The 285,139-nt window shown below is 42.8% G+C and overlaps 4 protein-coding genes across 18 annotated transcripts in view; 2 read left to right on the plus strand and 2 right to left on the minus strand.

Annotated features, from left to right (window-relative positions):
- Nucleotides 1-21,056, plus strand: part of LOC132392149 (phosphate-regulating neutral endopeptidase PHEX-like) — a 181,668-nt gene extending 160,612 nt beyond the window's left edge. The window contains exons 7-9 of the mRNA XM_059965999.1: nucleotides 7,269-7,397; nucleotides 11,144-11,245; nucleotides 20,901-21,056. Of these exons, the coding sequence (XP_059821982.1) occupies nucleotides 7,269-7,397; nucleotides 11,144-11,245; nucleotides 20,901-21,056 (387 nt within the window). The remainder of the gene's footprint in view (nucleotides 1-7,268; nucleotides 7,398-11,143; nucleotides 11,246-20,900) is intronic.
- Nucleotides 21,057-63,656: 42,600 nt separating this feature from the next.
- LOC132393030 (cullin-4B-like) lies at nucleotides 63,657-153,280 on the minus strand. Of its 2 annotated transcripts, none has more exons than XM_059967738.1 (20): nucleotides 152,793-153,280; nucleotides 139,494-139,609; nucleotides 126,540-126,644; nucleotides 121,053-121,121; nucleotides 120,340-120,413; nucleotides 114,386-114,548; nucleotides 114,222-114,311; nucleotides 114,054-114,136; nucleotides 105,694-105,761; nucleotides 103,031-103,149; nucleotides 99,420-99,612; nucleotides 98,285-98,389; nucleotides 97,141-97,251; nucleotides 93,531-93,616; nucleotides 84,188-84,295; nucleotides 81,431-81,544; nucleotides 72,757-72,862; nucleotides 70,107-70,279; nucleotides 69,588-69,740; nucleotides 63,657-64,867 (listed from the first exon to the last, which is right to left on the minus strand). In XM_059967738.1, exons 1-20 carry the CDS (start codon nucleotides 153,142-153,144, stop codon nucleotides 64,772-64,774), a joined length of 2,484 nt encoding a protein of 827 aa, XP_059823721.1. In that variant the 5' UTR covers nucleotides 153,145-153,280; the 3' UTR covers nucleotides 63,657-64,771. The 2 variants fall into 2 exon arrangements, with proteins under 2 accessions (XP_059823721.1, XP_059823722.1); XM_059967739.1 differs by having other exon boundaries at nucleotides 152,876-153,059.
- Nucleotides 153,281-153,285: 5 nt separating this feature from the next.
- Nucleotides 153,286-199,573, plus strand: pcid2 (PCI domain containing 2). Of its 9 annotated transcripts, none has more exons than XM_059967740.1 (15): nucleotides 153,286-153,354; nucleotides 159,298-159,385; nucleotides 165,190-165,279; nucleotides 171,589-171,662; nucleotides 172,397-172,462; nucleotides 176,889-176,930; nucleotides 181,129-181,183; nucleotides 182,826-182,929; nucleotides 183,564-183,639; nucleotides 184,403-184,544; nucleotides 184,771-184,871; nucleotides 186,698-186,771; nucleotides 194,132-194,257; nucleotides 194,376-194,499; nucleotides 199,210-199,573. In XM_059967740.1, exons 2-15 carry the CDS (start codon nucleotides 159,350-159,352, stop codon nucleotides 199,297-199,299), a joined length of 1,200 nt encoding a protein of 399 aa, XP_059823723.1. In that variant the 5' UTR covers nucleotides 153,286-153,354; nucleotides 159,298-159,349; the 3' UTR covers nucleotides 199,300-199,573. The 9 variants fall into 9 exon arrangements, with proteins under 9 accessions (XP_059823723.1, XP_059823731.1, XP_059823724.1 ...); XM_059967741.1 differs by having other exon boundaries at nucleotides 153,296-153,349; XM_059967745.1 differs by having other exon boundaries at nucleotides 153,341-153,359.
- A 13,767-nt stretch (nucleotides 199,574-213,340) lies between these two features.
- LOC132393032 (coagulation factor X-like) lies at nucleotides 213,341-246,990 on the minus strand. 6 transcript variants are annotated; one of them, XM_059967751.1, is made up of 9 exons: nucleotides 246,846-246,990; nucleotides 246,591-246,751; nucleotides 238,779-238,803; nucleotides 227,089-227,217; nucleotides 224,688-224,801; nucleotides 221,417-221,461; nucleotides 220,365-220,477; nucleotides 216,899-217,013; nucleotides 213,341-214,134 (listed from the first exon to the last, which is right to left on the minus strand). In XM_059967751.1, the coding sequence occupies exons 1-9, from the start codon at nucleotides 246,922-246,924 to the stop codon at nucleotides 213,560-213,562; spliced, it is 1,356 nt and encodes a 451-aa protein (XP_059823734.1). In that variant the 5' UTR covers nucleotides 246,925-246,990; the 3' UTR covers nucleotides 213,341-213,559. The 6 variants fall into 6 exon arrangements, with proteins under 6 accessions (XP_059823734.1, XP_059823733.1, XP_059823736.1 ...); XM_059967750.1 differs by having other exon boundaries at nucleotides 221,333-221,461; XM_059967753.1 differs by lacking the exon at nucleotides 224,688-224,801.
- Between the last annotated feature and the right edge of the window lie 38,149 nt (nucleotides 246,991-285,139).

Here is a 285,139-nt window from a genome sequence, read left to right on the forward strand (position 1 = left end):
CACTCTACCCAATTATATCACCGAGCGATCTCCATTATATCACACACTCTACCCCCATTATATCACACTCTCTACCCCATTCTAGCACCCAGCATTCTCCATTATATCACTCACTCTACCCCATTATATCACCAAGCGTTCACCATTATATCACACACTCTACCCTCATTAAATCACCCAGCGTTCTCTATTATATCACACCCACTACCCCATTAAATCACCCAGCATTCTCCATTATATCACCCACTCTACCCCCGTTATATCACCCAGCGTTCTCCATTATATCACACACTCTACCCCCATTATATCACCCAGCGTTCGCCATTATATCACACACTATACCCCATTATATCACCAAGCGATCTCCATTATATCACACTCTCTACCCCATTATAGCACCAAGCGTTCTCCATTATATCACACACTCTACCCCATTATATCACCCAGCGTGCTCCATTATATCACACACTGTTCCCCCATTATATCACCCAGCGTTATCTATTAAATCACACACTCTACCCCATTATATTACCCAGCGTTCCCCATTATATCCACACTCTACCCCATTATATCACCCAGCATTGTCCTTTATATCCCTCACTCTACCGCATTATATCACCGAGCGTTCTCCATTATATCACGCATTCTTCCCCATTATATCACACTCTCTACTCCATTGTATCACCCAGCATTGTCCATTATATCACACACTGTTCCCCATTATATCACCCAGCGTTCTCCATTATACCACACACTCTACACCATTATATCACCCAGCGTTCTCCATTATATCATACACTCTACCCCTTTATATCACCCAGCGTTCTCCATTATATCATACACTCTACCCCTTTATATCACCCATCGTTCTCCATTATATCACACACTCTACCCCCATTATATCACACACTCTACCCCATTATGTCACCCAGCGTTCTCCATTATATCACACACTCTACCCCATTATATCACACACTCTACCCCCATTATATCACACTCTCTACCCCATTGTAGCACCCAGCATTCTCCATTATATCACACACACTTCCCCAATATATCACCCAGCGTTGTCCATTATATCACTCACTCTACCCCATTATATCACCGAGCGTTCACCATTATATCACACACTCTACCCTCATTAACTCACCCAGCATTCTCCATTATATCACCCACTCTACCCCCATTATATCACCCAGCGTTCTCCATTATATCACACACTCTACCCCCATTATGTCACCCAGCGTTATCCATTATATCACACACTCTACCCCATTATATCACCCAGCGTTCTCCATCATATCACACACTCTACCCCATTATATCACCAGAATTCTCCATTATATCACACCCTCTACCCCATTGTATCACCCAGCGTTCTCCATAATATCACACACTCTACCGCATTATATCACAAAGCGTTCTCCAGTATATCACACACTCTACCCCATTATAGCACCCAGCGTTCTCCAGTATATCACACACACTCTACCCCATTATAGCACCAGAATTCTCCATTATATCACACACTCTTCCCCATTATATCACCCAGCGTTCTCCAATATACCACGCACTCTACCCCATTATATCACCCAGCGTTCTCCATTATATCACACACTCTACCCCCATTATATCACACACTCTACCCCCATTATATCACACACTCTACCCCATTATATCACCCAGCGTTCTCCATTATATCACACACTCTTCCCCATTATATCACCCAGCGTTCTCCATTATATCACACACTCTACCCCATTATATCACCCAGCGTTCTCCATTATATCAGACACTCTACCCCCATTATATCACCCAGCGTTCTCCATTATATCACACTATCTACCCCATCATATTACTCAGCGTTCCCCATTATATCACACACTCTACCCCCATTATATCACCGAGCGTTCTCCATTATATCACACACTCTACCCTCATTATCTCACCCAGCGTTCTCTATTATATCACACCCACTACCCCATTATATCACCCAACATTCTCCATTATATCACCCACTCTACCCCCATTATATCACCCAGCATTCTCCATTATATCACACACTCTACCCCCATTAAATCACACAGCGTTATCCATTATATCACACACTCTACCCCATTTTATCACCCAGCGTTCTCCATCATATCACACACTCTACCCCATTATATCACCAGCATTCTCCATTATATCACACCCTCTACCCCCATTATATCACACAGCTTTCTCCATTATATCACACACTATACCCCATTATATCACCCAGCGATCTCCATTATATCACACTCTCTACCCCATTGTATCACCCAGCTTTCTCCATAATATCACACACTCTACCGCATTATATCACAAAGCGTTCTCCAGTATATCACACACTCTACCCCATTATAGCACCCAGCGTTCTCCATTATATCACACACTCTACCCCATTATATCACCCAGCGTTCTCCATTATATCACACACTCTACCCCCATTATATCACCCAACGTTATCCATTAAATCACACACTCTACCCCATTATATTACCCAGCGTTCCCCATTATATCACGCACTCTTCCCCATTATATCACACACTCTACCCCATTATATCACCCAGCGTTCTCCATTATATCCCTCACTCTACCCCATTATATCACCGAGCGTTCTCCATTATATCACACACTCTACCCCCATTATATCACACTCTATACCCCAATGTATCACCCAGCATTCTCCATTATATCACACACTGTTCCCCATTATATCACCCAGCGTTCTCCATTATACCACACACTCTACCCAATTATATCACCGAGCGTTCTCCATTATATCACACACTCTACCCCCATTATATCACACTCTCTACCCCATTCTAGCACCCAGCATTCTCCATTATATCACTCACTCTAGCCCATTATATCACCGAGCGTTCACCATTATATCACACACTCTACCCTCATTAAATCACCCAGCGTTCTCTATTATATCACACCCACTACCCCATTAAATCACCCAGCATTCTCCATTATATCACCCACTCTACCCCCGTTATATCACCCAGCGTTCTCCATTATATCACACACTCTACCCCCATTATATCACCCAGCGTTCTCCATTATATCACACACTATACCCCCATTATATCACCAAGCGATCTCCATTATATCACACTCTCTACCCCATTATAGCACCCAGCGTTCTCCATTATATCACACACTCTACCCCATTATATCACCCAGCGTGCTCCATTATATCACACACTGTACCCCCATTATATCACCCAGCGTTATCTATTAAATCACACACTCTACCCCATTATATTACCTAGCGTTCCCCATTATATCCACACTCTACCCCCATTATATCACACACTCTACCCCATTATATCACCCAGCATTGTCCTTTATATCCCTCACTCTACCCCATTATATCACCGAGCGTTCTCCATTATATCACGCATTCTTCCCCATTATATCACACTCTCTACCCCATTGTATCACCCAGCATTGTCCATTATATCACACACTGTTCCCCATTATATCACCCAGCGTTCTCCATTATACCACACACTCTACACCATTATATCACCCAGCGTTCTCCATTATATCATACAATCTACCCCTTTATATCACCCAGCGTTCTCCATTATATCATACACTCTACCCCATTATGTCACCCAGCGTTCTCCATTATATCACACACTCTACCCCATTATATCACACACTCTACCCCCATTATATCACACTCTCTACCCCATTGTAGCACCCAGCATTCTCCATTATATCACACACTCTTCCCCAATATATCACCCAGCGTTGTCCATTATATCACTCACTCTACACCATTATATCACCGAGCGTTCACCATTATATCACACACTCTACCCTCATTAACTCACCCAGCATTCTCCATTATATCACCCACTCTACCCCCATTATATCACCCAGCGTTCTCCATTATATCACACACTCTACCCCCATTATGTCACCCAGCGTTATCCATTATATCACACACTCTACGCCATTATATCACCCAGCGTTCTCCATCATATCACACACTCTACCCCATTATATCACCAGAATTCTCCATTATATCACACCCTCTACCCCATTGTATCACCCAGCGTTCTCCATAATATCACACACTCTACCGCATTATATCACAAAGCGTTCTCCAGTATATCACACACACTCTACCCCATTATAGCACCAGAATTCTCCATTATATCACACACTCTTCCCCATTATATCACCCAGCGTTCTCCAATATACCACGCACTCTACCCCATTATATCACCCAGCGTTCTCCATTATATCACACACTCTACCCCCATTATATCACACACTCTACCCCCATTATATCACACACTCTACCCCATTATATCACCCAGCGTTCTCCATTATATCACTCACTCTACCCCATTACATCACCGAGCGTTCTCCATTATATCACACACTCTACCCCATTATATCACCCAGCGTTCTCCATTATATCACTCACTCTACCCCATTGTCGCACCCAGCATTCTCCATTATATCACACACTCTTCCCCAATATATCACCCAGCGTTGTCCATTATATCACTCACTCTACCCCATTATATCACCGAGCGTTCACCATTATATCACACACTCTACCCCATTATATCACCCAGTGTTTTCCATTATATCATACACTCTACCCCTTTATATCACCCATCGTTCTCCATTATATCACACACTCTACCCCGATTATATCACCCAGCGTTCTCCATTATATCACACGCTCTTCCCCTTTATATCACCCAGCGTTGTCCATTATATCACTCACTCTACCCCATTATTTCACCGAGCGTTCACCATTATATCACACACGCTACCCCATTCTATCACCCAGCGTTTTGCATTATATCATACACTCTACCCCATTATATCACCCAGCGTTCTCCATTATATCACACTCTCTACCCCCATTATATCACCCAGCGTTCTCCATTGTCTCACACACTCTACCCCCATTATATCACCGAGCGTTCTCCATTATATCACACACTCTACCCTCATTATCTCACCCAGCGTTCTCTATTATATCACACCCACTACCCCATTATATCACCCAACATTCTCCATTATATCACCCAGCGTTCTCCATTATATCACAAACTCTACCCCATTATATCACCAGCATTCTCCATTATATCACAACCTCTACCCCCATTATATCACCCAGCTTTCTCCATTATATCACACTCTCTACACCATTGTATCACCCAGCGTTCTCCATAATATCACACATTCTACCGCATTATATCACAGAGCGTTCTCCTGTATATCACACACTCTACCCCTTTATATCACCCAGCGTCCTCTATTATATCACACACTCTACCCCTTTATATCACCCAGCGTCTTCCATTATATCACACACTCTACCCCCATTATATCACCCATCGTTCTCCATTATATCACACACTCTACCCCCATTATATCACCCAGTATTCTCCATTATATCACACAGTCTACCCCATTATATCACCCAGCGTTCTCTATTATATCAAACACTCTAACCCAATTATATCACCCAGCGTTCTCCATTATATCACACACTCTAACCCCATTATATCACCCAGCGTTCTCCATTATATCACACAGTCTACCCGCATTATATCACCCAGTGTTATCCATTATATCACACACTCTACCCCATTATATCACCCAGCATTCTCCATTATATCACACACTCTACCCCCATTATATCACCCAGCATTCTGCATTATATCACACACTCTACCCCCATTATATCACCCAGCATTCTCCATTATATCACACACGCTACCCATTATATCACCCAGCGTTCTCCATTATATCACACACTCTACCCCATTATATCACCTAGCGTTCTCCATTATATCTCACATTCTACCCCATTATATTACCCAGCGTTCTCCATTATGTCACACACTCTACCCCCATTATATCACCCAGCGTTCTCCATTATATCACACACTTTACCCCATTATATCACCCAGCGTTCTCCATTATATCACACACTCTACCCCATTATATCACCCCGCGTTCTCCATTATATCACACACTCTACCCCCATTATATCACATACTGTACCGCATTATATCACACTCTCTATCCCATTAGATAAGAAACTGTACCCCATTATATTACACACTCTACACCATTATATCACACACCCTCTCTCATATCGCACACCATACCCCATTATATAAGAAATTGTACCCCATTATATCATACACCCTACCCCATTATATAAGAAATTGTACCCCATGATATCACCCACCCTACCCCATTATATCACACACTCTACACCATTATATCACATAGCCTACCCCATTTTATCACGCACTCTCTCTCATTATATCGCACACCATACCCCATTATATCACCCAGTGTTCTCCGTTATATCGCACACTACTCTATTGTATCTCACAATGTTCTGTATTATATTAATCAAGGTACCACATCATATTTCACTCACTGTGCCCCCACTGGCTCTCTGACTGAAGAACCCTTCTCTCCTATTGGCAACCACATAGACAATAGCATTGAAAAGTTAATGCCACCAAACATTGGATACTGCCAGACAGCCAGTGCTACGAAACAATCCATGGGACTGACTGGTTCTTGGATCTCCTTATTGCTCCATATTTCTATCTTCTTAGTCTGTTGACTCAATCTGATCTTGCCCCGAGGCCCACAACTGGTTCCATTGTCTCCTTTGGCTCGTCTCCCAGAGTCAGAGAGCTCCTTGCCCTGATATGCCCAACATCCTCCCTTCCTGAATGGAAAGGTATAAGGTACTTTGATTCACCCCCACCTACACAGGCCCACTTGTCTCAGCATCAACATGCTTATATAGTTACTTCCTCGCCAAGCTCGCCCTGAAGCTCCACAGCCCCCAAACATGGTTGGCATGGATAAGTTGTTTTGGAACTCCATGTCACTACTACAGTTGCCAAACGTTGCCAGTGTGGTTCCGCAGGTTCGTATGTGTTGCCAATCAGTAACAAAGGTGCCACTAAACCATCTCTTTTGAAGGTAGTCAACACTTAGCTGAAAGCAACATCAAAAGTCCTACCACAGATGCACACTCAAATAATTTATTTCAGAGCTTGCCCTTGAATAGGGGTATGTTTTGAAATTAGAGCAAGGAACGTGAGTGAGTGAGTGAGTGAGTGAGTGATATTCTACTTCCTTTTGTGAGAAGTTTGAAGATGAAAACTATTCCTTGTGTGCTGTAAGACCCAAAAGCCTCATTGATGTTCTGAATTTTGCTCTAGGTGGTTACAGGCATGAAGTCGTTGTCTCCACGATGGGACACATGTACCTCCTTTGTCGAGGCTGTCATGCCGTATGCTGTGGGAAGGATGTTTGTGAAAGCTCATTTTCAGGAGAACAAGAAGAAGCTGGTAGGTTGACTGACCATCAACTTTCACCCTTCCACCTATTACCTGCATCTCCTGACCTGATGGCAGTTTACCATATTCCACCTAAGTTACATCAGTTAAGGATCCTCGCAATGTCTAAAACGTGCCAAAGACGTGCTATTCCAGTGCTGACTGCCATAGAAAGAGAGTTATCTATTGCTCCAGTTATCTTATTGCTGAGTCCAAATCTCCCCAACTACACCATCTGAGGTGGTTCAAGTAGTTAGCTCCCTGTACCTTCTCAAGGGTAGTTAGACATGGACAAATAAGGTAGAAGAATTTGGCAAGGTGGAAAGATTACAGCAAATTGTTTTCCATCTTATAGCCAACTTCTTAGAGTGCACCCCCACTTTATAGCAGTTTCTGCAATGGAAATGCACCCTTATAAAAATCAAATCAAATCAAGTTTAATCATCATTCAAACCATACACAGATACAGCTGAACGAGACAGCATTCCTCTGGGACCAAGTGCAAAACATTCAAAATAGCATGCAACCATTCAAAAATAACTGAATTCAAAATAGTGAGAAAAGAAGCATATTCACTCAAAAGAAAACCTATATGTAGCCCAAAACCCTGAGCGACAATATCCAGTAATAGAGTCTGACTATGCAGATACAGATTAAACATTTGCTCTTAGGGGATTTGTATGACAAAACAACCACCAAATATATGCAGAGACTGAGTTAGCTTGCCAAGGACAACAATCACAAGCTGCCAATTCACAAAGGAAGGCCATTTCAGTGACTTGCTCTGGAAACTGACAGGGGAATCTTCCATTATAATTGTACAATTTATCAAACAATGTAATATCCATTTCTAGTTAATAAAAGTGACAACCTTTTCTCTTTTGCCTACAATGCAATCAGAATTCACTTAGCATTTTTAACTACACAGTCATGTGAACATTATTGTTGAGAGACTACGTTGCTATAAGAATGCTGTCATTTCACTGGGAATACAGGGTTCATGTTAGGAGAAATTTTGATATGAATGGTTTTCTTGGAACCCAACCTCTCTATAATGAGGTATACTATAGTTAAATTTGGTCTTCTATTTTCTATGTTAATCTTCTGTACCCATCTTTTTATTGTAGATAAATTATAGAGGGTGCAGGACATAAGGAGCCAATCTGTCACAGTGATTATCCCTCAGGTTTGGCGCTGAGACTCTCACAAGGCTTTTTAATAGAGATCTTCTGATCCTCAGCTGTGGGTTGGCAGAATTAATCAGTAAGACACTTACAAGGACAATATGGTACCATGCTTAAATTGGCAATCGGCTAATGATTCTAAAATTTGTCGAGGGATTGAGGGTTATGGACAAAAGGAGTTGAAGTTAACATAAATCAGCCACGGTCATATTGGATGGTGGGCCAGATTTGATGGGCCGAGCAGCCTACTCCCACTCCTACTTTCTTAACATCCCCTACAATTCGCCTATTGACACAACCTATCAACAGATGATGCAATAGCCACAGCTCTACACACTGTCCTTACATATCAGGAGAAGAAGGATGCTTATGTGAGAATGCTGTTCTTGGACTACAGTTCAGCATTCAACACCATAATCCCATCCAGGCTCGACAAGAAGCTCAGAGACCTCGGCCTTGACCCTGCCTTGTGCAGTTGGATCCTGGACTTCCTGTCAGATTGCCAGCAGGTGGTAAGAGTGGGCTCCCTCACCTCCACCCCTCTGACTCTCAACACAGGAGCCCCTCAGAGTTGTGTACTGAGTCCCCTCCTTTACTCTCTGTATACCCATGACTGTATCGCCACCCACAGCTCTAATCAGCTAATTAAATTTGCCAATGGCACTATATTGATTGGCCATATCTCTAACAATAACAAGGTGGCCTACAGGGAAGAAGTCATCTCTCTGACACAGTGGTGTCAAGAAAACAACCTCTCCCTCAATGTCACAAAAACAAAGAAGCTGGATGTCGGATTACAGGAGGAATGGAGATGGGCTAACCCCTATTGACATCAATGGATGTTGAGAGAGTGAACAGCTTTAAGTTCCTTGGCATCCACATCACCGAGGACCTCACGTGGTCTGTACACACCAGCTGAGTGGTGAAAAGACACAATAGTGCCTCTTTAACCTCAAATATAACCATATAACATAACAATTACAACACGGAAACAGGCCATCTCGGCCCTTCTAGTCTGTGCCGAGCGCTTACTCTCACCTAGTCCTGCTGACCTGTACTCAGCCAATAACCCTCCATTCCTTTCCTGTCCATATACCTATCCAATTTTTTTTATATGACAATACTGAACCTGCCTCTACCACTTCTACTGGAAGCTCGTTCCACACAGCTACCACTCTCTGAGTAAAGAAGTTCCCCCTCGTGTTACCCTTAAACTTTTGCCCCTTAACTCTCAACTCATGTCTTCTTATTTGAATCTCCCCTACTCCCAATGGAAAAAGCCTATCCCCATCAACTCTATCTATCCCCCTCATAATTTTAAAATGGTTAAAATTTTTAAGATGTATGAAGAAGTTTGGTATGGGCCCCTAAATCCTAAGTACTTTCTACAGGGGCACAATTGAGAGCACCATGACTGGCTGCATCACTGTATGGGAACTGTACTTCCCTCAATCACAGGACTCTGCAGAGAGTGGTGCAGACAGCCCAGTGCATCTGTAGTTGTGAACTTCCCATGATTCAGGACATTTACAAGGACTGGTGTGTAAAAAGGGCCCGTAGGATCAATGGGGACCCAAGTCACCCCAAACACAAACTATTCCAACTGCTGCCATCCGGGAAGCGGTACCGCAGCATAAAAGCCAGGACCAACAGGCTCCAGGACAGCTTCTTCCACCAGGCCATCAGACTAATGAACTTACACTGATTTGAGTGTACTTTATATTACATTGACTGTTCTATTTATTATAAATTACTTTGATTGTACATTTAGATGGAGACATAACATGAAGATTTTTACTCCTCATGTATGTGAAAGATGTAAGAAATAAAGTCAGTTCAATCTAGGGCCATACCAAGTGTAGATTATGAAAGACAACTTTCAATGATTCTCTCTTGGTGTTGTGCAGTAAAGGATTTGCCCTCTATGGAATAAGCTGCCAGAAGAAGTGGTTGAGGCGGGTAAATTCACAACATTTAAAAGATGCTTGGACATGCACAAAGGTTTAGGGAGATGTGGGCCAAAGATGGGCATCTGGGACTACCTTAGATGGGCATCTTGGTTGGCATGAAGAATTTGAGCTGTACGACTGTATAATACCCCAGAGCCTTTCCACCATCTACCATCTGAAACATTCATTCACCTACCTTCAGAGCGGAGAATCTGCAGTGGGTACTGTCAATAAAACTTGCCTTGTTAAACTCATAAACTCTTATCACCTAGTACAAGGACACCACCAGCTACAGTTTCCTTCAAAATCACACACCACCCTGCCTTGTAAATATATCACCATCTCTTCATTCATGCTAAGAACACGTTCATCAGAAGCATGGCAGGTAGCCAAGTAGGCCACTCAACACCTCCTTCTCAAAGGTAACTTGTAAATAAAATCAACAAAACAGAAACTGTGAAACCTTCTGCCATTGCTTAAGCAGTACACTTTGATCTTCCCTCCTAGTAGTTCTAATGCAACAACCATGAACCCTTCACTACAATCCAGTCATGCAGTGCAGACTGAGGGCCTCAGTACCATTTCTCATACAAGTATTGACTCTCCTGTGCTCTTGCTTCTATAGACTGAAGATTTAGTTGCTGGTATTCGTTGGGCATTTTTGGACATAGTGGATAAGGAAAATGACTGGATGGATGCTGAAACCAAAGACAAAGCAAAAGAAAAGGTATATTTTGCATTTTTAAGGCTTACTGTGTAGGGAGGCAGATGAGTCGACCTTCCAGTTGAGAAATGACTCAGTCATTGAGTTATCAATGACCGCTGGAGTTGAAGCAATAGTGTTCAGAATCCCTCTCACTCGGAACTCAGGTATTTCTCGTGTGAGTGTCAGACACTCCGTGGTCACACACTAGCACATGCTCATCCCACTGACAGTATACACACTCACCCCATGTTTACACACTCGTTTGCAGTCACACCCCTGCCCCTCCCCCATTTGTTCCAGCAGAAAGCACAAGCCCCTCCACCCACCACACAAGCAACAGCAAAGCCCCCACAGAGACCACGGACTGGAGTCCATCAGAAACCATGGTCCATCCCACAGGCTCTCCAAGGGAGAGAGAGGGATCGTCCCTTCCACAGCGAGAGGGGAGAACAATAGCTCGCTGTTTCCATGTTGCAGTCTGCAGTGTCACTTTATTTCGAGTTCCTCAACTCGAGAATCAGCAACAAACTCTCTCTCACCATCGAGAGGGAGTGAAACAGCCACACCCGCTGACTTCCTGTTCCGATCTCCCGCAATGCTTCAGTCTGCGACACCGGTGAGAAACTGGGTCATCCACAGGGCCGCACAAAGCCACACCCCGAAGGCACTCGTCTGGAGATATCGAAAATACAAGGCCACTGGGTGCACACCGATAGCAGCGACACTCCGCTGTGGAAACCACAGTCTGAGTGCATCTGTAGATCGTGGTCTCCAACAGGACCCCAGCCACCTCAGAAAGGAAAGAAGAGACATTAAAGCGAAGAATTTATTTAAACTGTTTTGAAGATGAACTCGAAGAAGTCACCCTCTGACACCATCTTTAGCTCCTCCTAGTCATAGCCAATGTTACATAGCTTTATGTTTGACTCCATTTCTGGGACCACATGTTGTTTGGTAAGGCTGTTCACAGCCCTTTTTGACCTCTAGCCGCCATTCATCATGCTGACTGATCGGATGATCCTGCACCTCCCCACCCTCCCCATACGTGAGATGGAACAGGCTGCGCTGGGCCCTTGGCACTGTACTCCTGTCACTCTCCCTGACAAACCATCTAGTGGACCTTTGAGTCTCTCTGAGAGAAATGACAGAGCAGTATTTCCTTCATCCCCTTTCTGTTCACAGATCAGGTGGCGAGGTGGAAAGGCGTCTCTAACAAAGAAGGTGCAAGATGCTCCTTCCCTCCACCAGCCGGCAGGTCACCCTTGGGCAAGGTGTAGCACCTCGATCAAGGTCACGTGACAAACGAAGCCATGACTGCGGGTGGTGCAGGTGACCGCTGACGCCAGGCAGACAGTCTTTGAAGAGGATTGATAACGGTTACTGCCCAGAAGAAGGCAATGACATATCACTTACCATAAGTAGAAATATTTGCCAAGAACGATCACGGTCACAGATAGAGAAAAGAGTAAGAACAACAGCGTGAGGGGGTCATCGTCACAGGCACATAATTCAGACAGTTGGAAGACCATGTCTGACCACGTCATGGTGACGATGAAGCTGTCACTAAACCCCACCCTGCATGAAATGGGGAAAATTACAACAGAACATGCTGGAAACACTCAACACGTCAGGCAGCAGACAGAAACAATCAGCGTTTCAGGTCTGAAGAGATACAGGGCTGGAGAAGGGGGTCCGATAGGAGAGAATAGAAGGCCATGGAAGAACGAAAAGGAAGAGGAACACCAGAGGTAGGTGATGGGCAGGCATGGAGATGAGGTTAAAGAGGGAAATGGAGATGGGGAATGATGAAGGGGTGGGGGGGGCATTACTGGAAGTTTGAGAAATTGATGTTCAAGCCATCAGATGGAATACAAGGTGTTGTCCCTCCAACCTGAGTGTGGCCTCATCTCAACAGTAGAGGAGGCCATGGACTGACACATCGGACTGGGAAATGGGAAGTGGAATTAAAATGGGTGGCCACTGGGAGATCCTGCTTTCTCTGGCGGTCAGAGTGTATATGCTCGGTGAAGCGGTCTCCCAATCAAGGGTCTCACCAATATACAGGAGGCCACACCGAGAGCACCGAACACAGTAAATGAACCCAACAGACTCAGAAGTGAAGTACCACCTCACATGGGCCCTGAATAGTAGTGAGGAAGGAGGTGTAGGGGCAGGTGCAGCACTTGTTCTGATTGCAAGGATAAGTGCCCGGAAGGAGATCAATGGGGAGGGATGAATAGACAAGGGAGCGATTCCCATGGAGAGCAGAAAGTGGGGGGGGGGGGGGGGGAGGAATGATGTGCTTGATGGTGGGATCCCGTTGGAGGTGGTGGAAGTTCCAAAGAATTATGTGCTGGGTGCAGAGACTGGTGGGGTGGTAGGTAAGGACAAGAGGAAGTCTATCTCTGGTAGGGTGGCGGGAGGATGGGGTAAGAGCAGACAAGCAAGAAAGGGAAAAGATTCGGTTGAGGCAAGGCTGATGGAAGCCCCTTTCTTTGAAAAAGGACATCTCCTTCGTTCTAGAATGGAAAGTCTCATCCTGAGAGCAGATGTGGTGGAGTCCGAGGAATTGAGAGAAGGGGATGGTGTTTTAATAAGTAACAGGGTGGGACAAGGTATAGTCCAGTTTGTTGTGAGAGTCTGTAGGTTTATAATAGACATTGGTGGATAACCTGTCTCCAGAGCTAGAGACAGTGAGATGGAGAAAGGGAAGGGAGGTGTTGGAAATGGACCAGGTGAATTTGAGGGCCGGGTGGAAGTTGGGGGCAAAGTGGATGAAGTCGATGCGTTCAGCATGGGTGCAGGAAGCAGCTCCAGTGCAGTTGTCCATGTAGTGTAGGAAAAGTGCGGGATGGCCACCAGTGTAGGCTTGGAGCAGAGACAAACAGGCAGGGGTAGCTGGGGCCCAAGCGAGTGTCCATGGCTACACCCTTTGTTTGAAGGAAGTGGGAGGATCCAAAGGAGAAATTATTGAGAGTGAGGACAAGTTCCACTTGGCGGAAGAGAGTGGTGGTGGAGGAAAACTGGTTAGGTCTGGTGTCCATAAAAAAACAGAGAGCTTTGAGGCCTTCCATAGTGAAAATAAGATGATAGGGTCCAGGGAACTTCAAATCTTTGAAAAGATCCAGAGTGTGTGAAGTGTCACGGATGTAGAGATGTTCAGACGGGATGGTGAAATCACGGAGGGGGGAATCGGAGGGGGGAAGGGGGTTGGCGGTGTCTGAGGAGGAGGGAGGTTTGGAGTGTTCAGGGATGGTGGGCTGAGAGGAAGATGGAGTCTCCAAGGCCCAGGAGTTGGCAGTGGGACCTGAGAGAGAGAGGATTGTGGCGTGATGGTAGGGGAAGCGGAGATGCGGTTTCCAGCAGCAGCCAGTGAAGACCCGGCCTGGAGTCAAGGCCGGAGGTTGTGCATTCGGCTCTTTAGAGATGTCCGAGGTCGCTGGAACCCATGTTGATGGAGCTGGAGTCCGGGCTTTGAGTCTGCTCTGGATTGCTAGAGCCATTGGGGTCGGCAGCAGGGATCGCGGTCTGGAGATGTCCAGGACCGCTGGCGTTGGAGTCAGCAGGTTCTGTGGTCTCTGGCCAGACCACCTTGCAATCCTTGCAGGCCATGAGAAAGTCAAAGAACCGGCGGAGGATAAAGTAGCGGACAGGTCCATTATAGATGGCAGAGAGAAAATAGTGGAAGTGACTGTGATGGGGACACCAGGTACCTCCTCACGGCAGAAAGCGTGGCACGTAAAACGTGGTGGGAGAAGCAGTTAATTGAATGTGAGTACCTGGGGTCCTCAGAGGGTCCCAATCGAGAAGCTGGAACATGGATCCATGTGGTATAAGCAGAAAGGGAATGTGGTTGTGGTAGTAGGTCTGGGTGAGCACGTGGTCAAAGAGTCAGAGAGCTGCAGGGATCACAGAGGGGGAGCAGTGAGAGAGAGTTTCAGTGAACTCCCGTTGACAGGAAGATTTAAACTTCTTCAGGGTAGGCACCCCTGGAAGAGACTTCGCAGAATAGAAATCAAATCACAAACATGAGGAAATCTGCAGCTGCTGGAAATCCGAGCGACACACACAAAATGCTGGAAGAACACTACTACAGGCCAGACAGCATCTATGGAAAAGTGTACTGTTGATGTTTTGGGCCGAGACTCTTCGGCAGGGCTGGAGAAAAAAAGCTGAAGAGTGGATTTGAAAGCTGGGGAAGAGGGGAGAGAGAAACACCAGGTGCTAGATGAAACTTTGTCATGGTCCGGATCGATTCTCCTTTAAATTTAGTTAGGTTGCGATCCGGACCATTGACTCCTTGTTCCCTTCTAATTTCGTTTCACACGTCCCTTGAGCTTGGCAACAAGGTAATCTCCCCCCGACCCGAACCGGCAGCTTATAAGCCCCTGGCTTTAGCCGTTCGGGGCGAGAGTGTTAAGAAACATCAGAATGTCGCCGTCACTACCACAAGCCAGAGTGATCCAGCCCACATCGGAGTTCCAGCGATTCACCTTCCGTCACCAGAGTGGGTCCGGGCAAGGTCAATCTGCCAGAAGTGAGTGCAAGGTGGAGTCCTGGCTCGACGTTCATGCCCATTGTCCGTGTCTACCCCTCGAAGAGTCTCGGCTCGGTGCCTGAGTGGAAGGCGGAGTCCTGGCTCGATGTTCATGCCCCTTGTCCGTGTCTACCCCTCGAAGAGTCTCGGCTCGGTGCCTGAGCTGAAGGCGGCGTCCTGGCTCGATGTTCATGCCCAGTGTCTGCGTCTACCCCTCGAAGAGTCTCGGCTCGGTGCCTGAGTGGAAGGAGGAGTCCTGGCTCGACGTTCATGCCCAGTGTCTGCGTCTGTCCCCTTGAAGAGTCTCGGCTCGGTGCCTGATCTGAAGGAGGAGTCCTGGCTCAATGTTCCTGTCCTGTGTTTTGGTGTCCACGTTTCTGGCTGCGGTGAATCAAGGTCCTAGTTTCCTAGTCCACGATCCAGGTTCCACGTTCCCAGCTGCAGTGATGTATGGATCCCAGTCTCCAAGTTCAAGGACCGCGGTGGTCCCAGTCCCCAGGGTCCCAGTCATGGCCGCAACAATCCATGTTCCCACTGTCCGAGTCCAAGGTCTGCGGCTGTCCATGTTCCCCCGTCCAAGTCCAAGGTCCACGGCTGTCCACGTTCCCCCTGTCCAAGTCCAAGGTCTGCAGCTGTCCACGTTCCCCCGTCCAAGTCCAAGGTCCACGGCTGTCCATGTTCCCCCGTCCAAGTCCAAGGGCCACGGCTGTCCATGCTCCCTCCGTCCAAGTCCAAGGTCCACGGCTGTCCATGTTCCCACTGTCCAAGTCCAAGGTCCACGGCTGTCCATGTTCCCACTGTCCGAGTCCAAGGGCCACGGCTGTCCATGTTCCCCCGTCCAAGTCCAAGGTCCACGGCTGTCCATGCTCCCTCCGTCCAAGTCCAAGGTCCACGGCTGTCCATGTTCCCACTGTCCAAGTCCAAGGTCCACGGCTGTCCATGTTCCCACTGTCCAAGTCCAAGGTCTGCGGCTGTCCATGTTCCCACTGTCCAAGTCCAAGGTCTGCAGCTGTCCATGTTCCCACTGTCCGAGTCCAAGGTCCGCGGCTGTCCATGTTCCCACTGTCCAAGTCCAAGGCCCACGGCTGTCCATGTTCCCACTGTCCAAGTCCAAGGTCCGCAGCTGTCCATGTTCCCCTCCCCCCGTCCAAGTCCAAGGTCCACGGCTGTCCATGTTCCCCCCCCCCCCGTCCAAGTCCAAGGTCCACGGCTGTCCATGTTCCCCCGTCCAAGTCCAAGGTCCACGGCTGTCCATGTTCCCACTGTCCGAGTCCAAGGTCCACGGCTGTCCATGTTCCCCCGTCCAAGTCCAAGGTCCACGGCTGTCCATGTTCCCACTGTCCAAGTCCAAGGGCCAGGGCTGTCCATGTTCCCCCGTCCAAGTCCAAGTCCAAGGTCCACGGCTGTCCATGTTCCCCCGTCCAAGTCCAAGGTCCACAGCTGTCCATGTTCCCACTGTCCAAGTCCAAGGTCCACGGCTGTCCATGTTCCCACTGTCCAAGTCCAAGGTCCACGGCTGTCCATGTTCCCACTGTCCAAGTCCAAGGTCCACGGCTGTCCATATTCCCCCTGTCCAAGTCCAAGGTCCGCGGCTGTCCACGTTCCCACTGTCCAAGTCCAAGGTCCACAGCTGTCCATGTTCCCCCTGTCCAAGTCCAAGGTCCACGGCTGTCCATGTTCCCACTGTCCGAGTCCAAGGTCCGCGGCTGTCCATGTTCCCACTGTCCAAGTCCAAGGTCCACGGCTGTCCATGCTCCCCCCCGTCCAAGTCCAAGGTCTGCGGCTGTCCATGTTCCCACTGTCCGAGTCCAAGGTCCGCGGCTGTCCATGTTCCCACTGTCCAAGTCCAAGGTCCGCGGCTGTCCATGTTCCCCCGTCCAAGTCCAAGGTCCACGGCTGTCCATGTTCCCACTGTCCAAGTCCGAGGTCCGCAGCTGTCCATGTTCCCCCGTCCAAGTCCAAGGTCCACGGCTGTCCATGTTCCCACTGTCCAAGTCCAAGGTCTGCGGCTGTCCATGTTCCCACTGTCCAAGTCCAAGGTCTGCAGCTGTCCACGTTCCCCCTGTCCAAGTCCAAGGTCCGCGGCTGTCCATGTTCCCCCTGTCCAAGTCCAAGGTCCGCGGCTGTCCATGTTCCCCCGTCCAAGTCCAAGGTCTGCGGCTGTCCATGTTCCCCCGTCCAAGTCCAAGGTCCACGGCTGTCCATGTTCCCCCGTCCAAGTCCAAGTCCAAGGTCCACGGCTGTCCATGTTCCCACTGTCCAAGTCCGAGGTCCGCAGCTGTCCATGTTCCCCCGTCCAAGTCCAAGGTCCACGGCTGTCCATGTTCCCACTGTCCAAGTCCAAGGTCTGCGGCTGTCCATGTTCCCACTGTCCAAGTCCAAGGTCTGCGGCTGTCCATGTTCCCCCGTCCAAGTCCAAGGTCCACGGCTGTCCATGTTCCCCCGTCCAAGTCCAAGGTCCACGGCTGTCCACGTTCCCCCGTCCAAGTCCAAGGTCCACGGCTGTCCATGTTCCCACTGTCCAAGTCCAAGGTCCACGGCTGTCCATGTTCCCACTGTCCAAGTCCAAGGTCCACGGCTGTCCATGTTCCCACTGTCCAAGTCCAAGGTCTGCGGCTGTCCATGTTCCCCCGTCCAAGTCCAAGGTCCACGGCTGTCCATGTTCCCCTTGTCCAAGTCCAAGGTCCACGGCTGTCCATGTTCCCACTGTCCAAGTCCAAGGTCTGCGGCTGTCCATGTTCCCCCGTCCAAGTCCAAGGTCCACGGCTGTCCATGTTCCCACTGTCCAAGTCCAAGGTCTGCGGCTGTCCATGTTCCCCCGTCCAAGTCCAAGGTCCACGGCTGTCCATGTTCCCCCTGTCCAAGTCCAAGGTCCACGGCTGTCCATGTTCCCACTGTCCAAGTCCAAGGTCCACGGCTGTCCATGCTCCCCCCCCGTCCAAGTCCAAGGTCCACGGCTGTCCATGTTCCCCCGTCCAAGTCCAAGGTCCACGGCTGTCCATGTTCCCCCGTCCAAGTCCAAGGTCCACGGCTGTCCATGTTCCCCCGTCCAAGTCCAAGGTCCACGGCTGTCCATGTTCCCCCGTCCAAGTCCAAGGTCTGCGGCTGTCCATGTTCCCCCCCCCCCCCGGTCCAAGTCCAAGGTCTGCGGCTGTCCATGTTCCCCCTGTCCAAGTCCAAGGTCCACGGCTGTCCATGTTCCCCCGTCCAAGTCCAAGGTCTGCGGCTGTCCATGTTCCCCCGTCCAAGTCCAAGGTCCACGGCTGTCCATGTTCCCCCGTCCAAGTCCAAGGTCCACGGCTGTCCATGTTCCCCCGTCCAAGTCCAAGGTCTGCGGCTGTCCATGTTCCCCCCCCCCCCCCGGTCCAAGTCCAAGGTCCATGGCTGTCCATGTTCCCCCGTCCAAGTCCAAGGTCCACGGCTGTCCATGTTCCCCCGTCCAAGTCCAAGGTCCGCGGCTGTCTGTGCTCCCCCCGTCCAAGTCATGGCCACAGTGATCCTAGTTCCCTGTTTCCAAGTCCCTAGTCGGAGGTTTGTGTTCCTCTTGGTCCTCCTTGATTTCCCGATTTTCTGTATAGCGAGTAATAAACGCTATCTTATTGAACCTAAGAAAGACGTGTTTGTGTCCTTCTTGTGGGTCCTCTCCCAGCATCCTTGTCCCCACCTCATGACAAACTTGGAGAAGGAGGGATGAAGTAAAGAACTGCTCTAATATTAACTATGCTTTCTGTGTACTAGGTGCACTGGAAGATAATCCTTTGCCTCTATATTCATCGCCTTTTTCAATTTTGCCTCCATGTTCCCATAAGTTATTTTGTAAATTATTATCCCTCTCTAAATTTTTGTCTTTTCACTTATTCTAGAGACTTCCGTAACCTCACTTGCGCTCTCCTTCTCTTTGACCTTATACTGTACTCACTCTTCCAAATTGCAGACCCCAACCATCACTAATTAGTTTAAAGATATATTTCAACCCATCCCATTGACTGTAATTTTGTCCTATCAACTTCTGGACAGTCTCTGTACTCATTTTATCTAGTTGTTTACCTGCTCTATCACTTCAGGTGAGAGTAAACATTAGGCACAGACTAGAAGGGCTGAGATGGCCTGTTTCCATGCTGTAATTGTTATATGGTTCAGTTCCCACCTTCCTGCCAAATTTGTTTAAACCATCCCCCACAGTTCTAGCAAACCTGCTCCTCCTCAGGTTTGGGTGTAATCTGTCATACCTTCCCCGGAGGAGAGTCCAGAGATCCATAAATCTGAAATCCTGCCTCTTGAACCAATTCCTTGGCCACGCGTTCCTCTGTCAAATTCTCCTATACTTACCCTCACTGGCGTGTGGCACAGACAGCAATCCAGAGATAACTGCCTTGAGATGCTGCATTTCAGCTTCCTACCAAGCTCCATATGTTCCCTCTTCAGGCCCACATTCCTTTTCCTACCCAAGTTATTGGTACCAGTGTGTACTCCGACTTCTGGCAGTTCATATTCCCCCTTTAGAATGCTGTGGACCCGATCAAAGACATCTCTGATCCAGGAACCTGGGAGGGAAAATACCATCTGGGTGTCTACCATTTCTGCACAACAGCCTACTGCTCTTATCAGCTCTTCTTCCCCTTCCTTTCCGAGCCACGGAATTTTTATAGAATGTCATCATTACTTCTCCACAGGGATAACTGATTGTGGCGGCCAAGCATTCAAAGTGAAATTGGTTCTTAATCCTTCAGTGTTGGTTCTTGCTAACACTGCAAAGCAGAATTCACTGATATGGAACATGGTTAATCTACCCATTGCTCCAGTGTGCCTGAGACTTTCTTAGTAGAGACTGAGTTCACTTCAGCATAGAACAGCTTGCAGACAAGTTCGCTGGCTAGGGGGCTAATAGCAAAGACCCCAATGGACATCAGCTCTTTGCTTGGCGAAGTAATGTGTCCAGGGCCGGTTTAGGTCTATCATCAAAGTACCATCACCTGTAGAAGAAGGGTCAAAGTTTAAATGCAGGATGGGGGAATAAACTTTCCCTTCAGCAGGGGTAGCCACATTTTGGAAAGTTCTCAAGCCTATAGGAATCTAGATTAGCCTGTAATTACTAGTGGTAACTTTCACTGTCAGTAATTTCTTCATTTTTCTTTGTAGGCTAAGGCTATTCTCGCCAAGATTGGATATCCCACCTTCATTCTGAACGACGATGCAATTAACAACAAGTACAGAAATGTAAAATACCCAAGTTCTGATTGCCCCCTGATGCTTTGTTCAGTTTGTGCTTCAGCAAGATTCTATGCACACCATTGATCAGAAATGCAAGTGGAGATGGACTCAATCCACTGGCACTTGCCACCGAGGAAATTAAAAAAAAGGGAAATATTTGTTTTTGAATACTAATTATTATATGTCCCTCAGAATTTGTTTTATGTATTGTTTTTGTATTAATGAATGTCCTGGTTAGAGCAGGTGGAATTTAATTTAGGCTAAGCAGAAAGCAGCTCAGTTATATATTTCATTCATCTAGCACCTACAGGGAGAAAACACAGGTGCAGTGTTCTTTGACCCTAGATCAGAACACAACACCCTTTACTCTCCAAAATGCTTTAAACCAAGGAACAAGTAATTCAAGCTGGCCGCTACCTCCTGTCAACAGTTAATATTGATCTTTTTGGCCCTTAATCTTTCTGTGGTTGCAGTGAAAGGAAGCAGACTGTCAGTACAACCAGTGTAAAAAACAGTAACAGGAACAGGCCACTCTCCTTGGAACAGGAGGGGCCTCAAGCCACGTAGTTGAAATGATCTTGGCTTGACCTCAGACAAAAGAAAATCTGCAGATGCTGGAAATCCAAAGCAACAGACACAAAATGCTGGAGGAGCTCAGCAGGTCAGGTCTATGGAAAAGAATAAATAGTCAGTATTTCGGGCTGAAGCCCTTCTTTAATGCTTTCAACATATTCAATATCCTCTCTCTAGAGCTCTCTGGACAGGGTACTTCCAAACATTCACTGCCTCCTGGGAGATGAAATTCCTCCCCATCATCTTATGAAATAAGCAATTCCATCTTCTAGTTCCAATACACCCTTGATCAGAGTAATCTATCAATGAGTTGTGGGTGAATATTGGCTGTAATTGATTTAGTAGATCAATGGACTCGTAACATTTAACCATAAGATATAGGAGCAGAAGTAGGCCATTTGGCCCATTGAGTCTGCTCCACCATTTCATAGATAGGGATTGATAAATACTTTATGATGCCAAAGAATATTACAGTGTCACAGTGGCATTACAAGTGCACGTATAAATATTAGAAGAGAAATATCAAAGAATAAAAAATGTTACCACAAACAGTCTAACATGAGAGGGTCATCACTTCCCCAGCTTTAGGTTAACTCATTATAGAGCCAAATGGCTGAGGGTACAAATGACCTCATGTAGTGTTCTTTGGAGCAGCACAGTTGTCTCAGTCTATTAATGAAAGTGCTCCTCTGTTCAGTCAAGGTGGCATGCAGAGGGTGAGAAACATTGTCCAGAATTGCCAAGATTTTCCTTAGGGTCTTTGTTCTACCACAGCCTCCAGTGTGTCTAGTTTGACTCCTGGAACAGAGTCAGCCTTTCTAATCAGTTTATTGAGCCCGTGTTGATGCCATTGCCCCAGCACACCACCAAATAGAAAATTGTACTGGTGACAACAGACTGGTAGGACACCATGTTGATCCATTTCTCCTCTCAGCCCCAGTCTCCTGTCTTTCCCCCATATCTCTTCAAGCCCTGACCAATCAAGAATCTATCAACCTCTGCCTTAAATCTACACAAAGACTTGAACTCCACAGCTGCCTATGGTAACAAATTCCACAAATTCACTACTCTCTGGCCTAAGAAATTCCTCCTCATCTTCTTTTTAAAAGGACATCAGTCTATTCTGAGGTTGTGTCCCCTGGTCTTAGACTCTCCTACCATAGGAAATATCCTCTCCACATCCACTCTATCAAGGTCTTTCACCATTTGATAGGTTTTGATGAGGTCACCCTCATTCTTATGAATTCTAGTGAATACTGACCCAGAGCCATCAAAAGCTCTTCATATGACAAGCCATTTAAACCTGGAATCATTTTTGTGAACCTCCTTTGAACACTCTCCAGTTTCAGCACATCCTTTCTGAGATAAGGGCCCAAACCTGCTCATACAACTCCAAGTGAGGCCTCACCAGTGCTTTATAAAGTCTCAACATTACATCCTTGTTTTGATTTTCTAATCCACTTGAAATGACTGCTAACATCATATTTCCATAAAGGAAATTAACCTTTAGAGAATCCTGCTCAAGGACTCCCAAATCCCTTTGCACCTATACTTCAAGATATTGTATTCCATCTGCCACTTCTTTGCCCATTCTCCTAATCTGTCTTACTCCTACTGTAGCCTCTCTACTTCCTCAAAACTACCTGCCCCTCCACCTTTCTTTGTATTATCTGCAAACTTTCCAACAAAACCATTAATTCCGTCCTTCAAATCATTGACATATAACATAAAAGCACAGACCCCTGTGGAACAACACTAGTCACTGGCAGCTAACCACAAAAGGCCTCTTAATTCCCACTCTTTATCTCCTGCCAGTCTGCTACTGCTTTATCCATGCTAGAATCTTTCCTGTAATACCATGGGCTTGTAACTTGCTAAGCAGCCTCATGTGTGGCACCTTGTCAAATGCCTTCTGAAAATGCAAGTACACAACAATTGATTCTTCTTTACCTATTCTGCTTGTTACTTCTTCAAAGAATTCCAACAGATTCATCAGGTAAGATTTTCCTGTAAGGAAACCATACTGACTACGGCCTATTTTATCTTGTGCCTCCAATTATCCCAAAGCCACAACCTTAACAATTGAATCCAACATCTTCACAATGACTCCACAACCTCTTCAGCCACCTCTTTCAGATCCGTGGGGTGTAGTCTGTCTGGTCCAGGTGACTTATCTACCTTCAGTCTTTTCAGTTTCCCAAGAACCTTCTCCATAGTAATGGTAACTTCATACATCTCATGACCCCTGATACTTGGAACTTCCACTATACTGCTTGTATCTTCCACTGATGCAAAATACTTGTTCAGTTCATTTGTCATTTCCTTGTCCCCCATTACTACCTCTCCGGGATTGTTTTCCAGCGCTCTGATATCCCCTCATACCTCTCTTTTACACTTTATGTATCTAAAGCAACTTTTGATATCCCCTTTTATATTATTGGCTTGCTTACTTTCATATTCTACCTTTACCTTCTTAATGACTTTTTTTAGTTACCTTTTGTTGGTATTTAAAAGCTTTCCAATCTTGTAGCTACCCATTAGCTTTTGCTCTATTATATGTTTTCTCTTTGGCTTTGACTTTCCTTGTTAGCCATGGTTGTGTCATCTTGCTTTTAGAATACTTTTTCCTCTAGGGATGTATATATCCTGTGCCTTCTGAATTACTTCCAGAAGGTCCAGCCATTGCTGCTCTGCCATCATCGCTGCCAGTGTTCTTTTCAAAGCAATTCTAGCCAACTCCTCTCTCATGCCTCTGTAATTCCCTTTACTCCAATCTACTTCCTTTACTTCTTTACTCTGACTTCTCAAATATTGATCATATTATGATCACTCACCCCATATAGGGTTCTTTTAACTTAAGCTTTCTAATCAATTCCGGTTCTGGACAACATCCAATCCCGAATAGCTGATCCCCTCAAGGGCTCAACCACGAACTGCTCTAAAAAGAAATCTCATTGGAACTCCAGAAACTCTCTCTTTTGGATTCCCGTACCAATCTGACTTCCCCATTCTACCTGCAGATTGAAATCCCAGATGACCATTGTAATCTTGCCCTTTTGGCAAGAATTTTCTATCTCCTGTTGTATCTTGTAGACCACACGTTTTGTACTGTTTGGCATCTGTATACAATTCCCATCAGGGAAATTCAACACTTTCTGACCCTATGTCACCTCTTTCAAATGATTTGGTTTCAATCTTTACCAACAGAGCAACCCCACCACCTCTGCCTTCCTGCCTGTCCTTTCAATACAATGTGTATTCTTGGACATTCAGCTCCCGGCTATAATCTGTTTTTGGCCATGATACATTGATGCCTGCAATGTCATACACACCAATCTGTAACTGTGTTACAAGTTCATCGACTTTATTCCATATACTGCACACATTCAACTATAACACCTTTAATCCTGTATTCACACTTTCAATTTTGTCTGCCTTTCATGTTGCAACTTATCCGGTTGACTGCAGTTTTGGCTGACCAACAGCCTCTCCTCATACCCATTGCCTCTGTTTGTAAATCAGCTACCTCATCTACAGCACTATCACTCTGGTTCCCATCCCCCTGCCTAACTAGTTTAATCCCTCCCGAACAATAAGCCAACCTTCCCGCAAGGATATTGGACCTCCTCTGATTCAGGTGTAACCCATCCCTTTTGTACAGGTTCTACCTTCCCCGGAAGAGGTCATAATGATCCAGAAATCTGAACCCCTGCCCCCTACACCAGTTCCTCAGCCACAAAGTCACCTTCCAAATCATTCTATTCCTACCCTCAGTGGCATGTGGCACAGACAGCAATCCAGAGATTACTACCCTAGAGGTCCTGTTTCTCAGTTTTCTACCTAGCTCCCTAAAATCTCTCTTCAGGACCAAATTGTTGAGTGGACTTGGCCTTTTTTCCTTGGAGCAATGGAGGATTAGAGGTGTATAAGATGACAAGAGGCATTGGTTGTGTGGATAGCCAGACACTTTTTCCCAGGGCTGAAATGAGTAACACGAGAGGGCATAATTGTAAGGTACTTGGAAGTAGGTACAGAGGGGATGGTAGGGGTAAGTTTTTCCGCACAGAGTGGTGGATGCATGGAATGCACTGCCAGCGATGGTGGTGGAGCTGGATACGATAGGGTCTTTAAAGCGACTCTTAGATAGATACATGGAGCTTAAAAAATAGAGGGCTATGCAGCAGGGAAATTCTATGTAGTTCCTATAGTAGGTTATATGGCTGGCACAACTTTGTGGACCAAAAGGCCTGTAATGTGCTGTAAATTTCTATGTTCTATGTTCTTAACTCACCTTTGTCTATCTATGTCATTGGTTCTGGCTGCTCACCCTTACCTTTGAGAATGCCATAGACCCATAACCCTAGACTCCCAAGTCCATTTACACCTCCAGTTTCTGAAGTCACTCCCCTTTTAGAAAGGAGTTTACCCCTTTTATTCCTTTAGTGCATGACCATATACTTCCCTACACTATATTTCATCTGCCACTTCCTTGCCATTCTCCTAATCTGTCCCTGTTTGCTCAATACTATCTACCTCTCCACCTATCTTTGTATCATCTGCAAACTTCTGAAAATCCAAGTATACAACATCCACTGAATCTCCTTTGAATATCCTGCCTGTGATTTCTTTAAACAATTCCAACAGGTTTCTCCAGTAAGATTTCCCCTGAAGGAAACCATGGAGGATGGCCTATTTTATCAAGTACCTCTATGTACCCTGAAACCTCATCCATAATTTTGAACTCTAACATTTTCCCAACCACTGAAGTCAGGCTAACTGGTCTATCATTTCCTATCATTTGCATCCCTCCTTTCTTAAAGAGTGGTAATATTTCCAACTTACCATGCTGACTATCCATAATTAGTCCATGCCTATCCAATACTTGTGTACCTTTTAAATAAACTTCCCACAGCTGATGTCAGACTCATTGGCTTATAATTTCCCAGTTTCTGTTTGAGCCTTTAAAAATAGTAGAGCAACAATGGCTAACCTCCAATCTGCTGGTGCTTCTCCTGCCTCTAAGAAAGGTTATCATCCAAATAACTTCTAAACACTTCAGCCATTGCTGCTGTACCATTATCCCTGCTGGTGTCTCTTTTCAATCACCTTTGTCCACCTACTCTCTCATTGGTAGATCCTTCCTACTCTTTTGATCTAATCTCTTCTTTAAAGTACAATCCATATCTTAGCAACTCTTGTGGTAGCTTTTTTTAAATGGACATTTTAACTCCATTAAAAATTGTCTGGGATTATGGAATTTGTAGAGTATTTTGTGCATGGGCCAGTTAGTTTTCTGATTAATTACGAAGCATCTTCCTTGGTAGAGATGGTTGTTGTGTCACAGTTTTCGTAGAGTATTTCAACACAGATACAGTTGCATTTTCATAGCACCCTTTGTGACTTCAGGTCCCAACCATATCCATACCAAGTACCTATCGATACAAGCCATGTACATTATAGTGTTTTGAGGTCTTATTAATACTTAAATTATGGAAGTTTGGGGTTATGCACTTTGGTAGGAAGAATAATATTGTTTAAATGGGGAGAGAATTCAGACATCCAAGGTGCAAAGGGACTTGGTTGACCTAGTTCAAGATTCTCTTAAACTTGCACATTGAGTCAGTGGTAAGGAAGGCAAATTCAATGTTAGTATTCATTTTAAGAGGGATAGAACATAAAAGCAACAATTTTTTTTGAGGGTTTAGAAGGCATTGGTCAGACTGTATTTGGAATGAGATTGGCCCCATTATCTAATGATAATGCAGATGGTTAAGAGGAGGTTCACACAAATCATCCTATGAATGAAAGGCTTAGTGTATGAGGGGAGTTTTATAGCTCTAGGGCTGTACTCAATGAAGTTCAGGAAGATAAAGCAGGAGAATCGTTGAAATGTACTGGATACTGAAAGGCCTGAATAGAGTGCACTTGAATATTTTTCCATTAATGAGAGTGCAGAATCTCTTCCCAGCAAAGTCACTCGAACCAGTAGAGGTCGTGTACAGATTAAATGGGATTTACAGGTACACTGTACCTTTAGAAACATGGATTATCTTCCATTTACACCCAATCATTACTCCTCCTGTTTAGTGAATGATGTTTGAGCCCAAGAATGTAAGTTGAAAGAGGAGTCTGATCTATGTGACAGAGAGGGAAGTTTAACCCAAAGATCCACAGTCCATTTTGTATGGAACGTAAGTGATATTTGTAGGATGATTTGGATAAGCTGAATTTTGGGTAATTTGAGATATTTTGGTAAATTGGTTTATTGTCTTATGCACTGATATACAGTGAAGAAAAGATTATTTTTCATGCCAGCCCTACAGATTATTTCATCAGATCAGTGTATTGAGGTAGTACAGGGGAAATCAATAACAAAATGCAGAATAAAGTGCAGTGTAGGTAGACAACAATGTACAAGACCATAATGAGGTTGATTGTGAGGGCAAGAGTCCATTTTATCATGCAAGAGGTCCACTTGATAATATCACAGCAGTGGGATAGAAGCTGATCTTGAACCTGGTGGTAGATGCTTTCAGGCTTTTGAATCTTCTACTCGCTAAGGGAATGTCTAGGCTGAGTGGGGTTTTTGATTATTTTAGCTGTTCCACCGAGGCCGTGAGAATTGTAGAGAGTGGAGAAGGTGGAAAGTATTCTTTTAGAATTTGTCTGAGAAAGATTTGTTTTATTTAAAAGTCATTATAGTATCACTATGGTAATAAAGTATACTAGAAAATGCTGTAAAAAAACAGTGTTTAGGCCACATCCTCAGCACTGTGCGCTATTCTGGAAGGATGTGATTAAGCATGTAGCAAAGCTGTGCAGGAGTGTTGCCTGGACTCATGGGCTTGAGGTCTCAGGGGCCTTTAGACAACCTGGAGCTGGCTAGAAGAGACATGATCAAAGTTCATAAAATAAGGTAGACATACTTTGTCTGCCATGCTAGGGGTGATAAAACTAGAAATTACAGCAGGGGATTAAGGTGGGAGCAAGGGTTAAAGGGAATATGAGGGGTAAATATTTCACATGGAGTAGGTGGTATCTGGAATGAGATGCAGGAGAAGATGGTGGAGGTTAAAAACAGTATCAACATTTAAGGAGCATCTGAATAGGCACTTGAATGAATAGGATATAGAGAGTTACGGGATTAATGCAGCGAGCTAGACATGGAGATTAAGGAGATATAGAGAGTTACGGGATTAATGCAAGCAATATAGACATGGAGGATGAAGGCGTGCTCCTCTGCTATACATTGTGCATTATGCTTGCATCCTAAATTATGTGCATTTGGTGACTGGATGGAAAGAGGAATTAGTTTGAATAACACTTGTTGTTTGAATGTCCTCTTTCTGTGCTGCAATTCACTGCATTGCTTTGATTCTTGTCTAGCCTGATTCATCACTTGGAACTCTCACCTGGTTTGTCCTCTGCCTTTATAGGTGACTATTTCGGCAACGGACTACTTTGGAAACTTGCTGAGTTTTCTTAGGTTTTATGCCCAGTTGGATTTCCGAGATCTCAGGCGCCGTATGACAAAGACAGAGTGAGTGTGTAAATACAGTTGGTCTTGATATTTCCTTATCCAAGCAACACATGCAAGCTGTTAAGCATCACTGCTTGCAAATGTGGATCCCATTACACGAAGTGAGAGAGTCAGGGTGCTGCTATTGTTTCTGCCTACTCAATGCAGGGAAGATCACACACTATAGCAGGCTGTCACCAGTCCCAGGTAACTGATAGGCACCCTTGGGCCAGCAATACAAGTTTAATTATCATTCAACCATATACAAATATAGCCAAATGAAAGCATTTCTCCAGAGACAATGTACAAAACACATTATCACAGCATGATTTCAGAAAAACATACAGTCACAAAGAGGAAAAAATATAGCCCAACACTTAGTTGTCCTGGTCCAGCTTGTTCTTCCACTGAGTGAATACCGGAGGCATCACTGAGCGACCTCTGGAGAGCAGCACCAAGCCAACTCTGGTTGGGGGGGGGTGGGGGGAGTCAGGCAGCATCAAGTGAGCACAAGAAGGCAGCACTGACATGTGGAGCCAGACCCAAATCCAATGACACACAGCCAACTGGCATTTTTATCGCTGGTGACTGCAATGGGTGACTTCAAGGCACAAGGGCCTTTTTTTTGTGTGACAACTGAGGCAACACAGCTCCCCCACCGTTGGTCTCACCAATGAACCAGTTAACTGGTTTTTGTCAGTTACCTACGGGCAACAGGGTCTTGCAATCACGATAAAAATGTCCAAGATAATCACTTGCACCTTTTTTTGGACTGCGAACCATCTTGGCACAATGGTTCGCAACAAGTCCAGGCAACAGCACAACAACTGTATGCAACAAGTCCATCTCCACTGCTATCAAGCAACTCTCTGGTGAGGTAGTCCTGTGGTAATAAATATTCTTAGTATCCAAGAGTGACTTGTGACTGTGAGATATGAACAAATGCACCTTTGACAACAACAGGGCTCTGATTGTGATGCCCATCTACACTAATCCCGTTTGCCAGCATAGCAGCTGTACCCATCAAGCTCTTTCCTATCCAAGTAGCTGTCAAAATGCCTTTTAAACATTGTAATTGTATCTGCTCCCAGCACCTCCTCTGGCAGCTCATTTCAGGCACCACCTCTTCTGCATGAAAACCTTCCCCCGCCTTCCTCTTTGAATTTCTCTTCTCTCACCTTAGAGAGTTTCTGCAATGAAAAGTGCTAACCCTAAACCTTCCCAGGGAAGGCACAGATGGGAATTATTACTGGATAGATTTCCCTAAAATGACTTTGTCCTCTTTGTACAGATGGTTCACCCATCCCACCACAGTAAACGCCTTCTATGTATGGTCAAGAAACCAGATACGTAAGTGCTTAGGTTGACTTTTTTAGTTTATTAAAGCTGTGTGTCCCTTTGCATCTTCTGAGTTGCAATATTTGAAAACTGTTGGGAAACAACTCTCACCGCTTTCACTACCTGTTCGCCCTTTGCCACAATGAAGAAACAGGTGGCACGGATGGAGGATGAGAGTTTGCGATTCCTTGGAAATGCCCAATAAGAGCCACCCACCAAATCCTGTCCTCAAAGATCAGAAGACCAGAAGTCCAAAAGCAAAATGCTGCAGATATTGACTACCCAAAATCAAAACGACAAATGCCAGGAGTACCTAGCAGTGTCATAGAAACTTAGAAACATAGAAAATAGGTGCAGGAGTAGGCCATTCGGCCCTTCGAGCCTGCACTACCATTCAGTATGATCATGGTTGATCATCCAACTCAGAACCCTGTACCTGCTTTCTCTCCATACCCCCGATCCCTTTAGCCACAAGGGCCATATCTAACGTGTCTGTGGAGAGAGAAAGGTTGGAGATTGATAATATTTCATCAGAGCTAAGAAAATCTCAAGGCCATGTGCTGGTGAGGCCAGAAATAGGAGGATCATACAGTTTAACATGTGGCTAAGAAGTTAGTATAGGAGGGAGGGCATCAGATTTGTGGATCATTGGGCTCTCTTCCAGGGGAGGTGAGACCTGTACTGAAAAGAAGATTTGTAGTTGAACTGGAGTGTGACTAATACCTTAGTGGGAAAGTTTGCTAATTCTGTGTTGGGGGGTGGGGTTGTAGGTGTTTTAAATTAGAGTTGCAGGGGGATGGGAACTAGAGTGCTAGAACTGATTATGGAGAAGCTGTGGAAATTGTTAAGACCTCAGACAAAGCCTGGAATCAGAAGTTTGAGCATGAAGTGACTGTTCTGGGCTGTGTACACTTCAATGCAAGAAGTACTGTAGGAAAGGCGGTTGAGCTCAGGGCCTGGATCAACACATGGGATTATGAAACTATAGCCATTAGTGAGTCTTGGGCACAGGAGGGGCAGGGTTGGCAGCTCAATATCCTGGGTTTCCGTTGTTTTAAATGCGACAGAGTAGGAAAGATTATAGGGGAAGGGATTGTGCTACTAGTCAGTGCTCAGTCAGGACAGATCGGAGAACTCATCTGGTGAGGCTTTATGGGTGGAACTGGGGAATAAGAGAGGTGTGACCATGTTAATGGGGCTATATTACAGACCACCCAAAGTCCATGGGATTTAGAGGAACACATTTGTAGAGGGACCACAGACTGTTGTAAGAACCAAAAGGTTGTTAAAGTAGGTAATTTTAACTTTCCGTGTATTGAGTAGGACTCCCATACTGTATAGGATAGGGTTTGTCAAACGTGCTCATGAAAGTTTCCTTAATCAGTACATAGAAGTCCCAATGTGAGAGTATGTGATACTTGATCTGCAATTATGGAAGATTTCAAAAGTGAAATTTTAAGAGTACAAAGCTTGTATGAGCCTATCACAATCAAAGGTAAAGATGACAGTTTTAAGGAATACTGGCTTGCTGAGTTTGTGTGTGTGTGTGTGTTGCTTGGATTTCCAGTATCTGCAGATTTTCTCTTGTTTTAGGTTTAGGGAACCTTGGCTTTCAGGAGATATGGTTAATAAAAAAAGATGTAGAGCAAGTATGGGCAGATAGGAACACATGAGATCTTTATGGAGTATAAGAAATTCAAGAGAACACAAACAAGAAATCAGGAGGGCTAAAAGAAGGCAAGAGGTTGCCCTAGCAGACAAGGTGAAGGTGAATCCTAAGGAATTCTACAGGTACGTTAAGAACAAAAGGGTTGCAAGGGACAAAATTGGTCCTCTGGATGATCAGAATGGTAATCCATGTGTGGAGCCAAAAGGGATTGGGGAGATCTTTAGTGTTTTGTTTTCAACTGTGTTTACCCAGGAGGCAGACGTAGAGTCTATGGAAGTGAGTCATCGAGGACATGGACTCTATACAGACTACAGAGCAGGAGGAGGTCTTGAGGCAAATTAGGGTGGATAAATCCCCAGGGCCTGACAGGGTGCTCCCTCAGACCCCGTGGGAGGCAAGTTCAGAAATTGTTGGGGCCCCGAGCAGAGATAATCATCCTTAGCAACAGGTGAGGTACTGGAAGGTTGGAGGACAAGAAAGACACTAAAAATAAACCAGGAAATTATAGGTCGGTGACGCTGATATCAGTAATGGGAAGTTATTGGAAGGTATTTTAAGCGACTGGATTTAGGAATATTTGGATAGACAGGGACTGATTAGGGATAGTCAGCTTAGCTTTGTGCATGGTAGATCATGTCTAACCAATCTTCTGGAATTTTACTAGGAAAGTTGATGACGGCAAGGGAGTGAATATTGTCTACAGGACTTTAGCAAGTCTTTTGACACGGTCCCAGATGGGAGGCTGATCGGGAAGGTTCAGCCGCTCAGTATTCAAGACAAGGCAGTAAACTGGATTAGACATTGGCTTTGTGAGACAAGCCAGAGCGTGGTAGTGGATGGTTGCCTCTCCGACTGGAGACCTGTGACTAGTGGAGTGCCTCATGGATTGGTGCTGGATCCATTGTTGTTTGACATCTGTATTAATGTTCTGGATGATAATGTGGTTAATTGGATCGTCAAACATGGAGACGACACAAAAATTGGTTATGTAGTGGCAGTGACGAAGACTATCAGAGCTTGCAGCAGGGTCTGGACCAGCTGGAAAAAATGGCTGAAAAAGGCAGATGGAATCTAATGTGGACGAGTGTGAGGTTTTGCACTTCGGTAGGACCAACCAGGGTAGGTCTTACACAGTGAGCAGTCAGGCACTGTGGAATGCTGTCGAACAAAGGGATCTGGGAATACAGGTCCATAATTCATTGAAAGTGGCTGCTTAAGTATAGATTCATAAAGAAAGCCTTTGTCACATTGACCTTCATTAATCATTGTACTGAGTACATGAGATGGGATCTTATGTTGAAATTGTATAAGACATTGGTGAGGCCTAATTTGGAGTATTGCATACAATTTTTGTTGCCTACTTACAGAAAAGATGTAAATAAGTTTGAAATAGTAAAGAGAAAGTTTACAAGGAATTTGCTGGGATTGGAAGGCCTGTATTCTAAGGAAAGTTTGAATAGGTTAGGACTTTATTCCTTGAAATGTAGAAAATTGCAGGGAGAGGTGACAGATGTACAAAATCATGAAGGGTATAGATAGGGTTAATTCAAGTAAGCTTTTCCCACTAGAACTAGAGGTCATAGGTTAAGGGTGAAAGATGAGAAGTTTAAGGGGAACATGAGGGGGAACCTCTTCACTCAGAGAGTCATGAGAGTGTGGAATGAGCTGCCAGCACAAGTGGTGCACGTGAGCTTGATCTCAACATTTAAGAGAAGTTTGGATAGGTCCATGGATAGTAGGGGTATGAAGGGTTCTGGTCTTGATGCAGGTCGATGGGAGCAGGCAGTTTAAATGATTCAGCACAGACTAGATGTATTGAAGAACCTGTTTTTGTGCTGTACTTTTCTATGACTCTATAGTTTACTATTGTCACATGTACCAGGAAAAGCTTTTGCTTACATGCCATTAGACAATCATTCCATGCATAAGTATATTGAGTACATTACAACAAAATGCAGAATATTGCATTATTCTTGAGGTGCCCCACTGGTCGGCTGAACCCTGGATGTTATGAATCTATGTGATATGCAAGCCAGAGTGAGCAAGCTGCTGAAGCCCCCTTCCATGCAGCTGATGAATCCAGAGGAATGGTAGAGACCAATAGAGTTTGGCACCAGTGGTGTTGCAGGAGTTTCCAGTCAGCATTGAACTCGACATAGGACGCCTCAGAGACTCCGGCTCTGGATTCTTCCTCTGGGTTTCCTCCCGAAGCCTTCCCCATGAGTGGGTGTAGCTGCAAGCCAGCAGAGGTTTGCAATTAGAGATTTCCTTCTTCTAGATGAGCTGCCAACCATGGCTGACAAGTCCAATCTGCCCCAAGCAACAGATCTTAAGGCAACATAAATTCACCTTTGCCCCTTCTCCTGCCAGAAGAAATGGTTCTGCTGGGCTTAGTAGCTAAGCCACACGTGAAGGACAGGACCTGGATTTGATTGTCAGAGGCTATTTGAGATGCACGCCATTGGGAGCATTTAGTAGGTAGCTTATCTCCACTAGCACCCCTGCTATAACAACCTTAAGGAACCATTGTGTTATAGTTACACAGAAAATGCAGTAGAATGTACGAGAGCCACTACAAAGTAAATTGCGAGGTTGAGTTGAATAGTTCCTGCTTTAACCTATTCAAGGGTCGATAACAGTTGGGTGGAAACTGTCATCAAGAATGTTTTTTTTTGTTCATGTACTCGGGCTTTTGTATATTTTGCTTTAAGGAAGAGAGGAGAATAGAAAATGGGGTGGGATGGGACTTTGATTATGTTGGGTATTTTCCCAAAGCAGCAGGAAGTGTAGACAGAGGCTGCTTTACCCAGTGGACTGGACAGTGTTCACAACTCTAAAATATCTTGCAATCTTGGACAGAGCAGTTGCCAAATAGAGCTGTGTTGTATCTGTTAAGCTGCTTTCTAAGTTATTGTTTATATGACTTAACCATCAGGTTCCTAAACCACAATGGATAACTAACCCCAACCCTGAACTGATTCCATAAACTATGGACTCACTTTCAAGGACTCTACAACTCATTTTCTCAATATTAGTTTTTATTTATGTATTTATTATCATTATTTTGCTTTTCTTTTTGTATTTGCACAATTTGTTGTATTTTGCACGTACTGTAGGTTACTTGTCTTGGTATCAGTGTAGTGTTTCATTGATTCTGTCATGTTTCTTTGTATCTACTGTGAATGCCCACAAGAAAATGGATCTCAGGGTAGTACATGGTGGCATACACTTGGTGGCACTTTATTAGGCACACCTGCTCATTAATGCAAACATCTAATCAGCCAATTATTTGGCAGGAACTTGATGCATAAAAGAATGCAGACATGGTCAAGAGGTTCAGCTGTTGCTCAGAATGGGGGAGAAATGTGACTTTGACAATGGAATGATTAAGATGGCATATGGGGTGGTTTGAGTTGCTCAGAAATGGCTGACCTTGGGATTTTCACACCCAAAAATTTCTAGAATTTACAGAGAATGGAGCAAATAGCAAAAACCTCCAATGAGAGCAGTTCCGTGGGCGAAATGCCTTGTTAATGAGAGAGGTCAGAGGAAAACGCCAGACTGGTTCAAACTGGCAGGAAAGTGGCAGTAACTGAAATAGCCACGCGGTACAACAGTGGTGTGCAGAAGAGCACCTTTGAAAGCATAAGATGTCGAATCTTAAAGTGGATGGGCTACAGTAGCAGAAGACCACGTACGTATACACAGTGACCTCCTGATTTGGTTCAAGAAGTCTTAATAACGTGGCCAATGAGTCTGTATGTTCTACTTAGAACTTTGGTGGTATTTAGCCCTAAGAACCTGAAGCTCTCAACTATTTCCACCTCCACCTTAGCAGACGGGATGTATGCTCCACTCTGGGTGTGGGTGTCATGGGCACCAAGAGCTCATGCTTTTTCATTTGTTGTTCCTCTCCATGCGTTGGGTAGTAACCTTGCTGTTTCTTTAGCATTTTATGAGGCTGAGTTGCTAGCTCAATGCTCAACCCAGCACAGATGGAAAGCGTGCAAGGAGCCGGCCAGATTTGAACCTGGGACCACTCACCTCAAAATCCGGTGTAGATGCCACTACACCACTGACCAGCAAGGGCTCATTGTGGATGTTATAACTGATGGAGATGCAGAAGCAGAGAATGAGAGATGGGCTGACCAAGAGCGATAGATGGTATTGGCCATTGGGTCTATCTCAGTGTACCTGAGAAAAGGTGACCTGGGTAGATGAGAAATCAAAATGGAGTCTATTGTCACGTGCTCAAGCTCATGTCTCAGAGGTACAATGAAAATCTGATTTGCAGCAGCATCTTAGCACAATCATCAGACACACAGCATTCACAAGAGAAGCATACTAAATCCAAAGACACAAGACAAAAAGATATAGGAGCAGAATCAGGCCATTTGGCCCATTGAGTTTTACATGTTTTACAAAAAAGAATAAAATTATAACTTTTGAAAGAAGTCCATTGCTGTGCAAAGTGGTCATAATGTTTCAATACTGAGGTTGTGATTGGGGTTGTGCAGGTTGGTTTAAGAACTGAATGGTTGAAGGGAAGTAACTGTTCTTGAACCTGGTGCTGTGGGACTTGTGGCTTCTGTACCTCCTGCGAATGGTTGCTGGGAGAAGATGGCATGATCTGGATAGTGGAATCTTTAGTAATAGATTTCCCGTCTTGCAGGAGTACCTCCCAGAGATTCAGGTACATGTACATGAACCATTTGTGTTAACAAGCACACCAAAAGAGGACTGCAAGTGTTGCTACACATTTCAGTGCCATCATAGTCCCCCAGAATAACACAAGCAGCAGCAACAACAAAAACGAAACGAGACAACAGCATCTCTCCCACCCACCCAGTCAGGCCCCAACCCCAGGACAGGCCATTTCCGGGCCTTCAGACCTTGTTTCTGGTCTCTCAGACTTGCAGACATTTGGCTTCCAACTTCAGATTTCACCCCAGGATGCCGATCAAGGAAATCATCAAACTGCCCCCTCATGCACAAAAAAAACAGAACAAATCATGCAAACGGCAAAAGATGAGTGAAGAATACAGAATATAAAACATCAAAGCACAAGGTCACTGAAACAGTCCAGGTTCAGTTCAGTTCACTGTGTCATTCATTGACTGCAGGCCGCAGGGCCAGTCCAACCCAATCCTTACAAACCTAACAAAAACTACCATGTGTGGGTCATGACATCGACAAGCTTCGAGCTCAGTGGCATCTTGACTAGAATACACAACTGGTGGCGGGAGGGAGGTGTCCACAAGGAGTTTACTACTCTCAGCAGTTTAAAATCTCCTAGAAGGACACAGATCGAGCTTGGACTCACTCAATTTGGAGAAAGTGGGCACATTTGAAGAAGTGTCAACAATTTGTTGAAGTAATGGTAAAACTTGGGTTAATAAGGAAAGTGTTTGAGAACAGAGATGAAGTGATGTGGTGTGTCTTTTAATGAAGTTTTTTACACCTCAACCCACCCTTGAAATTAACAGGAAAGGAACTGAAACAAAATATATCTTTGAGGTCAGTACTGACCAGAAACTCAACTGGAACAGCCCCATAAACATCATGGCTACAAGAGCAGCCCAGGGGCTAGTGATCATCTCCTGACTCCACAAAGTCTTCCCACCATCTACAAGTCACGTGTGGAGTGCGAAGCAACACTCTGTACTTGCTGCTACACTACTGGGACGCCCGGCCCATTCTTGGGCCTAGGTACTCATATTCTGCCACCAGTCTTCCTTTTGAGCTACCTTCATATTCTTCAGTATGGAAAGATCTGTCCAGATGGCATGCAGACAGCAGCCTCTCATTGTTTCTTGGTACCTGTGACTATAATAACAAAGCAAGACCAGGCTACTTCGACAGTACCTCCCACCAAGGAGTAGGGCAGCAGGTGGCCTCCGAGCTGGACAACCAATGTCAGGGGTGTGTAAAAACCGCTAGATTTCAATCAGGACGGCGATCGAGATTTTAAAAGCAGAGATTCGCGGCAATTTCTCTGAGCTGAGGAGTGGCCAATCAGCAAGAGGCAGTGTGTGAAAAGAGCGACCTTTCAGTTGGTTCCTTCGTCAAGATTTAAAGAGCAGAGCTTTGAGGTAGCTTTTTCTGAGCTGGACAATCAGTGTCAGGGGTGTGTAAAAACTGATAGCTTTCCATCAGGCCAGTGATCAAGACTTTAAAGGCCGATTTGCAGCAGTTTCTCTGAGTTGAGGGCGCCCAGTCGGCAAGAGGGTTTCATTAGAACGGGCACAGGTGTAGGCGGAGGAGCCACTGTTGTGAGTCTGCTGGTGCTTAGAGAGGCTTTTGGGTCATCAGGCTTGGCTGAGGAAAAGTATCTCATAAGTTACTCCATTTCTGTTCTTACTTGTTCATTTCTTGTCTGTTGGGGCATAGTAGTTTAGTGAGAGTACCTCCAGGGGCAGTGTTTTGTACAGTGTGGACAGTCTGGGAGACCTCTGCCCCCCAGATAAACACACCTGCACCAGGGGCACTGAGTTACAGCTCACATCTAGATTGCAGGAGACAGGTAACTGTAAGGAGAAGTAGGGGAAATGCAGAGCTAATGCAGAGTACACCTGTGGCCATTCCCCTCAGTAATAAGTATACAGCTTTAGATAGTATTCAGGGGTCGACCTAGGGGAGGGGCAAGCCACAGTAAACAGGTCTCTGGCTTAGAAGAGCAGAGGGGTGAAGAGGACTGTAGTGTTTATATGAGATTATAACAGAGATAATAACAAATTATTATTTACCCCTCTGTTACAGAGGGGTAAAGAGGACTGTAGTGTTTATATGAGATCCCTTAGTCAGAGGAACAGAGACAAGAATCTGTGGGCATGCCTCCCTGGTGTCAGGGTCACGGATGTCTCAGATCAGGTCCACGGGCGAGGATGAGCAGCCAGAAGTCTCGGTGCATATCGGCACTGATGAGGTGAGGGGGTCCTGAAGAGAGATTTTAGGGGCTAGGCAGAAAGCTGAGAAGCCGGTCCCCCAGGGTAGTAATCTCTGGATTGCTGCCTGTGCCACATGCCAGTGAGGGTAAGAATAGGATGATTTGGCAGGTAAATGTGTGGTGCAGGGGGCAGGGATTCAGATTTATGGATCATTGGGATCTTTACTGGGGAAGGTACAACCTGTACAAAAGGGAAGGGTTACACCTGAACCAAGGAGTGTCCAATCTCCTTGTGGGCAGGTTGGCTCAGGAAGATTTAAACAAATTTAGCAGTGGGATGGGAACCAGACTGATAGGGCTGAGAATGAGGTAGCTGGTTTACAAACTGAAGTTGTGTGTAGTGAGATTTAAAGCAAGGAAAGGCTGTTAATAGGGCAAAATTGCAGTTAACAGGATGAGTTGCAAAGTAAAAAGCAGACAAAATCGAAAAGGGTGAATATAGGACTTAAGGTGTTGTATCCGAATGCGCTCAGTATATGGAATAAGGGAGATGAGCTAGTAGTACAGTTACAGATCGGCAGCTGTAATGTTGTAGTAATTCAGGGCTGAAAGAAGATTATAGCTGGAAGCTTAATGTCCAAGGATACACATTGTATCAAAAGGACAGGCAGGAAGGCAGAGATGGTGGTATTGCTCTGTAGGGAACATATGAAATCCAATCATTAGAAAGAGGTAACATAGGGTCAGAAAGTGTTGAATCATTGTGGACAGAGCCAAGGAACTGCAAGGGTAAAAAGACCCTGATGAGAACTGTATACAGACCTCCATACAGTAATGAGGATGTGGTCTACAAATTACAATGGGAGATAGAAATGCATACTAAAAGATCAATGTTACAATAGTCATGGAGAACTTCAATATGCGAATAGATTGGGAAAATCAGGTTGGTGCTGGATTCCAAGAGGAGTATTTTCTAGAAAGTCTACCAGATGTTTTTTTTAGAGCAGTTTGTGGCTGAGCCCACTAGCAGATTAGCTGTACTGGATTGGGGGTTGTGCAATGAACTGGAATTAGAGAGCTTGAGGTAAAAGAACCCTTGGGGATAAGTGATCAGAAAATGATCAAATTCACCCTGAAATTTGAGAAGAGGTTAAAGTCAGATGTATCAGTATTGTTGTGGAGTAAAGGGAAATACAGAGGCATGAGAGAGGAGTTGGCTAAAATTGATTGGAAAAGAACACTGGCAGGGATGATGGCAGAGCAGCAATGGCTGGAATTTCTGGAAGCAATTTGGACGACACAGAATATATATATCCCAAAGAGGAAGAAGTATTCTAAAGGCAAGATGACAGAACCATGGTTAACAAGGGAAGACAAAGCCAAAGAGAGGACATATAATAGAGCAAAAATTAATGGGGAGTTAGAGGATTGTGAAGCTTTTAAATACCAACAGAAGATAACTGAAAAAAAGTAATTAAGAAAGTATAGATGGAATACAAAAATAAGCTAGCCAATAATTTTAAAGAGGATATCAAAAGTTTCTTCAGATACATAAACAGTAAAAGAGAGGAGAAAGTGGATATCGGACCACTGGCAAGTGTTGCTGGAGAGATAGAAATGAGGTACATGGAAATGGCGGGTGAAGTAAGTAGTTTATATCAGTCCTCACTGTGGAAGACACTAGCAGTATGGTGGAAGTTCCAGGAGAGAGGGGTCATGAAGTGTGTCAAGTTGCCATTACTAGATAGAAGGTTCTTGGGAAACTGAAAGGTCTGGAGGTAGATAAGTCATCTGGACCAGTTGTTGAACACCCCAGGGTTCTGAAGGGGTTGGCTGAAGAGATTGTGGAGGCATTAGTAATGATGACTAGATTCTGGAATAGTTCTGGAAGACAGGAAAATTGCAAATATCACTCCACTTTTCAAGAAGGGAGTGACATAGAGGAAAGGAAATTACAGACCATTTAGTCCAAGTCAGTGATTGGGAAGATGTTGGGAGTCAATTGTTAAGGATGAAGTTTCAGGATTCTTGTAGGCACGTGATAAAATAGGTCATTGGCAGCATGGTTTGCTCAAATCTGTTGGAATTCTTTAAAGAAATATCGAGCAGGACAGACAAAGGAGAATCAGTTGATGTTGTGCGCTTGGATTTTCAGAAGGCCTATGGCAAGGTGTCACATACAAGGCTGTTTAACAAGCTACAACTGTGGTATTACAGGAAAGATTCTAACATGGATAAAGTAGTGGCTGTTTGACAAGAGGGAAAGAGTGGGAATAAAGGGAGCCTTTTCTGGTTGGCTGCTGGTCACTAGTGGTGTTCCATTGGGGTCTGTATTGGGATTGATTCTTTTTACAGTATATGTCAATGACTCGGATTATGGAATTGATGGCTTTTTGAATATAATATAAAGATGGGTAGGGGTAGATAGTTTTGAGGAAGTAGAGGGACTTTGACAGATTAGGAGATTGGGCAAAGTGGCAGATGGAATACAGTGTTGGGAAGTGTATGGTCATGCACTTTGGTGGAAGAAATGAAAGGGTTGACTGCTTTCTAAATGGAGAGAAAATACGAAAAGTTGAAATGCAAAGGGACTTGGGAATCCTTGTGCAGGATTCCCCAAAGGTTCATTTGCAGCTTGAGTCTGTGGTGAGGAAGGCAAATATGATGCTAGCACTCATTTCAAGAGGACTAGAATATGAAAGCAAGGATGTATATTGAGACTTTATAAAGCACTGGTGAGGCCTCACTTGGAGTATTGTGAGCAGTTTCGAACCCCATGTACTGAAACTGGAGAGGATTCAAAGGAGGTTTGCAAAATTGCTGGTCATATGAAGAGGACCTGATGCCCCTAGACCTGTACTCACTGGAATTCAGAAGAATGAGGGGTGACTTAATTGAAAACTATCAAATGGTGAAAGGCCTGAATAGAGTAGATGTGGAAAGGATGCTCCCTATGGTAGGAGAATCTAAGATCAGAGGACACATCCTCAGAATAGAGATGAGGAAGTATTTCTTTAGCCAGGAAGATGGTGAATCTGTGCAATTCTTTGCCACAGGCAGCTTTGGAAGCCAAGTCTTTATGTATATTTAAAACAAAGGTTGATAGATTCTTGATTGGTCAGGGCGTGAAGAGGTATGGAGGGAAGGATGAGCCATGTGAGAATAGGACCAATTATGAGTGAGAGTGGAAATGCGCATGGAGTCAGGGGTGGTGGCGGAGGTACTTGATGAATACTTTGCTTCAGTATTCACCAGTGAAAAGGACCTTGGCAATTGTGGGGATGACTTACAGTAGACTGAAACACTTGAGTGTATGGCCATTAAGAAAGAAGATGTGCTGGAGCTTTTGAAAGGTATTAAGTTGCTGGAACCGGATGAGATATACCCAGGCTAATCTGGGAAGAGAGGGAGGTGATTGCTGAGCCTCTGGCAATGATCTTTGCATCATCAATGGGGATGGGGGAGGTTTCTGAGGACTGGAGGGTTGCAGATGTTGTTCCCTTATTCAAGAAAGGGAGTAGAGGTAGCCCAGGAAATTATAGACCAGTGAGTCTGACTTCAGTGGTGTGCAAGTTGGGAAAGATTCCGAGAGGCAGAATTTATGAGCATTTGGATTAATGCTCTGATAGTTATAATCTGATTAGTGATAGTCAGCATGTCAAGGGCAGGTCATGCCTTACGAACCTGACTGAATTCTTTGAGGATGTAACAAAACACATTGATGAAGGTAGAGTAGTGGATGTAGTGTATATGGATTTCAGTAAGGTATTTGATAAGGTTCCCCATGCAAGGTTCATTCAGAAAGTAATGAGGCATGGGATCCAAGGAGACCTTGCTTTGTGGATCCAGGATTGACTTACCCACAGAAGGCAAAGGATGGCTGTGAATGATTTGTATTCTACCTGGAGGACAGTGTCTAGTGGTGTTCCGCAGGGATCTGTTCTGGGATCCCTCCTCTCTGTGATTTTTATAAATGATCTGGATGAGGAAGTAGAATGGTGGGTTAGTAAATTTGCTGATGACACAGAAGTTAGGAGTGTTCTGATAGTCTGGAGGGTTGTCAGAGGTTACAGCGTGACATTGATAGGATGCAGAACTGGGGTGAGAAGAGGCAGATGGAGTTCAACCCAGATAAATGCAAAGTGGTTTATTTAGATAGGTCAAATTTGAAGCCAGAATAGACTCCTGGCAGTGTGGAGAAACAGCAAGATCTTGAGTTTTCAACACCATAGGACACTCAAAGCTGCTGAGCAGGTTGACAGTGTTGTTAAGAAGGTGTATGGTGTGCTGGCCTTCATCATCCATGGGATTGAGTTCAAGAGCCATGAGGTAATGCTAAAGCTATATAAGACCTTGGTCAGGTCCCACTTGAGAGTACTGTGTTCAGTTCTGGTCACCTAACTGCAGGAAGGATGTGGACACCATAGAGGGAGTGCAGAGGAGATTTACAAGGATGTTGTCTGGATTGGAGAGTGTGCCTTATGAGAATAGAGTGAGTGAGCTCGGCCTTTTCTCCTTGGAGTGACGGAGGATGAGAGTTGACCCAATAGAGGTGTATAAGAGGCATTGATTCTGTGTATAGCCAGATGCTTTTTCCTGGGGCTCAAATGGCTAACACAATGGGGCATAGTTTTTGGAAATTGGTACAAGGGGGATGTCAGTGGTAGGTTTTTCACACAGAGAGTGCTGGGTGTGTGGAGTGCACTGCCTGCGATGGTGGTAGAGACAGATACAATAGGGTCTTTTAAGAAACTCTTAGATAGGTAGATGGAGCTCAGAAAAATAGAGGGCTATCTGGTAGGGAAATTCTATGCAGTTTCTAGAGTAGGTTACATTGTCGGCACAACATTGTGGACCAAACGGCCTGTAATGTGCTGTAGATTTCTGTTTCTATTAGGGCTGGGAGGAAAATTAGATCAGACATGGCCTAATTCTGTTCCTTGTATCTTTTGGTCTTATCTGTGGGTTCCCTCCCAAGATGTGTACCATCCTAACTTTGCTTTTCTTCCATCGTCTGGGTCTAAATACTGGAAGCCCATCTGCATGGTATCTTCACCAGGACCACAGCCCTTGAAGGAGGTAGTTCACCCACACATGAGGGTTGAGCAATAAACGTTAGCCTTGCCAGTGACACACAAACTCTGAAAAGGCTATTTTAACCACGCTCCCACATGCAGCACGTATGTTCAAAGTGGACTGAATTTGGTGTTCTTGGAGGACCTGTCTCTACTGAATTTGACCTGTTTCCTTCCCATTTGCAGAGTTTCCAGCTGGTGAGCTCCAAAAACCATTTTTCTGGGGAGAAGAGTATCCTTTGTAAGTAGTGATCACTTTGACCTCTTCTCCCTTCAAACCAAACACCACCCACTGCCACAATTCGGTGTTGTTTGCCCAACCCATCCCCAGACCCAGGTATTGATTGCTGCTTGGATCACCATCTTCAAATCCCAACACCTCCCCTGGAATCTCACACTATCACAGAAGAGAGTCCTTTGGCCCACTGAGTTTGTACTGTCTCTATGTAAGAATATCCAGTTTGTGCCACCTCCATGAGTCTTTATCAACACACATTGTTCCCTTTCAAATACTTCTCCAGCTCCTGCTACAAATTAACCTGCCTCCACTACTAACCCTGGCTGTGCATTGAGACCCAAAGGCTTTTTCCTTGCATCACTTTTGGTTCTTTCACAATCACTTACATGCACCTTGTAAATAGGAAAGACATAGAAGATTATGGCAAAGCCTACGGGCTGTTTCGATGGTCTATGTGTCTAAGTTCTCTGATTCTTCTCCCCCTCTATCAATGGGAATGGTTTTTCTATGCCCTTTGTCACTTCTGTCAGGTCTCTTATAGCTTCCCTTGCTCTTGAGGTCGACAACATCAACATCTCCAGTTTCAGAAGTGACATACTCCTTCCCCTTCCTCACACTTGGAATCATATCAGTAAATCTCTTCTGCACCCCCTCAAGCCCTATCTTCCTTAAAGTGAGACACCAAGAACCGGGAACACAATGGTGTTTACTGAGATTCAGCATGGCTTCCATGTTCCTGTCAGCTAAGTTCAAAATCCTTATTTTTTTTAACCACTTTCATACCCTGGCCTGCTATTTGCATTTACTATATCGGAGTAAAGTCTTGATGACGAGTCTCAGTCTGAAACATCGACCGTTTATCCTTCTCCATAGATGCTGCTCAACCTGCTGAGCTCCTCCAGCATTTTGTGCTGATCAATACAAGTACTCCCACTTCTCTCTGCACTTAGACTCTTTAGAATTGCTCACCCCTTTGTATTCATCCCATCCAAAATGCAGCATTTATAGTTTCTTGGTGCACCAATTGATTTGTGTACTTCCAGAAATTCAGTGCACCTTTGCTGAACTGCTCCAGTCTGCTACATCCAGTTGAAGGAGCAGCTCTCTCATTTCACAAGTTTTCTATCTGTGATTCTTTTATTTTATGGCCTTCATTCTTAACTCTATTAAGCTGCATCTTATCAAAAGGTTTTTGCAAGTCAGTCTCGCAGAATTATAGGGTGGTACAGCGCTTCTTATACCATGGCCCCTTACCATCATCCGAGGGGTCCATGAGCCCCAGGTTGGGAACCCCCGCACAAGAACAGAGCCTTCTGACCACCAGATCCACACACACCTTTTGCCCACCTACACTAATCCCATTTGCCTGAAACCTTCTAAGTCTTGCTTATTTATGTGTCCGTCTAAATGTCTCTTAGTAGTAGGCAAATCTGATTCCACCACCCCAACTGGCAGCAGCTTCCAGACATCAACCAGTACCTGTGTGGGGGAAAAAACTCTTTGAAGCTCCTTCCTCACACCTTAAGCCCATGCCTTCTCAATTTTCATAAACCTACCATGAGAAGAAGATTTGATTATCTATTCTATCTATACCTCTGATAATCTTTATTTAGCTGTCAGGTTCCTTTACTGCAGGGGAAACAAATACCATCTCACTATTTGTCTTTTGTACAATTTATTTATTTTGTAACTTGTAGTAATTTTTATGCTTTGCAATGTACCACTGCTACAAAACAACAAATTTTAAGATATTTATCAGTGATAATAACACCGATTCTAAATCAGCCTGTCTAGTTTCTCCCCATATTTCAGTTCGTCCAATCCAGGCAATATCTTGGGATTCTCCCTGCACTCTGCAGTGCAGCAACACCCTTCCTGTAAGGAGGCAACCAGAAGAGCACACAATACTCCAAGTGCAATCTCACCAGTGCTTTGTAAACATCCCAACTTTTATTTTCTGTATTCTGACCCATGAAGGCGAGCATGCCTTTTCCATCAGTTTATGTTGCGATTTTCAGACAATGGGTTCCTCTGAGTTCATCAACATGTCCAACTCCTAGTTGTCTTCCCAAATTCCACCTCTTTCTCCTCGGGTTACTTCAAAACACTTAATTGAATGTGGCTGCGGGGGGAGGGGGGCAGAAGGATGAATGGGAGCTGTGTAAAGGGGTTGCTGGTGGTCAGCACAGACTGGATTTTAGGGGGGGGGGGAGTGCCAAAGGCCAAAGGGGCTGGTTCCACGACCCATGAAATGGTGGGAAACATCACGTGGTGTTTGGTTGGAAATGAGATTGAACCTTCCAACCTCAGGTCAGGTCCTCCCAAAAACTCAAAACTGGCTGAAAGCAGTCTTATTGAAATGGTCCAAAGACAGAAAGTGGCACTGAAACGTTAAGTGAAGAACCAGGTTCATTGTGCTTCAAATGGGCAGAATCCACAATGTGATTTAGGGGATGTGTGATCAGAAGAGATTCAGGGTTCATCTTGACACTGTTAAGAAGTGTGGTATTGTGGAGTGGAACATCTTTGAGCTTTCACATGGTGAACTACTTGTAATTGCAGGTCTGTCAGTTATGGAGCAATCGGTACCATTATCGGCCATGAGTTCTCACATGCCTTTGATAGCCGTGGTAAGTAACAAACCACGTAAGTGGTGCTCAGCTGACAATCTCAATATTTCTGCAGCCTGAAACAGGGTCAGTGTCACATGCAAACATCTTTAATATGCCTCTGCATTGATGTCTATTATTTTACACCAGGGAGCAAGGAACTCAGTGCCAAGCTCGGTGTAACAGTAACCCATCAACCAATGCCCCATGCTTCACCATGCAGCTAATTTTCCACTCTCCTATGCACAGAAGTATTTTGATCGGTCTGCCAATTGCACCCTGATTAAACTTGCATGTAGACTGTGTGAACCTTACTCACCAATCCTACCGCTACCTCAAAAACTTCACTGAAATTATTCAGACATGATCTTCACTTAAAGGTGTTGAGAATAAGGAAGAGCATGAAGACAGCATGATTTGAGGAATTCTACAGGAGGAATTTCTTTACCCAGAGGGTGTGATTCTGTGAAATTCATTGGCACAAACAGCTGCAGAGCTCAAGTCACCGAGAGAGGAAATTGATAGGTTCTTGATTAATAATGGCATCAATAGTTATGGGAAGATGCAGGAGAATGGGGTTGAGAAGGAAAATAAATGAACCATGATTGAATGGTGGAGACTTGATGGGCTGAATGGCCTAATTCTGCTCCTATAGAATATAGAGCAGAACAACATAGGGCAGACTCTTCTGCCCACTATGTTGTCTTAACCTTTTAACTGACTCCAAGATCAGTCTAACCCTTCCCTCACACATAGCCCTCCTCTTTTCTTTCATTTCTGTACTCATCTAAGAGTCTCTTAATCTATACTCCCACCAGCCTGGCAGTGCATTATATGGACCTGCCAATCTCTGTGCAAAAACACTCCAAGTCTGGCTTATCCACAGCTTTGTACAGGGGTGACATGACTCCCTGACTCTTATACTCTGTTCCTAGTGAGGAAGACAAGCATATCATATCTCTTTATCAACCTAGCAGCCTTCTGAAATGTATGGGTTGCTGATTCACAAATTGGCAAATGGGGGAAAATGGGCATTACAGGGCTTGCAGTGAGAAAAACACCTTTGACTGATGTGTTAGTCGTATCTGGGATAGGTTTTCTATTGTCATATGTCATGAGGGACTGACTTGTGGAGAGAGGCTGAGCATGTTGAGACCTCTTATGGAGCTTAGGAGAAAGAGGGAGTGATCGTATGGAGGTATATAAAATTGAGGGTCAATAATGGTCACATTGTCTACTTCCCAGGATTGCAGAATAGAGAACTAGCAGTCACAGGTTTAAGGTGAGAAGAGAGAGATTTAGTAAGAACCTGAGGGACAGCATTTTCACTAGATAGTGATCAGGAAATGGAACGGGCTGCCAGAGGAAGTGGTGGAGGCAGGCAGAGTAATAACATTTGAAAGGAACTTGGAGGGTACATCGATTGGAAGGATATAGGCCAGCTGCAGGAAAACAGAACTTGCTTAGGTGGGAATCTTAGTTGGCATGGAGCTGTTGGGCCGAAAGGCCTGTTTCTGTGCTGTATGGCTCTATGCACAGAGACACAGTGAAATGCCTCTGTCTTTCGTCAGGTCATGCCATACATAAGTTCATCGAGTTAGATAAAAGGAAAACAGGATGCAGAACTTAATGTTACAGAGAAAGTGCAGTACAGGCAGACACATCAGGTACAATGTCTACAACAAGGTAACTGGGAGATCAGGAGCTTACCTCTGAGCATACGAGAGGTTCCTTCAATAACCTGAACATTAACATTCATGGAGAGCTGCAAGGAATATTGCTTCACAATATCCAAAGGCTTGGGTTCAATCCTGGCATCAGGTATCATGGTCATAGAACAATACAACACAGAAACAAGCCCTTTGCCTCCTGTAGCCCATGCCGAGCTATTAATCCGCCTAGTCCCATTGCACTGGGACCACAGCTCTCCATACCCCATCCATCCATGCACCTAAAAAATTTCTCTTAAATGTTGAAACCAAACCTGCATCCATCACTTCCCATGGCAGGTCATTCCACACTCTCACTGACCTCTGAGAGAAGTAGTTCCCCCTCATGTTCTTAAATATTTCACCTTTTGTCACTGGATATATTTAAAGTGGAAATTTGTAGATTCTTGATTAGTAAGAACATCACTGGTTACAGGGAATGGGGGTTGAGAAAGAAAATAAATGAACCATGATTCTTCCATGGGCTCTGTGTCCGTCTGCCTTCTGAGTAAATACTGAAAATTCATTTAGGATGTTCCACATCTCATTGAACTCCATGCATAAATGATCACTCTGATATTCAAGAGGGCCAATTTTACCCCTTGCTGACCTGTGGTATGTGAGATTTGCATGTTTTCCCAAAGGTGCTCCAAGTTCCTTCCACATCTCAAAGATGGGTGGGTCTGTAGGTTATTGGACAATGTAAGTTACCCCTCGAGTGGTAGAATTTGGGGGAGTTGATGGAAATGTGGGAGATTAGATCTGTGTAAATGGGTTGCTGATGGTAAGCACAGGGGCTGGTTCCATTTTGTATGGCCCTGTGAAATTTTGGGAAACATCCTGAGCTCTTTTGGTCAGGTCCTCTCAACAACTCTCAGAACTGGCTATAAGCAACAGAGTTGGGGTGGTGCAAAAGCAGAAAGTAGCAGCAAACATAACCTGCAGGGACCTGACTAAATTCAGCTCACTGGCACAGTAATCAGAGAATTCACACTCACTGTGAATACTGTCAAACCCCAGGGCGCTGGGTCCAAACAGTGTCTGAAGGTAATCTTCATTCAGCTCTGGCCTCCTGACTGCAGCATGGAACAGCAGACTGGGAGATGTGGCAGAACTCTGTGGCCAACTGCAATGATGAAGCAGCCAGACCACCCTGACTGTGATCCCCACAGACGTGCAAGATGGGGAAAAACTCACCCACACATTGGTGCAGTTATTACAGAAAACCCCAGCTGCAAAGACTTCAGAGGCATCCGTACCTGCAAAGTGGTCTGCAACCGCACTTTTCCAAGCCTCCCGTCCTGCTCCTCCAATAATGGGGTGTAGCCAGCAATACCGTGCATGGTTCCTTCACCCTACCTTGATGGGGCAAAGTTATCCAGAACCCACAGCAAGTACTCCCTAAGCAACTTTTACATTTCTGTTGTGCATTCCCAAAAAGTACATCTCTTCCCAACATAGGCTCCCAAGTTCCTGCCTAATTGTGTCATAGTTTGACCTCCCCCAATCAAATACTTCCCCATACTGCCTGCTCCTTTCTCTGTCCAAGGCTATCGTAAAGGTCACTGTAACCCAAGTGCTCACCCACTAAGAGATCTTTCACCTGACCAGGTTTATTGCCTAGTCTATACCCCTCACAGTTCATTTGCCTCTGAGTTTTGCGGCAGTACACTTTTGATAACTATATACAACTCTTGGGTACTTTAACTGTTTTGTTTCATTCGTAGGTCGAAAATATGACATAGGTGGAAATTTGCATCAGTGGTGGAGTAATGACTCGATTTCAAACTTTGAAGCCAAAGCCAACTGTTTGGTGAGGCAGTACAGTAACTACTACTGGACCCCGGCACGCCTCAAGGTAGGGTTATGGTTGAAGTTAGGGTTTTTTAAGGGAGTGCAGCTTCCACATCAGAATTGGGTTTAATATCACTGGCGTATGTTGTGAGATTTGTTAACTTTACGGCAGCAGTGCAATGAAATACTGTGCATAAAAGAGAAAAGAACTGTGAATTACAGTAAGAATATAAAAAGACCATAAGACATAGAAGCAGAATAAAGCCATTTAGCCCTTTGAGAATTCCCAGCCACTTAATCATGGTTGATCCTTTTCCCCCTCCCCAGCCCCGCTCCCTGACCTTCTCCCCATAACCTTTGATGCAGTGCCCATTGCTCTGCCTTAAATATACCCAATGACCTGGCCTTCACAGATGCCTGTGGTAACAAATTCCACAAATTCACCACCCTCTGGCTAAATAAATTTCTCTGCATCTCTATTTTAAATGGACGCCCCCCTATCCTGGGGCTGTGCCCTCTTGTCCTAGACTCCCCCATGATGGGAAACATCCTTTCCACATCTACTCTGTCTAGGGCTCTCGACATTCAAAATATTTCAATGAGATCCCCCCCTCATCTTTCTAAATTCTGGCAAGTACAGACCCAGTGGAAGAGGCTGGGTCAGAAGATCTTTGATCACCTTTACCTGACTCAGAGTTAATCTATTATCTTACAACACTCCCCAGCATCAAGCTATTTTATAAGATACTATGGAAATGTGAGTCATAGCAGCTTGAGTATTTCTAAAACCCAGTCTTCAATCTTGTGCCTTGTAGGTAAATGGTCAACAGACATTAGCAGAGAACATCGCTGACAATGTTGCTGTCCGCCTGGCATTCAAGGTAGGTTAATGACCCTAATGCCAATGAGATTTTCTTCCAAGTGTTTCCCAAAGACTCTAAACATCCTGTATATTTGACCTGCACTGGTCACCTAGACTGATGCCTCCTTGGGCTTACAGATTCATGGAGATTCACAGCATGGAAACAAGCCCTTTCACATAACCGTTTATATTGATCATGGTGCCCACTTCAGCTAGTCATATTTGTCTACATTTGGTCACTACTCTTCTAAACCTTTCCTATCCATCTATTTATCTAAATGCCTTTTGAATATTGTTATTGTACCTGCCTCAACTGCTTCTTCTAGCAGCTTGTTCTATGTAGAGGGTGAAGAAGTTGCCACTCAAGTCCCCATTACATCTTTTTTTCTCACCTTAAAACTATACCCACTAGTTCTTGATTGCCTTTCGCCGGAAAAAAAAAGACGGGTGTATTTTCCCTAGCTATGCCCCTCATAATGTTATACACGTCTATAAAGTCACTCCTTAGTCTCCTGTGCACCAAGGAATAAAGTCTTAGTCTGTCCAACTTTTCCCTGTAACTCAGGCCCTCAAGTCCTGGTAGCACCCTTTGAAACCTTAGTTGCATTGTTATTAACGCGGGTTGGAGATCCAATTGCGTTTGATGACCCCTCTGTACAGCACCTTGGGGCATTTTGCTTGAAGGTAGGAAAATTTGCCGCAATGCATCGGGAGGGTGAGAATCTGCCATAGTAATTACAGGTGAAGCCTTTGTTGGTGTTTTGATTGGTGGGAATGTATGCAGCTCACTTCACCGCCTCCTGGGCTCCTATACCCTTCCCCACAGAGCTGGGGAGACACTGCCAGAGCCAGCAAACTGAGCAAGCTTGCTCAGCTTGTCATGTTCTGTGACCTCATCACAAGTGTGTGTTAGCTGAGTGAAACCTACATAACCTACAACACTACATAACATGCAGGGCAGTTTGAATAAAAGCCCCATTCCCAATTTAAAATGGACAATGCAGAGCAACACGGCTGAGGAATAATCGGGGGTGGAAAGAGCAGTAGAGAGTGTGCAGTAAGTGGAATTCCATTCCATTATTAATTTCTGGAATTTTGCCTTCCAGGCCTATCGGAAGTGGGTACAGGAGGAGAAAGGAGGCAGGGAAGAGGCACTTCTCCCTGGCCTCAAGCTGACCCATAATCAGCTCTTCTTTTTAAGTCATGCTCAGGTGAGTAATATTTCACATGAATACGAGAATATAAGAGCAGCTCTTGGCTACACAGCCCCTCAGATCTGCCATCAAAATCACCAGACTGCAATTCATTTTATGGCCAGTTCTCCATGACCCCAATTTCTCCACTTGCAAAAGTCTATTTGCACTTGCTTTTAAACACGTAACAAACTAGCCTCCAATTCTCCAGCGATTCACCACCAGCTGTACTCAGTGATTACAACCACATGGCACTGGGCAGACTGGTTAGGGAATAACAAACAATATTCCAGAGGAATGCAGCATCTGTGGAGAGTAAGGAATTGCCAACGTTTCAGGATGACAACCTATATCATTCCTTCCAAAGAACCCCCAGCTCCCCCCTCCCACATGCAAACAGCAACAAGGCAATGGCCCATCTTGACAGCTCTTGTTTTTATGCATCAGAGTCTCCTTCCTGATGGTAGAAAGCCAAAAGAGCTGCTGGGCAGACGGGTAGGATCTTTGATAATACTAAGGACCCTGTATACGCTCTCACAGAACTTTGTAGGGACTTGCAGTCCAATGCTCTGCTGCTCCCATATCAGATGAAAATGTAGCTTGTCAGAATGCTGTCAATAGTGCTCACATAAAATACAGTTAAGATGGGAGAGGGGAGTTTCTCTTGTCTCAATTTCCTCAGGAAGTGGAGGTGCTGCTGTGCCTCCTTATTTAGGGAGGTGATATTGAGGGGCCAGTTGAGATCATCCATGATGTGAACTCCCAGGAACTTGGTTCAGTTGACTCTCCCTATGAGGAGGTACATATGTGCAGAGAGATGTTTCACCTGCACCTTCCTAAAGTCCACAATTATTTCTTTGACCTTCTCCACATTCAGACTTAGGTTATTGTTCTCATACCAGTCCACCAGCTGCTTCGCTTCCTCTCGTGTTCTGTCTCATCATCATTGTTGATGAGGCCAATCAGTGCTGAGTCACCCAAAAACCTGACATGATCTGAGCTGACTCCCATGACTCAGTCGTGCATCGGCAGAGCCCTGGGGAGTGCCAGTGCTCAGCACAATGCGACTAAAAACATTGCTGCCCACACAGACTGACTGTGGCCTTTCTGTTATGATGTCCAGGGTCCAGTTACAGAGGGAGACGTTGAGACCCAGTGAGGACAGCTTGCCCACCAGTTTTTGGGGTACAATGGTGTTAAATGTCCTGTATGTCTTGCACCATATTCCAGCATCTGCAGTCTCTTGTGTCTCAAGACTGTATAGGGAAATACCCTGTGAAAGGACAGTATCACAGCAAAGTGCTCCACCCCTCACCTGTCAAGAACAAAAGTACTATCCAATGGATGCTGCATTACTGGTAGTTCAGGATCCAATTAGCAATAAAAATCTCCTACTACAACTCTACCCTTAGCTGTGGAAGTGACTCTTTGTCTTTATGATCTTTTCCACTTCTAGGTCAGATGCAGTAATCATAATCCAGAGGCTGCCAGGAATAGGATTCTGACTGGCGTACATAGTCCTCCTGAAATCAGGTGAGATTCAAAGTCAGACTATTAACCATTCTTGTGCGGTTCTCAATTTGATGCTGTCTGTTTTACACTTCTATGTGGATGCATTACAGATTGGTATGGAAGCTGATCAGCACAAGAAATTCCAGAAAGTTGTGAACACAGATCAGGCCACCACCATTGTACCCTCCACAGACTCTTTCCTGCTGCCTCAGGAAAGCTGCCAACTTGAGGAAGGACTCCTTCCACCTGGGCACTTTCATTTTCTGCTCTCCTGTGAGGCAGTAGATACAAAAGGTTGAGAACATGAAACATCAGGCTCAAGGACAGCTTCTAAACGGCTGTTACAATACTCTTGAATGGATCTCTTATACTGAAAGATGAACTTTTGATCTCTCAGCCCTTGTACTTTCTTTGTCTGCCTGCACTGCACTTCCTCTGTGATTGTATCATTTGCATTCTCTTATCAATGTATTTATTTATGGAATTACCTGTGTAGATAACATGCAAACAAAAGTTTTTCACTGTACCTTGGTACGTGAGACAATAATAAATCAATTACCAATTCCAATTATAATTTATAAATTTAAAGCAGAAATTGTTGGGAATATTCAGCAAATCAGGCAACATCTTTCTCATTTTTATCCTTTGTTTCCTTCACCATTCAGTCCATCAAGTCACTGCCAGCTCTCGGAGCATTCCCACCAGTCCTGTTCACCCACATTCCCCACCACTCATTCTCTCCACATCCAGGCTCTGCCCTCACCCACACGTGGGCGGAATAACCTACTAACTTGCATGTCTTTAGGATGTGGAGGAAACTGGAGCACCCAGTGAAACCCATACAGTCATGGGGAAATCACGCCAACTCCACACAGACAGCACTTGAGCTCAGGATCAAACCTTAGGTCACTGGAATTGAGAGGGAACAGTTTGGAAGGCTACACCACTGTGGTGCTCTCACCTCCAGAGGAGATAAAAGAAGTTAGCACTACCACTCAAAATATAACATTGGATCTGGGAAAAATTAGAAATAAAACTCCGGTAATCCAGCATACTCAGGATTTTGGTGATGACAGCCTGGCAGATATTCTGAACTTTTGTATGTTCATCCTTGTGACAACATTCAGTTGTCATTAGATAGTCATATAGAAACAGACCATTTGGCCCTACTTCTCCATGCCTACTCTGTTTCCCGGTGGGCTAGTCCCATCTGCTTCACATTTGACCCACAATCCTTTATTCATGTACATATCTAGATGTCTTCTAAATGTTGCTAATGTGCCTGCCTCAACCACTATTTCTGGCAGCTCATTCCAAATGCACACCATCCTTTGCATAAAAAAATCTATCCCAGTATTCCTTTGAAATCTTTCACCTCTGATCTTAAGACCATATGTAAGGTAAGGTAATTGGGAGAGATATACATAATTCACAACCACCAACACTGGGTTGGGGCTTTGCTTTAACAGGCTGATCTGACATGATAACTTTGTTACATAAAGTTTTTTAGTGTGCTCTTGTGTTTAGGTATTTGAGTTCAATAGAATGTGTTACGGGTTTCATTAAGCCTCACTTGTTTTTATTTGCGAAAACCTACATTGGTGACCCCAGTTCCAGAGTTATTGAACATGTGGGCCAATGCAATCGCTTTGGAGCAAAAATACCTTCATTTGGTTTGTACTAGCTGATGCCCAATTTGCCCTGCGAGAAATTACCACCAACGGCACCAAACTCTATTAGATGGTAGCATTGCTCAGCAATTCCAGAGTGGTGAGTCTGCCTGAACACAATAAATACCAATCGCTGAAAATACTCTTCTCACAGACTTTCAGATTATCGGAGTCTGAGCATGCCAAACTGCTGTTCTCCTTACCTGATCTCGGTAATGCTGGGTCTCCGAGCATGTTGTCTCCCCTGGGAAATCACCATCCTTGTTTTATTTGTAAAGAACTCTTCATGCAGCAAATGCCTGATCAAGTTTGCATAGCCCTCCCTAATGCACCTGTGATGGACTATAGAGAGTTTCCTAAAATGGCTGATAGTCTACACTCAGCCGGGCAGCGGTGCATCATTCCCCCTCCTTTCTCTACTCAATAATCCCGGTAAACTCTGGGTCTGCGCTTTTACCACTATCGCTTTGGCAGGAATGCTAAGAAGTGCCGACCGCCTTGCAGCTTCGACGGTACCAGGGTATAGAGACATCAGAGGTTTGTGGGGTATTTTACTGTTCATTACGGTCACCCTTTCAGGGCGACGCTTCTTGCCTGGCACGGGTGCTCAAGTGAGTGTGCTGCCAGCATCCCTTGCTGATAGGCAAAGAGTGACGAAACCTTTAACGGCAGCAAGTTCCAGACCTACGGGACATGATGGGTGATTATTTGCTTCATATTACACGTGGGACTTCGTCCTGGCTCAAGTGGCTAGACCTCTGCTCGGTGCAGATTTCCCGTGTCTCCAAGGACTGAAGAACTACAGGCTTGTGGATGCCATGGATGTTGTGGATACCCTGTTCTCCCAGCAAGTTCCCTACAACGACTCCGTCAAGCGCATGCGCCGCCGCATGTGCGATTACTCGGCTGCCGGGCGAATTCCCAAACCTCACCCGGCCCTCATTGTCCACTACAGTTGCAAGCACGTTCCCACAACCGGTCCACCAGTCCACACCTTTGCGTGTGAACTGGACTGAAAAAAGCTGGCAGGGGCGAGCATCACCCCTGCATATGGTCCCTAAGCCCGATGGTAGTTGCCACCCATGTGATTTCTGACGCCTTAACGGAGCCATTACCCCTGATTGTTACCCAGTACTACACATCCAAGACTTGTAGGTATATTTAGCAGGAAAGTAATTTATTTCCAAAGTCGATCTAATTGGGAGATACCATCAGGTACCTGTACGCTCAGAAGACATTCCCAAAACAGCTGTGATAACCCCGTTTGACCTTACTGAGTTTCTGTGAATGTCGCATGGACTGAAAGATGCAGCACAGACTTTCCAATGGCTGATGGACTCTACATGAAAAGACTCAGATTTTCTTTCTGTTTACCTGGATGTGTTCCGGTCCGGATGCATTGGCCACGTCTCATTTCCACACACTTTTCGAGCGCTTGGATCGATTATTAACCCTGCTAAATGCCTGTTTGGTTGTCAACCACTGACTTTCTTCGACATCACATCTCAGCAGAAGGTGCGAAACCCCTCCCATCAAACGTAGTCTCTATTGTAGATTTCCCACTACAAAAAACAACAGGAATTTTTAGGTGTGTTAAATTTCTGTCACCGCTTCATTCCGCGAGCTGCTCAGCTTGTGCTCCCCCGGCATCGTGCGTTTATAAGTAATCCCCAATCACGACTGGTCAGCAGATATAACCAGGGCATTTGATGATACCAAACGAGCTCTTTCTAATGGCTCTACTGGTGTACCCGCTCCCAGCCCACCCATAGCCATTACTGCTGAAGCTTCGGACTGTGCTGCGGCTGCTGACCACGAACAGTTGGTCGGAGACCTGTGGCAGTCGCTCGCCGCCTTCAGCCGACAGCACCATCCCCCTGAAAGGAAGTATACACGTTTGACCAAGAATCTGGCTGCTCACCATTTTCATTTTCTTCTGGAGGGTCACTATTTCACAGCGTTTGGTGACCACAAACCCCTTGTGCATGCGATGGCCAAAATTAACCGTTACGTTCAGGTGCCCTTGGCACCTTTAGAGGTCCAAGTGACGGTTTGACCATGTCAATGTGGATCTTGCCACCTCGTTACCACGGTGGACTGGATCACCAGGCGGCCAGAGATAGTCACTATAGGATCGACGATAGCCGCAGACGTGGCTCGGGCATTCGTCAGCACCCCATCTGATATTTCCTCTGACCATAGTCCCCAATTCATTTCAAAGCTCTGGGCTGCAATAGCCCGAACCTCGGTGTTATGCTACATCACACCACGTCGTATACCCCGCAGTCCAATGGCCTATTCGAACAATTTCACTGCTCCTTAAAGGCTGCGCTAAGTGACCGATGAGTGTTGGCATGATCATCTCCCATGAGTCCTGCTGGGGCTCAGAACCTGCGGACATTCATCCCAGAGTTGGTATACAGACAGCTGTTCCGAGTGCCAGATGATGCCATGACTGCCTGGTCAGACTCTTAACACTTGGTAAATTCGATTCATTTAATCTATTCCACCTCCCATCACGGCATACAGCGTTCTTGGGTTCCAGTTAATCACATTCCGCATCGTCCGCACACCAACATCCCCATAGGTCCTCTTATGATGTCCCATTCCGTATGTTGGAACGGGAAGAAAAGACTTTTATCATAGGTAAGAAGCTGAACTTGAACGTATTTTGGTAGAACACAAACCAGCCCACCAAGATATGGAGTATTCCGCTGCCACAAGATGGCCGTGGGTGGATGGGCCAGAGAAGCCTGCAGTTGTTCCACCCATGGAACACAGGACCTGAGCCGGGCTCCAGACAGGCTCGCAATGCCAGTTTTAGAGAATTCTGGGGTGGGGGGGGGGGGTACTGTGTAGGGTAAAATAATTGGGAGAGATGTATGCAATTCATAACTACGGACATTGAGTTGGAAGTTCGCTTTAAGAGGCTGGTCTGACATGACAACATTGTTACGTAAAGATTTTTAGCGTGCTTTTGTGTTTAGGTTTTGGAGTTCAATAGAAAGTTATGGGTTTCATTAAACATAACACACTCACTTGTTTTATTTGTGAAAACCAACAAGTACACTCTTGTTTTCAGCATCTCTCCCTGGGAAAAGACTAGGCTCTAATCTGTGCCTCTCAGGTCACCCCTTGATCTTCTACATTCTAAGGAATAAAGTCATAATCTCTGCAACCTCTCCTTGTAACTCAGACCCTCAAGTCCAGGCAACTTCCTGTATTTTCTGCACTCTTTCTAGTTTAATAAAAGCTTTCCTATAACACGATGAGCAACAACTGCGGCATCACCAAAACCTTATCTAACTGCAATATAACTTCCCAACATCTATACTGTACAGGCTACTGGAACATATGCTGAGGAAAACATTGAAGTTTGGTGTAGTTAATGCAAGGCTCTGTGGGAAAGGATGGCAGTCTAGGGTTCTCACTACTTGACATGGAAAGGCTGAGTTGGGTGGGGGAAACGAGAACAACAAAAGGAGTATCACCTCAGGCAGCCACATGTGAGAGTGGTACTAGAAATTTACAGTACTGAATGTAACAACCATGAATGTAAGTTTCTTTTGTGTGGGTATATATATTTATTATGAATAAAGTTTATTTTTGAAAATAAGAACTACATTTAAGAGGTATTTGGACAGGCACTTGCATGAAGCATATGGCCTTAATGGGGCAAATAAGATTAGTGTAAAGAGGTGGACATAGTGAGCTGAGGGCCCCTTCGTTCTTCACAACTCAGACTCTTCCTTTCACCTTCACTTACTCTTCCCCACAGGAGGAAGAATTCTATTTGTATCTTCATCATTTTAAAAAGAAGCTTAAGCTGAATATTAAAACAATGCTTTGAGAGGGAGGAGTGCTGTGTGGGGAAGAGTGGGAGAGGTCTGGGTAGGATAGGATGAATTGAAATGAACAGAAACGGAGGAAAAGTCAAGTTTATTGTCAGTGCACAAGTACAGTGAAAAATGTTATTGCTGCAACACACAGAACATAACTTATAAAATTATTCCATACAATGTTGAAAATATGATTGTTAGCTTCCAGTTAATTTTGGTTCCACAGGCTGAAGTATTGCTGCTTAAATCTTATTTTTCAAATCCCTGTGAGATTTCTATATAAATTGATTCTAGTGCAGCTTTTGACTTGGGTGAACAGTTTTCTTTTAATTTGCAGAGTTATTGGTGCAATCGCTAATTCTGAAGAATTCAGCAAGGCTTACAATTGTCCTAGTACATCACCGATGAACAGAGGCGCTAACTCCTGCCGAGTGTGGTAGACTATGATTCGTGCCATTTGCATCGCTGATTGACACCTAACCAAGTCAAAGTGGTATCAGGTGTGTGTGTGTGTGTGTGTGGGGAAGAACCTTTATTTCTGTTTTATTTGAAACCGCGGTCACAAACCAGATGCTTTGCTAGGTCAGTGTTGTAATGCAAAGCCCCCTCAAGATGTAGATTTGAACAGTCGGGAATTCTGCTGAAGGGTCTCAGCCTGAAGTAGCAATTGGTCATTCCCCTCCATGACTTGCTGACTTCCTTTGACATTTTGTTGGTGTTCTTGTAGATTTCAACAGACTGCCAACAAAGCAGACATTGCCAGCACTGCGTCCCCCCCGGGTATAGGGAATGGGAATGTCGCATGTCACTCTATGTTTGGATCCAAGTCCATTTATAATGAAGAATCCTGTCAGGTCTACCCCCAGCGAACCTCGTCCCTCTGGGGATGTTACAGGGGCCTTTGAACAAGTCAGTGAAGTTATGTTCCATAGCTGTATGAGCCGCACTTGGTGGTAGGAAGCCTCCGAACTTGGTGCACTGTTAGCTTGGCCCCATTAGACAGCACTGCTTACCTTGGCATTGGGAAGTTCTCGTAAATTGTTCCTGACACATCTGGGTGCCTTTTGAAATCTGATTGCTTGACTAGTGTGTGGGGGGGGGGGGGGGGCGCATCTTGGTCAGCATTGATGTTTTGGGCTGAAGGGCCTGTTTTCATGCTCTCTCAGTTTGAGGGACTGGTGAAGTGCTGCCAAAAATAAACCCAGCATCCCTTATTCCTTAGGCTCAGGTGTTCTGAATGTTCACAATTTCTGCATGACTGAGAACTAGAGGTAATTTACATTGGTCAGCTCCAGGGGAAGTTAAGGTGGGTGCTGATTGGAAAAACAAGAGACTAGGCTCTACAGTACAACTTATCCATGCCCATCTGCTTGAGTTTTGCCCATATCCCTCTAACCTTTTCTATCCATGTACCGAAAGTCTTTTACAGGTTATACTGTACCTGCCTCTATCATCTCCTCTGGCAGTTTCTTCCCTATACCCAATACACTGTGTGGAAATACTTGTCCTTTAAATCTTTCTCCTCTCACCTTGAACTTATGACACACTAATTTTAGATTCCCCTACCATGGAGAAATACCCAGACTATGACCTTCATAATTTTATAAACCTCTATAAGATCATCCCTCAACCTCCTTTGCTGCAGGGAACAGTCCCAGCCTATCCAATCTAACTCAAGCACCCTAATCTTGTGAATCTTTTTTGCATCCTCTCTCATTTCCTATGGTGTGGCAATGGGACCTGCACACTAAATTCCAATGCAACCTTACAGGCTATTTGTAAAATAACTCCTATATTCAGCACCACAGCAATGAAGGCAAGCACTTTATATTGCCTTGCTCACCACCCTGTCTACCAGTGCTGCCATTTTCAGCAAACAATGTACTTGTAGCATAAGCTCTTGCTGTTCAATAATACTCCCAGGACCTTGCAATCTCTGTGTACATTCTGGTCTGATTGAACTTCCCAAAATTATAATGTTTCTCTTAAAACACCACCACCTCCAATGTGCCAACTAGTTAATGGGATGGGAGATCATTCAGCCTGGATCAGCAAATTTGTGGATGACGACAAAATTGGCTGTGTGGTAGACATCGAAGACTGTCAGAGCTGGCAGTAGGATCTGGACCAGATAGAATTTAACGCAGACAAGTGTGAGGTGTTGCATTTAGGGGGAATGGGGAAACGTTTAAGGGGAACGTGAAGAAAGAAATCTTCACTCAGAGGGCTGTGAGAGTGTGGAATGAGCTGCCAACACAAGTGGTGCATGTAAGCTTGATTTCAACATTGTAGGTGAATGGGACTAGGCAGTTTAAATGGTTCAGCATGGACTGGATGGGCAGTTAGATGACCCTAACCTAACGAGTGCACACCAGCTCAAAGCTACAATAAATCCAGCAATTCCTGCTCCAGATCAGTCATTGCTAAGACCCGACGTAGATTAGGAGTCTGCTTTGTCGACCATCTTTACTCCATCCGCAATAAACAAGACAGACAATCCCCATTCCCATTCTGACATGCAAGTCCATGGTCAACTCTACTGCCAAGCTGAGGCCACTTGAAAGTTGGAGGGGCAACATCTCACTTTCCATCTGGGTAGCATGCAACCTGACAGCATGAAAATTGATTTCTCTGGCTTCTGGTAATTTCTTCCCCCTCCCCTTTCTCTCCTCATTCATTCCCCATCCTGGCCCCCCTCTCCCTTCTTCCTACCTGCCTATCACATCCTTCTGGTGCCCCTCCTTCCCTTTCCCTCTTCTATCAGATCCCTCCTTTAGCCCTTTACTTCTCACCTCTTACTTCACCATCACCCCTCCCCTTACCCACCTAGCTTTCACCTTACTTGGCTTCACCTATCACCTTCTAGCTTGGACACCTCCTCCTCTCCCCGCCCCCTTTCATTCTAGTCCTGATGAAGGGCGTCAGCCTGAAATGACTTGTTATTCCTTTCTCTAGCTGCTACCTGACCTGCTGAGTTTATTCACCATTTTGTGTGTGTTGTGTTCTGGATTTCCTGCACCTGCAGAATCCCTTGTTTAACCATTCCGATTCTTTCCTTTCACTGCATCCGACTCCTTTCTGAATGCCACATTGAATTCCCCTCCACCACCAACACACTTGGCAGTTCTACACCCCAACCCAAGTGCCTGTCACGTTGGGCTCTGCTGCCAATCACATTTCTTTTATTGTCTCCTTGATGTTGGCCCTAAATAAATGAACTTTTAAGTGAAACTAAAACAACAGCTGCTAGAAATAGGAAGTAAAGAGCAGAAAATGATGAAATCACTCGGGACAGGCAGCATCTGTGGAGAGAAACAGTTTTAGGTCAGGGAGCCTTCATCAGTACTGGGAAAGAAAAAGACAGGTTTTCAGTAGCTGACGAGATGGGGGAGAAATTGTAGAACAAAAGAAAGTAAAACTGGACATAATGAGAGTGGCACTTCTATCATCTATGCTCTGGATCTCCCTCTGCAACTGAACCAATTCACTCTATCTCAAAACTCTTACGATCTGCAGTTCCACTTTATCCCCTACCACATTTGGTGTTGTAAAACAATGTTTTCCCACCCCCCTTTTCCATTCAGAGATCAAGGTTTGTAAACTTCAACCACTCTTGAATCCCAGTCCCCCTACTGAAACACTCTAGAGTTCCTGATCCACCTCTTGAACTAATCATTGCTGACTGCCTTGGGTTGAACAATTGTTTTAACTTCTAATGCACATGTAACTATTACTCTAACTGCTCCTATTGACCCATTTAGTCATAGAACGCTATAGCACCGAAACGCGACCTTAGGTCCATCTAGTCAATGCTAAATTATTAATCTGCCTAGTCTCATTGACCTGCACCCAGTAACCTTCCATCTATTTACCTATTCAAATTTCTCTTAAATGTTGAAATCAAATCTGCATCCACCAGTTCCGCTGGGAGCTCGTTCCACACTCTAGACTAAATAAGTAATTTTGGAAGGGTATAACTCATTTTTCCCCTTCAAAGTCAAATGAGGTTGAAAATTTTTTTCTGTAAACAAAACCCTGATACAGACATGACCCAATTGCAACATTTTCTGTAGCGTTAGAATAGTTAACGGTACAAAAATTACAGAAATCTTTAATTTGCCACTGTAATTACTTAACTTTTTCCACAAATTGTGTTATACAGACGTAACTCAATAAAGACAGAGCCCAGAGCAGAAAATCAGTTTATATTATCAGAAGACAAAAGGTCCAATTTATTTGAGAATGACTTTTTTTGGACATAATAACAATATGAAACAAATTAGGACAAGCTCACAGGAATTCCATCACCTCAGCTCCACCAGACTAGTTAGTGTTTCTGAACAACTTACAGTGAATAACACAAAGGAACACTTGTATATTCTATACAAAGCACATGTATAATCTGCAAAGTTTTAAGTTTGTTGGGCACTATGAGAAATACGTTAAACAGAAAGAATCATTCAAAAATGGGAAAACTACTCTGAAAAAGCAATCATAAGCGGAAGGAGGTGAAAATGCTATTCCACCTAAAACAAATACCAACCTTGCGACTAGGAATATTGGGTGCATAATGACTACTTTAGCAATAGGTGTAGGTTATTAGTGGAATGTGTGTTTGACAGTCTAATTTTTGGCACTTTTACATGTTTTGAAGATAGTTATCTCTATTTTGATGCAACATTTCTCCATTCATATGACGCATGCAATAAAAACCTAAATGTTACTCTGTGGCATGTGTGCACTGGTGACCAGAAGTATAGTGCAGCCTCGCTACTGCTTAAAGTTGATTACTTTATTGGTTGTTTAAGTCATTTAAAAAAATAAAAATGTCAGTTTCACTGATCAAAAATGTCATTTATCTCACTGTGGCAGTAATGCCAAAAGTCAGTATGTAATGTGAAACATTTTCTCTCAGGGTATCTTACATATTTATATTTTAATAGAGTTCTCTCAAAAGATTCCAGGCTGTTGATTATATGGGAGGAATGGTGTGCAGGCTATGTTTTTTAAGTCTTAATCAAAAGGGCATGAGTTACACAAGAAATCAAATGAAATTACACTGTAGATATTAAATCTTCAACAACACAACGGGAGATGTATTTACTTCTGTGCTCTTTTCACACTTTCTGGAGATCCTCAGGAAACAAAGGCTGGATACTGTGTAAAAAGGGATGCCTGAGGATGTTGCTCCTAAAAGGAATGCTTCACAAGAGGCTTTGGCTGGACTGTGCAAAACCAAACAGAATCCAAAATGGATGCAGAGAGTATCAGTGCTTTTAAAGATTTACTGAGTTGAAAGTCTTGTTCAGTATATTATGCCACATAATGATACTGGTTGGCATTGTCTCGGTTCCTCTCCATATAATCCCGATCAATTAGAGACTCAATTCTCTTCTTCAGATCTCCAGGCTGAATGTTCAAAAAATGGGAAAAGGCAAAGAACACAAATAAGCAAAAATAAGGTGATGTAATAACACCTGGATAGTAACACAATTAACATCCTGTGAAATCAGCAGCAAAAATCTGAATAAAGTATTCTCCAAAATTTGCTCTGCCGTTGAAGCAAAAGTCAAGTGGTATGGTTAGCATCACATTCAAAAGTGAAGGACTCAAATAACAGCAGCTTTTTTGGAGTTCTGGGTGTTTATGGTTTGATTTGAAATGGATTTAATTTTGGGCTAAGCAAAAATAATCCTCTCAGCAACTTGAGTCTACATCAAGTGGTACAGCTTTATTTCAGGGTCAGAGTTGTACAGTTCAGACCATTAGATCCTTTCTGCCCATCTACACTAATCCCATTTGCCCACATCAGGAGCTTGTCTAAATACCTTTTCATCATAGTCATTTATCAGATATCACCACCTCCTCTGGCAGCGTGTTCTGGATATCAATTACTTTGGGTAAAAAAAAATACCCCTCAGATCCCCTTGAAAACTCCTCACCCTCACCTTAAACCTACGCTGCCTTGTTTTTAATAATTTTACCAGGGGAAAAGATTTTGACTACTGTCTCTGCCTCTCATAATCTATTATATCACTTATCAGGTCTCCCCCTGCAAGCCTCCTTCTCTCTAGGAAAAAGCCAGTCTACCTAATCTCTTCCCAAAAGTAAAGTCCTTCAATCCCACAACATCCTGGTTCATGTCTACATTTTCTCCAATGCCAACATACCTTTCCCATAGTGAGGCAACCAAAACTGTCCACAAGTTGGTGTAACTGGTGTTTTATAAAGTGTGACATAAGCATCTTCACTATCTGTGCCATGGCTTGTTTACCACCCTATATACCAGTATGCCACTGTCAGGGAACTAAGGATTTGTGTTTAAAATCAGTCCAAGAACAGCAATCATTACTGTTTCTGTATGAACCATTTCCTACTTCGGCAGCTCTGGAAGGTTTTCAAAATTTTAGAAAAGACAGAGGAGCAGGTTAAAAGAAAAGGGAAGGGGGGAGAATCAGGGACAATATCATAGTGTCGGACTCCTCCATTATGTCTCTCCTGAGTGCAGCCAAGTCCATTTGGGTGGAACTCAGGAATCAGAAGGGTGTAATCACACTGATGGATTGTACTACAGACCCCTGCATACCCACTGGGACATTGAGGAACAGATATGTAAACAGATTAAGGAAATGTGTTAAAAGAAAAAGGGTTATTGTCATGGGGGATTTCAGCTTCCCTAATATAAAATGGGACCTCCTTATAGGTTCAAATGGGGCAGAATTTGTTACATGATGGTCCAAAGAGAGGGTGGACCGTACTGGGTAATGGTAGTGTTGTGTAATGAGCCTGGCCAGATGATGAACTTTCAGTGGGTGAACAGTTAGGGAACAGTGATTGCAACTCCTAACTTTTCAGGATAGGTATGATCCTTGTGCGAGTTTTAAATTGGGTTAGGGCAAATTACAAGGAAATTAGGCAGGAACTACGAAGCATTAATTGGGAACACCTTTTTTTGTGGTAAGTCCACATCAGACACGTGGAGGGTGTTTAAAGATCAGAGTATAAGAAAAGTATGTTCCTGTTAAAAGAAAGGATGGGGATGGAAAGGTAAGAGACTCCTGGATGTCCAGAGAGAGAGAGGTGATGAATTTAGTCAAGAGGAAAAAGGAAAAGTATGCAAAGCTTTGGAAGTTAGGACCTAGTGAAGCATATGAAGAATAGAAAGAAGCCAGAAAAGAACTAAAAAGAACTAAAAGAATTAGGAAAGCCAGGAGGGACGTGAAAAGTCCTTGTTAAGAGAATTAAGGTGAATCCCAAGGCATTCTAACAAGAGCAAGAGGATAACTAGGGAAAGGATTCAAGAGTAAAGGAGTGAACATTTTCATGGATGCAGAGAATGTGAGTGAGGTACTTAATGAGAACTTTGCTTTTGTATTTATCAAGGAAAAGGATACAGAGAACCAGAAGATCAGTACTGAGTGTATAAATACAATAGGGCTGTTAGAAGTCAAGGAGGAAGTGTTGGGCTTCCTAATGAATATTAAGGTGGATAAGTCCCAGGGCCTGACGGGATTTACCCCAGGTTACTGAAGGAGGCAAGGGTTGAGATTGCTGGCACTCGACCATTATCCTTGTGTCCTCTAGCCACAGGCGATGTCCCAGAGGACTAGAAGGGAACAAGGGAAAATCTTGGGAACAATAGAGCACTGAGTCTCACATCAGTTGTAGGGAAATTGCTGGAAAACATTCTTAGGGATGGGATTTATGATCATTTGAAAACCAATGGCATAGTTAGGGACAGCCAGCATTGCTTTCTGCATGGCATGGTGTGCTTTACCAACTTGATTGAGTTTTCTGCCAAGGTGACAAGAGAGACTGATGAGGGTAGGGCAGTGGATGTTGTCTCCATGGAGTTTAGTACGGTGTTTGACAAAGTCCGTCATGGGGGGCTAAACCAGAAGATTAAGATGCATAGGGTCTGCGGTGAATTGGCTGTTTGGATTCATAACTGGCTTGCGCATAGAAGACTGAGGGACTGAAGGGACTTGTTCGAGCTGGAGGTCTGTAATTAGTGGAGTCCTGCCGGGACCTCTGCTGTATGTATATAAATGACCTGGATGAAAACGTAGTTGGGTAGGTTAGTAAATGACACAAAGATTGGTGGAGTTGTGGATCATGTAGAAGACTGGCAAAGAATACAGCACAATATTGACCAATTGCAGATAAGGACTGAAAAATGGCAGATGGAGTTTATCCCAGATAAATGTGAGGTGTTGCACCTCAGCAGGGCAAATGCAAGGAGACAGTACACTGTTAAGGGCAAGATCCTTATCAATGTTGCTGAGCAGAGAGATCTTGGGATCAAGTTCATTGGTTCTTGAAAGTAGCTACACAGATCAATAAAGTGGTTAGGAAGGCTTATGGAATGCTTACTTTTATTAGTCGAGGCACTGACTTCAAAAGTCAAGAGGTTATGTTGCAATTTCATCATGCTCTGGTTAGGCCACATCTGGAGAATTGCGTACAGTTTGGATTGCCCAACTATAGGAAGGATGATGGGGATTTGGAGAGGGTGCAAAAGAGGATTATCAGGATGTTGCCTGGTTTAGAGGGCATGTGCTATCACGAGAGGCTGGATAAACTTGGGTCATTTTCTCTGAAGCATCAGAGACTGAGGGGATATCTGATAAGAGGTTTACAAGATTATGAGAGACGTGGTTAGAGTGCACAGATAGTTTCTGCTTCCCAGGTCTGAAATGCCTAATACCAGAGGGCATGCATTTAAGTGAAAGGGGGATGTGTTTTACTCAGAGGGTGCTGGATGTCTGGAATGTGCTGCCTGGGATGGTGGTAGAGGCAAATATACTAGAGGCTTTTAAGAGATATTTGGATAAGTACATGGATGTAAGGAAGATGGAGGGTTATGAACATGGTATAGGCAGGAGGGATTAGTGTTTGGGTGTTTTTGATTTGCTTTTCAGCTGGTTTGGCACCACATTGTGGGACAAATGACCTGTTCCTGTGCTGTACTCTTGTAAGTAAATTAAGCAAGACAGCCTGGTATATGGTTCTATGGGTGTTGATTGGAGTTCCGATTTGACTGGAGTGAGGTGATTTCAGCTGCTGCAGTGATTGACCACACTTCCATTCTCATGGAAATAACTGGGAAAGGATCAGGAAAAACACTGGTCACTTTAGAAAACCAAGTAGAACTGGCCACTTCTCAGAAGTATAGTACCACCATTGCACGACTCCCATCAACAATGATTGGGGATGATTATCTGGTCTGTATAGCATCACTATTTGTCCCAGCCTTAAAAGCAGGAATTCAGGACAAGTAGCTCCTTAGCCATTTAGCCAGTGAAACAGCTGGGCAGTGGGAATTGGCAGAATCGTGTCAAGTTCAATCTGTGAGACATTACAACTGAAGCTGAGAGCAGGATGTCGCACACTGAGAGAAAGCAAGCAAGACCCAATCAATCAATAAACATCAGAAATGGCACGAAACGTGGATTCCCTTGATCTGTTCTCCCATTTAATGAATTGAATGGTTCCAATCCTTACTAGATAAACCATAATCTTGTACAAACTGTATCAGTCTCAGGTTTACAACTTACAGGATTGGATTGCACAGGAGAGGATGCTGGATTTACAAGGAAATTGCTCAAGATATAGCGGTTCATAAAGATTAAAGACAGGAACTGGCTGGTTTTCTTTGGAGCAGAGAGGCTGAGTGGGACTTGATTAAGATATGCAACATTATGAGAAGCATGGATGGGAAGGATTGCAAGAAAGTGTGGTTCTTATAACAAGGTGGCATAGATATATGATAAGGAGTAGGAAATTTAGAGGAAATCTGAGGATGAATTTAACTCAGAGGGAGGATAAAATCTGAAATGACTGCCTGAAGGGATAGACTCACACAATATTGAAGAGATACTGTATTTAGATGAACACCTGGCATAGAAGATGACAGGTCTGGAAATAGATTCTTGATGGCCAGCACAGACACGGTGGGCTAAACAACTTGTTCTAGTACCATATGATTCTTTGATCCTGTCGCAAACCACTCAGATGAAGATTTTCAGCTTCCAGAAAAGGATCCAATCTGGCCAGAGTTCCAGGAGTGAAACAGACACCTGCAATGTTTATTCCAACAAAAATAGTGCATCATTCAAAAATTAATTACCTTCACTGGAAACTTCAACTGGTCATAGAGTTCTGAAACAAGGAGGTTATGGCTGAGTGTCTTTCTCATTTTCATGATTCGGACTATAGCAGCATCAATTTGGTACTGTCTATCTTGGAATACTCGTTCAGTGGTACTTGTCTGCTCCTCAGCCTGAAAAATAGTAAGATGTCATACATATTCAGTTTATTATTATCCACCTTATTAATTTTCACTCTAATGCCACCGACTCTCTTGGGTTTGTTTTCTTGATGTTTCTCTATAACTAATAGTGTGTTATTCTACACACAACAGAAGAAACTGCATCTAAATTTTGCCCAGACTTTGATTTCTGAAACTGCTTAACAAAATATCTTCAGGTATACATTCCTATTTCAAAAACTGAGGAAATAGTCACAAGTGAATTGCCCAAAAGATGCTACAATATCAAGTGCTATTGAATAAAGGGTGCAGATATCAAATAACAATGCATCAAATTGATTTTTGGTAAAATGCCAGAATACTGGAGGAAATACATACAGTTTCCTTCATCTGGATTTGGTTAATCTTTATTCTAAACAGTTTGTGCTTGAACTCATCATTAAAGATAAGCTTGTCTCCATCTTCCACATCTTTCCCCTTGGGAACTTTGTTCAACACACGAGCTTTACCGCAAGCTAAAGACTGCAACGTTCTCCTTAATTCACTGTCCTCTATGGTAGAAATTAAAAACAGAACATATTTAACAAAACTTTAAATATTTTACCAAACTTCATCCAGAGACACATAACAAAATAGAACATCCATCGGTCATGCAGATAGCTCAGTAACAAAATGAAGTAGATGTATCAAATGTTGCATCTAAGTTAGAATTAGTATTAGGATGTGCACTTGGTTTTTCTAAAATCTCAAGGAGAAGGAAGCCTATTATTCCTATTGAAAATTGGTAATACTTTCTTTTTCTAGAACCATAAAAAGAGAATGAAAATGTGTACACTGTTTCTGCAAAAGACCATACATGACTTAAAACAATTCAACAAATACATCCAAGAGAAAGTTTAGTGAGATCGCAAAGGGATGTCTCAGATACTATTAGAGGTTGTTTATGATGGCTAGGAAATTTTTATGGATGCTTCTGGTGGAATGGAAAAAACTTTCCTAACAAGTCTACTTTTGGCTAAAGTTCAAAGACCAAACATGATTGCCCTTGCTTCAACAGACATTAATTCAATGTTTATCATGGGAGGAAAACTGAACTCATTTGGCTTTTAGACCTGCTTTAAATTTGACAGATGTTATACTTTGGTCAAGGAGCTGTAAAAGAAAAGCTGTAAGAAACTCGTAAACATATTGTCTGAGGTTAATGTACCAAAGGTTAAAGCAGCTACCAAAACATTAGATTCAAATGTTGCAAGATATTAAACACAATAATCAATTAATGGGAGTAGTTACTTCAGTGCTGGCTGGAGATTGTTGTCAGACATTATCAGTTATTATACAGGGTGCTAAAGCAGATGAACTGAAAGCCTGCTTTATATACCTGGGAAAATTTTAAATGATTACACTTGAAAACTGATATGTGCGTGTATTTATTTAACAACTGATCCATCGGTAAGTCTATTGAAATTACTCAGACTAGGAGATGGGAAAATTAAAAATTAAGCCTTAACAGGAATAATTTTGATGGAAACTATAAACTGAATTGTCACATCTCATCAGAACAGAGGAATCTTGGATTCCACATCCACAGATCCCTCATAGTTGCCACACAAGTCGAGGGGGTTGTTAAGAAGTATGAGGTGCTGGCCTTCATTACTTGGGGGATCAAGTGCAAGTGCCATGAGGCTCTTGTTATACCACATATGGAATATTGTGTCAGTTCTGGTCATCTTCACTATGGGAAGGATGTGGAAACTTTAGAGGGGGTGTAGAGAAGATTTACCAAGATGCTGCCTGGATTAAAGGGCATGTCTTATGAGGAACGGCTGAGCAAGCTAGGACTTTTCTCTCTGGAGTGAAGGATGAGAGGTGACCTGACGGAGGTATACAAGATGCTAAGAGGCAAAGTTAGAGTGGATAGCCAGAGATGTTTCCCAAGGTAGAAATGACTAACACAAGGGGGCACAATTTTAAGAAGATTGAAGGGAAATATGGGGGGGGGGGGGGGGGTGGTGAGTTCATTACATAGAGAGTGGTAGGTGTGTGGAACCAGGAGAAGTAGATACAGTAGAGACATTTAATCTGATCTATCTTTTCAATTCCAGCAACTTCAGCTCCCTGTTCAACTTGGTTGTGATATGAGTGTTAATAAGTGCCAGGAGGAATGGCAATGTATACCCAAATCAAGGAGAACTTACAGTTGAGAGTTTAGTGATATTAGCTGCAGGGGACAGAGGTGATTTTGAAGGAAGTTGGTGCAGTTTTCTTTATCATAGCTATGATGATGGTGAAAGCAAGTGTGGAGATCAAGAAGGGGAACACAGGTCTAGCTAATGCTGTAGGTACAGCCATCCAGATAAATGTTGAAATCTCTTGGACTTGTTTAGGTTATATATGAGGATCATGAAACAAGCTTTGTGGGTACCCATTCTTTGCCCTAATCATCTACATGACTGATACAGTTAAATTTCTAAACCAATGGCTTAATTCTCCAGAGTCCTGGTTTACTTTAGACCAGGTAGATACAAGACCAAGTTTACTACAGAAGGTTAGTTCTATCCAATTGTGAGGCATGCTAGTGTGGAATCAACTCACAGATCCTATTTCCACAGCACCCTCAACCAACATTTTAAAGACAATTGTTACAGCTGGAATGGGTCTGTACACTGCCTTGATTCTGAGAACATCTCGGAATGAGTTCAACCAGTCATACCATGGCAGGTGGCTTCCATTTGGCAAGATAGAATGGAAGCAAAAAAGGCTTACAAATTTAATTTAATACCTGATGTGCACATCTTTTAGAATCATTTTTGATAAAAATATATAGCTACAAATTAATTGCTGATCTTTTAGTCTGCTCTGCTACTTTGTCTGAATGCAGGAATTCTGCTGATATATTGTATTAGTAAGTGGCAACTCCCTATATCCTGGCTTTATACAATTAAATTTTATAAATGAAAGTTCTTAAAAATTTTAATTTAAATAGTTCAAGTTTGTTTAAAAGTTGACAATTTCCATGTTGTTTCCATACCTATGCCAGTCGCAGCCTTGATTTCTTCCATGCTGAACTCATTGTGCTCATTGAACATGAGCAACACCAAGGTCTGGAAGAGTGAAACCTGCAGTTCCTTTTTACCCTAGAGCACACATTGAAGAAATTCAAGATCAACTGGGAGCAAAACAAATGACACCAAAGTTTTTATGCTATTAAGGAATAACAAGGTTATAGAGGAAAAGACCATAATTGAATTGAATACAAAACATTTGAACATAAGATAAAGAGCAGAATCAGGCTATCTGGCCCATCGAACCTGCTCTGCCATTCTATCATGGCTGATTTCTTTTTCTTTCAACTGCATTTCCCCACCTTCTCCCATAACTTTTAACCCCCTTACCAATCAAGAATCTATCAATCTCTACCTTAAGTACACCTAATGATTAGATTCACTCTTCTCCCCTTTTCCATGGACAGAAAATAAAAAAGCCTGAAAGCTGAAGGTTTCGCCAGGTCCAAGGACAGCTTCTGCCCCACTAGGATAAAAATATTGAAGAGTTCCTAGCCATTAAATTGGACTCTTTGCTATAATCTTGCACCTTATTACCAATCAGCACTGCACTTTTTCTGTAGCTGTTACACCTTATTCTGCATTATTATTGTTTTTCCTTGTTCTACTCCAATGCACTGTGTAATAATCTGATCCATATGAACAGTATGCAAGACAAGCTTTTCACCATGTCTGTGCACGTCAGATTCATTTATTTATCACATGTACACCAAAACATACAATGACGTGTCCACTGGAGGCCTGAGGGTGGCCTGTCCATTTGTATCAACAACCAACACAATCTAAGGATGTCCTGAGTCAGCATGCAAGTGCCAATACACATGCTAGTGTCAACATAGCATAACCATCATGAACAACACAAGCAACAAAACCCCTTTTCTCCCAGCCATACACCCATTTATATTCAGACAGGTCTCCAATGCCAGGACAGGCCATCTACAGGCCTCCAGCAGACTAGCAGATAACGGACCTCCAACCTCCAGACCAGGGTTTCGACCTCGATTTCTTAACTCGCTGACTTTGGTCTTCAACCTTTGGGCTTCTTTCTTCAGTACTGACCCCCGGACTTGCTAGATCTCTGACCACAGGGTGCATGATCTTGGTCACTGCCAATGGGGATTGCTAGGTGTTCATCCACAGTGCTTGCAGAGTTGACATCCTTCCACAGAGATCACTGGCCTTTGACTATGCAGCACTCCAGCCTGGACTCTGGACTGAACTCATCCATGTCACTAAAGCCCTAAATCCTCTCGTTTTCCCCAAAACCTTCCCTAAAATGCAACCACGTCTGAACAATGATCTTAACAGACATCACAGCTTGGCACTATCTTGAGTGGGTAATAATAATTCTGCTCCTCTATTCAGGCCTTTCACCATCCCGAAGTTTCAGTGCGATTCTCTCCTCATTCTTCTGAACTACTGATCAAGACATCAAACATTCCTATGAATCTCCTCAGGACCTTCTCCAGGGCCAGCACCTTCCTTGGATATGGGGCCCAAAATTGCTTGCAATGTTCCAAATACAGTTTGGCTTATACTCACCAGTACATCATGCCAAAAAACCTTTAAATGTTTACTGTTGAATTTTAATTGCCCCAGGCCAAGTGGTGAAGGTAATACCACCATGTTTTGGAAAGGAAGATTCAACATTCAGACCTATTAATGGCAGTATATTTCAAGTTTGAAGGTCAGTTAATGTCATTCGCTGCAATGTAGTCACTGTCCACGAGTGGTAGTGGAAGAGAATGTGCAAGGTAGCTTAGTAGTTGTTTATCAAACAGGGTGCTATCCATGAGTTTAACATCATGTGTTATTGAAACTACACCTATCCAGGCAAATGGAGATCTGCAATTCAGAAGGAGGTATATGAGCAACAGAGCTGGGGTGGTGGGAAGAAGAGAAAGATAACAGATACAAGGTCTGCTGATTGTCCATTTCATTCCATGGATGCTGCCCAACTCACCAAATTCCTCCAGCAGTTTATCTTGATTGTGAAAAGCTTAGGTGGTAAATTAGGAGGCTAAGTGCATTAGGAATTCTGAAAATGGGAGAAAGGGGTTTTGCAAGGTTTCTGGCTTAAGAATCTTTGCCAGTGGATGTAGAGCTCGATGTCAGTTTGGGTTTCAAGTTTATTGAGATGCCACAATATAGGTACTAAGCTGGTTCTGTTCAGGATGGGTCATTTCAGTTCCTAGGGATCGACAGAAGGAATAGTGAAATCACGGCAGAGTATGAAATTGGCAGAGAAGATACAAAGGGTAGAAAGATCTAGAGTGTTAGAAACCACAGTTCTAATAAAGGTCATGAATAATGACCTGAAACATCAACTGCTTCTCTCCAAAGTAACTGCCTGACTAGGTGTTTTCAGCATTTTCTCTCTGTATTTCTGATTTGCAGCACCTTATGAGATAATACATTTGATACAGACACCATAGCTGCAAGCAGTTCTTCAGGTGTAGACTCACTATACTGTATAATTGTAGCAAGACAATTTTGGAAAGGTCTTGTAGCTTTAGTTTTTGGTCTTGTTTTTGTCTGGTGGATTTGGAGCTCTCTTCCGGGGAACGTGCTAGACGGTAGCGCGATATTAATACACAGCAGCCTCTCCAGACTCTGGATTGGGGATTGCCAAATGTTACGTGGATTTTCCGGCGTAGTCTGTTTTGTCAAATGCTTTTGTGATATCATTCTGGGGGAGCGTTGTCTCATTTTTTAACTGCATTGCATTTGTGGTTTCTAAATGACAATAATCTGAATCTGAAATGATCAATAAAAAACAGTAAATTGCTGACTTTTCACTTACTGTATGTGCATGTTTAGTGTACATTAAGACCCTTCTATACATAGAAAACATTTTCTATCTTTTCTATATTTGGAGAAGGAAGACTGAGAATTGGAGCGGGAGTGCGGCGGGAGCCATTTTGATTTCTCTTCTTTTCATTTGAGTTAAGAGAGGCGGGACTGCACAGGCATGTGACGTTGGGCAGTGAAGCATGGAAAATTTAAAAGGAACACAACCTTATACAGCGGGCAGCATCGTTTTGCAGGCAGTGGAGTGAGCCGGGAGCAGAGTGAAGGCTTAAGGGCTTGGGCTCAAAGGGCTTCGGCAGAAACGGGCGAGGCAAGGTAGGTTTAGTTTTCAATTTTTCCTGTTATTTGAGGAAAGGGGGAAGTATGAGTATGAGGGTAGCTTGTTGTTCTCGGTGTTGGATGTGGGAGGTCCTGGAGTCTCCTAGCCTCCCGGACGTCCACATCTGCGCCAGGTGTGCCGAGCTGCAGCTCCTAAGGGACTGTGTTAGGGAACTGGAGCTGCAGCTCGATGACCTTTGGCTGGTCAGGGGAGTGAGGATTTACAGGCAGGTTGTCACATCGGGGCCACGGAAGGCAGACTAGTGGGTCACAGTTAGGAGGGGGAAGGGGAAGAGTCAAGCACTAGAGAGTACTTCAGTGGCTGTACCCCTTGACAATAAGTACTCCTGTTTGATTACTGTTTGGGGGGGGGGGGGGGGGGAGAGAACAGCCTACCTGGAGAAAGCAACAGTGACCGTGCCTCTGGCACAGAGTCCGGCCCTGTAACTCAGAAGGGTAGGGAAAGGAAGAGGAAGGCAGTAGTAATAGGGGACTCAATGGTCAGGGGGTTAAATAGGCAATTCTGTGGATGCAGTCAGGAAACCCGGATGGTAGTTTACCTCCCTGGTGCCAGGGTCTGGGATGTTTCTAATCGCGTCCAAGATATCCTGAAGTGGGAGGGTGAGGAGCCAGAGGTCGTGGTACATATAGGTACCAATGACATAGGCAGGAAAAGGGAAGAGGTCCTGAAAGGAGAATATAGGGAATTAGGTAGGGAGTTAAGAAGGAAGACCGCAAAGGTAGTAATCTCAGGATTACAGCCTGTGCCCACACGACAGTGAGAGTAGGAATGGAATGAGGTGGAGGATAAATGTGTGGCTGAGGGATTGGAGCAGGGGGGCAGGGATTCAAGTTTCTGGATCATTGGGACCTCTTTTGGGGCAGGTGTGACCTGTACAAAAAGGACGGGTTGCACTTGAATCCTAGGGAGACCAATATCCTGGCAGGGAGATTTGCAAAGACTACTGGGGAGACTTTAAACTAGAACACTTGGGGGTTGGGAATCAAATTGAGGAGACTAGGAGAGAGGAGGTTAGTTCACAAATAGAGAAAGCTAGTAGACAGTGTGTGAGGGAGGATAGGCAGGTGACAGAGAAGGGGAATGCTCAGACCGAAGATGTAGGGGAGAAGGAAGAAAAAGGTAATAAATTTGTTTGCACTGTTAGGGATAAACAGAGAGCAAGAGGTGGGAGTTTCTTAAATGCATCTACTTTAATGCCAGGAGCATTGTAAGAAAGGTGGATGAGCTTAGAGCGTGGATTGATACCTGGAAATATGATGTTGTAGCTATTAGTGAAACATGGTTGCAAGAGGGGTGTGATTGGCAACTAAATATTCCTGGATTTCATTGCTTCAGGTGTGATAGAATCAGAGGGGCAAGAGGGGGAGGTGTTGTATTGCTTGTCAGAGAAAATATTACAGCAGTGCTTTGGCAGGATAGATTAGAGGGCTCGTCTAGAGAGACTATTTGGGTAGAATTGAGGAATGGGAAAGTTGTAGTAACACTTATAGGGGTGTATTATAGACCACCTAATGGGGAGCAAGAATTGGTGGAGCAAATTTGTAAGGAGATAGCAGATATCTGTAGTAAGCACAGGGTTGTGGGAGATTTTGATTTTCCACACATAGACTGGGAAGCCCATTCTGTAAAAAGGCTGGATGGTTTGGAGTTTGTAAAATGTATGCAGGATAGTTTTTTTGCAGCAATACATAGAGGTATCAACTAGGGAAGGGGCAGTGTTGGATCTCCTGTTAGGGAATGAGATAGATGAGGTGACGGAGGTATGAGTTGGGGAGAACTTCGGGTCCAGTGATCACAATGCCATTAGTTCCAATATAATTATGGAGAATGATAGGACTGGACCCAGGGCTGAGATTTTTGACTGGAGAAAGGCTAACTTTGAGGAGATGCAAAAGGATTTATAAGGAGTGGATTCGGACAATTTGTTTTATGGGAAGGATGTAATAGAGAAATGGAGGTCATTTAAAGGTGAAATTTTGAGGGTACAGAATCTTTACATTCTTGTTAGGTTGAAAGGAAAGGTTAAAAGTTTGAGAGAGCCATGGTTTTCAAGGGATATTGGAAACTTGGTTCAGAAAAAGAGAGAGTTCTACAATAAATATAGGCAGCGGAGTAAATGAGGCACTCGAGGAGTATAAAGAATGTAAAAAGAATCTTAAGAAAGAAATTAGAAAAGCTAAAAGAAGATAGTATGAGAGGACATGACTTGAGGATTGCAGGGGGCCCATTCAGAATGGAGATGTGAAAAAAAATTTTTAGCCAGAGGGTGGTGAGTCTGTGGAATTTGATGCCGTGGGCGGCAGTGGAGGCCGGGTCATTGGGTGTATTTAAGGCAGAGATTGATAGGTATCTGAGTAGTCAAGGCATCAAAGGTTATGGTGAGAAGGCGGGGGAATGGGACTAAATGGGAGATGGGATCAGCTCATGATGAAATGGCAGAGCAGACTTGACAGGCCGAATGGCTGACTTCTGCTCCTATGTCTTATGGTCTAAGATATGAGGTTGCTTTGGCAAGTCAGGTGAAAATAAATTCAAAGGGTTTCTACAGTTATATTAATAGCAAAAGGACAGTGAGGGATGAAATTGGTCCTTTAGAGAATCAGAGTGGACAGCTATGTGTGGAGCCAAAAGAGATGGAGGAGACTTTGAACTATTTCTTTTCTTCGGTATTCACTAAAGAGAAGGATATTGAATTGTGTAAGGTAAGGGAAACAAGTAGGGTAGTTATGGAAACTATGATAATTAAAGAAGAGGAAATACTGGCGCTTTTAAAGAATATAAAAGTGGATAAATCTCTGGGTCCTGACAGGATATTCCCTAGGACCTTGAGGGAAGTTTGTGTAGAAATAGCTGGGGCTCTGACAGAAATATTTCAAATATCATTAGAAACGGGGATGGTGCCGGAGGATTACCTTATTGCTCATGAGGTTCCATTGTTTGAAAAGGGTTTTAAGAGTAAACCTAGCAATTATCAATTGATCCGAGTGTAAGTTTGATGTCAGTGGTGGGTAAATTAATGGAAAGTATTCTTAGAGATGGTATATATAATTATCTGGATAGACAGGGTCTGATTAGGAACAGTCAACATGGATTTGTGCATGGAAGGTCATGTTTGACAAATCTTATTGAATATTTTGAAGCCATTACTAGGAAAGTTGACGAGGGTAAAGCAGTGGATGTTGTCTATGTGGACTTCAGTAAGGCCTTTGACAAGGTTCCACACGGAAGGTTAGTTAGGAAGATTCAATCATTAGGTATTAATATTTAAGTAGTAAAATGGATTCAACAGTGGCTGGATGGGAGATGCCAGAGAGTAGTGGTGGATAACTGTTTGTCAGGTTGGAGGCCGGTGACTAGTGGTGTGCCTCAGGGATCTGTACTAGGTCCAATGTTGTTTGTCATATACATTAATGATCTGGATGATGGGGTGGTAAATTGGATTAGTAAGTATGCAGATGATACTAAGGTAGGTGGCATTGTGGATAATGAAGTAGGTTTTCAAAGATTGCAGAGAGATTTAGGCCAGTTAGAAGAATGAGCTGAAAGATGGAAGATGGAGTTTAATGCTGATAAGTGTGAGGTGCTACATTTTTGTAGGATTAATCAGAATAGGACATACATGGTAAATGGTAGGGCATTGAAGAATGCAGTAGAACAGAGTGATCTAGGAATAATGATGAGTTCCCTGAAGGTAGAATCTCATGTGAATAGGGTGGTGAAGAAAGCTTTTGGTATGCTGGCCTTTATAAATCAGAGCATTGAGTATAGGAGTTGGGATGTAATGTTAAAATTGTACAAGGCATTGGTGAGGCCAAATTTGGAATATTGTGTACAGTTCTGGTCACTGAATTATAGGAAAGATGTCAACAAAATAGAGAGAGTACAGAGGAGATTTACTAGAATGTTACCTGGGTTTCAGCACCTAAGTTACAGAGAAAGGTTGAACAAGTTAGGTCTTTATTCTTTGGAGTGTAGAAGGTTGAGGGGGGACTTGATAGAGGTATTTTAAATTATGAGGGGGATAGACAGGGTTGACATGGATAGGCTTTTTCCATTGAGAGTAGGGGAGATTCAAACAAGAGGACATGAGTTGAGAGTTAAGGGACAAAAGTTTAGGGGTAACATGAGGGGGAACTTCTTTACTCAGAGAGTGGTAGCTTTGAGGAATGAGCTTCCAGTAGAAGTGGTAGAGGCAGGTTTGATATTGTCATTTAAAGTAAAATTGGATAGGTATATGGACAGGAAAGGAATGGAGGATTATGGGCTGAGTGCAGGTAGGTGGGACTGGGTGAGAGCAAGCGTTCGGCACGGACTAGAAGGGCCAAGGTGGCCTGCTTCCGTGCTGTAATTGTTATGTGTGTAAGGGGTTTCTTCTTATATGTTACTGCTAAGGCTACTAAAATGGCTTCTTTGTTATCTTAACTGGTGAGAGAGTGCTTGCTCTCGCAGCTTGTTTGGGTTATAATTACTGATAACGAGAATTGTATTCATTAGTTAACCAGTTGGGATAGCTGTTCTTTCTTATGGGTCTGTAAGCTAGTGTTGCACGGGCTTTTGAGGAGAAGGCGCGAGGGGGTTGGAGAGAGAAGACGTGGTGTTGTAAACTGGACGACGGAAAGGACCCTGAGTGGGGGTCCGAGGCCCAGGATTTCAGCGAGGAGAGGAGACGAGGTCAGATTCTTATGGAATGTCTGGTTGACCACCATTGTTGTTCCCAGGCGGCGGGTTGAGGAGGTCGGAGGGGATCGAATGGTCGCAAGAAGACTTCGTTAACTGAGCTCCAATGGTTGTGCATTAAGTGGTTGGACTTGGATAAGTTTGGCACCTTTTACTTTTCCTTTTATATTGTATCTCTATTAAGTAAATAGTTCCAGTAAGATCTAGAAAGTGTAATCATTTAAATCGCATATGGTGTACTGTCTGTTATTTGGCTTGGTGGGACATCGCACAACATCTACACAAGCTGATTGCCCTGTTTGGTGGGGCTGAAGGCTGCTCCCCCTAGATGGAAATGAGCTGAGTGAGCCTGAGGCTTACCAGGGAGCTATGTATGGTTATATGGTTTTCATCTGTTGTCATCTTGTTTACTTACTTACATTTCCATCTACCTTGGCTGGGACCCTGCAATATCCTATTGCTCACTTTGGACACATAACACCTTCCAAATTGTTAATATAATTTGAATATCTGATCTCCATGGTAACATTTAAACAATCCCTCACCTGTGTTCATGTGCATGGAGATGCTGAGAAATTAAAATATTGATTAGCCATGATTTAACAGTATAAAGTATCACAGAGCTAAATGGTCTGGTCCTTCTGTGTATCTCCCTCTTTCAAGTTGGTCAGCTAATGGAAGAAATGTTTATATTAATCTATCTACCAAGCCATTCTATATACCAATCTGTGATGGGTAATTTGGAAAGATCAGCACCTCTTTTATTTACGTATGCAACAATATGTTTAAAAATATTTATGTCAAACTATTACCTCTTTAAAATCTGCTTTCAAAACTGAATGCCCTAATGTGGCCTGCCACTGTAGTTTCCTCCCACTGTGTTTTCCGAGGTAGAATGTCTTAAATACCTCCTGTAATTTCACCATCTGAAAACATAATGAAATGTAACATACATTATGAAGACAAAAACTTATGCTCCTTTGCACAGGTGGCCTCGCAGCTCACTGCTGATAGTTAATAGAATTACCATATTAGTTGCATGCAGCTACCATTTCCTCACTGCCCTCAATATTTTTCTCCAAGTATTTATTCAGCCCCCATTTCAAATTACTTTTGCTTTCAAATGCTTCCATCATCTTTTTAACTTTCACTCTACATCCTAACTCAGTGCACAAAATTCTCATTATCCATCCAATTATTCTGCCAGTTACGTTAAATCTGTGTTATTACATCTGCCAAAGGAAACCATCTCCTCTATGAAAACTGCTCAAATTATTTTTTTTCATATCACCTCCTCCCTCACTTCCATTCAGAGCCCCAAGCAGTCCTTCCAGGTGAGGCAACCCTTCGCCTGTGAATCTGTTGAGGCTGTCTATTCAGGTGTTCCCGATGAAGCTTCCTCTACATTGGTGAGACCCATCGTGAATTGGGTGACCGCTTCATCGAGCACCTCCACCCCATCTGCCAAAAGCAGAACTTCCCAGTGGTCCAACAGTTTAATTCCAATTGCCATTTCCATTCTGATGTGTCAGTCTATGGCTGACTTCTTGTGCCATAATGAGGCAACATAATGAAGTAACATCTTATATTCCATCAGAGTACCCTTCAACCCGATGTCATGAATATCAATTTCTCCTTCCAGTAAAAAAAAATTCCTCTCCCTTCCCCTCTTCTTCTATTCCCCACTCTGGCCTCTTAGCTCTTTGCACCTGCCCATCACCTCTCCCCGGTGCCCCTTTTTCTTCCTGATGTCTACTCTTTACTTCTATCAGATTCTTCCTCTCAGCCCTAAAACATTCGCACCCACCTGGCTTCACCTCAACACCTTCTAGCTATCCTCTGTCCCTCCCCCCCCAACCTATTTATTCGGGCACCTTCCCCCTTTCTTTCCAGTCACGAAGATAGGTTTTGGCCTGAAATGTCAACTGTTTGTTCATTTCCATGGTTGCTAACTGACTTGCTGAGTTTCTCTAGCATTATGTGCATTGCTTTGGATTTTCAGCATCTGCAGAACTTTTTGTTCCTTGACTTTCATAGTTCTGTGCAAATATTTTAAACTCTCTAATCCTGCACAAGCTGTGAGGAAAATTCTATTTCCCTCTAAAATACATAGGAGCAGAATTAGGCCATTCGGCCCATTGACTCTGCTATTCCATCATGGCTGATTTTTTTTTATCCCTGTCAACCCCACTCTCCTGTCTTTTCCCTGCAGAATTTGATGCCCTTATTTGTCAAGAACCTTTTAAGCTCTGCTTTAAACAAATCCAGTGACTTGGTCTCCACTGGCAATAACTTCCACAGATTCACCACACTCTGGCTGAAGAAATACCTCATCATCTGTGTTCTAAAGGGACATCCTATACTATTCTGAGGCTCTGCCCACTCCTCCCCACATCCAATCTATCTAGGCTTTTCAATATTCGATAGGTTTCAATGGTATCCCCGCCTCATTCTTGTAAACTCCACAAATCCAGGCCAGGCATCAAACACTCCTCATACTTTCCCAGAATCATATGTGTGAACCTCCTCTGAACCCTCTTCAATGCCAGCACATCTTTCTTAGATAAAGAACCTAAAACTGTTCACAACCAAGTGTGGCTTGACTGAAACCTCAGCATTACATCCTTGCTATTATATTCTCATCCTCTCAAAGTAAATGCTAACATTGCATTTGCCTTCCTAACCACCGACTCAACCTGCAAGGTAACCCTGAACAAGGACTCCTAAGTCCCTTTGAACCCTGATTTCTCCCTGTTTAGAAAACAGTCTAAGCCTTTATTCTTTCTACCAAAGTGGATGACCATATACTATATCCCATCTGTCACTTCTTTACCCAGTGTACTAATCGGACCCTCTGCAGACTCCCTGCTTCCTTAACATTTCCTGCCCCTTCACCTATCATCCAAATCACTGACATATAATGTGAAAAGCAGTCCAAACGTTAACCCTTACAAAACACCACAAAACACCAGCAGCAAGCCAGAAAAGGCCCTCTTTATTCCCATTCTTTGCTTCCTGCCAGTCAGGCAAGATTCTGTCCATGCTAGTATCTTTCCTGTAATATTGTGGGCTCTTATCTCATTTAGCAGCCTCATCTATGCTTCCTTGAGTCCTTCACCAATAGAAAAAGAATCTTTATCAACCCTGTCTATATACTCCATGATTTTAAATACCTTTTTAAGAGCTCCTTCTCGGCTCCAAGGTGACAACTCTAGTCTTTCTAATCTATTCATACAACTAAAGTTCTTCCTTGGTCCCATTTTGAAAAATCTCTTTTATATCATTCCAAAACATAGCAGCCAGAATGGGACACAACACCAGTTGTGGATGAAGCACTGCCCCAAGAAAGCAGCATCCATCATCAAGGACCCAGCACAATCCAGGTCATGATCTCCTCTCAGGATGGGGGGAGGGAAGGTGTGAATATATTTGATGAGAGGGGTAAGATTTTAAAGGGACCTGAGAGGCAAATTTTTCTACACAGAGAGTGATGGGTGGTTGAGGCAGACACAATAGTATTATTAAAGAAAGGCTTAGAGGAACAAGCACTGAATGTCATCTGCACGTACCTCAGAAGGCAGATGGGTTTCCATTGGTGTGTACGTTGGCCAATATCCCATTGTCAGAACGTTGACTGTAAGATCTATCCTACTTGGGTCATTCTGATTTTGGATATACTGAAGATAGGGGAGAAAAACACATATCGGAAGAAGATTATAAACAAAGTGAAAGTGCCGTGGATATAGTGTGGACAGTCTTGCATCAAAAACAGGATTTAAAGTGCAATTTACAAACTACCAAGACAAAGAAACTTTATCCTTGAAACCAATACTAGTACAAGTTTTTTGGCTACTGTGGATCAGTAAAAATTTACAGTATAACAATTGCAAAGATCGAAATAAAATTTATTATCAGAGTACATACATGTCACCACATAAAACCCTGAGATTCTTTTTTTCTGTGGGCATACTTAGCAAATCTATAGAACAGTAACTGTGAACTTCGAAAAACACAGCAGCTAAATCTAAGGCTCCACGATTTCATTAGTTTGTAAAAGCATACAAAATATGGTTCAAACTAGTATCCATTTTTCAAATTATGAAGCAACCCGATTTGTGATGTGTCTGTGCACAACTACATAATCAACTAAATAAAAGTATGTACACAGGCGATGGTTTTAACTGATGTACTCACGTTGCAGCAAGAGAGACGAGCAACGGGCACGTTCAGATAACAGATCAATACATAGTGGTGTGGCGGGGGGAGAGGGTGGGTCATTGCTCGAAAAGAAATAGATCCATGCATTACACTTCCTCCCCCTTTAGATTAATGCAACATAAAACTGTATGTACAAAATATTCAATTTCCTTTTCATAAACCTATACTCCAAATAAACATGCTTTCACAGTAACAGTCCATAACAACTTCACAGTTCTAAAGGTTCAGTCTTTTGGTTGGCACACTGCTTCTTTCAGGCCAATGCCGCTGGACCTGTGTCTGGCAGGTGTCTTGTTAACTATAATGTTCTCATCGCGCCTCTGGATCTGTGGACTGGCATCAGGTTTCGTAGATGTCTAGTCTAAGACAATGTTTTCGCTTTCCAGTGTCATGTTGTTGTCAGTGACATCATCTCTGAGAGGCAAGTCCAGTGACTGTAATGTGCCCCTCATGTTGGACACAGTCGATTCAGGTGTGTTCTTCAGTTGAGCTTCCAGTATCTGGTCCACATGACGTCTCCATGTCTAATCTATAACATTACTGGTCCATTTCTTGTAGCTATCCTACCAGGTGTCCACTTGTCTTCTTGGTAATCACACAGTAGGACTTCCTGTCCAACTTCCAAGCTCCTTGCTACTTCACTTGGCAACCAGCTGAACTGTTTATTTTGTACTTCCCTTCAGAGGTTTGGTTTCAGGAGGTCTGTGTGAGATCTCAGATTCTTGCTCATGAACAGCATTGCAGGGGCTTGATTTGTCATTGCATGAACAGATTTCTGATACACAAAATGGAAGATGTCCACCTTGTGCTGTAAAGAAATGTCCCCCTTGTCCATCACTTTAATGGACTTTTTGAAGGTTTGGATAAATCTTTCAGCTAACCCATTTGTTGCTGGGCGATGAGGAGCTCACTTGAAGTGTCTGATGCCATTTTTCTTCATGAACAGTCAGAATTTCCCTTATGTGTATTGTAGTTCGTTGTCACTCACAATTTATTCTGATAAGTAGTTTCTGGCGAAGGTAGTCCTCAGAGCGGAGACAGTGTTTGCTGAGGTAGTTGACTTCATTAGTACAAGTTCCAGCCACTTCGAACGAGCATCCACAGCAATCAGAAACATGGAGTCCATGAATGGCCCAAAGTCAATACTGTATGTACTATTTCCCATGATGACAATGCCACTCCCACAGGTGTAAGGGTGCCTGTGGGAGTGCATTTTGAACTTTTTGGCACCCAAAACAACTTTTGGTCAAGGCTTCAATCCGTTCATCTATTCCCGGCCACTACACATAGCTCCAGACAAGATTCTTCATCTTGACTGTACCCAGGTATCCTTCATGCAGGTTTTCTAACACTCTGATGTGAAGTTTAGAGGGAACCACAACATGAGATCCACACATCAACATTCTTTGACACACCGACAGTTGGTCTTCTCTCACTGAGAACTCTTGAAACATAGGGTTACCATGAGCAAGCCATCCTTGCATGGTGAACTTTTGACAATGCAGGTCATTCCTTGTTTCCCTTTGTTACCAACAACTGGTCCACCAATGCGGTATGGAACAATTCTGCTGGATCACAGTATAAATACTTTTCTTCTTCAGTTGCTAACAGTGGAAGATTTGACAAGCCACCACTGTTGCTGTGTTGTTTGGTACCCTTGAACTCTATGTCACAAGAGTGGGCTCCTAAGACTAGTGCCCAACATTGTATCCAGGCAGCAGTCATCACTGGAATTCCCTTCTTGGGATTGAAAATGGACACAAGGGGCTAGTGATCTGTCACTAGTGTAAACTTTTGTCCGTAGAGGTAGTGGAGGGACTTTATTCCCTACAAGGGCGTATCGGACGATCTGTGGCAGTTGTGTTCTTGAAGCAAATGCAATTGGGCATTTAGATCCGTCTTTCATAATTTGTGACAGAACAGTTCCAATGCCATATGGGGACGCATTGCACACCAGTCTGATGGGCAGGGATGGGCCATCCGTTGGATGCTATTATTCTCTTTGTTTCCTTGAATGTTTTTTCACAACTTTCTGACCATTCCCACTTTTCTCCTGTCTGTAACTGCATTCAATAGATGCAGCACCATAGCAACGTAAGGGGAAACTGGTGGTAGTAGTTTACAAGGCCCAAGTATGACCTGAGCTGTGACACTTTTTCTAGTTTGGGTGCCTGTAGCACTGTTTCAATCTTCTTGTGACTTATATAAGCCATGCTTGTCAATGACATGTCCACAATGTGAGATTTCATTCTGAAAAACTCACATTTCTCTCTTTGCACCCAGACCATACTCACTCAGTCAGAAAGCGCTTTACCAAGGTTCTGGAGGTGCCCTTCATCATTCTTGCCAGTCATGATGTCGTCATCAAGGTAACATGAAGTTCCTGGGATATCTTGGAGCACTTGGTCCATTGCTCTTTGCCAAATTGCTGGAGCCAAAAACGAGACGATTATACTGGAACAGTCCCTTGTGAGTGTTGATTGTAAGGAACTTCCTGCTTGATTCCTCAATCTCCATTTGCAGATAGGTTTGTGACAAGTCAATCTTTGAAAACCTGTCCCTATTTGTCAAAGATGCAAAAATGTTTTCTATTCATGGCAGAAGATATGCAGCACTGGGTTGATCTTGAAATCCCCACATTTGTGAGCAGCTCTGGTCTTCCCTTTCTTGATCACTGGGACAATGGATATGGCCCAATTGCAGAGAATTCCAGACACCTCTAAGTTCTGAAGTTCAACATCCACTTAAGAATGCAGTGCGTAAGGCACTGGACACGCTTCATGGAATCTTGGTGCTACTCTTTCATTCAATTCTATTCTGACTTTTATGCCTTTGACTTTACCTATCCCCTTCTCATTAGCATTGAGCAGCTGTTCCAGACTCTGGTTAGTGCTGCCATTGCCTTTTGATGCCACAGTAAGAGTCTGAACTGAGTGCCAGTCTAGTTAGATTTTTCTCAGCCATTCGTGTCCAAAAAGTGCTGGCTCTCCACTTTTCAATACATAAGAGCTGTGTTTGGCCTCCATACATCACATTCACCTTCATGAGACCATATGACAGAACTAGGCCATTCAGCCCATTGAGTCCACTCCACCATTTCATCATGGATGATCCCAGATGCCATTCAACCCCATACACCTGCCCTCCCACTATATCCCCTGATTCCCTGACCAATCGGGAATCTATCAATTTCCAGTTTAAATATACCCACGGACTTGGCTTCCACCACAGTCTGCGGCAGAACATTCACCAGATTCACACGACGGCTAAAAAAATTCCTCCTTACTTCTGTTCTAAAAGGTTGCCCCTCAATTTTGATGCCATGCCCTGTATTTCTGGATACTTCCACTAGAGGAAACATCCTCTCCACATCCACCCTATCTAGTCCTTTCAACATTCGGTAGGTTTCAATGAGATCCTCACGCGTTCTTCTAAATTCCAGTGAGTACAGGCCTTAAGCTGCCAAACACTCCTCATATGTTAACTCCTTCATTCCCGGACTCATCCTCCTGAACCTCCTCTGGAGTCTCTTCAGTGACAATATGTCTTTACTGAGATAAGGGGCCCAAAACTATTGACAATACCACAGGTGCAGCTTGACTAGTGTCTTATAAAGCTTCAGCATTATCTCCTTGTATTTATATTCTATTCCCCTTGAAATAAATGCCAACATTGCACTTGCCTTCATTTACCTCACACTCAACCTGTGAATTAACATTCTGGGAGTATTGCACAAGGACTCCCAAGTCCCTTGGCAATCTCTGATTTTTGAACCTTCTCCCCATTTAGATAATAGCCTGCACTATTGCTCCTTTTAAAAAAATGCATTATCATACATTTCCCAGCACTGTTTTCAATCTGCCACTTTTTTGCCCAGTCTTCAAATTTGTCTAAGTTCTGCTGCTATCGCATTGCTTCCTCAGCACTATCTATCTTTGTATTATCCCACAAACTTTGTCACAAAGCCATCAACTCCATTATCCAAATCACTGGCAAATAGTATGAGAAGTAGCGATCCCAATACTGGCCCCTTGGGAACACCACTGGTCACTGGGAGCCAACCAGAAAAGGTCCTTTTTATTCCCGCTTGCTACCTTCTACTTGTCAGCAATTCCTCTATCCATGCGAGTATCTTTCCTAAAACACCATCGGATTTTATCTTGTTAAGCAACCTCGTGTGAGGCACCTTATGAAATGCCTTCTGAAAATCTAAGAAAATGACATCCACTGCCTGTACATCCTGCTTGTTACTTCTTTGAAGAATTCCAACAGATTTGTCAGGCGAGATTTCCCTTTACAGAAGGCATGCTGGCTTTGAATTTTATCATTAGTCTCCAAATAGTAGCCCAAAACCTCATCCTTAATAATGGACTCCAACACTTATCAACCACTGAGGCTAAGCTAAATGGCCTATAATTTCCTTTCTTTTGCCTTCCTCTGTTCTTAAAGAGTGGAGTGACATCTGCAATTTTCCAGGCTTCCTGGATCATGCTAGAATCAAGAAATTCTTGAAAGATCATGACCAATGCATCCATTATCTCTTCAGCAACCTCTTTCAGGACTCTAAGATGTAGTCCACTGATCCAGGTGACTTATCCATCTTAAGACCTTTCAGATTGCGTAGCACTTTTACCTTTATAATAGCAAAGGCATTCTCTCCTGTTTCCTGACATTCATGGACCTCTGGCACGCTGCTAGTGCCTTCCACAGTAAAGACTGAAACAAAGTTCATCTGTCATTTCTTTGTCCCCCATTACTACTACACCAGCATCATTTTCCAGTGGTCGCATATGAACTCTTACCTCCTTTTAATTCTTTATGTAACTGAAAACTCTTTATATTATCAGCTTGTTTGCCCTCATATTTTATCTTTTCCTTTCTTATAGTTTTTTAGTTTCCTACTGTTGGATTTTAAAAACTTCGCATCATCCAACTTCCCACTCAGTTTTGCTACATTATATGTCCTTTATGCAGACCTCAACTTTCCTTGCCAGCCAAGATTGCCTTGCCGTGCCATTTGAGAACTACTATTTCTGTGGGACATATCTATCCTCAGCCTTGAGAGCTATTCCTAGAAACCAGCCAGCTCTGCTCTGCTGCCATCCCCACCAGTGTCCCCTCCAATCCAGCTGGGCAAGCTCCTCTCTCATTCCTCTGTAATTTCCTTTATTCCACTGCGATACTGATATGCGACTTATGCTCCTCCTCAAATTGTAGTATGAATTCAATCATTTTATGATCGCTGCCTCCTACTGGTTCATTTACATTAAGCTCCCTAATAAGATCTGGGTTTTTACACAACACCCTGGCTAAGATGGCCTTTCCCCGAGCAGGCTCAAGCACAAACTACTCTAAAAGGCCATCTTGTATGCACTCAAGAAATTCCCTCTCTTGTAATCTGACACTAACATAATTTTCTCAATCCCCTTGCATATTGAAGTCCCCCATTACAATTGTAATAAGAGTAATGTCACATGCCCTTTCCAGCTCCCTTTGTAATCTCAACCCCACATCTTGGCTACTACTTGGAGGCCTATATATGGTTCCCAGAATGTTTTTTTCACCATTTGTTTCTTAACTCCACCCACAAAGATTTGACATTCTCTGACCTTATGTCACCTTTTTCTAAAGATGTCATTCCATCTTTTACCAAGAGCCACATCACTGCCTATGCCATCTTGCCTGTCCTTTCAATACAGAGTATACCCTTTGATGTTAAACTCCCAACTTTGACCTTCTTTTAGCCATGACTCAGTGATGCCCACATACCGACCAATCATTAATTGTTCCACGATGTTGTCCACCTCATTCCATTTAAATACAGCATCTTCAATCCTGCATTCTTTGCTCTAATGAATTTTGCCTCAGTGGTACAACTTTGCTCTGCCTGCAGTTGTCTTGGCTTGTCCTTCCTTACATTCATGTTCCATATCACATCATCTACTTGTAAACCTACTGGTTCATCCTCAGTTTGCCTTTGGGAGACACTTTTACTCCCGTGCAAGTCTTTAGCATCACAGAGGTCTTCTATCATGGTACCTTAGAAAACAGTCTGTGGTAGTCACCCTCTGGAATGATGGACAAAGCTGAATGTATCCAGCTCAATTTTCAGTTTTACACCACACACATCCATGTAATATCGTGATCTGCTTCAGTAATACTGTGCAGTTCTAGGCATGACAGTTCACCTTTGGCAGACCCTGCATTGTCTGATTTTCTTTTACATTTGGTCACTTTATTCATTTGCTTAGTTGTGCTTTGAACCAACAGTCATTTGCATTACGGGAGGATTTGCCACATTTTTAACATAATTGGCTTTTTACACCATTCACGGACATTTTGTGCATTTCACACTCCTCTTCTGTAGTTGTGCTGCATCCTTTGCTGCAGTCTCTAACGATATGGCAATAGTCAATATCCGTTTTACGGTTAGGTCTTTTTTGGACAGTAGCCTCTTTTGAGCAACACACACAAAATGCTGATGGAACGCAGCAGGCCAGACAGCATCTATAGGAAGAAGTACAGTCAATGTTTCTGGCCAAGACCCTTCGATTGTACTTCTCCCTATAGATGCTGCCTGGCCTGCTGCTTTCCACCAGCATTTTGCGTGTGCTACTTGAATTTCCAGCATCTGCAGATTTCCTCGTGTTTGAGCCTCTTTTGAGTGCTTTGACGATGCATGCCACATACAAGCCTGTCCCTTAATGCATCAGAAAGTCCATCTCTAAAGTTTGAGTAGTAGGAAAGCTTGCGTAGTTCTGTAATGTATTCAGAAAGACTTCCATCTTTTAATTGGTCCTTTTTGTAAAATTTTAAGAATTTTGTCAAACACCTTGATTGCTGGTTTTTCAGGGATTACTAGGTTGCATAAGAACTATATGTCCTTCCACCCATTAAACTAAGAAGTGTAGATAACTTTCTTTTGCTCCTCCACTTTAGTCATGCTACAATACAGTTCAGCCCTCTTGATATAAGACTCCCCAGCCTTCATTAGCACTATCAAATTCATCAACTTTTCTGACTGAAGCCATCGGCACAATATTTTCACTTTAAATTCATTACATCTTTCACTTGCTTTTGGGTCCTTCAGCTTAACTGTTGGTGCAGCTCAGGATGTTTTTTGATATTCAGGTAATTACTTGTCACTTATTGTGTCTGTGCATAACTACATATCAATTAAATAAAAACAAGCATGAGGGAGATAGCTTTTACTAGTGTATTCACATTGCATTGAGAGAGAGAGAGAGAGAGAGAGGAGACTATGTGTAGACAACAGCAAATATGCTGACAATAGATTAATATGTAGTGCTAAGGTTATTGTTCTAAAAGAAATAGATCCATACATTACATTTGTTGCAGAGGTAATGGACAGTCACTCTGGGAAAAGGGTAAGGTACATATGCAGGAAAGAAGAGGGCCCTCAAGGGTGCCAAACCTATGTTCAGGAACAAAAATAGATCAGCTGAGCTGCAGGCATCATCATCATGCCTTTGGAACATTGCTTACTCCAGACGGGCTTTTAGCCAAGGACACCACATCTACTCAAAGCCAACATGTTAATTGGTTTATATCACACAAGAAGAAATGAAAGCAAGCACATTCAATAAGAGAGGGAAATCAAGCCCTGGTAGATGCCAAATCTGGTAAGACCACAAGGTATAGGCAGGGCAGTTTCAGAGTTCCTGGGAACTGCAGGATGTAAAAAACAAGCAGAATTCTTTACTAATATAGACAAGAGAATGAAAGAATCAAAGGAAGTGAAAGAGACTGAAGTGGAAAAACAGACTGATGATCCAAAAGGCTCCCTCTAGTGTGCAGCCAGTGCAGTTAAACACTTACCTTAGGGAAGGTAAGTGCTTAACGGAAGAGGAATTTGTCTGGTTGAACATGCACTGAAATAGAGTCATGACTAACTGGGCTCAAGCAATAGCAGCAAGCACAGCTTTCCACTTGTAAAGACAATGAATATGGTGATTCATTACTGACTACACACTTATTTAACAGATACTAATGCTTCACATTAAACACTACTAAAGCTATTAACAATTATAACATTCTGTTGCATTGGTTAATTACTTAGGTCTAAATTAGCAGTAAATTTCAAAATTCTCGTCTACTTAATAATTATGTATCAAGCTTGTTGTTTCAGCTAGTTCACATTTTCAATCTATAAACTGATGCAGCTGCAATGAAATTAATTTGCGTCCCCAGACTACAGATGAGATGGGAGAGGAAAATCAGAGCCCCTGCTTTGGAGCGATATCTGCCACTGGGAATGTTTTTGAGCACCAGGAGCCAGGACAATCCTACTCAGATGTGGTACAGTTCATGGTGGGACAGTTAGCCGATGCTAAATCTCCAAATTCACAATCCACTTCTAGGTTTGGGTTGTTCCAAACTAGAGGTCTGTATGGATGTTCAAAACCCCTCATGATAGAAGGGGAATTTAAATTAAATTTATTAAATTTTTTGGAAACTTTCAGCTGAAATCTGCCGTCTTACTCTGTGTATAACTTCAAAATGGTAAAAGAAATGGCCTAGCAGCCTATCAGAGATTAACGATGACGTTGTCAGCATTCATTATTTGAACGTATAAGCAAATTAAAAATCACAGATCATAATAGGCCAAGAGGTAGACAGAACACAGGATAACGTGAAAGGAAATTTACAAATAATGTCTGCATGAAGGATTACCTGCTTAAACTGGATCATAATATCTTTCGAAAGTTCCATGTCTTTAAACATCCCTTCTAGCTTGCTGGTGAATGCAGCTCCGCATTCTACAGGAACAAGGCATAAACCGGTCACAAAAATCAAAATACTTGCATATACGTTTGTAGAATATGTCATTATGCCAGGCTTTTACTCTACTCCAACCTAAAATTCCCTCCTACATAGGCCTCTATTTTTCTATCATCCACATTCCTATCTACAAGTTTCTTCAACGTCCCTAATGAACTGTATCTACCTCTACCACCATCCCTGGCAGGGTGTTCCATGCACCCACCATTCTCTATGTATTGACCATGCTTCTGACATTCCATCTATTTTTCCTCCAAATATTTTAAAATTATGCCCCCTTGTATTAGTCATTCCTGTCCTGGGAAAAAAAATTAAGCACCCTATCTATGCCTCTTATCATCTTGTACACCTCCATCGTCATCTCTCATCCTCCGCTGCTACAAAGAGAAAAGCCCTAGCTCACTCAACCCATCTTCATAAGACTTCATATCTCTAGTCCAGGCAGCATCCTGGTTAAATCTCTTCTGCAATGTCTTTAAACCTTCCACATCTTTCCTTTAATGAGGTAACCAGGAATGAACACAATATTCCAAGTGTGGTCTACCTTAGAGTTTTATAGAGCTGCAATATTATCTCGCAGCCCCAACAAATGAAGGCCAATACACCATATGCCTTCTGAATAACCCTATCAACTTTCTCAGTAACTTTGAGGGATCGATGAACGCTGACTCCAGGCCCCACTGTTCCTCCACACTGCCAATAACCCTGCATTAACTCTGTATTCTGCATTCAATTTCAACCCTCCAAAATGGATCACTTCACACTTTTCCAGGTTGAACTCCATCTGCAACTTCTCAGCCAGCTCTGCATCCTGTCAATGTCCCACTACAACCTATAACAACTCTCCACAACTTTCATTCACCTGCAAAATTACTAACCTACCTTTCCACTTCCTTACCCTAGTTATTTTTATATATATATATATTTAAAAAAATCACAGAACAAATCCCCCTCGTGACACCACTAGTCACTAACCTGCAGGGAGAATACACTCCATTTATTACCACCCTCTCTTCTGTGGAGAAGCCAATTCTGCATCCACACATCCAAGTTGTTAGTTCAGCATACAGGAGGTCATCGATGGCCTATGCTCTACTGGGAGCTAAGGCCCCAAGAAGCAGAAGAAGACATATAAGCTTCCCTGACTCCATCCCTCCTGATGTTCTGAATGAACCTATTATGGGGAACCTTATCAAATGCCTTACACACCACAAATACTGCTCTACCTTCATCAATGTGCTTTGTCACATCTTCAAAGAATTCAGTTAGGCTTGTGAGGCATGAACTGCCCTTCACAAGCCAATGCTGACTATCTCTCACCAGACTATGCTTCTCCAAATGACTGCAAATCCTGCCTCTTAAGAATCTTCTCCAATAATTTGCTCACCACATAAGTAAGGCTCACAGGTCTATAATCCCCAGTTGTCCTTACTCCCTTTCGTATCCTCATCTCTGGCCAACCTCCTGTTCTTCACACATGTAGAATTGTGTTGGGTTTTCCTTAATTCTACTTCCCAAGGCCTTCTCATGCCCTTTTCTAGCTCTCTTAATTTCATTCTTCAGCTTCTTCCTAGCTACCTTGTAACTCTTTAGAGCCCTGTATGCTCCTCGCTTCCTAAACCCCAAATAAGCTTCTTTCTTTCTCTTGACTAGATGTTCCACATCTCTTGTAAGTTATGGTTCCTTCATCCTTTCCCTGCCTCAATGGGACAAACTTAAACAGAACTTCATGCAAGTACTTCGTAAACAACCTCCACATTCTGTTGCATATTTTTCTGAGTACATCTGTTCCAATTTATGCTTCCTAGTTCCTGCCTGATAGCATAATTTCCCCCCCCCACTACTTCTTCCCCATACAATAGGTCAGTGAGTTGTCATTGTCTCCGAAATGCTCTCCCACAGAGAGATCTGGCTCATTGCCTACCACTAGGTCCAGTATGACCTCCTCTCCATTCGGCCTGTCTACATATTGAGTCAGGAATCCTTTCTGGACACACCTAACAAATTCTTCTCCATCTAAACCTTTTGCACCAAGGAGGTACCAATCAATATTTGGAAAGTTGAAGCCCCACAGGACAACAACCCTGTTATTTTTGTATCTTTCCAAAATCCATCTGATCTGTTCCTCAGTGCCTCAGTTGCTTTTGGGTGGGGGGTGTATAGAATACGCCCAGTAGTGTGATTACTCCCTTTGTGTTTCTGACTTCCATCTACACTGATTCAGTAGGTGATTCACCATGACGTCTATTCCTGATTGGCAGTGCCACTTCCCCACCTCTTTTAAAACATCCAAACACTGGAACATCCAGTAGCCATTCCAGCCCTTGTGACAGCCAAATTTACTTAATAGCCACAATATCATAGTTCCATGTACAGACCCATCTGTAAGTTCCTCGCCCTTGTTCCTGATACATCTTGCATTAGATACACTTCAACCCATCCCACTAACTGCAATTTTGCCCTATCAACTACCTATCCCCTCACAGACTCTCTACACACTGCAACCACCTGTACACCAACTGCCCCATCCTAGCACTCTGGCTCCTTTGCCCTAAGAAACTAATTTAAACTCCCCCCAACAGCACCCGTAAATCTATCCACAAGGACATTGGCACCCCTTAAGCTCAGGTGTAACCCGTCGTTTTGGTTTAGAAAATACCTTACTCAGAAGAGATCCCAATGATCCACAAATTTCAAACCCATCCTCAGCCATACATTCATATGCCAAATTATCCTATTATCCTCACTGGTGTGTGGCATAGGCAACAATTCAGAGATTACTACCCTTAAGGTCCTGCTTTTCAGGTTCCTATCTAGCTTCCTGTATTCTGTGTCCAGGACCTCATCTCTTTTCCTATCCATGTCATCGGTACCAATATGTACCATGGGTTCTGGCTGCTCACCCTTATCCTTTAGGATGTTGTGAATCGATTCAAGACATGCTTGACACTGCTGGAAGAGAACATACCTTCCAGGCATCTCTTTCATGCTCAAAGAATCATCTGTCTGTTCCCCTGTCACCAGTGCATTCCCTTTCCCTTCTGATCCACAGAGACAGACTCTGTGTCGGAGATCTGGTCACTGTGGTTTTCCCCAGGGAGATCATTCCACCCTCCCCCCCACTAAACAAACAGTAACAGTACGCAAAATGATACACTTGTAATTGAGTGGAACAATCACTGAGTACACTGCACCATCTGCCTATCACCTTTCCCTCTCCTGACAGTCCCCCTGCAACTTAGGGGTGAATACCTCTGTAAATCTATCCCATCATTCTCCTGTATGAGCTGTCAGTCATCCACTTGCAGCTCCAGTTCCATTTCCCTAAGACAGTGTGTGAGGAGCTGCAGCCAGTTGCACTTCACACAGATGTAGTCATCAGGGAGAGTGGAGGTCTCCCAGAATTCCCACATCTGACATGAAGAACACTGTTTACTTGGTTACAGCAGAGCAGAACAAAACAAGACCGTCTTAGAGCTGAACAGTGCTCACGTAGATGTACCGTGTTTCAGTTTAGACAGCATTGATTTCTCAGCGTCCACAGAAGCACTTTTTCCCACCAGTAGCCGTTTTGCCAAATCCTTCTTATAGAAAGCCTCAAATACATCTTTTCCTGTTGAAAGAAAATGAAACAAAACTGAGTCCTGGGGACACATAACAAGTCAATGTAATCCTTGTGTAACATTCAAGGGAGGTAGGTTTCGGTCAACACTGAAACTCTGCCTAGTTTTACTCTCATTATATCAGGTGTGGTGTCTTGCGGTCCTGACAAATTAGCTGAACTAAAAAGGGACTACACCTTGATCACTATTTCTATTAAGGGTTTAAAACCACAAAGAAATGCAAAATATATGTTGGCCATGTCAGGTATTGCTTTTTCATAATTATCCTGGACTTAAAACTATGACTAGACCAATAATTCAGAGACTGCAAAGCCAATCTGGAAATAGAAAGCTACCAGAAGTCTTTTAAATTGTTATAGAACAAAAACAAATCAGCTCATTAATAGCTTTAAACAAGGAGATCTACTACCCTGCTCTACCTGCTAAGAGATTGCAGTTCCAAAAAACTGCCTTCAGTAGCGGGCTTGCAAGCCACCTACTAGTATCAAACTTGTGGCAGTGGTCAATCACCACTTTCCCAGGCAGTACACAGCAGTCTCACCAGAGATGCTCACTGATTATTTAGAGAAACTACACGATACAGGACTTTCCAGCCCAATGAGCCGCACTGTCCTGTACCCACTCTAACCTATCATGAGACAAGTTACAAAGGTCAATTAATCTGGTAACCACTATGTCTTTAGACTGGGGGAGGAAACGAGATCACCCAGAGGAAACCCACGGGCTCACGGAGAGGACATACAAATGTCAGAATGAATTAAAAACATACTGTCATTAAATGAGGAGCTAGACAACTACCACGTCTAAAAATCACGTATGACTTTAAATTCTTCACAATGTTTTCCAATTAAGAACATAGAAAAAGAAGAATAAGACCGAGCATTCATCTTGATCATTAGTAGGTGTTACTTGTTACCCCGGAGGGGCAATCTATTCTTGCCTTTGCAGAATGAATTTCAAAAATAAACTGATCGTGTTTTAGAGGGTTCCTAATACAGCTATAAATCAATAAGATTAACTCACCATGAATAAACCTAAATATGATCATGATTTTGTCAAGTATTCTCTCCAGTTCTTCATCTGTTGCTTCTTTGTTACCCGCTCGTAATTTGGAATCAACATATTTGGCTATAAGCAAATTAAATCCAATTAAAAGATATTTAAACTGCAAAGCTCTTGAAAAATTGACAACATATTCAAGATTTATATTTAGATTTGACAAAGTGGAATAGCCTGTTGTCTTTTTAGCACAATAACCAAGATTGTGCAGAAATGGCATACAATCAAAGCTGAAAAGACTGCTCTGTGAGGTGATTTGAAAAGAGAAATTATCCTTGGAACTCAGAAACCAGATGAATGTGACCAAAAATGTTGAAACAAATAGCAATTTGTAGATAGGACAGAACAGACAAGTGGGGTTTATTACTGATGTTAGTGGACAGAATGCAGTTACTACCTGCTGAACACTGCCTTCAATTCCCTCATTTATTGTTTTCAATGAAATAATTTTCCAGGACTTGAGGACTTGAGTTACAGGGGAAGGTTGAACAAGTTTGGACTTTCTCTCCCCTTCCCCTTCTCCCTCCCCCCCCCCCTCCCCCCGGAGTGTAGAAGAATGAAGTGAGATTTGAGGGAGGTATACAATATGATGAAGGGTGTAGATAGGGTAAATGCAAGCAGGCTTTTGCCAGTGAAGTTAAGTGAGACTAGAACTAGAGGTCAAAGGTTAAGGGCAAAAGGTTAAATATTTAAGGGGAACCCGAGGGGGAACTTCATTCAGAGGGTAGCACAAGCGTGGAATGAGCTGCCTGCATGGTGGATGCAAGAAGTTTGGATAATTACATGAATGGGAGGTGCAGGTTGACGGGACCAGGCAGAATAACTAGGCAGATAGGATAAAGGGTCTGTTTCTATGCTGTAGTGAACCATGACTCCACTTACATTTGGCAATGGCAAGTCTGCAAAGGGGTGCCAAGGTATAACTCATTTTTTACAATGACAAGAATGATAAATTGGAAGGTGAGTAGCCGAAAGAGCAAAAGGAGATGTACACAAAATGCTAAGTTCTGAGAACAAAGGCTTAGTAATACTATAAGCACCACTTCATGATTGCCATTGTCACCAAATCTGTCACACTACAAAATAAGACCTGCCATACCTATCAACTCAGCAGGCTTGTTTGGCCTTTTGTTGATAAAAGTCTCAAATGCTTCTTTCGTTGTATTGACAAACTTTTCATTTTTTAGAAAGCACACTTCAATTATATGATCGACTTTATCTTTGAAGTCTAGTAGCTCCTTAACCATTGTCTTGTCTTTCTCAGGATTAACCACAATTGTAGTGCCAATGGTCTGTAAAGTAAAAGAGTGAATAACATCAAGTGCCCATAAGTCTGAAGACCCAGCATCAGCAAATAAACACGCTAAAGGTTCATAAACATGCATTAATCCCACCCCATTCCAGAAATTGGTTAGTAAGCCCTAGGCCAATCGGTGAAGCAAATCCTTATAAATTGTCGTGATGATCTGCCACGACAGTTGAACTTCCTGTCACATCTGTTTCATGTGGACATGTGAGGATTTTTTAACCAGCTTTGAAAGCTGCTGTCCCAACATGGGTATTGTCTGGAAACTGAAAACAAAGGGTCTAATTCATGCAAATTTCTTCAAAGTCAAAATCTATGTTTTAACCATTTTCCATCAAAAAGATTATAACAACCTGTTTCCGTAAAGACCAGATGTTAGCCATATACTTCAGGGAGGCTGGAATAGAAATTCAATCATTGAACAACAACAAAACCAACTGCTGGAAATACTAGCTTCCATTTCCATCCATCCCCTCTCCATTTCCCTGTCCCTTAATCCCCTCTATTTCCCCCACCCCTCAACCCCCTCCACATCCCCACCTCTCAACCGACTCTATTCCCCACCCCTCAACCCCATTTATTTCCCCCACCCCTTAACCCCCTATTTCCCCATCCCTCAAATCCCTCTATTCCCCAACCCCTCAAACCCCTCTATTCCCTCATCCTTCAAACCCCTCTATTTCCCCACCCCTCAACTGTATTCCCTCCATCCTTCAACCCCCTATATTCCCCCAACCCCCTCTATTCCCTCATCCTTCAAACCCCTCTATTTCCCCACCCCTCAACTGTATTCCCCCCATCCTTCAACCCCCTATATTCCCCCAACCCCCTCTATTCCCTCATCTTTCAAACCTCTCTATTTCCCCCACCCAACTCCCTCTATTTCCCCATCCCTCAACACCCTCTATTTCCCCATCCCTCAACCCCCTCTATTCCCTCATCCTTCAAACCCCTCTATTTCCCCCACCCAACTCCCTCTATTTCCCCATCCCTCAACCCGCTCTATATCCCCCACCCCTCAAACCCCTTCTATTTCCCCAACCCCTCAACACCCTCTATTTCCCCACCCCTCAAACCCCTTCTATTTCCCCAACCCCTCAACCCCCTCTATTTCCCCCACCCCTCAAACCCCTCTATTCCCCATCCCTCAACCCCCTCTATTTCCCCATCCCTCAAACCCCTCTATTTCCCCATCCCTCAAACCCCCTCTATTTCCCCATCCCTCAAACCCCCTCTATTCCCCCATTCCTCAACTCACTCTCTTCCCCCATCCCTCCCCTCATCTGGAAAGACTTCTGAGGCCTTGAATGTAAGTGAGGGAGGTGACTGGGCAGGTGTTATACCTTGGCTGTTTGCAGGAATAAGTGATGGGAGGGAGATTAGTGGGGAGGGACGAATGGACAAGGGAATGATGGACGGAGGAAATGGGGGGGATAGAGATAAAGATAGCTTTGATGGTAGGATCCCTTTGAAGATGGTGGAAGCTGTGGAGGACGTTACTACCACAGGAAAGGAGGTGGAGGAATCTGAGGATCCACCTATTACAATTTAGGAGCAACTTCTTCCTGTTTGCCATCAGATTTCTGGATAGTTTGTGAACCCATGAACACAACCTTATTATTGCTTTTTTGGCCACTACTTGTTTATTTTGCAGCTTATATGTTGTTGCTCTGTACTACTGCCACAAAACAACAAAGTTCACATCATTTAAGTTAGTGATAATAAACCTGTTTCTGACCCTGACCCTCACCAACTTTTATAAAAAGCATTCTAGTGGTGTGTGTTGCTTAGGTTTCCAGCATCTGCAGATTTTCTCCTGCTAGTGGGATGCATCTTGTCTTGGTATGCCAACAGCTCTGCCCAAGAAAGCAACAAAAAAAAGCAGAAATGCGGGCATATCTCAGTCTATGTGCAAAACAGTTTTTCCACAGTACCTCAGCACATACCTTAGAACCATACAGCACAGAAACAGGGCTTTTGGCCCTTCTTGGCTGTGCCAAACCATTTTTCTGCCTAGTCCCACTGACCTGCACCTGGATCATATCCCTCCATACACCTCTCATCCATGTACCTGTCCAAGGATCTCTTAAATGTTAAAAGTGAGCCTACATTTACCACTTTATTTGGCAGCTCATTCCACACTCACACCACTCTCTGTGTTAAGAAGCCGCCCCTAATGTTCCCTTTAAACTTTTCCCCCTTCACCCTTAACCCATGTCTTCTGGTTGTTTTCTCCCCTAGCCTCAGTGGAAAAAGCCTGCTTGTATTCACTCTATCTAAACCCATCATAATTTTATACACCTCTATCAAATCACCCCTCATTCTCCTACGCTCCGGGGAATAAAGTCCTAACCTCTTTCAATCTTTCTCTGTAACTCAGTTTCTCAAGTCCTGGCAAGATCCTTGTAAACCTCCTCTGCACTCTTTCAACCTTATTCCTTCCTGGAATTCAGTGACCAAAACCGCACACAATACTCCAAATTTGGCCTCACCAATGCCTTATACAACCTCACCATAACATTCCAACTCCTATACTTATACTTAGATTTATAAAGATCAATGTACCAAAAGCTCTCTTTACCCTATTTACCTGTGACGCCACTTTTAGGGAATTTTGTATCTGTATTCCCAGATCCCTCTCCTCTAATGCACTCCTCAGTGCCCTACCTTGTATGTTCTACCTTGGTTTTTCCTTCCAAAGTGCAATACCTCACACTTGTCCATATTGAACTCCATCTGCCATTTTACAGCCTATTTTTCCAGCTCGTCTAGATCCCTCTGCAAGCTTTGAAAACCTTCCTCACTGTCCACTACACCTCCAATCTTTGTATCATCAGCAATCTTACAGATCCAATTTACCATATTATCATCCAGATCATTGATATAGATGACAATAACAATGGACCCAGCACTGATCCCTGCGGCACACCACTAGTCATAGGCCTCCACTCAGAGAAGCAATCCTCCACTACTACTCTATGACTTCTCCCATTGAGCCAATGTCTAATCCAATTTACTACCTCACCATGTATACCTAGCAACTGAACCTTCCTAACTAACCTCCCATGCGGGACCTTGTCAAAGGCCTTACTGAAGTCCATGTAGACAACATCCACAACCCTCCCTTCATCAACTTTCCTGGTGACCTCCTCGAAAAACTCTACTAGATTTGTTAAACACAACCTACCATGCACAATGCTGTGTTGACTCTCCCTAATAAGTCCCTGTCTACCTAAATACTTGTAGATCCTATCTCTTAGTACTCCTTCCAATAATTTATCTACTACTGACGTCAAACTTACTGGCCTATAATTTTCCGGATTACTTTTAGAGCCTTTTTTAAACAATGGAACAACATGAACAACAACAAAACAACAACCTTGTGACAATAATAAACCAATTACCTTGATGTATTCATTCCAGTGCTGCAAAAGGACCGGCAAACCACCTTTAACCCTGCTGAACAGCTGATACAGTAAAGTGAGATCAGCAGTTCTATTTTCATCAAGCAGTTGATTGAGACCTGAAAGAAACAATAAAAATAAAGCATTTAATGTATGTAGCTACACAACATCATATATTTAAATAACAGCTCTAATATTAATTTTTCAAATAGTGTGACAATCTATGGAGACTGTAGGTAGAGTCATGGAGATGATGAGGCAGAAACATTTAAACAGGGAATTCAACTGTTAGGGGTCAGGCTTATGCACCAATGGTGGGATAAAATGGAAGAACATAGCCACTAGGAATGGAGAATGCTGCAATGCAGGGCAGAGATAGGGAGAGGGTAAGGACAGTGAGGTAATTAACTATGTAAACACAGGGAAGGATTATAAAGTTGCAGTACTGCAAGATGGGAATCAATGGTTCTGAATGATTAGTTGTGTGGACCAGACGAATGGCAGTTCTGGATTAGTGGAAATTTATGAAAACTGTGACAGGACTATGGCCAATAAAATATTTTTTATGGTGGAGGATTTTCATTCACAGCAGATAGTTGAAGGAAAAACGAGACGGAAGATTTAAAGATAGCTGTTGTGAGCTGAGAATCGGTTTGAAAAATTATCTGCTTGGAGTCTAAAGGCAGTAGAAGCAAACAGTTTAGTGAAGCTATAAGAAACTTCTAGATGGACACATATATATGAAGGGAATGGATGGATGGATATGGATGATACACAAGGTTTTTAATATAAATTAACAGCAAGGTCAGCACACTATCATGGGCCAAATGGCCTGCCCAGCAATGTACTGCTCTACGCTTTTGTTCCATTATATTATTTCTACGTTTGGTGTGGAATTCCATATGTGAACCCTTCAGCCAGTTAACAATTTCGATGTCTTCCTCCAAAGTTTGTAACAAATCAGTTAATGATAATAAAGCAATTTCTGATTCTGCATACTTTAGAGGGTAAATTCCAGAACAAGGCAGCAGTTAGCACCAGTAACCTGGGTTTAATTTTGCTGTCATCTTTAAGGAGTTTGTATATTCTCCTAGTGACCGCATCGATTTTGACCAGGTGCTCTGGATTCATCTACATTCTAAAAGTGTACGAAGTAGTAGGTTAATATTTGGGCAATGTAAACTTGTCGGTCTGGAAGGGCATGTCGCTGTGCTGTATCTCTAAATAAAACAGTAACAATTTTAAAAATAGCTCCTCTGGGACCTTGACTGTCCCCTGAGAGGGAAAGGACCTTTGTCAAAACCCCAGCCATCTTCTCACTTTGCTCCTTTCAATATTCTGGGATATATGTCATTAGATGAGTGAGACTTAATCTGAAAATGTCCTGGTACATTAGCATGCTCGACCCGGTTTTCAATATTTTCCAATTCCTTCTCAATAAATACTAGCACAAAATTCTCATGTAGCCCCTCAGCCACTTACTCTGACTCCAGCACAAATTCCCTCCTTTACATTCGAGTCATTATTTTTACTTTATGCCTTGGGATTGCATTTGACCCTGCTCACCAAAGTCATTTTACCATCCTAATCACTTGCCTGAACTCTTTCCTGCTATCTTTATTTTCCACAAGACAACAGTCTGACTTTTAACTTCCCAAACTTAAGGAATACTTCCTTTTTTTCCCCTGACTAACGACACTCTTGGGTCATGCGGTTTCCTTACCTTACCATCCTCATCCCCTTACTCTTCCTGGAACATGCCGATCCTGAACTCTGATCAACTGGTCTTTAAACAACTCCCACCCGTCAGATCTGGACCTGTCCAGACAGCAACTTCTCCCAATCAACGCCCCTCAATCCTGTCTTATCCTGTCATAATTTGCCCCCATCAATTTAATTTCTCCTGCAAATCCTATTTTATCTTTAGTGATAACTATCTTGAAACATAATGAATTACGATAATATTCCCAAAATGTTCAGCCACCTGGCTTATTTCCCAAAACTAGGTACAGTATGCTCTGTCCTCTAAATATACTCTCCACATACGGTTCCAAGAACCTCTCTTGGATGCACTGAAGAAATCCCAACCCATCGAAGTTTCTTATATTAAGGATGTTGCTATGAATACTAGAGATGTTGAAGTCCCCCACCATGAAAACCCTGTTGTTTTTGAACACCTCTGTAATCTGGCTACATACCTGTTCCTTCACTTCTCAATTGCTATGTGCAGGGGAGGGGGGTTATAGCATAAACCTATTCTGTAATTGCATCTTACTTATTTTAGCTCCATCAAAATTGCCACTGTTGAGGAGCCATCCAGCATATCCTGAGTACTGCTGTGATAGCATTGGTTTTCGTTCAAACCTCCTTTCTATCATGTCTATAACAATAAAACCCAGGAATGCTGAGCTCTATTACATTTTTATGTTAAAAATATTAAATGTTAAGCATTGGTTCAGGCATGGCAGATGGAACAAATGACAGCATGTTTATAACAACTGAAAGCCCAAGGAGTTAGAATTCAAAACGAGTTAAGTTACAATGAAGTGCAAAGTGGGTTAACATTAGAAAAAGTGCAATTAGAGTAAATGGCTAAGGAGATGTTTTACTAAACCATGTGATAAAATTAAATAGGAATATTCTATATATTTGGTTTCTTTTACCTTTTTGAAGAATAGCTGTCAGATGCTCACCAAGAAGATGCTTCTCAACACTGGCAACCAACCACTTCCTAAAAAATCACCAATAATTACATTGTAGAGAGTTGTGGACTGTGCCTTCTCCCAGTTGACTCTGTCTACATGTCCTGTTGCCTCAGGAAAACAGCCAACATAATCAAAGGTCCCACCTACCCCAGTCATTCAGTATTCCTCCTCCTTCCCATTAGGCAGAAGATGCAAAACCACCAGACTGTAGGACAGTTTCCACCCCACTGTTATAGCACTCTCAAATGGATCTCTCACATAAAAAAAGAACTCCTGATCCCTCAGCCTACTCTGTCATCACTCTTGCACCTTATTTGGCTACCTCCACTGCACTCTCTGAAAGTGTTACATACATTCTGCATTTTTCCCTACTCTGCTTCTTCAGTGTCATTAAGTATGGGATGATGTATATGGAAGGCATGCAACAGCTTTTCACTGTACAGTGACAATAACAAAACTAAATACCAATACAATTTGGGGGCAGCATGGTAGCAGAGTAATTAACACAACACTTCACAGTACCAGCAACCAGGGTTCAATTTCCTCCGCTGCCTGTAAGGAGGTTGTACTTTCTTCCAGTAACTGTGTCAGTTTCCTCCAAGTGTGCCAGTTCCTTTCCACAGTTCAAAGATGTACTGGTTGGAGGTTAACTGATCATTGTAAATTGTCCTGTGATTAGGCTAGGATTAAACTGGGGGATCAGTGGGCAGAATGGCCAAAAACCAGAAGGACTTATTCTGTACTGTGTCTCAGTAAATACATTTTAAAAATATCTAGTCCACTAAGCTATTCACACAGAAGACAAAACAAAATATGCATCAATAACTTTCCCAATGGAAACTACTGCAGACGGAAGAGGCCCTGAAATCTAGCATCAGGTGATTCAATACAATCAAGCACATCAAGGATAAAATCAGGGCTAAATCAGAAAAAAGCAAGGAGGAGAGAATGAACAAAAATGAAAGTTTTTGAATAAAGCCATGACAAACAGGAGTCTAATCATTTAAAAAATTTGTACACCAAGATCAAACATAATCCATTCTCTCCTCAGCAGTCACCAGAAGAGATCACGTTGGTCTATTTCAAAAACATTTTCATGCTTCCAGACAGACCCTGCCTTGCTCCTAACTGTGTGGTTTATAATTTAAGGCTTCAACTGCAGGTAGTAATGCAAATATTTCTGCTACTTCTCTGCCCAAGACTCTGGTAGCTGTGAGCACTACACAAATCCAGTTTCTAAAATGATAACCTGCCACAGGACCATTATTTTTAGCCGGAAGGGTGCCACAGTAGTGTAGCACCCTGTATAATCACTACAAAGTAGAGTAGTGGTTAGCGTGATGCTAATACTGCTCAAGGGGTCAGAGTTCGGAGCTCAATTCCACCTGTAAGAACTTCTGTCCTTCCTGTTAACTTGTGGGTGTCCACAATATGTTTTTGAAAGTTACAAGACATCACATTCATAATAATGTCACAATGTCTGTATACAGTGATATAAACTCAGAATACAAGAGGTTGAGCTGTCAGGGACACCATGAGCATTTAACTAAGAGAGTTGAGTTTGCTTGTGTCAATCAGTAAACCTCCCACTGTTAGTTTATCCCGTTTTGCTTGGTGTCAGGAGTAGCTTGTGTCTTTCATCCTTACTCCTGGGCATTTGTAGGAATAATGATGAACAACCCAAAGTCTCTGCTTGTGCCACTTGGGACTCCAATTTAATACAGGGAACTTCTGTAAACAGGAAAAGCAACAGTAAGGAATAATGTTAAATGAATCAAGGAAGAAGAGAAACACAGAATGGTAAACATTAAGGGAGAAAGGGTAAAGAGATACAGAAATTTTCATTAAAAAATAAATCATATTCTTCAGAGGAAATGAGATTCCATATTGATAAAACTGCTCATTGGTAAAATAATTGTAAATTATTAAGGCAAAAAAGTAATTATTTTTTGATATTTACTTGCACTAAGCTTTTCCAATACTTTGTTTGAAACTAGTGGATTAGTTCCACAGGTTCACAGCATTGAAGGGACACACACCAGCATGCAAAAGAGCACCTTGTGGAAGAGCAGGATATTTTGTTTGGCAACTTAACACATCGATACTGAAGCTGTCATCAGGTTTTTCTATTAAAAGCAAGTGCCACCAGCTTCATTATTAATGCTAATACCCAAACAACAAAAACTTGTATTTCTTTTGTTTAACCAACTTTACTTTCAACGTCTCCCTTCAATACCTGAGGGCTACCACCTTTACATCGCACAATTCCCTTCCTTCCACACATGCACATGTGAATAACAGGGACAGTGCACGTGTACTGTATAGTTACATAGTCCAAATGAACAGAACTCAACAATCTCCCATCCTTTTTATCTATATATTAAAAAAATTAAATTTGAAAAAATATTTAAAGACAATCCAAATGTCCATTAGGATATGGGAATTAGTTCTAACCCTTGAAATTAATACAATTCATAAGGTACCAAATGCCTTCACTAAGGGCCTTTAACAGCACAAGAGCTGGAGCTCCCTTCTTTGTGAAACAGTCACCCAGTTGTTCCTTCGTGTTGACAATAGCACACGATGAACTTTCTGTGCTTGGAGAGGTTCTTTGTTGCTGCTTATCTGGAGACGAAGCTTCTTCTCTGTAACTTACTTGGTGGATTTTTTTGCAGTTGTCTGTAACACGTTATCAATAGACTGTCCTTCTTTGAGACATCATGGAAAAGCTCAGAGTAGAGTGTGGCCATAAAAAAGGCATTGTCAACACCTTCAGACACTGCAAGGGTTTCTCCCACCTGCATACTCGGTACGACTCTTCGGATCATTTCTGATTGCCAACAGAGAGGTGAAAATCTTTCCTCTTCCTCCATCAGTACAATAAAATGTCCCACTTGAGACCCTCCATCAGGAAGATTTCCAAGTGAGGCATCACTGAAGATAACGAGCCTCAGTGAGCTATCTTTTCCAAGCTGTTGAAACTTCAAGACTACTTTTTCAGATTGAATTCTGCACACAATGCCTCACGTGAAGTTTGTACTGTAGCATTTTTTGTGCAGGATGCCAAGTTGCAGGCATCAAACATGATGTCAGGTCTGTTCTATCTCTCTACCCATAGAATCTGACCTACCTTTGACCCAAGCTTCAGCTTCACTGAGGGGTGCATCCCACTGTACGACATGTGAGGATTCCATGCGGATTGTCTGAAGATTCCTGATGTATCTTTCTTGGTGCAGTTGTACTGTTCTGTCAACAGCAAGGATGTCTATCCCTACATAGCAGAATTTTGTCACGCTCCTCCTGTCCAACCTAATAGGCTTTGTGAGCCACCCCATATGAAGTCATCTACAAGCCTTCCAATCACATGATATCCTGAATCATGCTAGTAAAAAGTAGCTGGATCCACTTGTGACATCTTTCCACCTTTTCAACATTATTTCCTTGACCTTTTTATACCAGCAGACCATGCACACACTTCTTGAGTTTCCACAGTGTTCCTTCACTTCTGGCTTCAGGAGGGGATTCAACATAAATGTTACATGACAGCTCCATTCCCCATAAGAATGCGGATTTTATGTCCATGCAGTGAGTTTGCCAATGCTTATGACAGATTACTGAAAGAAATAATCAGAAAGACTCTGATGCACATGTTGGCAAGTCTTTACAGAATTTTTCTATGTTTTGTTCCTCAAAAGCCAGCAGATGTGCTGTTGAGACTTGTAGACGCTGTCTATTGGTCAATGTTTCCAACTTCCTCAAACACTCCACTATTTCTCCAACTTCTGATTTCATCCTGTTTTGCAGATTCAAATGACATCTCCTCAGTTACCAGCACATCTTCATGTTGACATTTCCCAGATGGTCTAGTCTTTTCAATACTTGGTTTAATATGAAGTCTGTCTACACATGATATGTTGACTGACCCTGAAGTGCCAGTGACCGTGACTTTTGTTTATCCTAGTGGTTTTGCCTGCTCATCCTAAGACTTCAGCTTTGTATAAGATACCAGTGTTTTGGTCTACAAATCTCAGTTTATCCTGTTTTCAGACTGAAACTTCAGTGTTGTCTTTGCATTTGTGATACTATCTGTTCAAGCAAGTTGGTTGAGTTCTCAACTGCTCTCTGTGTCAACGTTGTGCAACTCTGTTGGGTCCTGAGCTGCACTCTCCTCATCCCTGTCTGTGCTATGTGATCGTGTGCCATGTAAGTGTTTTTCATTTTTTTTGTATCTTTCTCCATGGAGTTCTGATGGTCTTCAGTTTGTGCTTTACGTAGTTTGGAATGATGCACTCTCACATATGTACCTCCATGTCTTATGAATACCACAACTCCATCCTGATCTATGACAACACCACGACCTTTCCATTCTGTACAGTCCACCCTTTTTGTCCCGTCTCATATTTCTCGTCTGTAGGATGTAGCTGTGCCTCAGCACTCTTCAAATTCTCTCTGAACACTCTGCCTCAGTGAAGGCCTTCCTTGATACATGCAGTGCTGAAATATATTTCCCAAACCATTCATTCCTTGTAGTGCCCTCTAGAGCAGGTGGTCTGTCAACCAGTACAGAGGGAAAGTTTGGATTCTGACTGAACACCAAATGATACAGGTTACAGCCACCTACACTGTACGTGGTATTCTTCACCGTAAGGGCCCAGTCCTGGGCTGTGTTCCAATCATAGCCATTGCTTTTCTTTACCTTCAGCATTACTCCAGTAAGCATTTGATTGTGTCACTCCTGAAGCCCAAAGTCTATATGCTACTGTTGGTTTTGTCGCTATGTTCTCTGCCATATCTCTGAATTCACCATTATTAAATTCTTCACCATCATCACTGAATACTTTGAGGTGGGCCATTCACACTTACCCAGAAATGAATGAAGTATTATTTTACTGTCTCTGAGGGTCTGTTTATATTTACAATGCTACCAGCACTGAAACACGTGTACTCATCAATGACATGGAGATACTACCCTCTTTGCTCCAGTTCATGTAGGTCTACAACTACTGTTTCATTGTATTCAGTTGCTAGTGGCACACCGACCACAGACTTGGGCTTTCCAAACTTTTGTTCAAAATCAGTAATATAATCAGCCATATTTTTAGAATTGTCTATAAATTTTGTCTGGCTGAATATGCCTTAAAAATCTGACCCTTTTCTTCCTTCAAAAAATCTGAGTCAAGTGTATTTATTAGCAAATTCATACCATCATCTCTATTCAAGTCTTCCACCGAAATTCCCATTGCAGTCTCTCTTGCTCTTCCTGAAAGTGGCAACGCAAAGTCTTCTCCAATTCTGTAACATGAGTCCATATTCCAATTTCATTTTTCCAGCTTTCTTAAGGCTTGTTTTCATAAAATGTTGGTGGGATCCTGTAATTGGACACCATCCTCTTCTACCGCTGTTAATGCTCAAACAGGAAGGACACAGTTTCCCTCTGTTGAAACAACTTCACTTTCAACATCTCCCTTCAATATTTGAGGGCCACCTTCTTTACATCTTGCAATTCCTCTCTTTCCACACACACACACAACAGCATGTGTACTAAATTCTTACATATCCAAATGAACAGAACTCAACAATTACTTTACAGAAGTGCAGGCTGATTAACACTGGCCATCTGGTTTTGAGTTTAAAAATATCAGTCCATCACAAATACACCTGGTAACAGCAACAATATTACATCCCTATATTTAGGCAAATACACAAAAGGTGATATAACTTATGAGTCGACCTTCCAATGATTGCAAGCATACCATTCATACTGCACCATGCCTGGCGCTTCCTCACTGTAAACTTATTTTTCCACTCTTCCTTTATTTAGAAGCTTTGAATAGTTAGGCCTCCAGATTTCCAATCACCTCGGTCCTGGACCCTCAGATTCATGGACATTGGGCCTCCAACCTCCAAGTCCCTGGCTCAGACTCACAGACTTCCAACCTCTGGACACACTGAGCTGAGGGCTTAAACCTTTAGACCTTGACCTCTGGACTTGCCACCTTCAGTCTTTGACCTTCAGGCTTAAGACTCTAGCCAGCTCTCATGCCTCCTCACTAATGGACCTCAGACCTGTGGTGTGTTGGGAGTGTGGGGGAAGGGTCACCAGTCCTTGTTCATGGGGCCTGCTGACTTTGATGATTGGCCACAGGGATCACTGGCCTTCATCTTCAGCACCTGCTGACCTGACTTTGGTCAACTGGGATTGCTAGCCTTCAACTGTAGAGTGCTCCAACCTGGACTCCGCCCACTGCCTCCTACCTGACTCTTCATTTACTGCCCCGACCTCTAATTGCCTCCTCATCCCAATCCTTGAACTCTTATTTCTCCTATAATACCTTGTGCTGTCTCCAACACCATTCCTAAGAATCTAAAAAAAAATCTACTTCTGAGTCACCACCTTGATTGACAGTGCAGCACTGCATCATCATGACTGGACATCTACATGCACATGGGAATGGGAGAGGGCAAGGAGCAGCTCATCTGATCCACTTGCCATCTTCACCCTCTCTTCATTAAAGAAAGTCAAACATCTTCAATCACATACATGCTAGACTGGAGTGAAAGTTTTGAGGCCATTCAACCTAACAATGTTCACTGAAGAATCAGAAGTTAATGCAGATCTCTCAAATTCATTACAGAAACAATGCATTGGGAAAAATGAAGCCAAGAGGTAGAAGTTAATTTAAGGAACAATACCTGGTTTAAGAAAAGGAGCTACATTCTACCCCCAAATCTGAAAATCACGTTAATCCTTTTGCTATGCTTATGTTTCTCACGGTCCCAGAACTAATGCTACACAATTAGGAAAACTCACCAACGTCTCAACGTTCTGAGGAGCCTGAAGAGAGCTGGACTATGCACATCTAAACTCACGTCATTCTACAGATGCGCAGTAGACAGCAGCTTAACAAGCTACATCACTGAATGGTACAGAAACTGCTCTGCAACAGACAGGAAATCTCTATAATGGGTATCCAAAACTGCCTAAGACATCACTGGAAGCAGCATACCCACAATCCAGGACACATATACAGAAAGGTGTCAGAAAAGGGCCAGTAACATGACATAAGTAAACAAGGTGAGGAGGTTCTGAAGAGAGATATTAGTTAGCTAGATAGAAAACTGAGAAACAGGACCTCTAGGGTAGTAATCTCTGGATTGCTGCCCGTGCCAAATGGCAGTGAGAGTATGAACATGATGATTTAGCAGATGAATGGCAGGGGACTGAGGAACTAATGAAGGAAGCAGGGTTCAGATTTATGGATCATTTGGATCTCTTTTTGGGAAGGTATGACCTGTACAAAAGGTATGGGTTACAACTGAATTGGAGAGGGTCCAATGTCCTTGTGGGCAAGTTGGCTAAAGTTGTTAGGGTGGGTTTAAGCCAACTTGGAAGGGGATGGGAACTAGAGTGATAGTACTGAAGATGAGTAGTTGGTTTTACAGAGGCAATGTGTAGTGAGATTCCTCGCAAGGAGTGGCTAATGTTAGGACAAAATTACAGCCAACATGATGAGAGTTGAAATATGAGACACAATTGAAAAAAGTGAACACAGGACTAAAGGTGTTAAATCTGAATGCATACAGTATACAGAATAAGGATGATGAACTTGTAGCAGTTACAGATTGGCATGCATGATGTTGCAGACATCACTGAATCATGCCTGAAAGAAGATTATAGCTGGGAGCTTAACATCCAAGGATACGCATTGTATCAAGAGGACAAGGAAGGAAGGCAGAAGGGGTAGTGTGGCTCTTAGAACAAAGATGAGGAGAAATTCCTTTAGCCAGAGAGTGGTGAATCTGTGGAATTCTTTGCCTCAGGCAGCTGTGGAAGCCAAGTCTTTAAGTATATTTCAGACAGAGGTTGATAGATTCTCAATTGGTCAGGGCATGAAAGTATATGGGAAGAAGGCAAGAGATTGTGGCAGAGAGGAAAATGAGATCAATGACAAGGAAATGGTGGAGCAGACGCGATGGGCCAATGGCCTAATTCTGCTCATCTTATTGTAACATCATGAAGCATTCTACCCACCTTGGTCATGGACTATTTGCCCCACCCCATCAGGAGGGAGGCCAGGTCCACCAGACTCAAAAACAGTTCCTTTCCTCAAGTAAGGCTGATCAATACCTCCATCCACTAACCCACCCCTAACTACAACTGCTTTATCATTTCCTGTCACTTATGTTCTGGAAATAACATTAAACAATTTTGAATATTAGCCCCCTTCAAATGAGTAATCTTTATCTGTTTATTGAATTGAATTCTTATAATATTTATTGGCATAGTCACTAATGGGAAAGCAAAGGCAATTACTCACTGTGTGCTTTGTTCCAGGTATGTAATTACTCGGTCCATTTCTTCCTCTAGGCGCTTGTTTACATGGTGAAGATATTCTGGAACCTAGGTTCAAATCATAGAAGTAAAATGAACATTGTCTCCAAACATTGTGCTAGTTAAGAACATTTGTTAAGCATCTGTTACTTGCCTCCCTTTCTTGCATTAATCTTTGTCCTTCTGCTACATATAAACAATTGGTCTCCTCCAAAAATCTTTGTTCGAATGATTCCTGGTAAACCTGTTTGATGCAAACGGTGACTTGTCAAGCTTTCCATAGAAAAAGATCTATCTGAGGATCCAAACTTCCCTTACCTGCAGATCAGAAAGCATACTCAGCAAGCTTCGTATCAGACTTCTGTCCACAGCCTCACCATTTCGTTCCTTTTCAATCAATAGAAGGATTCCATCAATGGTTTTGTTCTGCACAGTTTTGTCATTGATGATATGGGTTCGGAACAGCTCCAAGCCTATGTCCCTGACGGTATTTAAGCACAAAATGAAATCGTTACTGGATAAGTGCACTATCTAACACACTAAAGGGCATATAAACTCCCTACAGCATTAATTCCATTAAAATTAATACGGAAACGTTAAGTAGGCCCTTTCCTTTTTTGTTTCTTTACTAACCATATAGTCCAATTAAGAATTATAAAGCTCAATCACATATTATGTACTGTTTGTAATTTCATGGTTCTGATTTGTAACAGGGAAACACATCAAGTAGCATCCACCCAAACAAGATTTCTTAAGTTTGGCTGGACCGGGGGCTGTCTTCCCCTGGATTAAGCCGCCAGCTGAACCTGAGGGTTACAACTGTGGGGGCTCGCCCGGGATTGATTTCATGGGATGCCGAGTGATTACCCTGAGCATTGAACCATTGGGGTAGATATTCGTACTCTGGATGAATCATTAATTCACCTGTTAAGTACTGTTAAAAGGTGTGATTGCAGGGTGGAGCTTTGATAAAATGGTGGGCACAGCTCTCGTTTCAAGGCAGACCGGTGCTGACGTAGTGGCAGCGGGGCTGGCCGAATCAGAAGTCAAGTTTCCTGTAGCTGGGGGTAGAGATTTCAAAGGCAGGGTTCTATCATTTCTGAGGAGTAAGGGGAAGGTGTGGTCAGACTTGGAATGTCAAATTAATCCCCATCCCCCAGGGGAGAGTGAGACTTCTGAGGTAGTACCTGCCCTTACCTCTCTGGCAGATAAATGGAAAAATACCCAGGTCTCAAGTCCCTACTATGGTGGGCTCCGCCTATTCTCTGGAATAACACCCACCCCTAAAGGGGAAGAGGAGTATGAGACCTAGGCGAAGCAGAGCTCTCAGTTGTCAGATGAGTGGCAGTGCTCTGATGACGTAAACTGACAGAGATTGATTGAGAGCATGAGTGAGCGGGCTGCTGACATTGTGAGAACCGTCAGGATGCAGTATCCCCTAGCAATCATGAGCAATTACATGCAAGCACTGGAAAACGCTTTTGGCCTGACAGGAAACCCAATGAAGCTCATGGCGGGGTTTCAGGACATGTGTCAGGAGAATGGGGAGAAACTACTGGAAAAAGGGGGAAAGTTAACCACTGAGTCATTCAACTTCGGGGACTCCCCAGTTCCTGCTGGTTGGGAGATGAGATTGGTAGAGATGTTGAAGCTGGAAAGTGTCTTTTCCACTGACCAGTTTGATGTGGGTTGTTCTAAGAGCACTCGTCACACTATCCGGGTGACCAAGGTCACCCCATTTAGGGAGAGGTTGTGGCGATTGGCCCCTGCAGAGGTAGACGATGTTCGGCAGCATCTGTGTAAGTTGAAGGAAGCTGGGATCATCACTGAGTCCTGAAGCCCCTATGCATCCCCAATAATAGTGGCCCGAAAGAAGAATGGGAAGGTACGGATGCATGTGGATTATAGGACTCTGAACAGGCACACCGTCCCTGATCAGTATATGGTCCCAAGGATCGAAGACATGCTGGCCTGTCTGAGTGGTGCGAAGTGGTTCAGTGTGCTGGACTTGAGGCGTGGACATTACCAGATCCCCATTAGTGAGGCAGACAAAGAGAAGATGATATTGATATATCCCCTAGGATTCTTCCAGTTTGAAAGGATGCCCCAGGGCAAATTTGGAGCCCCTGCAACCTTCCAGTGGGTCATAGAGAAGATGCTGGGGTTATGAACTTGCTTGAGGGCGTGGTGTATCTGAATGGCCTCATAGTGTTTGGATCCATCTTAGAAAAATATGAAGCCAGGCTACTGAAGGTGCTCGGCTGCCTGAAAGCTGAAGGGTTAAAACTTTCCCTGGACAAGTGCCAGTTCTGCCAAATTTTTGTTAGCTATATTGGACGCATAGTTTCATGGGATGGAGAAGCCAGATCCGGCTAAGATCGAGATGGTTACCACTTGGGCAAGACTCCAGACTGTTAGCGCTCTGCGCTCATTCTTCAGGTTCTGTGGTTACCGAGATTTATGAAGGTGAGCCACCCATTGAGTCAGCTTCTGTGCGATTACCCTCCCTTGGGGAAGAAAGGGGGGGAATAAAAGGACAGGAGGGAGGAGAGTATCTTAGCCCGTCGGAGCCCTTTGGACTGAGGTGGGATGCAAAATGAGGCCTTTCCGTCGCTGAAGGAGCTGCTGACCCAGGCGCCGGTGCTTGCTTTTGCGGACCCCCGATTGCTGTACGTACTGCACATGGATGCCAGCCAAGAGGGCTTAGGGGGCATCCTGTATCTGGATCGAGGCGCCAGGTTGAGACCCATTGCATTTGTCAGCTGGAGTCTCTCACCCTCTAAGAAAAACTATCCCATGCACGTTAGAATTTCTGGCATTGAACTGAGCAGTGGTGCATAAGCTGAGTGGGCCAAATTTGAGGTGAGGATGAACAACCACCCTCCAACTTATATTCTGACCTCAGCGAAACCGGATGCCACAGGCCATCAGTGGTTGGCGGCATTGTCTGCCTATGATTTCAGCCTTAAGTACTGGCTGGGAAGCAGGAACATTGATGCTGATGCTTTGTCCCGACGGGCGCATGAGGGACTGGTCAGGGACGAGGAGTGGGAGAGCGTTCCTGCCCTGGGGGTGAAGGCCATTTTCAGTTTGCCATCACCATGAAGGCAGAGGGAAAGGAGGGGCAGGATCGAGCGGTGGATCAATTGGGAGCTGCTGGAATTGGGAAATGGCAGCTGCTCAGCGAGATGACCTGGGCATCGGTACATCTGGTCAACAGTTGAAAAGGGAGACATGGCTCAGTCAGAGAAGACGAAACATTACTGTGAGAATGGCCTCGGTTGGAATTGTGGAACCAGATCTTATACTGGGTCACATCACCTCCGGACCGACCTCGGCGTTGCCAGCTGGTTCTGCCTGAGAAGTATCGGAGGATTGCGTTGAAGTCACTTCATGATGATTCTGGACATCTGGGGGTTGGAAAGACTATGGATTGCTCAGAGACCAGTTTTACTGGCCCCAGATGAAGTCGGAGGTTGAAGAATACCACAAGTCGTGCATTCAATGCATACGGTCGAAGACGCTGCCTAGTCCCCCTTGCAGAGTGTGAGGCCCTTGGACCTGGTGTGTATGGATTCCTGTCAATAGAACCCGATGCCAGCAACACGGTGAATGTCTTAGTCATCACAGACCACACCACCAGGTATGCTCAGGCTTTTCCTACCAGGGACCAGAGGGCATCCACGGTGGCTGAACTGTTATGGGAGAAGTATTTCATTTATTATGCCCTTCCCAGGCGGATACATAGTGATCAGGGATGGGATTTCGAGAGCAGCCTCATCCACGAGCTACCAGGCATGCTTGGAGTAGAGAAGTCGACGACCACGCCCTATCATCCGCAGGGTGATCCCCAGCCTGAGATGTTTAATCGGACCTTGCTAGACATGCTCAGCACCCTGGAGATCAGCAAGAAGAGCAAGTGGAGTCAATGTATTGCTTATCTGGTCCACAGTTACAACTGCACCTGAAATGAAGCTACTGGGTACTCACCATACTATCTGCTGTTCGAGAGTGAGGTGAGGTTGCCCACTGACATTTGCTTTGGGACTGACGGGGGTGACTTACCACCGAAGACTTATCTGAAGTATGTGCCTGATATGAGAAGAGAGCTGAAAAGGGCTTATGAATTAGCTGAGGCCGTGGCTGCCAAGCAGAATCAAGGAAATAAGAGGAGGTACGATCAACAGGTGAGGTTCTCCCAACTCCTGCTGGGAGACTGAGTCCTCAGAAGGAATTTGGGGCTACTTGGGAAGCATAAGTTGGCTGACTGCTGGGCGCCCCTATGTGGTGGTGAGTCAGGTGCCAAACCTGCCAGTTTTCTGGGTGAAACCAGAGGATGGGAATGGGCCTGTCAAGATTCTCCATTGGAACCTGCTGCCCCAGAACAAGAGGTGTAGGTAGATCCAGAGCCTACACCTAATGAGGACTCTGCAGAAGTGTGTCGTATCTGCAGGGCCCATAGCAGGAGAGTTTAAGCTGGCCCCCACCTGAGAGGGATACTGATTCGGAAGGTGTGGTATATGCTGCCTTTTGCTAACTCCCCATCGATTGAGGAAGAGACTTCCAGCCCTTCTCCTGCTGAGTCAGGTGAAATTGGAGGGTGGGGAGGCTATCTGTGGACAGCCTGTGTGACAATGAGACCCTGCAAGGGATGAAGAGGGGGTTGGTCACAGGACAGAGGGGTCCGAGTTGCCGCTGGGCACAAGTGAGAGGCCGGGTGAAGCCTTGCCAGATACCAGAAGTATCCCCAGTAGTGTCGGAACCTGAAGAATTAGGTGAGGGGGAATGGAGGTCTCAGAGAATTAGGAGATCACCGGATAGGCTGGCCTATATAACACCAGGGGAACAGAGTGTGACCATTACAATTTTGGGCAGCTATGTCACTGCCTTTCACACCTGTGTTGGACTTGGTGTTTTGCAGGAAGGGTTGGCAAATTATCTCAATGTCATGAGGATGTGACTAAATTTGGTTGGGGGAGGGGGAAGAGTGTAGCGCACTGTAATGTTTCACTGCTAATATAATGGTTTCTCTGTAGCAGCAGTGTTTGGGTTATGATTAGAGATAACAGGGGCTTTGGAATGTGTGCCATCCAATGAGAGGCATGTTGTTTCTTTCTTATGGGTCTGAAAGAAAGGATTCATGGTCTTTTGTCGGCAAGAGATGAAGAGAGAAGACTCAAATGGAGAGAGTTGGTAGACTGCTTGATGGAGTGGACGGAGCAAGAGTCCAAGGGTCGGCCACAGTCAGAAGAGGTCAATGGGGAACGAACAGACAAAATCATGAGCCCCAACATTGCGCATTAGACTGTTTCCTGAGAATGGGCCCTCTTCCTTTTTTGTTTCTTTACTAACCATAAGAATTACAAAGCTCAATAGTTAATTGCATATTGTGTACTGTTTGTTATTTCATGGTGCTAATTTGTAACAGGGGACACATCACACAGCATCCACCCAATAAAGATTCCTTAAGTTTGGCCGGGCCGGGGGCTGTCTCCCCTTAGATTAATCCACCAGCTGAACCTGAGGGTTACAGGTATATTTCACACAGTTAATAATAGAAGCATAAAGTATAGATACATAAAGAACAAATCTAAGGAAGTCAATGTTTTTTTAATATGGATTTGCTAAATCTGTTTGTCGGCACCAAACTAGGAAATGTGACGACAGAAGAGGATGAAGAGATTTACCAGTTCAATTTTGGGATGAGTTACACTGAAGAGCTGGAGAAGCTAGACTGAGAGGCTGTGAAGAGGTCTGTTACAGCAAACTGTTCCAAATGTCAGAAGGGTAAAGTACCTTAGAATGAACCTTGTGTCTCAAGTGGGCTCCCATAAATAACAGCATCAATACTTCAGAGCCACAATGAGATCCTATCTGGAAGGAGTCAAAAGACTGGAGATGCTGGAATCTGGAGTAACCATCTGCTCAGAGGGTCAAGTAGTATCAAGTCGGCGAAAGGGATTGTTGACATTTCGGATCAAAACCAAAGTGCAGGTCTAGAAGGAATTGGCTCGACAATTTGCATTTGTGTAGCTACTTCAGTGTGATTAAACTTCAAGATAAGATATTTTGAACCAGACAAGAAGTCAAAAAAATGAGCAGCATAATTGATTTTATAATTGTTTTGAAAAGAAAAGCCAGAGTACAACATAAATCACTTATCCCATGGTAGGCAGATGACTGGATAATAATGTGCATACAGATGTTAAGTATGTGTGTTCAAAACCCACAGTTAACAGACAAATCAAATCAAAGACACGCTGCTTACTCACCAGATAGATGGAAGCATTGAACTCTGGAGGACATAAGTTCGGTCAAGAAACAGGAAAATGCTCCTGATCATTATCTGCAGATAAATAGAAATGTCAAAAACAAAGATACTCAGTGGCATATTAGGCACATCTGCTTGTTAATGCTTACATCTAACCTGCCAATCACGTGACAGCAACTCAAGAGGTTCAGTTGTTGTTCAGACCCGACATCAGAATTGGGAAAAATGTGATTTTTTCTGTGGATAATTATTGGTGTCAGCCAGGGTGGTTTGAGAATCTCAGAAACTGCTGATCTCCTGGGATTGTCACGCACAACAGGCTCCAGAGTTTACATAGAATGATGTGAAAAACAGAAAACATCCAGTGAGCGGCAGTACTATGGGCAGAAACATCTTATCAATTGGAGAGGTCAGAGGAGAATGGCCAGTGGCCAGACTGGTTCAAGCTGACATAAAGGTGATAGCAATTCACATAACCACATGTCACAATAGTGAAAGCACCTCCGAATGCACATGTCAAACCTTGAAATGGATGGGTTATGGTAGCAGAAGACCATGAACATACAGTCAGTGGCCACATTATTAGTTATAGGAAGTACCCAATAAACTGGCCACTAAGTGTATAATCAGGAACAAGTAAATATTACTGTATTCAAAAACAAAAGGCAAAACATTTGCTGAGAACAGAAACTCATTCACGGATGACCAACTTACCATTTGCTGACAGTGATCCTGCCAACATTTGTTAATTTTTTTCAAAAACAAACTGCTATCCAGTGAATCTGTGGAAAACAAGGTTAAGGAATAGGCAGCAGCATAATAACAAGAGTATGCTTGGAACAATCTATAGGCAGAGTATTTGCAGAATCGTTAAAGAAGATAGCTTTTAATCAAACATGAATCCTGTCTGCTCTGTCATTTAACAAAATCATGGTCGAATCAATCAGAACCTAACAACGTCATCACTTGCTTTCCTAATTCGACCCCAAGTATATTCACTGCCCCTACCTTCACTGTCTGTTCCTCTGATTTCCAGACTCATGGTCTTCAGAGACAAAAAAAAGTTTTATCGTAGTCAACAATTTCTTTTTACACCATGAATGCAGTGCAAGATTCTCCCACAAGAGGAAGCACTTACAGGACTGCTTTGAGTCGGGGTGGTCTGGGATTCATCTTTGTTCTCAAGTCTGAATGAATACGACAGTTTTCACTGACTTCATTAAAACCTTTGTGGAGAAGTGTATGCCTACAAGAACATACCGTACATACCTGAATCAAAGGCCTTGGATATGAACCAGGAGATTTGTAGCCTGTTGAGGGCTAGATCTGTGGCATTCAAGACCAGGATTCTAGGAGGTGGACAGGTGTGACTTACTGAGGACTACCTCAAGAGCAAAAGAACAATTCCAAATTAGGTTAGAGGCAGCATCGAATGCACGTCAACTCTGGCAAGGTTTGCAGCCCATTACTTCCTTCAAAGTGAAATCTAACATCATGAATGGCAGTGATGCTTCACTTCCAGATGAGCTCACTGTTTTTTATGCTTGTTTTGAAAAAGAGATTAAAATGACAGCTCTGAGGATCCTTACAGCATCAGTGACTCTGTGATCTCTGTCTTGGAGGTGGATGTCAGAAAGGCTTTCAAGAGGGTAAACCCTTGCAAGGCAATAGGTTCCAATGGTGTACATGGTAGGGCTTTGAAAACCTGTGCCAACCAACTGGCGGGTATGTTTAAAGACATTTTCAATCCCTCATTGCTAGTTGGTAGTTCTAACCTGCTTCAAAAGGGCAAGAATCATATTAATGTCCAAAAGCCTGGTGAGCCGTCTTAATGACTGTTTTCCAGGAGCACTCACATTTACGGTGATGAAATACTTTGAGAGGTTGATTATGGTTAGTAACTCTGCCTCAGTAAGGACCTGGACCCACTGCAATTGGCCTACTGCCACAACAGGTCTACCTCACTGACAATCAACATCAACACACCTCAAAGATGTGTGCTTAGCCCACTGCTCTATCCTCTCTACATCCATGACTGGATGGCTAGGCACAGATGAAATGTCATTTATGTATTTGCTGATGACACAACTATTGTTGGCAGAATTTCAGATAGTGTCAAGAAGGCATACAGGAGTGAGATAAATCAGCTGGTAGAGTGGTGTCGCAGAAAACAATCTTGCTCTCTCATCTTCTTCAGTTGTCCATCAGAACCCGATGAGGACATCCACTCCTTTAATGGTGAGATCTTTGATGACTATACAGTCCTATCCTGGACCCACAAGTTTTATTGCAGGTGGGACATGTATATGTAGTAGTGGTGATAGTGATGGCAACCATGGCTGCATTTCTCCTGGCTCTCTTCCGTTGTCTTCTGGTTGTTCTTTCCATCACCAGAATATGAAACCCATCCCTACACAACTGTCTCCAAGTGTTATGGTCAGCAGCAACATACTCCAGGTCCTCAGGTCAGATCTTGCACTTCCTGAAAGCGTTCTTCATCTGATCCTTATAGCACTTCTTCGGCCCTCCAGCTCAGCGTTGACCATGATGTAGCTGGCCGTATAATACTTTGCGGGGTAGCCGACATGGGGGCATCCTTATCACATACCTCAGCCACTGCAGCTGACGCTGTCAGTAGTGCCATCTTTCAAGTATCTGGGGAGCATTCTCTCTGAGGATAGCAGCATTGACAACAACACCCAGAGCTGCATTAAACAGGCATCAGCTGCCTTTGGGAGACTCCAGCGTACAGTCTTTCAGAACAGGAGCCTTCATCCCTCCACAAAGGTCGCTGTATACCAAGCGATCTGTGTCACCACCCTCTTTTACAGCTGTGAAACTTGGGTAGCTTCCACATAAGCTGCCTTCACTGCATCCTGGGAATTACCTGGTGTGAGCGGGTGCCTCACACTGAAATACTCGTAAAGACCAATTGCAGAAGTATTGAGGCCATGATCGCCCAGCGTCAACCTTGCTCTCAATGTCAGTAAGACTGAAGAATTGATTGTGGACTTCAGAAAGGGTAAGATGAGGGAACACACACCAGTGATCAGAAGTGGAAAAGGTGAACATTTTCAAATTCCTGGGTGTCCGCATCCCTGAGGGTCGATCCTGGGCTCAACATATAGATGCAGTTAGAAAGAAGGCGTGATAGTGGCTATATTTCATTTGAAGTTTGAGGAGAATTGGTATGTCATCAAAGACATTTGCAAGTTTCTACAGATGTACTGTGGAGAGCATCCTAAATGGCTACATCACCGTCTGGTATTGGGAGGGAGTGGGGTCCCACTGCACGAAAGCAAAATAAGCTGCAAGAAGTTGTAAACTATTCAGCTCTATCATGGGCACCAGCCTTCCCAGCATCCAGGACATCATCGAGTGGTGATGCATTAAGGACTCCCGTCACCAAGGACATGCCCTCTTCTCATTGCTATTATCAAGGAGGAGTTACAGCAGCCTGAAAGAACACACTCAACCATTCAGGAACAGCTTCTTCCCCTCTGCCATCCAATTTCTGAATGGACATTAAACCACATAACCATATAACAATTACAGCACTGAAACAGGCCATCTCGGCCCCAGTCCATGCCGAACGCTTACTCTCACCTAGTCCCACTGACCCACACTCAGCCCATAACCCTCCATTTCTTTCCTGTTCATATACCTATCCAATTTTACTTTAAATAACCCATTAACACTACCTCACTACTTTTTTTTTTGCACTACTTATTTCAATTTTTAAATACATTTATGTACATATCTTACAGTAACTTAGTTTTTATTACTATATATTGCAAAGTACCATAGATCTCAAGACATGTGCCTGTGATATTAAACCTGATTCTGATGTATTTCAGTTATCAGGACTCCTCAGGATCTTATCTCAGTTAAGGCCCGTGTGACGTTTCTAAACAAGCCTTATCTGACAAACCTTTCCACGTAAGACACATCAGTTCTTAAAACTTCTTTGAACTATTTCCAACACCATTCCTTAAATAAGATCACTAGTATAGAGAGTATTTGAGAAGTGGTCCAATTAATGCCCTATATAACTGAAGCATTACCTCCCCACTTTTGTATTTAATTCCCCTTACAAATGATGACATTTATTTATTGAGATACAGTGCAGAATACGGCTTTCCTGTCCTTCGAGCCACGTTGTTAGCAATCCCTGGATTTAACCCTAGACAATTTACAATGACCAATTAACCTACCAACTGTTATGTTTTTGGATTGTGGGAAGAAACTGAAACTCCATTTGGCTAACATTTGCCCACTCACTTGATGTATCTACATGCCTCTACAGATTTCCATTGCCTCGCCCCAACTTTCTTTTGTACTCACTTGTGTCATCAGCAACCATGCCTTTGCTGCATTCATTCAGGTTATTAAGAGCTGAGGCTCCAGCACTGATCCAAATGACACACTGCTTGTCACATCTTGTCAAGCAGAAAAGAGTGATTTGTACTTTCTCTGGTTCCTCATCATTAGCCAGTCTTCTCACCCTGCCAATACTTATTTTCCTGCAGTAACTTTCTGGAAATCTAAGTACATCCATGTGTTATTTCTTCAAAAAGCTTAAAAAGAATTGGCCAAACATGGTTTGTTTTTCACAAAATTATACTGACTTATCAATTTTTTTTAAAACAATAACTCTGGTATAAGCGCATTAATTATAGTTTCTAACATCTTACAGATAGTCTCCAGTTCATAACCTGAACTATCAGTAAGTCAGAAATAAACCGTAAATTAACCATAGCAGTGTGTGGGAGAGGATCACAGGAACAGCTGTGATTGGAGAACAGACACATGGATAGAAAGGCAACCAGTCCATCTCATTGATTCAATGAGAGAGATAGCAAGCCTACTCAACACTGCTTGGCTCAATCTTGCAACCAAATATTGCAGCAAAGCCAAACTCATTCACTTTACCAGCTTCATTAACACTCATTTGTATGTACAGGGTATTCAAAACCTAATGAGGAACTGTACCTATAACTGACAGTTGAATTAGCTGGCCTGTAGTTTCCTGCTTTCTATTTTCCTCTTTTTCTTAATAAAGGAATTACACCGTTTTTCCAATCTAATGGATTCATCTCCATTTCTCAGGTATTTAGGAAATTTAAATCAAGGTGTCAACTTTCATGTTAGTCATTTCTTGTAAGACCCTCGGATGAAGACAATCAGGACCCAGAGATTTCTCAGCTGTAGCTTCATCAAATTAATCAGTACCACTTTCCTTATATTCTAAGGTTATGCCCTCTGGTCCTAGACCACCCCCCCCCACACTATGGGAAACATCTTTTTCATGTCCACTCTATCTGGGTCTTTCAATATTCCATAGGCTTCAATGAGATCTTCCCTCATTCTCCTCAACTCCAGTGAAAACAAGTCCAGAGCCATCAAGCATTCCCACAATTCTTTCATTCCTGGGTTCATTCTTGTGAACCTCTTTTGGACCTTTTCCATCGCTAGTACATCCTTTCTTAGATAAGGGGGCAAAAACTGCTCACAATATTCCGAGTGCAGTCTGACCAAGGGAAGTGGTATTAATTAATTAAATGAAGCTAAGGCTGAGAAATCCAACATCTTATAAGCTTCAACATTACATCCTTGCTTTAACATTCTGATCCTCTCGAAATAAATGCTATTTTTGCATTTGCCTTCCTCACCACCAACTCAACCTTTAAGGAATCCTGCATGAGGGCTTCCAAGTCTCTTTGCACCTCAGATTTCTGAATTTTCTTTCCATTTAGAAAATAGTCTACACCTTTATTCTTTCTACCAAAATGCATGACCATATATTTCCCTACACTATATTCCATCTGCCACTTCTTTTCCCATTCTCTTAAACTGTCTAAGTACTTCTACAAAGCCACTAGTCACCAGCTAGATTGTGGTAGGTACAATGTAAGATTACACTTGTGAATACTATTGTGCTCTGTGAAAGCAATGATGTTCAGTGGTGGTAAATGAAATTCTTGCTCTGGTGGTAAAAGCTGCTTAGATAATAAGAATCAAAAGGAACGCATAACATTTAAAGCAGCACCTTACTTGAATGTGGAGAACTTTAACAGTCACTGATGTACTTTTCAATGATCTGCAATAATTGTACTTATCTGAGATTCAACACAATACAAACAAAAATGAAACGTATCTGACCCTGAGGGCAAGGTAAACTCACAGTCAAATAAAAGGATATTCTTGGAATTGTTGAATCTTTGCCTTGACATGGTCTTCACACACCTGTCGAAGTTGTTTATACAGTGTTGCTGACACCTTATAAGAACACAGATTCTCAACAGCCTGTGTGTAACAGAAAAGTGAATCAACACATGAACAAAATTTCAATCTCACTGTGCTCTGAGATATACAAAATACTAACAGTTACGCGAACTGTCCTCTACCCCTTCTGGATCTATCTCCATCTCAGGAGACTAATTATCCACTGACATTTGCTGTAAGGATGCCATCCTATTCTCTCAATTTCTCTTTCTCTGTTGTATCTGTTCTCAAATGAAGCTTTCTTTTCCAGCTAAAATGCTGTCCTCTCTTAGAAAATGTGGCTTTGCCTCTACTGTAACTGGCGGAGTCCTCAGCTGCATTACCTACAATTCTCACACTTTTGCTCTCAGTGTACCATCCCAAGGCACAACAGAGGTGGAGTTCCTTTATCTTTCACCATCCCTGTGTCTGCATCCTGCACATTCTTTGTGTTAGCTCTGCAGCTACAATGTGATCACACCACCAGCCACATCTTCCCTCCCATCCTTTCTGTTCTCTCTATGACTCACTGCTACATTCATCCCTGCCCAATCCCTGTTTGGTCTCACTGATTGCAGTCGAAGGGACACATGAAGGGCTGCTTAGATGCTACGGTGGTGGTGAGGAAAGAGATGAAGGAACACTTTACCCTGCAATTGTAGGAGGTGCAACATCCCTTTAAATCAGTGAGACCAGAGATGGCACACTTAGCCAAGTATCAGCACCTTGTAAATCTTGAGCTCTCAGTTGCAAGCCATTTCAACTTCCCTCCCCATTCCCACACCAACCTGTCTATCCTTGGCCTTCTGCTCTGTCAGTGTGAGGCCAAATGCAAACTTGAGGAACAGCTAAAAGACTAAAACTACTCCATAATATCACCACCAACAATTTTCATTTTATTTACAAGCTTGCTAATCATACCTTTTATATCATTTATATCAAAGCCATCAATAAAATGAACAGAGAGAGGTCCAACATCAATACCTGGGGTACACTGCTGGCCACACTCTTTAATCACAAAAATCAATCATCACTATCTATCTTTTATTACCAAGCAAGCCTACTTTGCATCCAAATTTGGTAGCTTTCCTTGGATCTTATGAGGGCAAACCTTTTGATGAGTCTTCCATGTGGGCCTTTGTCAAGGATAGGTAATAATAGAGGAAAAAGAAATGGCAGACAAACTGAGTATGTATTTTGCCTCAGTCAGGGGATGGTGCTCTGAGGAATTCACTGCCAGAGAGAGCAGTGGAAGCCAAGTAATTGGTTATATTTAAAGCGGTTTTTGATTAGTAAGGGCATTTAAGGTTACACAAAGAAGGCAGGTGGGGAGGTCTCAAGATGGCGCTTATGGAGTAAACCGCTTTTGGCTTTGCTCCAAACCTTTTACGTCATTTTACAAACACCCTACAAACACCCCTTAAATGATCTTTTTTTACTTATTCTAAAGGGGTTTAAATATATAGAATTTTTCTTTTTAACTATTCGATCTATTTTCAACTCACTGAAATGTCTAAAGCAAAAGAATCGAAACAGACGAAAGAACTGATAACTTTAGAAAATATTGTGAAGCTTATAGAAGATAAATTTGTGGGTCTGGAGAGAAAAGTTACCGAACAGCTTTTTGCGTTTGATGAGCGTTTAAAATCATTCGAAGGAGAACTTAAAACGCTTTCACTGGAACTACAAAAACAACAAGCAAGTATTTTGGTACTTGAAGAAGCCACTCGGACGAAAGAACATATTATCGAAACTTTGTAACAAGAGCAAGCTTCGGCTTCTCAACAGATGGATCATTATAAATCTAAAATTATTGATCTTGAAAATCGCTCTCGAAGACAAAATCTTCGGCTAATAGGGATTCTGGAAAAGTTTGAGAGCGGTGATCTTACCGTTGTCTTTTCTAAACTTCTAATGGATGTTTTTGGTTCAGAAGTTCTGGACTCTCCTCCAATAATCGATCGTGCTCACCGTGTCTCTCACTATCATTTTGATTCAGACAAACCACGGCATGTAATTCTCCGGATCCATTACCCTCATATCAAAGAGCGACTGATTCGAGCCGCTCGGAAAAAGGGTATGATTAACTTTCAAGAATTCAAATTTCGTATTTTGGAAGATTATAGCCCTGAAGTTTTAAGGGCAAGAATGGCTTTTAGACCGGTTATGTCTAAATTTCACCAGGAAGGCTACAAGCAAGCGCTGTTATTTCCAGCACATTTGAGGGTTACTTCTGAAGACGGGACTGTTCGGCTGTTTAAATTTCCAGTGGATGCTCAAAGTTTTTTGGAACAATGACACTCTATCGCATTGACTAATGTAATAATTAGTCTATAAATTTCGATCTCTTACAGAATGATGGGTTTTTTTTTTAGGTATGGCTGACATGTATTTTTTATATATTGTAAAATTCTGATTTTATTTTTTTATATTTTACTAATCTATTAACCTTGAAAATAACTGATTAGGGTTCCTTTTTTAAAGTTTGTATAAGCTTTTTTTTATATTTTTAACATTTAAATATTAAGATTTTAAAAAAATAATAATAAAATGGCGTTTCTTCTTCCCGACAGACTTTAGTGCTTGGAACGTCATATCCGTTTTGATGAGTTTGAAAGTTTTAAACTCTCATTTAAAATACTAATTTAGTAGTATTTATTTACGGGTTTTATCAATTTAATCTTTTTAACCCTTCTGTTATATATATATAATACTAATTTTATCTTTTAACTTTTGTTATATTAATCCTTTCTTGTAATATGGGTTGTTTGTATTTTTTTCAATTTTTTTTTGTCTGAGTTGCCATCCTGAGACACGGGGGTAATTTTAGTATTAGATTGCCTGCTTGCCTCTGTTTGGCTTTTTTCCTGGGGTTTCGAGGGTGGAGGGAGGGGGATTTTTCTTTTTCTTTTTTTTCTATTTGCTTGCTTTTTGCATAGTTTTATTTCATGGGCCTATATGAAACTACAAAAATGGTTGCAGTGCCGTGACTTCCGGTTTCTCCTTGAACTCACTTCCTTCTTCCGGGTTCATGAGTTCACTTTTTTTTAAACTTATGTGTTAACTGCAATAAATATTGTCAATATGGATAGGATTATTAATTTTGTTTCTTGGAATACTAATAGTTTAAATCATCCGATCAAATGGAAAAAAAAATTCAAAGTATTCCATAGAATGAATGCCAATGTTATTTTTGTGCAGGAGACTCATGTAAGGAAGGTGGATAGTCAATGTTTTTATAGGTTTTGGGAGGGCCAACAGTATCACGCAAATTCGCAAGCCAAAGTAAGAGGTGTTTCTATTTTTATAGACTCATCAACTTCTTTTATACATCATGAAACAATTTCAGCTCCACAAGGTAGATTTTTGCTTATTACTGGTCTACTTTTCAATCAAAAAGTTGTTTTAGTTAACGTTTATGCTCCAAATACTGATTGTCCTGAATTTTTTAAATGCTTATTTACATCTTTTCCTAATCTGAATCAATATAGACTGATAATGGGTGGGGATTTTAACTGTTGTTTAAACCCTGTGATGGATAGATCCAAGCCTACCCAAGCTCTTCCGAATAAATCGGCTTCTCTTATTAACTCTTTTATGATTGATTCAGCTATTTGTGAAATTTGGCATTTTCTACACCCTAATGACAAAGAGTTTTCATACTTTTCCCATGTTTATCATAATTACTCAAGAATTGATTACTTTTTCATTGATCACCATTTACTCACAGATGTTACTGACTGTAAATATGACTGTATTACCATATCTGATCATGCACCTCTGAAGTTATCTATTAAAATAACGGATTCATATATCAATACTAAATTTTGGAGGTTTAATCCTATTTTATTGCAGGATTTAGACTTTGTTAACTTTATTAAACAACAAGTTGATTTGTTTTTCGCAACAAATTCTACAGTAGAGATCTCTAGTGGAATTTTGTGGGATACTTTTAAAGCATATATTCGTGGACAGATTATTTCATACTCTGCTGGAGTTAGGAAACGAACTAATTCTAAAATATTAACATTAGTTGATAAAATCAAAGCAATTGATAAAATTTATTCAAAGACTCTTAGTAAAGAACTTTATAAAGAAAGAGTGGAACTTCAAATGGAACATAGTTTATTATTATCCTCTTCGACTGAAAGTCAGTTAATTAAATCAAAAATTCAATTCTATATGCATGGAGATAAGTCTGGTAAATTATTGGCTAACCAATTGAAAATTGTTTCGGATAAACGACAGATTACTAGAATTCGTAAACAAGATGGTACTCTGACGATCGATCACAAAGAGATAAATAGAACCTTTCAAGATTTTTATAACTCCTTATATCAATCAGAATTCACTAAGGACTCTTCTATAATAAATAAATTTTTAAGGAAATTGAATATTCCAAAAGTAACTGTTGAGGATAATGTAATTTTAGATACACCTATTACGGAATCTGAAATAGAAAAGGCTATTTTTTCAATGAATTCTGGTAAAGCTTCTGGTCCAGATGGTTTTCCTGTAGAATTTTTAAAATCTTTTTCTTCTATACTTTCTCCTTGGCTTTGTAAAATTTTTGAAGATGTATTAAGTGTAGGTAAACTACCACAATCTTTTTATGAAGCTTCTATTTCTTTAATTCTTAAAAAAGATAAAGACCCTACTGAATGTGCATCCTATCGACCTATATCCTTATTAAATATGGATTTTAAGATTTTCAGTAAAATTTTGGCTATTAGATTAGAAAATATATTACCTCAAATTATTTCTGAAGATCAGACTGGATTTATTAAAAATCGCTATTCATCTTTTAACATTAGAAAAATAATTAATATTATTTATAATTCTTCATCTAAAATACCAGAATGAGTTATTTCTTTTGATGCTGAAAAAGCATTTGATAGAGTTGAATGGCCATATTTATTTACTACAATGCAACAATTTAATTTTAGTTCAAAATTTATATCATGGATTAAATTAATATACCATAAACCTTTAGCTTCGGTTTTTACCAATAATCAAGAATCCCCTTTTTTTCAGCTATTTCGTGGTACAAGGCAAGGTTGCCCTTTAAGTCCTTTACTATTTGACATTGCTTTAGAACCGTTGGCTATAGCTATTCGTGAATCACCTAATATTCTGGGTATTACCCGTGCAGAGAGGATGTATAAAGTATCATTGTACGCTGATGATTTGTTATTATATATATCTGACCCTGAAGAATCTATCCCTGTTATTTCGTCTTTGCTTGCTCAATTTAGTAATTTTTCTGGTTATAAATTGAATTTTAACAAGAGTGAACTATTTCCATTAAATATGCAAGTTCCAATTTATAAACATTTACCATATAAAATTGTTACAGATTATTTTACTTACCTAGGTATTAAAATTACTAAAAAACAAAGATCTATTTAAGGTTAACTTTTTACCTTTAATTGATCAAATTAAGCAACTTGCTATTAGGTGGTCTCCACTATCTTTGTCATTGGTTGGTAGAGTTAATGCTATTAAGATGATGATACTACCTAAATTCTTATATTTATTTCAAGCATTACCAATTTTTATTCCTAAAGCTTTTTTTGATACTATTGACTCTAAAATATCTTCTTATTTGTGGCAGAACAAAAATCCTAGATTGGGTAAAAAATATTTACAGAAGCCTAAGAAGGATGGCGGCTTGGCTTTACCAAACTTAAGATTTTACTATTGGGCAGCCAATATACGGTATTTAATATTCTGGACACAAGAATGGACTATAGCTACTTGCCCACAATGGGTAAATTTGGAATGTAAATCTGTGCAAGATTTTTCATTGATTTCAATCTTAGGATCTTCACTTCCTTTTTCTTTATTCAAATTGAATAAACAGATAAACTAATCCTATAGTCAGATATACATTACGAATTTGGTTTCAATTTCGTAAATTTTTTGGTTTGAATAAATTTATTTTATCATGTCCTATAACATCTAATTATTTTTTTCGGCCTTCATCTATGGATCAAGCTTTTCTTTTATGGAAAACAAAAGGTATAACATGTTTTCGTGATCTGTTTCTGGATGATAACATTATGTCCTTTGAACAGCTATCTAATAAATATAATTTACCTAAAACCCATTTTTTTAGATATTTGCAAGTTAGAAATTTTTTATATAATGAGTTACAGTCTTTTTCGAAAGAATGTCCATTGGACATTACAGATAGAATTTTAGCTCTTAATCCTTATCAAAAGGGTTTAGTAGCCATCATTTATAAGATCATGAATTTACAGTTAGATGTATCAGAAAAAATTAAGAAGGAATGGCAAGAAGAGTTGCATTGTCCTATATCTACTGAGCAATGGGAAAAAACTTTATTATTGGTAAATTCGTCCTCTGTTTGTACTAGTCATGCCCTAATACAATTTAAGGTTGTACATAGAGCTCATATGTCTAAGGATAAACTGGCTCTATTTTATTCTCATCTTAACTCAACCTGTGATAGATGTCATTCTGCTGTTGCTTCATTGACTCATATGTTCTGGTCTTGTCCTTGTTTACAAAATTATTGGAAAGATATCTTCAGTATTATTTCAAAAGTCTTAAATATTAATTTTCAACTGCATCCTTTCACTGCAATTTTCAGTTTACCAATGACGGATAATAATCGTTTATCTGCTTCATCTCAATGAATGATTGCATTTGTTACATTAATGGCTAGAAGATCTATTTTATTGAATTGGAAAGAAATTAATCCTCCAACTGTATTTCAGTGGTTTTCTCAAACTATTTCTTGTTTGAGTTTAGAAAAAATTAGAAGTGTGGTTTTTGAACCTTCAGTTAAATTTGAAGAAACTTGGAGACCATTTATCAACATTTTCACGAGTTGAATTGTCTTTTCCTAAACCTTACTTATATTATCCTTAATCAATTGGATGGAGGTTCGGAGTTACTGGCACTACTGTATATGTACTTAATATTATTCAATAGCCCATGTTGGTTAGTGTTTTTTTTTTTGCTTTTTTTCTCTCTCTTTTTTTTGGGGGTTTTTCTTTTTTTTTCCCTTTTTACTTCTTTGTTCATTAATGTTCTGGGTTTGAGAGGTTATATATTTTTATTATGACATATCTGAATGTCTATTTAAACTATTAATTATGTACTCTCAAACATTTTGTATTCATGTTTCATTTATGTTTGTTTAAAACTAATAAAAAGATTTAAAAAGAAAAAGAAAGAAGGCAGGTGAATGGGGTTGAGGGGTAAAAATAAATCGGCCATAACAGGCCAAATGGCTTAATTCTGTTCTCAAGTCTTACGGGCTTGCATAAAGAATAGCAACATCAGTAATGATAACCTGAGACCATCAGGGACAGTGCATAAAAACACAAGGATCTACTACTAATTAGAGCAAACACAAAAATGAAGATTTGCTATCTAAAAGCTCTGAGTACAAGTGTAAATGCCACAGATACATTTTTAAAAAATCTATCAGCCATTACTGAAATATGACTACAAAGCGACCAAGGTTGGGAATTAAACATTCCTGGATACTTAAACTGAAGAGATTGTACGTGGCCTATCAGTGGTGTCAACAGAGCTTTACCAAGAGGGATTTCTCGCAGGTCGCCAGCAGTTACTTAAAAAGGGAACTTTGAGAGTATTTGCCCATTGTACGTGGCCTATCAGCAGCTATAGCTGGAGCACCAATCGTGAATTAGATAGCAGGGAAGGTTCAGGCACAAAAGAGAGACACGGCCTAGCGGAGTGGTCATCGACGGAGTGATCTGAGGCAGGGTGGTAGGGCTTTGTCGATAACAGGTCGAGGCGAGGTAAGTTACCTGTGAGGGATAAAACAGGAAGTATGTCTGTGAGGCCAGTGTACTGTACAGCGTGTCAGATGTGGGAAGTCTGGGGGACTCCCAGCCTCCCAGATGGCCACATATGTGCCAGGTTTGTCGAGCTGCTGCTCCTTAGGGACCGGGCTAGGAACTGGAGATGCAGCTCTTGACCTTCGTCTGGTCAGGGAAAGTAAGGAGGTGATAGAGAGCAGCTATAGGCAAATAGTCAAACCGGGGCCTTGGGAGACAAATAAGTGGGTAACAGTCAGGAGGGGGAAGGGCAAGAGTCAGATACTAGTGAATACCCCTGTGGCTGTTCCCTTTAACAATAAGTTCTCCTGTTTGAGTACTGTTGGGGGGGTGGTGGGGGGAAGAGACAGCCTACCTGGTAGAAGCAACTGTGGCTGTGCTTCTGGCACAGATCCTGTCCCTGTGGTTCAGAAGGGTAGGGAAAGGAAGAAGGCAGCAGTAATAGGGGACTCTATAGTTAGTGGGTCAGACAGGCGATTCTGTGGACACAGGAAAGAAACACAGATGGTAGTTTGCCTCCCAGGTGCCAGGGTCCGGGATGTTTCTGATCGATTATACGATATCTTGAAGAGGGAAGAACAGCCAGAGGTTGTGGTACATATTGGTACCAATGACATAAGTAGGAAAAGGGAGGAGGTCCTGAAAACAGACTACAAGGAGTTAGGAAGGAAGTTGAGAAGCAGGACCTCAAAGGTAGTAATCTCGGGATTACTGCCTGTGCCATGTGACAGTGCATATTGAAATAGAATGAGGTAGATGATAAATGAGTGGCTGAGGGATTCAGATTTCTGGTTCATTGGGACCTCGTCTGGGGCAGATATGACCTGTACAAAAAGGATGGGTTGCACTTGAATCTGAGGGGGACCAATATCCTGATGGGGAGGTTTGCGAAGGCTACTGGGGAGAGTTTAAACTAGAATTGCTGGGGGGTGGGAACCAAACTGAAGAGAAGGAGAAAGGGCTGGTTGGCTCATAAATAGAGAAAGCTTGGAGACAGTGCAAAAGGGAGGATAGGCAGCTGATAGAGAAGGGATGCTCTCAGACTGATGATTTGAAATGTGTCTATTTTAATGCCAGAAGCATCATGAATAAAGCCGATGAGCTTAGAGCATGGATCAGTACTTGGGCTATGATGTTGTGGGCATGATAGAGACTGGGATGGCTCAGCGGCAGGAATGGTTACTTAGAGTGCCAGGCTTTAGATGTTTCAGAGAGGACAGGGAGTGAAGCAAAAGAGGTGGAGGCATGGCACTGCTGATCAGAGATCACGTCATGGCTGCAGAAAATGAGGAAATCATGGAGGGATTGTCTACTGAGTCTCTGTGGGTGGAAGTTAGAAACAGGAGGGGGGCCAATAGCTCGACTGGGTGTTATTTTATAGACCACCCAACAGTAACAGGGACATCGAAGAGCAGATAGTGAGACAGATTCTGGAAAGGTGTAATAATAACAGGGTTGTCATGGTGGGAGATTTTAATTTCCCAGATACTGATTGGCATCTCCCTATAGCAAAGGGTTCAGATCTGGTGGAGTTTGTTAGATTTGTTCAGGAAGCTTTCCTGACACAATACGTAGCTAAGCCAACAAGAAGAGAGGCTGTACTTGATCTGGTATTGGGAAATGAACCTGGTCAGATGTCAGGTCTCTCAGTGGGAGAGCATTTTGGAGATTGTGATCACAATTCTACCTCTTTTACCATAGCATTGGTGAGAGTTAGGAAAGAGTTTAATTGGAGTTAGAGGAAATAAGAAGCTATCAGACAGGAACTTGGAAGCATAAGTTGGGAACAGATGTTCTCAGGGGAATGTATGGCAGAAATGTGGCAAATGTTCAGGAGATATTTGTGTGGGATTCTGCATAGGTATGTTTCAATGAGACAGGGAAAGGAGAGTAGGGTGCAGGAACCATGGGGTATAAAGGCTGTTGAAAATCTAATCAAGAAGGAAAGCTTATAAAAGGTTCAAAAAAACTAGGTAATGATAGAGATCAAGAAGATTATAAGGCTAGTAAGAAAGAGCTTAAGAATGAAATTAGGAGAGCCAGAAGGGGTCATGAGAAGGCCTTGGCGAGCAGGATTAAAGAAACCCCAAGGCATTCAACAAGTATGTGAAGAGCAAGAGGATAAGATGTGAGAGAATAGGACCAATCAAGTGTGACAGTGGAAAAGTGTGTATGGAACCAGAGGAGATAGCAGAAGTACTTAATAAATTCAGTATTCACTACGGAAAAGGATCCAGACGATTGTAGGGATGACTTACAGTGGATTGAAAAGCTTGAACATATAGACATTTAGAAAGAGGATGTGCTGGAGCTTTTGGAAAGCAAGAAGTTGGATAAGTCTCCGGGACCAGACGAAACATACCCTAGGCTGCTGTGGGAGGCGAGGGAAAATATTGCCGTGCCTCTAGCAATGATTTGTGCATCATCAATGGGGATGGGAGAGGTTCCAGAGGATTGGAGGGTTGCAGATGTTGTTCCCCTATTCAAGAAGGGGAGTAGGGGTAGCCCAGGAAATTATAGACCAGTGAGTCTTATCTCAGTGGTTGGTAAGTTGATGGAGAAGATCCTGAGAGGTAGGATTTATGAACACTTGGAGAGGTATAGTATGATTAGTAGTAGTCAGCATGGCTTTGTCAAAGGCAGGTCATGCCTTACGAGCCTGATTGAATTTTTTGAGGATGTGACTAAAAACATTGATGAAGGTAGAGCAGTAGATGTAGAGTGTATGGATTTCAGCAAGGCATTTGATAAGGTACCCCACACAAGGCTTATTGAGAAAGTAAGGAGGCATGGGATCCAAGGGGACCTTGCTTTGTGGATCCAGAACTGGCTTGTCCGCAGAAGGAAAGAGTGGTTGTAGATGGAGGTTAGAGACCAGTAGTGCACCTCAGGGATCTGTTCTGGGACCCTTACTCATCCTGACTTTTATAAATGACTAGGATGAGGAAGTGGAGGGATGGGTTAGTAAATTTGCTGATGACACAAAGGTTGGAGGTGTTTTGGATAGTGTGGAGGGCTGTCAGAGGTTACAGCGGGACATTGATAGGATGCAAAACTGGGCTGAGAAGTGGCAGATGTTCAACCCAGATAAGTGTGAAGTGGTTCATTTTGGTAGATCAAATATGATGGCAGAATATAGTATTAATGGTAAGACTCTTGGCAGTGTGGAGTATCAGAGGGTATCTTGGGGTCCAAGTCCATAGGACACTCAAAGCAGCTGCGCAGGTTGACTCTGTGGTTAAGAAGGCATACGGTGTATTGGCCTTCATCAATCATGGAATTGAATTTAGGAGCTGAGAGGTAATGTTGCAGCTAAATAGGACCCTGGTCAGACCCCACTTGGAGTACTGTGCTCAGTTCTAGTCGTCTCACTACCAAGAAGGATGTGGAAGCCATAGAAAGGGTGCAGAGGAGATTTACAAGGATGTTGCCTGGATTGGGGAGCATGCCTTATGAGAAAAGTTTGAGTGAACTTGGCCTTTTCTCCTTGGAGTGACGGAGGATGAGAGGTGACTTAATAGAAGCATATAAGATGATGAGAGGCATTGATCATGTGGATAGACCAAGGCTTTTTCCAAGGGCTGGAATGGCTAGCATGAGAGGGCCCAGTTTTAAGGTGCTTGTAAGTAGGTACACAGCAGATGTCAGGGGTTTTTACGCAGAGTGGTGAGTGGGTGGAATGGGCTGCCAGTGACGGTAGTGGTGGGAGGTACAAAAGGGTCTTTTAAGAGACTCCTGGACATGCACATGGAACTTAGAAAAATAGGGCTATGGGTAACCCTAGGTAATTTCTAAAGTGAGTCCATGTTCGGCACAGCATTGTGTTGTAGGTTTTCTATGTTTCTATGAATAGTGATGGGGTGGCCCAATTTCAAAGATGGAATAAAATACGCTGAGGAGGATGGACTATTGCTCAGAAAATCAAGCCAATTTAGTTTGCAGTGAGCAACAGGCAGAAAACAAGCTTCCTAAGCATGCATGGCATGATGTGAATCAAGAAATTACAGATGTATATAAAAAAATTTAACCCAATAGTCACAGAAGAATTGGTATACAGGACCAACTTGTAGACTGTGCATGAGGATTTTCTATATCAATATGTTGAAAAAACAAGAGAGGAACGAACTATTTTATAGATGTTACTGTGCAAAGAAAAACAATAAAACTGACAATATGGTAGTTAAAGTTAATTAGTAAACCCTAGTCATAAAGGGATGGGATTTTGTGTAATGTTTGAAAGCAATTTAAGTCAATCTGAAACCATGTTTTTAAAACTAAAGAAACCAAACTTTGGAAGCACGAGGTATGATCTAGCTATGATTGACTGGAAAACTAAATTAAGTTTTGAATAAATCAGCAATGCTTAATTTTAAACAATTAATGTGATATATCCCTGCAAGACCAAAATAAATAGCAGAGCTAATGCCCCAGCCTTGACAGTGTTAGATGAAAGACCATTGCTTATCATGTTGACAATGAAAGGACCACAAAAAGTTCTGAATATAGAGGATCAAAGCATTAATCAGAATATAATCCAGTGAAAGCACAATTTTAAGAGCTATATATGAAGGATAGTCATGGGCACTCAATCACAAAAACCACCATCACCCTCTGCTCTTATAAGCAAACCAACTTTAAATCCAATTTGTGAACTTGTTTTGGATCCCATGGGGTCTAATCTTTAGACTCCGTCTCCCACGTTGACAAAGGATTTACTGAAATCCATGCAAACAATATCAACCATACTGCCGGCATCAATCCAATCTCAAAGAAATTCAATCAAATTGTCAGACAGGATCTTCACAACAAAGCCATGCTATTCCTATTTTCCAAGAACAGATTAATCCTGCCCCCAGTTTTTTTTCCAAACACATCCCTACAAATGACATTAGGTTAACTGGCCTATATTTACCTAGCCATGCCTGCTGGCCTTTACAACAGCCACATTAAATTGTCTAATATAGTCATGGAAACTTTAAATGAATGGATAAACTTAATTTTTATAAATCCTGGAGGCAAACAAACTTAACAGCAGTCTTGAGTGCTGTGTTACCTGATAAAGTTCTTCTAAATTGTATTTTATTGAGGTGCTGTTCTGAATGGTCCCAACTGCTTCATGAAGCTTCTGCCACGTGTCCTGAGTGTAGCTGTCAGGCAATTTTGGTTTATCTATTAGAAGACAAACAGGAATTTATTAAAGCAGCAAAGCTGAGCCTAACATCAATGGCTTTCTATCTATCATAGAAAATACACCATAGAAACAAGCAGAGGAACAGGAGGAAGAGCTAATCAGAAAAAGAAAGTCAACACACACAGTAAATTCCATTATCAAGTTACATATAAATACTGAGATTCATTTTTCAGCAAATCTATAGAATATCAACTACAGTGAGTTGACCACACCGCAGGTAAAGGCTACACAGGCAGAAAGGGAAGGGGTGGCCACTAGACAGCGTAGCAGTAGGCAGGTAGTACAGAAGTCCCCTGAAGTCATCTCCCTGCTAAACAGATATACTGTTTTGGATACTGTTGGGGGAGGTGTCTCATCAGGGGAAGGCAGCAGCAGCCGAGTTCATTGCACCATGGGTGGCTCTGCGGCACAGGAGGGAAGGAAAAGGAGTGGGAGAGCTATAGTGATAGGGGATTTGATTGTAAGGGGAATAGATAGGCGTTTCTGCGGCCGCAAACGAGATTCCAGGATGGTATATTGCCTCCCTGGTGCAAGGGCCAAGGATGTCTATGAGCGGCTGCAGGACATTCTGGAATGGGAGGGTGAACAGCCAGTGGTCGTGGTGCACACAGGTACCAATGATATAGGTAAAAAGGGGGATGAGGTCCTACAAGATGAATTTAGGGAGTTAGGAGATAAACTAAAAAGTAGGACTACAAAGGTAATAATCTCTGGATTACTACCAGTGCCACGTGCTAGTCAGAGTAGAAATAGGAAGATATTTCAGATGAATACGTGGCTTGAAAAATGGTGCAAGGCAGAGGGATTCAAATTTCTGGGGCATTGGAACCAGTTCTGGGGAAGGTGGGACTGGTATAAACAGGACGGGTCTGCCCCTGGGCAGGACTGGAACCAATGCCTTATGGGGAGCGTTTGCTACTGCTGTTCAGGAGGCTTTATGGGAACAAGTGCAGAGAGACAGGGGTGTAAAGTGAGTGTAGAAGCAAAAAGTAGTAAGGTGAAAAGTAAAAGTGGCAGGCAGGCAAATCCAGGGCAAAAAGCAAAAAGGGCCACTTTTCAACATAATTGTATAAGGGCTAAGAATGTTGTAAAAACAAACCTGAAGACTTTGTGTGACAATGCGAGGAGCATTCGTAACAAGGTGGATGAATTGAATGTGAAGATAGTTATTAATGAATATGATATAGTTGGGATCACAGAGACATGGCTCCAGGGTGACCAAGGATGGCAGCTCAACATCCAGGGATATTCAATATTCAGGAGGGATAGACAGGAAAGAAAAGGAGGTGGGGTAGCATTGCTGGTTAGAGAGGAGATTAATGCAATAGAAAGGAAGGACATTAGCCTGGAGGATGTGGAATCGATATGGGTAGAGCTGCATAACACTAAGGGGCAGAAAACGCTGGTGGGAGTTGTGTACAGGCCACCTAACAGTAGTAGTGAGGTTGGGGATGGCATTAAACAGGAAATTAGAAATGCGTGCAATAAAGGAACAGTAGTTATAATGGGAGACTTCAATCTACATATAGATTGGGTGAACCAAATTGGTAAGGGTGCTGAGGAAGAGGATTTCTTGGAATGTATGCAGGATGGTTTTCTGAACCAACATGTCGAGGAACCAACTAGAGAGCAGGCCATTCTAGATTGGGTATTGAGCAATGAGGAAGGGTTAGTTAGCAATCTTGTTGTGCGAGGCCTCTTGGGTAAGAGTGACCATAATATGGTGGAATTCTTCATTCAGATGGAGAGTGACATAGTTAATTCAGAAACAAAGGTTCTGAGCTTAAAGAAGGGTAACTTTGAAGGTATGAGACATGAATTATCTAAGATAGACTGGCAAATGATACTTCAAGGGTTGACGGTGGATATGCAATGGCAAGCATTTAAAGATCGCATGGATGAACTACAACAATTGTTCATCCCAGTTTGGCAAAAGAATAAACCAGGGAACGTAGTGCACCTGTGGCTGACAAGGGAAATTAGGGATAGTATCAAGTCCAAAGAAGAAACATAAATTAGCAAAAAAAGCGGCACACCTGAGGACTGGGAGAAATTCAGAGACCAACAGAGGAGGACAAAGGGCTTAATTAGGAAAGGGAAAAAAGATTATGACAGAAAGCTGGCAGGGAACATAAAAACTGACTGTAAAAGCTTTTATAGATATGTGAAAAGAAAAAGATTGGTCAAGACAAATGTAGGTCCTTTACAGTCAGAAACAGGTGAATTGGTCATAGGGAACAAAGACATAGCAGACCAATTGAATAACTAACTTTGGTTCTGTCTTCACTAAGGAGGGCATAAATAATCTTCTGGAAATAGTAAGGGACTGAGGGTCTAGTGAGATGGAGGAAATGAGGGAAATACATGTTAGTAGGAAAGTGGTGTTAGGTAAATTGAAGGGATTAAAGGCAGATAAATCCCCAGGGCCAGATGGTCTGCATCCCAGAGTGCTTAAGGAAGTAGCCCAAGAAATAGTGGATGCATTAGTGATAATTTTTCAAAACTCCTTAGATTCTGGATTAGTTCCTGAGGATTGGAGGGTGGCTAATGTAACCCCACTTTTTGAAAAAGGAGGGAGAGAGAAACCGGGGAATTATAGACTGGTTAGTCTGACATCGGTGGTGGGGAAAATGCTAGAGTCGGTTATCAAAGATGTGATAACAGCACATCTGGAAAAAGATGAAATCATTGGACAAAGTCAGCATGGATTTGTGAAAGGAAAATGATGTCTGACGAATCTTATAGAATTTTATATCTTATAGAGTGGATAGGGGAGAGCCAGTGGATGTGGTATATTTAGATTTTCAAAAGGCTTTTGACAAGGTCCCACACAGGAGATTAGTGTGCAAACTTAAAGCACACGGTATTGGGGGTATGGTATTGATGTGGATAGAGAATTGGCTGGCAGACAGGAAGCAAAGAGTGGGAGTAAACGGGACCTTTTCAGAATGGCAGGCAGTGACTAGTGGGGTACCGCAAGGCTCAGTGCTGGGACCCCAGTTGTTTACAATATATATTAAGGATTTAGACAAGGGAAGTAAATGCAGCATCTCCAAGTCTGCGGATGACACAAAGCTAGGCGGCGGTGTTAGCTGTGAGGAGGATGCTAAGAGGATGCAGGGTGACTTGGATAGGTTAGGTGAGTGGGCAAATTCATGGCAGATGCAATTTAATGTGGATAAATGTGAGGTTATCCACTTTGGTTGCAAGAACAGGAAAACAGGTTATTATCTGAACGGTGGCCGATTAGGAAAAGGGGAGATGCAACGAGACCTGGGTGTCATTGGACACCAGTCATTGAAGGTGGGCATGTAGGTACAGCAGGCGGTGGAAAAGGCAAATGGTATGTTGGCATTCATAGCAAAAGGATTTGAGTACAGAAGCAGGGAGGTTCTACTGCAGCTGTACAAGGCCTTGGTGAGACCGCACTTAGAATACTGTGTGCAGTTTTGGTCCCCTAATCTGAGGAAAGACATTCTTGTCATAGAGGGAGTACAGAGAAGGTTCACCAGATTGATTCCTGGGATGGCAGGACTTTCATATGAAGAAAGACTGGATCGACTAGGCTTATACTCACTGGAATTTAGAGGGGGGATCTTATTGAAACGTATAATATTCTAAAGGGATTGGACAGGCTAGATGCAGGAAGATTGTTTCCGATGTTGGGGAAGTCCAGAACGAAGGGTCACAGTGTAAGGATAAAGGGGAAGCCTTTTAGGACTGAAATGAGGAAAAACTTCTTCACACAGAGAGTGGTGAATCAGTGGAATTCTCTGCCACAGGAAACAGTTGAGGCCGGTTCATTGGCTATATTTAAGAGGAAGTTAGATATTGCCCTTGTAGCTAAAGGGATCAGGGGGTATGGAGAGAAAGCAGGTACAGGGTTCTGAGTTGGATGATCAGCCATGATCATACTGAATGGCGGTGCAGGCTCATATTGGAGTATAAAAGTTTCAACTTGCTATTTGCTAGAGAATGAAATCTTAGGAATGTAGAAGACAATGGTGTGTTAATGAGAGGTAGCTAAGAGATGTAGATTAGAATATGATTAAGTCACGAAATCCTAAGAATGTAGAAGACAATGGTGTGTTAATAAGAGGAAGCTAAGAGATGTAGATTATGTAGTCTGAGTGTGCTATTTGCTATGCATGTACCCAATTTAGTAGGAGAATGAAATATTAAGAACGTAGAAGACAATGGTGGGTTAATGAGAGGTGGCTAAGAAATGTAGATTAGAACATGATTAAGTCAATGGGTAGAAACAATAGTGGCGGATGTACGTGTGATATGCAACTATAGACCAATTGCATATGCTAATACAACTAAACCAGGAGATTGCTGTAAAACATGCTATGTCCACAGATCGGTGGGCAGTCAGCGACTAGCTCACTGACTGTCTCAGCTTTGATTTGCAAATTAAAGTTTAAGCCTTCTTGAAGAATCTTCTGCGTCTCCTGGTCACTTGTGGGGCACGAGAAACCACGACAAAATTGGCGACCGCGACAAGACCGGAAAGAAACCCACGGAAAGGAAACGGCAGATCAGGGACGCTTCCCAGTCCTCTTTGGGACCCCCACAAGGCTAACAGAATAAAGGGTGCACCCAAACAAAAGGTAAGTGCTTTTTGCAACAATTTGGACTAAGAATTCTGTTGGTTTTGGGGAGATCTTGGAGTCTCAGAAGTTTGGAACCACTGCCGAAGGGTCTCTCCGGTCCAAAGAATCTGGCAGAATTGGGGGTTAACAGGAGGCTTCAGAGGATTGATCAAGGGTAGGTACAAATAAGTTAATATGAAGTTAAGTTAAGAAAAATTCCACATGGTGTTGGTAAGTCCCTGTGGATACCGCTTCGTATGAAACTAAGATCTGAATAGGCAGGGAAAGGAAAAATAGAGAAAATCCCCGTGGATACTGCTTCGTATGAAACGAAGGTCTGAACGGGCAGGGAAAGGAAAATAGAGAAAATCCTCGTGGATACCACCCTAAGAGATAAGGGTCTGATTAGACGAGGTGCAAAGAGCAAGTTCTGTGGGTACCGCTCTGAATAGAGGTCTGTACGGCCAGAACAGAATAGGAAACAAGGACAGTCCAATATATAGTTTAAAGCGCTGGTAGATAGACAATAGACTAGGCATAGAATTAGAGTAAATAATATTATCCAGTAAACGAACTGTGAATCTCTGAAATACCGTAAAAAGAGAGAACAACGTGACAGGTAAAGGAACGGCAGTAGAGATTCTGAGCAAAAAAAATAAATAAATCCCGGTAAATAAATATGAGATCACAAAAACTTCAGAAAAATGGGAAAAGAGAACCAAAAGCCTGGTCACAAAATGGCCAAAAGAGGGAACGTTTGATGTAAGCTTGTGCGAAGAAATGGAGGCACTTATTAAAAATTACAAACCAAAAGATAAATCTAAGAAAAGAGGGCAAAAAAGAGAACGAGAAATGGAAGTGCTAAAACTCTTCAGAACGGAGGGAGAAAGGCTGAGGAGGACAGGTAGAATATTGATTACAAGCGAGGAAGACACTAAGGTGCTAGAGAAACAGCCTGTTAGAGAGAGAGGAAGGTACAGTGAGAAGCTGGCTTCAGCTCCGTACCCGGATGTGAAAGAAACAGAAAAGCCCCCTCCCTATAATGAGGAAGGAACCTCTAAGCAGTGCCCCCTGCTGACGGGAACAGTAAACATGCAGGGAGAAGTACAAGTTTGGGATAATGAGGAGGAAAAAAAAACAATACGAGAAGGAAAAAGCGGCGATATGGAAGGAGATACAGGCAGAAAGGATAAAGGTGGAACAGGCAAAGAGATTGAACGGATGAAATACTTGAGAGAGGAAAAGGAGTTATACCATTGGTTATACCATAGAAATAAACAGACTAGAAAAGAAAGTGGCTCATCAGGGCAGGAAGAGATGAGGCATTCAAGAGGAAGTGGAAAAAAGATAGGAGATGAGAGTCTTGGAGAAACACAAGAGAGAAGGGAATCAAGCACAAGTAAGGATCATGAGGAGTCCCTGCCACAGGTGTACAGACACGGACAGGAAGAAAGAGAAGGTGACTCATTGGAGGAGCAAGAGTTAAGTGGAGAGAGAGAGAGGATGCAAGAATTCGTGGGGAAGAGGTTGGAGACAGAAGCCCAGAAGAGCAGAAGGAGGCGGTCGGGGAGCGACTTGCGGAAGTAGAGAGAGAGCCAGATAAGTTACTGAGAGGGGATTGCCAGAGGAGATGCGAAAAATACTCCAGGGGCCAACCAAGTATTGAATCAAGACAGAAAGGAAGGACTCCACAAGGAGACCGAGGAAAGAAGAGGCCCCAGAGAAATTTGTGTGGGAGGCAGCAAAGACATACTCTGAGACAGATGGGGAGTCAGGTGAGGAGGAGAGCCAGGGCAGGTGGGAAGGAGGAGGAAGAATGATGCCATTGTTAGTTAAAGGATCAGGATAAGTGCAGTATATCCCTTCGGGATCCCAGGACCTAGAAGGGCTGAAAAACACTCTGCCCAATCTACATGAAGGAGCAGGGAAATGGATTAGAGCCTTTGAAGAAGAAACGGCGGGACAATTATTGGCTATGGGAGATTTGAAGGCACTATTGATAAGGTTGATGGGAACCTCCAAATTTAACGAAATAATGGAAATGGCTGGCATAGTAAACCCGAACGACCCGAAAACTGATGGAGACTGGTTTGTTTGACAGAGTGAGGCAGAGGGTATGGCAGGCCCTCAGGAAGCTTTATCCACCCAAAGTGGACCCCAAAGCCTTAAAGGGGGATCCACTGGGAGACACTGAAAACCCAGCAGCCTACGTAGGAAAACCAGTTGAAAAGGTGGAGACTGGAGACTGAGCAAGAGGTGGAAAATAGCTTATTTATCACCACACTGTTCCGACATAGCATTTTGGATGCAATGCCTCCGCAAGTAAAATCCAAACTGGAGGAAGTGGTTGGGCTAACGTCAAAGACCCCACAAGAATTTAGAGACCACGTAGTCCATGTGGTTGAGAAATACCGGAAAGACAAACGAAGATTGGCTGAGCAGCAGGAAGAGGTGCAAAGAAAGTTAATACAAATGCAGCTCAAAGAACTCAAAAAGAAGGAAAAACGGAAAAGCAAAAAGATGCTGCCAGCAATCACCGGTCCGAGTACAGCCATCGAACTGGACAAAGCACTGCTATATGGAGGAACCGATCATACTGTAAGACAAGGGCCGGAAAACCCCATGCCAATAATCAACGTCTTTGGAGGAGCATTCCCACAAATGCCCTATCAGGAACAGACTAAATTCAAACAGCCCAGACAGGACTGGAAGTCCCAAGGAGGGGGACAGAGGAGCAATGGGCAGAGGGGACCAGTGAGGAGACAGGGGGAATAGAGGTAGAGAGATTGTGCTGGGGATGTAATCAGCCAGGTCACATGAGAAGGGATTGTCTGTTTACACCATGGCCTGACACACACCAGTAGGAACCGATAAGAAGGGAACTAAAGTTTAGCCAAGGACCAGCCCCCACAGGCCCAAGCGGACCTGTGAACCCCTATGCGAGGTATTAGGGGTGCCCCGAGAACTTGAGTGGGAAGGGACATTACCCAATGAGAACAAGGGAGGCAGACGAGGAACCCATTGTTCAGGTTATGTTAGAAGGGCAACTGATACCAATGATAGATACTGGAGCCACGTACACTTGTGTACAGCCACAGTATGCCCTTCACCTTCCCATGTCAGGAAAGTTTATTAAGATGGTAGGGTTCTCAGGGAAAACACAGTTGACACAGTGCACAGTGCGGTTGAGAATGGGAAATAAAGGAATTGTTTTGCTGATGCTAGTATTTAAAGGAACTCCAATTAATTTGTTAGGCAGAGATGCCTTATTGAAACTGGAAGTAAAATTAGATTGCACCAGAAATGGGCTGAGTGTGGAAAGAGCAGGGGCTCAATTGATAGTACGAGAAGACAAGAAGGCTAATGTCTTTTGGATAGGAGACATCGCAGATCAGATTCAGGAAACCTGGGAAAAATGGAAAAAAGGCATGCAGGCTATATTACCCAGGGCTGTAATGCCCAAATCTGAGCTACATTGTACAGTGATTTTTGACGAGACTCAGAACAGGGAGTTAGAGGAGAGATGGCACCTGGAGGCATGTACCCAACAGCACCTGGAAGGGGAGGCTGTGATAGTTGGAAAGCAAGGGGCAGCTTTACAAGTGGAACACCTTTTTAGAAAAATGGTACAGGATACCGGAGGCTGTGCCCCACGTAACGTTGTTGGTAAACAAGGGATATCAGTCTAAAGACTTAGGACCCTTAGTTAAGAGTGCTGAAACCGTAACAGTGTGGAGGAAAATCACGCCAGAGGTGTGGATATCAGAAGACAACAATTGCATTAAAATAATGATAAGGGTAGATATGGTAGGGACAGTGAGAGAGGTCGAAATAATTCCCCAACTGCCCTTGCTGGGAAAGGAAAGAGGCCAGCAGAAAGATAGAAGGTTAGATGAGTTGCCATCTATTCTGTGGTCACAGCATGACATGGACGTAGGGAAAATAAAAACAGCTAGTCCGGTGGAAATAAGGCTGAAAAGGGGAGCAATTCCACCCAGGAGACTGAGATTGTGGCACCTTTGAGAAAGATAATGAAAGAAGCAGGACATACAAATTTGAAGAACGGCTTACAGTGGAATGGAGAGGCGGAGATAGCTTTCAATACTATTAAGCAGGAATTGCAGTCAGCACCAACATTAGCTTTGCCTGACTACGAGAAGGTTTTTCATTTGTATGTATCCAGCCGACAGGAGGGTTATGTCACAGCGGTTCTAACACAAGAGACAGGCACAGGAAAAGCAAAGCAGCCGATAGCATACTACAGTACAAGACTAGATGAGGTAGCTCAGGGGTATCCACCGTTATCAGGGATTGGCAGCGCTGTACTACGCATATGAAAAGGCATCATCTGTAACCCTGGCCTATCCTGTGACTCTGTACACACACCACAAAGTAGCAGAATTGCTGGAAAGAGGGAAATTTGTGCTGACGCCAGCCAGGATAGCAGCGCATCAGATGCTAGTGACATTTCCTGGCATAACTATACAGATATGCACTACCAGTAATATAGCCGATTTTGTCCCTTTGGGCTATAAAGGAGAACCCCATGATTGTGTAGGAAAGACAATGACATTTGCCAAATTGAGAGCAGATTTACGGTCAGAACCAGAGGATGCAGATAAAAAGGTTCTGTTCGTAGATGGCTCTTGTTATAGGGACAATGATGGAAATCATGCAGGGTTCTCAGTAGTGCAGCAGGATCAGTCGAGCTATAAGATTATTAGGATGGAGTCCTGTCCCTAACCGTGTTCCACCCAACTAGCGGAAATCAAAGCCCTGACAGCTGCGTGTGAAATGATGGAAGGTGAGAAAGTAGACATCTATACTGATTCAGCATATGCTCATGGAGTATGCCATTTGTTCGGGGCAGTGTGGAAGCAGAGAGGTTTTTAAAAAAGTAATGGAGATCCCATACAACATTGTCAACAAATTCTAGACTTAATAAAAGCCATAATGAAACCTAAAGCATTGGCTATAGTAAAATGCCAGGCACATAAAAAGGGAAATGATGTAATAACAAAGGGAAATCAAGGGGCGGACGAGGCAGCCAGAAAAGCGTCTGGGTGTACATCAGCTGTCATTGCCCCCCAGGTAAGCCTAACTCCAGAACCTGAGGTAGAGGACCTAATTGAAATACAAGGTAAGGCAACTTTGGCAGAACAGACAATGTGGAGAAAAAGGGGGGCCAAACAGAACCCGGAAGGCTTGAGGAGCACGGAAGACGGTTTGTTGGTAGTGCCCAACCCTCTACTGACGTTTCTGATTTCAGAAGCGCATGGGATGGACCATTGTGCAAGGGGGGAAGTGATAAAGAAAATAAAGGATGGTTTTTGGTCACCTTATTTACAGGCTTCAGTGGACATTGTCTTGTCACAGTGCGAGGTATGCGCACTGAATAATGTTCCGAAGGGAATTACAACCCCAATAGGTCACATTCCTGTACCTGAAGGACCATTTAAACATCTAGTGATCGATTACATAGACATGATAAAGACAGTGAGAGGGAAAAGATACATGCTGGTAGTAATTGATCGATTTAGCAGATGGGTGGAGGCGGTACCTTCAAGAGATCAAGGGGCAAAGACAGTGGTAAAATTTCTGACAAATGAAGTGATCCCAAGGTTTGGAATACCTACAGAAGTTAGCTCAGACAATGGTTCAGCTTTTATCCAGAAAGTGGTCAAACTGGTACTATAGGCACTGAGGATAAAGCAAAGATTTGGATGTGTATATCACCCTCAGTCGCAGGGCATGATAGAGAGAATTAATGGAACCCTGAAAGCCAAACTAAACAAAATTTGTGCAGACACTAAACTTAATTGGGTCGATGCTTTACCATTAGCATTGATGAGTTACCGCATACAACCTAATCGAATGACATGCCTGACACCGCATGAGATGCTCACCGGGAACCTATCATACCTGTGATAGGGATAAGCAAAAATGTTGAATGGATAAACTATATATACTACAATCAACAGAGATTCAACAACTACACCGATGATGCACTGGAGGCCTTAGGGCAACAGCTAGATGCAACTAGCAGAATGGCGTGGCAAAACAGACAGGTACTGGATTGGCTTTTGGCAGAAAAAGGGGGTGTGTGTGTAATGTTTGGAGAACAATGCTGCACTTTCATACCGAACAATACTAGCCCAGAAGGGTCTTTCACCAGAGCAATGTATAAATTAAAGAATCTACGAACGGAGGTCAAACAGAATGCAGGATTTGAACATCAGTTCTTTGATTGGTTGGAAAGTAGACTCGGAGGATGGGGAGCATGGCTGACTAAAATAGCAGTAACTGTCAGTATTATATTGTTGAGCTGTGCGCTTGTGCTGTGCTGTTTTCTTCCTTGTCTCAAATCTCTTGTAGTGCGTGCTGCAACCAAACAATTTCCAATGCTCGTGGCAATTACTGAAGCAAGCTTAGTGGAGAAAGAAACACCGAAAATGTATTGTTACAGCCTACAACACCTGCAGGACGACAGTGTGGGAGTAGATTGTAAGGGCTTCTGAGTCTTTTTCCCTGTCTCAGGTACAGAGGGACAGGTTTTCGGCTCAGTGGCCCAAGGTAACAGGGAGAGAATACTTTGAGGTCTTGGCGCAGAAAATTATAGTTTAACCCGATATTTGGGAATAAGTGCTTGAGTTTATTGGGGCTTTTGTGCGCAGTCTCTTAGTCTTCTTTCTCTGTGTGAGACCCTTTGGGTCTCAAAGGAAGGATATATTGGAGTATAAAAGTTGCAACTTGCTATTTGCTACAGAATGAAATCTTAGGAATGTAGAAGACAATGGTGTGTTAATGAGAGGTAGCTAAGAGATGTAGATTAGAATATGATTAAGTCACGAAATCCTAAGAATGTAGAAGACAATGGTGTGTTAATAAGAGGAAGCCAAGAGATGTAAATTATGTACTCTGAGTTTGCTATTTGCTATGCATGTACCCACTAGTAGGAGAATGAAATATTAAGAATGTAGAAGACAATGGTGTGTTAATGAGAGGTAGCTAAGAGATGTAGATTAGAACATGATTAAGTCAATGGGTAGAAACAATAGTGGCTGATGTACGTGTGATACGCAACTATAGACCAATTGCATATGCTAATGCAACTAAACCAGGAGATTGCTGTAAAACATGCTATGTCCACGGATCGGTGGGCAATCAGCGACTAGCTCAATGACTGTCTCAGCTTTGATTTGCAAATTAAAGTTTAACCCTTCTTGAAGAATCTTCTGCGTCTCTTGGTCATTTGTGGGGCACTAGAAACCACGACACTCGAAGGGCCGAATGGCCTACTCCTGCACCTATTTTCTATGTTTACAGGATCAACAAAACATTAATCAGAGTGAAGAAATCAAATAGTGAAAATGCAAATATAAATACAATAAATAACAAGAACATGAGATAATGAGATAAGAGTCCTTAATGTGAGATCATCGGCTGTGGGAACATCTCAAGGACGGAGCAAGTGAAGCTGAGTGTAGTTATCCCCTTTTATTCAAGGCCTGATGGTTGAGGGGTAGTAACTGTTTTTGAACCTGATGGTGTGAGACCTGAGACTCTTGTACCTTCTACATGAAGGCAGCAGCAAGAAGAGAGCATGGCCTGGGTGGTGCAGATCTCTGAGAATGGATGCTACTTTTCTACAGCAACATTTCACGTAGATGCGTTCAATGGCTGGGAGAACTTTACCCGTGATGTACTGGGCCAGATCAACTACAGTTTGAAGGATTTTCCATTCAAAGGCATTGGTGTTTCTGTACCAGGCCGTGATGCAGCCAGCCAATATACTCTTTATGACACATCTATAGAAGTTTCTCAAAGTTTTAGATGTCTGCAGACTCCTAAGGAATTTGAGGCTCTATCATGTTTTTTTCACAATTGCATTTACATGCTGGGTTCAGGCCAGGTACTCTGAAATATTAACACCCAGGATTTAAAGTTGCTGATCCTCTGACTAGGACTGGCTCAGGGAAATCGGGTTTCCCTCTGGGAAGTTTACAATCAGTTCTTTAGTCTTGCTGACATTGAGCGAGAGATTGAAAATTTGGTTGCGTGGTATCATAATAGCAATCTCCCGATCCTGTATGCTGATTCAACACCACCTTTGATTTGCCCAATGACAGTGGCGGCATCAGCAAACTTGAATGTGCCATATGACAACACAGTTGGGTAACAAGGAAAGCCAATGAGAAGCATATGGAAAAGAGGCAAGAATGCAGTGGTTAAGTTAATAGAATGTGGCCTAGAACAGGTAAGAGGAGAGAAGCTGAGGGAGCCATTCACAGGGGTGGGCAAGGGGAAGGGATGATGGGAGAAGATGGGGAGGAGAGGGAAGGTGGGTGGGATATGGAGTAGAGGAAGATTTGGGAGAAGGTGGGGGATGGAAAGGAGTTGAGTTCAGGACTGGGGAGACGAGGAACTTCTGGTGGGTCGTGGAAAAAGGCACTGAGTGGCTTTAGGAATGGAAGGTGCATTTGGAGAGAGCAAATTGGAATTTGGGGCAGATTGGGTGAAAAGGGCAATGGGTTTGGCGTGGGCACTCGGGAACAAGAATATCCACCTTTGAAGTTCTTGATGAGCAGCTTCCTGGAGGCGGCCGGTTTGCCACCGGTTTCGCCGACACGACTCAGCCCGTTAACGTACCCGGGCAGCGCGGAGAAGTTGGCCCTGCGCTGTCCATCGTCCGCCATCTCCTCTTGGGCCTGGGCCGGCCGCACTCGCTTCCTGCCCTGGCCCGCCTCGGCAAGGCCGAGCCGCTGCATCGAGGTGCCCTTCGCCGGTGACGAGCCGCGGACAGCCCCCTGGTCGGGCTCGGCTATCCGTACTCTCTTCCTCTGGAGTCCGTAGCCACTGACATCGGCGCTCCACTGCTCGTCTGGCGGGCTGTCACAGGGCGCCGCCGGCCGCAGCATCAACGGAAGCGCGACTTCAGCCCTCAGGCAGCAAGCGGTCGTACTGGTGTCCGTCCGTCCGGCCGGCCGGTCAGCGAGCCCCTCCGCGCCCTCACACCATCGGCCGGCAGCCGGAGCCCACCGGAAGTAAACAGCCGCACCCTTTGACCCCGCAGCCTCAGGCGGGCTACTTCCGCTCCCGCTCAGCGAGGCTGCCGGCGGTGAGGTGAGGTGAGGCTCTGGGCCGTGAAGATGGGATGTGTCGGGGGCCGGCCGGCCGGACAGGACGGGGTGTGGGATGGGGGACGGTGGTGGTGAGGCGAGGTGAGGCTTTGGGCCGTGAAGATGGGATGTGTCGGGGGCCGGCCGGCCGGACAGGACGGGGTGTGGGATGGGGGACGGTGGTGGTGAGGCGAGGTGAGGCTTTGGGCCGTGAAGATGGGATGTGTCGGGGGCCGGCCGGCCGGACAGGACGGGGTGTGGGATGGGGGACGGTGGTGGTGAGGTGAGGCTCTGGGCCGTGAAGATGGGATGTGTCGGGGGCCGGCCGGACAGGATGGGGCGTGGGATGGGGGACGGTGGAGGTGAGGTGAGGCTCTGGGCCGTGAAGATGGGATGTGTCGGGGGCCGGCCGGCCGGACAGGACGGGGCGTGGGATGGGGGACGGTGGTGGTGAGGTGAGGCTCTGGGCCGTGAAGATGGGATGTGTCGGGGGCCGGCCGGCCGGACAGGACGGGGCGTGGGATGGGGGACGGTGGTGGTGAGGTGAGGCTCTGGGCCGTGAAGATGGGATGTGTCGGGGGCCGGCCGGCCGGACAGGACGGGGCGTGGGATGGGGGACGGTGGTGGTGAGGTGAGGCGAGGCTCTGGGCCATGAAGATGGGATGTGTCGGGGGCCGGCCGGCCGGACAGGACGGGGCGTGGGATGGGGGACGCTGGTGGTGAGGAGAGGCTCTGGGCCGTGAAGATGGGATGTGTCGGGGGCCGGCCGGCCGGACAGGACGGGGCGTGGGATGGGGGACGGTGGTGGTGAGGCTCTGGGCCGTGAAGATGGGATGTGTCGGGGGCCGGCTGGCCGGACAGGACGGGGCATGGGATGGGGGACGGTGGTGGCGAGGTGAGGTGAGGCTCTGGGCCGTGAAGATGGGATGTGTCGGGGGCCGGCCGGACAGGATGGGGCGTGGGATGGGGGACGGTGGTGGTGAGGTGAGGCTCTGGGCCGTGAAGATGGGATGTGTCGGGGGCCGGCTGGCCGGACAGGACGGGGCATGGGATGGGGGACGGTGGTGGCGAGGTGAGGAGAGGCTCTGGGCCGTGAAGATGGGATGTGTCGGGGGCCGGCCGGCCGGACAGGACGGGGCGTGGGATGGGGGACGGTGGTGGCGAGGTGAGGCTCTGGGCCGTGAAGATGGGATGTGTCGGGGGCCGGCTGGCCGGACAGGACGGGGCATGGGATGGGGGACGGTGGTGGCGGTGACTGGAACCACGGGTTGACGTGACGCGAGTCATGTCGAGGAGAGGCAGAGTGTGGGCTGCTGATCAAACCGGGACGTATGAGTCTGCTGTTTGTCCAAGATGCATCTAGCTCCCAGACCACCGAGTAGTATAAGGGAGTACAATAACCTTCAAACGAAAGGAAATCAGAATGCGGAATGAAGTGTTATGAAGAAAATACAGAACAGATAGAGAAATAAGATGTAAATGTCATGGCAAGGTAGATTGAGAGATTAAGAGTTTATCTTTCTCGTTCAGGAGTCTTATAACAGCGGGATAGAAAGCTGTCCTTTATCCTGGGTGGTACGTGCTTTTGGGCTGTTATCTGTATGGGGGGGGGGGAGAGAGCAAGTCTGATTAATTCAGGAAAAAGGGGGCAAAGGGACTGGAGATCTGGATGCTAAGTGTCAGTGACTCCTCCTTCAATTTACTCCATATTTTGCCCTTAGAGTCAATGCCGACTGAGCAACTCCCATTTTCTCCACATAATTTCGCAAGCAAATATGTTTGTGCAGCTCCACTGCTCTTTGAATTTATACCTTTATTATTGCTGCATGTGCAGTGAAAAGCTGTTTTGTGAATGCCATTCAGAGAGATAAGGCCATATGTAATTACACTAGGATAGTAATAAGCAAAACAATGCAAAATATAGTGTTGCAGTTAAAGAAAGTGCATTTCTTTGTGGAGTTTGCAAGTGCCCCCCCCCAAATATTTTGATTTCCTCCCACCTCCCAAAGACTTGTGAGTTGGTAGGCCAATTGGGTGCTTTAAATTGCCCCTAGTGTGTAGTTGGGTGGTGACAATTGGGGAGAATTGATGGAAACTTGGGAAAATAAACGAGGATTAGTATACTTGTTGGACTGGGAGGCCTGTGTCCGAGACTTAAGACTTTATGTCAATTAACTCCTTTAATGCTCCCCATTTTTCTTTCTCATACCCAAGCTTGGGGTATTCTCCATTAAAGGTCTTCCCAGCTTACAAATGCCCAACTTGTGTACAGCCCTATACATTCAAATGCATATTTGGGAGACTAGTGGGATGCATTTGCCAGCTGCTGCTGGGCTGGCAAGCATCTTCTGCAATGTTGAAATCTGATTTGTAGCAATATCTTGAAAGCCCTGATTTAACTACACATTGATCCATGCTTTCTTTTAAATATATTACCGGGCAGTTATGTTTAGCTCTTTTTCCTGTTGGTATCTGAGGAGGACCTGTTATTCTAACCTCTTTGACTAAGTATATGGGTTATTAACAACAATTCACAGTCTGTTCTTGTAGCATTGTGAGTCATTCCAAGCTGTTTCAGAGGAGGTTTTGAACACTAAATCCATTTAAGTTTATTGGGCGAGGGTGACTTGAATTCTCAAGTTCACAGAAAGATCAGAGTGTGAAAGGAGACCAATAAAGTCCATGTTGGTTCTGTGTAAAAACATTAGGTGAGTCTCACTCACTGTTCTCTTCCAATATTCCTGCACGTTCTTACTCCGTTTCTGTTAGGATTCACAATTGGTTCACAATTAAACAAACCTGTGCTATGCCTCTCAGCAATGTTCCAGAATGCAACTACTTGCTGCAAGCAGAAATCGTTGTTTATTTTAGCAATTTTGTTTACTTTGCCAATCACCTTAATCATACCTGTAGCTCTTCTAGGCTTCTATATCAAGTACAAGTTCAAATTCATCATCATTCAACCTTATGCATGTATGTAGCCAAGCAAAACCATGTTCCCCCAAACCAAGGTGCACAACACAATACACATGACTCACACAACACATAAAGCAATATTACCACAATTAAATTAACAAATAATAAAATATGTTCTGGAAGATTGACATTTAGCTTAAGGTGCATTTACAACAAATTTAAAGGTGTACAGTAAAACGCTACTGGTGCTTTGTAAAGTGATGAGACTGGGGTGGTGGTAGGGAGTTCTGTTGTCTCACGACCTGAGGAAAGAAACTGTTTCCCATCCTAACAGTCTTTGTCTTAATACTGGGCCTTACTTACACCACCAGGTTCAGAAACAGTTATTACTCCTTAACCGTCAGGCTCTTGAACCAAAGGAGATAACTTGCTCAACTTCACTTGCCCCATCACTGAAATGTTCCCACAACCTATGCACTAGCTTTCAAGGACCCTTCATCTCAAGTTTTCAATACTTAATGGTTATTTATTTTTGAAGTATTATTTCTTTCTTTTTGAATTTGTACAGTTTGTTTTTTGCACACTGATTGAATACCCAAGCTGGTGTAGTCTTTCATTGATTCTATTATGGTTATAGGATTTATTGAGTGTATTGCAAGACAGCGAATTTCAGGGTTGTATATGGTGACATAGATCTACCACGATAGCAATGGAGCTGGACTTATTGCATGACATCCCTTGGGTGGTGCGAATGATTATCTCGGACATTTTTATTGTGATCATAAGATTCTGTTGGATATTGGTAACGTAGAACATTGCAGGTCCGGTTCATTGGGGAGACTGACTCACCGAGGCGGTATGAGAGAAGTCTCTGTGGGTTCACTGGAATCTGTCTGGCCCCTCCTGTTGGTCTGCCCACCGATGCTCGCTTGGTGTTGCTCTCCAGTGTGAACTTGGTGGAAGCAAACTGGACATTCAGAGACATGGGCTGTATTTTTTTCATTGTGACTGTATGCTTTTCTGAAATCGTAACCATATGGACTGTTTGTGTTACGTGCTGTAAGCAGTGTGTTGTGCTGTTTGTAATATGTTTTACACCTTGGCTTGGAGGGAAGCTGTTTTGTTTGGCTATACAGTCGACCCTCCTTATCCGCAAATTAAACCAACCGCGAATTGCGAAAACCCAGAAATGCTTTTCCAGCACTTATTGTTCAAGCATGTAAAGACTTTTTTCTTGTCATTATTCCCTAAACAATGCAGTATAACAACAATGTTATGTAGCATTTACATTGTATTAGGTATTATAAGTAATCTAGAGATGATTTAAAGTATATGGGAGGATGTGCGTGGGTTATCGTGGATCATCAAAAAAATCGGAAGTTCTTACTAAGTCAGTCAGAACAGGCACATCTGGTATTATTTAGCATCAGTTAGTCAAACGTTTGCCTTTGTATATAGTATATTTTACCTTTCTATGCATATAAAAAACATAAGAACGTATGTTTCAGCGCCGGGCTCGGGTCGATCTAGTGACAGATTGCTATGGAGTGTTTTCTGCGCCGTGCCGGGTTGATGTGGAGGATCAAAAACCCAAAACTCAATAATTAAACCACTGCGTTGCTTAGTAATAATTGTAGCTTTCATCGGGGTAGAGCCTTCCTCACTTTATCCTTTAAAATTGTTCTGATCGTTGACCGACGTAGCCTAACACTTTTCCAATGACCAATGTTGTTTCACCTCTTTCCGATCGCTTTATTATTTCCACTTCATTTTCAATTGTTATCATGATTATTTTCATGAACAGAAACACTGCAGATTCAGATCTCTGCCGCTGGGTCCTAATGTCCACCGCACTGGTTTAAATAAGGTTTGATTCTAAGATCCACCGCATTGAGACATGTTGAATAAGGGACTTGAGCATCTGCGAATTTTGGAATCAGTGAGGGGTCCTGGAACCAATCCCCCACGGATAAGGTGGGCCGACTGTATTCATATATGGTTGAATGATAATTAAAGTTGAACTTGAAGGTTTAAATAATCTTATATAGGCAGCTTGTGAGTGGCTAAGATGAGCCGCACAGAGCTGTAACTGGGAAATGTAAACACAAGAGATTCTGCAGCTGCTGGAAATCCAGAGCAACACGCTCAAAATGCTGGAGGAGCTCAGCAGGTCAGGCAGCATTGATGGAAGTGAATAAAGCCTTTATTCATACACAGAATCTCCAGGAGATGAAGAGACTAGTGGATCCTCACTCTCTTGACATGATGTTTTGTACTTCTTCAACATAAAGGGTATTGTTTTAAGTTTAACATACTTATTTTTAACATTTGGAATATAGTGGAATTAACAAAATAACATTTACAATGTCAGCACATCCCAACTCACAGAAGCCCTTCAATACCAGAGTCTGTTCCAAATGCCAGGCACCCAAACTATACCCCTTTTTTTTTAATCAGTGTTGACTCTCAATAGGCAACTAGCCAGAAGGTTAAGTGACAAAATACCCCTGTCCTGAACTATACCTTAAGTGGTGAGGATAAACAGTACCTTTAACAATGTGCTAATAGCACAGACAGTCATCTTTTGGCTTCTCCTGTATAATTCAATGGGCAGAATCAAAATGTTGCACACCCATGATTGGTTTAATGAAGTTAAATCGTGTAGAGTTTTATTTCCTGAAGTCTGGCTGTCATTTGAGTTAATCCATAATTATCCCTAACGAGCATATTTGCTTGGTTAAGTAAAATCAACATCTGTTCAGCTTGTTGTCTTTGATCATCTTGATAATTTCATGATTCTTCCTGATCCCCTAACTGACTTTTTGTTTTCATTCCAGATGGGAGGGGGGGTGTGTGTGTGTGGTTTCATTAATTTTGATAACTGATATCAAACTCAAATACAAATTAATTTAATGTTTTTTTTAAAAGAGAGGCAGCTTATAACTCCATCTCTGTACTGAATGCTTGATTGAGTTTTTACTTTCTTGTTAGTGTTAAAGCAAATTCTACAACAAATTGATCTGTATATCTCCTTAGGTGATCTCATGTCATTTTGCCTCAAGACATCTGAACTGCCACCCTGCCAGCAATGGCACACATCACAGTGAATCAGTATTTACAGCAGGTAATCCAATAACCAACTTTTAACTAAGATAGTGTATGCAATAAGACAATGTGATAGCAGTCACTGAACAAGATCAACACCATCAGAAATGATCCATGATTTCTGTGAGAGAGCTAATCGCACCACACTGCGACATAAGGTGGTAAAGAAGACATTTGACACAATTGCCTTCACCTAGTGGGGCATTGAGTGTGTAGAGCTATACAAGACATTGTTGGAGTATTACCAGAATCAGGTTTATTATCGGCATTTGTCGTGAAATTTCTTTGCTTAGCAGCAGTAGTTCAATGCAGTACATAATATAGAAGGGGAAAAATAAATAGAGCAATTACAGGATATGTATATTGGAGATTAAAAAATCATGCAAAAAGAGAAATATATAGAAAAAGTGAGGAAGTGTTCGCAGCTTCAAAGTCCATTTAAGAATCAGATGGCAAAGGGGAAGAAGCTGTTCCTGAATCGCTGAGTGTGTGCCTTCAGGCTTCTGTACCTCCTACCTGATAGTAACAGATGAGGTTATTGATCGTTGTCTTTTACGAGGATGGGGAGTCTAAAACTAGAAAGTATGTACATGGAACATGCCCTGGGTGTTGGAGTTCCTTAATAATAGACATCGTCTTTCTGAGACACTGCTCCTTGAAGATATCCTGCATACTTCATTGGCTAGTACCTAAGATGGAGCCGACTAAATTTACGACCATCTCCAGCATCTTTTGGTCTTGTGCAGTAGCCCCCTCACCAGTAATTCAGATACCAGATACAGCCTGTCAGAATGCTCTCCATAGTACATCTATAGAAATTTTTGAGTGTATTTGTTGACATACCAAATCTCTTCAAGCTCCAAATGAAATATAGTGTATAGTCAAACACGAGGAAACCTGCAGATGCTGGAAATTCAAACAACAACACACACAAAATGCTGGTGGAACACAGCAGGCCAGGCAGCATGTATAGGGAGAAGATAGACATCTTGGTTGGCATGGACAATTTGGGCTATTTCCATGATGTATGACTCTGATTCTATTTACTGTGTATTTTGTGGAAAGGAGCATTTTAAAACAAGCAACACACACAAAATGCTTGATATAACCATATGAAATACCAAAGCAGTTGACCATATTGGTAGGGTTTAGAAATGTTCAAAAGGAGGAAGGAGAGTTTGAGCTTGGTGACCTGCAGTCAGTGGTTTAGGAACAGCTTCTTTCTCTCTGCCATTAGATTTCTGAACAGTCCGTGATCATGATCTCATTATTCGTCATTTGTACTATTTATTTATTTTGTGATTCATAGTAATTTTTGTTTTTGCACTATACTGCTGCTGTAAAACAACAAACTTCACATCACAAAGATCAGTGATAATAAACCACTTTCTAATTCTGAGTGGTTTATAGAGGAAATTCCAAAACAAGGTGTCGCAGATGAAGTTGGCCAAAAATGATGGAGTAATTAAATCTGGGGGTCATCAAGGTTGTAGTTGTGCAGACAACTCGGGGATATAGGGCTGAAAGAGTAGTGGTAGGCAGGGACACATTCATGACGGCATGAAAACAAAACTTCCACCTGGCTGAACTGGGAGTCAGTAAACAGAGTTAACAGAATTTGATGCAAATTGAGTGAAAACATAATATAAAGGGCAGGGTATGGATACGATAACGGTGTTGCTTCATGAATTTAGTTGCAATGTAGACATGGTATTTGGGAAAGTGAAGAAGTCAAGGCTATTATGTATGTTGTTGAGGAAAGGTTTGGTAGGATGAGGGAGATCGTTCATCTTCAGGCAGGCCATTGTGGAAATCAGATAGGAGCCAGGGTTTGGATGGCTGAGTAGGAGTGAGGAAGTTGCCCCATTGAGATTAATGAATTGGTGCATCTTCAGGAATATCAGGGCATAGACTGCAGACACTGCGGTGTTAAGACCATAGGAAGCAGAATTAGACCATTTGACCCATCGAGCCTGCTTCGCCATTTCATCACGACTGATCCAATTTCCCTTCAGCCCCAATCTCCTGTCTTCTCCCCATATCTCATCATACCCTGATTAATCAAGTTTACCTCCAGGTAGTAATCTCAGGATGGCTGCCTGTGCCACATTATAACGAGTGCAAGAATAGCATGATCGGGCATATTAATATGTGGCTGAGAGTCTGATGTAGGGGGCAGGGCTTTGGTTTCCTGGATTACTGGGGCTTCATCTGGGGCAGGTATGACCTGTACAATAAGGACGGATTACACTTGAACCCAAAGGTGTCCAATATCCCAGTAGGCAGGTTTAATAGAGCTGTTCGGGAGGTTTTAAACTAATTTGGCAGGGGAATGGGAACTGGACTGATAGGGCTGAGGAAGAGGAAAACAGAAATAAATCAAAGATTGTGTGCAACAGATATAGAAAGGACAGGCAGGAGATGAGACATAACTACAGCCATGATTATGGGATGAGTTACGGGCAATATAGGCGTGGTGCAGTTAAAACAGAAAGCAACAAATACTGAACTGGAAGTGTTGTGTTTGAATGTACGCAGCATAAGAAATACGATAGACAATCTTGAAACTTAGCTATAGATTGGCAAGTATGATGTGGCCTTTTCTGAAACTTGGCTAAAGGATGGCTGCCATTGGGAGCATGAACGTCTAAGGATATAAGGTGTATCGGAAAGATAGTTTAATAGGCAGAGGGTGTGGTGTGGCCCTGTTGTATAGGTAATAATATTAAATCATTAGAAAGGGATGACGTAGAATCGGAAAGTGTAGAGTTTGTATGAGTTGAGTTAAGAAATGGCAAGAATATATGGACCCTAATGGCAGTTATATACAGGCCTCCAAATAGCAGCCAGGGTGTGGGTTACAAATTACAACAGGAGATAGAAAAGGCGTGTTATAAGGGCAATGGCATGATAATCGTTGGGGATTTTAACATGTAAGTGGATTGGGAAAACCAGGGAATTTGTAGAATGTCCAAAGGGTGGTTTTTTCGAACAGCTTGTTGTTGGACCCACTAGGGGATCGGTTGTGCTAGATTGGGTGTTGTGCAATGATCTGGAGATATTAAGGTTAAGGAACCCTTAGGGGACAGTGGTTACAAAATGATCGAGTTCTCTTTGAAATTTGAGAACGAGAAACCTTTTTCCAATGTGTCAGTGTTTCAGTGGAATAAAGAAAATTACAATGGCATGAGAGGGGAACTGGCCAAGGTTGACTAGAAAGAGACACTAGCAGGAAGGACAGCAGAGCAGCAATGTCTGGAGTTTCTGCCAAAAATGAGGGAAGCGCAATTCAGATATATTCCAAACAAGAGAAATTTTCAAATGAAAGGATCATACCGTGGTTCTCAAATGAAGTCAGAGCCAATGTAAAAGCAAAAGAGAGGGCAAAAAATGGAAGCCGAAGCTTATAAAAACTTGCAAAAGGAAAATAAGGTCATTAGCAAGGAAAAGATGAATTTTGAAAGGAAGCTGGTGATTAATATCAAAGCAGATACCAAAAGCTTTTTTAAGTTATAAAGGGTAAAAGAGAGTTGAGGGTAGATATAGGACCAGTAGAAAATGATGCTGGAGATATTGTAATGAGAGATGCAGAGATGGGAGAGGAACTGAATGTGTGTTTTGCATCAGTCTTCACATTGGAAGACATCTGCAGTATACCGGACATTCAAGAGTGTCAGGGAAGTGAAGTTTGTTCAGTGAAAATTACGACTGAGAAGGTGCTCAGGAAGCTTAATGATCTGAGGGTGGATAAATCTCCTGGACCTGATGGAATGCACCCTCGGGTTCTGAAGGAAGTAGCTGGAGAGAATGAAGAGCCATTAACAATGATCTTTCAAGAATTGATAGATTCTGGCACTGTACTGGGTGACTGGAAAATTGCAAATGTTACTCCGCTATTTAAGAAGGGTGGGAAGTGGCAGAAAAGAAACTATAGACCTGTTAGCCTGACATCAGTGGTTGGGAAGTTGTTGGAATCGATTGTTAGGGATAAGATTATGGAGTTCCTGGAGGCACATGACAAGATAGGCCAAAGCCAGCATGGTGTCCTGAAAGGAAAATCCTGCCTGACTAACCTACTGCAATTTTTTGAGGAAATAACAAGCAGGGTAGAGAAAGGAGATGCAGTAGAGGTGGTGTTCTTGGATTTTCAGAAGGCCTTTGACAAGGTGCCACACATGAGGCTGCTTAGCAAGATAAGATCTCATAGAATTACGGAGGAGTTACTAGCATGGGTGGAACATTGGCTGATTGGCAGAAAACAGAGTGTGGGAATAAAGGGATCCTATTCTGGCTGGCTGCCAGTTACTAGTGGAGTTCCACAGGGTTAGGACCGCTGTTCTTTACGATGTATGTCGATGATTTGGACTACAGGATTAATGGATTTATGGCTAAATTTGCCAATGATCAAAAGATGGGTGGAGGAGTGGGTAGTGTTGAGGAAACAGAGAGCCTGCAGAGAAATTTAGATAGTTTAGGGGAATGGGCAAAGAAGTGGCAAATGAAATACAATGTTGGAAAGTGTATGGTCATGCACTTTGGTGGAAGAATTAAACGGGCAGACTATTATTTAGATGGGGAGAGAATTCAAAATGCAGAGATACAAAGGGACTTGGGAGTCCTTGTGCAGGATACCCTAATGGTTAACCTCCAGGTTGAGTCAATGGTGAAGAAGGCAAATGCAATGTTGGTATTCATTTCCGGAGATATGGAATATAAGAAAAGGGATGTGATGTTGAGGCTCCTATAAGGCACTCGTGAGACCACACTTGGAGTATTGCATGCAGTTTTGGGGTCCTTATTTTAGAAAGGATATACTGACATTAGAGAGGGTTCAGAAAAGATTCACGACAATGATTCCAGGAATGAAAGGGTTGCCATATGAGGAACGTATGGCAGCTCTTGGGCTGTATCCCCTGAGTTCAGGAGAATGAGGGGGGGAACTCTTTGAAACATTCCAAATGTTAAAAGGCCTGAACAGATTAGATTTGGCAAAGTTATTTCCCATGGTAGGGGAGTCCAGGACAAGAGGGCACGACTTCAGGATTGAAGGACATCCATTTAGAACAGAGATGTGGAGAAATTAGTTAGAGGGTGGTAAATCTGTGGATTTTGTTGCCATGAGCGGCTGTGGAGGCCAAGTCATTGGGTGCACTTATGACAGAGTTAGATAGGTTCTTGATTAGCCAGGACTTAAAGAGAGAAGGCAGGGGAGTGGGGATGACTGGAAGAATTGGATCAGCCTATGATTGAATGGTGGAGCAGACTTGATGGGCCGAATGACCTGCTTCTGCTCCTGTATCTTATGATCATTTACAGCAAAACTTTGGATATTCTTTATGTTTGCTGAGAGTTGAATGAAACAGGTTGGCCATGATCAGGACTAGAAAAGCTGGCAATGGGAAATCGGAATTCTGGTGGTTGCATGGAAGTGGTTTAATATGAAAGCAGTGTAGTTCAGTTTCAGCCAGTTACCAGGGTACAAAGTATATGTGCCCTATTAATGTTATACCATTCTGCCCGTTACGCCACTGGTGTATGGGGCACCAATGAAGGTCCTCCATCTGTCTGTCCTTGGCCACTCAGATGCAGAAGGATTCTTCACTGCAGTTTCCAATCAGGTTGTCAGCCCTGAGCTGAACCTCTGAACCTGCAGGACCAGTGGGCCACTCTTAGTCTGGCCTCTACCCTACCAATAGCCAAAGCATAAAGCCGTGGCTTCAGCCAACGTAGCTCTCTGGGTCATTGAGGCTCACAAGCCTCCAAACCATGACAAGGTTGTGGTCCTTAATGTTATAACATAATGACTATTTATTGTTTTAATAGGTTTTGGAGTCCATCGACAGCAGAAATGGTGAATCCTGTGCTGAATTTTTATCATTTAAACATCCTCACATTGCCAATCGTAGGTTACAGGTAGGAAAAAAGTATTGACATTGTGAACTTATTTGAGAGAATGAAGAAATCGCAATTATTATTGCATATTAAGTATTCTGCAAGATGCATTGGTTCATCAAATTATTCTGGAATGCCATGAAAATCACTTCCCTGCTTTCTGGTGTGATAGTTCTTTAATTATAGAAGTATCATTTTGTTTCCAAGTACTTCCATGGCTTTGTCCTCTAAGATTGCTGGCATGCTTATTTCCGTTACTATACCAGTCGTCTTCTGTAATTCTTTTTAAAACCTTCTGTACCCGTTTGACTAATAAGACGATAATACATAGGAGCAGAATTAGGCCATTAGGCTCATCGAGTCTGGTCTACCATTTCATCATGGCTGATCCAATTTTCCTCTCAGCCTCAATCTCCTTCTTTCTCTCTTTATCCCTTCATGCCCTGACCAATCAAGAATCTATCAACCTCTGCCTTAAAAATACATAAAGACATGGCTTTCACAGCTGCCAGTGGCAAAGAATTCCAGATTCGCACTCTCTGGTTAAAGAAATTCCTCCTCATCTCCTTTTTCCATTCAATAGGTTTCAATTAAGTCATCCCTCGTTCCTCTGACTTCCAGTGAGTTCAGGACCAGAGCTGTAAAACCTGTAGAGTAGTGGTCGCCAACCTGTCGATCGCGATCGACTGGTCGATCTTTGAGACTTTCCCAGTGGATCCCAAAAAAAATAGAAAAATAAATACACAAATATTGTTGAGAGATTGTTTCTGGGTTGTGGGGTTTTAGTTCCGTTCTTCTTGCCCAGTGCGCATGTGTGTAGCTCCCCCGCCATATACTACACTGCAGTGGCGGGGGTGGTCCCCAACCACCGGGCCAAGAGGAATCGATATGATTTGACGATATGAGTCAGCTGCACCTTTCCTCATTCCTTGTCATGCGCATTGTTGAACTTGAATGCACACGAGGTCATCAGTCGCCTAAACGCAATGATACCCTCGCGCCAGGGATCACTGGTTGGTCTCGGGTAACTGGCTGCCTCGCACGGCCGGTTGGAAGTGCCGTTGCTACTGGCCTGGAACGCGGACAGATGGGCACCGCCTCTAAACCTGTATAGCACACCGAATGTTCATGGGGAACCCGGTGCTAAAGTATTCGCAGACGACCTAATTTGGGCTCAGGGTTTCGTAGGTAGCAGAACAGCTACCTCCCTGCAATCTACTGAAAGTCATCTCTCGAGCCAAACTCTTGTCGGCCGATAAATCCTGTCGCACTCCTCGCTCTGTCGGTTGCTCTCTCTGGACTGCGACCGCCGCGGCCCCAGTACGGGGACCTCCTGGCCCTTACCTTGTCCTCTCACCCCACCCACGACCAGCCGCACCTGGCCAGGGCGTCTGGCAGCAGGCAGACGGAGGCAGGAGTTCGGGCCCGCAGGCTGTCTAATGAGGCCATGAAGCCTTCAAAACTGCTTAGGTACTTTGAGTCCAAACACCCTGCACTTAAAGACAAACCTGTTGAGTTTTTTAAGCAAAAAACACGTGAGCAAGCGAGACAGAAGCTAAGTGCTGAGAGCCACGAAAACTAAATTGCGGAATAGACTGGAGACAAGGAACCTGCTTCGAGTATCGCTGTATTCCGGTCATGTTTAACACCCCCCCCACCATTGGCCAGTCCGCAAGAATATTGTCGATATTAAACCGGTCCGCGGTGCAAAAAAGGGTGATGACCCCTGGTGTACATACATTATTTCTACTTCCAGATTGCGAGGTTTTACTTCCGGTCTTTTCTGCCTGGTGCGCATGCATGTGACTAACTGATTTAGTAGGGTCAATCTTGCCTTTCTCTGAGGCTGAGGTAGGGGATTTTGGTCTTTAAAAGGTTGGTGACCACTACTGTAGAGATTTCTGCGCAAGGACCCCCTTTGCACCTCAAGTTTTTGTATTTTCTCTCCATTTAGAAAATAGTCAACCCTTTCATTTCTTCTACCAAAGTGCATGGCCATACACTTCCTGACACCTGTGTCATCTGCCACTTTTTTGCCCGTTCTCCTAATCTAAGACCTTCTGTAGTCTCAAATCTACCTGCCCCTCCACCCATCCTAATATTGTCTGCAAACTTTGCAACAAAGCCGCCAATTCCATCATTCAAATCATTGACATATAACAGAAAAAGAATCAGTCCCAACACAGATCCCTGTGGAACATCACTAGTCACCACAGCTTGTCAGAAAAGGCTCTCTTTATTCCCACTTATTTCCTCCTACCAATCAGCCACTGTTTAGTCCGTGCTAGAATCTTTTCTGTAGCACCATGAGCTTGTAGCTTGTTAAGTAGCCTCATGTGTGGCACCTTGACAAAGGCCTTCTGAAAATCCAAGAATTCAACATCCACTGATTTGCCTTTGTCTATCTTGCTTGTTATTTCTTCAGATTATTCCAACAAATTTGTCAGGCAAGATTTTCCCTTGAGGAACCCATGTTGACTACGGCCAATTTCATTAAGTGCCTCCTGGTACCCTGAGCCCTCATCCTTAATAATCGACTCCCAGTCGCTGAGGTCAGACTATCTGGCCTATGGTTTCCATTCTTCTGCCTCTTTCCCTTCTTGAAGATGGAGAATGGTCTCCCATCACCTTTCCAGAATCTAGTGATTCTCGAAAGATCATTACTAATGCCTCCACAGTCTCTTCAGCCACCTCTTTCAGAATTTTGGGGCATAAACCATCTGGTCCAGGTGACTTATCTACCTTCAGACCTTTCAGTTTCTCAAGCACCTTCTCTTTAGTAATGGTAATTTCACACACTCCATGACCTCTGACACCTGAAACTTCTGTCATACTGCTAATCTCTTCCACTGATGCAAAATACTTATCCAGTTCATCCATCATTTCCTTGTCTCCTTTTACTACTTCTCCAGCATCACTTTTCAGTGGTTGGAAATCCCTTCTTGCCTCTTTTACACTTTATGTATCTGAAGAAACTTTTGGTATTCCCTTTAATATTGTTGGCTAAATTACTTTCATATTCTGTCTTCATCTTAATGACTTTTTCAGTTACCTTCTGTTGGTTTTTAAAAGCTCTCCAATCTAACTTACTGTAAATTTTGCTCTATTATATGTCCTCTCTTTGTCTTTTATATTGGCTTTGGATTCTCATTGTTAGCATTGTGAAACACCTTTCTTCCCGGTCGTCTCAGGAAATGGCTTGTTAGCCCTCACTGGCAGTCTCCCAACTCAGTGCTGAGAACCCCTCTGTTCTCAGGCCTGGTGTGTCTAGGAGAAATACACCAAACAGTCCTGCCAAATCCATGAGATCGAGATGTGACTCCCACCGAAGCTCCGGTTTATGTGAATGCTGTGCAATGTGCTGCCTTGTTACAGCTTGTCAGCAGGAAATGACAGACTGCACACTGCATACAATTAAAGGAAGTATATCTATGAATATTAACTGAAGAGTTAGTAAAGAAAAGAAAGAAAAAACAAGAGCCCATTATAATTAAACAGTCACATGTGCACAGGTTGGAGCTCAAATCTTCCAGAAGTCATTCACCGATCCCCAGTAGTCTCCCGCACCTTGCTCCAACGAATCCTGGTCCCCACCAGATCGAATCCTATGACTGAGTCTCTCCAGCATCTTCTCTCTTCACCTTCTGCTGAACCAAGACAAAGATTCAGACCGGTGTCAGGCACAAAAGAAAACACACTGCCCCAGCTTTCTCTCCTGATCGAATGGCCCACATTCCTAGGCACCCCTTATCTCTAATAACCCAAACACTACTACAGAAAGACCATTACATGAAATACTCTATACCGTTAGCAGTGAAACCTTTATCATGACTGTGTCATCTTGCCTTTAGAATACTTCTTCTTTGGGATGTGTATATCGTCTGCTTTCTGAATTTTCAGGGATTGTAAAATCACTAGTGGAAGTGAGGGGAGGAAATTCTTAGCACAGAAACGTTACTCCAAACATCTCCTTTAAGAAGTGGAAGATTTTAGCTAGGAGGGATGATTCAATAAGACAGGATTGTTTTCCTTGATCAAAAACTATGAGGCATAGATTTGGCTGAAAAGAGACAAGGGTAGATAAAGTTGGTGAGAGTCTGGTGGGAGAGATATTGCAGTTAAACAGTCATTCCCTGTAGTGCTATGGATCCAGGTCAAAATAACTGTCTCTTTTTTAATCATCACAGATATGACAGATCCCTTTTGTCATTTATTCTTTCCACCATAATGTTAAATCCCTATCTGTAGTTAACAGTACCTCAGCAATGGCATTTCCTCATTTTTCTTTTCAGAATTCCTCTACCCAAAACTTCCTCTAGTACTTCCAGTGAATTGTGATTTAATTTTATTCAGGGTGTAGAATTTTGCTTGAATTCCGCTTAAATTTTCTTTAACTGTTTTCTTTGGAGAAGAAGAGGTCACGGGGAGATTTGATAGGAATATATAAATGACGAGGGATCTGTACAGAGGGAATAGTGAGATGCATAGGTGGAGGAGTTGAGGAGTAGTGATCACAGGTATATAATAAAGGGAAGAAGAATTAAGAACAATAGGAGGAGATAAAGTCTTGTACACCATTGTGGGTAGAATCTGGCTAGGATGGTTAAAACATGGAATGCCTGTCTGCCTTTAAGAGGGAATCGGATAAGAAACTAGCAAAGCTATGGAGAAGGGACTAGGGAGTTGCTCTGGGAGGGACATAATAGATGAAATGACTTTCAATACAGTAAACGTTGTATGACGCTAGGGTATATCAGTAGCTTCTGTTTAAGCATACATCACGTTCTCAACTGGGGTTCTGTGAGAGGTCTTTAGGGGTTCTGCAGGAAGAGGAAGAACTTCATGAGCTGCAGTCTGATCATGCACTCAAGAGATGAGATTTACTGTCATGCCTCTGGACAGTTCTGGATTTCTGTAAAAGAAGAGTATGCTGCGTTCATAGGAAAGCAATGAACATTTTGCTGCAATTTTCAACTTCTTACATGTGAGAGCAAGCTTTTTCTTGTTTACCAAGCACCAAGAGCAAGGATAGAAATCACTTCATTTCAGTTGAAGGTGAAATCCATGTGCGTTTATCTCAGAGTTAAGTATCTGTGCAACAATAAGCAAGCAGAGGTTTCACATGCTAGGCCTATATTTCAGCCTGATCAGGTCACTTGGTAAGAAAATAGTTTTTCAAAGTCTTATATACAATTGTGTTTAGGCTATATTTTGATTTATATTGCTTTGGGTTATGGTTTTTAGTAACTTTATTATTCAACATTGTCGATAAGTTTTCATGTTGTAAATAGCATTAATTAAAATCACTTTACAACTTTTATTTAAATTAAATCTACTGAATGCATTCAATCCCATTTTGGCTTTAGCTAGTGTAACCCTCAGGCTCACCCAGCTCGTGTTCGTCTAGGGGAAACAGGCTTCGGCCCCGCCAAACTGGGTAATCGCGTTTGTGTGGATGCTGTGTAATATAGTCCCATTACAAACCCACAACGCAAGATATCAGACAGTAAACCAAATGAAATTAAATGATTGAACTTTATGAATCTCAATATGAATAGTGTTTAGGGTTAGTAATGAAAATAAAAAAAGGGCCCAAGTCAAGTCAAAGTCACGTTGGAGCTCACTCAGTAGTCATTCTTCCACCAACGGTCTCCTCTGAACGTCGCCGATCTTCGGGCCCTCAGATCCCAGTCCACTCCGTCCGGTGGTCTACCAGCTCTCTCCACACATGTCTTCCCTCTTCATCTCTCCTTGACAAAAGACCACGAAAACAACATCCTTCTAGCTACACAGACAACACAACATGCATATTACAGTCCTGTTACCTCCAGCCATAGCCCAAATTTTGATGCTACAGAGAAACTGTTACCTCAGCAGTAGACATTACAGAAAAGCCATTACACCAGTTATTTAACAGAAATTTATCATGTTTGCCTTGTGAGTTTTTAAAAAATTTATGAAAGGGAAAGAAAGAGAAGCTAAGCTTAACTACCTGGTTTTTTTTTCAAGAAAAGTCAGCTAAAAGTTCATTCTCTACTCGACACACAATTATTTTTGGATTACTATATCTACAACCTACCAACCATGCTAATGTACTGTGAGCTGTAGATATAATAATAATCATTTTTGCGCAGGGGTTCCCTGAGACCTGAAAATTATTTCAAGGGTTCCTCCAGGGCAAAAAGGTTGAGAAAGTCTGGTCTAATGTATGATGTTGTACAGTGCAGTTTGTTTGGGCCTGCTTGATTTTATGTTAAATGTTCAGAGGCTACTTTGTGCGCATTTCAGAGACTGCACATCTGACACTAATTTTTTTGTATTTCTAATTAGTTAGCAAATCCAGAGGAGAGATGCCAGCAGATTCTTGAACCTCCATATGATGAAATGGTGGCAGCTCATTTAAGGTAAATAAATTCTTAGTGGTTATTTTTATTAATATATTCTTTGCAACTTATTTTTCTCTTTGAAAATGTTTTCTGTCCACCTACCACTGCAATATATTTGATTGTTTATGACAGAATCTGTGTTAGCCTGTCACAGTGCCTATCCTTCATTATTTGGAAGCCGCTGCTTCCGTGATGCTTTTCACTGCTGCAATATCTAACATTGTACTACGCACATAAATAGTTAAGGCCCTAGCACAGAAACCATTTGACACTTTTTTTAAAATAATGTTAACCTTGATATCCCTTGAAAGTTTTTCTTTCAATTTTGTTTTGTCGTCCTTTACCTTTCTTTATCCCTCTCTCTCAGCTCCCTAGATCTTCACTACTCTTGGTAGTTTTTGTTGCTTCTTACCTCATTATTGACCACGGATTGATTGGTTATCAGTTAATCTTATATTATGCTAAATTCTAGTTTTACCTGATGTTTTGACTACCTTCCTGCCACTGTTCTCTGACATTCTTTTGAACATAACTGCACTACAACTTGGAATCCTATTACCTATTAAATTTTAGCCTGATGATTGGTTATCAATTGATCACTGCAGGTAAATGGTTACTTAATAATTAAGATAATAAATGGTATATAGAGGAGGCAAGTAGTGAAGTATAAACTATGAGGGTAATCAATATGTGCTATGTGGCTGAGGTAAAATGCACCGGATGTCTATACTTATTCCTTTCCCTCTTTACAGGTGTGCTTTCGCTGTTGCAAATCATGATTTTGTGGAGGCATATAAATACCAGACAAATGTAGTACAATATCCTTCTTAAACCAGAATAGTAAAATGTAGTAAAAGCAATTTAAAGAAATGTTGACTTATACTTGGACACTATTTTTGTTACTCTGACTTTGAATCTACACTTTATCTAGTTTTCTGTTGCCTCCTCTCGGGCTCACTTATCAAAGGACATTTTTTTCTGTAATATTAATATTGTCAAAAACACAATTATTTCCCCCATTTGTGTTTGCCTTTCATGCTGTTTGAGCTGTTGCAACTTGCTGTCCTTTACTCAGTTACATTTCCGAATTGGAATTTCTCATCTATATGTAGATTCTTGAGGACATACTTGCAATCATGGGGTAATCTTCAGTGCAGCTTTACAATTTCCATCATCCGTCCCTCTACTATGAGACTGCAATTCTGTCATCCAGTTATAAACGGCATTTTAATTCTCCCATTTCAACATCGGGTCTCAGCCACAAAAGTCTATTTCATCATCTTTCCATCCTGCTCCCTGGTCATTATCTCAGGCTGAACCATATGTTTCACAGCCTCTGCATCCTATAAGCCAACTAAATTCCATTCTATCACAAAGACTACCTTCTGTATATTTGCTGAAATCCTTAATGCATTTTGCTGTCTCAAGTGTTAATTATTCAAATACCATTTTAAAGGGCCTCCCCTGCTCCACTGGAGAAATTTTAACTTCATTTCTGCACCACATGCAACTCCTGCATGTCCTTACTGACCTACATCAGTTTGTGGTCCCTTGGCGCCTCCAATTTACAAATACCATCAAGGGTGTGCTGTCATCTCCCTAAAATTTAGTGTTTAACTTCCGCTTGCACAATCTGTGAAGTGTTACCTTTATTTTAAAGCTGTATTAGTTTGCTTCTCACCCTAATCTGTTAAACATCATAGTTCAAGTTTAAATGTCATTTGGAATGGTACTACTCTGGGACCAAGATGCAAAACCCAGTACCAACAGTCACACAGCACGAGGCAAATATAGCACCTATAAGATAGCAAGCACATGTAAGATATCAGTAAAATACAGTCACACAAAAAATGTATAGTCCAAGACCCTGTCCATGAATATGGCAGAAATCAGCGGTCAACCACCATACAGCTTGTCTTCTGCTGAGTGAACAATGGAGTGAGGGGGGAGCAGCACCAAATCCATCTTTGATGCCGTGCCACACCACCTCCGACGCCTCTCTCCTCGGGGGATGTAAATGGGTGACATCGCTGCTTGAGGCCAAGTACAAGGCTCCCGCTCACCTGCTGCCCACCAATAAATCTGTGAATCATACTTGTAGCATTCCACATTAACAATGCTCAACAGGATCTTGTCGTCACAATAAAAGCAACCAAGGTGATCCGTCGCTGTTAGAATGCACATCTCCTTCGCGCACCGACTCCTCCGATGCCTCTCTGATGCAGGCAGCAGCATGAGCCACACCATCCAGTTTCTTCAGCTTTTCTGCTAACGAGCAGAAGGATCTGCAGTACTTTAAGTTCTTATGTCCAGCAGTGCCTTGCAATTGTAAAAAATGTTTTAAAAAAGGACAATACCACCTTTGATTGGCCCTGTAGAAGCCGCTGTGATGGAACATTTGATCCAGCCTACCAGTCTGAAATAATAACCCTGCTTTCCTCTTCACGGATGCCCCCTGATCTGGGATCAGGGACCAATAGATGGTTATTATACTTCACGTTAGATTGTCTGTTAATTTCCCAGTGGTAGTTGCTCGCTCAATAATCTAAAGTCATATGCCTCATCTTTCTTCTATTCCTAGCAAAAAAGTAAGCTTTTTGATTCATTTCCTATTTTGCAAACATAAAAATATTTCAAACAAGCAAAACCAAAATTGTCAATGAGAGGACAATAGTTATCTGTTCACTTCAGTGTTCCGTGCTCAGCATGTATCTTACTGTATTTTTATATACAAACCTGTGTGCTGCAGCCTCTGCTTTTTAGTAGATCTTGCACTTTGCAGTGAAGTGGGTGCAGTATTAAGTCGGGGAGGCCATTCCTTTGGTGTGTCAAATGTACAGGAGATGTCTACGTCCCATCCTTCTCCTTTATTTTCTCCTTGCCTTCTGTGCAGCTATATTCCGGCTTTTTCTCTGACGTGTTCTTCTCAGTGATCAGTACAGCTCTGAGATTTTTAAGCAGCTCTGTATGGGACTCTTGTGTGCAGTTCTGTGTGCCAGTTGCTGCAGTGCCACTTTCCTTCACTAAGGAAACCAATGATTATTTTTTGCCCCTGATTCTTCTTGAGTAGGTAAGGTAGTTTAACTAGTCCATTCCTGTTCTCCTTGAGCATCCCACTGTGCTGTCAGAAAGTGAGAATCGGATTTCAATGGAGTTGTGCTGTAATTTTAAATCAGGATGTTGTGCGACTGGGAGGGGAACTTGCTGGTGTTGATGATTCCAAGTGGGTGGTCCTCTAATCCTTAATGGTTGAGTAACAGAGAGGTGTGGTTGGATGAGTAATTATAGTGTTCTTTATAAGAAGTCTATACTGCAGCCTATTGGTAGTGGAGGTAATAAATGTTATGAGTGATGAATGGTTGCCAATCAATTGGACTGCTTTGTCCTGGTTATGGTCCAGCTTCTTGAAGGCTGTTGGAGCTGCACTTCAGATTCAGATTCAGTTGATTGTCATTTAGAAACCACAAATGCAATGCAGTTAAAAAATGAGACAACATTCCTCCAGAATGATATCACAAAAGCATATGACAAAACAGACTACACCAGAAAATCCACATAACGTTTGGCAATCCCAATCCAGAGTCCGGAGAGGCTGCTGTGTATTAATATCGCGCTACCGTCTTAGCGCGTTTCCCGGAAAGGAGCTCCAAATCCACCAGACAAAACAAGACCAAAAACTAAAGCTACAAGACCTGCACAAAACCACATAGTTACGACATATAGTTACAACAATACAAACAATAGCATAATTGATCAAAACAGACCATGGGCACAGTAAAAATAGTCCAAAGATGTTAAAAGACTATAATTTCGAAAGAAACCACCACACAGTTTCCAGAAGTCCTCGGGGTCCCGATAGACTCGTCATCTCATGCCGGCGGCAGAAGGGTATACCCCCGCTATGGACTTCAACAGCGCCGCCCGACTCAGCCTCACAGACGCAGCACACAATGAAAGCTCCGTCGAACCCAGCCTTGCAGACACAGCACACACTGAAAGCACTCCGACCGCAGTGGACTCCGAGTCTGTCGAACCTCCGAGCCTCTGACCATCCCCTCCGGCACAGCTTCTCCAAGCACCATCCTCTGCTGAGCATATTAAGATGCCCCCGCCAATGGCCATTGGCAACGCAACCCCGAGGATTGTGGGCCTGTTCTTCCCAGCAGAGACCCGGACCTCACAGCAGCAGCAGCAACGAAGAAGGTCTTCCTGGAGATTTCCAGATGTTTCTCCGTGCTTCCACGTCTGTTTTTCATCCGATTATGATTGCGCACGACACCCCACTTCACAAGTAACAGATAATCAGCTCCGGAGTGGCCGCTGCAAGCTGCATCGAGCCACCATCTTGGATCACTTATCCAGCAAGTGGAGAATATACCATTCCACTCTTCACTTGTGCCTTGCACAATGTTGGGTGTCGGGAGGGGTAAATCACTTGACTCAGGTTATACAACCTCTTCTTGTAGTAACAGAATTCATGGTAACTGGTCCACTCAGGTTTCTGGTTAATGGTTGTCTCCAGGCTATTAATGGTGGGTGACTGAACAACCATAATGATATTTAATATCAAGGATAGATGGTTGGACTCTGTTCTTCTGGTTACTTTTGTGGTGCTAATGTTAATAACCACATTTTGCTGCATATTGGTATGGACTGGTTCATTTGATGAGGAGCTGTGAACATATACTATTTTCAATATTCATATGAGTAAACTGAATTAGTATTGTGTCAAGCAGTGCTTTGCGTTTGTCAATGATTGTTGGCATTTATGAGTAAATCCAGCTCACCATGTGATCCATTTTCAAACTTTATTTTGTTCTTGTAATTTCTAGTTTTTATTATTATGCATTGCGTTGTACATCTGCTGCAAAACAACAAATCTCAGGACATATGCCAGTGATATTAAACAGGACTGTTGATACTTTATTGAAATACATTGGGGCATTTTACTCTTGTAAGGTGCCACATAAGCAGAAGCTGTTCTTCCATTCTTGACATTCCTATAATTAATGCTTGTTGTTCTGAAATATTTTTAATTTCTTGCCACTTTTCATGATTATTTTCGAGCATCTGTGTTATGTACTTCAGCTTTGTTTCTCTTTTGTGATCACAGACACTGGGAGCCGAAGAAGTAACCTTTCACTTTTATAGGTTGAAGTAGAGTCATATTGTACTTGAATGTGGTTATGATTTAATTTGATTATTACAATTATGGCTTCAATTGTATTTTCCTTAATACAAAACATCATTCTTGAAGGCCTTCCAAGCTCACAAAGAGGAGAACTGGTAAGTCTGAGCTGTTTACTGGAACATTTGGGATCTATTCTCATATCTCATCTATTCTGAAGATGTATGAAGAATTTAATTTGATCTGTGCTGTAGTGGATGATATCCTTGGTGTTGACAACATTAATTACACTGTAAATTGCCTGTGCGTGAACTTGCTGGTTGCAATCTGTGTATTGCTGTTAGATCAATGAACATCATGACCATATAATGAAAGGTGGTTCCACTGCAGGACAGTCTTGTAGAAGAATTAAAGATAGAATATTTCTCTGCTATTTGCATTTACCAAAATGATCTAGTGCATTTGGAATCTTTGAAATTGATTCTGAATTAGTGTAATTAGACATAAAGACAATGTTTCCAATATTTTCAATTGGAGAATAAAACTAGCAATGGAACTGAGCCTTTGGACAGTGCAGTGGTGCAGCTTGTAGAAGCAGTGCATCACAGAGCCGGAGACTAGTTTCTATCCTAGCCTTGAGTGCTGTCTGCTTAGAGTTTGCATGTTCTGCTTGTAAGTGCATGGGCTTTTTCTGGGTGCTTCAGTCTCCTCACTCATCCAAATACTGGTAGGCGAATTGGCATGTAAATTGTATGTAGGATATAGGTTGGTGATAGAAACGGGGGATGTAGTTGAAGCAAATGAGTATTTGAAAGCAGGATTGATACCAGGTTTAGAATAAATGGGAGTTGATGGGTTATGGGCATATTTCCATGCTATAAATTGAGGATCTGCAGCCAAGATGGCTGTATCAGAGGGAAATGAAAGAGTTTTCTATTCTGTATTTAAAACATAGACAATATATCCAATATCTGCAGTAGGAGAATGGAATTAGCAATGAAACTCAACATTTAGACAGTGCAGTGGTGCAGCTAGTAGAACCACTGCCTCACAGAGACAGAGACCTAGTTCCGACTGCAAGGGTGGCAAAAACAAACATTATGGGAATCATACATAGGTCTCCAAATAGTAGCCAAGATCTGAGGCTGAGATTACAAAGGGAGATGGAAAAGGCATGTAATAAGGGTAATTGTACAATTGTAATGGGGGATTTCAATATACAAGGGGGTTGGGAAAATCAGGTTGGTGCTGGATTGCAAGAGTGGGAATTTGTTGAAAGCCTACGAGATGGCATTTTAGAGCAGCTTGTGCTTGAGCCTACTTTGAGAAAGGCTATCTTAGATTGGGTTTTGTATAGTAACCCAGATCTTATTAGAGAGTTTAATGCAAAGGAACCCTTAGGAGGCAGTGATCATAATATGATTAAATTCAAACTGCAATTTGAGAGGGAGAGGCATAAGTCACATGTATCAGTATCACAATGGAATAAAAGGAATTACAGAGGCATGAGAGAGGAGCTTGCTCAGGTGGATTGGAGGAAGGTACTGGCGGGGATGACAGCAGAGCAGAGATGACTGATGTTTCTGGGAATAGCTCACAAGGCGTAGGATAGATATGTCCCACAGACGTTGTTCTCGTATGGCAGGGGTAGGCAACCATGGCTGACAGGGGAAGTTAAGAGCAGCACAAAAGCCAAGGAAAGGGCATATAAAGTAGCAAAAATGATTGGGAAGCTTTTAAAACCCAACAAATGGCAATTAAAAAGCTACAAGAAGGGAAAAGATGAAATATAAGGACAAATTAGCTAATAATATAAAGCAGGATACTAAAAGTTTTTTTTTCCTGTTATAAAGAATAAAAGGCAGGTGAAAGTTGGTATTGGACCACTGGAAAATGATGCTGGTGAGGTAGTAATTGGGTACAAAGAAATGACAGATGAATCTAATGGGCACTTTGCATCTGTCTTCACTGTGGAACGCACTAGTAGTGTGCCAGAAGTCTGTGAGTGTCAGGGAGCAGAAGTGAGTGCCATTGCTATCACAAAGGCAAAGGTGGCAGGCAGACTGAAAGGTCTTAGGTGGATAAGTCACCTGGAGCAGATGGACTACATCACAGAATACTGAGAGAGGTTGCTGAAGAGATAACGGATGCCTTGGTCATGATCTTTCTAGAGTCACTGGATTCTGGCATGGTCTCAGAGGACTGGAGGATTGCAAATGTCACTCCATTCTTTAAGAAGGAGGAAGGCAAAAGAAAGGGAGTTGTAGGCCAGTTAGCCTAACCTCTGCGGCAGGGAAAGTGTTGGAGTCTAATATTAAGGATGAGGTTTTGAGGTACTTGGAGACTAATGATAAAATAAGTCAAAGTCAGCATGGTTTCTGTAAAGGGATATCTTGCCTAATAAATCTGTTAGAGTTATTTGAGGAAGTAACAAGCAGGGTGGACAAAGGTGGATGTCATTCACTTAGATTTTCATGAGCACTTGAGGCTGCTTAACAAGATAAAATAGTATGGCGTTACAGGAAAGATACTGGCATGGATAGAGGAATGGCTGACAGGCAGGAGGCAACGTGGGAATAAAAGGGGTCTTTTCTGATTGGCTGCCAGTGTTTCTCAGGGGTCAGTATTGAGACTTACTTTTCACATTTTTGTCAGTGACGGCTTTGTGCCAAAGTTTGTGGATGATACGAAGATAGGTGGAGGGGTAGGTAGTGCTGAGAAAGCAATGAGATTACAGCAGGACTTGGACAAACTGGAAGAATGGGCAAAAAAAAGTGGCAGATAGAATACAGTGTTGGGAAACGTATGACAATGCATTTTGTTTAAAAGGAAATTTAGTACAGTCTATTATCTAAATGGGGAGAAGGTTGTAACATCAGAGGTACAGAGAAACATAAGAGTCCTCGTGCAAGACCCAGAAAGTTAATTTACAGGTTGAGTCTGTGGTAAAAAAAAGGCAAATGCAATGTTGGCATTTATTTCAAGGGGAATAGAATATAAAAGCAGGGAGATAATGCTGAGGCTTTATAAGACATTTGTCAGGCTGCACCTGGAATATTGTCAACAATTTTGGGCCGAATCTCAGAAAGAATGGTTGTTATTGAGAGAGTCCAGAACAGGTTCATGAGGATGATTCTGGGTATGAAGGGGTTAACACGTGAGTGTTTGGCAGTTTTGGGCCTGTGCTCACTGGAATTCAAAAGAATGTGTGGGATCTCATTAAAACCTACCGAATGTTGAAAGGATTAGACAAGGATGTAGAGAGGATGTTTCCTCTGGTGGGGGTATGCAGAACTAGAGAACACAGCCTCAAAACTGAAGGGTGATCTTTTGGAACAAAGGTAAGGAGGAATTTTTTTAGTCGGAGCAGTGGGTATATATACGTATATATAAGGCAGAAGTTGATAATTTCCTGATGAGTCAGGGTATCAAGGATATGATGAGAAGACAGGTGTTTGGGGTTGACTGAGATCTGGGATCAGCCATGATGGAATGGTTGTATATGTTGACATATATGTACTTACATAAGTACTTAATAAATTTACTTCGAAGTTTGAAGGTTTGTGGACAAATGTGCATATTTCCATGTTGTATCTTTAACTTTTAAGATTCATTCCCTTGTGAATGAATTAATCGTAACAAGATTATTGGAAGGAGTCAGTGGAGGGTGCTGAATGTTTGGATTATTTAAATCTACTTCAACGTAAGTTGTCAAAGCTGCCCAGCAGTTAAATAAAAAGCCTATTTTATTTTAACCTTTATACCAGTATTTTATTATTTCCTGTCAGAGTTGTCTTCTGTACAGACACTCCTATGCTTGGCGTCACATTATGTGTATATAAACAATGTACGTATGTATATAAGCTATCTTATCTATTTATATTTATTGTGTTTTTATCTTGTTACGGTACTTTTTTTGTGCTGGATTGCATCCAGAGTAACAATTATTTTATTCTCATTTACACTTGTGTGCTGGAAATGACATTAAACAACCTTGATCCTTGAGTCTTCTTAAATAAGATCTAAAATCTGTTTAATCTTGTAATTTTGTGGGGCCCTAGCTGTTAATTTGATAAAATAATACCATATGATGCACAACCTCAGTGTAATGGTGCATTTCATGGGAAGATTTAACTTTCATATTTCTCCACATTAGCTTTTATAGTATATGATTAAAAGTAGGAAACAAATAGGACGAAAAAATATTTTATAGGTTGTAATTCTGCTAGTTTTGGAAGAAAAAGTACATAAAGTTTGTAAAGAGATGTAGGAGCTAGAACGTGGGGCAGTTGTAGGCTGTTGTGTTTTTTTTTGTTCAAGTTTGTTTTTTTGGTATTTGTGTTTTGTCCTTTATAGGGCCTTACCAATTATGTATGCAGTAGCTCTGGACCTGCGGATCTTTGCAAATAATGTGAGTGATAAGACTGTTTATTAATCTATTATAAATGTATATTCATTTGTTGGAATGTAGACAGCAGTATAGCCTTCATTCTGCTATCTTTGTACAGGCATTTCATAGGTTGTGCAAAAGCATGTGCTCAGTACAGATGAATACGTCATTGGAAAGAGAAGCAACATGCAGTCCTGGAATCTTTGTCTTTGGCTGCAAGAATATCCATCAGTTCCATTTGCATTGTTATCCCCAATCATTATAGTAGGAGTTAATATAGCACTGCTACTTACTTCCTTCCCTCCTGCGCAGCAGGACCACACAAAGTGTGATTAGTTTGGCTTCTGCTAGAAGCAGGAACAAGTTTTCATCTCATGAGATTTCACTGTGTCTGGGGTCAATACTGATTTCTCTGGAGGGCACTTTCTCCTGCCCATAGACTATTATTTCACCACCTCTGGAGGATCTAGCCTGATAATGTCCTTGTCTGACTCTGCCAACAGAGTTATGATTATAACAACATCAGGTCTTTTTGATTAGTAAGTGAGGACTCCAGTTTCAAGATTTTTGAAAGGGTAACTTTATAAGATGTATTTGCATTTGATGCATAGGCTACTGTTGAGTTGTCCAGTTTTTTAAATTATATTTGAACATGATAACGTAGCGGTTAACATGACACTATTATGGCACGGGGTGTTGGAGTTCACAGTTCAATTCTGGCACCGTCTATAAGGAGTTTGTACTTCCTCTCCACAGATGTGTGGGTTTCCTCCCATATTCCAAAAACATACCGGTTAGTAGGTTAATTGAAAATTGTCCTGTGATTAGGCTAGGGTTAAATAGGGGGTTGTTGGGCTGGAAGGACTTGTTCTGCGCTGTATCTCTAAATACATAACACATTTGTAATGGTACGACCAGTGGCTTGCAAGACCACTTGAGAGGGTATTCTGAATCAGATGGGATGGTTCTAGAACCATACACAGCTAAACAGGCTAAGAGAATGGGTGAAACAAGTTTTCTTGATTAGCATTACAAAGTAGATGGTTCTTTTTCACTTTGTATTCCAAATTGTTAACTGAATTTAGATTGCATAACTTTGCTGCATTGTTAGTCCAGGTTCCAGTTTATCAGTCTGCCCAGGTAATGGTTATGCCACTACCAACCTCTGAACCTTTCAGTTAGGTTCCAATGGACAGTCTTATCATGTGGAGCAATTCTGACAGCTTTGCTAAAGTTGTTTGAGTGCAATTGATCACCCTTTAGGCCTTGTCTGAGACTCTTATTCAAACTCTTCTGCAGAGAGTTTTGCTTTTGCTTAAGCCGTACTGTGGTATGCTCCTACAGTGTGAAAAAATGTAGAATGATGAAAGCGAGGTGATGTTCGGGTTGAGCATTTGAGGGGATTCTTCTGAATACATTAGCTAGTAAATCCTGGTACATCATGGACTCGAATGCAATGCAATGGTACAGTGTCATGTCATTCTTTTTTACACTGCATGTGGCATCTTCAGAGCAAAGCCAGGTTCCACTGGACATTTAACATCCCTAACGCAAATGTAGTTAAAATCAGAAATAACTCATCATAAAACATTAAAATGATTAAATTACCTTAAAATCATTGCAATGATAAGTTTTTAATTTACCCACCTACTCGTATGTCCAGGCTGACCAACAGTTAGGCAAGAAAGGGAAGGGCAAGATGGGAGATACGCTGGAGAAAGCTGCAGAACTACTGATGAGCTGTTTCCGGATCTGCGCCAGTGACAAGTAGGTTTTAATAATCTGTTTTGTTATGTTGGAGATAGGTTGTGCTACTTCAGGACAGCATTTAAAAGCTATCACTTAACTATGAACTGTAATTTTAAATCACGGATAGTTAATGGTGTGAAACTGGGAGCAGGGCTATTCTGACATCTGTTTCCCTTTTATCTGTGCGGTATCCTTTATAGTTTGTGGAACTGCTTCAGGACTATGTCAATGGTTATATTTTCATATCACGCACTGCTAGGTTTTCTGTCCTCCAGCATCAGAGTGTGAAGCGTGAAGTTTTAAGCACCAGTGTAGGATGGTGCCCAACCTGCTGAGTTCATCCAGCTTTTGTAAGTGTAGGATGAGTTGTTCAGTGGAACATGAAGACTTCTAAAATGTTTATCAAAGTAGAATGTGATTACCATCAAATATCAGCTATCAGTGTGGAGGATAAGTGTCTGCCGTGTGTAAAGTCCGCAGAAAGGACAGCTGCTTGTTTAAGGCGTGCTGAGATAAGTACAAACTGTATGTGCTGTGAAGTGTAAGATTATGCAACAAAGAATAACTCAAAGCAGGTGGAGGTTATTGTCTGACTTCCCTGATTGCTTTTTATGTGACTGAAATGATTTTACCAAGTTATTTTTGAAAACAGCCGTGCTGGAATCGATGACTCTAAGAAATGGGGAATGCTATTTCTCGTCAATCAGCTGTTCAAGATATACTTTAAGGTGAGAAAGCATGTTTGTCTTTCTAGCTCTGTAACAACACTTCCTCAGTGAACTGAATTTTAGCGAAGTGTTGAAGAAGGTCAGGTGGAACATGAGAATGGGTAAAGTCTGCCTGGAACTGCCAAGATCTTGCTCCACAACAGGATCTTGTCTGTTAAATCTGCCCAGCACTTGGAAGTCCAGGGGAATAGCAAGCAGAAGCATGCTGCAGTTGTGCCTCCCTTGTGAGAGGGATCATGAAGGAGATCAGAGATGAAAGCAGGCTAGAGTGAAGCTCAGGGAGCAGAATCTTCCTTGAGGGGTGAGGGGAGATTCTCATCCTGCAGCAGGCTCCCCTGCTTAGATGCTTGAATTAGAAATCCTGGATCTGCCATCTTAAGAAAAGTGGGAAGGGTGGAGGGTGGGGAACTCCCTCTCCTTTGAACTCTAACCTTTTCTCATTCACTTGGAGGAGTTGACACCAAGGCTGATTCTCTGTGGGAAATGAGGCGTCATTGAACATACACATAAACTTCGCACAATGCTCTCTGCCTAGTTCACCCAGTTAGGCATTCTGCAAGCTGACGAGTGGACATGGCACTGTTGAGTCAGTCAGTTGTCTCTACGTAAGTGGCATAGCAAGTTGAAGCCATGTTTCAGTGTTTGGCCTCAGATGCTGGACTTCCTAGCAATAAGCATTTTTCACAAAGGGTAAAACTGGAAGTACATTGCGTGAGATTCATATTTGGTGGAATTCAATATTCCAACCATTTTTATTTTGTAGATCAATAAACTCCATTTGTGCAAGCCTTTAATCCGAGCAATTGATAGTTCCAACTTGAAGGATGAGTACAGTATGGCACAGAGGGTGACGTACAAGTACTATGTTGGGAGGAAAGCCATGTTCGACAGTGATTTTAAGCAAGGTGAGGAAACCACTCATTTCTGGTATTTTACATATATTGGATTACTCAGTTCAAAGATAAAATTTTATTAATCCAGTCTATATGTAATCTTCCATTCACTGTGTAAAATACATAAAACAGGAATACGTAGAATTTACAGTGAGTTTAATCTGAGACTGTTATGTATTTCTAATTCTATAGAGTGATAATGCTTTTTAAATGAAAACATCTTCTGTTGTCTTCACAGCCGAAGAATATCTCTCATTTGCTTTTCGGCATTGTCACAAGACCACCCAGAAAAATAAGCGGATGATCTTGATTTACTTGCTACCTGTGAAGATGCTTCTTGTAAGTAAGCCTTGTGAAGTGCTACAATAAAGCTGGTACTTAGGCTAATACATCTTGAAGGCAAGAACAGTTGTGAAAGCATTGTTAGTGAATGCTGCGATAATTGGCATATTGAGTTTGTGATATCTCAGAGAGGAGCCCACTAGACAGTACTGAGATGCCATTGTTTGGGATTCAAAGCTTAATCAATCTTCTCAGTAAATATAAAAATACCCATTGTACTACTCAGAAAAGAATAATGGAGTTATCCCACTGTTGGTAACCAGGATGGGCCAATGTGGAGTAATATCCTTGAATTTGGAACTAGGGAGGCAACATATCATTTGAAACCATCTCAGCAACCATAAGCATGGTTATCTACTCCCCTCATAATAGGATCCTTGAAAACTGCTGCATTGTTGGCTACAGCAACCTCCCCACCTCCTCCTGCTCATCCAAAAAGGATATTTCCCCCTACGTGCTCAGAATTAAGTGCAGATTAGAGAGTAGGCTGTCCTTAGATTTCTGAGCTCAGAGTTCAGTTCTGGCACCATTTGTTTGTTCTCCCTGTGTGGGTTTCCTGCCATAGTCCAAAGACGTATGGTTGGTAGGTTATAAATTATCCTGTGATTAGGCTAGGGCTAAATTGTTATGAGCATACCTGCACAGGATATAATTGCTAAGAAAATTAGCTTTTTGCAGCTACAGTTCAACCTGAGAAGATGAAAACAAACACAAGTTAACATGATATTAAGTTGACATAAACTATGTACAACTTCCACATTTAAGATAAGCCACACAAAATAAATAGAGTGACACTAGTATATGTACTGAACTGAATGTATGTAATGAATATGCTTAAAATACTATTGCTCATGACAACAGGCTACCAGGGGTTGTGGTAAAAGTAGAAATAGTAGTGTTTAAGAGGCTGTTAGATACATGAAAATACATAGAATGGAAAGTTATAGATGATACAGGCAGAAGGGATTAGTTTCAATTGGATCATTTAGGCACAGACTTTGCAGGCCAAAGGGTGTATTCCTGTGCTACACTGTGCTATACCGTTCTGGTTAGATTACTTATTTACATACTCTTAAAATAAATTCTTAATTCCCTGGCATATTGAAATTTATTTGTCTTCTTTTTCTTTCACCCTTTTTTTTTTAAGCCCATAGTTTTCGCAGCTGAGTTAGGGAGAGTTTGGCCAGGCTAGAGCTTTACTCTTTGGAGCACAGGAGAATAAGTGCAAATCTTATAGAAAATTATGACAGTCATAGAAAAGGTAGTTAGTAACAGGCCTAACAAGCCATGCCACCAACAACCCACCTACTTAACCCACAGAACAATTTACAATGATCAATCGGGTACATCTTTGGACTGTGGGAGGAAATCCATGTGGTCACAGGGAGAACTTCCGAAGTCCTTACAGACAGCGCTGGAATTGAACTCTGAACTGCGACTCCCCAAGCTGTAATGGCATTGTATTAACCTCTACGTACCATGGCACCCTATTTTATTAGATTTGAAGCCCTCTCGGTCTTTCTGCTACTGCACATTTCAGTTTGAAAAACAGGCCTTTCCCTGCAGGAACCTTGTCAGTTGTTACTTGCACATCTCACATGGGTCCCTGCAACAGCATTGCTGTAACTGCAACCCTACAATCTTCAGGCCCATGCCTGCCCTGTAATCTTCAGGCCTGTGCCTGCCCTGTAATCTTCAGCCCTACAATCTTAAGGCCCATGCCTGCCCTGTATTCTTCAGCCCTACAATCTCCAGGCCCGTGCCTGCTTTGTAACCTTGGCACCTGATTGCTTTTCCCTCAATATGATACCTTTGTTTTGCAGGGCCACATGCCAACAGTACTGCTACTGCGAAAATATGATCTCCTGCAGTTTTCAGATGTCACCAAGGCAGTTGGGTATGAATTTTAATGAGATACAACCTTTCAAGTTGCATATTAATTCTTGTGAGTTGTGAAAGAAGTTATAAGTTAGCAGCCTTTGAAATTAATGGTAACCGATCGTGTGCTCAGAGGATGGTCCCTTGTTTAGTGAAGTGTCAGCAACAATAGTTTGGTTTTATTTATTGTCATGTGTACTGGAAAAAAGTTTGCATGCCATCCAGACAGATCCTGCCCATATAGAAGTATACTGAAGTAGTAAAAAGAATTCCAGAATGCTAAATATAGTGTTTCAGTGACAAACAAAGTGTAAGGACAGTGTCAGGGTAGATTAAACTGAAATACAGTTTTTTTTATTTTGCAAGTTGAGTAACCCAACCATTTCTTCCAATTTAGAAACACAGGTTCAGGAGCTGGCCTTTCATCTACTTGAGTCTGTGCCATTGTTGGGATGTTTTAAATCCATTTAAGTACAGTGCTTTCCAGTTAATTGGGATTCATTGGGACCAGTACATTCTGACCCAATTAAACAGCTGCCTGAATTAGCTCAAGTTTTATGAAAAAAAGAGTTTAAAGGTACAAAAAAGACAAGCTACCATTTAACTGAGTGACAAATTCTGTATGTGAATAAAATACAATAAACAAGAGCACTATCAATGCTACTACAGTACTATAAAAATATGTATTAGTTCATAATAGTTATGGACAGAGGACTTCATCCATTGTGCACTGCCATGTTTTTTTGATTGACTGTAAGTCAAAAAAATCGGCCTGGACACCTAGTGCAGATAGTGGACTGCCTTCATCCAATGCTTCCTCCAAATCTTCATTTTTGTTGTAACACTAATTGTTAATACCTTCAAATTTGTCGTAATACCTAACTTGTTGAAATAGTGAGATGATTTCATTTTTTATCCCGGCTATTTCTGGCATCGCCCAGCCTGAATGCTTGAAGTCAGAGTGAGCAAAACAGTTCTAAATTGTCTTATGCTTATTTCTTCCTAAAATTCAGTCACAAAAATCACTTCTTTAAAACACAAACAGGCAACTGGATCAGAATCAAGTTTATTATCACTGGTATGTGACGTGAAATTTGTTAACTTAGCAGTAGCAATTCAATGCAATACATAATCTCACAGAGAGAAAAAATGTAAAACAATAATATATAAGGTATTTATAAACTGTTCACTCTAAGCATGGTGTGTTTAATGGACATGCAAGTTCACATGATTGACACGAGTTAGAAACTGTTTGGCAACTGTCTCCTGTCCCCATTAAGTGGCATAGTTTCCCAAATAAATGAAGGGGATTGGCTATTTTGTCGATTAGCATTTGTTCTTTGAGTTGTCCTAATAAGCAACTGCCTCGATTAACTGATGGCCCAATTAACCAGAATCCATTGTAGCTTAAAATTTCAATTCCAGTTCATATCCAAAACTACATCGTTCTCAGTTTTGAAGTTTTCAGTGAACTTCAGACTTCTGCTACAATGTAGAAGAGTGGAGGGTTGGAAAAGTTTCAAATTTCCACTTGCCTCTATGTGAAAAAGTATTTCCTGACAGGAAATCTGAACAGTAGGCTGGGTTATTGCAGCCTTCCTTTGTTGTAGAACTTCCCATCTGCCCCAGTCCTCCAGCTGTGTTGTGTTGATTCAGCTCATGTTCATCATCCACCGCACTTTTCCTACTGCTTTTTTTTCTAGTCTTGAAGTTCCAGTCCTGAGACCTGGCAATTGCATCTCTCCTGCATGCCAGATGTAGAACAAAGGCAAGGAATGGGCCTCGTGGTGGAACTTGAAATCCTGTTCCTGGGCAACCTGATGGTTTTCATCAACACACTTCAGACAGAGACCATATCACATTGGAGCAGAATTGGGTCATTCAGCCCATCGAGTCTGCTCTGCCATTCCATCATGGCTGATCCATCTCAACCCCGTTCTCCTGCCTTCTCCCTGTAATATTTGATGGCCTTACTAATCAAAGAACCAATCAACATCCGCTTTGAATATACCCCATGATTTGGCCTCCACAGTTGTCTGTGGTAATAAATTTCACAGATAAGGCAGAAGATGAGGCATTTGGAATAGCATAAGACATAGGAGCAGAATTAGGCTTTTTGGTGTATTGAATCTGCTCTGGTATTTGATCATGGCTAATCCATTTCCCTCTCAACCCCATTCTTCTTCCTTCTCCCCATAACCTTTCATGTCTGACTAGTCAAAAACGAATCAAACTCCTGCTTAAACATGGAGATGAGCCAATGGTCAGATCAGCCATGATCTTATTGAATGGTGGAGCAGGCTCATCGGGCCAGGTGGCCGACTCCTGTTCCTATTTCTTAGGTTCTTATATACACCCAATGACCTGGCCACCACAGTTGCCTGTGGCAACAAATTCCACATATTTACTGCCCTCTGCATAAAGAAATCCCTTAATATCTCTGTTCTAAAAGGATGTCCTCCTTTCCTGAGGCTTTGCCCTCTTGTCCTAGAGACCTCACTGTAGGAAGCATCCTCTCCAGGTCCACACTGTGTTGGACCATCCTTTTGGGAAGTGGAATTTCAGAGAAACTCAGAAGGATTTTTAAAAAACACCTAACAGGGCAATATTGTACATGCTATCTAGTGCAATGAGAACTGCACAGATCTGTATATTGTCGAAACAAAACAGCCACTTCACAAACGGATGGCCCAGTATAGGAGGGCTAACACCTCAGGTCAAGGGTCAGCTGCATATCTACACCTAAAGGACAAGGGACTCTCCTTTGATGATAACAATGTACACATTTTGGACAGGTGGTTTGAAAGAGGAGTTAAAGAAGCCATCTTTGTCAAACTGACAAACACATCCCTGAACAGAGGGTGGGGTATGACACCACCTATCAGCTACTTACAATGCAGTCCTAGCATCTCTACCCCCGCATTTCCACGACAGTTCATACCTCTGTTCATGCAGAGATAAGACTAATGACCCTCTCATATCCTTTATGACTCTTAATGACCCTCATGTGATTGCTATACCTTTAAACAACTCCCTGAGTTTATAAGCCGGAAAACTGTCCTCCATGAATCAGAACCGAAGAACCTCTTGGATAACTGGCAAAACACCTTCTAAACAACACAGCAAGTCCAGTTGCCTTGATTTAATGCTGCTTGATAAACAATGACCTGGATGACTGAGAACCTTCATGGTCCGAATGCTAACATTGCATTTGCCTTCCTTACTACCAATTCATCTTGCAAGTTAACCTTTAGGAAACCCTGCACAAGGACTTGCAAGTCCCATTGCACTTCTGATTTCTGATTTTGCAACCCTTTCAGAAAATTGTCTGCACCTTTATTCCTTCTATCAAAGTGCATGATCATACAGTTCCCTACATTGTATTCTCTCTGCCACTTCTTTGCCCATTCTCAGAATCTGACTAAGATTTCCTGCTGAAGGATTTCGGCCAAAAACGTTGTCTGTACTTTTTTCCATAGATGCTGCCTGACCTGAGTTCCTCCAGCATTTTGTGTATGTAACTGGTCTGTAATTTCCTTTCTACTGCCTCCCTCCTTTCTTAATGAGTGGAGTGATGTGCAATTTTCCAGTCCTCCGGAACCATGCCAGAATGGATTGATTTGTGAAAGATCATTACTAATGCCTCCACAATCTCTACTGCTACCTCTTTCAGAACCTTGGGGTGCAGTTCATCTGGCCCCAGTGACTTATGTACCTTGGTCTTTTGGCTTTTTGAGCACCTTCTCCCTTGAAATAGTAACTGCACTGTCTTCTCTTCCCTCACACCCTTCAACACTTGGCACACTGCTAGTGTCCTTTGTAGTGAAGACTGATGCAAAATGCTCATTTAATTCATCTGCCATCTATATCCACTGTCATTTCAAGGATCACTGGAGTCTGGCATGGTTATGGAGGATTGGAAATGTTGCTTCATTTTTCAAGAAGGGAGCCACATCCTATAGATCGATGCCCTTCAAAAACCAGCCTTCCCCTCGTTTTTACTGGCAAATGTACATTCACTTCAAAATAAGCTGGACTATCTGAGACTGAACCAGCGAAAGAAAAACATTTGTGCATTCATTCTCAGTGAAACTTGGCTTCAGCACTCTGTACCAGGTGCAGTCAGTCATCCTGCACCTTTTGGGGTTTCAGCACCTTTTGGGGAGGCAGGAATTCAGCAATCTCAGGCAAGACCCGTGGTGGTGGTATCTGTATTTACATAAATAAGGACTGGTGTATGGAAGCTTTAGCAGTGGCATTCCATTGATCACTGATGATTGAGTTCATATTTGTAGTGCAGACCATTTTATATAGCAAGGGAGTTCACTACAGTTATGTTGGTAGCTGTGTATATATTTCCCCCCCCCCCACCTTCTGCAAATGCTGGTAACCTGCTGCTTGAGCTCTACAACACCATCAGTGACTTTCAAACACCCCAATGGTATCTTCATTCTTGCAGGTTATTTTGCAAACTCTAATACAGTCCTGCCCAAGTTCCACCAGCATGCTGGTTTTGCTACCAGGTGACTATAAACCAGTCTCTTGACCCCACGTTGGTCTCATAGGTCACTCATCTGTATTGTTAATTCCAGTATATAAACCAGTTCTAATGGTGGTGAAAGCCTGGCCTGAGGGGCAATCTCTGCACTGCAGGACTGCTTTGATCATATGAACTGGAGAATGTTCGGGGAGGCTGCTACCTCTGGCAACCAAGTTGACAATGAGGAATATCTGGATGCTGTGACCAGCTTCAAGGAGCAGTATACTGAGAATGTGACCATATGAAACACATCCAGGTGAGGGCAAATCAGAAGCTGTGGCTTACTGCAGAGGTCCTTGCCAGTCTGAGGGATCGTGATGCTGCCTTTGGATTAGGGAATGTGACAGCTCTCAGGCAAACAAGAACCATGCTTTCCTACTCCATCAGGACAGTGAAACAGGTGCATTCTCAGAGAATATACTGCCCCTTCTGCAATACCAGAGACAAGGTGTATGTGGCAGTGAATTCAGGGGATTATAGACCACAAGTCTACCCTGCATGTCAGTGAACAGGATACTTCACTCCTTGAAAGGCTGAATGCCTTCTACTCTCAGTTTGATGTCCAGAACAAAGTGCTAACGAGGAAGGTGCTCCTCCCTCTGGGGGACCGACACTTCATCCGGCTGAAGCTGAGCTGAGGAAAACCCTGGCAAGAGTCAAGCCATGCAAAGCTGCAGGACTCAGTGATATAGCAGGTCAGGTTGGTGAAAACTGCATAGCCCAGCAAACAGTGGTGTTGATGGATATAGTCAACATCTCTCTGGAACAATTCATTGTCCCCTCGGTTTTCAAGACGATCAATCATTCCAGTAACAAAGAAGGCAATGGAATCCTACATAAATGACTATGTAGGCTTTAGTGACATGAAAATGTCCTGGACATGAAATGCTTTGAGCAGCTGGTCCTGGAGCACACTAAGGCCTTTCTCCGGCTTATCACTCAAATCGATCCTCGGACGATGCAATAGTCTCTGCCCTCCACTCTATCCTGTCCCACCTGGAAAATGGCTGCGCCACAGGATTCATCAGGTATGTGGATAACACACAGTTTGGCCTCATCAACAACGATGATGAGGTGGAGCACAGAGAGTAAGTGGAGCGGCTGGTGAATTGATGTAAGTCTGAACATGGAGGAGACAAAGGAAATCATTGTGGACTTCAGGAAGGTGCAGACAAACCATCCCACTCTGCGAATACATAGCTCCTCCGCAGACAGGTAAGTGCACCGAGTTCATGTGAGTTCACATCACAGATGACCTCACCTAGTCCTCTATCACCTCCCTGAACAAGAAGACACAGCAGCACTTCCACTTCCTAAAGAGATTGAGGCAAGCAAGCCCCCACCATCTTAACTGCATTTTACAGGAGCACCACTGAGAGCATCCTGACAATTACATCTCCATCTGGAATGGGAGTAGGTGAGCACTGGACCAGAAGTCCTTACAAAGGACTGTGAGAACAGCTGAGAGGTCATTTATCAGGAGCACCTATCCATCCACCATTCTCTCTGACTTCCTACCATCAGACAGGGGAGTACAATGCATAAAAGCAGGAGCAGTCAGGATGAGAAACAGTTTCTTCCCTCAGGCATTAAGCTTCTGAACTCCCTGTCGCATCATAGTTGAAGTGTCACTGGTTAATCTGTTCTGTAGCTTTAATATTTAACATTAATGCACTCGTTTGTTATTTATCGGTGATTCATCTGTAGATTTTATCCTTTCCTTTGTAAATTATCGTGTGTTATGTATACCACTGTCCTTTTCACCCTGCATCGTAGAAATATTGTCTCGTTTCTATATAGATTATATAGTTATGTATGTTGTCTACATGTACAAAGTTAAATGACAGTAAATTTGAATTGATTTGACTTGAAGAAAGGAAATTATAGGCTAGTTAGCCTAATATCGATTGTTAAGGATGAGGTTTTGGGGTACTTGGAGGTACATGATAAATAATTGCCGTTTCAGGCCAAGACCTTTCAGTTCCTGGTTTTTTTGCTATTCCAGTGCTGATGAACGGTTAGGGTCTGAAACGTCAAATGTTTATTGCCTTTTGTAGATGTTTCCCGATCTGATGGTCTCAGCACTGTCTGTGATAATCCCACCACCAGTGATGCTTAATGAATGCACAGGCATCCATCCGCCTGACCCCAAAACCAGGCAACTTTTGTACTGACCACCATTCTTCAGGTACCAACTCTCCTTTTCAAAACCACATCTCAAGGTAATTGCCTCTTAACCTACTGGCTGCCTTTGATTAAGATCTTTAATTAAAACTTACTGGCACTTCTCTGGCTAGGATCTTAATTAGATCCTATTTTGATGCCCTTCTGTCCTGAAACACAGTGAATTACAGAAGAAGAGCTGTAAGATTGGCAGGTAGAGAAATGAACTTGTGGCAGGTGCTGATTTAATATTCCCAATATTTGGAATAAATTTCAGGTCCTCCAGTGCTGTTGGATAAGTAGCATGGCAAATTGAAGACAGCAGAGGGTTCTGGAAAAATAGATCAGGGTACATGTAGAACACAATGAGCTTTTAAATCGTATCAAAGAGAGCTGAGGTGAACCCATTGCAGGAACTTCTGAAATACAGCTGAATGCATAGGAGTAGAACCAAACAAGTGCAGCCCAAAGCATTCATCTAGTGGAGGAAAGACACTGAAGGAAAATGGTTGTTAAAGGTTGTGGATGTGTAGAAGAATAAGTGATGGGGGAGGGGTTGGAGATGGGGAGGCACAGCATCAGGGATGAACAGGTGGATGGGTTGAAAAAAACTAACATATTCAATTTTGGACTGCATTGGCCATGTTTTGAACTTGTCTTGTTTTTTTTTAATTAGTGAAGGGAACCTTCTGCTCCTGAATGAAGCTTTGTCAAAACATGAAGCTTTCTTCATTCGCTGTGGAATCTTTCTGATACTTGAGAAACTAAAGATAATCACATACAGAAACCTTTTCAAGAAAGTGTAAGTGCTGAGCACACAATATATCATGTAGTATTCACTGTCAGCATTCAGTATGTAATTATTTAAGGCCACAGGTTGTGTTTGAAAATTAAACTGCAATTTAGCTTGTTTTTTTCAGGTATTTATTACTTCGAACACATCAACTGCCTCTTGATGCATTCCTGGTTGCTCTTAAATTCATGCAAGTGGAGGATGTTGATATTGATGAAGTCCAGTGTATTTTAGCAAACCTCATCTACATGGTATGTATTATTAAGGTTGAACACCAGTTCTGAACTGGTGGAAGGAAACAAGATGTCAGGGTTATTCCCAATGATTAGCAACCTAATCATTGAGCAGAGGTTGTGCAGCCTATTCAAAGAGCTGGGAAAGCTGTTATGGGCTAAATAGCCTCTGTGTTCTATTATTCTTTTAGTTACTGTAGATGCCCAAAGGCTGTATCTTCTAATGTATTAAGGCAGTTGTTAAGGTAGATGGGATATCCCAATTCATGTGAATGTCAAGGGTTTAGGATCCATTAGAAATACAAGTGAATTGTATCCCAAAATAATAGTAATATAAACAATTGCATAGCTGTTAGCATGACTCTATTACAGCTCAGAGCACTGGAGTTCAATTTTAGTGTATGTATGTAAGGAGTTTGTACATCCTCCCTGTGAATACATGGGTTTCCTCCAGGTGCTATGGTTTCTTCCCACGTTCCAAAGGTGTACTGGTTAGCAGGCTAATTGGTCATTGTAAATTGTCCTGTGATTAGTCTTGGAGGATTTAGGTTGGTTGCAGGATGACACGGCTCATTGATTCAGATGGGCTTGTCTGCACTGTCTCTTTAAGTAAATAAATAAAAATTTGATCGAAAGGGAGAATCAAAGTCTGCAAACCAGCAAGTAAGTAAAAAGTTGGCAGATTAAAAGAAGAAAAAAAAAGTGCTCGTTAAATGGTGGGAATTGAGTAAAACCTTGCTGATCGTTAGGTGTGAGAAGTAAGTTTGCTGATATAGCAGGCAGTGAGGAAGACAAATGGCATTGCTGACTTTATTGGAAGAGAACTGGAATACTCTTGCTGTTAAGGAGTCTTGCTACAGTGAGGCCATATTTGGAGCCTTCTGCAATTTTGGTCTCTATACCTTAAAAGCCATAATTTGGAATGAGTATAGCAAAAGTTGATTCTTGGAATGTGGGGGATTGTACTGTGAAGAGTGAGTAAATTTAACATTTAACTGGAGTTAGAAGAATGGGTGGTGATCTCATTAAAACTACACAATTTCGAGCCACTTTGACAGGTAGGTTCTCTGAAGCTGTTTTTTCTAGTTGGAAAATGGAACTAGAGATATAGTCTCAAGACAGGGTTAGTCATTTAAGATGGATGGCTTTTTATACGGAGGATTATTAGTTGTTGGGAGTGCAATTTGGGTGACTATATTTGGTCATTGGGTATGCTTGAAGCTTCGATAGATAAATTTTGGATATTGAGAGGTGTTCCTGTTTAATGTTGGTGCTTTGAATGTAGAGTACAAGTGCTATGTGGCCTGCTCTTGCTTCTGTGTCTCAGTAGGTGGTGAATCACACTTGGTTGATATTGTCACTTTTTGTTGAAGGCTGCATTTGTGTGCTGCTCTAGGTTAGCAATTAATGAGTTCGGTTTACCTAGCTTTATCCCGTATTTGTCTTTCTACATATCAAACTTAAAACAAGTTATAATCTGTTTCCAAAATGCCTTCTCACTTATACTCCCTCCACTTGTCCAATACTGACCATTTCCTAGACAGTCTAGCTGTAGATTGGCTCAAAAAGCTCTGTCATTCACATTAAGGTGATCTCAGTTTGTACTAGACAAGTCCCTGATACTTTTCCACTTCCTTTGTGATTTGTCAACACAATTTCTCATCTACAGTGCCTTTTAAAAGTATTCAGCCCCTGACCCTCTATTCACATAAGAATATTACAACCAGGGATTTTGATCAATTTAACTGAGAAATTTGATGTGTGAATCACATGCTCCTTTTTCACAGTAGAACCCAAAAATGGAAAATTGTAAAGCATGAAAAACTAAAAATTCAAAAACTGAAACATCAGCAATTTAAAAGTATTCATTCCCCCTTTGCTTAGTACTTAGTTGAACCACCTCTTGCAGCTATTACTGCTAGTAGTCTTTTTGGATAAGTCCTTATTAGCTTTGTATAACATGATGGTGCAAAATTTGCTCAGTCTCCTTGCAAAACTGGTTAAGCTATGCCAGAATAATTGGGGAGCAGGAGTGGACAACAATCTTGAGGTCTTACCAGAAATGTTCAATTATGCTAAGGTCAAGCCTCTTGAGGTCTTGACAGCAATTTTCTTCATTTGAAGCTACTCCACTGGCAGTGTGATTTGTGTTGTCCCGCTGAAAGACAAACTTCCCCAGTTTAAGCTTTCTGGCGGAGGCCAGCAGGTTTAAATCCAGGATCTCCCATCCTGACAAGATTATCAGTCCCTGCTGCTGGAAAGCATCCCCATAGGGATGGTGTTACCTGGCTGATGTGCAGTGTTAGCGGCACACATGCCACTTAGTGTTGAAGCAAAAAGTACAACTTTTCTTATCCAACCACAAGACCTTCTTCCACAACTTTACAGTATCTTCTAAGTGATGCTTTGCAAACTCTTTATGAGCAAAGGGTGTTTTTTTTTAGCCAGAGTTATTCCTTGCCACTCTTCCATAAGTATCCTTTTACGCCTTAGCGATTGATGAGCCATGACTTTTTTCTCCAGTTGCAGGCTCTGACTCAGAGTGACTGTTGGCATCACAGTGCCATTCTTCGGCGACGGGTGGCAATGTGGCTGTGATATTGTATTTTTTCTACTTTTTCACGATGGGCCACACTGAGCTGTGAGTTATGTTCAGTGCCTTTGAGATGATTTTGTATCTTCCCCAAATTTCCCTGACTTGTCTTGAATGCTTTTTTGTCTACATATTGGTTTGGTCTGTTTGAAATCTACCATGCTATTGGACCTTACAGAGCGAGGGGTATTTATTCTTATGAAAACAGGTGATCCTCCAAGTGTTCTGCATCAACAAGGTGGGTGAGTTGGTAAGGTAATACTGTATATTGTACCTGAGGAAAGTTAATGTAGTAATTAGAAAGAGGATGAACAATTTTTCAGCCTCACAATTTACATTTTTAATTTTTAGTATGTTGTTGGCAGGTTTTGGAATTTTTCTTTTTGATTTGACATGCTGTAGATTAGCTCAAACATCCTACTTCAATATATTTTAAATTTAGAAAATGAGACAGTAAAATGTGAAGATAATTGTGGGAGCTGAATTCTCTCGAAAGGCACTGTAATTAGTTTAGAAAATCCTATGACCACACATTAAAGATTAACTATTAACCTAATTTCATCTGGGTTTGACAGTATAGAGCTCCCAATTTCTATCGCCCTCTGGTGGTTTGTAACTTCACTCTTGAGCGCCCAACTATTTATTCTGTCAATTCCAATTAATATCTTGAAATTAGCGGTTAAACCACATCCTGACTTTCCAAGTTCCAGGAGTACATCATAGTTCAAAAATCTGTCCATGTCATTGAACTTTTGAATCTATGTTGTACTTTGGTGAATCCATGATATGCTCTCTCCAAGAATAACGTGTAGTATATTTTGTGTCACTTTAAGTACTTTGCAGTTCTGCTTCAGGCACTGATGAAAATGCTACTTGAGATTTTGAATTTAACAATTACCAGTATTTATGATGGCATTTTCAACACACATGTTTAAAGACAGGAAGGAGTTGGTAGATGAGATTTTGCAATGTGTGACTGTTTTGTAAATTGTGTAAAGAGTCATTGAGGTAAGAATTATAGCTATGATTTTATAACTATATTATAACTTAATGATGTCTTTGATCGATGCTAGTTAAGGCACATTGGGTAATACTCCCTGATATTTTGACTCAAAATCTGAAGTGGTCAGTACAGTATTGAAGGGATGTACTGTTTCAAGGGTGTCTTATGTCTAGGTGTTAATTAAGATGGACATAAGAGATTAAATATTACCATTGGGTAAAATCATTGGAAACACTGCCTAGGGTCTTGACCAATAATTCTCTCCAACAGCATTTAAGGTTATCAAGTCACATGCATCACTGTTTGAGGAAGCTTGCTGTGCATTTCATACATTACAGTAGTCACCACACTTCAATAAGTATTTCAGTGGGTCTGATGGACTTTGGGAGGTTCTGAAGTTATAAAAGGTGATACAGTGGATTCTAGTTAATTGGGACACATCAGACCTGTTACATTTTGGCCCAATTAAGCAGCTGCACCAATGAGCAGAAGTTTCATGGAAATAATTAAAAAGGTGTAAAAAAGACATACTAGTGTTTAACTGAGCAGCAAATTATTTATTTAAATGGAATACAGAACCAATCAGAGCACTACCAACACTACCACAGTACTATGAAACTGGATTAGTCCCTAATAGTTATCAATGGAGGAATTCATCCAGCGTGTGCTGTCGTGTTCTTTTGATTGATAATAAATGAACAAAATCAGTGCAGACACCTAGTGCAGAAATACTTTCAGTGATCGCATCTTCCAAGTTTCAGTTTTCATGATTTTTCAAGATGATTGTCAATACCTTCAAATTTTTCATAGTTCCCAATTTGTTGAAGTAGTGAAACTTTCATTTTCTGTTTTGGCAGTCTCTGGCATCTCCATACATGAATGCTTGAAACCGCAGTGAGCAAAACAGTTCTGAATTGTAAAACTGCTTACTTCTTGCCAATTATCAGTGACAAAATATCACTCCTTTTTGAACATAAACACATGCAACTGATGCTATTTAAGAACTGCTCCCTCTAAGCACGGTGTAGTGTCTAATGGCCCCACAATTGCATGCAACTGACACTGTATATCATTACAACTCATTCACTTTCTAGTACTATTTGTGCTTTAACATGTTTGTTCTATTTTACAGGGACACATTAAGGGTTACATCTCTCACCAACATCAGAAGCTTGTGGTCAGTAAACAGAACCCTTTCCCTCCTCTGTCCTCTGTGTGTTAACTAACTGAGGCCAGACATCCATGTATTCTCATTCCCAGCAATTCCTGAACGCATGGTGGTTGCTAGTGGTCTCATTATCAGCAGCTGAATTTAAAGCTGAGGGTACTGAGAATTCATAGCCAGTCTTGGTTGTATATCTCCTGATAATTAGCTTGAAGTAATTTTGTATGTCTCATTAAGGATGCAAGTATAAAGCAAAAGTATATTTTGTTACCATGTTAAATGTCACAGACGCTGTAATAAACTTTTTAAATAAAGCATGGCTTTTGTCTTACTCAGTCACAGATGAGTTTCAATTCAGCTATGGCTACATCCACACTACGCCGGATCAATCCGTAACCAGAGCTTTTTCTCTTTGTTTTTACCCTTCATCCACACTAAAACCGTGTTTTCGTCCCCCGAAACTGGAGCTTTTCAGAAACGCTTTCCAGGGTGGGTATTTTTGAAAAAGCTGCTCGGGTAGATCAGTGTGGACGGGGTAACCGGAGACTTTTGAAAATGTTGTCAGACAGCAGCGCGTTATTTCATTGTTTTCTTGAACGCAACCTAACAATTTCAGAACAGATGGCAATGAGACTGAAGCCAGAAGAGTTAGAAATGTATTCACCAAATACTTTGACCCATAACTTACTGAACAAATGAGTATACTCACTTTGCCCTTTTTTCTGTCCTTACTCGTCTGAAGGTGGTTTACCTATTTATGCAAGTACTTCTCTGACAATAGATGTGTAACAGCCTTATGTAACAATGTAACAAGATAACACTGATGCAGACATGTTTTATACATTTAACAAGGTGCTTTATTAATGCAACAGTTAGCCAGTTTTTCAATGTTGTCAGCTGGGTCACTCTGTCTGTGAACTCCCTGTCGGTTGCCGCTGTACGCTCCAGTATTTTTTTTTCACTTTTAAATTCTGCGCGAAAGCCAACAGCCGTTCATCATTTTAAGTTTTTCTACTCTGTAACTACACAAACGCGCACTTTTATGGTGAGATTCGACACCAAACATGTCGCTTGTTTTCGGTAGATGTGTCCTGTGCACGTGCAGGAGGAGGAGCTTCGCCGAAATCTCCATTTCAGTGTGGATAGAGTTATTTTCAAAAACGCATAGTGTGGACACCTATCGTTTTTACACGAAACCGGCATTTTCAAAATTATCCGGTCTAGTGTGGATGTAGCCTATATAGATATGTGAGTAATATCTAAAATATTTCAAGTTGACATTTGGTAACCCTGAATGCCTCCTTTATCTAGAACATAAATTCTGGAAGAGGAAAAAAAGGAAGGCTAAAAGAAAGCATGAGATTGCCCTGGCAGGCAAGGTGAAGCAGAATCCCAAGGGCTTCTACAGATATATTAAAAGCAAAAAGTTTCCCAGGGAAAAAAATGGTCCACTTAATCAATGTGTTAATCTGTGTGTAATGCCAAAAGAGATGGGCAGATCTTAAATGGATTACTTGCATTTGTATTTACTTGGGAGATGGACACAGAGTCTATAGAACTGAGGCAAAACAGCATTGAGGTCATGAACCATATATGAATTACTGAAGAGGCAAACTTGCTGTTTTGAGGCAAATTAGGGTGGATAAGTATGTAGGGCTGACAAGGTATCACCTCAGACATGGTGGGAGGCCAGTGAAGAAAATGCAGAGACCCTAGCACAGGTATTTAAAATGCCCTTAATTACAGGTGAGGTGCTGAAGGATAACTAATGTTGTTCAATTGTTCAAGAATAGCTCTAAGAATAAGCCGGGAATTTATAGACCAGGGAGATTTACATCAGTATTTCCTAAATTATTGGAAGGTATTCTAAGAGACTGAATATATATTTGAATAGATAGGGCCTGATTAGGGATAATCAGGATGCCTTTGTGCATGGTAGGTCATGTTGAACTATTTTTATAGTTTTTCGAGAAGATTACCAGGAAAACTGATGAACAATGGGCAGTGGAAGTTGTCTACATGGACTTTGACAAAGTCCCACATGGTCAAGAAGGTACAATTGTTTGGTATACATGTTGAGGTAGTAAATTGGATTTGTCATCAGCTTCGCAGGAGAAGTCAATGGTTACCTATCTGACTGGAGGCCTGCGACTAGTGGTGTGTGGCTGGGATCGGTGCTGGGTATGTTGTTTTTTGTCATGTACAGTATATCAATGATCTTGATGATGTAAACTGGCTCACCAAACTTGTAGCTGACACAAAGATTGGGAACATAATGGACAGTGAGGAAGGTTATCAAAGCTTGCAGAGGGATCTGGACCAGCTGGGAAAATGGGCTGAAAAATTGCAAATGGAATTTAATGCAGACAAGTGCAAGGTATTGTACTTTGGGAGGACCAACCAGGGTAGGCCTTGCCCAGTGAACAGTAGGCCACTGAGGAGTGCAAAGGCATCTGGGAATCCAGGTCCATAATTCATTGGAAGTGATGGTACAGATAGATAAAGGGAACTTTTGAAACACTGTCCTTTTAAGTATTGAGTAGTGGAGTTGGGACGTCATGTTGAAGTTGTATGAGACGTTGGTGAGACCAAATTTGCAGTATTGTTTGCATTTCTGGTCACCTGCCTACAGAAAAGATGTCAATAAGACAAAATTTAAAAAGATGTTGCTGCCATTGGAGAATCTGAATTATAGGGAAAGGTTGAATAGGTTAGAACTTTCTCCTATGCCCCAGGGAATAATAATAAGGGATCTGATAAAATTATGAGGGGTACAGATAGGCTTAATGCAAGCAGGCTTTTTCCACTGAGATGGGGTGAAATTAGAACTAAATGTCATGGGTTGAGGATGAAGTGTGAAATAAGGGAAACATGAGGGGGAACTTCTTCACTCAGGGAGGTGGGGGTGTGCAAAGGAAGTGGTGCATGGGGGTTCAGTTTCAACCTTGAAGAAAAGCTTGTGCAAGTACATGGACTGGAGGGGTATGGAGGGCTCTTCTAGGTGCAGGTCCATAGGACTGTGCAGAATAACAGTTTGGCACAGACTAGATGGGCCGATGGGCCTTTTTCTGTGATCTTGTACTCTGACGCATAAATCAATCCATTGTCTCCTCACTCAACTTGCATTACTAGTTTCAAACATCATTCACTAAGCAGCTGGAGTAATGATTGCATGTAAGTGCAAGAGACTTGATATTTCTAAAGATACACTGTATCTGTAAATCACAGCTGATCTGTATGTACACCTTTCACAGTTCAAGTGACATTTGGATAGAGGCATCTGCCCAACTGTAATGTATCACTGAAAAGTAGCTTGTACGTCAAAAGTTGCCTTTGCCAATGCAGCTATTCAAACCTGGCAGCCAATGCAAAAGGAATTTAAAAGCAAATTGCATCCCAGAGATGGGGACACTTGGAATGGTTACATTGGAATTGAAGTTTACCGTGAAACCAACCACATCTAATGGATCACCACAGTATCTACTCCAGCTTTTCAGCATGTGGGTAGTTCCTTCAAATTAAACTTCTAAAAAAAATTTTAAATCTTCTGAATACAATCCTTCTAATGTACCAAGGAAGTGAATATAGGTTGTCCCTAGTTTACAAACACCTGACTAACGTTAGCCTGTACATGTGTTTGAGTGGAATGGACTTGCGAGCTGCAGGCATCTTCTGCTGTGTAGGCACTCTGTTTGCAGCACATCTCTGACTTGGGAACTGTTTGGGTTACAATCAGTTCACAGGAAGAGAACTTTATCATGAAGAGGATCTACTGTACCCACATAGCAGTTTATCTACAATCATTCCAGTTCATCAAAATCTGGTTAGGCAGTTGTCAATCCATTATCCAAAAGATTTAATAAAATATACTAAGAATTTAAAAATAGTACACAATATTTTTGAAAACAAAGTTTAAGTTATTCCAAAGCTGACCAGTTTTGCTGCCTTATGGAAGGTATCATATTTAGATATATGCAAAATGAGTCTGAGCCGAAGCTGAACCTAGAAGTTCCTTAGAAATGGCATGATTACTGGAAATTGGAATGGACATTTTGTGTCTGGATGTTGAGTGGAAACTGGATAAGTGAAGGAAACATCTGCTTATTCTTGGAAATTAACATGTTGCATTGCTTGCTCACCTGTTTCATTTGTGGAACATTATGGAGAAATTCAAAAGGATGTCACATTAAGGCATAATTTCTTCAAAAGTCACTTCAAAACATTATATTGTGAAATGAATGTAAATTAATGTTTCAGTTGAACATTATAATGAAATAAATGTTTATTGCAGTTTAACAAGCACAACATGCTGGAAGAACTCAGCAGTCTAGGCAACATCTAGGAAAACAGTACAGATGGCATTTCCACAGGACTGCAGAAAAAAAGCTGAGTAGATGTGAGAAGTGTTGGGGGCAGAGGGGAGAACAACACAAGGTGGTAGGTGAAACCTGAAGTGGGAGGGGATGAAGCAAAGAGCTGGAAGAAAATTGATAAAAGAGACAGAAGGCCATGGAAGAAAGAAAAGGAGGGAGGCGATGGGCGGGCAAGGAAATATTAACGCATTGTATTTTTTTCAAAAGTCACTTTAAAGCATTATATCGTGAAATGAGTGTAAATTGATGTTTCAGTTGAAAATTTATAATGAAATAATTTTTTATTGTAGAGCTTAAGAAATAGGAGCAGGAGTGGGCTATCTGGCCCATCGAGCCTGCTCCACAATTCAATAAGATCATGGCTGATCTGGCCATGGACTCATCTCCACCTACCTGTCTTTTCCCCATAACCCTTAATTCCCCTTCTATACAAAAATGTATCCAACTTTAACACAGACAAAGTGCTGGAGGAACTCAGCAGGCCAGGCAGCATCTAGGAAAAGAGTGCAGTCGACATTTTGGCAGAAACGGAGAAAAAGCTGAGTAGATTTAAAAGGTTGGGGGGGGGGGGTGGGGAAGGAGTACCAGAGGGAGGCACTGGAAAGCCGAGGAGATAAGGTGAGAGAAGGAAATGGTGAAGGAGAGGTGAGGTGAGGTGAGGGGGCATGACCAGAAGTTTGAGAAATTGATGCTTATGCCATCATGTTGGAGGGTAACCAAATGGAACACAAGGTGTTGTTCCTCCAACACAAGTGTGGCCTCATCACAACATATCGGAATGGGAATAGGAAGTTACGATGGGTGGCCACTGGGAGAGCCCGCTTTTTCAGGTGGAAGGAATGTAGGTGCTTGGCGAAGCGATCTCCCAAATATGTCAGGTCTCACCAATATACAGAAGGCCACACTGGGAGCACTGGACGCAGTAAATGGGTGAAGTGTCGCCTCACCTGGAAGGACCTTAGAGCCCTGAATGGTCATGAGGGAGGAGGTGTAGGGACAGGTGAAACACTTGTTCTGCTTGCAAGGAGAGGTGCCAGGAGAGAGATCAGTAGGGAGGGACGAATGGACAACGGAGTCAAGTAGGGAGCAATCCCTGTGGAAAGCAGAAGGAGGGGGGGGAGATGGTGGAAGTTTTAGAGAATAATGTGCTAGACGTGGAGGCCGGTGGGGTGGTTAGTTAGGACAGGGAAAAACTTATCCCTGGTAGAGTGGTTGGAGGATGGGATAACAGCAGACATGCGTAAAATGGAAGAGATACGGTTGAGGACAGAGTTGATGGTGGAGCAAGGGAAGCCCCTTTCTTTGAAAAAGGAGGACATCTTCATTCCAGAATGAATAGCCTCATCCTGAGAGCAGATGCAGCGGGGACGGAGGAATTGAGAGAAGGGGATGACGTTTTTACAAGTAACAGTGTGGGAAGAGGTATAGGTTCAAATCAAAAACGAGAAAATCTGCAGATGCTGGAAATCTGAGCAACGCAAAATGCTGGAGGAACTCAACAGGCCAGGCAGCATCTATGGAAAGAAGTACAGTCAACGTTTCGGGCCAAAACCCTTCAACAGGACAACTGCCCGAAACGTTGACTTTTCCATTGATGCTGCCTGGCCTGCTGAGTTACTCCAGCATTTTGTGGTAAGAGGTATAGTCCAGGTAGCTGTGAGAGTCTGGGGGTTTGTAATAGATATCAATGGATAAGCTGTCTCCAGGGATAGAGACAGTAAGATTGAGAAAGGGGAGGGAGGTTTCAGACATGGAACAAGTAAGTTTGAAGGCAGGTTGGAAGTTGGAGGCAAAGTGGATGAAGTTAATGAGCACACTTCACCTACGAGTTTGTGTCCGGTGTAGCCTTCTGTATATCGGTGAGACCTGTCATAGATTGGGAGACTGCTTCGCCAAGCACCTACATTCCGTCTGCCTGAAAAAGTGGGATCTCCCAGAGGCCACCCATTTTAATTCCACTTCCCATTCCCATTCCAATACGTCTATCCATGGCTCCCAGCACTGTCATGATGAGGCCACACTTACTTTTTAGCCTCCAACCTGATGGGATGAACACTGATTCCTCAAACTTCCTGTCGTGCCCCCACCCAACCTCTCCTTCACCACTTCCCATCCCCTTTTCCCTCTCTCAACTTATCTCCTTGCCTGCTCATCGCCTTCCTCTGGTGCTCCTCAGCCTTTTTCTTTCTTTCAAGGCCTTCTTTTACCAATTTACCTCCCAGCTCACTTCATCCCCTCCCCTCCAGGTTTCACCTATCATCTTGTGTTTCTCTGACCTTACCTTCCTCCCCATCCACACCTTTTAAATCTACTCAGCTTTTTTTCTGCATTACTATACTGCCAAAACACCAACTGTACTCTTTTCCTAGATGCCACCTGGCCTGTTGAGTCCCTCCAGCATTTTGTGTGTGTTGCTTGGATTTCCAGCATCTGCAGATTTTCTCTTGTTTTTTTTATTGCAATTTGTTCCTCATCCCACTATTGTTATGACTGCTCAGTGGGGAGGTTCCTTGAGTATGAATCAACACTATATCTCATGTAAAATGCAAGGTAATCCAGCAAGTGCCTTGTTAGAAACCAGAAGTATCTAATTGTATGGATTGAAATGTAGGAAAACTACTATAGTTCTGGGTTTTCAGGGCTATCCAATCTCAGACAGAAGTGTTTGAGGCAGAATGAGGTGTTCTGCCAACTGTAAGGAAAATTGAGAGGAAATGAATGGGGAAAGCAATGGCAGGCTCTTCCAGAAAGATGGCAGCAGCCTCTGTGGGGCCAATTCTTTTTACCATTGCAGGATACTGCTGGACATTAAGAATTTCAAGTACTGCAGGTCGATTAGGATTTCTTCCCGGAAAGGTGCGACCTGTACAAGAGGGACAGTTTACACTTGAAATCAAAGGAAACAAATATCCTTGTCATAGGTTTACTAGAGCTGTTTAAACTAATTTGGCAGGGGGATGGGAACTGGAGTGATAGGGCTGAGGATGGGTGGTTGGTTTGCCAATACAGGCAGTGTGTAGTGAGACTGCAAGCAAGGAAAGTCTGATGATAAGAAGATTACAGCTGGGAGCTTAACGTCCAAGAATACACATCATATTGAAAGGACAGGCATGTAGGCTGAAAGGTGGGGTCACTCTGTTGGCAAAAAATGAAATCAAATTATTTGTAAGGTGACATAGGATCTGAAATTGTAGAGTAAAAGAACCATGATAGAAGTTATATATAGACCTTTGAACAGTAGTAAAGGTATGGTCTACAAATGACAATGGGAGATACAAAATGCATGTCATAAAGGCAATGTTACGATTTGTCATAAGGGATTTCAATATGCAGATAATTGGGAAAACCAGGTTGGTGCTGCATCCAAGAGGGCGAATTTGTAGAATGCGTATAAAATGGCTTTTTTAGAGCAGCTCGTGGTTGAGGCCACTTGTGGATCAGCTATTCTGAATTGAGTGTTATGCAATGAACTGGAATTGATTAAAGAGCTCAAGGTGAAGCAACCATTGGGAAAAATTGATCATAATATGATAGAATTCACCCTGCAATTTGAGCAGAAGCTAAAGTCAGATGTATCCATATTACAGTGGAGTAAAGAGAATTACAGAGGCATAAAAGAGGAGTTGGCCAGAATTGATTGGAAAAGAACACTGGCAAGGATGATGGCAGAGCAGTGATGGTTGGAATTTCTGGGGGCCATTCAGAAGGTGCAGGATAAGTACATCCCAAAGTAGTATTCTAAAGGAAGGATGACACAACCATGGCTGACGAGAAGTCAAAGCCAACATAAAAGCCAAAGAGAGGGCATATAATAAAGCAAAAATTAGTGGGAATTTAGAGGATTGGAAAGCGTTTTAAAAACCAACAGAAGGCAACTAAAAAGTCATAAAAAAGGAAAAGGTGGAATACAAAGGTAAGCTAGCCAATAATATTAAAGATGATACATAAACTTTCTTTAGATATATAAGGTGTAAAGGAGAGGTGAGAGGAGATATCAGACCACTGGAAAATGATACTGGAGAGATAGTAATGGGGGACGAGGAAAGGACAGAGAAACGTGAGTAGTAGTTTCACTGTGGAGGACACTAGCAGTGTGGTGGAAGTTTGAGAATGTCGGGATCAGAAGGGTGTGAAGTTGTCATTAGTAGGGGAAGGTGTCTGGGAAACTGAAAAGTCTCAAGGTAAATAGATCACCTGAACCGGAAGGTCTATTTGCCAGAGTTCTGAAGGAGTGGCTGAAGAGATTGTGGAGGACATTAGTAATAATCTTTAAAGGATCAATGGATTCTGGCATGTTTCCAGAAGACCATAAAATTGCAAATGTCACTCCATTCTTCAAGAAGGGATAGAGGCAGAAGACAGGAAATTACTGATCAGTGAGTCTGACCTCAATGGTTTGGAAGATATTGGAGCAGAATGTTGAGTATGTGGTTTGAGGGTACTTGGAGGCACATGATAAAATAGGCTGTAGTCAGCATTGTTTCTTTAGGGGAAAATCTTGCCCGACAAATCTGCTCAGTAAGTTAAGAGCTAATGGTGCTGTAGGAAAGATACTAGCGTGGATAAAGCATAGGTTGATTGTCAGGAGGCAAAGAGTGGGATTAAGGGGAGCCATTTCTGGTTGGATGCCAATGACTAGTGGTGTTCCACGGGGATCTGTGTTGGGACTTTTTTTTTTAACCTTGTATGTCACAAAGATTTGGATGATGGAATTGATGGGTTTGTGACCATGTTTGCAAATGACAAGATAAGTGGAGGGGCAGGTAGTTTTGAGGAAGCAGAGAAGCTACAGAAGGACTTAGATTAGGAGAATGGACAAAGTAGCGGATAGAATACAGTGTCAAGAGGTGTATGTTCATGCACTTTGGAAGAAGAAGTAAACGTGTAGACTTTTCTAAATCAAGAGAAAATTCAAAAATCTGACATACAAAAGGACTTGGGAGTCCTTGCGTAGGATTCGCTAAAGGTACATTTACAGATTGAGTTGGTGGTGAGGAAGGCAAATGTGATGTTAGCATTCATTTCAGGAGGGCCAGAATATAAAAGCAAGGATGTATATTGAGGCTTTATAAAGCATTGGTGAGGCCTCACTTGGAGTATTGTGAGCAGTTTTAGGCCCCTTAGAAAGGACGTTTTGATATTGGAGAGAGGTCAAAGAAGGTTCACGAAAATTATTCAGGATTGAAAGGCTTATAAGAGGCTCTTATAAGCCTTTAAGGTTCAGTGACTCTGTGCCTGTACTCACTGAAATTCAGAAGAATAAGCGAGGGGGGGGGGGATCTCATTGAAACCTATCAAATGTTGAAAGGCCTTGATAGAGTGGATGTGGAGAGAATGTTTCCTATGGTAGGAGTGTCTAAGATCGGAGGGCACAGCCTTGGAATAGAGGGATGCCCATTTAAAATGAAGATGAGGTGTAATTTCTTTAGCCAGTGAGTGGTGAATCTGTGGAATTCCTTGCCACAGGCAGCTGTGGAGGGCAAGTCATTGGGCATACTTAAGGCAGAGGTAGATAGTTTCATGATTAGTCATCACATGAAGGGATGCAAGGAAAAGGCAAGAGATTAGGGCTGATAAGGAAATGCCATAATAAAATTGCGGAGTAGACTCAATGGGCCAAAAGGCTTAATTCTGCTCCTATATCTTAAGGTCTTATAGTCTACCCCATCAGTGAGTTTCTCATTGGAAGAGAAGCTAGACTTGGTGCAGACTGTGTTGCTCTCTGTTACAGAGGGGCATTTGAGTTGGTGTGTGAAGGCAGTTTGTAGTCTAACAGCGAATGATTGACCACAGGAATGTTTTCAATGGCTTTTGGGATCACCTGGTAAAGGAAGCCATTGAAATAAGACCTGTGGTGAAGTTCTCATTCTGAGTAAGAACTGGAATACGATTTTAAGCAAGCTGGGAAAGTGGAAACCTGATTGGTGAAGACTAACCATTCAGGAGGGTCGAACCATGGGAGTTGAGTATATTTATCACTGGGCTAGGTGTGCCAAAGCATCATCCTTGATGAAGGTGGTGGAACTTGTCATTGAAACAATGGTGAAATTGGCACCTGTACCTGGCCGGAAGCTCAAGTGTTTATAAGTGACTGATTGTCTTAGTCATTTATTTTTGTGATTGCAAGACCCTGTTGGACATTGGTATCAGAATCAGAATTAGGTTTATTATCACCGGCATGTGACATAAACTTTGATAACTTAAGCAGCAGCAGTTCAATGCAATATGTAATCTAGCAGAGAGAAAAATAAATAAATTAATATAATAATAATAAACAAACAGTAAATCAATTACATATATTGAACAGATTTTAAAAAGTGCAAAAACAGAAATACTGTATATTTAAAAAAGCATGAGGTGGTGTCCATTTAGGAATCGGATGGCAGAGGGGAAGAAGTTGTTCCTGAATCGCTGAGTGTGTGCCTTCAGGCTTCTGTACCTCCTACCTGATGGTAACAGTGAGAAAAGGGCATGCCCTGGGTGCTGGAGATCCTTAATAATGGATGCTGCCTTTCTGAGACACTGCTCCCTGAAGGTGTCCTGGGTACTTTGTAGGCTAGTACCCAAGATGGAGCTGACTAGATTTACAACCTTATGCAGAGCTTCTTTCGGTCCTGTACAGTAGCCCCTCCATACCAGATAGTGATGCAGTCTGTCAGAATGCTCTCCACTGTACAACTATAGAAGTTTTTGAGTCTATTTGTTGACATGCCAAATCTCTTCAAACTCCTAATAAAGTATATCTGCTGTCTTGCCTTCTTTATAACTATATCAATATGTTGGGACCAAGTTAGATCCTCAGATATCCTGACACCCAGGAACTTGAAGCTGCTCACTCTCTCCACTTCTGATCCCTCTATGAGGATTGGGATGTGTTCCTTCATCTTGCCCTTCCTGAAGTCCACAATCAGCTCTTTCTTCTTACTGACGTTGAGTGCCAGGTTGTTGCTGCGGCACTACATCACTAGTTGGCACATCTCACTCCTGTGCGTCCTCTCATCACCACCTGAGATTCTACCAACAATGGTTGTATCATCAGCAAATTTATAGATGGTATTTGAATATGCCTAGCCACACAGTTGTGAGTGTATATAGGGAGTTGAGCAGTGGGCTAAGCACACACCCCTGAGGTGCACCAGTGTTGATCGTCAGCGAGGAGGATATGTTATCACCAATCCGCACAGACTGTGGTCTTCCAGTTAGGAAGTTGAGGATCCAATTGCAGAGGGAGATACAGAGGCCCAGGTTCTGTAACTTCTCAATCAGGATTGTGGGAATGATGGTATTAAATACTGAGCTATAGTCAATGAGCAGCATACTGACGTAGGTGTTTGTGTTGTCCGGGTGATCTAAAGTCATGTGGAGAGCCATCGAGATTGCGTCTGTCATTGCAATGGGTCCAGATCCTTGCTGAGGCAGGAGTTCAGTCTTGTCATGTGCAACCTCTCAAAGCATTTCATCACTGTGCAGCTTTATGATTCATGATTCACCCGCCCTTTCCTTGTGCATCTGACATTGCATTCCTGCTTCTCACTAACATGATCTACTGTTTTTGTAATGTGGAATGCTACAATGCCAGTCCACTGGTTTATTGGAGGGTCTGACGGTGGGGTAGCTGTGTGGCATCGCGTGCGGTCACCTGTTTCCAGCTGTCCATAGTGAGGCATCCATGCTGGTGTTGGTGCTGTTCCCCCGTGTGTGCTTGGTGGAAGACAAGCTGGATTGCGTTCATCTGCAGACTGCTGCAGGCTTGCTCTCGGAGACAATGTTCATGGCCTCAGGGACTTGGGTTATATGAGATTTTTTATGTGACTGTATATTTACTGCTATCCTATGTGCTATATGTACTGTGTATGTGACTGTTGGTACTGTGTTTTACCACTTGGCCCCAGATCAACACTGTTTGATTTGGCTGTATTCATGATTATTCATGTATGGCTGAATGACAACCTAAACTTGAACTAAAACTAAAACTAAAAGAATAGATCACTTTAGTGAGAAGCAGGAATGGAATGTCAGATGCACAAGGAGAGGACGGGTGAATCATGAATTATACAGTTACATTTGGAGTGAGGAAGTATATAGTTGAGCTAAAAGCGATGATCATGAATGTAGAAGGTGACTGAGTGGAAGCTTTGAAACCTTGAGGATAATTTTAAAGTGAACTGGGTATGTCTAATAATTAGCTGAATAACAAGGTAGCAAACAGAAACAAAAGGAAATAGGCATCATGTAATCTGTTATCCAAACCCTTCTTTTTGGAGTATTATCTGTTATGCATTCTGACTGCTCACAAAGTTTCTTATTCCCTCTCCATACCATCTCTAATATCAACTTACATTGGTTCCTGATGCATTTTGAGTGTATGATCTGAAACCTTAGGGTCAATCAAAATCATGGATTCCTGCTTCACGGGATGACACAAGCCCACCGAATGACACAAAACAAAGGTGTTAAAACGCTGCAGAGAGCTGACACTGTCATTAATTGCAATATTTAGAGTGGGGATTGGGGTTGTACAGTAAGTGCCCCTTCAGTAGGCACATGTAGTTCTGCTATAATGTAATAGTTATATTCATCAGAAGCCTTATGTTATAGAAAGTCATGTTACAGCAGAACAGGCTGTAGTTTCCTTCAAAGCACAGATTTAAACAAGCTTTTTCACTTATGGTATAGCCGATTTGCATCATGGATTCATGCATTACAGCAGAACTCTCTTTATCCTATAAATAACTTGGGATAGCTACATTCCATGCACAATGTTTCTTACCTTGCTATAAAAGGAGAGGTTGATGTTAACGGAATTATATTTGTAATAAATCATACTAAGCCACTGGGATTTTAAGCAAGTGAATACTCAAGTCTTTGTGTCAACAGGTAATGGATGGGTAAATCAAACATTACTGGTAATGTTTATGTTACTGTGATTTTTTTTAAACCTCATAAGAGCATTGGTTGAATGAGGCCATTGAAAGCATATTGTCCTTTGATAGGCTGAGAGCTGAGATAATGTTTGCACTTTATGTCCTGGCAATGTTGTCACTGAATATGTTTCCAGCTTCTCCTGACTTAGTCACCTGCATCAGTCATATCATTATTGGTTTCTCGTATACACTCTGAGACCACTCCTGGACTAATCTGCTATTCTTCCCTTTCTCCCATCCTCTCCTATCAGATTCCTCTTTACCTTTTCCACCAATCATCTCCCAGCTTCTCACTTCATTCCCACCTTCCTTTCCCTTAACCTATCACCTTGCAGTTTGTATTGCTTTCCCTCACCCTCTTCTCCCCCCCCACCCCCTCCATTTCTTGTTCTGGTTTCTTCCCCCTTCCTTTCCAGTCCTGATGAAGGGTCTCAGCCTGAAATGTTAGCTCTTTATTCATCTCCATAGATGCTGCCTGACCTGCTGAGATCCCCCAGCATTCTGTACGTGTCACTCTAGATATCCAGCATCTGCAGACTCTCTTGTGTTTGTGGTATGAGTAATTAATGAATTCACTTAAATATTTAGATTCTTGTTAGCACATCACTGGCTAACCTACACCAATATCTGTGCTAAAGCTTGGGGCAACTATTACGAAGGTCAATTTAATTGCATAGGGACAATTACTGTCACTGATGGCCATTGTTACTGCTGCCATCACACTCATCATTAGAAGTATAATCACATTGTCACCAGCACCATTATCTTCACAGCTATTATAAAGATCTTTATCAATGATAATGTAGTGAAACTTCTTTCTCTCACATTTTAATGACATCAATTTATTAACAGCTCTGACTGGTATTGGAATGATTTAAAGCTTTCCCTATCTACAGAACAGTTGATTTCATCTGTAATGATTCACACAAACTGAGTCAGGAAAGTAATTAATTTATTTTCAATTCATCCTTTTTACTTCTGTACCTCTACCTATGAAACTTTAGTGAGAAAAATGCAAAACTAGCTTGATGTATAGTTAGTAACCAGACCTGACCGTGACCGGCTCATTATTTTTTTAATCCAATTTATATACCTTGATACTTTGGTGTATACTGGTATCTTATTACAATTATATTTGTCTACCCCTAAGCTCATGCCTGTTAGGAACCATACACCCTTATAGTTAGTTACAAGAGGGCTTCCTCTGGTTAAAGAACAGAGTGGATCTACTAATTCTTCAAATCCTGCACAAAACATTCGATATACAATAGGAAAAGACTGCACCCCCTCACAAATGGCATGTTTGATATAAGGGACATATGGAACTCCAAGAAGAACTGGTTGCTCAACACGGCCTTGTTTCATTTTCCATCCGCTTATGGCCCCATATTCAGAGTTCATCAAGAAGAATTCAGCGAAGTCTGTCTCGGGAAGACAGATGGGGCTGGTGTAGTTGTTGAATTGTATCGGTGTTACCAACTCCAGCAATGCAATGTCATTTTCGAAGGTCATCTGCGAATATCTTGAGTGGGCATGTACTCGACTTACATTAATTGTTTGTTCAACACCTTCATCTACTTCCAGGTTGTATTCTCCTATTAGAAAATCAAAATAGATTTTTAATTATCAGTGATAAATTTCCCAGGTCTGAAATGGCTAACACAAGAGGGCACGGTTTTAAGGTGCTTGGAAGTAGGTACAGAGGAGATGTCGGGGTAGGTTTTTTCACAGAGAGGGGTGAGTGCGTGGAATGGGCTGCCGGCGATGGCGGTGGAGGCGGAAACGATAGGGTCTTGTAAGAGGCTCCTGGATAGGTACATGGAGCCTAGAAAAATAGAGGGCTATGAGTAATCCTAGGTAATTTCTAAATAAGTACATGTTCAGCACAGCATTGTGGGCAGAAGGGCCTATATTGTGCTGTAGGTTTTCTATGTTTCTAGATACAGGTTTTCAAAGTTAAGAAAGAAACTGTTCTGTCACATACTAAGAATTTATATTCATGCGGAGCCCTCCATTACTTCAAGATGTCTCAAATTATTTAACATCCAAAGAAGTACTGAGTCAGTCCACTATGTCCATAGTGACCAGTGGCCTCTCATCCTTATTAATCCCATCTTTGGCGAGTAGTCTTCTAAGCATGGGTAATTACCAGTCTAGATACTTAAATGCTGTCAGTGACTCTGCTTCAACCACTCTGGTAGTGCATTCCAAGTGCTCATCACTCTCTGGGTGAAAAAGATCCCCCTCCCAAAATCTCTTCTCTTTTATCCTGAATTTCTGAACTTTAATTTTGTGTACCTCTTATAGGGTGAAACATTTGTTGAGTCTACCCCCCAATGTTATATATGTTAGTTATGTCCCCTGCAGGGAAAATGGACCTTGCTTTCTCAATCCTGGCAACATCCTTATGAATCCCCAGTGCTACTGACCTTCCCTGTAGTTCAATGCTCCAGCTCAAATCTGACCATATTTAGACACTTTTAGGAAAGCTGCAGCAAATGGAAATCAAATGCCTCATTGGCTAATCTGCAAACACGAGGAAATCTGCAGATGCTGGAAATTCAAACAACACACACAAAATGCTGGCGGAACACAGCAGGCCAGGCAGCATCTATAAGGGGAAGCACTGTCGACATTTCGGGCTGAGACCCTTCATCAGGACTAACTGAAAGGAGAGATACTACGAGATTTGAAAGTAGTGGGGGGAGGGGGAAATGCGAAATGATAGGAGAAGACCGGAGGGGGTGGGGTGAAGCTCTGGAAAGGTGATTGGCGAAAGTGATACAGAGCTGGAGAAGGGAAAGGATCATGGGATGGGAGGCCTCAGGAGAAAAAGGTGGGTAGGGGAAGCACCAGAGGGAGATGGAGAACAGGCAGAGTGATGGACAGAGAGAGAGAAAAAAACAACTAAATATGTCAGGGATGAGGTAAGAAGGGGAGGAGGGGCATTAACAAAAATTAGAGAAGTCAATGTTCATGTTCAGAAGTCAATGGCTAATCTGTTTTGGTTAGTCTTGGTTTAAAAAAACACTAGCCAGGACAATGTGAAGACTCTTGTCTGTTAGAGAGCATCACGCTAGGACTGTGCAACTATTCCTTGTCCTAACCTGAGGTTACATCTTGGCTGTGATGTTTTAAGATAGTATTACTATTTGAATATTCAACTGAGATACACTAAAGAGCATAAATGCTATCTAGGTTACAGAAATATTAAATCCTTGGGATCACACAGTAGCTGACACAATAAGCTCATGGTGAGTATAACTCTTCCCATATTATCTCACCTCACACCATCTACAATCCCTTCCATTCACACCATTTACAACCAGGAATCTTGCTGTGTATCCCAGATAGTCCAGGCTGGTGCTTACACTCTGTTTTCACTCACTCACCCTGCACCAATTTATTCCCTTAGATCATCATTCTAACTTGGAACTTGGAGATTTCTGATCTTCAGCTACTAAACCAAGATCTGTCATACTCCTTGCTGATTATTACAATTCTGCACAAGCAAGGTCATGTGAAACTTGTGGTAAGAGCATCACCCTGCCAAAACCCTTTGATTTGGCACATAGTGGAATAGCAGCCCAATTAGGTAGCAGAGAGCAGCTTCCCTACTTCTCATGTTTCCATTTGCAATAAGTCAACCTTTTGTCATGGGGGGGGGGCATAGAGACTGGACCCAAATGCAGGATGCAGACAGGACAAGACAAGTTGTGGAGATCATGACATTCATGGAGACCATGGAATCAAGGAGGTCTCAAGGCTTGGCTTGGGGCTGGGATCTAGGAGTTCTGGGAAGCTAGCCAGCCTCCTGGGCAGGTCACAGGGAACAATCCAAAAGAGGCAAGGAACAGGAGGGGACAGAGCCAACCACAGGGCAACAGTAATCTGGCCTGGTTTACCCAACAGAGGCAAGGGACAGGAAAGGAGATCAGTCTGGGGTGGCTTCAAGACTCAAGGCAGCCAGAATACTTGGGCAGGCTACAGAACAGCCAAATCCACATCTCACTCAAAGAACTCCAAGCAGAGACTGACAGGATAACCCCCCAACCACACTCAATCCCAGAGCCCCTTGTATTCACAGCCAGCTGATGAGCATCAGGTGCAGGTGCTTGAGACCAAGCCGAAGCGAGGGACAGTCGGAGGACCCGGAGTCCGCGGACCGGACCGAGAACCAGAATGCGGACATCAGACCGGACCATGACACCTTTATCTTGTTGAATGACTTACTCCTGTTCTCAATTATGTTTGAGATGGTACTTTCATCACACAAGTGAAAAATATACCTTTGAAATTAGTTTATTTAATGATAATGTAATTTCAAAGCATTCAGTAAGTAAAGCTGAAGGAACTTACCAAGAACAACGGTGAAAGATTGTAAATGGTTCACACAGGCAGCCGAGGTTAGCACAAAGTCCTCATTCAGAATGGCGCCCCCGCAGACTATTTCATCATTATGTTTTAATAGCACCTGTAGGTGAAATGTGCAAAGCACCTTAGCCCAAACACTCGGTGCATTAAAACAATCTAAGATTGCTGTCTATGGGAATTGTATTGGAATCCCAGCAAAGATTGATTTACTTGTTTAGCAATACAGTGTGGAGTAGACTCTTTGAACCATGCTGCCCCTACAAACCCATTTAACCCTAACATAAAGACAGGACAATTTAAGGTGACTAATTAACCTACCTAGTAGATCTTTGGTCTGTGGGAGGAAACTGGAGCACCCAGGGAAAAGCTACATATTCCATGGGGGGGAGGAGGATGTACAGAGACTTCTGTATGCTGGAATTGAACTCTAAACTCCAGAATGCCCCGGGCTGTAATAGCGTTGTGCTAACCACAATGCTACCGTGGAGCCCGAGATGGTCAGATCTTATTGTTTAAGGTTCCCTGGTGTATGGAAATGCAGGGATGACCACAGAGAAGTCAGGAGTGTTGTTATGTTCACACTTGTAGCCATGGACAGCTCATGGAGTCTCAAAGCTTTGGCTGATGTTGCCACAGTCACTGGTAACATTCACAGGGCTCTGCTGCCTTTCCAAACTCCAGCATGGAGGTGCATCTAATAGACCTGCTGCCCCAGCACCAGAAACCTGGAATGCTTATGTGTAAGTGTGTGTTGGGTTTTCCATATTCTGCCTGTGAGCACATAGGTTTCCAACCAGATCCAAAAAACACGTGAGCTGGTAAATTATCCTTATTGTGTGGGTGAGTGGTAGAATTATGGAAGAATTGATGAGAATGGTAGGATTACAATAAATAGATGGTTGATGTACCATGTTCTTGTACTGTACACCTCTGTGACTCATTGGAAGACCTGCATCCACATTAGGGAAACTTTAGTCCCAGCAGTATGTGGAAGTCAAAGCATTGTAATGTACCTGCCTCTTGCTGCTCGATCTGTGTTAATTCCTGACTAGTTTATAGGCTTGATGGTGGAATTGCTATTGCTGCATCACTGGAAGTCCTGCTTCACCCATCATGTGTACAGATTGTCCAAGATGAATCAGGGGAATACAGGCCTAAATTTTGCTGTGTTTTCTCAGCAATTCACATGAGTGCCACCACATTTCAGGATTCCTGCAAGAAAGTGAATGGCCCAGTCTTGCTATCCAGGAATGGCTTGGGCTTGTCTGCCTGCTACCCAGCATTAGGCTGTGCCAAGGAATCCAGTGGCATGGCAGAGCATTTGCTGTTAGACTGGGCAGCTGGTCCAGATCCTATGCCTAGTTACTCCTGGTACAGATCCCACAAGGCCATTTACATACCTGGCAAGCACTGGGCTGTGAAGAAACAAGGTAGGTTAAGTATGCTTTATTATTTATCAGTGTTCATGTTTTAAGTTGCTCAAGTTCAGATTAGTTTATTGCCATATAAACCAGGGTGCAATGAAACTCTTTCTTAACATGAGGCTCACAGAGTGAACAGAATGCAGCAAGCAGGTCAGAGAAGGAGAATCAGTGGATGTTGTGTACTTGGGTTTTCAGAAGGCCTCTGACAAGCTGCTGCACACGAGGCTGCTAAAAGCCCTTCGCAATTACAGGAAGGATGCTGGCATGGATTGAGCAGTGGCTGATCGGCAGGAGGCAGCAAGTGGGAACCATTCCTGGTTGGCTACCAGTGAGTAGTGATGTTCTGCAGGGGTTGGTTTTGGGGCCGTTTCTTTTTACATTGTTCGACATTGATTTGGATGACAGAATTGATGGCTTTGTGACCGAGTTTATGGACAGTACGAAGACAGGTGGAGGAGCAGGTAGTATTGAGGAAGCAGGGAATCTGCAGAAGGACTTGGACAGATGAGAATGTGCAAAGAAGTGGCAGATAGAATACAGAGTCAGAAAGTGTATGGCTGTGCACTTTGGTAGAAGGAATAAAAATGTAGTTTATTATCTAAATGGGGAGAAAATTCAAAAATCCGAAGTGCAAATGGACGCACGTTGGATTCTTTAAAGGTTAACTTGCAGGTTGAGTCAGTGTTGAAGAAGGCAGATGTAACATTAGCATTTATTTCGTGAGGACTAGAATATAAAAGCAAGGATGTAATGCTGTGGATTTAAAAGGCACTGGTGAAGCCTCACTTGTATTGTAAGCAGATTTAGACTCCTTATTTAAGAGATGTGCTGACATTGGAGAGGGTTCGGAGGAGAGTCATGAAAATGATTCCAAGAATGAAAGGGTTATTGTATGAGGAGCGTTTAAGGGCTCTAGGCCTGGAGAGGAGGATCTCATTGAAACCTATCAAATGTTGGAACAGGCCGTGATAGAGGATGTGGAGAGGATGTTTCCTATAGTGGGGGAGTCAAAGACTGAGGGCACATACTCAGAATAGAGAGATGTCCCTTTAGAATAGATGAGGAGCAATTTCTTTAGCCAGGGGGTGGTGAGTCTTTGGAATTCATTGCTACAGGCAGCAGAGGGGGCCAGGTGTACTTAAGGCAGAGGTTGATAGCCTCTTCATGAGTCAGGGCATGAAAAGTTATGGGGAGAAGGCAGAAGAATGGGGTTGAAAGGGAAAGTGGATTAGCCATGATTAAATTGTGGAGTAGACTTGATGGGCTGAATGGCCTAATTCTGCTCTTATGTCTCATGATTTTGTGCATGGTAATAAAAACTACAACCATATATATAATGACAAGCTCAAAACAACAGAATGGTGCAAAGATAGTCATACAAAAGAAATGTCGAAGTAACAATAAGGAAAGGCTGAGAATTAAGTGTTAGTGATGTGTCGGCACCACTGGAAGGAGATGTAATAGCAAAGAGTAATAAGCTATTCAAAGTGATTTCAGATGATTTAAAAATATTTTACCTTTTCTAATGTCGTTTTAAATTGTTTTGAATGTCCTTGAGTGACTACATGACTTGATTAGTCCTTCCATGGCCTATGCTCCACACAGATCTGATGTCAGGATCTGGAGTTGCTAGGTTTGGGGCAGTGGATTTGTGGCCAAGCACAGTATCACTAATTACTTGTATCTTCATGTATTAGATGCCACTTAGTGGTCATATTTCATGGCCCTGCACTAAGGAGGTAGTTAAAAATCAGCCAAGATGGAGGATTCAAACTTGACCAATATAATTCCTTAATTACAAACGTGGACCTGATGGGATTTAATGACAATCTTGAGGTTTGGTGGTTGCAAATCTGACAGATTTATTTAAGAACTTGAATTTAAATTCTCAGTTGCCATAGTGAGATTGAACTATTCCAATAGTGTTATTATCCCTATTAACTTCTCAGTTGCCATGGTGAGATTGTACCACTGCAGTAATGTTATTATTATCCAGTAGTGTTGTTATGCACCATTTAGAGCCTCACCTGCCATGGATATTCACCCCTTTGACATCGCTGGTCACCAATGAGTGCCCTGAGGATCAAGTCAGAATCACCAATTGCTAAAGGGACTGAGAGCTTTCCACATGGATACGGCACTGTTCAACACAAAGAAGTTACATTAATGAGCTGGTAGTACATTATATCCTCTCTCCAGTTCATCCTGTCACTGAAATAGCACCCTCACCCACTCTGCATTCTAGTCTGGCAGCTGGGAGATCTGCAATGCACACCCATGTTGGAACAATCTGGACTAGCCACTGGTGTGTCCAAGTTTCACAGTCTGCAGGTTACGCTATACAATGTGTGGTTGTGCTGTATGGTGCATTGTTTACTGCACTGTTTATTGTACTAGAGGTGAGTGTGTGATGTGGGGTGTGTTGAACTGGATGTGATGTGTGGTTTGTGGTTTACGGTACTGGCACTGCGACACAGGCTTTTCTGCACTCAAGAAATGTCAGATCATAAGAAATCAAACGGGCCTTAGCCTTACAACCCCTCACACTGCTATATTTTATAAGATATGTGTTATATTTTACTTCAGTAACCTCCTTACATTTATCTCATATTCCCTGATTCCCTTAGTATCTAGAAATATCAATTCCTGTCTTGAATATACATGGCAATTTCCCCTCCACAACTAGGTGGAGAATTCTAAAACTTCACCATCTCTGTGTGAAGAAATTTCTTCTTGTCTCAGTCCTGAACGACAACCCTCTTATTCTGAAATTACATTCCTGGTTCTAGACACTCCAGCTGTCAACCTGTCAAGCCCCAAAGAATTAGTATGTTTCAATGAGATTGAACGCATGTTTTGTAGTGTTTGATTCGCTGGGGTTGTCATGCATGATATAATGCTAGATTCTCTCTACTCTTTAAACTTCACAGCTGATGATCATGGAGACAAACAGTGTATCCCATGGAGTAAAGCACAGGGCGACATTAATATTTACCTTCAGGAACACAGCCCTTCTGATTTGCCCCAAGCTTATATCCCTGGGCACAGTAACAGACATAGGTATCACGTTCTAACTTACAGAAGTGATCACAGGTATGCCCGTGTGATGAACAGTCCTGGGGACCTGAAATTCAAGCAATTGATCATATAAATTTTTCTTCATATACATGTGGTAACATACATGTAGGTGTTAAGGAAAGCAATGTTGGAAATAACATAGATGCAATTTAATACAATCAGGAGAAAGTCTGCAGATGCTGGAGGTCCAAAGCAATACACTCAAAATGCCGGAGGAATTCAACAGGTTAGGTAGCATCTATGGAAAAGAGTAATGTAGATGCAAGGTGAGGCAGATGCTGGAATTTGGAGCAAATAAAACAAACTGCTGGAAGAACTCAGTGGGTCAGGCACGATCTGTGGAGGGAAATGGACAGTTGATGATTCAGGATGTCCCCTGAAATGTCTCCATGATGGTTCTTCACCTGAAATGTTGACTGCCCAGTTCTCTGCGCAGATGCTGCCTGAGTTTCTCCAGCAGCTCTTTTCCCCCGTGGGCAGGTACAGGCATAGGAAAGGGACATGGACCATATGCAAACTAATGGGACTAGTAAGTGCCACCAAAATGCGTTGGGCCAATGACCCTGCTGAAGAGTCTCGGCCTGAAATGTTAACTGTACTCTTTTCCACAGAAGCTGCCTTGCCTGCTGAGTTCCTCCAGCATATTGTGTGTGGAGTGTGTTTCTGTGCTGTATATCTCTACAATTCTACAGTAACTTGTATTACACTTTCTGGATGAGGAAGCTATTTAACAGGCAGCTGCAGGAGGGAGGGTAAGTGGTGGCGGGTAGAAACGCCATGCCCACAGGCAGGCTCCAGCTATATAGTAAATGCCCCTCATTCTCGGGTCCCTGCAAGACCACCCTCATCTATGTGGTGTCACCCTGACTGGACTGTAATCCATTCTAGTTTCATTACCACAATCACTCTGAGGCACGGGACGTACTAGGCTTGGTGAGTCTGATGTGGGCTAGTCTGGTGCACAAGTATGTGCCTCGCTGCACAGATGGATGCAGACTGGGAAAGTGTGGCAGCGTGTGGCTACTTGGCTGGAAGGCACTTAGTTTCTTAGCAAGCTGATTCCCTCAGCACCGCTGGCTGCTTGTCAGTGTGAACTCAGCAGAAAAAGGAGGCATAGGTTGTGAATCCTTTCATCCTACTACCCTGAATGATTTTTTTGGACAGTCATTAATCCCTTTTTTATAAATTTACATTTTTTACAATCCAAATCCATCACTTAGTCACTTACATTCCTGTGCTTCTACTCTCTGTGAAGAATATGTTATACCCACTGGTGCCCACAGTGTTTAGGAAGTCATTTGTTTTCAGATTATCTTTGCAATCAATGACCCGCCAGTTTTATTTTGGTTTTGGCAAACAGATGCAATTAACTGTGTAAAATAGCACCATATCATTGTATTCATTATCCATTAGTCAGTATCTTTTTACAAATATGAGAAAATCTGCAGATGCTGGAAACCCAGAGCAACACACACAAAATGCTGGAGGAACTCAGCAGGTTAAGCAACATCTATGGAAGAGAGTAAAAAGTTGACATTTTGGGCCGAGACCCTTCTTCAGGACTGAAAGGGGAAGATGCCAAAATAAAAAGGTGAGGGGAGGGGAAGGAGGTGAGCTGGAAGATGATAGGTGAAGCCAGGTGGGTGGGAAAGGCCAAGGTCTGGAGATGAAGGAATCTGATAGGAGAGGAGAGTGGACCAGAGGAGAAAGGATCCGGGGGGAAGTGATAGGCAAGTAAAGAGGAGAGGTAAGAGGGCAGGGTGGAGAGTAGACGAAGAGGGGAGGGAAAGGGTACTTTTTTGACCGGAAGGAGAAACGATCATCATGCCTTCGGGTGGTGGCTACCCAGATGAAATATAAGGTGCTGTTCCTCCACCCTGAGAGTGGCCCCATCTTGGCCCAAGAGGAGGTTATGGACCAACATGTCGGAATGGGAATGGGAACTAAAATGTCTGGCCACTGGGAAGTCTAGCTTGTGGAGGTGCTTGACGAAACAGCTCCCAATTTACGACGGGTCTCATCAATGTAGGGTAGCACCGGACACAACCCTGACAGATTCACAAGTGAAATGTTGCCTCACCTGCAATGAATGTTCTGCGCCTGAACAGGCAGGTGTAGCACTTCGGCTGCTTACAGTTAGAGATTATGTTATTAAATGTTATAATGAGATACACTCAAAATTCATCACTTTGTATTGCCAGTTTCCACGGTTTGCATCAGCTACTGGTTACTTTTTCTGATAAACATCTGATATTACAATTAATAGCAGTTTTCTCCAGTCAGTAACAATGAATGTTTTTATATAATCTATGTCCATCGATTCACCATAACTAATATACGTCAATTATCTAGAAGCAATGCACACTGGCTTTCTTGAAATTAAAGTCCATCTAATTTTATCAACGTTACTCTGATATGTAGCATCGACTCCTTCATTGTAACAACATTTATTTAACACACTTATACCCAAAACACGAAGTTGTTTTGAACAATAAATCCCTATCACTAGTTACTTTGGACTTATAATTAATATCCATAGGTTTTGAAAACAATACAGTATCTAGTATTTTTTATTGTGTATAAACATTAAGGTAATATATTTACATAGCTATGGATCAATAATTAAAATCAAAACCTATCATTCTTCACTATTCCTAGTTTTAATTTTATACTGTGGTCACATTGCTGTTGACTATTGCAGTCCAAATTTAATTAACTTATGGTCACTCAAAAGGAGGGCATGCTGGCTCCCATCATAGCATACCTTTTAGTTCCTATCTCACTACTCTCTCTCATATGCCTATCAACTTAGATTTTTTTCTCTACTTAACCACACTAAGGTGTAATTTCCACCAACCTATTAATCTACCAACATGTTTTGGGGATATGTGTACAAACCAGGGAAGGTCATGTGATCATGGGGAGAACATACATCCACACATCTAACACTGGTGAAATTATTTATGTATTATCAATTGTTGCCACCAATGTCCATATTTTTGAGTCTTCTCCCTTGTAATATCCCTCGCAAGAACTGAATGTTCCCCAGTTGTTACAAGTTGTTTGGTAAGCTTTGACCAAATGTAGAAGGAAATTGAAAATGGTGTATAGACTTGAGAGTCTGAGTCATCTGAAGTGACTGAGCTGCTTTCTCATGGACACGTAGACCCTACTTATGCTAAGTTTCTCTCTGTTGTGTTATTTTAAATCAAACTTGTCTTTCTGTACTTTTGAGTGATCACAAATAAGCAAAGTTGGAAAGGCATAATTACCAAGTTCACAATTTTGGCCATAATAGCCAGCTTCACATAAGCATTTATAGTGTGTGGATTGAAGCTGACACCATCCTCCATTCTTGCATGGGCTGGATGCACACGCATCATTTTCTGCAAGGAAATATTTATTATGACATTTATTTTGGAAAATGCACTGCTGTTAGCAATTCAAAAGTACATCAAGAGGTTTGAAGGTCACAGCAGAAACCTAATGTTTGAGATGGGTGGAAAGATTATTCAAGAAATCATAGATTCAAGTGCATTGAGTTTATTCAAAACAGGGATCAATAAAATTCTGAATTTTAAAGAAATCGAGATATGGAGATAGTACTGGAAAATGGTAGAGCAGCATACTCCCACAGTCACTCAGTGATGCTGGCAATGGTAATGATATTACCATAGTTATATCTGATGTTAGATTTACTTGTCTTCAAGATCCAGGTTCCCACACGTCTCCCAAAGTCAATTGTCTGGATAGGAGTTTTTAGGAAGTCTGTGTGGCATGTTTACTTGCACAGGAAAGGCCTGTAATGCTAACTTTTGGTTTGTTGCACCAATGAGGTGCTGCTTCATGGAAGGTTTGTAGTGAATGAAAGGGCTCAGTAAAGACAGCAAGAAGCCATTTTGGAAATGGCAGTGACTCTGAGGAAGAAACATTTTCCTTAAACTGTCGCAAGAATCCCATCCAGCAAGAATGACCCCCCCTCCCCCCACAACCCTGCCCATCTCCACCCTCTTGATTGAGAAAGAACTCTAAATGAGTGATCAGTGACCTAGAGTTCTGTCACACCTCCTTCTGAGTGTTTCTTGATGGTGAGGAACTGTCATAGTAGTAACTGAGATCAGGTACAATGTTATTTCTGGAATAAACTGTGATACAGATGGTCTGAATCAGGGATAACAAGGGGAAAATGTGAAAATTCAAACTATTTAGTGGGGGAGGGTGGCTAGGAAAGAGTCACATACTTGGCATGTACTGCAATATATTATCCTGGACTTTCCCACTGCCCACATAATCACAACCTAAGTGAGGCTGTTTCTTGGGTCCAGTAATAATTATGTTTTTTGTTATTTCACCCTCATTGTTATGAAGGCCATTTTAAAGGGATGCAACACTTGCTTTGGAGGCAATGTAGAGAAGGTTCACCAGGCAGATTACTGGGATGAAGAGGTTGACATCTGAAGGAAAGTTGAGCAATTTGGCCTGTATCTGAAGACTAGAAAGAGGAGAGATAATCTTACTGAAACATAAAGAATTATGATTGGCAAGGTAGATGTTGAGAGGATGTGCCTGTAATGTGCGGGTGTCTGGAACTAGGGGACATGGTTCCAGAATTATGGGCCAGAGAAGGAATTTCTTCTCTCAGAGTCCTGAAAAATTCTATTCCAGAGGGCTATGGAAATGGAGTCATTAGATATGGGTAGAGATTGGCAGACATTAGAACTGTTGGACTCAGGAGGAACAAGGGAAAGTAGTGTGACCCAGAATGGAGCAGTCATGATCTTAATCAACAAGCCTGAAGAACTGACTGGCCAATTCCTTCTCCTCAGCTTCCAGGAGGGATCAGCCCAGACACAGGAGCTCTAAGATCAGGCTTGGGTGATCCAGATAATGAAAACAGGATATGGAAAAGAATCAAACTGAGGGTTGTTGAGAAGCTTGAAGGTTAAAGAATACACAGATTTCACAAGGAAACATGTGTTACCCATATAACCATCAACATTTTATTGTTAGCAATTTGTAGGATTTACATACAAATACAGAAGCCCTTGAAGTTGTTGCTAGTTGTTTGTCAGGAATGTGCTCTGGCATGTGGGTCCAGTAATGGGCATGAAATTACACCAATTCTACAGTCTACTTACTAAGGAATCTCTTAGAACAATCTGTGCCAATGTAATCTGGCACCATAACAACAGATGCATTCATTTCTGAGGCAAACAGCTATGAGGGACATAGCTTTGAGTTTATTTTTGCAATCCGTTTTTTAAAATGTATTATTTTTTGTTAATCTTTACAAGTTTGAATGTTTTTAATAGCTTCTGAATGCATGACATATTCAGAAGGTACAATTTTTTCAACAGTCAGCTAACCCAGGGTTAGCTGTCAGCTATTTTTCGGCTAGTTGGTGAACCTCGCTGAGGATCACACTGACTGGGTTGCAGTTTGAAGCTGGGAGGATCTGTTGTGGTAACTCGTGAGTCCACCAGATAGACCAGCAATCAGTGCAGATGACCCAACATAACATTTAGATATGCAAAGGATTTGGAGACCTCATGGTTGGGATATCAACAATAGCTGCCTTTAAGTTAAAATCTAACATCAGTCAATGTTTGTGAAGATATTTGTCAACCCACTACCAGCACACTTACTGATTACAGCCAGTTGTCATGGTCTTACCAATCTCACAGCTTCTGCCAGTGTAGCCTGTCTGACATATGCAGCTATAGTCATCGGGAGTGCTGTGGCAGGTCCCGCCGTTCCAGCAAGGATCTGATTCACACACATTCGCAGTGATATTGGTATCAACTGAAAATTGAAGTATAAACCAAACACTCAGAAGATGTTTTCTGAAGAATATGCTAGTAACAGAAGTTTATAAATAATCAAGTATTATTTTAACACTGGAACATAGAGATTCTGCAGATGCTGGAAATCTTGAGCAACACACACCAAACTCAGGAGGCCAGGCAGCATCTATGGAGGGAAATAAGCAGTTGATGTTTCAGGGAAAAACCGTTCGTCACCAGTCCTGATGGAAGTTCCGGGCCTGAAACGTTGATTATTTATTTCCTTCCATAGATGCAGCATGACTAGCTGAGTTCCTCCAGGCATTTTGTGTGTATGTACAGGAACATGAAGGCTGATTGAGCCAAATACCCTGACAGTATTGATCCTCCATGTGGTAAATAGTCATGTTTACCCTCCTGTTGCCATCCCATTTTAACCCGTTTTGCTGTTTCCTATCTCAAAGGTGAAACTGTCAAATTGACTGTCTCTGTCACAGCTACAAATTCTGGAAATTGAATCCTATAGCTTCAAATTTCAAAGTTCTGTTCTTTTTCTTAAATCTCTTACATTTATTTAACTTTTTCCATTCACTTTCAACACCCCAGACATTAGAAATGGTCTGTTATTATCTAATTGCATCGTCCTTCATTGCTCTACTGCCTTATGTTCTTGTAATCTGAGTTACTGCTACAAAAAAATAGTGCACCAAGAGGGGAAAATGTTGCAGCTTGTCCAATGGCAAGTTCAGCAGGGACCTGTTAATGCTTGACCATAGTATAGAATCTTCAGACATGACAAGCAAATTGTACAAATAGAAGGTGGTATTGCAATGTTAGTCATGGTATTCATCACTGGAGTCATGACAGAGGATATCGTAGAAGATTCTTCCAGTGAGTCTGTATGGGTGTAGCACAGAAACAAAATGGGAGCAATCGCTTTGATCCAAATCACACTGCCAGAGCAACCGTAGAGTGGCTTCAAATGAAGAAATTTGATGTCCTCGTGGCCCAGTCAGAGTCCTGATCTTAACCCGATCGAACATCTCTGGAAAGACCTCAAAACTGTGGTCCACCGCCACTCCCCAAATAACCTGGCACAGCTTGAACAATCCTGCAAGGAGGAATGGGCAAATCTTGCTCCATCACATTGTGCAAAGCTAATAGGGACTTATCCAAAAAGCCTACTAAATAGCTGCGAGAGGTGGTTCATCTAAGTATTGAGCAAAAGGGAATGAATACTTTTGAATTGTTGATGTTTCAGTTTTTGAATTGTCAGTTTATCATGCTTTACAATTTACCCTGATATTTTTGGGCTGCACTGTGAGAAACGGGGCATTTGATTCACAAATAAAAATCTCAGTTAAATTGATCAAAATCCCTGTTTGCAGTACTCATTTATATGATCAGAGGTTTGGGGGCTGAATGCTTTTAAAAGGCACTGTAGATGGGAAATTGTGTCGACAAATCACAGAGGTAAAAGTATCAGGGTGATTGGAAGGGACTTGTCCAGTACAAACTGGACTCACCTTAATGTGAATGACAGAGCTTTTTAAGCCAGTCTACAGCTAGACTGTCTAGGAAATGGTCAGTATTGGGCAAGTGGAGGGAGTATAAGTGAGAAGGCATTTCAGAGGCAGGCTGATATGCAGAAAGACAAATATGGGATAGAAATTAAGACTCTGAATTTGGGGAAGTTTAATAAGACAGGATCTGGCAAAAGTGGACATGAGCAATGCTTCTTAGTAAGTTTAAAAGTGACCAATTCTAAAATAATATAGTACAAGTTCCTTGCCAACATGTTCTTGAGATGGTGGGATTTACAGTCCACAAGTGATCAAGTCATACAGCAGGGAAACAAAACCCTTCAGCCCACCATGCACATACTGACGGTTTTGCCTCTCTGCATTAATCCCATTTGTCCACATTAGGACCGTATCCTTCAGTACCTTGCCTTTTTAAGTGTATGTTTTAAATTGTACCTGAAACCACCATCCTGTAGCATGTGTTCGAGATATCAGCCTCTATGTTAAAAAAAAACTATTTCTCTTCTTAATCCTATGTCCTCTTAAATATGAGAAATTGCACAGATGTTGGAAATGCAAAGCAACACACCCAAAATGCTGGAGGAGCTCAGCACATCTATGGAAATCAATAAACAGTCAATGTTTTGGACCGAGACCCTTCTTCAGGACTGAGAAGGAAGGGGGAAGATGCCAGAATAGAAAAAGTGGGGTGAGAGAAAGAAAGGTGAAAGGAATGGCAAGTAGGAATGGTAAAGAGCTGGAGATGAAGGAATTTGATAGAGGGGTGCGGACCAAAGGAGAAAGAGGGTGACGAGGGGACCCAGAGGAAGGTAACAGGCAGGTGAGAAGAGGTAAAAGGTCAGAGTAGGGAATAGAGGAAGGTGGGGGGGGGGTGTGATTTTGTTTAACGGAAGGAGAAATTGATACTCATGACATCAGATTTATTTTTGATACCCCTGCTATGAGTGCTGAAGGAACCATGAACATCAATAAAGAAAAAAAATTGTATGTCATGGCAGGAACTGAAAACTGCTGAGTCTCTGTAGGAATATCGCAACATATTTCAGAACAAATACTAGTGGTATTAAACCTGATTTGGACTCTATATACTGTAGAAAAGTGTAAGAAGTAGTAGTGAGGACAAGCTACATATTCTTATAAATTTATTGAAGGCAAGAAGGTCACCAGCGAAAGAGCAAGGTACATTAGGGACTAGCTGGCCGGAAGTGTAGTGGCATCCGCAATGGATTTTGAGGCAAGTGGTCCTGGATTCGAATCTGGTCAGATCCTTGGTGCTGGATTAAGTGTTGAGCTTACAACTTAGCCTCATAAAAAACAAATGCTAAAGAAATGGCAAGGTTGCCGCCTGATGCACCCCAAAGTGCAAAAAGGAACGACAACAACATTAGGGAGCAATGCGCAAAAGTGGAATCTAAGGATGTAAGTGAGGTCTTAAATTTGTATTCCCAATGGAGGAGGACAAAATGATAAATTCTAAGGAAAATTACTATTAAACAGGAAGGTTTAAGTAAATCCCCATTCCTCTGATAAAGTGTGTCCCAGATGCTGTGAAAATCAAAGGAATCGATTGCATGGACTATATATACTGTATATAAAAAAATTGAAATCTTCTCTGGTCACAGGTAAGATTAGTCAATTACTGGAGGAGAGCCATTTCTATTCAAGAAGGGCATCAGGATTAAGCTAGGTAGTTATTGTGAGATTATGCCAGTGGTAGGATGTTATTGGAAAATGTCTATGCTTTGGATTAATCAAAGATGGTCAGCATAGCTTTGTGAAGAGGAGAATCGTGATATTGATTCGATTGAAATTTTCAGAGGTGTCGGTGAGGGTAGCATAGTTGATAGAGACATCTTACACTTCAATAAAGTTTTTGGTGAGGACTGGTCCAAAAGATAGATGCCTGTCAGATCCAAGGCAAGTTGGCAAATAGAGTCTGAAATATGCCTGGTGATGGGACTCGGATGGATACTCTGATTTTATGAGGAACACTATGGGGAATATTGCTGGATTCTTGCTATGCATTATATGCATGATTGGTATACAGATGGCATTGCTGGTAGTAAGAAAGGTTGTCTTCAGTTACAGTTTGATGTTGATATGTGTTGATAAGATGGTCATTCTGGTGACAGATGAAATTCAATCTGAAATGAGGTGATTTATTTTGGGAGGACTAATAAGAGTTGGACACCCAGAGTGAATAATAGGATCCTAGGAGGTACTGAGCAACAAAGAAACCTGACGTACATCAACCCAGGAAATAAGATTGGTAAGAAGATGCATGGGATGCTTGCCTTCAATAGGCTGCGCAGAGCATATAGGAGCAAGGACATGATTGTACAGCTATATAAAACATCAGACCAATGCAGAAAAAGTGTCTTTAATTCTGGCCACCATACTATAGCAAGCACGTGTTTGAACTGGAAAGCCTGGTTTGAGCATTTCAGCTGTGAAGATAGGCTGTTATGTTTTCTTTAGTGAAAGGAACACTCACTAAGAGTACAGCTTAGCTTACCTCATTGGAGTTTAGGAATGAAAGATAATCTCAGTGAGACAAGAATGTCAGGAGGCTGTTTCTATGAGTTGGAACTCAGTATAAAGAGTCATCATTGAGGATTATGGCAGGGAGATATTTCTTCACTCAAAAGTCTGTGTATCCTTGCAATGCTCAATCTCAGGGTAGTGCTGCAGCTCTGGGGACTGATATCTAAACTGGGTGAGTTGTCCTACAGACTGGTTAAGTAACCATGTGACAACAGCTCACCTCTTCTCACCCCTTCCCTTCTTAGCCACAGAGTCAGACTTAGTTCTTGCAGACCTAACACTGTTTAAAAAGAGCCCACAGTATTACAGGAAAGAGACTAGCATGGACAGAAGATTAGCTGACCAAGAAGACAAGGAGTAGGAATAAAGCCGGCCTTTTCTGGTTGGCTGCCAGTGACTAGTAGTGTTCCACTGGGGTCAGTTTTGTGACAACTTCTTTTCACATTATATGTCAATGACTTTGTGACCAAGTTTGCAGATTATGCAAAGATAGGTGGAGGGGTAGGTAGTGTAGGAAGAGCAGGGTGTCTGCAGAAGGACTAGACAGGTTAGGAAAATGGGCAATGAAGTGGCAGATGTAATAGTGTTGGGTAGTCAATGGTCATGCACATTGGTAGAAGGAAAAAAGGCCTAGACTATTTTCTAAATGGGGAGCAAATTCAGAAAACAGAGGTACAAAGGGACCTGGGAGTCCTTGTGCAGGATTCCCTAAAGTTTAACTTTCAGATTGAGTCAGTGGTAAGGAGGCAAATGCAATGTTAACCTTCATTCTAGGAAGACTCCAATATAAAAGCAAAGATGTAACACTGAGGTTTTATAAGGCTTTGGTCAAACTGCACGGAGTATCATGAGCAGTTTTGGGCCCCTGTCTAAGATAGAAGGTGGTGATATTGGAAAGGGTCCAGAGGAGGTTCATAGAAATTATCTTGGGAATGAAAGGATTAATGTATGAGGAACTTGCTGGAATCTAGAAGAATGGGGTGAGTGGGGGGAATCTCATTAAAACTTATCGAATATTAAAAAGGTCTATGTAGAGTGTGTGTGGAGCGAATACTTCCTATAGTGGGGGAGTCTGGGACCAAAGGGTACAACTTAGAATACAAGAATATCCATTTATAACAGTGACTAGTTTTGTGAATTTGTGGAATTCATTGCCACAGTGGCTGTGGAGACCAAGTCCTTGGGTTTATTTAAAGCAGAGTTTGATTTTCCCTGATTAGTAAGGGTGTCAAAGGTTATGGAGAGAAGACAGGAGAATGGGGTTGAGAGGGATAATAGATCAGCCATGATGGAATGGTGAGGCAGACTCAATGGGATGATCAACATAATTCTGCTGGTGTGTCTTATGGTCGGAGGACTGGATGATAGCTAATGTTGTTCCATTGTTCAAGAAAGGCTCAAAGAATAGGCCTGAAATTTTTAGGCTAGCAAGCCTGAAGTCAGTAATGGGTAAGTTATTGGAATGTACTCTTAAAGGATCAGTTATAAAAGTACTTTGGTAGATGGGGCATGATTAGGGATAGTGAACATGCTTTGTGCATGGGAAGATGTGTATTACCAAATTATAGAGTTTAATGAGGAGGTTGCCGGGAAAGTTGAAGGAAAGGCATTGAATGCTGTCAAATGGGCTTTAACAAGGTCTTTGATAAAGTATTCAAAGCAGGCTGGTCAAGAAGGTTTAGTCGCTTGGCATTCAGAATCAGTAGTAAATTGGTTTTGACATTGCTTCACGGTAAAAGTCAGAGAAGATGGTTGCTATCTGACTGGAGGCCTGTGACCAGTGAGGTGCCACAGGGATGGGTGCTGGGTCTGTCATCTTTATCAGCAATCTGGATGATAATTTGTGGGTGACTCCAAGATTGGGGGTTTGGTGGACAGTGAGGAAAACAATTAAAGCTTGCAGCAGGATCTGGACTACTTGAGAAATGACAGATGGAATTTAATGCAGAGAAGTTTGAGCTGTTACACTTTGGGAGGGCCAACCAGAGTAGAATTTACGCAGTGATAAGTAGGACACTGAATAGTGTGATTTTTCCAGTTGGGTTGGGTGAGATTAGAACTAGAGGTTAAGGATGAAAGGTAAAATATTTAAGGAGAATCCAAGAGGGAATTTCTTCACTCAGGTGGTGAAAGCATGGAATAATCTGCCAGTTCCATACGTGTTCGATTTTCTTTTAAAGAGAAATTTGGAAAATACATGATGGTGGGGGTGGGTGCGGGTGATATGGAAGACTATGTTGCCGGTCAATGGGACTAAGAAGAATAACAGTTTGGCACAGACTAGAAGTTTGTGTCTGTGCTGTATGAGTACAGAACTTGCAGGTTTGGTTGTAAGACAAGTTACAAATATAGTCTTCCATATCCCCCCCCCCCCCCAACCACCATCATGCACTGCACTATAGATGACAATAAGATGGCATCTTCCTAATGTATTAAACCACAAAATGAATATGCAATAGAAACAGCTAAAGGATCTCATCAATACTGGATCATGTGGAAAAGTTAATAAGAAAGAGAGACTCCGAGAACATTACCATCCTGAGCAATGGCAGGCATCAGTAAGGGAGTTATAAGGGAGTAAGGCTGAAGCATTCATAGGTATGATCAGTGTGATGATCTATTTCACCTAATCCTGAGATTCCTTCTACTGCCCATCACAAAGTCTGTCTCCAGCCAATTCATTTCATTCCAGGTGACAGCTGAGACTACTGAATACAGTAAAGACTATGATTGTAGTACCAAAGATCTGTGTTCTAGTGCTAGCTTCAACTCCATTTAGGCTGCTAAGGTGTCTATACTGGCATTCATCTGGAAAATTACTCAGCTATGTGTTCGCAGTAAAAAAGAACAGAATCCAGTCTGACTGATTATTTCTCAAGGATCAACATTGTGATGGAAGCTGTAATCAACAGTGCTACTAGAACTAATTCATTCCAGACCTCATCAAAACCTTGAGTCAAATGGGACCAATGAGCTGAAATCATACCAGTGCTCAAGAAGAGCAGGGTGAGCTGCCTCAGTGATTATCACCCAGTGGTACTTACATCTACTGCAACAAAATGCTTTGAGAGGTTGGTCATGGCTAGAATTAACTCTTGGTTAAGCAAGGACCTGGACCCACTGCAATTTGTCTATCACCATAATAGGTCTAAGCAGACGCAATCTCACTGGCTCTCTACCCAGCCTCCGAATACTTGAACAACAGCGATACCCACATCAGGCTGATGTTTATTGATTACAGTACAACATTCACTCAGTTATAATCAACAAACTCCAAAACCTAAGCCTCTGTACCTCCCTCTGGGATTGGATCCTTGATTTCCTCACTGGGAGACCTCAGTCTGATCTGAGCAGATCAGAAATACCATCTCAAATTCACTGACAGTCAACTCTGGCGCATCTGAAGGATGCCTGCTTAGCCCACTGCTCTACTCTCTGTACACCCGCGATTGTTTGGCTAGGCACAGCTCAAATGGCATCTGTAGATTTGCTGATGGGACAACTATTGTTGGCAGAATTTCAGATGGTGCTGAGAAAGATCCCATCTTACTGTCATCTATAGTTATTATTATATCCTGCAATGTTCTACAGCCACAAAATAGCAAATTTCATGACTTGCACCAATGGTGTTAAACCCGATTCTGATTCTGAGTTTTGGAAGTGGAGCATCTGTCATTAACATGAAAACAGCATTTGACTAAGTGTAACATTAAGGACATGTGGTTAACAAATGTAAATGGTCATCAAAGCAAAACAGCAACACAAATAGGTTGTGTTGTACCTTGCACAGAAGGGGATTGTTATTAGGATTAAGACAAAACTGCAGGAATTTCTCAGGATAGTGTAATAGTCCTAGTTGTTCCCAGCTGCTTTGTCAATGACCTTTCTTTCATCAGAAGGCAATGTTCACATTATGGTCCGGTCCAGAGCCCACATTCCGGGTCTTGATCTGGTCCACGGACTCCGGGTCTTGTAGCCATCCATCCTTTCACCCTTGAGCCCAATTAGTCACACCTGTGGATCATCGTGGCTTTTTTGGACTCAAGGAGGCACACCTGATGCCCATCGGCTGGCGGTGTATATAGGGGGCTGTGGGACTGAGTGGAGTGGGGGGTTGTCCTGTCCATTTTGTTACTCTGGCTTGGAGTTCCCCTCATTAAAGATGAGTTCTTTGAGTAAGTCTGGCAGTCACCCTGGACCTAGTTTCCTTCCTATCCCTTACCTCTGTTGGGCAAGCCAGGCCAGACTGCTGTTGCCTGGTGGGGGACTCTGCCCCTTTCTATCCCTTGCTCCTGATGGGTTGTGCCCTACAACCTACCCAGGTGCCCTGTGACCTGCTCAGGCCCCTGTGTTCCTGCCTGGGAGGTCCGGGCCCTGCCTAGAAGTTATGCGGCCTGCCCAGAGAACTCCTAGACCTTGCCTGAACTCCAAGATCCTGCTGTCTTGCCTGAACACCGGGATCCGCCTAGCCTGCCTGAACTCTGGGATTCGCCTAGCCTGCCTGAACTCTGAGATTCTCTCAGAACCCCAGCATCACCTTGAACGTCACGTCCCTCATGCTCACCACAGTCACCACATCTTGTCTATCGTCCTGCCCCTAGTACTTCAGTGCCTGCGTCCTGCACTTGGGCCCAGCCTCCTGTCCCCTTATGACAGTTCACTGATGATTGGAAAATGTTCAACTCCTCATGAAGAGCTAAGCAACATTCAGGCAGGGTCAGATAAGTCGTAAGTAACATCCATCCATAAACATGCAAGGCAAAGAGCTTAACCATCTACTCTTAACATCCATTGAATTACCATTGCTGAGTCCTCTAGGTATCAATATCATCATTGATGAGAAGCTCAGTTAGACCTGACCCATTACTACTGTGGCTACAAGAACCAACCAGAGACTGGATATTGTGCAGTGAATCTCCTGAAACTTCAAACCCTGGCACACTTTGGCTGCAGTGTCCACTATCTACAAAATGCACTGCAGTTCCTCATAGACTTCTTCTGACAGCTTCCAAACTTAGTCTAATTGTCACATTGCTCACCACTCCAGGTGTCACCCCTGTACTCTGGCAGACTTGGTTTGGCCTTGTCTCTCAAACTGTAAGCCTGACCTGCTGGATGAATAAAGGTGAAAAGGAATATTTTCTTCCACACGTTACCTTCCTACTGGTATACCATCTGCACTAGGATTTAGAAACCAGAATATCCTACCCTATTTGAGTTATCCTAAACACAAAGGCTGCAACAGTTTATGAAGGAACTCACTTCTTCTCAAGGCTAATTAGGGGTGTGTATCAAATACTGGCCTTGCCAAAGATGTATGGGTTCTATAAATAAATGAAAAAATAACAAATGGTGGAGATTTAGCACTTCTAACAGAGATCTCTAACCATCTCTTTTTGATGTTCAAAGAAATAATCAAATTTGATTATTCAAATAATCAAAAAGAATCATCAAATTCCCCAAGATCACCAGAAACCTTACCAGAACAGCACATAAATGCTGTCCATGATGACAAGAGAATGGGTCAGATGCTGGGTATTCTTCAGCAAGTAACCCAACTTGAGGAATGTTATTTTAACATAACTTGAGAAACTTAACTCAAATCAGATCAAGCTTGCCCAAATGAATGGTAGCCAATTTGCTAGCTTGCACTCACATATTCACCACCTTCATGATAGGCAATAATCTTGCTGAATCACCCACATTCCATGGATGAATATGTAGAAAACGGAGGGCAGTGAGATATTGGGACTGATTCAAAGATATAAGGAAAGAGTGAAGCAGCAGGATCAATTTGGGATGTGTTCATAGCTACAGTGAGAGTGAGTCAGAGTCTTGAGATGTGCATTGAAGCACTCATGGGGAAAACACGGTGCATTAGGATATTAATTGGTCTAGCAGGATTCAATCTGAGCATACTAGGACAATAATCCCTGCATTTGAAATCTCTACAATTCCTTAACTGGCGTAAATGCAACAAATGTAATTATCTAATCACAATTTTGGATTTTAACTCTGCTTTTGAAGTTTATAAAACAAATTGTGTTAGTTTCATGAAAACAAAGATATTTGGTTGAATCATCTTCACTCTACTTTTTATACTAAATGGTCACCGATAAGGCAAATTTGCAGGCTAGTGTTTAGGGTTACGCTAAAGGATAGGATTAAATTTGTGAGTCAAGCTTCATAAGTAGTAAATATTCTTTTTCTGTGTGTATGGACTGGCCCACCATGTGTCGAACTGGATCAGTGACAAATTATACAGCCATGCTGGTGTTTCCCACCTAGTACCTATCTTCACTCTATCAGAACAAGTCACTTGATTTCATCTACGTTTCATTGCTATCTAGTCTTTCCTTCTCTTTCTCTTTCAGAGGGATAAAGTTAGTAGTTTCTCTGACTATACATGGTCCATAACCTGTTGAGTTTTAAAAGTATTTTTTATTTCTGTTTCAGATTTCCTGTATCTGCAGCTTTTTGATTTCATACACTGTAAGAAATTGAGAGTATTTGTGTCAGTAGGGCAGTAGGGCTGTCATAGTTTGATTCATGTGGTGCGAGAGCTGTGGAATTAGAGTGGGTAAAATTTGGAAATTATTAACATTGGCCAGGAATTTTCTCAGAACTGTAATTTCATTAAATGTATTCTGGAAGTCCTAAGACTGGGCTCAGGTTAATATAGTTTTATATCTCATCCATAGGAAGAACCATATCACAGCTGTCAAATAATGCAGCAGAGGAGCTTTCTCATTGCTCTTTTTTTTGAAGAGTTTCCTAATTGCTTATTTTCACCTCTGCCTTTTTAAGTTGGTCTACAATTGTCCTCTCTTCATTATCTAGTTCTCTTTTGAAGATCGGTGGTGAATGTTCTCCAATCATTGATTTGTGCAGTGCATACTAAATCTTAACAGTTCACTAGATAAAGCTGTTTTTTCCCAAACCCATATCTGAGACATTTGCCTGTTATTTTAAACCTGTGTCCTTTGGTTACTGACCTACTGGTAAGTGGAAACTATTTCTCCTACTGTATCAAAACTCTCCATAATTCTGAACACTTCTTTAAACCTCATTTAACATTCTCTGATTTAGGAAGGATAATTTGAACAATTTACTCTTAAAGATGGTGGTGTAGTGACTTCAGGGCGAGATCGAATCTGGCCAGCTCCTTTTCACGCTCTCCATCTGTGCCTAGGTTGAGTGTCGAGCTAGCAACTCGACCTCATTAAAAAAAACCTGGAGAGGGATGGGGTCCGCTAGGTTTCAGATGCCCTAGACATGCCGTAAGATGAGCAATCACCAAAAAGATCGTTGCAAAAAGCTTGTCATGACATGCCCTGACAACTCCACCAGGGGCGGGACACACACACACAAGCTAACGATCCTCACCACAGGCACTTAAAATACATCTGTATCCTCTCCAAGCCCTGACACCACTTGGTCTTCAGTGCCTTTTATGTGAAGTCTTATTGAGATAAGTAACTATGTTACTCACCCATGTAAGTCCTGAAGAACTTCCACTAGAGAGAAAAAAATACAGTGTTACAGTATGTAAGCAAGTGAACAGATTTGCTATGATTATCCAGATAGATTTCTCTTGTATGTTTGATGAGCAATTGTCAACAGGTACTTTTTTTTAGCTTAATGGTGGCACTTACATACACTTTTGCTTTCAGGCCTTTGTCATAAGCAATAACCAAGGTATCTTGAGTTGAAATATGGAACTGATGAAGAATGCTACTGTTACAGGCAAACTGGCTTCTAAACTGGTGGTAGCTCATGCATATACTGCAAACCCAACCATCACGCAAATGCCTACACCTTAAACTTGCCACAGGCTCTGTTCGACTGTTGGCCATAGTGTAGCTCTTTGATTGATAGCAATACAACTGTCGTAGTACTGTATGCTAGTCCCAAACAATTGCATACTAGGGTTTCAACAAACTTCCTGGCCTTATTGCAGATCAGTAAAAGACTGGTTCATTGAGAATGTTATGGTAACCTGGGTGTAGGACTGTTTTCACAGATTTCTAGGGGTATCTGTTCTGTCTGAAGTTACTGGATGTAGGGAAACTGAAGACTAAAGGAAGCAGACCCTTGTGCAAATCCCAGCACTCCTAGAGTAAAGGAGCAGAGACACTGAGACGTTCATAGATTCAAACCTTCAAAGTAGTAAAAGCCCTTAGGGTCTGATTTTAAGGGTGGGCACTTTCATGATGATTGGGTTTGCAGTGAATGCATGACCAGTTTAGAAGACCCTTTGCCTGGAAGGGTAGCATTCTTCATCAGGTTTGTGTATCCACTCAAGATACCTCAGTTATTGTGCAGAAATGGATTATAATAACAAAGAAGTAAATGCAATAATAATACAGATATTTAAGGAATAATTTAAATAATGGGTTATATTTTTCCCTCTCAGCACCCCGGCTGGATGGAGCTGACAAGACACACATAGACAGAGGAAATGTTCTCAGTCTTTCTGGGGCTAGAAAATCAAGAATTAGAGGGCATATGTACAGGGTGACAGGATTCAATAGGTAATTGAGGGGCTTTTTTTTAATACAGCAGGGGGTGTATATGTGGAACTTGCTGCACAGAAAAGTGATTGAGTCAGGTATAAAAGCAACCTTTTAAAGACAGATGGACAGGTATATGGAAAGGAAGGGTTTAGAAAGATATGGGCCAAATGCTGGTAAATAAGGTTAGTTAGGAAGGTTCAATTGTTAGGTATTAATATTGATGTAGTAAAATGGATTCGACAGTGGCTGGATGGGAGATGCCAGAGAGTAGTGGTGGATAACTGTTTGTCAGGTTGGAGGCCGGTGACTAGTGGTGTGCCTCAGGGATCTGTACTAGGTCCAATGTTGTTTGTCATATACGTTAATAATCTGGATGATGGGGTGACAAATTGGATTAGTAAGTATGCAGGTGATACTAAGATAGGTGGTGGTGTGGATAATGAAGTAGGTTTTCAAAGCTTGCAGAGAGATTTAGGCCAGTTAGAAGAGCGGGCTGAAAGATGGCAGATGGAGTTTAATGCTGATTAAGTGTGAGGTGCTACATTTTGGTAGGACTAATCAAAATAGGACATACATGGTAAATGGTAGGACATTGAGGAAAGCAGTAGAGTAGAATAATCTAGGAATAATGGTGCATAGTTCCCTGAAGGTGGAATCTCATGTGGATAGGGTGGTAAGAAAGCTTTTGGTATGCTGGCCTTTATAAATCAGAGCATTGAGTATAGGAGTTGGGATGTAATGTTAAAATTGTACAAGGCATTGGTGAGGACAAATTTGGAGTATTGTGTACAGTTCTGGTCACCGAATTATAGGAAAGATATCAACAAAATAGAGAGAGTACAGAGAAGATTTACTAGAATGTTACCTGGGTTTCAGCACTTAAGTTACAGGGAAAGGTTGAACAAGTTAGTTCTTTATTCTTTGGAGTGTAGAAGGTTGAGGGGGGACTTGATAGAGGTATTTAAAATTATGAGGGGGATAGATAGAGTTGACGAGGATAGGCTTTTTCCATTGAGAGTAGGGGAGATTCAAACAACAGAACATGAGTTGAGAGTTAGACGGCAAAAGTTTAGGGGTAACACAAGGGGGAACTTCTTTACTCAGAGACTGGTAGCTGTGTGGAACAAGCTTCCAGTAGAACTGGTAGAGGCAAGTTCGGTATTGTCACTTAAAGTAAAATTAGACAGGTATATGGACAGGAAAGGAATGGAGGGTTATGGACTGAGTGCAGGTGGGAGGGGCTAGGTGAGAGTAAGTGTTCGGCATGGACTAGAAGGGCCGAGATGGCCTGTTTCCGTGCTGTAATTGTTATATGGTTATATGGCTAAATGGGACGAGCTTGGAAGGGCATGTTGATCAGCGTGTATGAGCCAGTTGCGCCGAAGGGCCTGTTTTCTGTTCTATCCCAAAACAGCAAATCAAAGTTTATGATGGATATCATACAAGGACACTGCCAAGTAAGTTCATTCTTCACCTCTGACTGCTATCCTTCTCTCTCTCACCCATTAGCCCTCCACAGTCAGTCAACTCACAGAACCCAATACAATTACTCCCCTAATCACATTGAAGAACCAATGGGAGAAGAATTGGGGATCAGAGGAGTCAATGGGTGGGAAGCTCAAACTAGGGAGAAGCAATATGATGCAAATCTGAGTTTGAGAGATTCTAAAGGAACCTGCCGGTCCTATTTCTCCCCGCCCCAATCACATTAAGTTCTCAGTCCATATATCCCTGTCCCTGATTCCCCATTCCAAATGTTTTTCTGTACCACAGACACACTACCACTGATCTCCCAAATTATGGCCTATCTCTTTAATTCCCCAAGCCCTCAGTCCTCACATCCTATTGATTTTCTCAGTCCCAGATCCTTCCATCCCATTGAATCTCCTGATTGCCTGTTCCCCCAATGCCATTGTATGTTAGAAATATAGAAAGCCTACGGCACAATACAGGCCCTTCGGCCAAAAAAGCTGTGCCGAACATGTACTTACTATAGAAATTACCTAGGGTTCCCGTAGCCCTCTATTCTTCTAAGCTCCAGGAGTCTCTTAAAGACCCTGTTGTATCCACCTCCACCACTGCTGCCAGCACCGCTCCCATTCCATGCACTCACCACTGTCTGCGTAAAAAAAACTTACCCCTGACATGTCCTCCATACCTACTTCCAAGCACCTTAAAACTATGCCCTCTCATGCTAGCCATTTCAGCCCTGGGAAAAAAGCCTCTGAGTGTCTGATGATCAATGTCTCTCATCATCTTATACACCTCTATCAGGTCACCTCTCATCCTCCATCGCTCCAGGGAGAAAAGGCCGCATTCACTCAACATATTCTCATAAGGCATGCCCCCCAGTCCAGGCAACGTCCTTGTAAAGCTCCTCTGCACCCTTTCTATGGTGTCCACATCCTTCCTGCATTGAGGTGACCAGACTAAATTCCTGCCCAACCTACTGATTCATTCTGGTTTCACCACTTTTTATCCCACTGATTGCCACAGTTTCAAATACTCCCAACCATTCATTCTATTATTCTCTGATTCACCAGCTCAATAATTCTCAATGGTCTCAATATCTTTATTCCATTGATTCGCTCTGTCCCTGATCCTCAAAATCCCAACACTTCTTGATGCCTTGTTGAATCTAATCCTCCCTGTTCTTAAAATCACAATCCTGTTCATTCTTCTAATCCTTTAATTGTTATTTCATTGAATCTCCTAGCTCTTTATCTGCTGCCAGTGATTCTCACTGTCCTTGGTCCCCAATTTCCCCATCCCACTGATGCTCCTCATTCCAGAAGTTCCTTTCCAAAGATTCTTCATGCTCTCCTTCCCTGAAATTCTCCCAATTTAGATTTTCTCCTGTAGATTCTACCATTTCAGAACCTTCCATCCTATTGCTGATTCCCCATTCTATTGATTTCTTCCTGTCCTTGATCTCCCTTTCCCATTGATACCCCAAATGACAGTTTCTCTTAAATTGTTGATTGCACCAGTCCTAGATTCTTCCACCCCATGCTTCCTTCTTCTCATCATTTCCCTTTCCCTCTTCCCATTGATCCTTCCTTTTTCAATTTCCCCCATTACTTTGTCTGGTGCCAGGCAAATAACCTCTTCCTCAATGACAACAAGACAGAAAAGATGGCTGTTGACTTCAGGATGCACCGTTCACACCCTCTTTATGCTGGGGGCACAGCGATAGAAACTGCGAACAGTATCGGACTCCTGGGGGTACACATCTCACACCACCTCTTATGGTGCCAGAATACATCCATTACAATCAGAGGTCACCAATGCCTCTACTTTCTGAGGAGGCTGATGACAGCTGGACTCTGCACATCTGTACTCATGTCCTTCTGCAGTTGCTTGGTAGAGAGCATCCTAATATGTTGCATCACTGCTTGGTACGGAGACTGCACTGCAGTGGACAGAAAAACAGGTAGTCAAAACTGCCCAATGCATCACTGGCAACAGCCTATCCACCATCAATGAAATGTATACAGAAAGGTGCCTGAAAAGGACCAGTAATACCAATCCCGCTTGTGGACTATTTGTTCTACTCCCATCAGGGAAGAGGCTACATAACATCCATGCCAGGACTACCTGTCTCAAAATGGTTACCCTCCCACAAGCAGGAAATGTTCAGCATCTCCAGCCACTAACCACTTCTCCATACCCCGCATGACTGCTACTTTATCATTTCCTGTCAGAGTCATCGATGTACAGACACTCCTATGCCTAGTGTCACTTTAAGAATGTGCAATTAACCTATGTATATAACCTATCTTCTGTATTTATATTTATTGTGTAACATATTGTGTCTCTCTTTGTGCTGCAGCAGATTATTTATTAACTATTATTTTGTTCTCTTTTATATTTGTGTACTGGAAATAACATTAAAGAATCCAGAATCTTGACATTTCCAGTACAGAATACCCCATTTCGTTGTTTCTCCTGGGACCTGATCTCTCTATCCCATTGATTTTCTCAGTCTAGCATCCTTCTGACCCACTGATTACCCTGGAATCCAGTTCCCATTCCATTGATTCCCTCAGGCTCTAATCCTCATGCATTAATTTTACTCAATCCAGCTTCCCACCCCCATTGATTATCCCAATATCCGAGCTGTTGTTCTATTGATTCTCAATCTACCATCCAGAATCTCTCATTGCATTGGAAGATTTAAAATTAGCTTTATATGTCACATGTGCATCAAAACATACAGTGAATTATGTTATTTGTATCAATTGCTTCTCCGATTCCCTATTTCAGAATCAGAATCTGGCTTGTTATCACTGCTTCATGACATGAAATCTATTGTTGCAGCAGCAGTACCATGCATATGGTCCCCAAATCCCAAATGCTCCCAATCAGTTCATTCTCTTATATAAATTCCCAATCCCTTTTTCCCCCAGTCCCTAATTTCCCCCACTCCCATCTCATCACTTCTCTTTGTTCCTGATCTTCCCATCACTTTAATTGCCTTGATTCCGAATCATCTATTCCCATTGATTATACTGGTTCACTATCCAATCTCATTCATTTTCCCAGCCTCCAAACCCATTCCATTCATTTTCCCTGTTTATCATTATGATTCATTTTAGTTCTCTATTTCCATAATATTCTCTGGTTTCCTGTACCCCATCACATTGATCCATATTTTCTCCAATGCCTAATCATTTAACTCCATCCAATTAATTTTCCTAGACCTCATTGCACCTATCCCACCAATGCTTTTAGTCTCTGGCACCCAATTCCAATAATTGCCCCAGTGACCAATTTTGCAAGTCCCACTGACTAACATTTCCTAATAAATCTCACCTCAGCTCACTGATTTTCCCAATTTAATTAATTCATCCTGTCACAGAGCTCCTATCTCATTGATTCAGCTGGTCCCTATCTCAATGGTTTTCTGCCTCAATGATCCTTCCATCTCTTTGATTATCCCAGTCACTGATCACTCCATTCCAGTTCTACTTGTCTGAAACCTGTCCTTCCCTTTGTTTCTCCTGGACCCTCATCTGACTATCCCATTAACTCCTTTTACCCAATTCCTGCATTTCATTTATTGTCCTAGTCCTTGACTACACCTGCCATTCAACCCTTCTGTTTATCTTTCCCTCCTTCCCAATGGTATTTCTCCTGATGTATAAAGCCCCAATCAAATTTAATCCTTCCTAATCATGATATTGCCATCCAATGGATTCTTCATGTCATGTAATTCTGCTGGTTCTCAGTCCCTATCCCTTTTGGACCTTTCTGACTCCACTACACCCTTGCATTGATTCCTTCTAGCCTCTAACTCCCTGTTATCACAATCATATTAATTTTTCTGGTTTATAATCCATTTATTTTCCTGGTCTCAGAACCTCATCTCACTGATGATCTTAATCTCACTTCCCATCCAGATCCTTGATGATGCCCATGACATGGATTCAGCCTCTTCCAGATATCCCCCATACCACTGATCCTTTCCATCATCCTGACGATTATTTTAGCTGAAATGCCACCACCACCCCCAAGCTGATGATGAATTTCAATGTCTCTGCCTCACTCTTCCATTCCCTTGGTTTCCTATCCAATCATCCTAGTCAATTTGCCTTCTTCAGTCTTGTATATAGACCATCAACATTATCCATTTTGCCTATTCTAATTCTGATATTCTCCCTTCAAAATAATTTATCTGGACCATCACCACCGAATACACAACTCAATGAGGCCTCTAATCCCAACCCTTCCCTCACATTATTATTGCTCATTCCTGATGTATGCCAGTCCTTGATGCCACTTCTATTCCCTTCGCACCCCCCACCAATCCCCATAATATAGCCTCAATAGGATTGCTGTCTGCTTATACTCATGATCCTTGCCTCCAAAAGGAGCCTGGGTGAATGCATTATGGGTTCTGAAACAGTCATACCTAGTTATCTCAGCCTGGTCTCTGCACTACCTGAGGCACGCTATAACTTTTTGACACAGAGAGTAGTTTAGAGGCTAGGAATCCTATGGCATGTAACTGACCTCTTAGCTCCCCAAAGTCTTTTTTCCACCATCTACAAAGCTAAAGGCAGGAGTGTGAAGGAATACCATTCTCCACTTTCATGGACAACTGCAGCCTCAACAACATTCATATCAGCCATTTGACACTCATCAAAAACTATTTACTCACTCATTCACCAATACATGGTAGCAGCAGTTTGTATCATGAAGGGCAGGAACTGAATTAAAAAGGAAAGAATGAGAAATTAGCATATTTTGATAGTAGACAGAGATTGGGAAACAGTTGTGAGTAGCTGAAGAGAACAAAGTCCATAGTAGCATTTACACGATAAGTGAATAAATAAGCCGAAATGGACCTTAAAGGCACACAGGCAGCAGAAGGCAGCTAAATTAGAGTGAGAGCCTTTAACCTAGCCCAGACCAAGTAACCTCCTTCACTGCTGTAAAATTCTTGGTTCCCAACACTTTCCCAACCACTGCAAGCAGCAAGTCAATCATTAAAGTGAAGAGAAAATTAAATGGAGATAGAATTAAACTTAAAGCATGAACAATAAATGTAAATACTGATTAAAAGTAAATGTAATCAAATACCTGCAGATATACTGATGTTGGTTTAGCTTCAGTTAATGATGGTTTTGGCTTTAACTGTTTGTATTCTGCTGTTTTGTCTGTGGTCATTTGGGAAGCCCATCACCCGTCCATTGCCCTGGCTTCTGCAGGGTACCAGCTGCCTTTCCAATGAAGTGCATGTGATGCATGAAAGATGGAATGTGGCATGGGGTGGGTTCACTCACCGTCTCCTCCTGGTTTTCAAACACTTCCCTCGCCTCCTCGAAGTTGCACCGTTCCTCTCCGCACTCTCGCTCTAAGTTGCCAGGTCTGAGTTCCTCCAGCAGGAAATTCCTACGTTTCTGTCTACTCAAAAGGCCGTGGGCGTCATTACTGGAAAGAAAGACTGAGAGGAGATATGGTGTTATTTTTTAAGGCCACTGCTTTTCTCAACAATGACCTTTGCCGTAAATTGATTTTGCACTCCACGTTGAACAAACCTTGTTGATGTGCTTCTGTGGGGACAAATGATGAGAAAATGAGCCCCAGAAGCCATGCCATTGTGAATAAGGTCCCCATAAAACCAGACCCTTCACTCTCTCCTTTCGATGGACTGTGCAGGAAGGATTAAAGTTCAGTGTCTGTCTGTCAGCTACTGGCGTTGTTTATTTTTGTGGTCAGTTATTACAGCAATTGACATTACTCTGAGCTCACGTTTACTGCATCACTTCGTTTGGTTCCCTGAAAAGTAATTAGGTCCAAACAATAAGCCTGGGGTAGGGGGAGGGGTGTGATCCCTACCTCCGTTAAATTAACTAAATGCAATATTGAGCACACTCTCTACTCTAAAGACTGCTGACTGGGCAATGACATTACCTCGAATAAACGCAATACATTCAGTTCAAACTGTGTTCCTATCAGACTTTCTCCAGTCTGTCAGTGTCCAAATCTACCAGCCTCGCTCTCTTTTCCTTCATTTGTAGACACATTTGTAAACTTTGGAAATGCTTTTGTGGCCTTTTCCAGCTTCATGCATCTCTACAGTTCTTCTTCTAAGGTCCTCTAAAAGTGTTTTTATATTGAGACGTGGTGTACTTAAACAGATATTTCTTGTGAACAGTGGGCTTTGTCAGTAACCTGACTTTGTGTGTCTTCTTTTATAGGGCAGGGTGCCTCTACAACCCACCTCCAATCTCATTGATTGGAACACCCGATTCCAAATAGCTTTTGTAGAAAGCTTTATCCCAGAGGTTCACTTACTTTTTTCAACAAGTACATGTAACGTTGGATCATTTTTCTCAATAAATAAATGAACACATATAATGTTTTTGTGTGTTATTTATTTAATTGGGTTCTCTTTATCTAGTTTTAGGACTTAGACGAGATCTGATCCTATGTTAGGTCATATTTAAGCAGAAATAGAGGAAATTCTGCAGGATTTACAAGCTTTCTAGCACCATTGTATGCCTGAATCTTACCAATTCTCTTTTAAAAGGCTTCAACTTGTCAGTTGTAATTTTACTTACAATCATGTGCACCAATCTACTTTCATCAGGTCCTCTCCAATGCTGTTGAAATGGGCTTTCCATCAATTCAGGACATTAATTTGAAATAAACCTGATCCCTTTACTTACTTTGAAATTTAAAGAATACTGATTGCTGTTCCCAAAGTGCTTCCCCTCTTCCACTTCCATGACTTGCCCAGGATCATTTCCTCCAGCTCATGGGACATCTCTGTATGCTGCCTCAAACTCTCTTGGATGCATTTAACGAATTCTATCCCATCTAAGCCCCTAACACTAAATCAATAACAGTCAATAATGGGAAATTTAAAATCACCTATTACAATAACTCTATTGCTCTTACACCTTTCTGTGATTTTCTGATGTGCAGTGTCTTCCTCTAATTTCTACTCACTATTCAAGATTCGAGTTTATGAATATGAAAACATGCAGTAGGATGTGTTATTTGTGTTAACAATGAGCACATCCAAGGGTGTGGTGGGGCAGCCCACAAGTATTGCCCATGTCCCAGCAACAACACAACATGCCCACAATGTCTGTGGAACAACACAGAACTCAACAAAATAGCATAACAAGCACCAAAAACAAGCGCCATTCCTTCCTGCCACCCATACATATACAAGGGGATCTGGCAGCTGCAATGTGAAAGCTTTGGCAATTATGCACATTATGTTGATTTAATAGCTTCCTTCAAAACAGTAGGAAAATGGCCTATCTGGCAGTACTCTCCATCCCAGCTGAAAATCAAAAGACTGTAGATTTTGGAAATCTCCAGTGCCTTGTGGATTTCCTGTATGAAACTCCTGGTCTGTGAACCAAGTGGTATATGAAAGGCCTAACCAAAATCTCTTGATTTTATTTAGTCAGAACCAAGAACATGTGTAATCTGAATCAATAACAAAGTCCTGATATGGGCACTGTTTCTTCCAATGAAACATACTCTGCAATGGTTGGCATTCTTCTGCTGAGGTACAGGAGATTTGAAAATTCACAAGTTCTAGAATACGGCTTGCGTTCGATTCTCCAGTTAGCACCCTGCCTTTCCATGCAGCCCAGCGCTGACAGCCTGGCGCAACATGACCTCCAGCACCTTTGACTGGTGAATGGCGACCTGGGCCCAGCTCAGGTTGCCCAACCAAGGCAGCCAACCTATGCCCCTGCCCCTAACACTCGACAGCATTGGCACAGTGTCCTTGAGGGCTGCACTGAGTCGAGCTCCACTGCAAACTCCCATTTCTGCTGTGTGTATTATAGTGTAACCCCAGCAAGGCGATTGCCCTCTCTTTTATTGCCTCATTGAATTATCCTCCACGATATCTTCTGAATGTTGGGATAATGTTCTCCCTAATCAATAGCGAGACCCCTCCTGTCCTACTTTGCGTCTTTTTCTGTCTGGCATATTGTGCCATTCTTATTATTCTCCCAACCATGATGACGACAATATAGTCTTGCAAGTGGTGACCCGTGCTCTCAGATCCTCTGACTGATGCAGTGAGCTTGCCAGATTCCTCTGCTCATGCTCCCTAAACTGCCTCTGTTTACACCCCCCACTGGACCTGTTTCTTCATTCTCTGCTTTGAGTCAGTTTCCTTACCTGTTGTCTTGTTTCCAACCACTCCATGTTACTTTATACCTGTTTGAATAGCATGAGCAGATTTCTCTGTGAGGATACTGGTGTCCCTCCAGTTTAGGTGCAACCCTTCCATGTATAGATCCCACTTCCCCAGAAGTGATCTCTATGATCCAAGTAGACAATAGACAATAGGTGCAGAAGTAGACCATTCGGCCCCTCGAGTCTGCACCGCCATTCTGAAATCATGGCTGATCATTCACTATCAATACCCAGTCCCTGCCTTGTCCCCATATCCCTTGATTCCCCTATCCATCAGATATCTATCTAGCTCCTTCTTGAAAGCATCCAGAGAATTGGCCTCCACCGTCTTCCGAGGCAGTGCATTCCACACCTCCACAACTCTCTGGGAGAAGAAGCTCTTCCTCAACTCTGTTTTAAATAACTGACCTCTTATTCTCAATCCATGCCCTCTGGTACTGGAGTCCTGAAGTCCTACCCCCAGCACCAGGCCCTCAGCAACTTAGCTCTTCTAACCTCCTGTTTCTACAATATAACATGGGGAATAATCTTGATTACAGCTGTAGAGATCTTGATTTTTAACCTGCCTAATTCCCTAAGTCATTCTGCAGTTCCTCATCCTTCTCTGTACTTACGTATGTCATCAATGCCAACCTTTAGCTGATCTCTTCCCACCCAAATGTGTTCTGGATGTAGTCTGAGACATCTCTGACCCTGGCAGCTTAGTATTCTGGAGTCTCATGTTCAGTCACAGAAACATCTGTCAGTTCTCCTCACTAAAGAACCCCCAACTACTTCTAACTTAATTTCTCCCTCCTCTGCTGTTCTTCGGGGCTGACCATGCTGCCATAAATATGGCTGTTGTTTCTACTTTCCTCTGAAAAGCCAGTCTTTCCACCCAACATGATTCAAAATGATGTATGTGTCTGAGAGGGAAATGACAACAGGGGACTCCTGCATTAACTGCCTGCTTGGTGGTCACCCACACCCTTCCTTGCTGTCTGACTCACTACCATCTGTGTATTTCTCGCAACCCAGATGCTCCAACATGAGCCCAGCTGCTCAGTGCCCTCTGACAGGACCTACAGTTGGGCGCACATTTTGACTTGAGAGGTTTTGGCAGTTGGACTGTGCAATCAAGTCAATCAAGATTTGAATAGGTCAGCAGAAAGCCATTGATTAGAAAATCAAGATTTGAATAACTCAGACTCAGCAGAAAGTAGCTGATTGGGCAATTGAGGTCAGGTGACCAAGCAGTTTGAAAGGCTCAAACAAATAAATAGAGGGTTACCTCAAGCGCAGCAGCCTGTGGAAAGTGGCCAATGAGTGAGTGGGCCAGTGAAGGAGTGGAGATTTGAGGCTTTGACTCGAGAGACTTCGACGAGAAGAGGCTGAGGACGAGCTTCACTCCAAGTGAGGTAAGGCTGGGTAAGTTCCTTTCAAAGGAGAAAGTTTCAAAAGTTGAGGCAAGTATTGGGTAGGTCATGACAGCTGAGATCGGCCCCGTGGTTTGTTCATCCTGCAGCATGTGGGAAATCAGGGATACTTTCAGTGTCCCTGACGACTATGTATGCAGGAAGTGTGTCCAGCTGCAGCTTCTGGCAGACCGCATTGAGCGTCTGGAGCTGCGATTGGATTCATACTGGAGCATCCGCGATGCTGAGAAAGTTGTGAATAGCACGTTCAATGAGTTGACCACACCGCAGGTAAAGACTACACAGGCAGAAAGGGAAGGAGTGGCCAATAGACAGCGTAGTAGTAGGCAGGTAGTGCAGGAGTCCCCTGAGGTCATCTCGCTCCTAAACAGATATACTGTTTTGGATACTGTTGGGGGAGGTGTCTCATCAGGGGAAGGCAGCAGCAGCCGAGTTCACTGCACCATGGGTGGCTCTGCAGAACAGGAGGGAAGGAAAAGGAGTGGGAGAGCTATAGTGACAGGGGATTCGATTGTAAGGGGAATCAATAGGCGTTTCTGCAGCCTCAAACGAGATTCCAGGATGGTATGTTGCCTCGCTGGTGCAAGGGCCAAGGATGTCTCTGAGCGGCTGCAGGACATTCTGGAATGGGAGGTGAACAGCAAGTGGACGTGGTGCACATTGGTACCAACGATATAGGTAAAAAATGGGATGAGGTCCTACAAGGTGAATTTAGGGAGTTAGGAGATAAACTAAAAAGTAAGACCACAAAGGTAATAATCTCTGGATTACTACCAGTGCCACGTACTAGTCAGAGTAGAAATAGGAAGATATTTCAGTTGAATACGTGGCTTAAAAATGGTGCAAGGGGGAGGGATACAAATTTCTGGGGCATTGGAACCAGTTCTGGGGGAGGTGGGATCGGTATAAACAGGACGGTCTGCACCTGGGCTGGACTGGAACCAATGTCCTAGGGGGAAGCGTCTGCTACTGCTGTTCAGGAGGATTTAAACTAATGTGGCAGGGGGATGGGAACAAGTGCAGAGAGACAGAGGGGTGTAAAATGAGGGTAGAAGCAAAAAGTAGGAAGGTGAAAAGTAAAAGTGGCAGGCAGGCAAATCCAGGGCAAAAAGCACTTTTCAACATAATTGTATAAGGGCTAAGAGTGTTGTAAAAACAAGCCTGAAGGCTTTGTGTGTCAATGCGAGGAGCATTCGTAACAAGGTGGATGAATTGAATATGCAGATAGCTTTGAATGAATATGATATAGTTGAGATCACAGAGACATGGCTCCAGGGTGACCAAGGATGGGAGCTCAACATTGAGGGATATTCAATATTCAGGAGGGATAGACAGGAAAGAAAGGGAGGTGGGGTAGCATTGCTGGTTAGAGAGGAGATTAATGCAATAGAAAGGAAGGACATTAGCCTGGAGGATGTGGAATCGATATGGGTAGAGCTGCATAACACTAAGGGGCAGAAAACACTGGTGGGAGTTGTGTACAGGCCACCTAACAGTAGTAGTGAGGTTGGGGATGGCATTAAACAGGAAATTAGAAATGTGTGCAATAAAGGAACAGTAGTTATAATGGGAGACTTCAATCTACATATAGATTGGGTGAACCAAATTGGTAAGGGTGCTGAGGAAGAGGATTTCTTGGAATGTATGCGGGATGGTTTTCTGAACCAACATGTCGAGGAACCAACTAGAGAGCAGGCCATTCTAGATTGGGTATTGATCAATGAGGAAGGGTTAATTAGCAATCTTGTCGTGCGAGGCCCCTTGGGTGAGAGTGACCATAATATGGTGGAATTCTTCATTAAGATGGAGAGTGACATAGTTAATTCAGAAACAAAGGTTCTGAGCTTAAAGAAGGGTAACTTTAAAGGTATGAGACGTGAATTAGCTAAGATAGATTGGCAAATGATACTTCAAGGGTTGACGGTGGATATGCAATGGCAAGCATTTAAAGATCGCATGGATGAACTACAACAATGTTCATCCCAGTTTGGCAAAAGAATAAACCAGGGAAGGTAGTGCACCTGTGGCTGACAAGGGAAATTAGGGATAGTATCAAGTCCAAAGAAGAAACATAAATTAGCAAAAAAAAGCGGCACACCTGAGGACTGGGAGAAATTCAGAGACCAACAGAGGAGGACAAAGGGCTTAATTTGGAAAGGGAAACAAGATTGAGAGAAAGCTGGCAGGGAACATAAAAACTGATTGTAAAAGCTTTTATAGATACGTGAAAAGAAAAAGATTGGTCAAGATAAATGTAGGTCCCTTACAGTCAGAAACAGGTGAATTGATCGTAGGGAACAAAGACATGGCAGACCAATTGAATACCTACTTTGGTTCTGTCTTCACTAAGGAGGACATAAATAATCTTCGGGAAATAGTAGGGGACCGAGGGTCTAGTGAGATGGAGGAACTGAGGGAAATACATGTTAGTAGGGAAGTGGTGTTAGGTAAATTGAAGGGATTAAAGGCAGATAAATCCCCAGGGCCAGATGGTCTGCATCCCAGAGTGCTTAAGGAAGTAGCCCAAGAAATTGTGGATGCATTAGTGATAATTTTTCAAAACTCCTTAGATTCTGGATTAGTTCCTGAGGATTGGAGGATGGCTACTGTAACCCCACTTTTTAAAAAAGGAGGGAGAGAGAAACCGGGGAATTATAGACCGTTTAATCTGACATCGGTGGTGGGGAAAATGCTAGAGACGGTTATCAAAGATGTGATAACAGCACATTTGGAAAGAGGTGAAATCATCGGACAAAGTCAGCGTCGATTTGTGAAAGGAAAATCATGTCTGACGAATCTTATAGAATTTTTTGAAGATGTAACTAGTAGAGTGGATAGGGGAGAGCCAGTGGATGTGGTATATTTAGATTTTCAAAAGGCTTTTGACAAGGTCCCACACAGGAGATTAGTGTGCAAACTTAAAGCACACGGTATTGGGGGTATGGTATTGATGTGGAAAGAGAATTGGTTGACAGACAGGAAGCAAAGAGTGGGAGTAAACGGGACCTTTTCAGAATGGCAGGCAGTGACTAGTGGGGTACCGCAAGGCTCAGTGCTGAGACCCCAGTTGTTTACAATATATATTAATGATTTAGACAAGGGAAGTAAATGCAGCATCTCCAAGTTTGCGGATGACACAAAGCTGGACGGCGGTGTTAGCTGTGAGGAGGATGCTAAGAGGATGCAGGGTGACTTGGATAGGTTAGGTGAGTGGGCAAGTTCATGGCAGATGCAATTTAATGTGGATAAATGTGAGGTTATCCACTTTGGTTGCAAGAACAGGAAAACAGATTATTATCTGAATGGTGGCCGATTAGGAAAAGGGGAGATGCAACGAGACCTGGGTATCATTGTACACCAGTCATTGAAGGTGGGCATGCAGGTACAGCAGGCGGTGAAAAAGGCAAATGGTATGTTGGCATTCATAGCAAGAGGATTTGAGTACAGGACAGGGAGGTTCTACTGCAGTTGTACAAGGCCTTGGTGAGACCACACCTAGAATATTGTGTGCAGTTTTGGTCCCCTAATCTGAGGAAAGATATTCTTGCCATAGAGGGAGTACAGAGAAGGTTCACCAGATTGATTCCTGGGATGGCAGGACTTTCATATGAAGAAAGACTGGATCGACTAGGCTTATACTCACTGGAATTTAGAGGGGGGATCTTATTGAAACGTATAATATTCTAAAGGGATTGGACAGGCTAGATGCAGGAAGATTGTTTCCGATGTTGGGGAAGTCCAGAACGAGGGGTCACAGTTTCAGGATAAAGGGGAAGCCTTTTAGGACTGAGATGAGGAAAAACTTCTTCACACAGAGAGTGGTGAATCTGTGGAATTCTCTGCCACAGGAAACAGTTGAGGCCGGTTCATTGGCTATATTTAAGAGGGAGTTAGATATGGCCCTTGTGGCTAAAGGGATGAGGGGGTATGGAGAGAAAGCAGCTACAGGGTTCTGAGTTGGATGATCAGCCATGATCATACTGAATGGCGGTGCAGGCTCGAAGGGCAGAATGGCCTACTCCACCTATTTTCTATGTTTCTATTCCTCGGGTATAATAATCAGGAACACCAGAAATGTATCGGATCTCTCTCAACCTGCTGGAGGAACATGGAAATCTTCTCTGCTCTTCTCACTATAGAACACCCCATCACTATTGCTTCCTGAGTTTCCAGTTTATTCCATCCTTTCTGCCAAGAGAAAATACAAGAAATACAAAGCATAGTATGGCTTTCTATGCATTAATAGTGCTGTCAAGTTAATACTTCTACCGCATCACCATCTTAATATTTTCTATGACCAAAACACTAATGCCATTCATGGTTTCTTTGAAAAATAGCCCCTGCAAGTGTTGGTGTGGCTTTTTCATAGATTCCAGCTCTTCAGTGCTGAGTGGTAACAGGACCTTAGGTTGTAGTCTTCCCCCAAGAAACCTCTACATTATCTGCACCGTTTCAATGTGTCCTTTATCGTATGCAGCCTGGAATGTGCAGGGTGGAATAGTTCCCTTACTGTGGAGGACCAAGTATCAGGCAGATCAAAGCACATCTTTCACTGAGTTGATCTTTCTGCAATACCTGACATAGTTCTGTGCAATGCCCCATAAATCAGATTGCACTGCTGCTTGGGTCTTACTGTGACAAGGACACCTGCATCCTTCAGACAAGTGGGAAACCATCTTCTCCCTCTCATAATCACCCTAAGATCAGTATGCACTGGGAGTGATACCCTGACCATACAGAAGAAGCTGACTGGAAGGGTCCCTGGGACGATTCCAGAATAATAAGAAGAGTGAAGGAAAGGAGGTCAAGCTAGAAGGTGCTAGGTGGATGGAAGGGCTGGTGGGTGAAGTGAGTAACTGGGAGGGAGGTGATAGGTGGAAAAGGCAAAGGTCTGGAGAAGAAGGAATCTGATAGGAGAGAAGAGTTGACTATGGGAGAAAGAGAAGGAGGAAGGACACCAGAGGAAGGTGATAGGCAGCTGAGGAGATGAGGTAAGAGTCCAGTGTAACAAATTGAAGAAGAGGGAAAGGGGAGGGGAAAATTACTGGAAGTTGTAGAAATCTGTGTTCATCCTATGAGGTTGTAGGGTACCTAGATGGAATATGAGGAGTTGGTTCTCCAACTTGAGAGTGGCCTCATTGTGGTATAAGAGCAGCCCATGGACCAACATGTCAGACCAGGAAGGGGGAACTGGAAAAAAATGGTTCGCCACTGGGAAATTCTGCTTTTTGCAGGTGTAGCAGAGTTGCTTGACAAAGCAGTCCAACAATCTTCATCAAGTCTTCCAATACAGAGGAGGCCACATCAGGAGCACCAGATATAGTAGACGACCTCCAACAGATTTAGATGTGAAGTTTTGTCTTGTCTGGAAGGACTGTTTGGGGCCTCGAATGGAGGTGAGAAGTGGTGAATGGACAGGTGTAGCACTTGTGCCACTTGCAGGAATAAGAACCAAGAGAGATTAGTGGGGAGGAATGAATTCACAAGGGAATCACTGAAGGAGTGATCCCTGGGAAAGCAGAGAGTAGGGGGGAGGTAAAGATGTGTTTGATGGCAAGTCCCGCTGAAGATGGTGGAAGTTGCAGAGAATGATGTGTTGGATCTGGAGGCTCATGGAAGGGGAGGTGAGGACAAGACAAGCTCCATCCCTCTTAAGGTGGCGGGAAGATGGGGTGAGCACCAATGTCCGGGAAATGAAGGAGATGCGAGTAAGGACAGCATCAATGGTAGAGGAAGAGAAACTCCATCCTTTGAAGAAGGAGGACACCTCTGATGTCCTGGAAAGGAAAGCCTTATCCTGGGAACGGATGTAGCGGAGACAAAGGAACTGAGAAAAGGGAATGGCATTTTTACATGGGGAGCAGTATAATCAAGATAACAGTGGGAATCAGTGGGTTTATAAAAGTTATTGGTAGACAGTTTGTGTCTGGAAATGGAGCCAAAGAGATTGAGAAAGGGGAGAGAGGTGTCAGAAACAGAGCAAGTGAATTTAAGGACATCCTGGAAGCTGGAGACAATGTTGATGAAATGGACAAGTTCAGCATGGGTGCATGAAGCAGCACTAATGCAGTTGTCAGTGTAGCAGAGAGAGAGTTGGAGAGAATTACCGGGGAAAACTTGGAACATGGGCTGTGAAAAGGCAAGTATAGCTGGTGCATATGAGGATGCCCATGGCCAAACCTTGCGTTTGGAGAAAGTGGGAGGAGCTGAAAGAGCAACTGTTGAGGGTGAGGAGGAGGGTGGTGGTGGAGGGAATTGGTTGGGTCTCTTGTCAAGACAGAATGCACAGAACTTTTAGGCCTTCTTGATGGGGGTAGAAGTGAATAGTGACTGGACATCCGTGCTGAAAATGAGATGATCAGGGCCAGGGAATTGAAAGCTGCTGAGGAGATTGAGACCATGTGAAGTGTCACTGATGTGGGTGGGAAGCGACTGAACCCAAGGGGAGTCCAAGTACCCGTATGCAGATATGAGTTCAGTGGAACAGGAGTAAGCAGAAACAATGGGCCTACCCTGACAGTCAGCTTACTGCATCTTGTTGAAGTCTGATGATGTGGCATTCTGCCAGATGATTTAGACAGTTTGCTCAGGGAATAGTCCAGGAATCCACTGAGTCTGATGTCTCAGTTTCAGAAAGGCAGTCTGTACTGACCACTGCTTATTACTGTGGTCACCTGGTAGAACCTCAGTACAGAGTAGCTCTTGATGCCCACATACGTTGGTTCCAATTACAGTCCAATGCCGCCGCACAGAAAGGTGGTAATCAGGATGAGGGCAATGTTACGTGTGTTTTTACACCGTTGTCAATGGACATGTATTGAGACCTATTGGACTCAAGAAAGCACAGAAGCTAATATATTCTTAGTTCTTGTTGAGCCTGCCAGGACCTCCCCCGCCCCCCACTCAAGGAAGACTTCATTTAATTTAAATTTGCTTAAGATAATTCCAGCACACAATATTTTTTTCCTACGTGATCAAACTTCTAGTCTCCATGTTTATCAAAACTTCCTGTAATTCTGAAGGGGCAGTGTGATGATAATGGATGACTGTGAAGTTCAAAACTCCAATGAAGGTAGCTATAGGTACCCTCACAAAAGGGAGGTAATACTATAGCCACTAACTGCTCTTCAAAGGCTATATCATTTCCCTGTTTATCCTCCTTGGCAGGTTTAGCTGCCATTACTCACTATTTCAGTGGTGGGTCCCCCTCCCTACCAGGCAATGTCCCCTCCAGTGTTTGCACTAATTTAAACTGTGCACAAAAGGCTGTCACCCTCTACCTCGCTAGCATGTTAAGTGTATTTCACAATCGTACACAATCACATTTCCTTTTCCAGTAAAATATTCCCCAAACTTCAAGCCCAACTGCATTATTCACAAACAAGTTTTATTGCTTATTACTGATAACTATGCATAGTTATCATAACTAACCACAGAACCAGGTTTCTTGTAGATGCAAGTGATCAGTCTTGCTTTCCGTGATTGTATTGCTTCTGACCATTCCCAAGAATATGGGAATATATCAATGGAGCAGGATGGGTCACTTAATTCTTTGGGTCTGCTCCGCCATTTATGAATATCTAAATATAATCTCAACTCCTATCTAACCATGTCAACTTTTCATTTCCTCGTTTACATCTCCCTTTTTAAAAAAAAACAAATTCTGCTTCCATTGCTCTAATGAGGAAGAGATTCAACCTCTGAGAGAATGTTTCATCTTACCTCTGCTTTGAAAGGGTACCAGCAGTTTTTAAACTGGTCATAGTTCTGGAATCTCCCTTAAACAAGGAGACCAATACTCTATGAATATGCAATATGCTAGATGGGATTACAATGGCCTTCCCTATTTCTGTATTCAATACCCCCAGCAACAACTTTCTTTTAACCTTCTTAATTGCTTGTCATACTAGTATTTTGTGAATCATGGATAAGATCACCCAGATCTCTCCGCATCTTAAAGCTGTCTCATGTTTTAGATTGTGTTTTTTTTGTTTCTTCCTCCATAATGGACAAATTCATATTCTTCCACATTAAAGTCCATTCGTCAGATCTTTGCTCATCTATTACTTAATTTATCTGTATCTCCTTGTAAGCTCCTTATATCTTCTTCACTACAAGCATCCTACCTATCATTGTGTTAGTTTCAAATTCAGTACCAATACTTCTGTATTCATACAATCATTTATATAAATTGCAAATACTCTCTACAGTTTCCTGTTAACTAATCATTCTTCTATCCACACTAATATCTCCTTCATCAAATCTTTTGACTGGTGCCTTGTCAGATATGTTCTGAAAATCTAAGTGTGATTTATCCACGGTTTCCTCTTTATGCAAAGCACACTGTTTCAGTTAATATTATGAAGACTCTCCAATATTATCTTAGACCTGGTACCTTTTTTTTACTCCATTAAAGTCAAGTCTTAAGGTGGATAAGTCACCTGGACCAGATGGACTACATCCCAGAGCCTTGAGAGAGGTTACTAAAGAAATACCAGATGTATTGGTCATGATCTTTCAAGAATCACTTGAATATGTCATGGTCCTGGAGAAGTGGAAAATTGAAAATGTCCACTCTTTAAAAAGAGGAAATTATAGACCAGTTAGCATAAGCTCTGGTTGGGAAAGTGTTGGAGTCCATTACTAAGGACGAGGCTTAGGGGTACTTTGAGACTAATGATAAAATAAGTCAAAATCAGCATGGTTTCTGTAAAGGGATATCTTGCAAGCAAAGTGGAAAAAGGAGAGGCAGTGGATGTCATTTAATTGGATTTTAGAGGGCATCTGATAAAGTGCCACACATGAGTCATGAGATAAAATCCCAAGGCGTTACAGGAAAGATACTGACATGGGTAGAGGAATGGCTTACAAGGCAGAGGGCAGCTAGCGGGAATAAAGGGATCCTTTTCTGGTTGGCTGCCAGTGACTAGTGGTGTTTCTCAGGGGTTAGTATTGGGACCACTACTTTTCACATTATTTGTCAATGATTTAGATAATGGAATTGATAGCTTTGTGGCAAAGTTTACAGGTGATGCGAAGAAGATAGGTGGAGGGGTAGGTAGTGCTGAGGAAGCAATGGGATTGCAGCAGGACTTAGACAAATTGGAAGAATGGGCAAAAAATTGGCAGATGGAATACAGTGTTGGGAAATGTAAGATAGTGCATTTTGGTAAAAGGAACAGTAGTGCAGACTATTAACTAAATAGGAAAAAAATTCAAACATCAGAGGTGCAGAGGGACTTTGGAGTCCTCTTGCAAGACTCCCAGAAGGTTAACTCAGAGGTTGAGTCTGTGGTAAAGGAGGCAAATGCAATGTTGGCATTTATTTCAAGGGGAATAGAAAAGAGCAAGGAAATAATGCTGAAGTTTCATAAGACACTAGTCAGGCCGGACTTGGAGTATTGTCAAAATTTTTGGGCCCCTTTTCTCAGAAAGGATGTGTTGAAAGGATGTGTGGAGAGAGTCCAGAGGAGGTACAGGAGGGTAATTCTAGGGATGAAGGGGTTAATATATCTAGGGATATAAGGAGTGTTTGGCCTGTACTCACTGGAATTTAGAAGAATGTGTGAGGATCTCATTGAAACTTACCAAATATTGAAAGGACTAGATAAGGTGGATGTGGGGAGGATGTTTCCTCTGGTGGAGGGATATGGTGAGAGGGCAGGTGTATAGGGTTGAGAGGGATCCGGGATCAGCCATGATGGAATGGCGGAGTAAACTCAATGGGCTGAATGGCCTAATTCTGCTCCTATGTCTTATGGTCTTACGAAATATTCCAAAAACAGTTTCTAATGCTCCTTAATTTCACACAAACATTTTCTGAATCCAATGTAAGTGCTTTTTATGCCAAATTGTAATCTGTTCCGTTTGACAGTTATTGTCCCTCCTGCACCTGCTCACGTTTTCATGTAACGTGCTGCAGTCTTCCTCAGTGTAATAAAATCTGTCCAGTTTGGTATTGCATGTGAATTGTTTCTCAGTTTTGAAACACAATCAGTCAAGTTTCTGATCCTAAATTTGAAATATTAACATAAATCGTCAAAAACAAATTTCTACCTTCTGCTACTCTGAAGAGATGTTCCTTTTCCTAACTCTTTGCTTATAGTTGTGCAATCAACTCACAATCCAATCTGTTACATTTCCCGGCCACATGTACTCTGTTCTCAATCATTCATGTGGCATATTATCTAATGTCCCTATGAGTGTATTTTATTTACTGTGTAACCCAGAACAACACACACAGAATGCTGGATGAACACAGCCTCTCTGCAAGGAAATGAATAGGGGACATTTCAGGCTGTTATGGCAGACCAGTTGACTTCATTTCCCTCCATAGATGCTGTTTAATATGCTTAGTTCTTAAAGCATTTTGTGAGTAGTTCAAGATTTCCAGCATCTGCAGAATCTCTTGTGTCTCCATGCTGAGTAACCCCCATCTAAAGTTTCCGATCTCTCTTCTAAAGAGTGCAATGTCATTGGCCAAACAATTGTAACATCTTTGGTTTTTCAAAGTTTTTCTATTTTTTTCCTTTGGTTCAACTTCCCTTTGAGTTTCTACTAATGGGAAAAGCTTACTATTGCCTAGACCAACTCTATCTCCACTTCTAGATAATAGATATTGTGTTAACTACCTTCCGGTGCTCTGGCACTATGATGTTCTGAGGAACCATTAACCATGTAGCTACGCCTTTGCAGTCTCTCCTCACTCCTTCCCAAGCAACGTTATTCCATATTTCTATGATTTCATTTTCTTAGGGTTATCATTGTGCATCCCCGGAGTTCTTTGTAACCAAGGATGATCTCTGTACCCGAAGACTAGATCATTAGATGTGTTTAAGGAAGAAGATAAATAAACATTTGAAGAATGAAGGAACTGAGAGCTGTGGGGAACAGATGCAGAAGAGAAGTTGAAGTTGCCATAAATTAGTCATTGACAGGCTTGAGGGGCTTGGTGACCATTTTGTGTTATCATTTTCTTTTCTTTGTATGTTCTTGTCATTTATCTGAGATTATATCAAGACCACCAAACGGCTGGACACCCTGTACATCTGTTGAAAGCTTGCATTAAACTTTGTATAAGGTATTGAGCCCATTCAAATGCAACATTATGCATCAGCTATCGACAATGTAGGTAGGCATGAGGGTGAATTGAAATGCATATCTCCAGTAAGCACCTTACGGAACCATTACTGGGATGACAGTGAGGGTATATTTTACTGATTTGTACTATTGTACACCTTTTATCAAGCTACTAGCACTGGCTTCATAAATAAAGTGACTTTTGGACACAATGACCCAATCATTATGGCACCTTTCATATTTCCTTATACTGTAGCATAGAAGGACATTTGGCCCATTGACTCCATGCTAGCTTACAGAGCAATTCCATTTTGCACTAATATTCCCTGTGACTGGTTCTCCCCCACTGTCTTATCAGTTCTCCCACTATCCACATCAGAGGCCAATTAACAGTGGGCAGTTAACCCACTAAATGGCATGACTTTGAGATGTGAGAGGGAAAAAGAACACCTGGATGAAATCCACCCAGTCACAGGGGGAACATGCAAACTCCACATAGGCAGCACAGATCACAATTGAACCTGGGTCTGTGAGGTTGTGAGGCAGCAGTTCTAGCTAGCACACTACTTACAGTGGCATCAGAGGGCTTCAGGTAACGATGAAGCAGACAAAGGCCTAGGAGGTGTTTGGATGTTAGAGAAATGAAACAATATGAGGGTAGTGCAAGAAAATAATTCTGAGATCAGCCCTGATTATGGTGAATGGTGGAGGAGACCCATTGGGTCAGATGGCCCTGTTCTGCTCCTGTTTCCTATTTCTAAATAATTGTCATTCAACCATACGTGTATACCCATGAATCCAGCCAAGTGAAATAAGGCCAGGGTGCAAAACCCAGTACCAACAGTCACAGAAAGCACATATATGATATCAGTAAAATACAGTCATACAAAAACAATCATCCAGGACCCTGAGTCCATGAATGAGGCAGTCAACCACAATACAGCCTGTCTTCTGCCGGCAAGCGCTGGGGCAGCACCGACTCCAGCATGATCGCCACACCATACCATTGCTCCGACTCCTCTTTCCTGGCAGCTTAAACAGGCAACACCACAGCTTGAGGCCTAGTCCTTGCTAGAACTGAGGCGATGCAGCTCCCCTGCCACCCGCCAATCAATCAGCGAATCAGACTTGCAACAATACACAGCAGTCTTGTGATCATTAGAGAAGTGGCTGAGGCGATCACTTGCTATTCAACTACACACCACTTTCACGCACTGACTCCTCTGATGCAGTCGGCAGAATGATCCACACCAAGTCCAGCTCCTTCAGTTTCCCCACCAGTGAGCAACTGACTGATGGGGTAGACCTGCAGTTCTTAATGTCCAGTAGGGTCCTGCAATTGTATAAAGTACACTTAAAAAGAACAATAACAGCTTCGGTTGCCCCCATAGAAGCTGCCACCATCTTACCAGAAAATAAATCAGATTCTATACAATGTGTATGTTTCACAGGTCCCTATTTATATGAATTTTTGATCATAACTTGTAATTGCACCTTGTGCTACTTGTAATACTGGAAGCATGTTGTGTGTACACAGCTGAAGTTTAAAGTGCGAGAGTAATCCTCGCGTCAAGCTCCCTCGATGCCTGACTTGCCAGACTGCATCTTATAAACATATAACCATATAAAAATCACAGCACGGAAACAGGCCATCTCGGCCCTCCTAGTCCTAGTCATTCCTTTCCTGTCCATATACCTATCCAATTTTACCTTAAATGACACAACTGAACTGGCCTCTACTACTTCTACAGGAAGCTCATTCCACACAGCTATCACTCTCTGAGTAAAGAAATACCCCCTCGTGTTTCCCTTAAACTTCTGCCCCCTAACTCTCAAATCATGTCCTCTCGTTTGAATCTCCCCTACTCTCAATGGAAACAGCCTGTTCACGTCAACTCTGTCTATATCAGAGATGTGAGTGGGTGAGTGAGGGGAACAGCCCTTACGGCAGCGTTACCCATTGGCTGTTTGGATAAAAAATGGGCTTAAAGGAAGAAAGCAGAGGGTAGTTGTGGAAGGAAAGTATTCTGCCTGGAGGTCGGTGACTAGTGGAGTACCGCAGGGATCTGTCCTGGGACCCCTGCTATTTGTGATTTTTATAAATGACCTGGATGTAGAGGCGAAAGGATGGGTGAGTAAGTTTGCGGATGACAAGAAGATTGGAGGAGTTGTAGATGGAGCTGCAGGTTGTTGAAGGTTACAGGAGGATATAGACAAGCTGCAGAGTTGGGTAGAGAAATGGCAAATGGAGTTCAATCCGGATAAGTGTGAGGTGATGCATTTTGGAAGGACAAACCAGAAGGCTGTTTACAGGGTTAATGATCGGTTACTTAAGAGTGTGGATGAACAAAAGGACCTTGGGGTTCAAATCCATACATTCCTCAAGGTCTCTGCACAGGTTGATAGGGTAGTTAAGAAGGCCTATGGGATGCTAGGCTTCATTAACAGGGGGACTGAGTTCAAGAGTCGAGAGGTCATGTTGCAACTCTACAAATCTCTAGTGTGACCGCACTTAGAGTATTGTGTTCAGTTCTGGTCACCTCATTATAGGAAGGATGTGGAAGCTATGGAAAGGGTACAGAGGATATTTACCAGGATGTTGCCTGGTTTGGAGAACAAGTCATATGAAGCAAGGTTAGCAGAGCTGGGACTTTTCTCTTTCGAGTGTAGAAAAATGAGAGGGTACTTGATAGAGGTCTACAAGATTATGAGAGGCATAGATAGGGTGGATAGTCGGTACCTGTTTCCCAGGGCACCAATAGCAAACACCAGAGGGCATATGTACAAAATTAAAGGAGGGAAGTTTAGGGGAGACAGCAAGGGTAAGTTTTTTACACAAAGAGTTGTGAGTGCCTGGGATGACTTGCCAGGGATGGTGGTGGAGGCTAAAACATTAGGGGTATTTAAGAACCTCTTGGACAGGCACATGAATGAAAGAAAAATGGAGGGTTATGGGGTAGTGTGGGTTTAGTATATTTTTTAATGATTATATGGGTCGGCACAACATGGAGGGCTGAAGGGCCTGTACTGCGCTGTAGTGTTCTATGGTTCTATGGTTCCATAGCAATTCTGATCTTGGAAACTCTAATTGCTATGTAACTGCAGTTTTAGTTATCTTGTGGATAGCATGAATAGGACTGCTTGGCTAGAGCCAAGCATTTCTCTTACTCTCCATTTCACATCTGCTTCTCTTTGCATTTCCCTGGACTTGCCTGAGTCTAGCATTTTGACTTGGCATATGTCTCTTGCATTGCTGTTAGCTTTTAAGATGATCCCAGTCCCTCATCCTATCAGCCGAGCTTTCCATAGTCCAGCATTGCTATTGTTAGTGCTAGTTCGGTATTTGAGTTTGTTTGGGCAGCCATGTTGAAAAAACTAAGGGCTCCTGTGCTCCAGTAATAGCATGACCACTTCCTCACTGGGCCTCCACAGACTGTCTTTACAGACATCTCCACAAGATCCAGTGCTCAAAGGAATGGACAGTACTAAATACCCAGCAGATTATAGGGGGTGCTCAAAGTGATCACTGAACCTTTGCCTTATTTGCTTGGTATGTGAAGTTAAATGGTGGTGTTTACTTTGTGGTCAATTGTATTGTGACATTGAGACCACACACTTGCTGGGGAGTCGGGATCTGTTGTGTTAATTGGTATTGTCATTGGATTTTTGTAAACCATATATATTGTAAACCATATATAAAAAGGGCTGCGTGCCTATGACCCACCTTCATTGTCTAACTTTCACCATTGAGCAAAGACTAGACTTATGATAGCCAAAGATTGAACGTTCTCTGAGCTCGGGCAGATTATAGGAAGAGGCTCCTACCAAAAGTAAGATGGATGCTTGCGTTCTCTAACATCAGCCCAGATAGAGTGGTAACGGGTAATACTATGCGAATGTCATTCCTGCCTTCAAGGCAAGTTTCAGTGTTCTCAAAGATCTCAGGTAGAATCATAGAGTTGTACAGCACAGGAATGGGTCCTTTCACTCCTATATCCATACACAGTAAAAAATTGTGCAAATAATTCCAAAGCACAATACATGGTTTAACCTCACTGTGCTGACCTGATCTGCTGCTTCAGTTCTTTAAACAACTTTTGCCGTGGTGTTCTGCTCCATCCTGACAAAATCAGTAACCAAACCTTGGCACCTCCTCACTGTGAAGATGTAACTGAGAGCTGCAGTGTGAAGAGCTACCAAGGGAGGGCGACAGAGAGGTAAACCTGCACATGGTTTAATGCACAGCTGACCGTTGGGTTTGTTTCCAATGTGGCCGTGACTGGTTAACCATTTCATGGCCAGTCATGGCAGCTGCAGACCTACACCAACATCCAAAGGTGGCGGACTTCAGATTCCTGAGGAAATTGTAGATTATTCAACAGCTGCTATTGACATGGTGTCTGAGAAAAACTATGAAAAAAAGACAAAGGTGAGTCTAGCTTCTGGCAACACATACAAAATGCTGGAGGAGCTCAGCAGACCAGGCAGCATCAATAGAAAAGAGTGAATAGTCAATGCTTCGGGCTGACACCCTTCAGCAGGACTTCTGGCTCAAACTTTTTGATCCCGGACCAAAATGCATTCCTCTTTCACTGCTGAATCTTATAGGGATTTCCAAATGTACCCTACATCCAAATGTAGGCCTCCAGCCTGATCATTTAGAAAAAACAAAAGCTTTGCCAAAGCACCTTCTAGGTCTCTGCCTTTAGGATTGGCTGTTACCTCTGTTTTGACTTTGCCTCTAACTTGCACCCAGCTCGCAAATTCACTTGGTCCATCTCAGACATTTCTCTCGCCTTTCTCGATCTCTTGGTCTCCATCTCTGGAGACAGACTGTCCACTGATACCTTCTATAAACCCACTGACTCCCATAACTACCTTGATTATAGCTCTTCCCACCCGGCCACATGCAAAAGTTCTATTCCCTATTCCCAGTTCCTCCATCTCCACTGCATCTGCCCCAAGGATGAGGTTTTCCGTTCCAGGACATCCCAAATGTCCTCTTTCTTTAAGAATCGTGGTTTCCCTTCTGCTGTCATCAATGATACCCTCACCCGCATCTCCTTCATTTCCCACACTTCAGCCTTCACCCCATCCTCCCGTCACCACAACAGGGACCGTGTCCCCTTTGTCCTCACTTACCACCCCACCAGCCTCCGTATCCAGCATATTATCCTCCGCAACTTCTGCCACCTTCAACAGGACCCCACCACTAAGGACATCTTTCCCTCTCTACTCCTCTCTGCTTTTCGCAGGGATCGTTCCCTCTACAACTTCCTGGTCCATACGTCCCTCCCCACAGATCTCCCACCTGGCACTTATCCCTGCAAGCGTAAGTGCTACACCTGTCCCTACACCTCCTCTCTTACCACCATTCAGGGCCCCAAACTGTCCTTCCAGGTGAGGCAACACTTCACTTGTGAGTCTGTTGGGGTCATCTATTGTATCCGGTGCTCCCGGTGCAGCCTCCTCTACATCGGTGAGACCCGACGCAGATTGGGGGACCACTTCGTCGAGCACCTCCACTCCGTCCGCTACAACTGACAGGATCTCCCGGTTGCCACTCACTTCAACTCTCCTTCTCATTCCCATTCGGATATGTCCATACTCCTCTACTGCCATGATGAGGCCAAACTTCGGTTGGAGGAACAACATCTCATATACCGTCTGGGTAGTCTCCAGACCCTTGGTATGAACATCGAATTCTCCAACTTGCGGTAATTCCCTCCCTCTTCCTTCCCCCATCCCACCTTCACTCTGTCTCCTCTTCTAGCTGCCTATCACCTCTCATGACTCTGCCTTCTTCTCCTACCCATAATGCTTTCCCCTTATATTCCTTCTTCACCTCTCCTGCCTATTCCCTCCCTGCTTCCCCTCCCCCACCCCTTGATCTTTCCTCTGATTGGTTTTCCACCATCCCCCCACCTTCTTTATAAGGCCCCTGCCCCCTCCTTCTTTAGTCCTGATGAAGGGTTTCGACCCGAAAAGTTGACTGCTTCTTTCAATGGATGATGCCCAACCTGCTGAGTTCATCCAGCGTTTTTGTACCTCTTTTTTTCAATTGAGACAATAACTGTTAACTTATTAGGCTCCACCTCAACACCAACTCTGTTCCACCATGGAACCCTTGACGTTAAATATGTCCTCCCTCACTTCTGTGCTCTCATTCTCACAGAAACTTGGCTTCAGGACTCTATACTAGACGCAGTCATACAATTCTGACCCACTATGGAACCCTTGACATTGGAAACATAGAAAACCTACAGCACAATACAGGCCCTTCTGCCCACAAAGCTGTGCTGAACATGTCCTTACCTTAGAAGTAACTAGGCTTACCCATAGCCCTCTATTTTTCTAAGGTCTATGTATCTATCCAGGAGTCTCTTAAAAGACCCTATTGTTTCCGCCTCCACCAACGCCATCGGCAGCCCATTCCACGCACTTACCCACTCTCTGTGTAAAAAAACCTACCCCTGACATCTCCTCTGTACCTACTTCCAAGCACCTTAAAACTATGCCCTCTCATGCTAGCCATTTCAGCCCTGGGAAAAAGCCTCTGACTGTCTGATGACCAAAGCCTCGCTTCATCTTGTACACCTCTATCAGGTCACCTCTCATCCTCCATTGCTCCAAGGAGAAAAGGCCGAGTTCACTCAACCTATTCTCATAAGGCATGCTCTCCAATCCAGGCAACATCCTTGTAAATCTCCTCTGCACCTTTTCTATGGTTTCCATATCCTTCCTATAGTGAGGTGATCAGAACTGAGCAGAGTACTCCAAGTGGGGTCTCACCAGGGTCCTATATAGTTGCAACATTACCTCTCGGCTCTTAAACTCAATCCCATGATTGATGAAGGCCAATACACCGTATGCCTTCTTAACCACAGAGTCAACCTGCACAGCAGCTTTGAGTGTCCTATGGACTCGGACCCAAAGATCTCTCTGATCCTCCACACTGCCAAGAGTCTTACCATTAATACTATATTCTGCCATCATATTTGACCTACCAAAATGAACCACTTCACACTTATCTGGGTTGAACTCCATCTGCCACTTCTCAGCCCAGTTATGCATCCTATCAATGTCCCGCTGTAACCTCTGACAACCCTCCACACTATCCACAACATCCCAACCTTCGTGTCATCAGCAAACTTACTAACCTATCCCTCCACTTCCTCATCCAGGTCATTTATAAAAATCACAAAGAGTAAGGGTCCCAGAACAGATCCCTGAGGCACACCACAGGTCACCGGCCTCCATGCAGAATATGACTCATCTACAACCACACTTTGCTTTCTGTGGGCAAGCCAGTTCTGAATCCACAAAGCAATATTCCCTTGGATCCCATGCTTTCTTACTTTCTCAATAAGCCTTGCATGGGGTACCTTATCAAATGCCTTGCTGAAATCCATATACAGTACATCTATCTTCATCAATGTGTTTAGTCACATCCTCAAAAAATTCAATCAGGCTCGTAAGGCATGACCTACCTTTGACAAAGCCATGCTGACTATTCCTAATTATATTATGTCTCTCCAAATGTTCATAATTCCTGCCTCTCAGGATCTTCTCCATCAACTTACTAACCACTGAAGTAAGACTCACTGGTCCATAATTTCCTGGGCAATCTTTATTCCCTTTCTTGAATAAAGGAATAACATCCACAGCCCTCCAATCCTCCGGAACCTCTCCCATCCCCATTGATGATGCCAGAGGCTCAGCAATCTCCTCCCTCGCTTCCCACAGTAGTTTGGGGTACATCCCGTCCGGTCCCAGTGACTTATCCAACACATCCTCTTCCTTAATATCTACATGCTCAAGCTTTTCAGTTTGCTGCAAGTCATCCTTACAATCGCCAAGATCCTTTTCCATAGTGAATACTGAAGCAAAGTATTCATTAAGTACCTCTGCTATATCCTTCAGTTCCACACACACTTTTCCACTGTCACATTTGATTGGTCCTATTCTCTCACGTCTTATCCTCTTGCTCTTCACGTACTTGCTGAATGTCTTGGGGTTTTCCTTAATCCTGTCCACCAAGATCTTCTCACAGCTCCTTCTGGCTCTCCTAATTTCATTCTTAAACTCCTTCCTGCTAACCTTATAATCTTCTGGATCTCTATCATTACCTATTTTCTTTTTTTAACCTTTTGTAAGCTCTTCTTTTCTTCTTGACTAGATTTACAACAGCCTTTGTACACCACGGTTCCTATATCCTACCATCCTTTCCCTGTCTCATTGGAACATGCCTGTGCAGAACCTCACGCAAATATTCCCTGGACATTTGCCACATTTCTTCTGTACATTTCCCTGAGAACATTTGTTTCCAGTTTATGATTACAACCTCCTGCCAGGTAGCCTCATATTTCCCCTTACTCCAATTAAATGTTTCCCTAACTTGTTTGTTCCTATCCCTCTCCAATGCCATGGTAAAGGAGATAGCATTGTGATCACAATCTCCAAAATGCTCTCCCAGTGAGAGACCTGACACCTGACCAGGTTCATTTCCCAATACCAGATCAAGTACAGCCTCTCCTCTTGTATGTTTATCTATATATTGTGTCAAGAAACCTTCCTGAACACACCTAACAAACTCCACCCCATCTAAACCCCTCACTCTAGGGAGATGCCAATCAATATTTGGGAAATTAAAATCTCTCACTACAGCAACCCTTTTATTATTACACCTTTGCAGAATTTGTCTCTGTATCTGCTCCTCGATGTCCCTGTTACTATTGGGTGGTCTATAAAAAGCACCCAGTAGAGTTATTGACCTCTTCCTATTCCTAACTTTCACCCACAGAGACTCAGTAGACAATCTCTCCATGTCTTCCTCCTTTTCTGAAGCCCCCACACTATCTCTTTTGCCTCCCTCCCTGTCCTTTCTGAAATATCTAAAGCCTGACTCTTGAAGTAGCCATTCCTGCCCCTGCACCATCCGAGTCTCTGTAATGGCCACAACATCATAGCTCCAAGTGCTGATCCACGCCCTAAGCTCATCCGCTTTGTTCATTATACTCCTTGCACTAAAGTAGACATGTCTCAAACCATCAGTCTGAGTACGTCCCTTCCCTATCACCTGCCTATCCTCCCTCTCGCACAGTCTCGAAGCTTTCTCTATTTGTGAGCCGACCTCCCTTTCCTTCATCACTTCAGTTTGGTTCCCACGCCCCAGCAATTCTAGTTTAAACTCTCCCCAGAAGCCTTAGCAAACCTTCCTGCCAGGATATTGGTCCCCGTGGGATTCAAGTGCAACCCATCCTTTTTGTACAGGTCATATCTGCCCCAAAAGAGGTCCCAATGATTCAGAAATCTGAATCCCTGCTCCCTGCTCCAATCCCTCAGCCTCTCATTTATCCTCCACCTTATTCTATTCCTATACTCACTGTCACGTGGCACAGGCAGTAATCCTGAGATTACTACCTTTGAGGTCCTGCTTCTCAACTTCCTTCCTAACTCCCTATAGTCTGTTTTCAGGACCTCCTCCCTTTTCCTACCCGTGTCGTTGGTACCAATATGTACCATGACCTCTGGCTGTTCTCCTTCCCACTTCAAGATATCGTGGACATGATCAGAAACATCCCGGACCCTGGCACCTGGGAGACAAACTGCCATCCGGGTCTCCTGATTGTGTACACAGAATCACCTGTCTGACCCCCTGACTATAGAGTCCCCTATCACTACTGCCAGAGATATGGCCACTGTTGTTTCCCCCAGATAGGCCTTCTCCCCCAACAGTACTCAAGCAGGAGTACTTATTGTTAAGGGCAACAGCCACAGGGGTACTCTCTGGCATCTGATTCCTGCACTTCCCTCTCCAAACTGTTACCCACTTATCTGTCTCCCGAGGCCCCAGTGTGACTACAGTACTTGCCTATAGCTTCTCTTTATCACCTCCTCACTCTCCCTGACCAGAAAAAGGTCATCGAGCTGCATCTCCAGTTCCCTAACATGGTCCCTAAGGAGTTGCAGCTCGGCGCAGCTGGTGCAGATTTGACTGTCCGGGAGGCTGAGAATCTCCAGGACTTCCCACATCTGGCACCGAGCGTAGAAAACCGGCCTCAAACACATACTTTCTGTCTGTAACCTACCTTGCCTTGACCCATTATCGCCGAAGCCACTTTGAGTGGAAACCTTCCTAATCTGTCTCCCTCTACTCTGACGCCCGCTCCTCCAACACCCACTCTGTAAAGCTGTCTTCTTTTTAAACTCCTCCCACTGTTCTCACTGGCTGACCTCCGTGCGCTTGCGCAGTCGTGCCCCATTCAAACTGCTGAGGAAATGTGTCCTCCCTCACATCCGTGCACTCATTCTCAGAGAAACTGGGCTTCGAGACTCAATGGAGACGCAGCCATCCTACTGGAGGGTTTCAGCACCTTTTAGCTGACAGGAATTCAGCTGTCTCAGGCAAGACCCGTGCTGGTGGTATCTGTATTTACATAAGTAGGAACTGGTGTATGGAAGCTTTAGCAGTGGCATCCCACTGATCACTGATGATTGAGTTCATATTAGTGAAGTACAGACTGTTTAATATACCGAAGGAGTTCACTCCAGTTGGATTGGTAGCTGTATCTGTACAACCCCCAACCCTGCTAACGCCAGCAAGGTACTGTGTGAGCTCTTCAGCACTATCAGTGACTTTCAGACCAAACACCCTGATGGTATCTTCATTATCGCAGGCCATTTTAACCATGCAAACCTAAAGACAGTTCCACCAGCATGCTGGTTTTGCTACCAGAGGTGAAAACACTCTGGACCTGGTTTATACTAACATACCAGGGGCATATAAAGCAGTCCTTCGAACCCACATTGGTCCCACAGATCCCTCATCTGCAATGTTAGTTCCAGTACACAAACCAGTGGTGAGACGGTCAAAACAGTTTGGAAGATGGGGAAAGCCTGGCCTGAGAAGCCATAGCTTACTACAGAGGCCCACGCATGGCTGAGGGATCGTGATGCATCCTTTAGATCAGGCAATGTGACAACTCTCAGGGAAGCAAGATCTGTGCTTTCCCGCTCCATCAGGATGCTGAAATGGGTGCATTCTCAGAGAATGTACAACCACCACTGCGATACAGAGACGCGAGGTGCTTGTGGCAGTGAATTCAGAGGATTATAGACAATAGGTCTACCCTGCACCTCAGTGACAAGGATGCCTCACTCCCGACAGGCTGAGTATCTTTTCTGCCTGAGTGCTGGCGAGGAAGGCCCCCTCCCCGCAGGGGAGCAGACACTCCTCTGGCTGAAGCTGAGGTGAGGAAGGCCCTGGCCAGTCAACCCACATAGAACTGTGGGGCCCGATGATATACCAGGTTGGGTTTCTGAAAAACTGCTTAGCCCGGCGAACAAAGGTGCTGACGGATACATTCAACATCTCTCTGCAATAATCCATTGTCCCCTCAGTTTGGAAGGTGGCAACCATCGTTCCAGTGACAAAGCAGGCAACAGTAACTTGTCTAAACAACAATCATCCAGTGGCATTAACATCAATCATTACGAAATGTTTTCAGCTCATTAAAGCTTTTCTCCCAGCTACATTGGACCCTTGCCAGCTCGCTAATCACTCAAATCGACCTCGGACGATGCAATAGTCTCTGCCCTCCACTCTATCCTGTCCCACCTGGAAAATGGCTGCGCCACAGGATTCATCAGGTATGTGGATAACACACAGTTTGGCCTCATCAACAACGATGATGAGGTGGAGCACAGAGAGTAAGTGGAGCGGCTGGTGAATTGATGTAAGTCTGAACATGGAGGAGACAAAGGAAATCATTGTGGACTTCAGGAAGGTGCAGACAAACCACTCCACTCTGCGAATACATAGCTCCTCCGCAGACAGGTAAGTGCACCGAGTTCATGTGAGTTCACATCACAGATGACCTCACCTAGTCCTCTATCACCTCCCTGAACAAGAAGACACAGCAGCACTTCCACTTCCTAAAGAGATTGAGGCAAGCAAGCCCCCACCATCTTAACTGCATTTTACAGGAGCACCACTGAGAGCATCCTGACAATTACATCTCCATCTGGAATGGGAGTAGGTGAGCACTGGACCAGAAGTCCTTACAAAGGACTGTGAGAACAGCTGAGAGGTCATTTATCAGGAGCACTGCGTACAAAGGACTCTTAGTATTACTAAGGATCTCACCTATCCATCCACCATTCTCTCTGACTTCCTACCATCAGACAGGGGAGTACAATGCATAAAAGCAGGAGCAGTCAGGATGAGAAACAGTTTCTTCCCTCAGGCATTTTTGATGACTGGTGGGATCGCTCTGCTGCTGGAGATCGGAGACTGGCCTAATGATCTTGGTGGGATCTCTCTGCTGTCGGAGAGGGGAGACTGATTTTTGATCTTGGTGGGATCTCTCTGCTCTCGGAGGTCGGAGACTGACCTATTGATCCTTGTGGTATCGCTCTGCTGCTGGAGATGGGAGACTGATTTTTGATCGCTGGTGGGATCGCACTGTTGCCAGAGAGGGGAGACTGATTTTTGATGACTGGTGGGATTGTTCTGCTGCCAGAGAGGGGAGACTGCCTTTTGATTGCTGGTGGGATCACTCTGCTACCAAAGAGGGAGACTGTTGCCTGTGCTGTGCCTGGAGAAAGTCACCCAGGTTTTACTGTGTTTTGGATACGAATATAGATATGGATATGGACTTGAACTATTGACTATGGACTTTTTTCTGGTTTTATAATTCTTTCATATTCTGTGTTTTTCACCAAATCTTTTTCTCTTTTTTTGTGCGGGGTAGGGTGATTTGGCGATTGCCATTCTTTTTTTTCTTGGTTTCGTGGCTATCTGGAGAAGAAGAATTTCTGAGTTGTATACCTTGATAATAAATGGATATTTGAACCTTCGAACCTTTGCGAATGGCTGAGAGGATTGTAGGGGTCTCCCTACCATCCACTGGGGACCTTTATCAGAGGCGCTGCAGACACAGGGCTCTCAGTATTAGCGGGGATTCCTCGCATCCATCCAGCATCCTCTTTGACTTTCTACCATCAGGCAGGAGACTACAATGTATAAAAACAAGAACGATCAGCTTGGGAAACAGTTTCTTCCCCCAGGACATTAGGTTTCTGAGCTCTCTGCTGCATCATCATCGAAATGTCACTGATTAATCTGTTCTGTACAATATTCAAATTATGTACCTTAGTTTGTCAGTTATGCATGATTCAATATTGGATTTTGTCCTTGGTTTCATAAGTTTAGTGTGCTATGTGTACTGCTGTGCCTTACGTCCAGGTTCAGAGAAATATTGTCTTGTGCCTATGTGCATGATATGATTATATACGTTATACACATGTATATAGTTAAATGACAATGAACTTGACTGATTGACCTTCATAAGAGTGGGGACTGCCTTTTGATGACTGGTGGAATGACACTCTGCTGACAATTGAGAGGAGATGAATTGCATAAAGATGAATCTGATTGAATTTATTGTTTGTGAGCAGAAGGCAACTCCCAAACTGTTGGGTAGATGCCAGTGTTGGAAATGTAGAAGAACAGCTCAGCTAGAGAAATAGCTAGTTGTGGAGAGCAGCTTTCACTATTGTGATACAGATATTAATGAACCCATAGCCTTTACTGCAACCAGACACCACAGAACCCAACCTCACATGGTTGATGTATCTCAGATGCATGGAAAGTATTATGAAGGTGTTCTTCAATCCACATCTGGCGGAGTCATTTGGTGTTGCAGGAGAAACTAGGGCAGAGACAGAGCCTCTCCATGGACAATGATACAGGCAGGGTACCACTTGCAAGCCTGGATCATTGCATCTTTCCAGCTACTACCAGGGTATTTGCCTAATTAGCTCATCCAATCCCTCTTTGACCTTCCCTCGGCTCTGACAGCAGTCAGGAAATTTGACATCTATCAGTCAAGTTTATTGTCAGTTAACTATATACATGTATATAACGTATATAATCATATCATGTACATAGGCAAACTTCATGAAATGTTTATTTAAGGACAGCATTGATAAGTCAGTTATTACAAATCTAACATCAATGACAGTAAAGTTATTGGAGAAAAGATAGGAAGAAATCATTAATCTACACTTTAAAAGCCAGGGATTAATCAAATATGGTCAGCATGGATTAATTAAGGGATGATCCTGTACAGTGACTTTTATTTCATTTTTGAAGAGTAACAAAAGTATTGCCAAATGCTGACTGACTTTGTGTTGCCTATGTGGACTTCATTAAGACCTTCGGCAAGACTGTTCCAAAAAGTTAAGGTTCTTGGAAACCAAGCCATGTTGGGAAATTGGATCTAAAGATGGCCTGGAAATAGAAAGCAGAATGTGATTGTGGAGAGTTGTTTTGTAACCAAGTGTGTGCCATGACGATGTGAGGCTGGCAAGTACGATAGCTAGACTTGTAAGTAACAAGAAATTTGCTGGTGTCAGTGTAGCAAGGAGGATAATATCAGGCCACAGGACAATATTAATGAGTTGATAGGATGGGCAGAGCATTACCAAGTGAAATTTAATCTAGGTAAGTGTGATATCATGCAAATTGAGAAGTCTGATAAGGGAAATGCACTATAAATAATAGGGCCTTAGGAAATGCAGAATTAGTGAAGATGGTAGCACAGCTAGATGGGGTGGTAAAGATGGTGCAGGCCAGACTATAATATGAACTATTATATTGGTACACATTTTCTAGATTATGAGCACTGCAAACTGCAGCCTGTAAGTTGTACTTTGGAACTGTCTATACCGCCTGGCATTTTTGCGGTAACCTGGAGGATTCAGGGTGAACTGGATTCGCAGGAATGCAGGTATGGCCGAGGCAGCCATTTCTGGAGTGGACTTGGGGCTAGATCAAAGGGCTGGGGCCTGGGCCCCAGAGTGAAAAGCAGACAGATGTTTGGCCTATTCTAGTGCTGAGTCGGATTAAAAGACCAAAGTGTCAAGGTTGAAAGTGAAGGATGAACCAGTGCCCAGCTCACTTCTCCATGAGGGTTACTTGCTTCAGTGCAGATGTGGCTTTGTGGCTATGGACTCTGTAGCTCACGTTCTGGGTATTATGTCAGCATGATTTGTTCTTTGTTTCGCTCATTGACTCTGTTTGTTGTGTGGGCTTTTTAATGGTGCCTATTTCTATCGTGCTTCTTTGTTTGGTGCCTGCCTGCAGGAAGATGAATCTCAAGACTGTAAGCAATATACATACTTGGACAATAAATGTACTTTAAAGATCTATAGGATACTTGTCTTCATCAGCCAAGGCATAGAAAGTAAGAGCAGGGAGGCTATGGCAAATCTTTATAAACCATTGGTTAGGCCACAGCAGGAATATTGTGTGCAGTTCCGGGGAGTATGCCACAGGAAGGATGTGATTGCACTGGGATGGGTAGATGGAACTCACCAGGACATTTCAGTTATGTGAAGAGATTGAATAGTCTGGATTTGGTTTCCTTGGAAAAGGCAAGTCTAAAGAGTAATATGTCATTAGGGGCAAAGGTAGTGAAAATAATTGCAATCTTTTCTTCATGACAAACTGGAAGGTGTATGTTTTCCGTAAGGACTAATTAGTTAAAAAGGAATATGAGGAAGAATTAAGGGTGGTAGAATCTGGAATTAATTGCGTGGGTGGTGGAGAAAGAGATTCTCACAAGGAGTATCTAGAGAAGACTTGAATTGTATGAACCAAGTGTTGCCTGGTGATGTTAGTGCTTGGTATGGACATAGACCCTGAAAAACAAACAAATAAATAAATAAATAGCTGGGTGCTTATAGGTACTTAATAGCAGTAATCCCAGGCTTCATTCCTGAGGTACAATGGCTCACCCTTTAAAATCCCCCTGTCCTCAGACTTGTCTAATGAGTAAAGTGATCATGGAGCCAAGACGAGCCCTTGGCAGCTCCTGTGACTGTTACAGGCGACCTCTGCTTACAGATGTCTCAGTTGATGCATCAGCAGGATTGATCATGTCTGGGTGGCATGAGAATCTATGATTGCCAGGTGTACAATACTCCACACCCCTGGGAGACAGCCCTGTTACCCAAGCACTCCAACTTCATCCACAGTGGCTGTGTTAAGGCAAACAAGCCATCCAGGCATGCATTATCACACGGAATGAGAGGTATCTGGTGGAACCCCGAGGGACCAGAAGGAAAAGAAAAGTATGGCAGTGTCACTGACAGCCATGACTAAAGCACGGCAACTAGGACTAGGTCTCTTTCTAGTGGCTACAAAAGTCAGCCACTACCGATGTGACACTGTGCCTCTCACATTAGTATTTCAGCACATCAAATACTATCCATCCTGGGTGCTATGTACGGGCCTCTTTCAGCAGCTTTTCTCTTTTGATCTCCCCCCTCCTGCAGAATTTACACTCTCTGAGCAGCAGGTTATTACTTCTGCTGGCCAAGGTGGACCTAATCTGAGATCCGAAGGATCATCGTAGTTGTGAATGATGGGCATTCCAGACTCCAAAATGTGTAAACCTTTCAGTGTATCAGTGCAGAAACCCTGTGCAGAGAAGCTGTGAGCGCACTGAACCAATTGGCATATTTTCTGAGCCTGATTCCCGAAGTTAAAGTAGGAAATCGATATTGATATCAGAGCAAATAGCATGTGCTTAATGACAAACTTCCTCTGTGACTTACCGTCTTTGTGTACAAAAGTCAACAGGTTAGAGTTGATTTCCAGATAGTGTCCCTGGTTAAATCTCCAACTCCCAATCCCCCAACAAAAATCAAATCCCACACCTTCTCCCACCTTAATATATGTCCCTTGCCTCTCACAGCAGTGGGGAAGTTCTGGGAAATGAAATTATGCTTATAATGCTATAATGATTTAGCTGGAATTCCTCGGGATGTTGGACTGGACCTACAAAACAATGTAACTGTTGCTGACCCGATCTCTTGGGCAATGTTTATGTACGCTGATAACATGTGAAAGATATTTCAAAATATTTGATTTGATTTTATCTAGATGTACCCAACTAATTTTGTTAATGGTTTATCAATCCCTCAAGTTACAGTACTTCAGCTGTGAAGAGCAAATTTGTTCCCCAGTTCCATATGGATCTTCCTTGTGAAAGCTGAGAGTGATTCAGAATCAAAGAAACTTTTTTTTCTGCCTCTGCTCATGAACTTGTTAGGTCAGTCTGTTGTATATTGACTCAAACGGACTTTAAACTGCCAATGTTTGCTGCCTGGGAAAGGAAAGAGCAATGCTGGAAGTGTAAACAATTGGGATAATCTTTCAGCAAACAAAATTATATTTTCCACAGAAGGATATGTAAGGAAATGGTGTAAATGCAAATCAATTGATTTTTTTTTGTCTTTATTTGTTCCATGAAGTCAGAAAGTCACTGTTACAGCAAGCATTTATTACTCTTCAGTCCAGACCTGATGAAGGGTCTTGGCTCGAAATGTTGACTATTTACTCTTTTCCATGGATGCTGCCTGACTTTCTGTGATCCTTCAGCATTCTGTGTGTTGGATTACTAGAATAAGCATATTTTTTGTATCTCTGATTTATTGCCCTTGTCTGGTGAGCTTGAGCAGATCGGAGTGAGCTGCTGTTTTGAATCACTGCATTCTGGTCAAGTCTGGTCAAGGTTTTTCCAAAGCACTGTCAGAGAGGGTGAGCCACCAAGGGTATGTTACCAAGTCAAAAAATATTGTGATTGGAGGAAACAAGTTCCTTTTAACTCACCTGTTGGAAATAAAATGACATTGATTAATTGTTAAAGAACTGCCTATTAGAATATTCCTGGATATTCCAGGATTTAATGTAGGCTGAGGAAAGGTGGCTGGAGAGAGGAGATTGCATGAAGACACCTCCAGGAATATGAGCCAGTATTTTGTTATTCTTGAAGACCATACTGTTAAAAGAGACTAAAATCTCCAGGCACAAAGTTTTCCAGTCAGTGTGCTGCTCTTCCATTGCACAGTGAATGCCATAATCTCACCAACGCTGGCTATCCCAGGACCATTTATCACACACATGGCTGAAATATTAACAGTGCCGTCATGAGATGACATTTACATCCAAGGAGAGCTGAACATTCATCACTTTTGACAAGCAACACTGCAACAGAGATCTGCATTGTTATATTCTGGTTGGTTTGGTTTGCCTGTATTACTTTGTGAGCAGGTGTATTTCCCTTCAAACCACCTCAATTGTGGGACTTCACCAGCTGAATGGCTGATTGTTCATGAACGTATGTCATGGTGGGAGCCAATAAATATGAGGAGGTACTTAAGTGATGTGTGAATGAGGTGTGAAGAACATTGAGATACAGAGTCCTGGATGATGCAAATTATATTGGGGTTGTCCATTGTATCCAACAATGACAGGAGACATTTTTTAACGGGCTGCAGTCATTGCAAGAAGTCCTTCATTGATAATGCAGCCCAAAATTCAAAAAGAGTTTGGGTACTTTGGGACATTTCAGTGGGCTGCATTCATTATGACGTTACTTGTTGGTGAGTCAGCGTGAGGTACGAAAGGAGCTTGGGGCTTTTCAGGAGTTTTCAGAGGGCTGCAATCAGAATGAACCGTCAGGCACTCAGCAAGGGTATAAATGGAAGCCAGGTGTAAGTGCAGCAGCCATTGTGGGAGTGGTCAGGTTTTGGCTCAACAGGCTTGGGCATGAAAAGGCTTGGCGGAGCACAGGCAGAGGTTCTAAGTAAATTTCTACTAAGTTTTTTTTGTTGGTACACAGCTAAGTGAGCTGAGAATAGGTCCAGAGTTAGTGGTATGTTCCTGGTGTGAGCTGTGGGAACCTGGGGGACCTCTAGTCTCCCTGATAACTATATCTGCACAAACTGCATCTAGCTGCAGCCTTAGAGATCATATTATGAAATTGGATCTACAACTGGATGACTTTTGGCTCAGATGGGCAAATGAGGAGGTGACAGACAGGAGCTACAAAGAGGTAGTCACCCTAAGTTTCAGGAGGCAGGTACCTGAGTGATTGGCAGAAGAAGGAAATGAATGGACAACTAGTGCAGAATACCCCTGTAGATGTTCCCCTCAATAATAAGTATACTGCTTTGGATAATGTTGAGGGGGTGGCTTACCAGGGGAAAGCCATGTTTGCCAGTTGGTTCAGAATCAAGTGGCTGAAGGGAAGTAACTGTTCTTGATACTGGTGGTGTATGAATTCAGACTTCTGCATTTCCTGCCCAAAGGTAGCTGCAAAATGATGAGATAGCCTGGATATTGGGGATTGTTGATGAGGGATGTTGCCTTCGTAGGGCACTGCCTCCTGTTGGTAACTGCAGATGGTGGGTAGGTGTGTGCCTGTGATATATTGTACTGAGACCACTCCTCTCTGCAGCATCACATTCAAATTGCCAGACCGGACTATGATGCAACCAGTCAGGATACTTTCAACCGTGCACCTGTGGAAGCTTGTAAGAGTGCTCAGTATTTAGCTGAATCTTCTTAATGTCCTAAAAATTAAAGATGGCTGTCCACTTTCCTTGTGATTGCATCTATGTGCTGGGTGATCTCATATGCTAACACCCAGGCATTTAAAGCTACTGGCTCTCTCCACTGCCAATGTAGACTGGCGCATGTTTTCACTCCTTCCCCTCCCTGAAGTCAAGTACTAGTTCTTTATTTTGCTGATGTTGAGTTAGAGATGAATGGCTAAAAAAAGTTACATCTGTTTTCAATAGCCTTTAGAAGTATGAGGGATGATCTCATCGAAAATAATTGAGATGCTGAGCAGCTTCTGACTGGGGAAATGACAGGCTAGAGGTCAAGATGGCAGAATAAGCAAGGGGACAGTTATACAAGGTGGGGACCAATCATTTAAGGCTTAGATACATAGACATTTCTTCTTGCAGAGTTTAGTGAATCTCTGGAATTCTTTATCCAACAGAGTAGTGAAGGCTAGATCACCAGAGGAACTTAGAAATTTTTGGAAGTTTGTGGAATTGAGGGCAATGAGGAAATAGCACAGTTGATGAGCCCTGGGGTAGATGAGCCTTGAAAATATCGAATGGCTGTACAGTGCACCTCACACGTGCTCCTATTTTCTTGTGTTTCTAAGTGCGAAGCAGGATGTAAAATTTGCTTGGTGTTGGAGGTGGACATCACACAGAGCCAATAAGTGAACTGAACAATGGGTGGCATATATAACACTGCTAATGGGTGAAGTGAATGACATATATAACATTGCCAATGGGTAAACTGAACAACGGGTGGCATATATAGAGCCAGCTCAGAGTTCAGAGCTTCAAGAGATTGAGACTAAACCTCTACTGACACTCCAGTGGCGCAGTGTGCACTGTCCTGGTGAACTGATGTCCCTCTCGTGAAATGTTAAACCTAGCCCGATTGTCTGCTGAAGTAGAGGAAAAAGATTGCATGGCAGAATTTTGAAGATGTGCAGACATTTCTTTCTGCTGTTCTTCTCAGATTCATCCTTCAATTGGCATATCTTATCAGAACAAATTACCTAGACGTTCTAGTTAGCACACTATAGAAAGGCTGTGGCAGTAAGAGAGAATGTGCAAACAACAAATTTCATGCCATACTGCATGTCATCATAATAAGCCTGACTCTGGGTCTGATATGTTGCCTGGAAAGGTATAAGGGGAAATTGGATAGTCTGGGTTTATTGCACTGGAACCAAGGAGGCTGAGGGGGTGACCTTATAGGATTTGTAGAACAATGAAGGATATAGTGGGTTAGATTGTTAGCCTTTATCCCAGGTCAGGATAGTCTAGAACTAGATGTACACAGAAAACGCTGGAGGAATTCAGCTGGTTAGACAGTGTCTATAGCAGTAAATAAAAATATTGATGCATGAACGTGTCTGTGCATATCCTCCTCCATAATGAGGCCAAAGTCAGGTCAGAGAAACAACACTTCATATTCTCTCTGGGTAGCCTCCAACCTGACAGCATAAACATCAACTTCTGGTAATCCCTCCCCCCTGTTTCCCCCACACCTTTTCTTTTTGCATTCACATTCTAGAAACCCTTTCATCCCTTCTCTTCTCCTCCCCTCCACTCACCATCTGTCCAACACCTCCATGTGGTGCCACACCTTCTTTTCTTCCTTTCATCATCCACTGTCTTCTCCTATCAGAATCCTTCTGCTTCAGCATTTTGCCTCTTCCACCTATCACCCCCCCCCCCCAGCTTCTCACACCATCACCTCTTCCAACCTACCCGTCTCCCTCCTCACCTGATCCCACCTCCCACCTGCCAGCTGGTACTCCTTCCCCTCCGCCAACCTAATTGTGGCTTCTACCCCCTTCCTTCCCAGTCCTGATGAAGGGTTTCGGCCCAAAGCATTGACTGTATATCTCCCTCCATAGATGCTGCCTGACCTGCTCAGTTCCTTCAGCTTTTTGTGTTAAGATGCTGTAATCAACATTTCCAACTTCTGTAGGATCTCTTGTTGTCTCTGGAATTAGAGAACATGGGTTTAAGTTGAGAGGAAAGAAACTTAAAGGAGATCTGAGGGGTAAGGTTTTACACAGATGGTGGTAGTTGTCTGGAATAGATTGCTGGGAAAAGTGATGGAGGTAGATACCATTACAACGTTCAAATGGCATTTAAGCAGGTATTTGAAGAGGAAAGCTAGCGAGGTGTACAAGCTTAATGCTGGCAAATAGGATTAGCAAAGGTAGGCTTCATGGGTTGAATGACAAGGTGGGCCCAAAGAGTCCCTTTCTGTTCTGCGGTATTCTGATCCCATGATTTCTTCCATTACTCTGTGGATATTTCCTGTGTCAAATTAGCCTTCACAATTCCTGCATTCAACAATGACTGCAATTTGAAATGTTTCAATGACAGAAAGATATTTGGGATATTTTGAAGTTGTGAATTGCTTCAACATCATTCCCAGCAACTTTCTCGAGATGCAATGACTCATCTGCACTTGGGGGATAGTGAACATACCAGTCCAAAAGTCTCTAAAATGTGCAGAACCAGAGCACCATTTTTCTGCCCATTTTTCCAGCTGGTCCAGGTCCCATTGCAAGCTTTGGTAGTCTTCCTTGTTGTCCACTACAACCTCAGTCTTGGTGGCATCCACAAGCTTGCTAATCCAGTTTACAACTTTAACATCCAGATTGTTGATAGAGATGACGAACAACAACAGACCCTTCGCTGGTCCCCGCGGCACTCCACTACTCACAGGTCTCTGTTCAGAGAGGCAGCCATCTACTACCACTCTCTGGCTTCTCCTGCAAAGCCAATGTTAAATCTAATTTAGTACCTCATTTTGAATGCCAAATGATTTAACCTTCTTGACCAGCCTCCCATGCTTGTCAAATGTTTTGCTAAAGTCCACTGCCTTTCCTTCATCAACTTTCCTGATAACTTCCTCAAAAATTCTATAAGATTGGTTAGACATGATCTACCATGCACAAAGCCATATTGACTACTCCTAATCAAATACTTATATATCCCATCCTGTAAAACACCGGGTAATAATTTATCGCTTACTGACAGCAGGCTCACTGGCCTATAATATCCTGGCTTCTTCTCGGAACTTTTCTTAAACAATGGAACAACATTATATAACCTGCAGTCCTCTTGCATCTCACCTCTTCCAGACCCCTACAATTTCTGTGCTAACCTCCCACAACGTCCAATGAGACACCTAGTCAGGCCATGGAGATCTATCCACCCTAATTTGCCTCAGGACAGCAAGCTCCTCTTCCTCTGTAATCTGTATACTGTCCATTATCTCACAGCTGTTTCCCTTCACTTCTATAGGCCTGTGTCCATCTCCTGAGTAAATACAGATGCAAAAAAAATCTATTTGAAATCTCTAACATACTGTAAGGTTCATCTGCATCAGCACCATAATCACATCAGATTAATTGACACTCTTGTAACCTTGTTACAGTTTAATGCATCTCTCATTTTTCCACACTTGGCATAATTCAGAGCATTTACCAATCTTGTACACTTGGCACATTTGAGTGTGTTTCTCACTATTGTACTTCCTACTATAGTACACTTGGCATAGTTCAACGCATTTCCCAATTTCGTACCCTTGGCACAGTTCAGTGTGTTTCCCATTATTATAAACATGGCATGGTTCAGTGCACCACAACTATGCCAAGAGTACAATAGCAAGCAATGTACTGAACCATTTCAAGTATTCATAGCCACAATTATAGCCTGTTATTGATACATTTCCAGAACTAGCAACAATAGAC

This window comes from Hypanus sabinus, chromosome 4 (assembly GCF_030144855.1).
Source record: "Hypanus sabinus isolate sHypSab1 chromosome 4, sHypSab1.hap1, whole genome shotgun sequence".
Taxonomy (NCBI): domain Eukaryota; kingdom Metazoa; phylum Chordata; class Chondrichthyes; order Myliobatiformes; family Dasyatidae; genus Hypanus; species Hypanus sabinus.

Coding starts and splice junctions, on each gene's coding strand:
- LOC132393030 (XM_059967738.1), bottom strand. CDS start 153,144: ATGCTGCGGCCGGCGGCGCCCTGTGACAGCCCGCCAGACGAGCAGTGG. Junction 126,645..139,493: donor ATTTAGAAGAACTTTATCAG/GTAACACAGCAC, acceptor TGTTACACACAG/GCTGTTGAGAATCTGTGTTC. Junction 99,613..103,030: donor ACTGGAATGAATACATCAAG/GTAATTGGTTTA, acceptor TTTACTTTACAG/ACCATTGGCACTACAATTGT.
- pcid2 (XM_059967740.1), top strand. CDS start 159,350: ATGGCACACATCACAGTGAATCAGTATTTACAGCAG. Junction 171,663..172,396: donor ATGGTGGCAGCTCATTTAAG/GTAAATAAATTC, acceptor CCCTCTTTACAG/GTGTGCTTTCGCTGTTGCAA. Junction 181,184..182,825: donor TGCGGATCTTTGCAAATAAT/GTGAGTGATAAG, acceptor TCGTATGTCCAG/GCTGACCAACAGTTAGGCAA.
- LOC132393032 (XM_059967750.1), bottom strand. CDS start 246,924: ATGGGGACCTTATTCACAATGGCATGGCTTCTGGGGCTCATTTTCTCA. Junction 221,462..224,687: donor TGGCCAAAATTGTGAACTTG/GTAATTATGCCT, acceptor CTTGAATTTCAG/GTCCCCAGGACTGTTCATCA. Junction 217,014..220,364: donor GGGGTGAATATCCATGGCAG/GTGAGGCTCTAA, acceptor TTTCACCTACAG/GTGCTATTAAAACATAATGA.